The sequence below is a fragment of the Sus scrofa genome, chromosome 2, assembly GCF_000003025.6.
Source record: "Sus scrofa isolate TJ Tabasco breed Duroc chromosome 2, Sscrofa11.1, whole genome shotgun sequence".
In the NCBI taxonomy this organism is placed as follows: Eukaryota; Metazoa; Chordata; class Mammalia; order Artiodactyla; family Suidae; genus Sus; species Sus scrofa.
In genome coordinates this window covers 76,307,114-76,572,842 of record NC_010444.4, presented here as the reverse complement: position 1 = coordinate 76,572,842, position 265,729 = coordinate 76,307,114, and the positions used below count along the sequence as shown (strand labels likewise).

General features: G+C 52.8%; 10 protein-coding genes across 31 annotated transcripts; 3 read left to right on the top strand and 7 right to left on the bottom strand.

Annotated features, from left to right (window-relative positions):
* On the bottom strand, nt 12,915–34,305 carry BTBD2 (BTB domain containing 2). The gene is made up of 9 exons (XM_021084208.1): nt 33,920–34,305; nt 23,009–23,128; nt 18,219–18,375; nt 17,147–17,252; nt 16,862–17,059; nt 14,900–15,092; nt 14,638–14,725; nt 14,202–14,348; nt 12,915–13,949 (listed from the first exon to the last, which is right to left on the bottom strand). Exons 1-9 carry the CDS (start codon nt 34,294–34,296, stop codon nt 13,788–13,790), a joined length of 1,548 nt encoding a protein of 515 aa, XP_020939867.1. The 5' UTR covers nt 34,297–34,305; the 3' UTR covers nt 12,915–13,787.
* On the bottom strand, nt 49,958–62,541 carry MKNK2 (MAP kinase interacting serine/threonine kinase 2). Of its 4 annotated transcripts, none has more exons than XM_021084205.1 (15): nt 62,388–62,541; nt 62,111–62,245; nt 58,963–58,997; nt 58,599–58,686; nt 58,399–58,500; nt 58,219–58,316; nt 55,854–55,933; nt 55,469–55,542; nt 55,110–55,214; nt 54,929–54,984; nt 54,747–54,842; nt 54,092–54,286; nt 53,040–53,204; nt 52,317–52,360; nt 49,958–51,971 (listed from the first exon to the last, which is right to left on the bottom strand). In XM_021084205.1, exons 5-15 carry the CDS (start codon nt 58,496–58,498, stop codon nt 51,419–51,421), a joined length of 1,566 nt encoding a protein of 521 aa, XP_020939864.1. In that variant the 5' UTR covers nt 58,499–58,500; nt 58,599–58,686; nt 58,963–58,997; nt 62,111–62,245; nt 62,388–62,541; the 3' UTR covers nt 49,958–51,418. The 4 variants fall into 4 exon arrangements, with proteins under 4 accessions (XP_020939864.1, XP_020939866.1, XP_020939865.1 ...); XM_021084207.1 differs by having other exon boundaries at nt 49,958–52,006; nt 62,388–62,532; XM_021084206.1 differs by lacking the exon at nt 58,963–58,997 and having other exon boundaries at nt 49,958–52,006; nt 62,388–62,535.
* Nucleotides 77,828–97,446, bottom strand: MOB3A (MOB kinase activator 3A). 3 transcript variants are annotated; one of them, XM_021084201.1, is made up of 5 exons: nt 97,070–97,446; nt 91,501–91,598; nt 85,437–85,939; nt 81,413–81,615; nt 77,828–78,957 (listed from the first exon to the last, which is right to left on the bottom strand). In XM_021084201.1, exons 3-5 carry the CDS (start codon nt 85,858–85,860, stop codon nt 78,928–78,930), a joined length of 657 nt encoding a protein of 218 aa, XP_020939860.1. In that variant the 5' UTR covers nt 85,861–85,939; nt 91,501–91,598; nt 97,070–97,446; the 3' UTR covers nt 77,828–78,927. The 3 variants fall into 3 exon arrangements, with proteins under 3 accessions (XP_020939860.1, XP_020939861.1, XP_020939862.1); XM_021084202.1 differs by having other exon boundaries at nt 91,501–91,631; nt 97,070–97,376; XM_021084203.1 differs by lacking the exon at nt 91,501–91,598 and having other exon boundaries at nt 97,070–97,402.
* IZUMO4 (IZUMO family member 4) lies at nt 97,616–100,616 on the top strand. 5 transcript variants are annotated; one of them, XM_003123021.2, is made up of 10 exons: nt 97,616–97,887; nt 97,975–98,055; nt 98,171–98,242; nt 98,973–98,999; nt 99,097–99,172; nt 99,327–99,374; nt 99,457–99,471; nt 99,808–99,825; nt 100,041–100,055; nt 100,282–100,616. In XM_003123021.2, the coding sequence occupies exons 1-10, from the start codon at nt 97,674–97,676 to the stop codon at nt 100,370–100,372; spliced, it is 657 nt and encodes a 218-aa protein (XP_003123069.1). In that variant the 5' UTR covers nt 97,616–97,673; the 3' UTR covers nt 100,373–100,616. The 5 variants fall into 5 exon arrangements, with proteins under 5 accessions (XP_003123069.1, XP_003354036.1, XP_013850239.1 ...); XM_003353988.3 differs by lacking the exon at nt 100,041–100,055 and having other exon boundaries at nt 97,627–97,887; nt 100,282–100,612; XM_013994785.2 differs by lacking the exons at nt 99,327–99,374; nt 99,457–99,471 and having other exon boundaries at nt 97,649–97,887.
* AP3D1 (adaptor related protein complex 3 delta 1 subunit) lies at nt 101,577–144,400 on the bottom strand. 3 transcript variants are annotated; one of them, XM_021084196.1, is made up of 33 exons: nt 144,047–144,240; nt 127,342–127,437; nt 126,382–126,462; nt 125,447–125,527; nt 123,729–123,836; nt 121,864–121,993; nt 120,944–121,083; nt 120,752–120,825; nt 119,133–119,182; nt 118,020–118,069; nt 117,738–117,786; nt 116,863–117,008; nt 116,626–116,774; nt 116,321–116,551; nt 115,723–115,954; nt 114,928–115,073; nt 114,402–114,543; nt 113,858–113,929; nt 112,862–112,937; nt 112,450–112,649; nt 112,088–112,161; nt 111,798–111,978; nt 111,554–111,631; nt 110,876–110,983; nt 109,922–110,068; nt 109,659–109,706; nt 109,208–109,397; nt 108,983–109,071; nt 108,803–108,888; nt 108,205–108,326; nt 108,022–108,101; nt 102,912–102,984; nt 101,577–102,670 (listed from the first exon to the last, which is right to left on the bottom strand). In XM_021084196.1, exons 1-33 carry the CDS (start codon nt 144,140–144,142, stop codon nt 102,666–102,668), a joined length of 3,630 nt encoding a protein of 1,209 aa, XP_020939855.1. In that variant the 5' UTR covers nt 144,143–144,240; the 3' UTR covers nt 101,577–102,665. The 3 variants fall into 3 exon arrangements, with proteins under 3 accessions (XP_020939855.1, XP_020939856.1, XP_020939857.1); XM_021084197.1 differs by lacking the exon at nt 102,912–102,984 and having other exon boundaries at nt 111,554–111,610; nt 144,047–144,400; XM_021084198.1 differs by lacking the exon at nt 102,912–102,984 and having other exon boundaries at nt 144,047–144,390.
* Nucleotides 150,438–154,335, top strand: JSRP1 (junctional sarcoplasmic reticulum protein 1). The gene is made up of 8 exons (XM_021084195.1): nt 150,438–150,640; nt 150,956–151,002; nt 151,637–151,789; nt 152,176–152,213; nt 152,373–152,508; nt 152,813–152,983; nt 153,595–153,686; nt 153,783–154,335. The coding sequence occupies exons 1-8, from the start codon at nt 150,453–150,455 to the stop codon at nt 154,242–154,244; spliced, it is 1,287 nt and encodes a 428-aa protein (XP_020939854.1). The 5' UTR covers nt 150,438–150,452; the 3' UTR covers nt 154,245–154,335.
* On the bottom strand, nt 154,528–157,279 carry AMH (anti-Mullerian hormone). 2 transcript variants are annotated; one of them, NM_214310.2, is given in 5 exon segments: nt 154,528–155,469; nt 155,555–155,714; nt 155,820–155,928; nt 156,141–156,283; nt 156,809–157,279. In NM_214310.2, coding segments are annotated over 5 exon segments (1,734 nt in total). In that variant the 5' UTR covers nt 157,269–157,279; the 3' UTR covers nt 154,528–154,607.
* Nucleotides 157,942–167,961, bottom strand: SF3A2 (splicing factor 3a subunit 2). Of its 2 annotated transcripts, XM_021084194.1 has the most exons (10): nt 167,475–167,585; nt 162,612–162,770; nt 162,077–162,241; nt 161,205–161,276; nt 160,587–160,633; nt 160,308–160,417; nt 159,525–159,574; nt 159,275–159,415; nt 158,929–158,997; nt 157,944–158,847 (listed from the first exon to the last, which is right to left on the bottom strand). In XM_021084194.1, the coding sequence occupies exons 3-10, from the start codon at nt 162,200–162,202 to the stop codon at nt 158,068–158,070; spliced, it is 1,395 nt and encodes a 464-aa protein (XP_020939853.1). In that variant the 5' UTR covers nt 162,203–162,241; nt 162,612–162,770; nt 167,475–167,585; the 3' UTR covers nt 157,944–158,067. The 2 variants fall into 2 exon arrangements, with proteins under 2 accessions (XP_020939852.1, XP_020939853.1); XM_021084193.1 differs by lacking the exon at nt 162,612–162,770 and having other exon boundaries at nt 157,942–158,847; nt 167,475–167,961.
* On the top strand, nt 167,673–170,390 carry PLEKHJ1 (pleckstrin homology domain containing J1). 2 transcript variants are annotated; one of them, XM_003123020.6, is made up of 6 exons: nt 167,673–168,229; nt 168,313–168,380; nt 168,540–168,606; nt 169,489–169,579; nt 169,653–169,716; nt 169,810–170,390. In XM_003123020.6, the coding sequence occupies exons 1-6, from the start codon at nt 168,136–168,138 to the stop codon at nt 169,873–169,875; spliced, it is 450 nt and encodes a 149-aa protein (XP_003123068.3). In that variant the 5' UTR covers nt 167,673–168,135; the 3' UTR covers nt 169,876–170,390. The 2 variants fall into 2 exon arrangements, with proteins under 2 accessions (XP_003123068.3, XP_005661412.1); XM_005661355.3 differs by having other exon boundaries at nt 167,758–168,229; nt 169,653–169,704; nt 169,810–170,389.
* DOT1L (DOT1 like histone lysine methyltransferase) lies at nt 170,869–233,391 on the bottom strand. 8 transcript variants are annotated; one of them, XR_002341703.1, is made up of 29 exons: nt 233,067–233,389; nt 219,150–219,193; nt 207,145–207,219; nt 204,541–204,604; nt 203,819–204,047; nt 202,470–202,564; nt 202,006–202,068; nt 194,988–195,043; nt 193,033–193,112; nt 189,417–189,485; nt 188,730–188,836; nt 188,407–188,448; nt 187,639–187,749; nt 187,323–187,557; nt 186,833–186,946; nt 186,077–186,168; nt 185,464–185,565; nt 185,098–185,235; nt 184,478–184,603; nt 182,996–183,480; nt 182,702–182,837; nt 182,189–182,335; nt 180,914–181,043; nt 180,047–180,624; nt 179,759–179,964; nt 177,159–177,223; nt 175,838–176,749; nt 174,600–175,747; nt 170,869–173,185 (listed from the first exon to the last, which is right to left on the bottom strand). XR_002341703.1 is itself a non-coding variant. In XM_021084186.1 (29 exons), the coding sequence occupies exons 1-28, from the start codon at nt 233,145–233,147 to the stop codon at nt 174,635–174,637; spliced, it is 5,145 nt and encodes a 1,714-aa protein (XP_020939845.1). In that variant the 5' UTR covers nt 233,148–233,391; the 3' UTR covers nt 170,869–173,185; nt 174,600–174,634. The 8 variants fall into 8 exon arrangements, 7 of the variants coding, with proteins under 7 accessions (XP_020939845.1, XP_020939844.1, XP_020939849.1 ...); XM_021084186.1 differs by having other exon boundaries at nt 174,600–175,215; nt 193,033–193,075; nt 194,969–195,043; nt 233,067–233,391; XM_021084185.1 differs by having other exon boundaries at nt 174,600–175,215; nt 233,067–233,391.

Genomic DNA, 265,729 nt, shown 5'->3' with positions numbered 1-265,729 from the left:
AGAGGTGAGGCAGATGGTGACTGTGAGGGGTTGGGGGTGAGGAGGAGGCTGTAGGCTGTGTTGGCCTCTGAGCCAGTACTTAAAGCTATTGCTGAAGGAGCTTTCTAGAGCGAGTGGGAGAGCAGCCGCCCCCAAGGAGTGTCCTTGCAAGGCTTAGATTTTTAAAGTGATGACCATGCTCAGGACCTGCAGGCGGAGACAGAAGCATGTGCTCGGGTTGAGATCCGGGCGTTGCAGCCTTTCCGGAAGCTGGCGAGACGGGTGTGAGCTGCGGCTTCCCCAGGCCTCCAGGATGGCCTTCAAAGCACCAGGGCCATGCAGGGTCAGCAGCAACCCTATGGGGACAGGACCCAGAGCATTGGCTCTGTCACAACTTTGATGATAAACAACAGGGTGGAAATAGAAGGCGGTCCCTGTGTTCGTGCCCACGAGGTTTGTGCACATGACGCTGTTTCCACTGCCCCCTCTCATGCTATCTCTTGCCTTTTATTTCACTTCTAACGTTTGTTACAAGCCCACAGTTCCACGTTGTTATATTTGCTTTATATGGTTGAGTCTTTCACAAACTTGTAAAAGTTTTCTGTGTTTCCCTGTTCACACTTCCTACTGGCCTTGGCTGCCTCCTGCCAACTGCAGGCCCATCTGATACCCCCCTGCCCCTTCTGCCTGGAAAGCTCCAGGTAATGCGCCTTGGACTGCGGGCTCATTGGCAACAAATTCTCTCAGCTTTTTGGTTGCCTGGAAATCTGTTTTGCCTGTGTTCATACAAGGTGTTTTCTGTGGGAAGGGGATTCTCACTGGGCAGGTGGCTTGGGTTTGGCTTTCTTGGCTTACTTAGTGCTTCAGAAAAACTGTTCCTTCCACTGTTCCTGATGGCAAATGAATAGGCACTACTCACCTCTGCAGAAGAAGGTGCCCGTGGCCGTGGTTGTGCCAAGGTGCCTGGCCAGGTATTGGACCTGTGGGACATCACCAAGTCCTCAACCACCAGGCCACCAGGGAACTCCTGGAATGTGCCCCTTTTGTCTGGCTGCTTTTTATCTTTGTTTTGAAGTTTTTTACTCTGATGTGTAGGTTTCTTTCTTTTTAATTGAAATATAGATGATTTACAATATTGCATTAGTTTTTAATATATAGCAAAGTGATTCTATGTTAGATTCTTTTTTAGATTTTTTCCATTGTAGGCCATGGGAGTTCCCACCGTGGTGCAATGGGTTAAGAATCCAACTGCAAGAGTTCCCATTGTGGCTCAGCAGTATCAAACCTGACTATTATTCACAGGATGTGGGTTCTGTCCCTGGCCTCGCTCAGTAGATTAAGGATCCAGTGTTGCCGTGAGCTGTAGTATAGGTAGCAGATGCAGCTTGGATCTGGCATGGCTGTGGAGTAGGCCAGCAGCTGCAGCTCCGATTTGACCCCTAGCCTGGGACCTTCCTTGTGCCACAGGTGTGGCCATAAAAAGAAAAAGGATCCAACTGCAGTGGCTTGCCTTGCTATGGAAGTGCAGGTTCAATCCCTAGCCTGCTGCAGTGGATTAAAGGATCTACTGTCGAACGGCTGCAGCATAGGTCACCCCTATGGCTTGGATTTGATTGCCAGCCCAGAAACTTCCATATGCTGCAGGTGGAGCCATTAAAAAAAGAAAGAAACCGTTATAGGTCATTATATGATATTGAATATAGTTCCTTGTGTTGTTACATATTTTACGTATAGTACTGTGTATATGTTAATCCCACACTCCTCATTTATCCCTCCCCTCTCACTTTCCCCTTTGGATACCATAAGTCTTCTATGTCTGAATTTGTTTTGTAAATAAGTTCATTTGTGCTGTATTTTATTATGTTCACATATAAGCAACATCATATGATCTTTTCTTTGACTTAATTCACTTAATAGGATAATCTCTAGGTCCATCCATGTTTCTGCAAGTAGCATTATTTCGTCCTTTTTTATGGCTGAGTAATATTGTATTGTATATATATGTACGACATCTTCTTAATCCACTCTTCTGTTGGTGGACACTTAGGTTGCTTCCATGTCTTCGCTGTTGTAAGTAGTGCTGCATTAAACATTGGGGTGCATGTATTTTTTCCAATTATGGTTATCTAAGGATATATGCCAAGAAATGAGATTGCTGGATTATATGGCAGCTCTTTAGTTTTTTAAGAAACCTCCATACTGTTTTCCATAGTGGCTCCACTTTTTACATTCTCACCAACAGTGTAAGAGGGTTCCCTTTTTTCTACATCCTCTCCAGCATTTGTTATTTGTAGAGGGTTTTTTGTTTGGTTGGTTGGTTGGTTTGGTTGGTTGGGTTTTTTTGCTCTTTAGGGCCACACCCGCAGCATAGGGATGTTCAGGCTAGGGCTACAGCTGCCAGCCTACACCACAGCCACAGCAACATGGAATCTGAGCCATGTCTGCAACCTACACCACAGCTCATGGCAACGCCAGAAGATCTCTGACCCACCGAGCCAGGCCAAGGATCAAACCCACATCCTAATGGATACTAGTTGGATTTGTTTCCCCAAGCCATGAGGGCAACTCCTGTTATTTGTAGACTTTTTGGTGATGGCTGTTCTGACCAGTGTGAGGTGATGCAGCATTGTAGTTTTGACTTGCATTTCTCTAGTAATTAGTGACATTGAGCATCTTTTTATGTGCCTTTTGGCTGTCCGTGTGTCTTTGGAGAAATGTCTGTTTAGGTCTTCTGCTCTTTTTTTCTTTTTTGGCCACATATGTGGCGTGTGGATGTTCCCGAACCAGGGATCGATCCCCACGCCTCAGCAGCGACCGAGCTGCTGCAGTGATACCAGATCCTTAACCTGCTGCACCATAAGGGATCTTATGTCTACTTCTTGTTTGAGTTTGCTTTTTTATTGAGTTGTTTGAGCTGGTTTTCTTTGTTTGTATCCTGCTGGATGATTGCTGAGCTCTTAGATTTGAGTTGATAAATTTCCTGCTATTATCAAATATTTGTCTTGCCCATTTCCCTCTCTTCTCCCCCAGGATTCCAGTTGCCTGTAGGTGGGACTCTGTGGTAAGATCCCACAGGTCTCTCCCACTGTGGTCTAGTTTTCCCTTTTCCTCTCTAGGCTTCAGTGTGGGTAATTTTGACCTGTCTTTGGATATTGTGTTGCGTCTGCCTATAAGCTACCCAAGTCCAGAATATTCTGTTCAGATGTTTTTTAGTTCCAGAATTTCCATTGTTTTCTCTTTGTAGAGTTTCCATTTCTCTGTTGAAATCCTCCATCTTTTCACATAAACCAGATGGATTTCCCCAGACAGCAGTCCTCGTCAGGCAGCTTGTGGAGGGGTCTCTTAATTCTCCAACTGGGAGTTGAGCTGGCTAGTTGGGCTGGTTTCCTCTTTAATCAGCTTCGGTTTTAGTGCAGATAATCACAAAATTCATTTATGTCTTCACCCGCAAGCCCCACATTCTAACAGATTTCACACTGCTTCTCCAGCCTGGCTGGCTCACCACCCAGTGCGAGGCAGAGTCAGTCTCATGGGAGACAGTCTACCAACTCTCCCAGCTCTTCTAAGGCTATTCTGCCAGTCCACACAGCCACCAGCCCTCACCTGGCTCCCCTTCCCCAGAGAGTGCCCTGCCCACAGCAGCTCCCAGCCCCACAACTGCTATTGGGGGCCGCTCACCATCCTCCTTCACCTGGAACGCACTTCCCTCAATGGAATTAGTTCCTGTAGATTTCTTGGTATCCATAGCTTCTTGATGTATTTTAAATTATATTTGGTTATTTTTTAAACATACAATGAGGGCTTATTTGCAGATATGAATATATGGTTATTCTAATTTAGGGTATGTGATGTGGTGGTCTCATGTACATGTACATCATGAAATGATCAGACAAGGTAATTAACACACCCATCACTCACATGATTATGCATATGGTTTACTCTCTTGGCCAATTTCAAGTATAATATACAGTATTATCAACTACAATCACCACACTGTGCATTGGCTCCCTAGAACTTAGTCATCTTGGAATTGAAAGCTCATATCGTTTGATTTCATCTTTAGGCTCAAGTTTAGGCTCCACATATAAGTGAGATCCGATGATATTTATTTTTCTATCTTTGGCTTATTTCACTTAGCATTCATGTCCTCCAGGTTCATCCATGTTGCAAATGATAAGACTTCTTTCTTCTTCTTTTTTTTTTTTTTTTTTTTGTCTTTATAAGGCTGCACCCACAGCATATGGAGGTTCCCAGGCTAGGGGTCAAATCAGAGCTGAAGCTGCTGGCCTACACCACAGCCACAGCAACTTAGGAACTGAGCCTCGTCTGTGACCTACACCAAAGCTCACGGCAACGCTGAATCCTTAACCCACTGAGCAAGGCCAGGGATTGAATCCGTGTCCTCATGGATACCAGTCGGGTTCGTTAACTGCTGGGCCATGACGGGAACTTCCCCCAGAACTTTTTTTTTTTTTTTTTTTTGGTCTTTTTGCCATTTCTTGGGCCGCTCCTGTGGCATATGGAGGTTCCCAGGTTAGGGGTTGAATCAGAGCTGTAGCCACTGGCCTACCCCAGAGCCGCAGCAACGCAGGATCCAAGCCATGGCTGCAACCTACACCACAGCTCACGGCAATGCCGGATCCTTAACCCACTGAGCAAGGCCAGGAACTGAACCCACAACCTCATGGTTCCTAGTTGGATTCGCCAACCACTGAGCCACGATGGGAACTCCCAGAACTTATTTTTTAAGGCTGAGTAATAGTCTGTAAAATACACACACAGACACACACACACATACACCATATGAAAATAAGGAACTATTTTGAACTGAATGATACTGTGCTTATTATATACCAGAATACAAACACACCTATTTTTTTGGTCCATTCATCCATCAGGGGACACTTAGGTTGTTTCCATGTCACACTATTCACTGTAAATAGTGCTGCAGTGAACATGGGGGTACAGAAAATTCTTCAAGACAACTGATCTCATTTCCTTTGGCTATATACCCACAGGTGGGATTGCTGGATCATATGGTAGTTCTATTTAAAACTTTTTAAGGAACTTCCATGCTGTTTTGCACACTGGCTATACCTACATATGATTTCTGTAATGACTCTGTCCTTTTTCTTTTTCTTCGCCATACCCGTGGCATGCAGAAGTTCCAAGGCCAGGGATTGAACCCTCATCACAGCAGTGACAACACTGGACTCTTCACCTGCTGAGCTACCAGGGAAGTCTGAATGTGTTCTTTTTCTAGTTTTACTTTTAACCAGCTAAAGCTATGGTCTGCCATCACAGTCTATATCCTAATCAGAAATTGAACCTCTTTTATTATCTCTTGAATGTCTATAGGATCTGTAGTGGTGTCCCCTTCTCATTTCTTTTTTTTTTTTTCTTTCTTTCTTTCTTTTTTTTTTTTTTGGTCTTTTTGGTCTTTTTGCCTTTTTCTAGGGCCGCTCCTGTGGCACATGGAGGTTCCCAGGCTAGGGGTCTAATCGGAGCTGTAGTCGCCAGCCTATGCCAGAACTACAGCAACATGGGATCTGAGCCTCGTCTGCGAACTACACCACAGCTCAAGGCAACGCCAGGTCCTTAACCCACTGAGGAAGGCCAGGGATTGAACCCGCAACTTCATGGTTCCTAGTTGGATTCGTTAACCACTGTGCCATGACAGGAACTCCCCCTTCTCATTTCTGATAATTAGTCTTTTCTCTCTTTAAAAAAATTTTTAAAAACATCAAATAACCAACTAATGGTTTGTTTGTATTTCATTTGTTTTCTGCTTCATTTTTAGTCTCATTATTTTGTTATTTCTCTTGTTTGGGGTTGAACTTGCTGTTAATTCTCTATTGTCTTAAGATGAAATCTTAGACCATCTATTTTAAACCTTCTTTTCCAATCTGTGAATAAAGTGTAAATATCCCCCTCAGTTCTGCTTTCACAGGATCCTCAAATTCTGTTAGAGTTACAGTATCATTCAGTTCAAAATAGCTCCTAATTTCCATATGGTTTCTATTTTAGCCTATGTTTATGTTAAAGTATTTAATTACCAAACCTTTGGGGATTTCTTATTAATTACTGTATGGTTGATTCCAGTTTGATTCCACTTTAGTCAGAGAACATGCTCTGCAGGAGATAAATTATTCTTGTTTAGACCCGAATTATGATACAGTGACCGATTGTGGTCATTGTTTCCTGTGCACTGGACAAGAACTTGTGTTCTGCAATTGCAGGGAGTAGTGTTTTGCGTATACTGACCAGGTCAAGTAATGTTATTCATGTTGTTGAAATCTTCATGATCTTTTCTGATTTCCTCTGTCATTTATAGAGAGGTGTGATGTCTCTCTTAGCCATGAATATAGATTTGCTGATTTTGCCTATAGTTTTGTTCTGTCATCTCTTTAAATCTTCTCTTTCTTTGTTGAACATTTATTGTAATTACTGAGCTATGCCTCCAGTGGTTTTTTTTTTTTTTTTTTTTTTTTTTTTTTTTTTTGAGATCTTGGATCCTTCTTACTATCATTACTCTAAAGTCTTTCGGAGTTCCCATTGTGGTTCAGTGGCAACAAACCTGACTAGGATCCATGAGAATGTGGGTTCAATCCCTGGCCTCGCTCAGTGGGTTAAGGATCTGGTGTTGCTGTAGCTGTGGTGTAGGCCAGCAGCTGTAGCTCCAGTTCAACTCCTAGCCTGGGAACTTCCATATGCCGGGGATTTGACCCTAAAAAGCAAAAAATAAAAATAAAGTCTTTTTCATGTAGGTTGCTTATGTCCACTTCACCTAGCTGTTCTGGGGTTTTGTTTTGTTTCTTCATCTGGAGTGTGTTTCTCTGCTATTTCATTTTGTCTAGGTTTCTGTGCTTGTGGTCTCTTTTCTGTAGGCTGTAGGGTTGTAGCCTCTCTTGCTTCTGCTCTCTGCCCCCCTTGTGGCTGAGGTTGGTTCTGGGGCTTACTACAGGCTTCCTGATGGGAGGGACTTGTGCCTGCCCACTGGTGGGTGGAGCTGAGTCTTGTCCTGGTGGGTGGGGCTGTGTCCCAGGCTGTGATTAGAGGTGGCCTGTTGGCTGATGGGTGGGGCTGTGTTCCTGCCCTGTTTGTGGTTTGGCCTGGGGGCTATGCCTGCAGCTGTGCCAGATTTTTCTAAAATGGCATCCTCCAGGGGAGCTCACATTCTCTGGGGCCTCTACCTCCAGTGTCCTGCCTCCACAGTGAAACGCAGCCAACCCCTCCCTCCCCAGGAGATCTTCCAAGAGCCACAGGCAGGTCTCACCCAGATTCTTATGGAGTCTCTGCTTTGCCTTAGGTCCCAATGCACATGAAAGCCTGTGAGCACCCTCCCACAGTGGTGTCTGTTTTCCCCGGTCCTGTGGAGCTCCTGCACTCAAGTCCCACTGACATTCAAAGCCAAATGCTCGACGCTTCCTCCCAAAGCCAGATACCCAGGCTGGGGATCCTGATGTGGGTTTGGAACTCTCACTCCTGTGGGAGAGCCTCTGTGATATGGTTATTTTCCAGTCTATGGGGTTGCCCACTCACCAGGTATGGGATTGCTTTTTTTGTCTTTTTAATGGTCACACCCACAGCATATGGAAGTTCCCAGACCAGGGATCGAATCTTAGCCACATGTGGAAGTGCCATATCTTTAACCCACTTTGCTGGGCTGGGGACTGAACCTGTGCTTCAGCAGCCATCCAAGCTGCGACAGTGGGAGTCTTAATCCATTGCGCCACAGATTGGAACTCCTAGGATTGCTTTTATCATGAAAGTGCCCTCCCTACCATCTCGTTGTGGTTTCTTCTTTGTCTTTAGGAATAGGACATCTTTTTTGTGGTCTATCTTGTTGATGGCTGTTCAGAAATAAGTTTTTTGTTTGTTTGTTTTTGCTTTTTAGGGCTGCACCGCGCATATGGAAGTTCCCAGGGTAGGGGTTGAATCAGAGCTCTACCAGCCTATACCGCAGCCACAGAAATGCCACATCTGCAGCTGACACCACAGCTCATGGCAATGCCAGATCCTTAACCCATTGAATGGGGTCAGGGATCCAACCCACATCCTAATGGGTACTAGTCAGGTTCATTTCCACCATGCCACAGCGGGAACTCCTCTAGTTTGTTGTGATTTTGGTGTTTCATGAAAGGAGGTGAACTCAAGTCCTGCTCCACCATCTTGTCTGGAATCCCTTCTTGTCAACTCTCTTTTTTTTTTTTTAGGGCCACACTCGCACATGATGCAATGATGCATTAGGGCATATAGAAGTTGCCAGGCTAGGGGTCCAATCAGAGCTACAGCTGCCGGTCTACACCACAGCCACAACAACACAAGATCTGAGCTGCATCCGTGACCTACACTACAGCTCATGGCAATGCCGGATCCTTAACCCACTGAGTGGGGCTAGGGATCGAACTCACATCCTCATGGATACTACTCGGGTTTGTTACTGCTGAGCCACAACGGGAACTCCTATAACTGACCCTCTTATTGAGAAATGTTTTAACTTTGAGTAACACTTACTGCCTTAAGGTTTACTTTGTCTGATGTTGATGGAAATACACCAACATTCTTTGGGTTATCATTTGTATTGTATAACTTTTCCATCTTTTATCTTCACTCTTTCTGTATATTTATATAATTAAAGTGAGACTTGTAAGTATCGAGTGGTTTAGTTTTGGTTTTGTATCCAGTCTCAACAGTCTTTTTTAAGTAGAGTGTGTATTGTGATTCTTAATACAGCTGAGCTTCTGTCTACCATCTTGCTGTCCATTTTCTTTCGACTCCATCTCTCCCTTGTCTTTAATTTCATTTTTGAAGGGCACAGAATTCTAGTTTGGTAGTTCTTTTTCTTGGCTGCTTTTAAGACTTTTTCCTTTGGTTTTCAGCAGTTTGACTACACGTTTTTTCCTCTTTTATTCTACTTTGGATCACTGAAATTTTATTTTTCTCTTTTTAGGGCCGCACCCACAGCATATGGAGGTTCCCAGGCTAGGGGTTGAATTGGAGCTGTAGCTGCGGGCCTACACCACAGCCACAGCAACGTCAGATCCAAGCCACATTAGTGGACCTACACCACAGCTCATGGCAACGCTGGATCCTTAACCCACTGAGCAAGGCTAGGGATCGAACCTGCATCCCCATGGATGCTAGTCAGATTCTTTTTTGCTGAGCCTCGACAGGAACTTCTGGATCATTGAAATTTTAAAATATGTGGGAGTTCCTGTCGTGGCGCAGTGGTTAACGAATCCTACTAGGAACCATGAGGTTGCGGGTTCAGTCCCTGCCCTTGCTCAGTGGGTTAACGATCCGGCGTTGCTGTGAGCTGTGGTGTAGGTTGCAAATGCAGCTCAGATCTGGCATTGCCGTGAGCTGTGGTGTAGGTTGCAGACGCGGCTTGGACCCCGCGTTGCTGTGGCTCTGGCGTAGACCGGTGACTACAGCTCCAATTCGACCCCTAGCCTGGGCACCTCCATATGCCGAGGGAGCGGCCCAAGAAGTAGCAAAAAGACAAAAAAAAATGTGGATTGATATCCTTACTCAGTTTGAAGTTTTTTTTTTTTTTTTTGTCTTTTCTAGGGCCACACCCACAGCATATGGAGGTTCCCAGGCTAGGGGGTCAAATCAGAGCTGTAGCTGCCGGCCTACACCACAGCCACAGCAACACTGGATCCCAGCTGTGTCTATGACCCACACCACAGCTCATGGCAATGCCAGATCTGTAACCCACTGATGGAGGTCAGGGATCAAACCCCAAAAATCTCATGGTTCCTAGTTGGATTCGTTAACTGCTGAGCCATGATGGGAACTCCCTCATTTTAAAGATTTTTAGCCACCATGTCTACATTCTCCCTCTTTGTCTCCTCTGGAACTCTAGGTTAGGCCCTCCTAAAGTTTGTTTTCTGTGTATATGAGTCAGTTTCTGTTTTATAAATAGTTTCATTTGTATCGTTTTTTTTAGATTCCACATATCAGTGATATTATATGACATTTCTTCTCTGACTTACTTCACTTAGTATGATAATCCCCAGGTCCATCCATGTTGCTGCAAATGGAAATATTTCATTCCTTGTGGTGGGTGAGTAATATTCCTGTGTGTGTTTATCCATTTAACTTTTAGTAGATATTTAGTTTGCTTTCCTATCTTGGCTATTGTGAATAGTGCTGCTATGAACATGGGGGTACATTTATCTTTTCAAATTAGTTTACATCTTTTTTGGGTATATGCCCAGGAGTGGGACTGCTGGATCATATGGTAGTTCTATTTTTACTTTCCTGAGGAACCTCCATATGGTTTTCCATAGTGGCTGTACCAACTTATATTCCACCAACAGTGTAGGCGGGTTCTCTTTTCTCCACACCCTCTCCAGTATTTGTTATTTGTAGACTTATTAATGATGGGCATTCTGTCTGATATGAGGTGGTACCTCATTGTAGTTTTGATTTGCATTTCTCTAGTAACTAGCAATGTTGAGCATCTTTTCATGTGCCTGTTGACCATCTGTATGTCATTTTTGGAGAATTATCTGTTCAAGTCTTCTGCCCACTTCTTTTATTGGACTTGGACTTTTTTTTTTTTATGTTGAACTGCATGTGTTGTTTGTGTAGGTTGGAAATTAATCTCTTGTTGGTCATATTGTTTGCAGATATATTCTGTCATCCTTAGATTGTCTTTTCATTTTGTTTGTGGTTTCCTTTGCTGAACTAAAGCTTTTAATTAGGTCTCATTTGTTTTTTGCTGTTGTTGGTTTTTTTATTGTCTTGTTGCCATTTCTTGGGCCACTCCCGCGGTATATGGAGGTTCCCAGGCTGGGGCCAAATCAGAGCTGTAGCCACCAGCCTACGCCAGAGCCAAAGCAACTCGGGGATCTGAGCCACATCTGCAACCTACACCACAGCTCACGGCAACGCCAGATTCTTAACCCACTGAGCGAGGCCAGGGATCAAACCCGCAACCTCATGGTTCCTAGTTGGATTCATTAACCACTGAGCCACGACGGGAACTCCTCATGTGTTTATTATTCTAGGATACAGATCCAAAAAAAATATTGCTGTGATTTATGTCAGAGGATGTTCTGCCTCTGTTTTCCTCCAGGAGTTTTATAGCATTGTCTTACATTTAGGTCTGTAATCCATTTTGAGTTTATTTTTGTATATGGTGTTAGGGAGTGTTCTAATTTCATTCTCTTACATGTAGCTGTCCAGTTTTCCCAGCACCACTTTGTTTGTTTGTTTGTTTGTTTTTAGGGCTGCGCCCTCGGCCCATGGAGGTTCCTAGGCTCACGGTTGAATTCAAACTGTAGCTGCTGGCCTACACCACAGCCCCAACACCACCAGATCTGAGTCATGTCTGCGACCTACACCACAGCTCATGGCAACGTTGGATCCTCAATCCACTGAGTGAGACCAGGGATTGAACCTGTATCCTCATGAATACTAGTCAGATTCCTTTCCGCTGAGCCACAATGGGAATGCCTATTCCTAGGTTTTTTACTCTTTCTCATGTGATGGTAATTGGGGCGGTCTCCTTGATATCTTTCTGACATTTTGTTCATGTGTAGAAATCCAACAGGTTTCTGTATGTTGTTTGTATCCTCAAACTTTACTGATAAGCTCTAGTAGTTTTCTGGTCCTGTTTTTAGGATTTTCTATGTACAGTATCACATCATCTGCAAATAGTAACAGTTTTACTTCTTTCCAGTTTGGATTCATTTTTATTTTCTTCTCTGACATAACTAGGACTTTCCAAAACTATGTTGAATACAAGTAGCAAGAATGGGAATCCTTGTCCTCTTCCTGACTTTAGAGGAAATGGCTTTCAGCTTTTCACTATTAAGTATGATGTCAGCTGTGGGTTTGGCATATATGGCCTTAATTCTGTTGAGGTATGCTGTAACTCCAATTTCTGAAATACGTCTGGGTCTGTGTCCATTTTCTGTTTTCTCTCTTGCTGTGTAATTTCTGAGCTGGTGAGGACATTGTCATGGCAGCTAGCAGTGGCTGCTGCTACTGTTGTCTGTCTCCAATGACAGATAGCTATGATTATCTTTGGCAGGGAGATAGTCACAGCAGCTCACCATGACCCTGCACAGCCACAGGTCCCAGGATGGAGCACAGATGTCTCCAGGGGCTGTTCTGCCAACTCCACCATCTTGTTGCCTCTTTCTGCCACATCTCTGCTCCTGCTCATGCCCACCCCGCAGTTACCCTGATGCCATCATCCTGTCCTGAGGAGGCAGCCCTAACTGCAGTGGCCGCCCTGCCCCCAGGACCGGCTGCTCTTCAGGCTACACTGAAAGGTAGTTCGTGCCCTACCCCACTCCTTGGGTCCTCCTGCAGTGTGGCTGGTCTCAGGAGGTGACGCGGACCCTGAGGGCCAGAGCTCAGGGCACAGAGAGGGTCTCACCAGCCAGCCCGTCCTGGGTCTGGATCATACCTTATCCAGTAAGATGCCTCATCCTCCCGCAGACTGCCTCTGGCTGCTACTTGTTCCCAAGTCCTCACTGTACAGGATCTAGTGTGAGTGTGAAAGCAGGAAGTCCCTGGAGCAGACCAGCAGGTCCTCTCTGGGTGCAGCCCCATGTCCAGGGGCACAGCCAACAAGACCCCTGCATAGCTTGTGCACCTGCAGAAAGTGCCAGGAGGATCCCACGGCTCCACCATGTGGCCAGCACCTGCTGATGGCTGTGCCCATACTGCCCACCCTCCCTGGGCTTCCCTGTTCCTGCTTAGCAGGGGCACAGCGGGGACCCAGTGGTCTCCTGCAGAGGTCAGAAGGACTGGGGAGGGTGGAGGGTCCCCACCCACCAGGAGCTCCATATGATCTGGATGCCCCGAAGGTGAGAAGTCCACACAGGGAGACAGGCCCTCTCCCGGGGCGGGGTGGGGGGAACAGCTGCAGGGTCCCATCCCTCCAACTCCAACGGGAAGCAGCACATGGATCAGGGATGGTATGTTTCTTTCCTTTATTTAAAAAAAAAAATTGGGAGAGCGGTGTGACAACACACCTTCCATGGCTTCGGGGAGGACACAGGCTCCAGATGGGAACATGGGTGGGAGGGGCAGTACCTGCGGGTGGGGGAAGGGCTGCACCCTCCAGCACCTCTGAGCAGAGCGCCCACCTGGGGCCGGAGGTGGGCCAGCCAGGACGCAGCCACCAAGACTGGCCCGCAGCATTGCCCCTCCCAGGTGGACAGGGCTGCTTCCCGTGTCCATGGCTGTAGGGCTGGGAGGGGCGTCCAGAGGGGCTGGACAGGGAAGGTCCTTCACAGGGGCCCGCTGGCTGGGCCTAGGCCTGGCAGGAAGCTGGCCTGCAGGACCTCAGAAGGGCTCAGGCCCGTGTCCCAGGGAGGGTCAGGGTGGCCTGAATGTCCCCGGTGAACAGACCAGAAGGAACACAAGATCCCACCCACGTACTAGGGCCCCGCACGTGGTCTCCTACCAGAGAAATGGGGATCCGAGATGCATTGCCATGTGCAGCTGAAACAAACATGAGGCGACACCCTACACCAATCCTATGGTCAGGCAGCCAGTCTGGCAACCCTGAGCTGCAGGGGCAGCGGGTAGACCCTCGGCTCAGGGTGGGGTCAGGCCAGCCCTGCCCCTCGAGTCCTGAGGGATTGTCTCCCACCACCCGCCTGCCCACCCCGCCACCTCCGGGCTTGTCAGAACAGGCAGCCAGCTCGCCGGTGCCCAGAAACATGGCAGGGAGCACACGGCACGTGGGGTGCCGGGCACAGCGGGGTTGGACGGCCTACTTGTGCTGGGTGGTCAGGGGCCTGGCACCCCCCCTTGGACGTGCTGGGCCAGGCAGCCTAGGTGTAGAAGATGACCTCGGGGATCTGACCATCCTCCACAGACGTGCCGTTGTTGTTCCCAGCCGCATAGCAGAAGGTGAAGCACGTCTTGGCCCCCGTTGTGGGCGACTCATGGGTTACCTTGCGTAGGCCCTTGGTGCCGTAGTGGGAGTCAGGGCCCTGTGGGGGTGGGGCCCAGTGGGTCAGGGAGGATGCGCTGCATGTGACAAAGTGAAGCCCCCCCTCAACCACTAGAGGGTACAATGGACAGTCAGGGTCCTGGGTAGGGGTCAGAAATCAGAGTCTGGGTTGGGGCTAGAGAAGAAGGTTAGGGTTTGGGCTCTGGTTGGGGATCAGGGTCAGGTTTGGGGCTGGGGTCCTGGGATCGGAGCCAAGAGCCAGGGTCCTGGGTGGGGGCGGGGTCAGGCACACCTTGAGCGTGGCACATGCTGTGTAGTTGACGTTGGGCAGAACCTCCACCGGCTCCTTAAACATGACCCGGAAGGTGCTGGCAGAGCCATCACAGCTGAAGCCTGTGTCGTTCTGGCCCAGAACTGTGTTGCTGTCAGTGTGGATGATCTGAGGGCAGAAGCCAGGTACTGCTCATCAGGGTGGTCCTGCCCAGGTGCCCACCTGCATGACCCCACGGAGTCACAACCGAGGGCAGAGCCACACCCCCAGGCCCCGCAGATGGAGGGTCCAGCCTGTGACCAAGGAGGCTGGGGGCAGGGGGAGGGACCGCCCTGGGTCTCGGGGTCTCCAGAACATTAGTCTCACCTTGTGGGAATAAACAGGAGCAGAGCCTTGACTGGGAGGGAGGGAGCGGAGGGGAGGGCGGGATCTGCAGGAGAAGAGGAGGGGCGGGTACCTGGATGTTGACTTGGTAATCCGTGGGCCCGTGGATGGAGCCATAAAGTCCAAAGCCAACCACGAAGATGCGCTTGTTGACGGAGAACCTGACTCGGCCAGAGGAGGGAGCTGCTGAGCTACCTGACCTGTCCTCAGACGCAGTCCCTGCCCCCACCCCCGGGATACCCGCCCAGGTCCCCAGCCTTGGCACCGCACCCCCAGGACTCCATTCCCCTCCTACACTGTCCCAGCCCCACCCCTACATCCCTGCCCCTGCGCACCTGATGCGGTCGCTCGTGCCACTATAGCCCCAGCGGCTCTCCACCTGCTGGAAGCGGTTGATGCTGCACTCCTTCCCGCGGAGGCAGCAGCGTGGCCGATCAATGAAGTCCACGCGGGGCTTGGGGTTGACGGTGAAGTGCAGGAAGAGGCTGACCACCTCGCGGTCCACGAGGATGCCCGACTGCGCGGGCCCTGTGGACACAGAGGGTGGGTTGGGAAGGTTGGGGCAAGCCCCGAGTGTGTAGAAGACACCGGGAAGCAGGGGATCCAGCACCTTGACGACTCAGCATCTTTCAGACCTGACACGAGATCTGCAAAACGTCATGGGTCCAAGCAGCCCTGGTGGGGCGGATGACCCTTCTGCCCTTGTTTGGGCAGGGGTCCAGCGCAGACATGGGGCCAATGCTAATCCGCCAGCTAATTGGGCAAAATCCCCCTTACCACCCCAGGTCTCCCAGCCTCCACCAGGACCTCCCCAGGTGACCACTGCTGGCCCACCCAGCAATTGCCGCCCATCCCTGGCACCTACAGGGACAGGGAGATGCCAGCCCCCAAGACAGGCCCCAAGCCAGTAGCCTAGATGTACCAATGAGACCTTGACAAGGAGGCCACAGGCCAGGGAGGGCAGGCGGTTCTGGGGCCGCTCAGGACTAGAGCCTTACATGCAGCCCAGTCAGCCACCTGGTCGGTCACCTGTACCAGGACAGGGCACTGAACACAGGCCTCAGCGGCACCATCCTCACTTTACCAGAATCACTTACTCCACCAGCTTTGAGTTCATTTCCGCCGCCCGATGGCTACAGCTGGGCCCATGGCCCCACAGCCCCACATGCACACAGATCTTAGCAACAGGGAAAAGAGATTTCCACAGATCACATGAGCAATTAAGATGCAAAACTGAATAGACTTTAACCATCTTTTTTTTAATCTCTGCAGAGAAAATGCAGAAAGAAAAACACATCAGTCCTCAGTCATGACGCACTTAGCCGGCGGGGTCTTTGGGGGAGTTTTCCCCAAATTTCTACTTTCCTAGATTTTCAAGTGGAACAGAATAAGCAGAAAGAGCATTCTCTGCAACAAATGACAGAGCTGAAGCCCCATGGGTACCACCCCAGAGTGACAGGGCAGGGACCCAGCTCACATTCACTAGATACACATTCCAGGTGCTTGCAGGCTGGGGGGGATGGCACTTCCAGATGACCTGAGACCCTGGGGGCTTTGGTGGCCAGGTGGGCTGGGGACCGTGAGGAGAGCAGTTTGGGGGTGCACGCACCCAGTCAAGTCTGTTTCAAATCAAAGAGGGTTAATCTGTACAGTGAGTACCCCCAACTGGTGTATGGGAGACACACTCAAATATTCATTGGTTTGCTGTTGCTTGCTAAAGCTGGCAACCCTCAGCATTCCAGGCCAGTATGGCCTGCGGTCGGCACCATCCAGAAGATTGATGCCAAGAAGAGGCCCAGCCAAGGGGAGGGATGCCAGGTTGGCCAACATTGCCACACAGCTCTCCCACGGAGAGGGAGACAGTCAGGGATACCCCCACCTGGGCCTGAACACCAGCCCCTGTAGCAGTGGCCCCCACAGCCCCCTGTAGCCCCAGACACTTCCCACCCCTTCACAGGGCTCAGCAAATATGTGGGTGCCAGAGCCCAGCCCCCGGGTTGTAAGCCAAGATGGGGACCCTCAGGGCCTGGTGCACTCAAGCACACGCGGTGGACACTGAGACATGGAGGGTCGGAATCTGTGGGCGCTCCCAGCTTCACAGTATCGAACCCGGTCCAGGCTTACAAGAACACAGCAAGTGTGTCATCAGCACAGAGAAGCTGTCATGGGGTTCTTGGGTGGACATGGCCAGCGCCAGACCCACTGGGGCAAGGCCAAGGGACACAGACTGAGTCACACGCATGGTCCCTGGGGATCAGGCTCCTCCTGAGCGTTCCCTCGGCCCTCTTGACTGTTACCTGCAGCAAACTCCTCGATGGTCATCAGCGGGAAGCGGATGAGGGCCAGCGCCTTGCCCAGAACCTTCCGCTTGTTCTCAGGCGTCACCTGCAGCTGCTGCCGCTGACACTCAGCCTCGGACCAGCGGACCACGGCATTGAACAGACGCACCTCCCGGATGCCCAGGGTGTCCCGCTCCAGCACGGCCACCAGCGTGTCTGCAGGGAAGGGCTGTCAGCGGGAGGTGGTGGGGTCTCTACTGGACAAGTGTGTCCCCCAAGCCTGCCCCAGCCCCGCGGCCTCACCTAGGTCAATGTCAGTAAAGCCCTCCGCCGTGATGGCGTCAGCCGTGTTCTTGTCAATGTTCTCCAGGCACAGGCTGGCGAGCTGCGGCTCATCGAAGAGCCTCGCCTGGTTGGGGGAGAGCATGTCAACAGCCAGCCCAGACCCGTCCTGGCTCCAGAGTGGTCACGATTTCAAGTTCCAGGAACCAAGGTTTCCCCAGGGTATCTGCCGAGGGTCCAGGGGGATTTTCTTCCTTGAGGTTCAGAGAGTCAGTGACCACTGCCTGGGGCCTGCACCTCTAAAGCTGGGGCACCTGGCAGTTTAGGCCCAGTCCCCAAGTAGGGGCCTTGAGTGGGGCAGGAGCCCTAGGAGAGGGCTGAGAATGAGTACAGGACAGGGCAGTGCTGTGCCTCTGACCACATGGGGGCCAGGGAGTGAGAAGATTCTGGTGCCTTCTGCCCAGGAAGCTGTTAGACAGCTTGACTCCCACACCCTTCTGCCTAGGGCCTGGCTGGGGGCTGGGACCCCCAGGGGGCTGCCACTCTCAACAAATGGCCGGTAGTGGCCCCCACACAGCTGTCCAGGCTCTGGCCCCTGAGAGTGGCTCAGCAGTCTGGGCCAAGGCCCAGATGTCACCTCTGCGAGGGGTCTGTGGTACCATGATGACACCTGGTTGCCGCCCTGTCCCTGCCACCTCCTAGTCCCCAAAGTGGTACCAGCCCCACTGCAGCCAGCAGGACCAAATAGCCCCAAAGGGGGCCCTCTAACGAACACCTTTCTCCTCACACCTGATTCCTGCACAAGGGCACCAAAGTGCAAGTAGTAAACTTGGCTGACTGAATGGCATGGGCTATTCTGCCAACAAGCTGCCCTACATGAAAGGTGACCTGGGAAACCCCTAGAACTCACTGAGGTGCCTCCAGGGGCCGGGCCAGGGGACGAGGTGAGGGAGACTCTCACCTTGGCGCAAGACTTAAGGGGCACCTAAAACTCAGCAATCCCCCCACTGGTCCTCCCCTGCCCCTCCCTGTGCCCTCAGCCCACCCTAGCCGCACATCCTCCCCAGTCCTGGCGCCCGCCCCAGCCCAGCACCTGCGTGAGCAGCATGAACGCATTGTCAGCCCTCAGATTCTTCTTCAGGAACTCCACGCAGTGGGCCTCAAGTGCCGGCACCGCGTACTTCTTGGCGGTGTACAGAGTGGTCATGACCGTCTCAGGCCCGATCTGCACCTCATCCGAGTACAGAAACCTGGGGGTGGACACAAGCGTGAGCACAGCCCCCCAGCCCCCACCCCCTGAGGAACCATCCAGCATCCGTGGCCCTCTGACCTGTGGATCTGACCCGGCAAAGGCCATTACCCGAGAAAAGGAGCAGAGCTAAACCGCCCACCTGCCAACAGCAGGAAACATGTCTACACAGCAGGCGGGGATCTGTCCGGCTCCTCTGTGAGCAGCAGGCTATTTGCCCCAGGACAGGGAGAGGCTTTGCTTGACCCAGCTGTGAGGTGCAGACACTGGTGGACGCGGTGACCACCCGCCTTTGCCCAACTCTGCATGGTGTCTTTAGTTGGGTCGATTACAAAGTCACCGGGAAAATGGTGCAGACATGGAGAAATCAAGACTCCTGGTGCCCCTCAGGTGGGAGCACCTCGGAGGCAGCCCTGGGTGCCAGGTCACTCCTCCATGTGCCCAGAAGTGATTGCCTGGGTGCACAGCAGCAGGAACCACTCGAACAGCTTGAGTGTCCGTGCACGGGCACCATGGACACATGGACATGCAGGGCGGGACAGAGGAGCCCAACCAGGAGGAGCCCAAAGGGTGAACTTCTGGAAGGTGCCCGCTCTTCTGGGACTCAGCCCCTTGGGAATGCACAGGAAAACCACACAACAGTGGCTAGTGTCCCTCAGGGTCAGGGACAAAGAATGACCACCAGTGTCAGCAGTGCTGAGGGGGAACCCTGGAAAGGGACAGGCCAGGGCACGTGCAAAGAGACAGTGTCCACTCTCTCAGGAGCAGCCGTGGTTATCAAAACCCCAGAGATAGAGAGAGATGGAGAGAGAGGACAGGGAGAGACACGGAGATGGAGATGAGATGGGCTAACAGCCTTCAACTCCAGGTCCTACCAAGCTTAGGCTAAGGCAGAGCTTGGCTAACTGCAACCAGTCATTTGGTTTTGGTTTTGATTTTTTTTTGGTGGGGGGGTCTTTTTAGGGCCTTACCCACAGCATATGGAGGCTAGGGGTCAAATTGGAGCTGTAGCTGCCAGCCTACACCACAGCCTCTGCGACCTACACCGCAGCTCACAGCAACGCCAGATCCTCAACCCACTGAGTGAGGCCAGGGATCAAACCTGTGTCCTCATGGATACCAGTCAGATTCGCAGATTCGTTTCTGCTGAGCCATGGTCGGAACTCTTTTTTTTTTTTTTTTTAAGCAGATGTGACTTTTACATTTCTATACTGTTTTAAAATTATGGTAAAATGGGAGTTCCTGTTGTGGCGCAGTGGTTAAGAGAACCCGACTAGGAACCATGAGGTTGCAGGTTCGATCCCTGCCCTTGCTCAGTGGGTTAAGGATACAGCATTGCCGTGAGCTGTGGTGTAGGTCGCAGACATGGCTCGGATCTGGCGTTGCTATGCCTCTGGTGTAGGCCAGTGGCTACAGCTCCAATTGGACCCCTAGCCTGGGAACCTCCATATGCCGCAGGTGTGGCCCTAGAAAAGACCAAAAAATAAATAAATAAATAATTACGGTAACACATAACATAAAATTTTCTGGGAGTTCCCATTGTGGCTCAGTGGTAACAAACCCAACTAGTATCCATGAGATGTGGGTTCCATCTCTGGCCCCTCTCAGTGGGTTAAGGATCTGGCATTGCCATGAGCTGTGGTAGAGGTTGTAAACACAGCTCGGATCCTGTGTTGCTGTGACTGTGGCTGTGGCATAGGCTGGTGGCTACAATTCAACCCCAGCCTGGGAACTTCCATAGGCTGCTTGTGCGGCCGTATAAAGCAAATAAATAAATAAATAAATATTTTAAATTTGCTTTTTTTTTTTTGGTGTGTGTGTGCCCACACTCATGGCATGAGGAAGTTCCCAGGGCCAGGGATCAAAAACCCATGCCACAGTTGCAACCTGTGCCACAGCTGCAGCAACATCCCATCCTTAACCCACTGTGCCATGTGGGAACCTCCCCATTTTAACCATTTTATTAAAGTGCTCAGCATTAAGTACATTCACACTATTTTGCAACCACCAGTCTCCAGAACTTTTTCATCTTCCCCATGAAACACTGACTCTCCCTCCCCTCCCCCAGCCCCAGGGCCCCCCATCTACTTCCTGTTTCTGTGGATCTGACTCTTCAGGGAACTCACACGCATGGAATCAGATAGTAACTTTCGCGCCTGGCTTATCTCACTGAGCATCACGTCCCCAAGGTTCATCCATGTTAAAGCAGGTGTCAGAATCTCTTCCCTTTTTTTTGTCTTTTTTTGCTTTTTCTAGGGCTGCTAGCAGCAGCATAGGGATGTTCCAGGTCAGGGATCAAATCCAAGCCACAGCTGTGACAATGCTGGATCCTTAACTCACTGTGACACAGTGGAAAGTTCTGGATGTTTTTTCCGTTTTTTTTTTGTTTTGTTTTGTTTTGTTTTTGGCCTAACCTGCAGCATACAGAAGTTCCCTGGGGCCAGGAACTAAACTCTAGGCCACAGCAGTGACCTGAGCCACAGCAGTGACAGTGTTGGATCCTTAACCCACTGAGCCATCTGGGAACTCCTGGTTTGTTTGGGAGTTTTTTTGTGGGTTGGTTTTTGTTTTTGTTTTTGTTTTTGTTTTTTTTTGGTCTTTTAAGGGCCACACCCATTGCACATGGAAGTTCCCAGGCTAGGGGTCCAATCGGAGCTACACTGCCAGCCAACACTACAGCCACAGCAACATAGGATCTGAGCCACATCTGTGACCTATACCACATTTCACAGCAATGCTGGATTCTTAACCCACTGAGTGAGGCTAGGGATCAAACCCACGTCCTCAAGGATGCTAGTCAGATTAATTTCCACTGAGCTGCAAAGGGAGCTCCCTGGTTTATTTGTTTTTAATAATAGCTATCCTTGTGGGAGTGAAGTAACCCCTTGCTATGGTTCTGCCACCTGTTTCGTAAATAAAGTTTACTTGGCACACAGCTCTGCCCAAGTGTACCAATCATTTGAGGCTGCTTTGGTTGCCTTTGCAGTGATAGCAAGGAGCAGTGGAGACAGAGCCCCTGCCATCCCCAGGCAGTCTGTGGCCTCTGGTCTGAGAAAACTGTCTGGTAAGACAGAGGAGCGAGATTACTCCAGGAAGTGCTGTGTGTGATTAGCTCCCAGGAGTCAACAACATTAGGTGGAGTTGATGGGAACCAACCTACACCTGATGGTGAACTCTGGACACCAGAGGAGCGAAGGAGGTGATGACACCGGGGGCGGGGGTGGGGGGGCTTCGAGCACATGGTATAAACAGGAAAGGACAGGAATGAAGGCAGCCAGCCAAGGCCCCCCATGGTGGTCTTGGAAAGCAGAGACAGGCTCTCTCCATTGCCCTTCGCTTTCTTCCCTTTCTCTCTGTGAACCAATGCCATTTTGATCATCAGAAGGGAAAAAAATAAACTCTACCTTTGAAAAGTTGTTTCAAGTTACCCAGACCATTTCCAGCCAGCATTTCTGGAAAGAGGAGGACCAGCCTCCACCATGTCTCGCAACCTGTATGCAGAAGCCTCACCCCAGGCATTCCCTATCTTTGCTTTAAAGTCCTTGAGAAAACATTTGAAAACTCAAAGAAAATATAGGTGGAATTTTTTATTCTTATATTAGGCTATTCAAAAACTCTGTTGGGGAGTTCCCACCATGGCTCAGAGGTAATGAATCTGACTAGCATCCAGGAGGAAGCAGGTTCAATCCCTGGCCTTGTTCAGCGGGTTAAGGATCCAAGGTTGCTATGGCTGTGGTGTAGTCCAGCAGCTGTAGCTCCAATTTGATCCCTAGCCTGGGAACTTCCATATGCCACAGGTGAGGCCCTAAAAAGACACACACAAAAAAACAAAACACCAGAAAACCTCTGTTGGAATTCCCTGGTGGCTCAGTGGATGAAGGATCCGGTGTTGTCACTGCCGTGGCATGGTTCAGTCCCCAGCCTGGGAACTTCTGCATGCTGCAGCATGGACAAAAAAAATCTAATGAGGGATTCAAAAATGCTACAGCATAGATGGACCTGGAGACAATGATGCTGAGAGAAGCAGACACAGAAGGACACACAGTGTGTGATGCCATGGATGGGAAATGTCCAGAACAGGCACATCCATATAGACAGAGGGTGGGTTCCTGATTGTCAGGGGCTGGGAGCCTGGGGTGATGGAATGTTTTGGAATTACAGGTGATGGCTGCATAACTCTGAATGTACTAAAAGGGTAATTTTTATGGTACATGAACTACATCTTGATACGAAAAATAGAAAAATGAAAATGTGGGAGTTCCCGTCATGTTACAGTGGAAGCGAATCCGACTAGGAACCATGAGGTTGTGGGTTCGATCCCTGGCCTTGCTCAGTGGATTAAGGATCCGGCGTTGCCATGGGCTGTGGTGTAGGCTGGTCGCAACAGCTCCAATTAGACCCCTAGCCTGGGACCCTCCATATGCCATGGGTGTGGCCCTAAAAGGACAAAAGACAAAAAAAAAAAAAAGAAAAGAAAAGAAAAAAGAAAATGTGGTAGGGGCCACCAGAGCCCACCCCTCATGGGGGAAACTTCCAGGGAGCTGTCACCAGGGGGTCTATGTTTTTTAAACATCAGGTGTGTTTCCCACCCCCACCCCCGCCCCCCACGGTAGGAAGGAGCTGGAAAGTCTTACTTGAGCAGCGCTAGGAAGGCAGCTGGCTCCACGTCGGGCAATTCGATCTCAGTGGACGTGGTGGCCATTCCTCCATTGAACATGGCATCAAAGACAGCACTGCCCACGGCCAGCACAAACCTGCCATATCAGAGAAGACCCAGTTACCTTCTGAATGGCCCCCCTGGCTCCTGAGTGTATGGTGACGGTCCCTGCAGCAGGGACTCCCCTGCCAACACCTGCAGCAGCATCACCTGCCCAGAGCATCACTGTGGCTCATCCAGGAGGCTGGCACTGAGGAGCAGGCAGTTCAGAGGGTTCAACAGAACAGAGGCCAGAGAGGTGAAGCCATTTCCCCAGTGGTTAAATGGCTTAGGGCCCTCTGGCTGCTCCCCCAACCTCACTCACTCACTCATTCATTCCCTCCCTCCCTTCCTCTGCACATACCATTTCAGTGCCCAGACTGTGGGCACTGGGACCCTGGCCTTGTTGCAGGGAGGCAGCCAGGGGTCCAGGGCAGACAGCCCGACTGGGGGAGGAGGGGGGGAGAACACAAGCCACGAGGAAGCCAAGGTCAGGGGAGGCCTGGCAGGGACACTCAAACCAACTGAGGCCAAGGGAGCATTAGTGAGTGGCCATGGCAGGCCTGTAACTGCTGCCCCTGTGTTGTGAAGCCATGGCCCTCAGGGCCCACCCCATGACCGCTTCCCCCCAGGGAGGCAGAGACAGCCTGGGAGCCCAGCTCAAAGCCTGTCCCCTGCAGAGCTCCCATCCTCTGGGTCTGCAAGGCCCCCTGTGCTACATCCTCTCCCAGGGTCCCCATTGTGATGCATGTAGGGCTGCAAACAGCCACTCCTACTCAGAAACCTCCAGAATCAGCAGACACAGCCCATGTCCCAGCCTCTGCCCTGTGCCTGGGGCGACCTTCCCATAGAACCCAGTGAACCCCAGGCTGGGCAGCCCCTGACTTTCCACAAGGGGGGACTCCAGCTGCCCCGTACTCCTCCATCATGGGTGTATGCCCACCACCATGCCAGGCCCTCATCTGGCCCCCAATCCGGCCAAGGGCTCGACAGCACCAAGGCCCAGACCAGAAATGAGGCCCAGGTGTGCAACCGAGTGTAGTGGGTGAACAGTGACCACCAAAGTCACATCCACCCAAAACAGAATGGGACCCCATTTGGAAATTGGGTCTTTGCAGATGTCATTAGTTAAGACAAGACCACCCTAAGGAGTTCCCTGGAGGCTCAGAGGGTTAAGGACCTGGCATTGTCACTACTGTGGCTCAGGTCACTGCTGTGGTGCAGTTCAATCCCTGGCCTGGGAAATTTCCCATGCAGCAAAAAAAAAAAAAAAAAAAAAAGATGAGACCACACTAACCCAGGCTGGGCCCTTATGAGAAGAGGGAAATTTGGCCACAGACATATGATGACAGAGGCAGAGACAGGAAGGAAGAGGCCAGAACCCCCAGGAGGCAGGAAGGACGCTCCCCTGGAGCCTCTGAAGGGAACGCAGCCCCACCCCCTACCCCTGGATCCTGGACCTGCGGATTGGATTCCAGGATTGAAAGAGGGAAACTGCAGGTCTGCTCTGCTCGTCAGGCACCCTAGGATGCTCCTGCATGGCAGCTGCCAGCCCCACAGCAGCCTCAGGCCACTTGCCCGGTCACCCTGCAGCTTGGCTCCAGGTCCCCTGCACTGCACTCCCACATGATCCATAAATAAAGTGCCTTCCCATCCTCCTTCCTTTCTAGACTTAACAAAGCATCTTGATCTCCTGTGGGGAAACCTTTCCCACTGAGTCACTGGAAAGAAGAGGCAGCCCACCAAGGCCTGGTGTGTTAGCGCAGAGCCCTGGAGGCCCTGTGGTCAAGAGCCTCACGCACCCTCAGCGCAGTCAGCAGACACGATGGCCAATGCCAGGCCTGGCAAGGCCAACAGCTCAAGAGGGTCTGATTATCTCCAAGGCTCCTCCACACACGGCCTGCCTGTTTGCCTGCTTCCTCGGGGCCTCCTTGTCCGTGCAGGCTTCTGCCCATCCTCAAACGGTGACAATAAACATGGCAAATCAAACCCACAATAAGACACTCCCTCACCCCCAGGACCACCAGCCTAAAAACTACAGACAATGACAAGAGTTGCCAACGATGTGGAGAAATCAGAGCTTGGTGCAGGGCGGGTAGGAAGGCAAGGTGTGCAGTGGCCATGCTCAACAGGCCAGTGGTCCCCCAGAGGGTTCAACATGCAGTTGTCCTCTGACCCAGCAGTGCCCCCCGGGGTAGGTGCCCAGAGAGATGAGCACACATCCAAATGGAACCTGTGCTCGAGTGTTCACAGCAGCACGACTCAGAACAAACCAGTATCCCTCGACAGATGATGGATGAATAAAATGTGGTCCCTCCATACAAGGAAGATTAGGTTAAAAGGAGATTCTGACACCTGCTCCAGTGGGGATGAAACTGAGGACAGGATGCTCAGTGAGAGAAGCCAGTGATTCCACTCCTAGAGGAGTCAGATCCACAGAAACAGGCAGTAGATGGTGGCGCAGGGCCTGGGCGAGGGGAGAGGGAGTCAGTGTTTCAGGGGGACAGAGTTTCAGTTTGGAAAGAAAAGGGCAAGTTCTGGAGACGATGGTGGGGATGGTCGTGTGACAAGGTGAATGTGCCTAATGCCACTGGGCTGGTGAACCTAAAAATGGTTAGGACGGTAAATTTTATGGTATGCGTATTTTACCATAATTTTTAAAATTTTTGCTTTTTTTGTCTTTTTAGGGCTGCAGGTGCAGCATATGGAAGTTCCCAGGCTAGGGGTTGAATCGGAGCTGTAGCTGCCAGCCTACACCACAGCCACAGCCACACCGGATCTTTAACCCACTGAGTGAGGCCAGGGATGGAACCCACATCCTCATCGATACTAGTTGGATTCATCTCCACTGTACCCCAATGGGAACTCCATCAACATTATTTTTAAAAGCAGTTTCCATGTGGCACAGCAGGTTAAAGACCTAGTGCTGTCACTGCAGTGGCTCGGGTCGCTCCTATGTCATGGGTTTGATCCTTGACCCAGGAACTTCCACATGCCATGGGTGCAGCCCAAAATAATAGTAACAAAATAAACAAATACATTTCCCGCTAAAAGGAACTAGAGATCCTTGGAGAAACGGCTGATTCCAGAGCTGGGGCAGGAGAAAGACACGAAGAGCTTGGAGTGTCTTATGGGGCCAGAATGTAAAGAAATGCTCCCAACATGATGGGGAGCTGTTGAAGGGACATGAGAACCAATTGTAAGGGATTTCTCTGGCCAAATCTGGGATGATGCGAGCAAGAATAATAAAGTCTATACAGGGCAATGACCCACAAAGTAAAATAAATATCCATGAGCCCATGACAAAATAAATACAATACTGAAGGAACGGATGAATAAAGGGAATGGAGGGCTCTTCCTTTCAGAATTCCAGTTAACAAATGCAGGAGTTACGGAAATAGGAAATCACCATGTGGCAGACGCCAGAGTAAATAACTGTTTCCAGTAAGAGCCGTCATCCCTGGATCTGTACCAGCAGGGAAAAGTAGGAGTAGAAACGGGATGTCTGTCCAGTCCCAAGCATCACCAGGAAGGGTGGTTTACAAGGGCATGGCAGTGACATTCCAGTGGCGAAACCTACCCCATGGCCAAGGCTCACGTCACATCGCCAGAGATGGGTCCGATGGACGTCGTGGGCTCCTGATATGCTGCATAGAGGACACACACCAACATTTTACATCCAGACACACAAAGGGGATGGAAGCAGAAAGATGGGGGAGCTCCCTGGTGGCTCAGTGGATTAAGGATACGGCGTTGTCACTGCCGTGGCTCTGGTTACAGCTGTGGTGCTGCATGGCCAAGAAAAACAAAGCAGAAAGACGAGGAAAGACATATCCTGCCGAAGGAACTGCCAGAGAGCTGGAGTGACTGCACTGACAGCAGATGAAACAGACCGAAGATGAGGAATGTGGTGGACGGACAGAGGGGCAGTGCATGGGAGCAGATGACAATGTTCACAACCAAGTCCCAAGCCACACGAAGCAGAAACTGAGTGTTAAAGGGAGAAAGAGACGATTCAACCATCTTGGTGGAGTTGCCACCTCGTCCTCTGCCACTGACAGAACCCGCAAGGATACAGGAGCCACACCGTCAGCCGACCTTTACAGAACCCTGCGCCCAATGAGGGCAGAATGCGAGTTCTTCAGCACAATGGAACATTCTCCAGGACAGACCAGGTGCCAGGCCAAACAAATATCCACAGAGGCACTGCCAGCCATCAAAGCATGTGCTCTAGACAGAGGAATTAAATGCTACTTCAACAACACAAAGCCCTCTGAGAAAGCCCCAAGCACTGGAACATGAAACAACACGTCTCAGAAACCCATGGGTCAGAGAAGGAACACAGGGGAGTTAGAAAAGATGGGTTTTTGTTTTCTTTTTTGATTTTTAGGGCCACACCCTTGGCATATGAAGGTTCCCAGGCTAGGGGTTGAATCGGAGCTGCAGCTGCCAGCCTGCTCCACAGCCACAGCAACACCAGATCTGAGCCGTGTCTTCAACCTACACCACAGCTCCCGGCAACGCTGGATCCCTGGCCCACTGAGCGAGTCCAGGGATTGAACCCACATCCTCATGGATACTAGTCGGATTCGTTTTGCTGCACCACAAGGGAACTCCTAGAAAAGATCTTAATTGGAACAAAAATGCAAAGACTTCCCATCGCAGTATGAGGAACACCACTAGCAGAGCAATTAGAGGTAATCAGTATATACACATTACATGAAGAGCTAAAATCAGCAAGGTAAACCGCAGTCTCCAGGATCTAGAAAATCTAGAAATTCCTTGTAGTGAAAGGCTGGAAATAACCTATGCCCACTGACTGGTGAATGGACAAAGCCAGGGCCATCCATGCAGTGGAACTCAGTGGTAACAAGAACTACTTAAGCAATAAGAAATGAACTGATTCCATCAACAGATGACTGGATTCGGAAGATGTGGTATATATACACAATGGAATACTACTCAGCCATAAAAAAGAATGACATAATGCTATTTGCAGCAACATGGATGGAACTAGAGAATCTCATACTGAGTGAAATTAGCCAGAAAGACAAAGACAAATACCATATGATATCACTTATAACTGGACTCTAATATCCAGCACAAATGAACATCTCCTCAGAAAAGAAAATCACGGACTTGGAGAAAAGACTTGTGGCTGCCTGATGGGAGTGGGAGGGATCGGGAGCTTGGGCTTATCAGACACAACTTAGAATAGATTTACAAGGAGATCCTGTTGAGTAGCATTGAGAACTTTGTCTAGATACTCATGTTGCAACAGAACAAAGGGTGGGGGAAAAAATGTAATTGTAATGTATACATGTAAGGATAACTTGATCCCCTTGCTATACAGTGGGAAAATTTAAAAAAAAGAAAAAAAAAAAAGAAAAAGAAATGAACTGCTGATACAATGGTGTGGTTGGAACTAAAAAACAGGACACTGGAGTTCCCTTGTGGCCCAGCAGGTTAACCATAGCAGGTAAGGATCCTGCATTGTCACTGCTATGGCTTGGACTGCAGCTGTGGTGCAGATTTTATCCCTGGCCCAGGAAATTCTGCTTGCCACACACACAGCCAAACAAAACAACATGAAAAACAAACACAACACTAAGAAGCTGAACCAAAGCCTATATATTCCAACTAGAATTAGGATTAGGGTTAATATGAAATTTCTAAAAATAGCAAAACCAGGGACACAGACAGAAGATTAGTGATTGCATAGAGCCTGGGGTGGGAGTGGGGACTGAGGGCAAGTCGGGAGAGAGGCCTCTGGGGTGACAGAAGTGGCTCCCAAACTGGGCACTGGTGGTTGTTATCCAAATGTATAATTTTCTCCACGGCCAATCATCAGATCAAACTAACCAAAATCCATTCAAAGGGCTGGGTAACATCCCACGCCCACACTCCATGGGAACGCTCAGTGAACACGGAATGGAAAGAAACTTAAATTAAAGGGGATTTGTTGAAACCAGTATCAACAATCACATTTAACTTCAGAAAACACCTCTGCTACACAGCAATGCCCTGGTGGTCAGAAATGCAGGCAGAACAAAAAAAAAAAAAACGAGGCGGAAACATGAGCGGGAATGAGAAATTACTTGCCCACAGAGTGATTCTCTCATTTAAAATCCTACGACTTGAATTCCCTGGTGGCTCAGTGGGTTAAGGATCTGGAGTTGTCACTGCAGTGGCTCAGGAACTTTCATGTGTCGTGGGCACAGCCAAAAAATTAAAAATTAAAAAAATCTAAATCAAAATTAAGTTATACAAAAGACTCAGTCTCTTGGCTGCAAGAGCCACATTTCAAGGGCTCGGAAGCCACATGTAATTAGTGGCCAGCACTGGAGAGCACAGATCTAGAACATTCCCATCATCACAGAGAAGTCTACTGGACAGCACCAGACCACAGAATCAGTGGAACAATTATTAACACTAAGAAGCGTTCAGAAAGAAATTGTTCAGATCACGGAGTTCCCATCGTGGCTCAGTAGTTAATGAACCCGACTAGCATCCACGAGGATGTGGGTTCCATCCCTGGCCTTGCCCAGTGGGTTAAGGATCCAGCGTTGCTGTGAGCTGTGGTGTAGGTTGAAGATGAGGCTCAGATCTAGCATTGCTATGGCTGTGGTATAGGCCAGCAGCTACAGCGCCAGTTCGGCCCCTAGCCTGGGAACCTCCATATGCCACAGGTGTGGCCCCAAAAAGACAAAAAAAGCAAAAACAAGAAACTGTTCAGATCAGACAAAAATAAGCAAAAAAAAAAAAAAAATCTAGAAAGAACCAGCCAGAAAAAATGATGCAGAAATTATTCACCACTGGAGTTCCCCTCTTGGCTCAGCAGTAATGAATCCAATGGGCATCCCTGAGGATTCAGGTTCGATCCCTGGCCTTGCTCAGTGGATTAAGAATCCAGCATTGCAGTGAGCTGTAGTGTAGGTCTCAGATGCGGCTGGGATTTGGTGTTCCTATGGCTGTGGTGTAGGCTGGCAGCTACAGCTCTGATTTGACCCATAGCCTGGGAACTTCCATATGTCAAGGGTGTAGACCTAAAAAAAAAAAAAAAAGAAAGAAAGAAAAAAGAAAACATTCACTACTGAGGGGGGAAAAATTGAAGCAAAAACAATAAACATGCAAGAGCTATTTGAACAAACTACAAAATTTTCTAAAGGACACCCCAAAATGCCCTGGATAAATGGAGAGACATGCTCCCACATACACTTTGAATTCTAAACTGTCAGCTCTCCCAACCAGGTATCTTTGGGAAGACCAGTCCTTCCAGTAAACCCTTTTAGCACTTGACAAGTTGATTCTAAAGATCATAAGGAACCACTGAGCCAGGGGGTGGTCAGCTACAGCCCTCAGACCAAATCTGGCCCACCATTTGTTTTTGTAAATAAAGTTTTACTGGCACACAGCCATACCCATTCATTTCTGGGTTAGAGCATTTGTGCTGCAGAATTAAGCAGTTGGGACAGAGACCATGTGGCCTGCTGAGACTATTTACTAGCTGGCTCAGTAGATAAACTTGCCAGTGCTGCACTAGAAGGGAAGTTTCACAGGGAAAACGATGCTTTCTGTCAGCACCATTTTTCAATGACTGTTGGATAGAGGGAGGGAGAGAGGGAGGGAGGGATGGGTGATTGAATGTAGAAGAGTGAAGTGTGTGAGACCAGTTGAAAAAGTCTTGATAAGGAATAAAACTGGAACAGCCTCAGCAATCCTCAAAACCCCGCCATAAAGTCACAGTCATCAAAACGGTGTCATTGGGCGCAGCACACACAAATAGATCAAAGAAAGACAGGGACCCCAGACACACGCTGCTCCACTTTCTGGGCTTCTCTGTGCCGCTAGGTTTCCCGTGATAGAAGAAAGGTATTTTAGATATTAATGTTGTGGAGCTGTCTGACTTATACAGTGTTACCTTACAGATACCTGGCATTTCCTCATAGGGAGCCCCTCAAGTGTAGACGCCAGGCTTTCTCCTGGGCACATGAAATGCAGGACGGGGAGGCAAAGCCCTGCTCATAGCCACACAGTCACACATAAAGCCAACGACAGCCAGGGAAAGTTAGAAGGGAAAAGAGTGTAGGGCAAGGAGGTGGGAGCTGCAAAGCTAAGCAGAATGGGCGGTGGTCTGATTGAGGCCTGAGTGTGTTCGGCCCAGGCCCTTTGAAGTCACACAAGCCAGGCCGACTCCAGCCCTCCTGTCTCCCGTGCCCAGGTCACCGGTCACCGTGCACCATGCAGAGTTCACAGCCCCCCTGACCCCAGCCCAAGACCACCCCAATCCAGGGTCCTGGGAGATGGTGGGTCTGGACCCCACACCCTTCCAGGAAGTCAGCACAAGCCCCTCCCCGCTCTGCCAGGTGTGAGGGACCTCAGGCCTTGTTCCCCAGTTACCAGGTCCGCCTTTCCTCCTTTCTGCCCCAGGCCGTTCATTCTTTCAGGAAAGCGGTGTTTAGCTGTGTCCTCAGGCCCCTTCCAGGACCATCTTGAGGACTGGCCTGAGTTCTGCAGGATGTCCCCAAGCTGGGTTTATCTGGTATTTTCTGAGAGGACTGGCTGTACTGGTTTCCTGGGGCTGTTCTAACAAATCACTGCAAATTGGGTGACTTGAAACAAGAAGAATTTATTCTCTCACGTTCCTGAGGCCACATGTCCAAGATCAGGGTGATCAGAGTGTCACAGGGCCGAGCTCCCCACCCCAGGCTCCAGGGGAGGATCCTTCCTGCCTCTTCCAGTTTCTGGTGGCCCCTAGGCACCCTGGGCTTGTGGCTGTGTCCCTGCAGCCTCTGGCCCCACTGTCATGTGACTGTCTTCCCTCCATCTCTCCTCAGAGTGTCCCTCTAAGGACACTCAACGTTGGATTTAGGACCCATTCAGATAATCCAGAATGATCTCTTGCAACTCTTAATCACACCTGCAAAGACCCTTTTTCCAAATCAGCTCCCACTCACAGGTTCTGGGTGTCAGGACGTGGGCACACATTTTGGGGAGGAGGCACCATTCAACCCAAGACACTGGGGTTACAGGTTTAGGAAAAAACACGCTAAGGTGACGTGCCCTTCTCATCAATTTCTGCTGAGGGGGGGGCTCTGTCACCCCCAGGATATCACTGTGAAATTGACCTTGACCATCTGGCGAAGATGGCATCTGCCCAATTTCCTCTAGGTTGGGTTCTAGTCTTCTCTTTACAAGCAAGCCCCCAGATTGGGCCCACCCAGGATTGGAGGTGGGAATGAGGTCCAGAGGAACTCTCCAGAAGGAAGCTTGTCCTCTCTCCACCTCTGTTCCATCAGTGAGGGTCTTGGGTGTTCATTTTAGACTCTGGCTCATGACCCCCCTGTATTTTAAGCCAGCCCGTACAGAGGACGAGCCCTGGGCCACTGTGATCAGCACAGGGTCCATCCTCCCAGTGGTCCCGGGAAGGAGGGGTCCCAGGGCTCAGTCCCCAGTCACGGGGGGAAACTGAGGCTCAGCAAGGGCCAGGGTCACTCATGGGGCAGTCATCTACCCGACCACTGACCACTGGAGGTAAAATTTCAACAATGCATATGAAATAATCACTGAAAGGCTAAAAAGAAAAAGAACTAGCACCTTCAATGGAGGACGCCCACAGAGCAGGAATGTGGGGTAGGAACGGTGCGAGGGAGGCTGGGGGCTCAAAGGCAGCACATCCACCACCTCCAGCTCTGAGTTTTCGGTGGGGGGGGGGGCTGCAACACACACATGGTCCTGAGGACCCAACCACGGGCCTGGAACCTTCCTTGGACAGGAATTTAGACCCAGTTGTTCATTAATAACCAAGAAAAACCAGAAAGAAGGATTTCAGAGGCACAGGCTAAACAAAAGCCACACATCAGAAAGGTAGAGAGGACCCTCACAGCAGGCTGGGGGACACTCCAAGCAGAATGAGGAGAATCCCCCTAACCCCTCCCCTAACAGAACCCCCTCAGCGCCTCCCCGCTACCCAGAGAGCAGGGCCAGAGGAACCAGCAGTGGGCAGGGCAGTGTCTGACATCAGCCCCACCCCACCTAAGGGCCTGGGGGCCGCATCCTAGAGACTGGCAGAGGGATGGGGCCTGGACCCAGAACTCCCGCCTCTGGAGAAGAGGCCTTGGGGGTAAGGGGTCAGGGAGCTGAGGGCAGCACCGAGATGGGGGGTCACTGCAGGTTCTGTGGCTCAGGAGTCTGGGGGTCTTGGGTTCATGAGCTGGAGGTCTGATGAGGCTCTGGGGGTCTAGCCCCAAAAAGGATGGGGAAGTCAGGGGGAGGAGGTCATGATGGAGGATGTGGAGGGAGGTGGCTGTGTCTGGGGTCCTCAGGCTGGCCAAGCTGGGACAGCAGGGCCTGGAGAGCCTGGCAGGGGTTGAAAGGTCCCAGGAACGCCAGGGGTGGAAAAGGTCCCTTGGTCTGGGAGATCCTGGCCAAGGTGGTGGGGTCAGGGGTCGCAGAGCCAGGAGTCACTGATGAGAATGAAAAGGCAGAGGGTCTCAGGACCAGAATATGGCTAGTATCTGGAAATACGGGGTGGATGGGCGCCTGGTAGGGCCGAGGAAGGATGGGGCCTGAGGATGATGGGTACTGGGGACGAAAGGGTCCTAGAGACACTGGATGTCCGGGGAGGGCAGGTCCCTGAGCCAGCAGGGTTCCGCGAATGGCGGGTCCCCGATCCAGGGAAGATGGGTCCTGGGGATGGCGGGGTTGGGGGCCGGGGGTAGGTCCCAGGGGTGGCAGGGTTCGGGGACGGTAGGTCCAGGGGGTTGGTGGATCCCAGGGGTAGCGGGGTTCGGGATGGCAGGGGCGGGGGCGGAGGGTTCGGGACGGCGGTCCCGGGACAGCGGCCCACCTGTGCGCCGGGATGCGCTGCGCGCCGAGCCCCTTGCCCACCAGGAAGTGCACGTCGCAGAGCACCTCGTTGTTGAAGAGGAAGGCGAAGCGCTCCTTCACCGTGGGCTTGGTGGCCTGCCAGTTGTAGACGGGCTCGCGCAGCAGCGCGGCCGCCCCCGGCTCCTCGGCCGCCCGCTCCCCGCCCGCCGCGGCCTGCGCGCCCGGCCCCGACACCGGCGGCGGCGGCCCGGGGGCGGCGGGGGCCGGAGCGGCGGCGGCGGCCGCCGCGTTGCCGGGAGCCGGGGCGGCGTTGGCGCTGGGCCCCGGGCCGCCCCCCGCTCCCGGGCCGACCCCCGGCGGGCACGACGCGCGCCCGCCGCTCCCACCCGCCGCCATCTTGTCGGTGCGGCGCCGGGCGGGGCGGGGCGGGGAGGGAGGGGGCGGGGGAGGGGGGGTAGAGCGGAGGGGGTGGGGCAAGGGGGGGGAGGAGGGGGCAAGGGGGGAAGGGAGGGGAGGGGGAGAGACCGGAGAGGAGGGGCAAGGGGGGGGGGGAGGGGGCGAAGGGGAAGGAAGGGGAAAATTAAGCGTCTAAAAAGTGACTGGGATGGAGTTCCCTGGTGGCTCAGCAGGTTAAGGATTTGGCGTTGTCATTGCTGTGGCTCGGGTCATTGCCGTGGCACAGGTTCGATCCCTGGCCTGGAAACATCTGCATGCCGGGCAGGGCAGAAAAAAAATAAAAGGGTTGGGAGACCTCAGGATTCTCAAAGCCTGGTCCTTCCCGTGGAGAAGGGATTTCTTCATTTGGGCGGTGGCCCATGGACCGCCCGCAAAGCCACAGGCAAGACATTCCTCCTCAGTGTCCAGTTTCAGCCCGAATCCTGGCCGGTTCTTACCTCCAAAGCAGACCTTGAATCGTCTCCCTTTTCCTGGGTCCCCTCGAGGACCGGCTCTGCTCTCACCTCAGGGAAGTAAATTTTTAACACTGGGCTGCATGGGGTTTTTTTCAGGGTGGGGGGCGCCCCCATGTTTTCATTTTGCACTGTTCCGGAGAATTCTGTGGCAGTCCAGGCCCCATTCCACTACCACTGTCGTCTAAAACTGCCCAGCTTGCTCCCTGACAACCACCAGCCCCAACAACCCAACCTTCCTTACTCTTTTTAGAATCTAGCCTCCTCCCAACTTAAACCAGGTCTTTGGGAGCCGCTGCTTAAAGCCCTCCAGGTGCTCCCCATGAAAGCCAAACCCCTTCACCTGGGAACTCAGCTCTGTGGATGTCATCAGCCCTCCTAGCTCCTTGGCATTAGCCCCACCCCTACGATAGACTTCCACTATCAGCCTTAGCCCCTGGATTTTAGACACTCCCACCTTGCCAGCCCACTGCCTCTGCCCTTTGGGGTGAGAAATGAACAGAAGGCCAAATCGTACAACATTATAACCATGCGCAAAGCCATCTCAAACCTGATTTTTTTTTCAAAGATCTTTGTTTCACTTTAAAAGTAATATATAGGGGGAGTTCCCGTTGTGGCGCAGTGGTTAACGAATCCGACTAGGAACCATGAGGTTGCGGGTTCGGTCCCTGCCCTTGCTCAGTGGGTTAACGATCCAGCGTTGCCGTGAGCTGTGGTGTAGGTCGCAGACGTGGCTCGGATCCTGCGTTGCTGTGGCTCTGGCGTAGGCTGGTGGCTACAGCTCCGATTGGACCCCTAGCCTGGGAACCTCCATATGCTGCGGGAGCGGCTCAAGAAATAGCTAAAAAAAAAAAAAAAAAAAAGTAATATATAGGAGTTCCCACTGTGACACAGTGGGTTATGAATCCGACTGCAGCAGCTCAGATCCCCGCAGCCCAGCACAGTGGGTTAAAGGATCTGGTGCTGCAGCAGCTGCAGCTCAAATTCAATCCCTGACCCGAGAACTTTGACATGCTGTGAGTGTGGCCATAAAAATTAAATAAATAAAAGTAATATATAAAAAATAGAGAGGATTTCCTGTTGTAGCATAGTGGAAATGAATCCAACTAGTATCCATAAGGATGCTAGTTGGAGCCCTGGCCTCACTCAGTGGGTTAAGGATTTGGCATTGCCATAAACTGTGGTGTAGGCTGCAGATGCGTCTTGAATCTGGTGTTGCTGTGGCTGTGGTGCAGGCTGGCAGCTGCATCTCCAATTCGACCCCTAGCCCAGGAACTTCCACATGCCTCGGGTGTGGCCCTAAAAAAAATCATATATATATATATTAAAAAAATTTTTTAATGGTTCATCCAAAGAAAATCAGGCTGTAGAAGTAGAACTAGGGGCTTGATAAAGAAAATCCTGTCTTGTCTTGAGGATAATTATGAATTCATGGTGCTCAAACTTGACTAGTTTCATGAGCGCATCATTCATTAATCATTATTGATGAGAGATACCGTTAAGTGGGCTCCTGTGTGCCTTCAACACCCCCAAAACTCGGAGAAGCAGCCCTTCTTTCCCTCAACAAAATAGTCCAGGCCCACACTGCACCTTTCCTGCTCTGAAAAATAATAAAACTAGTTAGTCTCCAAAGAGCCCTATTTCTTGGAATGGGGAAAAATACTGATGACTTGCATTCTGGATATGGGGTCACCTCTCTAATTACTGCACGCAGATTTGTGATGGGAAACTGATTACAGGCTACTTCAGTGGTCAGGTAGAAATAAGAAATTTCAAAGATTGGGAGTTCCTGTTGCTATTTCTAATTTAGCTCCAACAATGCTCCATTAAAACCCTGCAGCCTGCCTGCCAGCCAGAACCGCCCACCACCTGTCCCTTGTAAATAAAGTTTTATTGGTACACACCCACTCCCATTTATTTACATGTTAGAGGCAGATCTGAGTAGTTGCCACAGAGACCGTATATAGCCAGCCAAGATGAAAATATTTACTCTTTGGCCCTTTACAGAAAACGTTTGCTGATTTCTGCTCTTTAAGTGCCTCACCCAAAGTATAATTTTACCCTTTTATCATTTGGTGAACAATATATGTCTCCAAAGATCCTACTATAACCTGCATAATTTCTTGTTCATCTGTCAATATAAAATATAAATCCAGGCTGTGATAGTAATATCAACAGTATCTAAAATAACTGCGGTTGGAAATTAAGCTCTACAATCACAGATGCTATCAGGAGAAGCCTGAATGACTCAACCACTGATTGGTTCAGGGACCTGGGCATGTGACTAGTCCTGGCCAATGAGATGAAAGAAATAGCCTGCATGGGTAGGGACATCTATCCCCATCATCCTGAGCCTGGAGGCTGACCTAGCTTAGGGCTCTTTGTTCTGTAAACTAATAAAGTCTTTATGGAGTTAAGCAAGCAGAGTCAGGTTCTCTATTACTCGTGGCCACGGGCATGTAACTGGTGCAACTGGCCCCAGTGGCCATCTCTGAACACCTCCCACTAATGATGGACAGGGAAGTGACTTTGTCTTCGTGTATGTCTGTTTTAATAATCCCTAACACTGTGTGGTTATTTACGGCCTCTCCCGGTGTCCTGTAGGGATAGTTTCCACAACTCCTGCAGACACCAAACTCTAAAGATGCTTAAGTCCCTTATAAGAAAATTATGTAGTATTTGCATTATAAGTGAAACAAGTATGAGGGATGTATAGTACAACATGATAAATATAATGAACACTGCTGTCGGTACATATATATGCTATGTGATATATCTGAAAGTTGTTAGAAAATGCCAAGAGTTCTCATGACAAGGAAAATTTTTTCTCTTTAACTTTGTATCTATAGGAGATGATGGATGTTCACTAGTGATAATCATTTCATAACGTATGTAAGTCAAATCATATATGCTGTATACCTTAAACTTATACAGAGCTGTATGTCAGTTCTAACTCAAAACTGGAAGAAGAAGAAAAAAGAAAATTATGTAGAATTTGCATATAACCCATGCACAAATGATCCATATATCATTTCTAGACTACTTGTAATACCTGATATAATGGCAATATTCTGTAAATAGTTGCCTGTGTACAGCAAACTTAACTTTTGCTTTTTTGTTCTTGTTGTTGTTCTTGTCTGTGGCGTGCAGAAATTCCCAGGCCAGGGGCTGAACCTAAACCAAAACAGTGACAATGCTGAATCCTTCACCACTAGGGAACTACCTCCCCACACCCTTTTTTAATGTTTTCAAGCTGCATTTGGTTGAATCTGTGGATGCAGAACTTCAGACAAGAAGGGCTAATGGTGAAAACAGTTGCTTGATGTGTAGTTTCTTATCTATTAATACCTAACAAGGTCAAAGATTTAAAAGCTTCACTGGGAGTTCCTGTTGTGACACAGCAGAAACTAATCTAATTAGTATCCATGAAGATGCGGGTTCAATCACTGGCCTTGCTCAGTGGGTCAAGGATCTGGTGTTACTGTGAGCTGTGGTGTAGGTTGCAGACTCAGCTTGGATCCCTCATTGCTGTGGCTGTGGCATAGGGCCAGCAGCTGCAACTCCAATTTGACCCCTAGCAAGGGAACCTCCATGCCACAGGTACCACCCCAAAAAGAGCTGCACCAAAAAAAAAAAAAAAAAAAAAAGTTTACCATTTTCAAGGGAGTTTGAAGATTCACAAACATTACATGCTGGCCATTCCAATCCTAGGTATATACCCTAGTGAAATGCAAGCACATAGATAGCCAGACATATCCATGGACGCGTTGCTTTTTTTTTTTTTTTTTTTTTTTTTTTGGTAATAGCCCAAATCCAAAAATAACTCAAGTCAAATAATAAATAACTTGATGGTATATTCACACAATGGAATATATGCAGTCATGACAATGAATACACTCTGCCACATGGAATAATCTAGACAAATGTTAATTGAAAGAAACCAGACACAAAAGAATACACGCAATATAATTCCACTTATGTAAAGTTCAAAAAGTGGAAAAACTAAATTCCCACTGCATACTCATGTGGTCAAACTATAAACAAAGTGAAAAAGTAATAGATAAATTTCCAGTTACTGGCTACACTAGGGGAAGGGAGGACTGGATCCAGATGAGTCTTGCTGTTGCACTGGGGGGTGGGGAGGGTTTCTAAGGTCCTGGCAGTGGTCATGTGCTGGCTTTATAATAATAACTTGTTAAATTATCCATTTGCATTCCATGCACCTTTCTGAAAATGCACTACAAGTCACAATAAAAAAGGTTTTCACAAATAATGTTTTAAAAGACATTAGGGGGAGACTTCCTGTCCCGTCTTAGTTGTTAACGAATCAGACTAGGAACCATGAGGTTTCGGGTTCGATCCCTGGCCTTGCTCAGTGGGTTAAGGATCCAGCGTTGCCGTGAGCTTTGGTGTAGGTCGCAGATGCAGCTTGGATCCCATGTTGCTGTGGCTCTGGCATAGGCCAGCAGCAACAGCTCCAATTAGACCCCTAGCCTGAGAAGCTCTACATGCCACGGGTGGGGCCCTAAAAAGCAAAAAAAAAAAAGCTTGGGCTGATCCTTTCAAGATGGAGGCATATATATGCTACAGGTGTAGCCCTAAAAAGACCAAAAAAAAAAAAAAAAAGAAAAAAGCAAATATAGGGAATTCAGAAAGCTTTAGCCATTTCAAGAGGGATGCAAAAATGGGACTCTCTGCAAGGAGTAAAATAGATGATGTTTGATCCCCAATCTTGCAGCTTGTAACTGCCCTCTTGCTACAAAGATGAGTCAAAATTCTAAGAAACTTAAAAAAAAATCTGGAGTTCCCACTGTGTTGCAGCAGAAATGAATCCAACTAGTATCCATGAGGTTGCCAGTTCGATGGCCTCATTCCTGGCCTCCTCACTCAAGGGTTGAACTGGAGCTGCAGCTCTGGGCCTACACCACAGCCACAGCAAAGCCAGACCCAAGCCACTCCTGAGACCTACACCACAGCTCACATTAATGCCAGATCCTTAACCCAGTGAGCAAGGCCAGGGGTCAAACCTGAGTTCTCTCTACCACTGAGCCACAATGGGAACGCCCCAAGACACATTTATTTTAGCAAATTACAAGGAAATATTCTGAAATGTGAGAAACAAATGTTCAATTTTAATATGCTGTATTCATTATATTTTAAACTGAGAGCCTTTTATAAAGGGCTCTAGATTTGAAAATATTTTATTTTTTTCTTTTTAGGGCTGCACTTGGAGTATATGTAAGTTCCCAGGCTAGGGGTCAAATTGGAGCTGCAGCTGCCAGACTATACCACAGCCACAGCAACACCAGATCTGAGCTGAATTTGTGTCCCATGTTGCAGCTTGTGGCCGTGCCAGATACCCACTGTGCAAGGCCAGGGATCGAACCTGCATCCTCACAAACACTAAGTTGGGTTCTAAACCTGCTAAGCCACAACAGGAACCCCCGAAACTCTTTTAAACTTGTACATACACACTTAAAAAAAAAAATCACCTTTGGATAGAGAAGGGGATCACCATCCTGCCCTCTTTGAAATGCCAGAGCCTGGAACAGGTTGAGTGGATGACTTTGATCAGAACCTCTCCCTTCCCGTTGGCAAGATTATCTTGTCTAAATAAATCAGGGCAAAACACAAAAACTGGTGAGTTTTCCATAATGCTATTTCAAATCACCAATTTTAGGACCCACAGGTATGAAGGCAGTTAAATTGCTTTTGAGGAATATTTTACAAGATTTTTTTTTTTTTTGTCTTTTTGCCTTTTCCAGGGCCACTCCCATGGCATATGGAGGTTCCCAGGCTAGGGGTCTAATTGGAGCTGTAGCCACCGGCCCACACCACAGCCACAGCAACACAGGATCCGAGCCTCGTCTGTGACCCACACCACAACTCACAGATCCTTAACCCACTGAGCGAAGCCAGGGATCGAACCCACAACCTCATGGTTCCTAGTCGGATTCATTAACCACTGTGCCACGACGGGAACTCCAAGGTCTTTATTTTTTTAAACATCTCACCCTTCAGAAGTCTGCCAGGGAAGAAGCCAACACATCTATCTATAAATGTGTTTATGTTTCAAATAACAATAAAACAAAAGTTGTAGGGCACAGCTCTGGCCCAGTGGGTTAAGAATCCAGCATTGCAGCAGCTGTGGCATAGGTTGCAGGTGTGGCATGGATTCAGTCCCTGGCCCAGGAATTTCCAAATGCCACGTATGTGGCCAAAAAACAAAAACAAAAAAACAAAAAAAAAATGTTTTTGTTTGTTTGTTTTGCTTTTTAGGGCATCTGCGGCATGTGGAGGTTCTCAGGATGGGGTCAAATTGGAGCTTCAGCTACCAGCCTACACCACAGCCACAGCCACGCCAGAACCAAGCCGCATCTGTGACCTACACCACAGCTCACAGCAACGCTGGATCCTTAACCTGCTGATTGAGGCTGAGGATGGAACCTGCATCCTTATGGATACTTGTCAGGTTTGTTCCCACTGAGCCACAACAGGAATTCCCCAAAAAGAATGTTTTAAATTTCTCTGGACGACTGGATGACATTCCAGAACAGGAGCAATGCTATGGTGAGAGAAAATCAAGAAAATGGTTTTCTGGGGAGTGGAGGGAATTTTCTGGAATACAGGAATGTTCTGGGTCTTGTTGGGGATGGGTGACATCTCGCATTTCCCTAAACTCATCAAACTACACTCAGGACCTGTACAGGTCACTGTAAGTAAACTATACCTCAGTTAAGTTCAGTTGGCATAAAAATATGAACATTTTTACCTTTAGATGTGGCATCTTTTCAAACACACAGAAATTAGCTGTGAATGCAGAAAGTTGAGCCTATCCAGACCCAGGGGTGACAAGGGAAGGTCGCCAAGCCTTTTGCCTCACCGCATTGATGTTTCCTGTTTGCTAATTAAACACCTACCCAGGGGGATCACGGGAATCCTTCAGGGATGGTGCCTGAGTCTCACACCTAGGGTCCTTGAACCACCCCCAGCCCTGTCTAAACTGGTGGTGGCCTCTAGACGGCGCTGTTTCCATATCCAATCCCAGGAGTTTTCATTCATCTCTGGAGCCTCCCCTGCAACTGTTATGAAACAATCATTGGCAAGCAAGATAGGACTTCATTTCACCATAAATGCATGACATTGAAGAAGAAAATACGGGGAAGCAGCAAAAAATTGGAGAGGAGCCAACAGGAGGCCAGGATTTGCCACCCCAAAATATGCCACCCTGGAGTAAGAATTATTTTGAGCTGAAGGCTTTTGAGTTCCTGAAATCCCTTATCTGCCTAAAAACAGAACCTCATATTGTCATAAATCCCTGCCTGGGATTGACTCTAATTTTCTCTTCTAGGAGAAGACAAGACAGCACCCACAGAGACATTGTCACAAACTGTCACATATCCAGCCTCTTGTCCTAAAGGCCATTTGTCTTTCCTAACATTAATTTGTGCTCCTGTAAGTGGCCTTTCTCACCTCCCTTTCCCCCATTATGATGGTATATGAGCTCTCACATCTCAATATTCCTTTGGTTTTATTATATTTATTTATTTATTTATTTATTTTGCTTTTAAAGGCCGCATTAGCAGCATATGGAGGTTCCCAGGCTAGGGGTCAAATCAGAGCTGTAGCTGCTGGCCTATGCCACAGCCACAGCAATGTCAGATCCGAGCCACATCTGTGACCTATGCCACAGCTCACTGCAAACACTGGATCCTTAACCCACTGAGGGAGGCCAGGGATCGAACCCGCAACTGCATGTTTCCTAGTCAGATTTGTTTCTGCCGCGCCACAAGGAGAACACATGGTTTTATTTTTATTTTTTGTTTTTTCATAGGGCCGCACCCATGGCACATGGAAGTTCCTGGCCAGGGGCCGAATTGGAGCTGTAGCTGCTGCCCTTTACCACAGCCACAGAAGCTCAGGATCCTTAACCCACTGAGTGAGGCCAGGGATCAATCCCACATCCTCATGGATCCCAGTCACGTTCGTTACTGCTGAGCCCCTATGGGAACTCCTCCTTTGGGATTACCTTCTTTCTGTGATGCCCCAAGTATGTTAATACATTTTATGCTCCTTCTGTGAAAACATCATTGTCAGTTTAATTTGCAGGCCCCCACTCATGAACATAAGAGGGTAGAGGAAAAGATTTTCCTCCCACATGCACCTGAAGGTTGCCAATGAGCTCAGCGGTGGGTTGAGGCTTCTTGATTCTACTTGGCCTAAATTAGCTTCTAAAGTAGAAATACTTCCAAAAAAGACATCCTAGTCCAGGGGGGACCACCTACAAATAGGTCAGTGACCCTAAACAGGTGGGAACCAGCCCAGGCACATGGCCTGGATTTAACCTCTGGGCCATTTATTTTATTTATTTATTTTTGTCTTTTTGCTATTTCTTTGGGCCCGCTCCCGCGGCATATGGAGGTTCCCAGGCTAGGGGTTGAATCGGAGCTGTAGCCACCGGCCTACGCCAGAGCCACAGCAACGCGGGATCCGAGCCGCGTCTGCAACCTACACCACAGCTCACGGCAATGCCGGATAGTTAACCCACTGAGCAAGGGCAGGGACCGAACCCGCAACCTCATGGTTCCTAGTCGGATTCGTTAACCACTGCACCACGATGGGAACTCCCCTCTGGGCCATTTAAAGTCTCATACCCGGTCAGACTGCAGGGTGTGCCTGGACCCAGAACAGAAGATTCACCCTCAGGAACATCACAGCTCTTGTAGGTTCATAAATTGTGGCTGTGACTGGAACAGGGGAAGGAAGGAGAAACTGACTCCCCCTGTTTCCAGATTTCCTACCAGGGACCTTGTCTGACACCCCTCAGCACAGATGACATTTCAAGATGGATAATTTTTTTTGGCTACCCCCACAATGTGTGGAAGTTCCTGGGGCCAGGGAGTGAACCCAAGCCAGGGCTGCGACCCAAGTCTTAGCAGAGACAACGCCAGGTCCTTAACCTGCTGAGCCACAGGGAACTCCCCTAAATTCTTCACAAGGAGAAGTCCAGCCCTCCCCATCTCCTACCTGCAAGTGAGGGGAGGCCCGCCCTCCCAAGAAGGCAAAACAAAGAAGACCAGACATGCACCCCAAAGAGCGAGCCGCCAGGTGATATCAGCTAACAAACCTGGCACAGAAACCAACTGGTCCCCTCTGCCCTCCCGCCCCCATTCATTATCGGGAAAACTGTGGTTGCCGACCTCCCGTGTGGACAACATAAATGAAAACACTTATTTGCTTAAGATGTTTTCTAAGCCCATGGCACTGATATATTTTATGTATGTTCATTCTGGGCCGTAAAGTAGTTCTGGACATAAAGCAAATACCGTACGATACTTCCTTTGTGATGGGAAGGAGGGCAGAGAGAAGGCAGTGAGGGAGGCAGGTGGGCAGAGGAGGCCTGAGTGTGAAGTAACAGCAGGCACAGGGCCCACCTCCAGCCAAGGACACATCAGCCCTTTGCCTGTGGGCAGGTGACCTGATATGGCTGTGCCTCCATTTCCCATCTGAGACTGTCTCTTCTTCCCTGCTGGGGTGTACAGAATATACCAGCCCCAAATGCAGGAGTTAGAGGCTCTCCTTTTTACAGATGGATATACTGAGGCCCAGGTGAGGGTAAACCCAAGCTCACATGGAGGGGCCAGAGTGGGGGTGAGAAGGCCAAGAGGGGAGTTCCCACTGTGGTGCAGTGGGTTAAGAATCCCACTGCAGGAGTTCCCGTCGTGGCGCAGTGGTTGACGAATCCGACTAGGAACCATGAGGTTGCGGGTTCGATCCCTGCCCTTGCTCAGTGGGTTGACGATCCGGCGTTGCCGTGAGCTGTGGTGTAGGTTGCAGACGCGGCTCGGATCCCGTGTTGCTGTGGCTCTGGCGTAGGCTGGTGGCTACAGCTCCGATTCAACCCCTAGCCTGGGAACCTCCATATGCCGCGGGAGCAGCCCAAGAGATAGCAAGAAAAATAAAAAAAAAAAAAAAAAAAAAAAAAAAGAATCCCACTGCAATGGCTCAGATTCCTGCAGAGGCTCAGGTTCAATCCCTGGCCTGGGAAATTCCATATGCTGTGGGTGTAGCCATCAAAAAAAAGAAGGCCAGGAGGGACCACCCATCCAGACATCCAGAGAGCTCAGTCACCCTGTCCCTCCACACACATTTATTGAGCGAATATGGCATGCCCGGGACTCCGGAGGAACAGGCTAAAGATCAAGGACTCAGGGTGAAACCCAAGATAAGGCAGAAATGGAGCCTTTTTTTTGCGGGTGGGGAACCTGCAGCATATGGACGTTCCTGAGCTAGGAGCTGAATTGGAGCTGCAGCTACCAGCCTATGCCACAGCCACAGGTACGCCAGATGGGAGCCGTGTCTGTGTCTGCAACCTACACTATAGCTCATGGCAATGCAGGATCCTTAACCCACTAAGCAAGGCCAGGGATCAAACACAAGTCCTTATGCATATTAGTTAGGTTCATTACCGCTGAGCCACAATGGGAACTCCATGAGGGAGAGATGGGGCCTTTTGACCTGAGCTCTCCAATGGGGGAGCCCATAGCCCCAGCTAGCTACATAAACGGAGGGAAACAAAAATGAAATCCACAAAGTGTTGTGTTTCTCATCTGCATTGGCCACAGTTCCCCTGCCTCCTAGTCACATGTGGCTGGTGGCTGCCCAGATGGGGAACACATCCATCATTCCAGGCATTCCTGTCAGAGGGCGCCAGGCCACAGTCTGAAGCCTTCTACTTTTAAGTGATAACCGGGGATGAGTGCCATTTTGTCACCTGAAAGCTGGGGCTATTTTGCTTTGAGACCAGAGCCATGTTGTGGGAGGAACTGCATACACACAAGTAAATAAGAGACAAAGTGGCAACATCCAAATAAGACTGACTGTAGCAATATCAGGATCCCACTTGTGACATTGTAATAGACTTTTGCAAAATGTTGCCACTGGGGAAATGTTATTTCTTAACAACTGCTGTGACTCTACAGGGGGTCATGGTAAACAATCTAAGCAGGAAACATTACCTGGATGATGGAATTTTGGGGCGCCCCCCCCCTCAATTTTGGCATGCCTGGCTCACCTGTCCCTGGCCCAGGTGGGAAGCTGGTTTCTCGTCATGGTCAGCCTGGCACCAGGCCTCCGAGAAGGGATAAAATGGTTCAGGAGCCAGGATCGACCGTGCTGGGTGTCAGAGGACCAGAGGCTGGGAGTGGGGTGGGGTGGTGACAGACTCACTTTCTGATGACAGGGTGGGGAGGTGGCGGGTCCTGCTTTGAACGTGCACATAAAATGGTGGCAACAGGATCTCGACTGTCTGTGAATCTGCTGGGCTCCAGAGGCCCGTCCAAATCCCAGAGGCACGCAAGGCAGATTGGTGAATCCTGTCCTCACCCAGGTGTCCCACCCTGGAGTCCAGCCTCTCTCCCTCCCTCCCTCCCTCCCCAGCTCACCCCATCACAGCTTCCACCAACGAGGGAAATCCTTCCTCACATCTGACTTGATTTCATCATGCTAAACCAGTTTCTCCTCCTCCTGGGTGAGTCAAAGACCAGGACAGGCCACAATTTCCTCTGAGTCCAGACAATTAGAGAGGTTGTCAGACGGGGTGATCCATGGGGAGGGACAATGGTGGGAATAAAGCCTGCACACATCCCTAAGCTTTGGGGAGGAGACGCCTGTGCTGATGAGAAATCACTTCTCAGTGCACTTATGGAGCACCTGCTGTGTACCAGACCTGACCCAGACATGGTCCTCTCAGCTTTTCATTCTTACTGAGGGGAAATTCACAGCATATGAAATTCACCCATCAAAAACGGAACACTTCAGAGAGTTCCCTTGGTAGTTCAACAGTTAACAAACCTGACTAGGATCCATGAAGATGCAGGTTTGATCCCTGGCCTCGCTCAGTGGGTTAAGGATCCGGTGTTGCTGTGAGCTGTGGTGTAATTTGAAGACATGGCTCAGATTCCGTGTTGTTGTGGCTATAGTGTAGGCTGGCAGCTACAGCCCCAATTCGACCCCTAGCCTGGGAACCTCCATATGCGGCAGATGTGGCCCTAAAATAGCAAAAAACAAAACAAAACAAAACAAAACAATGGAACACTTCAAGGAGTTTCTCTTGTGGCTCAGTGGGTTACGAACTCGGCTAGTATCCATGAGAATGCAGATTTGATCCCTGGCCTTACTCAGCAGGTTAAGGTTTCGGCAATCCTGTGAGCTGTGGTGTAGGTCACAGATGTGGTTCAGTTCCCACATTACTGTGGCTGTGGCGTAGGCCGGCAGCTACAACTCCAATTGGACCCCTAGCCTGGGAACCGCCATATGTTGCAAGTGCAGCCCTAAAAAGAAAAAAAAAAGGGGGGGGAATACCTCAGGGCATTTAGTATATTCACAGAGCTGTGTAACCAATCATGCCTAATTCCAGAACATTCCATCATCCCCAAAAAAACCCAGTGCCCATCAGCTGTCACCCCACCCCCTCCCTAGCTGCATGAGTCCACTCTCTACCTCTGTGGGTTTGCCTGTTCGGGATGTTTCCCACCCATGGAGTCACACACTATATGGCCTTTGGTGCCTGGCTTATTTCACCTAATTTTTTTTTTTTTTTTTTTTTTTGTCTTTTTGTCTTTTCAGGGCTGCACCTGCAACATATGGAGGTTCCCAGGCTAGGGGTCAAGTTGGAGCTGTAGCCACAGGCCTATGCCAGAGCCATAGTAATGCCAGACTCAGGCCATGTCTGCAACCTACACCACAGCTCACAGCAACGCAGGATCCTTAACCCACTGAGGGAGGCCTAGGATGGAACCTGCAACCTCATGGTTTCGTTAACCACTGCGCCACGACAGGAACTCCTGAATTTTATTTTTAAAAAATTAGGTGAGGGAGTTCCCAACGTGGTATAGCAGAAACGAATCTGACTAGGAACCATGAGGTTGTGGGTTCGATCCCTGGCCTGGATCAGTGAGTTAAGGATCCAGCGTTGCCGCGAGCTGTGGTGTAGTTTGCAGACGTGGCTCAGATCTAGCATTGCTGTGGCTGTGGCATAGGCTGGCGGCTACAGCTCTGATGAGACCTGTAGCCTGGGAACCTCCACATGCCATGCGGGGTGCGACCCTGAAAAGACAAAAGACAAAAAAAATTAAAAAATTAAAAAAAAAAAATTCATTTATAAAGAAACCAGTTTTAGGTTTACAGAAAAATTACAGATAGCACAAATACTTTCCATACCCCCGCCTGGTTTCCCCTATTAGAACCGCACCACAGCAGTTGGCCATGAGGGTAGATGGAGGGCACCTCCTGAACCCCAGGTGTGATCCTCTGTGCTCTCCGGGTAACAGATCCAGTTTGCTGGGACACCTGCTCCAAGCCCCATTTACCGAGGTGCAGACAGGTCACAGCATCGGAATGGCTTTAGCACCTCCAGCTCCGGGATTTTCCTGCCACTTCTCCAGAGGACGTGGAAGGGGCGGGACCAGCTGAGAGGAAACCACAAACATCAAATGTATAGGAGCAGCTCTGAGAACAGGCTGTGCCTGGCAGCGGCTGCAACTTGGCCAGCAACAGGGGGCAGGCAGAAGTCAGTGGCACAGCCTGGCAGGGCTGGACAGGGCTTGGTGCCACCTGAGAGGGCGGTGGCTTGGCATGTGGTACCCACCCTATTCCCCCCCCACCACGTATACCAGGTCAGGCAAGGGACTGGGAGGCACCCAGAGGCATTGAGATGGGGCATGTGGGGGGACCAGGTGGGGTCACTGCAGGCTTTGAGAGGAGGGCACTAGGGCGCAGGGCCCAGCTACTTGGTGTCCCTGAAGATTCTTTCTGAAGTGCTAGGAGGGGGAGGGTGTCCCACCTGCCAAGCCTGGGGTCCTAACCTGGATGGGGATCCTGGTGCCTAAGTCTTGCCAGGAGTCCTTCCTGACAGTCCAGAGCACCCCTGCCCCCCAAGCCCCACCTTGGCAACGTGCAGGCTGTTTCCAGGCACTGGAAGGTACCTCCTCACTGGCCAGCACCTGTCTGTTCTGTGGCCTCCCAGCCATCACCCTCACTGGGCTGCCTGCAAGGGTGACAATGGCTCACTTGGTCCTCTGGGCCCCAAGCCCACACTCCACGTGGCGGCAAGAAGTCCTACCAAAAATGACATCCAATGGGGGTCTGTGCCCTGCTCACATTCCTTCTACGTGTGTCCACCCAGGGGTAGTAAAACATCCAGACAAAGGTACACAGACATTCACAGCAGCACGACTCACAGCACCCAAAAGTGGGAAACTCAGCCTCCCTCTGTGGATGATGGATAAATACAATGTGGTCCGTACAATGGAGCATCACTCGGTCAGGAAAAAGAGAGAGACACCACGTTCACTGCAATGTGGATGGGCCTTGAGGACCTGATGTTCACTGAGAGAAACAGACACAGAGATTCCAGGGACCAAGCCTTGACCGGCCCACCCCTGACCAGCCTGCTCCCCACCCCAGGCCCTGTAGGGGTGACATCATTTGTCTCTTGATCTTCTCACCATGCAACTTTCTTGCCTCACCTGGTTTCTCTCAGATCCCTGCTTGTCAGAAGACGAAACTGACAAGCATGGCAGTCTGGAAAGGGGCTGGGATTCCAGACCCTGCTGCTGCCCTTAACAACTGAACTTCACTGCCCCCTTTTGTCTCCTGCCTCCAGGAAGTCTTCCCTGTTCCACTTCCTCTCCCTTCCCCCAACCTCCCAGGATCAGAAGTTGGCCCTGGGCTGCCCAGCAGAGACCTGCATACAGTAAGAATGTAATCATGGCTGAGGGGATTAAGTCTACAGAGGGAGGAGAGCCAGCCAGGAGGGGGAGGTTTGAATTACTGGGGTTTACTGAATTAAGTTGCATTGTCTAGGGGTGCCCCTCCCCCACCAAAAGCTGGTTTCCTGCTTCCCCTTGGATCTGCAACAACAGCATGCTTTACCCCACCTAACCTTGGTTGTGGGGTGACACAGGAGAGCTCCCACAGCCAGGCCTCTCGATCTACCCTCTGTTGTGAGGAAGCCCAAACCGCACGGGGGACCATGTGCCAGCCTTGCCCTCGGACCAGCCCCCACCTGTGGATGACCGACCCAGGTGTCCCGGAGCAGAGCCGAGCAGTTACAGGGCAACAGAAAACCAGGGGGTGCGCGCGCAAACTAGTTTTTATGACTTTTATTAAATCCTTACAAAACAGAATATAAAATTCCGGCATTGACAGTTGGTGTCAAGGAAAACTTCTGAGCTGTATCAGTTCACCTGGTACAGTGGAGTTAAAGTGCTTGGATGTTTTTTCCCCCACTTTAAAAAAAAGTTGGTTTTTTTTTGTCTTTTTTACACATCTTAACATTGAAACACTGCTATTCCCCCTTCCCCCAGCGCCAGAGCAGCCTGGGACCAGGTTGCTCATTCACAGTAACGGTTCTGACCAGTCCTCCGGGCCGCGCTGTCGATGACAGGGGGGAGGAAGTGGCTGTCCCACCTTTGAAGGAAAAAAAAAAAAAAAAAGCTGCTCACAGCTCAGCTTTCCCTAGTAAAATGGCCATGGCGCCGGCTGCGGGAGAATCCATTTGTTTTTTTTTTTACAAAAAGGCAGAATCCCCAAAATTGCAAAACGTGGAATCACTGATGGGCGAGAAATGATGGGGGGTGGCCTCCCCACCCCCAGTCTTTGGAAAGGCCAGTCCACAGATCCGGGCGGGCGGGGGCGGCGGCCCCCCACCAGCCACCACGGACTGCGACAATCTACGAGGCTGAGAGGGCCGCAGAGACCGCACCCGAGCCACCCCTCCCCCCCCACATTCAAGTATTTTTCAACAGGGAAGGGAAGCGAACCGCTGTCTTAAGAAACTAAGGAAATGGGCGAACAGCTAGAAGCCAGACGGCCGCGGGGCGCCCCGCTGGCAGAAGCACGTGTGCGGTAAAAAAGAAAGCCTGGATTGCATAGTGTCCCACCCGAGGGCGCAGGGCGTCAGAGTCTCCCCGGCCCCGCGGGTCACGCGACTTCTGACTCTGGCGCGGGCGGAGGGGGCGTGGCGGCCGCGGCCTTTCCTGAAGGCGGGCGGGGCAGAGACACCGCCCTTGGGGGTCGGGGGATTCTGAGACGCCCGGAGTAGGGGGCCGACAGAGCTTCCACGCCAGAGCCGGGGAGCGACCGGGCGTGACGTGGCCATGATCAGACTGAGCCCTGAGAAAAGGCACTCGGGTGCCCGGGTGGAGGGGGTCCGCGGGACCCCCCCGTTGGCTGACGGCCGCCTGTCTGGCCCCCCCACCTCCTCTAGCGCCACTCTCCCGGGTGGACTGTCCCCGGGGGGGCTAAGGGCCCCGGTCATTTGCAGCTTAAGGTCAGGATCCGAGGGAGCCCGGATTGTCAGTTAGCAGGGGGTCCAGTGGGCGGAGCCACCCCGCCCGCCCCCAGGTCCCCCTTTTACGACAGAGACCTGAGAAGCCCCTGCCCCCGCCCCGCTCCCAGGGTGTCTGTGGGGAGGGAAGAAGCTACCGTCTCGTCAAGGGAGGTGGGGGGCGACCCGTCCCTGAAAATACTGTGAGCGTGGGGAGGGGGACGCGCGGTCCGGCTCCCGCTCGCCCGCCCGGGAAGACGCCGCGCCCTCCTCTCCTGAGTCACGCGGGCGGCGGGGAGGGGCCTTCACAGTACCGGGCGCATCTGGGGCCGGGGCGGCGGGAGGGGGCCCACCCAGCCGCACGCCCTCCGTTCTCCTCCCCGGCGCCCGCTTTGCTTTTAACACCGTTAAGAGGGGGGAAAAATCTTTTTTTAAAGAAAGGGAACAGAAAAAAAGAAAAAAAACCCAACAGCAGAAACCTTATATAAAAAGACCCCCCGGAGCTGAGCTTAGCGCCTAGGAAGCCAGCTGGGGGGCGGGCAGCCCGCTGGTCACCCGCAGGCAATAGCTTAAAAAAATCTTTAGATCTGAAGGGGGTGGGGCGGCCTATGTACAGAGGGAAGGAGGGGGTCACGCGTGCTCTCCCACCAGGACCACGGGAGCGGCGGACAGGCTGGCACGCTGCCGCCGCTGGGCCAACTTGGACTGGGAGGGCGGGGAGAGCTGCAGGCAGCGTGAGGTAGCTCGGATGACCACGGGCTGGTCCTGCCCCGCCTCCTCGGCCGCGTCCTCTTCTCGCTGGGCCAGCTGCCGGTTCATGGCAATGGCCTCGGCTGCGAACGAGGTAAGGTCTTTGGCACAGCTGTTCCTGGGGACAGCGGGGGCGGGCGTGGGGATGGGTCACCAAATAGAGGGAGGTAGCCACCGTCCCCCTGCTTCCCTCGGGAGCCCTGGGGTCTGTGCAGTTCCTTGGGAGCGGGGCCCCAAGAGACCCTGGCCGCTGGGGGAAGGGGTCTAGAACCTCTGCTAAGGTCCCAAATCCGTCACCCAGTACAAGGACACCCAAGCACTTGAAGAGCTTCTCGCCACACGACTTAAGTTTTTTTTTTCTGTCTTCTTTAAACATCTTCACATGTGGCGCCCCCTCCTGGACCCGGGGTTTCCCACACGGGCCTTACCTCTGCAGGACCATGGGCGTGGGCAGCGTGTTCTCTGGGGCGCACTGCAAGGAGAAAAGAAAGGGCAGTCTGAATAGCAGAGCCTGGCCCGCCCTCTGGGGCGCCCAGCGGTCTGTGAGAGGGGCAAGAGTTAAAGCCCTGCACCTGCCCCGGAACTGAGCCAGGCTGGGGGGAAGGGAGGCGCAGCAGGAGCCCCGCCCTAGTGGGCGGGGCCTGAGTCTCACCAAAGCCACTCCCTCCAGATGGTTCCCAGCTGCGGAAAGGGGTTGGGAACCCCTTCCACCAGCCCATCCGCCTTGACAGTGGGGCCCTAGTGCCAGCTTGTACTTTTGGGTAAGGCCCCTGCCCTGCTGGCCTCCCTGCCTGGGATGGCAGCCCATCTGGGAGGCACCCACTGGGCAGAAGAAACATCTTTTCTTGGATTGGTGGGGACAAATCTCTGGACAGGGTTAGCAGGGCATGGATCTACCCTGGCTTGCTGCCCACCCTGCTACCTGGCTGACCTCAGCTTCATGCTGTTTGAGGCCTGAAGAGGCCCCAGTGCCTCCAGGACACAGGGCCTGGCAAATAGCTAAGAAGTAACTCCTGCAGTCCCCTGGCCCAGTCAGGGCAGGGGTCTTGATGCTGGGCTGCTGAAGGTTCTAGTACCCTTGCCCATCCACAGAGGCTGGATGGAGGTGAGTGGCCTCCCACGCCTCCCAGGGGATGCAGCTGGAGACTCACCCCCTGCACCCAGGGATGCTGCAGGACTTGGGCAGCGCTCAGCCTCCGCTTGGCATCACGGACGAGGAGCTTCGAGATGAGGTCTTTGGCAGCGAAGGAGATGTGGGCCCAGTCCTTCTCAGGAAACTCGTACTTACCCTCCTGAATGCTCTCAAACAGCATGTTCTGGAGAGGACACAGGAGAGAGGGGTCATTTCAGCCAGCAAGGGTGGAGGCCAGAACTGCTTAATGGGCAAGCCTGGACCCGGAGGAGCACTGCACGGGAACACAGGAAGTGAGTGACACTTCCATCAGGGCCCCCACAATCCACCACATTGAGTATGACCTGGGCCCAGGGAAAAGGGCCCTGGCTGCAACCCCCCAATACAGCAGGATGGACAGAGGGCTGAAAAGTGCCCTGAGATCAGCCAGCAAGACCAGTAGTTCTGGGGGGCCAAGGAAGGCAAGGACCCAGTGGTCTGGAAATGGCTGGTAGGCTGGACCAGAGTGGCTTCAGGGAGGAACTCGGTAGGTTCTGCCCAAATGGAGACCAATTTACAAGCCAGATTTTGGGGTCACTGGGCCGTGAACCCTGAGCCGCCTACAGTGCATAGAGGCTAGAACCTGATCACCCCAAATCATAGGCCTCACTCCTACTTCAACTCCCTGACCCAACTGCTTTCTCCAGGGGGGTGGGGAACCCAAAGAGTCTCTGGGAACCCAGGAAGGCCAGGCAGGCACTGCCCTATGGATGTCATCAGTGGTTAGAGGCCAAGCCCTAAAGGACTCTCAAGGGGTACACCCAGCAGGGCCTTGGGTGGGTGTAAGTGTGGACGTCCACAGGCCGGCCTTGGGGTGCACTGGACAGTCCTGGGGGATGCTCGGTCTAGGTCCACCAAGGTGAGGGGTAGCTCTCTGCATGGACGAGGCCTTTGGGGTGCACTGGGCAGGCAGAGGTGGGAGTTTACAGTCCAGGTCCCAGAGTGTGTGAGCGCGAGTGCACGCGTGTGCCTGCCTTGGCAGGCCTGGTGGGGTGCTCGGGTGAGGGGTGCACGGGAGGCCCCTACTCGCACCTGGCAGGCAGGGCAGGCCTCTCCGCGGTCCCAGCCGCAGTCGCTGCCGCAGTGGCCCACGAAGGGCGGGTAGCCGCTAAGCAGTATGTAGAGGATGACGCCCAGGCTCCAGAGGTCGCAGCGCTTGTCGTAGATGCTGGCTTCCTCGCTGAAGGCCTCCACCACCTCCGGGGCCATGTACTCAGCGGAACCGCACTGCGGGCGGGGGGCAGGGTGGGGCATTAGGGCCCGGCGGGGGTGGGAAGCGGCGGGAAGCAGCGTCCACAACTGGGACTTCCCTGAGACCGCAGCCAGACAGCCCCGCCAGACCAATCAGAGGCTGCCGAGGGGGCCCGCCTACCGGCCAATTAGAGGCTGCTGCTGGGTCAGCCCCGCCCCAACCCTCTGCCCCCGCCCAATCAACAGGTGATGGCAGCCCGCCCAGCCCCAAAGAGCCTGACCGCGGCCCCGCCCAGCCGCACCCCCTGGGCCAATCAGCCGCTGTTGCTAAGCGGAAGCCCAGCTCCAAGGCCCAAGCAGCCAAACAGGCTCCACACCTTCAGGTTACGCAATCACAGCCTGGGACTAGATCTGGGGCCATTTCAGTCGTTTGGCCCCTGTCAACACCTACTCCTCCCAGCCCCACTCGGAGCACCCTGACTCCGCAGGCCCTTACCGGTGTGAGCAGCTCCGGGGTGGAAATGGGGGAGCAGTCCCCGTTGAGTTTGATGCCACTGCCCAGGTCAAAGTCGCAGATCTTCACAGGGGAGACCTGGGAAGGGTGGCACGGGGCAGTGTGGGTAGCGGCCCCACCCTCTGGGGAAAGGAAAGCCATCCCCACCCCCAGGCGCCACTCACCTGGTTGGGGTGCTCACAGAGGATGTTTTCCGGCTTTAGATCCCTGTGGGCGATCCCTGCAAGGAGAACCAGGAACCACGAGGGAATGTCAGGGGCAAGTGGGCATGCCTTCCAGGAGTCCTGCACAGGTGGACTGGGAGCAAGGCTGGACACTCAGGGACCCCTGGGGCAGGCCGCTCACCTTTGTTGTGTAGAAAGTCCAGGGCGCTGGCCACATCCTGCACCACCACACTGGCTTCCAGCTCATTGAAGTGCCGCCGCTTGTGGATGTGGCTCAGGATGGAGCCTGGGGCCAAGCCACAGAGCAGAACACAGAGGGATCACCTCCACTGCCCAATGCCCAGCACCCACCCCACCCTGGCAGAGAAGCCACTACTCTGGCCTCCTTGGGCCCCAAGTCCTCCAGCGTGAGCTGGCGTGTGGACTCCACAAAGCCCCTGTGCTGTGCAGCTCCCCCTCTCCCCCAAAAGGCTCTCCCTGGTGGCACTGAGCCTCCAGCCCATTAGGACCCAACTGAAATGTCCCATAGGCCCCACATACCGCCCCGCATCTTCTCAAACACCAGGTAGAAGCGGTCCTCCTCCTCAAAGAACTCAATCAGCTCCAGAACGTTCCTGGTGTGGGGGGCAGAGAGGCAGAGGAAGAGTGAGTCTTCCCCAGGCCCCTGTCACCCACAGCCCAGCCCAGGAGGGGCCCTCCTTCTCTACCCCCTGAACCCCACCCCACCCCACCCCACTCAGGAAGCCTGAGCCTGGGGCCATGGGCCTGCTTCCACCCTGCCCACCTTGGACTGTCAGCCTGCCTGCCGCTAGGCCCACCCACAGCACCTGGCACTGGGCCTGGCACACAGTGGGGGTGATGAGGTGTTCAGGCCACTGAGAGATGGCTTGGGGACCAGTGCTGTGGCGAGGGGAGGTCACATTACCTGTGTCCCTGGCACTGATACAACATCTCCACCTCCCGGAAAACCCTACTCCGAATGTGGCCCGGCTGCTTCTCAATGATCTGAAATGGCATGGGGGGAGGGAGAGATTCACCAACTGGATCATCAGGGCCCCCCACAGCCCGAGGGCCCCGCCAGAAACTTCTCCTGTGCCATGCCTGACACTCATTAGACTCTGAAAGCAGAGCGGGCCTATGGGGGCCCAGAATTTACTGGAAGTCAAAACTGTGGTGTCAGCACCAACTGGGGGCAATGTGTTTCCCAGAGGCATCTGAGGAGGGGTGAGGGGATAGGGAAAGCAGGGAGGTGGAGCCGGCCAGCTTACTACCCCCTGACCCGGACAAGCCTTGGGGCACATTTGGGACCTGGAACCCCTGCAAAAATACCCCTTGGAGTTCCCGTGGTGGCGCAGTGGTTAACGAATCTGACTAGGAACCATGAGGTCGCAGGTTCGTTCCCTGGTCCTGCTCAGTGGGTTAAGGATCCAGCGTTGCTGTGAGCTGTGGTGGAGGCTGCAGACACGGCTCAGATCTGGTGTTGCTGTCTGGTGTAGGCCGGTGGCTACAGCTCCGATTAGACCTCTAGCCTAGTAACCTCCATATGCCGCAGGAGTGGCCCTAGAAAAGGCAAAAAGATAAAAAAACCAAACCAAAACAAAACAAAACAAACAAACAAAAACTATCCCTTCAGGGCAGCAGGTTCCTCCCTGTCTAGGAGGGTGGTGACCACCAGGCAGGTTGGTTCACACACCACCCAAGGAACTGGAGGGGCCTGGGGGCACTTGGCTACCAGCCCACTTGCCTGGGCACCAATCTTGCCCCCAGGTCCCACGCTAGTCTGGGCAGATGGCCCTGGTCCTGTGAGCCCAAGTTTGTTTCAGGTCGGCTCAGCCTGGCCCTACTGCCCATGGGCAGGCTCAGCCTCCTGGGATCCCAGAGCATCAAGAAACCAGCCCACGCCTCTGCCTTCACTTTTCCCTGACACCCAGGAGCTCTAAGGACCAGAGGGTTCTGGGCCCGCCCCTGGGGCTCCCCCAGACACTCCACTCACAGAGAGGTGAGGTCGGAAGGTGCTGCCAGCGCTCTCCCAGTGTCGGGCCCCCGACACCCATGGGGAGCTCCTCCCAGGTTGGAGCCTGGGCCTCTCTCACTGAGTTGGGGGTAGGCTAGGTCACCATCAGGCCCAGAGGTCCCTGCCCACCAGCAGCTTGGGGGAAGGGATGTGGGGTGTTCCTCAAGCTAGGCTCCAGCAGCAGGCAGGCAGGTATGTCCACTGGCCACCAGGGCTGGGCCACTCTAAGCACTGTCCTGCCTGTCTAGTGACAAATACACCTGTCCCACAGAGGAGCAGAGCCACCAGATTCTGGGGCTCCTTGAGACAGTGCCACCAGTGCACCCTTCTGGTGTTAACTGACCCTCATCCCGTTCCGTGGGAATGTGGCCACTTCACAGAGGAGACAGTGGTGCCTCTTTGGAGGCACACAGCCTTCTGGGAGGTCACACACAGTAAAACCCAACCCCACCGAGCCTCAGAGTGACAGAGGCCAGGCTGCCCAGTAGGACCCTTTGGATGGAAGGGGCCCAGGAGAACACCTATTGTGGTACCTGCTCGATGCCAGATGTCCAGTTCTTCACTGCCCACCCTACCCAGGAACTCCCAGGGCACAGGAACCACAGCCACCCCAGTCATTACACTTCCTCCAGGACCCGAGGCATCCAGCCAGGCCTGCTTGCCAGGGAGTACCTGGCCCTCCTTCCTGGACGTCCAGCCTCCTGGGACCCCACCCAGCCCTGAGACACGGTCACGAGGGAGGCCTGGAAGGCATCTCAGAACGTGGAGTCTGACGCTTGGCCAGGCAACACAGACTTCGCAGCCACACCCTGGGTCAGGGGCAGCACAGGTGTGCAGGAGGTTCTCCTGGGCCTGACCCCATCTCCCTTATGCCCAGCTCCCCTGGGCTTAAGTATGGCACTGCCTTTCCATCTCTGTAACCAACATAAGGCCTGGCCTGTGTGACCCAGCAAGTGAGCACTGGCTCTGCCTGAAGCCCCCAGTTCCTGGAGGCCTCTCTGACACCAGATCTTTGGCCACATGCACAGCCCCCCGCCCCACCCCTTGTGGTCACTTCCCACTTGGACTTGGGGGCTCAGCCCAGGCTGACCTGGATTCCCAGGGGTGGCCTGAGTCACCGGCCTTGGGGCCATTTTTAGACACTGGTTTTCCCCAGCTGCCAGTCCCCCAGCTCAAATGCCAGCTCCCCTCCTCCTGCCATGGGTGGCCTGCGCCAGATCCCAGCCACTGCCAGGGAGAGGCGGGGGAGCTGCCCACATGCCGGGGGCCAGCTCACCTTGACGGCATACTCCTGATTGGTGATGAGGTTGACACAGGTCTGCACGCGGGCGTGGGCACCCTCCCCAAGAACGTCCTCCTGCAGCTGGTAGACATCTGCCAAAGCAGGGGCAGGGGGCAGTGAGAGCCGTCCTGGCCACCATCTGCCCCACACCTTGCCCCCATTGGCCACACTCACCTTCAAACCTGCCAGAAAAACTGTCAGTGGCTCGGCACCTCTTCTTCTTCTTGCCCCTCTTCTTGGCATCAGGGATGTCGATGGGCTGGCTCGAGGGCATATCTGTGTAGGGAGACCTGGGGGTGAGGCTGACCTGGCACAGGAGGTGGCCCCTGCCCCCACTTACTGCAGGAGGCGCACCCTCCCTTCCAACCCCTTACCAGGGCGGGCTGGGCACTCCAGGCTCAAGTCCGTCTCCCCGTGGTGGGCCTGGTCTAGGGAGAAGGCCAGCTCGAAAGGATTCTGCCCCTACAGAAGAGGACCAGAGAGAGCTCAGGCCCCGGCCCTGGCCCAAGCATGCCCCTGACCCGACCCCATGTCCACATGCTGCAGGCCAGAAAGCCTGGCTCAGCGTGACCACAAGGAAATGGACCTTTCACCTTCAGCCCAGGGCCCTTGGGGCCTCTGAGAGTGGATGTGGGGTGGGAAGAAGCCAGATGCAGGCGGCCAGGGGATGCTTGCCTCCTAGAACAGGGCTGAGTCACCGTGGGGCCCAAGCCATGCCTTGAAGCTCAGTTTGCTCACCTGCAGGATGGGGCCAGCCCCACAGCCTGGCGATCCTGTGCGGGCGCAGGGATCAAAGGCATCAGGGAGTTAGGGCGAGCGAGTGAGTCACTAGCTACCCAGGCAGGGCTCCCAACTAGGCAGCCCTGCCTGCTCTCCCACAGCCCCTGGCCTCAGTTTCCCCTCTGTGAAAGGGGGCACCACTGCCCTCTTTACTTCACGTTGTTCCCTTGTCCCCACTGCACCTTTTGCACGGGACGATTCTCACCACCCCACCTCTGCTCCTGACACTGCCTGCGATGGCCCCAGCCCCCCAGCTCTGTGCATCCTGAAGCAACTGCCTCCTCTCCTGGCCCACACTGGGCCACTCCCTGCCCTGCCCCATCCACCCCACACACCCCAGGAGGGAGCCCCTCACAGGCCCCAGTGCCCAGCTAAGAAAAGAGCAATGTTGGGGAGGGGCCCCAAGACTGGGGGAGTGCCCGGGGGAGTGAATAAAGGCAGCCGGGGTTCCTCTGAACATAACACAACCTGATAAACACATGAGGACTGGCAGCCCCAGCAGGGCATGAGAATGAGGCCTTAAGGCTGGAACTCTGAGACCCTACCAGGTTCCCCCATTCTGGCAGACCAGGTGCCAGGGCTTCAAGCGTGTGTGCGGGGCCTCTCCATGTAGCAAGTGGTGCCAGTGCTGATGCTGGATGATGTGGACCCAGCCCCTGACCCTCTCTGTGCCTTGGGACAACTGGAACCAGGGCTCTGGCAGGGGAGTCATCTGGCAGAAAAGGAGTTCCAGGAGAGCCACAAGAGACACCCAGGGGCCCACCGGCAGAAGGGGCCTGGCCAAATTCCTGTAGATGGGAGGCCCGGAAGCCAGTCCAGCAGCAGAGGGGCAGGCAGAGGTCAGAGGGAGCGGCTGGAAAACAGGCGTGGGCCCTCCAGCCTCCCCACCCGCCCTGCAGATAGTTGCTAGGAGGCCTGGCTGGAGGGGAGGGGAGGGAGGAGGGGCTCCAGCCAGTCCCTGCAAGGGCTCCAGCAGCTGGCCCTGCCTGACTGCAAGGGGGTCGGCACCCAGGGGTTGGCACCCACAGGGAGTCAGGCACACAGGTCCTTCCACTGAGAGGTGCAGCCACAGGAAGCCAACATGGGGGTGACTAGGAGGGAGGCTGGACGTGCTGCTCAGGCAAGCGGTAGCACTCACCAGCTTCTCACCTCAGCCTAGTGACATCAGCCTGGGCCTGAAGCACCCACAGGTGACTCGGGAGGAAGCCACCCCCAACTTGTGGGACCATGTACGAGCACAAGGGCCTAACAGGGGCTCCAGGTCCTGTCACTGCCTCCAACTCAAAGAGCTGGACCCTGGAGAGGAAGCGTGGCTGAGCCACCAAGGTGAAGAGACACCAGGCATGGCCAGTTCCTGTGTCCCTGTCACCAAGTGCAAGGGGAACCAAAGACAAATCCCCACTATTTCTAAGCCTCCACTTTCCCATTTTTTGCGGGGGAGGGGGGCACCCTCAGCAGGTGGAAGTTCCCGGGCCAGGGACTGAACCTACACTACAGCAGTGACAATGCCGGATCCTTAACCTGCTGAACCACCAGGGAACTCCCACTTCCTCATCTTAAAATGGGGAAAATGTGTCAGAGACACCTAGCAGATTTGTCTATCTGCTGCCCTGCTGCCAGGCTGAGGGAGGTGCCCCAGCCCAAGGAAACAGTCTAGTGCAATAGAAGAAGCCTCCTAGCATGGCCACTCAGAGGGCCACCTCAGAGCCAGGGCTCCTATCCAGTATCCCCCCAACTCCCTCAGGACTCCCACAGTGCCACCTCAAAGCAGGGCTATCTGGCACCCTGCAGATGCCAGCCAGCTGTAGTACAAGGCAGTGTGGACAGGCCAGGCCTAGAGCTGGCTGCGGGTTTCTAGTCAGCAGGCCTTGGCAGGAGGTGGCTGGAACCATCCAGAGAGTTCGACTTTGCTTTGGCCACTGTGCTGGCCCCACACGCTGACCCCATCTAGGCTCAAGCCCAGCCCTGGGAGGGCTCAGACCACCGCCAGTGACATCTCAAGTCCATCCTGCTCCTCTTGCCCAGCCCTGAACATTTGGACATGCCAAGGCTGTGTCTGCCCCGGGGGTAGAAGCGAGGATGACAGGAGTGTGGGCAGGGGTGGGGCGCTGGCCCAGGACGCTGGCTGGACAGGCCTGGGAATTTTAACCCAGTCTCGGCTTGCTCCTCCCACCGTGGTGTGCAGTTTGCCTGTAGGTATATTCGCGCGTGCACACATACACACAAATGGACATGCATGCACGCGTGAACACACACACCTAGGTCCTGCCTTCTCTACAGGGCAACAGGTCCCTGCCCAGGGAAGCCATTACGTAACACAGCTAGCAAGGTGGGGTGGCCGCTGCGCTGACATCACTGCGTCCCCTGGGCCGGGCCCTATGGGCCACTGCCTAGCACCTGCCTGTGCCCCCCTTCCCCCTGCCCCAGACTCGTTCATCTGAGACCAGGACTTGGCGGCCACAGCCAGGGGGCCCCAGCAGAAACTTCCCGCTCTGACAGGAAATAGCACTCTGGCCTAGGGTGTCTGGAAGGTGGAGGACTGGGAGAGCATTCAATCCACTGCCCCATTCTGCAGACCACCTAGGAGGGCGTGGGGGTGCCTGCAGCCCTGCCTGGGGTTTCTGGAGGAAGGACTCCACAGACCCCACAGGCCCCATGACGCTGGGGTCAGGACTGTGGCCTGCAGATGCCCCAGTGCACACTCAGCAGGGGTCTTCAGGAGACACAAATCCAGGGGCCCCCACAGGCGGGGGAGGGGGGGCAGCAGAGGAAAGACCTTACTGGCCCCAGGGCGCTAGGGACTGAACTGTGTGGCCTACTGAACGCCCTCCCCCCCAGTATACCCCTGGCTGGGGTTTGCGGGGAACACATAGGAAGGATCCCCATAGGCCAGACTCCTAGAAGAAAGACCCACAGGCCCCAGGATATCAGAGACGGGACTGCGGCCAATTGAACACCCCTACCAGTGCACAGCTGAAGCAGCCCCAGGAGCGGGGTGGGGTGCTGCCCCGAGCTCCCGAGGGATCCTGGGGTCGGGCTCCCGCGCCCTGCCACCGGCCACTCCAGTGGTACGGCCGAGGCGCCCCCAAACCGATCCGGCCCTCACCTTGAACGAACGGTGGAAGCCCTGAAGTTCGGCTGTTTTCTTCTGCACCATCTTCTGTCCGGGCCCCGCCAGCGGGGGAGGGGACGAGGGGCCCGGGGGCGGCCCGTGGGCGGGGGGGCGGCCGAGAAGGGGACCCTGTGGGCGGGAGCAGACAAAGGAGGGCGTTGAGTGGCCGCGGCCAGCGCGCCGGGAGCCCAGGCCAGGGCGGCGAGGCTCCGTGGGGCCCGATCCCCGCGCCTGGGTTGGAGCCAGGCTGGGGTCACCGGGCCGCACTCACCGGGGTCGGGCTCGGGCCGGGGCCGCAATGCCGCCGCCCGAGACGCGCCGCAGCCCGGACCCCGCTGCGCGGACCGCGCGGGGAACAGCGCCGCCACCGCCGCTGCCGCCACCGCGGACTCCTCCGTCAGGGCCGCCACCGCCGAGAGGAGCCGGGCGCGCCGCGTCGCCACCACCTTTATAGCCAAGTTCGGCCCCGCCCCGACGCAGACCCCGCCCCTCATGACCCGCCCTTGTGCGCACGACGGGGGCGGGGCTGAAAGGCCGCTCTAGCCGTGGGGCGTGTCTGCGCGCGTGCGCCTTGCAGTGCTCCGGGTTTCTGGCGCGGGACCGGGCAAGATCCTGACGCAGCCGGAGACTCGAGGAAGCCCGCGGGACCCTGGCACTGAGCCAAAGCCCGGCCCTGCCCTCTGGCAACAACATTAGTCTATTGGCCGGGGCTAAGATACACTGACTCCTTTTAGCCACTCTCCTGCTCCAGAACCTGCCATGGCTCCCTCTTGCATCTTTGCTTGAGAACCTGGTGTGTCTCCTTTTCAGCTTCTTGATCCTGGCCCCAGCTATCGTGCAGGAGCACCCCAACTGGCTTAGAGGCTTAGCCGCCTCCCCAGATTGCTCCCCCAAAGTTCACCCTATTATTGGCTTGAAAAGGGGACCACTGGAGTTCCCTTGTGGCACAGCAGATTAAAGATAGGGCGTTGTCCTGCTCTGGCTTTGGTCGCTGCTGTGGCGTGGGTTTGATCCCTGGACCATTCGCAGCCAAAATAAAAGAAGAAGTAAAGAATAGGGGACTGCAGTCAGGCATGGGGACTGAGCTCTATGAAGGACTGTCCTTCAGTCCTGCAAAGAAGTGTTTCCCCTGACTGATGGAGAAAAAGGCCAAGGGGTGGGGGCCACAGAACAAAAAGCAAAACACAACCCCGTTTCAGCTGAGGCCCTGACCCAGATCTGAGAGCTTCAGTTCATCCTGAGCCGGGCCAGCTCCCTGTCTCTGTCCCCACAGCCCTGTGGTGCATGGTCCTTAGACCTGGGCCTGGCCACGTGGGGGCACAGGTCTGGACTGTCCTCCCTCTCCTCCAGGCCCCAGTCTATCCTTCCAGGGGCTTCTCACCCTGCCCCAGCTATCCCCCAACCAGGCCTGAACTGGGTGATCACCTTCCCTTTGAGGCTGCCTCAAGTTACATGCTGCCCCCCAAGGCTACAGCTCAAGGCACAGGAGCTGTGAGGGCTGACCTCAGTCCTCTGGAATGTTTGGTGGGACCTGCAGGGAACTCCCCAGCCAGCCCCCAGCCCTCACCTGACCCATGCACGCATGGGTGTTGTGTGTGTGTGTGTGTGTGTGTGTGTGTGTGTGTGTGTGTGTGACCTTGGCTCCAGGTGTTTGGGGTGGGGCTGCTAGACCGGCCTGCCCAGGAGGCCTCAGTCTCCCCCCACACCATCCCACCCCTCTCCTCACCTGGCTGTCCCTTCCCACTCATGCCCGGGAGCCAGGATCCTCTCTGTGTGTACAGTCACCTGTGCTTTGGGATGGCTGGTGGGTACAGCTGGGTCCCTACCCCTCCCCAGAAGACCAGCTCTGTCAGAGCCCCGATCCTCTCACTGCTGGTCCAGCACCCAGCACAGGGCCCAGCACCCACACAGGAAGTGCTCACTCAGTGCTGCTGAAGAGAAAGGCCATAGTTAGCCAGGCGTGCCTGCGTGTCTGCATGCACGCATACAGGGGTTGTGTCAGTGTGTGAGCTTCCAGAGGCTGCTTCCAGAGCCCAAAGACTGAAATCAAGGCATTGTCGGCAAGGCCACACCCTCCGCAAAGGCTCTAGGGGAATATCCTTCCTGCCTCTTCCAGCTTTAGTGGGTGCCAGCCACGCCTGGGCTCCTTGGCTTAGAGCTGCATCACCCTGTCTCTGCCTCATTTTCATGTGGTGCCATCTCTGTGACTCTCCTCTCTTGGAAAGACATCAGTCATTGCCTTAAGGTCACCCTATTCCACTATCACTTCATCTTAATTGGATCACACCTGCAAAGACCCCGTTTCCTAAGGTCACGTTCACAGGTTCCAGGAGTTGGAACACAGACCTATCTTTCTAAGGGACACAATTCAACCCAGACTGTAAGGGGCAGGAACCTTTTCCGGGCATGTGGCTGTGATGCTTCTGTCTCCTGTGGCAGGTAGTTAGCTGTATCTGTCCCTGTGTGTGGATCTGAGTGGAGTTGCTAGTCACAGTGACCTCAGGGAGCAGAAAGGCAGTGGAGTCTTGCCCAGGGCCATCCTCCTAGGTCCAGCCAAGCTCAGGTCCTGGGCAGCCTTCTTTGGGATCCCAGCTGGTGGAGGCGGGTTTGTTCTCAAAGCCAAAAGCCAGGTCCTCCACTGGGCAATGCTCAGAGGAGCTGTCTTACCCTTGCCCACCTGCGACAAGTGGTCCCTTCATGGGTCCAGTACCCCCAGGGTGAGGAAACAGGAAGCTCAGAGATGGAAAAATGGCTCCTGCCTCTGGGGTCCTTCCACTGAGGTCTGCCTTTCAGCCCTGCTGACTTCGGGGCCAGATCATGGTGTGGGGAGGCATCCTGGGCACTATGGGCTGTTAAGCAGCATCCCTTGTCCCCACCCTCTTCATGCCAGGAGCCCCCCAGTCATGAGGACCACATATGCCTTCAGCAACCACCCAGTGTCTGTAGGGAGAAGCTTCTCAACTCCTGTATGAGAACCACTGCTTCTGCCTGCTGGGTACATGAGGGCGGCTGCCAAGGGAGCAGTGGTATGAGTGCTGGGAGGGGCTCCCTGTGCACACAGAGGCCCTCTAACATGGGTAAGGGACATACATGTGTGCACACACATGTGGACTTCAGTGCTGGAAAAGTGAGTGCTTGCATGTGTGTGTCTGTGTGTGTGTCCATGCGTGCATACAGTCATGTACACACATTTGCTGCCATTCCTTTGCACGTGTGTGTGTGTGTGTGTGTGTGTCTGCGCGCGCGCGCACACACAGTCACTGCCATCCCTGCATCAGGACAGGCTGGAGACTCCCCAGATGCCTCTGAGCCCCCAGGGCTGAGGAATGTGATTGGCCTGGGTGCAGGCCCCTGGGTGTGCCCCACCTGCGCTGAGGGTCACAGGGCTGTTGCCAGTGAGAATGGGTGATGGGAAGGGGCCCCTGTGCCTTGCCTGCTGGCTCTCAGGACACAGCCCTGTCCTGCCACAGGCCGGCTGCCAGCCCCAGACTGCCAATTCCTGACATCTTCCTCGAGGACGGCCCTATTTAAAGGCCGAGCTCTCAGAGGTACTGGGCGCCCAGGTGCTGGGAGGTGCCTGGGGGCCTGGCCACCCTTCTCACTTGACCCTGTGCCCCCAGGAGTGGAAGAGAAACACCGCCAGGAAAAAGCTGGCCTGTTTCCTCCATCCCCCAGGAACACAGTTGGGGCTGGGGCAGTGACACTCAGTCGGGGGCAGGTCCAGGAAGGCAAAAGACAACACAGAGCCAGGACAGGCAGGGTCCAGGACCAGGGTACTTTCCCCACCCAAGGATGCCAGGGGAGGCAGCCAGCTGGGGAAGAGGCCTCAGGATTGCCTTGGTGGGCCTGATATCCGAAGGCACTGGCCAGCTTCCTGTATCAGTTGGACCAATTCCCTTCCCCTCCTCTCCCCTGCAGCAGTTCTGACCCAGCTTCCCCTGTGGCACCTTAGGGGGCCAGGAGGACAGGGGTGTTGGACCCCTCTCCCACCCATCATGGAGAGGGTTTGGCAAGCTTGAGGCTAAAGAGGCGGGGAGCCAGCTCTCTCAGTGCAGCACCACCAGCTCTGAGAAGCCCCTCCCTCCTACAGGGATGCCCTGCTGATGTTGTGTTTGGGGTACATGGGTACCCCAGGGGAGATGAAGTGTGTCCTGCCCCTGAGCCCTAGGCCTCTGCTTCCCCCTGCCTCTTATGAGCCAGGAGGTGGCAGGTTGGCTGGCTGTGTGGTGTCCACTCTGACCACCTCCTCCTGGGCTTGACCAGGCTGTTGGAGCCCTGAGATCCTGGAGGGCTCAGTTGTGCAGTTTATCTCCTTGACAGCATCCAGGGGACCCCAGGACAGCCCAGGGCCTCCAAACCCCACAGGTAGAGCCCCCAGATTTAGCGAATACAAATATAGGATGCCAAGTCAAATTTGTTAACCGTTGAACAACAACAGGAATTCTCGAAGTCAAATTTGAATTTCAGCTAAGGAATAAAAAACTTTTCAGTATAATTCCCATGTATAAGCATATCTCAGGCACAAACATATGCCAAACAATTATTCATTGCTTATCTGAAATTCTGTTGTTTATCTGAAATCCCATGCTTGGGGCTGGCCCTGTGGAGCTGGTGCTGGGATCAGGCACTTGGGGTTGGGGTGACTCTGGGCATAAGCAGGTGGATTTAGACTCCTGGGCTGGCACACAGCCTGGCCTATACCCCCTCTGCATGTTCCCACCTGTCTGGATCCCCAGGGACAGGAACCACAAGCCCCAGGTCTTATCCATCCCCCAGATAAGGGAGGGTGACAGGCAGGATCATCACTGCTGGGCTGGGGCCTCTGGACGTGGGGCCCGGCAGCAGGAACATCTGATGCAAGTGGCTGTAAGTGTCCCTTCCTACTGGCTGACTCACAGCCTGCTCCATTCCAATGGCTCAGCAGTCCTGGGGACAGAGCCAGGCCCGCTGTCCTCTTTGGGGGTGGGGAGAGGGCAGGGAGAAAGGAAAGCAGGGGCGGGTGTGGCCAGCAGCTCTGAGAGCTGGCCTGCCTTCCTGGATGTGGGTGTTTTGGCAGCTGTGGGGCCCGTCCTGCTGTGATGGCAGCCTGGAGGGGAGTGGGGGTGCTGTGGAGCCTCCCAGGGGTCAATCAGTGAAAGTCCCCAAGGGAGGGTTGGGGGCGTGGTTGCAGGCTGAGCAGTGCTGGCCCAACAGATGGCCAAAGGCCACCACTCTGCCCCAGTGATCGGGGACAGGGCACTTGCTTTTTGTCCCATTTTCTTTCTGCCCCGTGGTCCAAGGCAGTGGACACCAAGGTGGCTCTCTGGGGAGCCAGGTCGCCCACTCCCAGCTGACCTACTCCCCAGCAGTGACCCAGGCATCACAAACGTGAGCCCTTAGTTTTGAGGAGAGTTGGAAGGGCTTTCCCCAGAAACTGTGGATATAAAATCTTATGAGGCAGCCTTCTTTGCAAATGAGATTAAGGGCTGTGAGATGGGGATGATCTGGATTAGGGAGGTGGGCAGTGTCACCACAGGGTCCTTATAAGAGGAAGGCGGGGGGTGGGGTGTCAAAGGCAAAGAAGGGAAATGCCAGGCTGCTGACTGTGAGGATGGAGGAAGGGGCCTCAGGCCAGGGATGAAGTGCCTCTAGAAGCAGAAGATGTAGGAACTGACTCTCCCCTGGAGTCTACAGAAGGACCAGCCCTGACCACATCTGGGTTTGCCCTCTGAAACTTTTGACCTCTAGGACTGTCAGAGAATAAAGTTCTATCATTTTGAACACCTAAATCTATGGTAACTTTTTATGGTGTCCCTAGGAGGCTCATTACAGGCACTAATATCCGCAGTAACCTAGAGTTCCCATTTAGCAGATGAGCAAAATGAGGCAAGTCCAATCAGGGCGGGGCGGGGGGGAGGCCAACTGACTCCTGCTTCCTGACCAGGGATTCTGATGGGTCTGGGGTCAGGATCGATGTGTTCAGGGGGCCCATAGACCTCGCAGCCTGGACTCCTGGGCCCAGTTCTGCTGACCTGCTGGAGGCCCCAGAGGCCACTGCGGCGGGAGGCGGGAAGGGGGCGGCGGTGTTCTGTCTGACTACGGGGCTGGCGCAGGGACCAGGCTCCAGGAATGTCCTCCCCCGGGGTTGGATTTGCTTGTGCTGCTAAACGCTCCAGCCGATCTGCTGCCGGGCGTGTGACCTGGCGCCTTTGAACCCTCCCCGCCCTCTGCAGCGGGACGCCAGAGGCGCCCAGCCCAGTTCCCACGCCGTGACCCCCGCCAGGCATGCCTTCCCTGGGTGCTTCTTCCTCAACCGCGTAGCGGGGCTGCCCAGGGAGACTTTCGCCCATTGCTCTGTGCTGGCGGTCGGCGGGGGTCGGTGGCGGGGACACGGTGGACTGCAGGTCCTGGGCCGGGTGCCCTGGGTATCCGGGTGGCCGCGCCTGCGCCCTGGTTCACGCGCTGGGCCCCTAGGCCCCGAGGCGGGAAGAGTTACCAGAGCAACGCGTTTGCGTCACCGAACTAGGCACAGCGCCCCGGCTCTCAGGGAGTGGGAGGTGGGGCCTTGGCCCTGGGCCAATAGAATTCCAGAGACTGAATGTGTGGGGCGTGACCTGGGGGGGGGGCTGCTCTCCTGCCAATGAGGTTGTTGTAGTCGAGGCCACACTAGGAGGATCACGCCCCTTTAAAGGAACCACGAGCGTCTCACCGTATTGGCGCACAACCAAGCGGTAAGGGGTCCGCAGGTCTCCCTGAGCCTCAGTTTACCCAGGGGCACGGGGGCGTCGCATTCAGAGCTCTCAGTTCTTAGGAAAGGGCCCCGCAGCCACCCCCTCGCCCCACCTCTGAGGATGACCCACACCCTGCAGCTTTAGGGCGAGCGCGCCCCTCAAAAGACCGTTAGGCACCGGGGGGCCGGATTTGTCCCCAGGCCTGGGCCCCTGGAATCACTACTCCCCAGGGTCCAGGGAACATCCCTTAGGAGGACTCTATCTCCGTCTGTAGGTCCAGGAGGTTGGTTCCTGTCCTCAAGTCCCAGTGTCCTGGCACTGTCCCCAATAGCCCTCGGTTCCGATAGCAGAAAGCAAAGGCGATTGGTGGTGAGGGACTGTTTCCTGTGGACTCTGGGCGGCAATGGCCACAGCCGTAATGTACCCACTCTAAATGGGCCCTCTTCTCTGCTATCAGGTGGCCCAGGTCAATGAAACAGTAATCAGGGGTAAGAAGTCACAGTGGCTGATCCTGGGAGTAGACAGCAGCAAAAGTCACACAAATACACACACAGACACACACACAGGCAAGCCCCTGCCCAAACTACTGACTTGCACCCTGCGGGTCTCAAGCCTGGAGTGCCCCCAGGGGTGGTCTATGAGGTGTGGAGATGCCTGGGGTCCTGCCCAGTCTCTGCCACAGTTGGTGTCAAACAATAGGCTGGCATCTGGAGGGGAGGCTGGGCCCAGAGATCTGGGGAGGAGGGGGACAATTAGCTAGGTGGGGTCCCTAGTCCATGTTAGGCTTTGTGATATGGACCCAGCTACTTCCTGGTGTCCCTCTTTCCTGTTCCTCCATCACTTCCAGCCCCAGCACGCAGAGACACCACTAACTTGGGGTGTCCTGTTTGACCCTTGTTTCCTGGGGCGACTTAAGATGTTAGCTTTAGGGGAAACTGGGCGGAGGGCATCCAGGACCTCACAGTACAATTTGTGCAACTTTTCTGTAAGTCCAAAACTAGTTCAAAATAAAGTAAAATGATAAAGCACACCACTAGTATTAAGCATTTTTTTTTTTTTTTTTTTTTTTTTTTTTTTTTTTTGTCTTTTCAGGGCTGCACCCGTGACATATGGAGATTCCCAGGCTAGGGGTCCAATTGGAGTGGTAGCCGCTGGCCTACACCACAGCCACAGCAATGCTAGATCTGAGCCGTGTCTGAGACCTACACCACAGCTCATGGCAATGCTGGATCCTTAACCCACTGATCAAGGCCAGGGATTGAACCTGCGTCCTCATGGATACTGGTCAGGTTCACTAACCACTGAGCCATGACAAGAACATTATTGTCTCCTCTGTAAAAGAATGACCTGTGGGTGCAGCATGGCCCTCTAAGGTGTGAAGCTGGAGATATCCCAGAAGTGTCACAGCCTCCAGCTGTTAAAATAAGCAGCCTTGGATTTCCCATCATAGCTCAGTGGTTAACGAATCCAATTAGTAACCATGAGGTTGCGGGTTTGATTCCTGGCCTCGCTCAGTGGGTTAAGGATCTGGCGTTGCCGTGAGCTGTGGTGAAGGTTGCAGAGGCAGCTTGGATCCAGGCTGGCGGCTACAGCTCTGATTAGACCCCTAGCCTGGGAACCTCCATATGCCACAGGTGCGGCCCTAGAAAAGACCAAAAAAAAAAAAAAAGGCAGACTTTCCTGCTTCCAAGGGGATTATACTTTCAGATGGCCAGCTTTGGTCTGGGGGGGCCAAGGGCACTCAGCCCCTGAGGCCCTCCCATTTGGCTGTCCATGGTCTCCAGCCAGTGGGAGGCTTGGCCACAGGTCCAGGATTCTTTGGGGCTTATGGGGGTACCACTGGGGTGAGCTATCTGTCTCCTGTGGGCCAGCATACTGTGCTACTGGTTCTGAGAATGGAGGAAGAGGCCTCTAGCCCAAGATGCAGGTGTTTCCAGAGGCTGGGAAAGGCGGGAACCAATTCTCCCCTGAAATCTCCAGAAGGATCAGTGCTGCCCACATCTGGGTTTAGCCCCATGGGACCATATAGGACTCCTGACCCCCAGGACTGTGTGATGATAAATATGTGTGGGTTTTTCTTTCTTTTTTTTTTTTTTAGGGCCACACTTGTGGCATAAGGAAGTTCCCAGGCTAGGGGTTGAATCAGAGCTACAGCTGCCGGACTATGCCACAGCCACAGCAACGCAGGATCCAAGCCATGTCTGCAAACTACACCACAGCTTTCGGCAATGCCAGATCCTTAACCCACTGAGTGAGACCAGGGGTTGAACCCACATCCTCCTGGATCCTAGTCAGATTCATTTCTGCTGGGCCACAACAGGAACTCCCTAAGTATGTGTGGTTTTAAGCCACCAAGTGTTGGTGAAACCAACATGCCCTCATCCCAGGCTCATCCTAAGGTCTGAGAGTGCAGGCTGTCTACTGCTGCTCTGACAGATGGGCAGGGCTTCTGGGTGCTCTGGGAGCCTGGACAAGTATATTCACTTGACAGAGAGGGTGGGAGAGTCCCCCCATTCTGGGTCTTTCCTGGAGGAACTCATGGTGGCCTTCGAGCTGAGTGGGAGGAATTGGCTCACACAAAGCGAGGAAACGGTCCGGATGGCAGTAGATGGCCGGCCAGCAGATGCGAGGCGTCTCAAGGCTGCCTCCCTGCGTCATGACCAACCAGGGACCTTGCTTGCTGAGGACCAGGGCGCAGTGCCCAACCTGAGAGAGAAGTTGCCAGAAATTTGGTAAGTCAAGGCTGGGGGTCCTGGGCTGGGCTGACTCCATCTCCACTTTCCAGCAGAGTGGTGAGTGGGCCAAGTGTCCCTACTGGATAATTGAGGTCAACCCCGACATTAGCTAGACACTCAGGCGGACCCCCAGTGCTGGGCAGTGAGGGGGACCCTGATGGCCTCAAGTGTGTGGACCAGCCTCCCCTCATCTGTATCCCGGGTGGCCTTCGGTAGCAGAATTATCATTCAAGGATGCGAGGACCACAGTGGGAAGGATGAATTATTGAGAAGAGGCAAATCCACGGAGAGTGCATATGTGGTCATCGAGGGTGGCGGGGATGGCAGGGCGAGAGCTAGGGTTTCCTTTATTTTTGGCCACCCTGCAGCATATGGAAGTTCCCAGGTGGAGGATCAGATCCAAGCCACAATTGTGACCTATACCACAGGTGTGGCAACACTGAATACTTAACCCAATGTGCTGGGCCAGGGATCAAATTTATGTCCTAGTGCTGTAGAAATGCCACCAATCCCTTTCTGCCACCTGGGAACTTCAAATTATTTTACTTTTAACTATATATATTTATTTATTTATTTATTTATTTTTTAGGACTGCACCCATGGCATATGGAGGTTCCTGGGCTAGGGGTCAAATCCTTGCTGTAGTTGCTGGCTTATACCACAGCTCATGGCAATGCCAGATCCTTAATCCACTGAATGAGACCAGGGATCAAACCTATGTTCTCATGGATATAGTCAGATTCGTTTCCGCTGACCTGAGATGGGAACTCCTACTTTTAATTATACTAAATTAAATATTAATTTGTAAAGGAATTATATGATATAAAGTCATATGTTAATAAAATTTTATATCATTTTATAATTAATCTATGAATAAATTTATAAATTGATATATATCAGTATATTAATTCATTTTCTTAGCTGGCAAGAGAAGGAACTTTATTTTTTTTATTTATTTATTTATTTTTTTTGTCTTTTTTGTCTTGTTGTTGTTGTTGTTGTTATTGTTGCTATTTCTTGGGCCACTCCCGCGGCATATGGAGGTTCCCAGGCTAGGGGTCGAATCGGAGCCGCAGCCACCGGCCTACGCCAGAGCCACAGCAACGCGGGATCCGAGCCGCGTCTGCAACCTACACCACAGCTCACGGCAACGCTGAATCGTTAAGCCACTGAGCAAGGGCAGGGACCGAACCCGCAACCTCATGGTTCTTAGTCGGATTCGTTAACCACTGCGCCACGACGAGAACTCCAGGAACTTTATTTTTTATTTGTTTTTTGTCTTTTTAGGGCCCCACCTGATGCATATGGAGGTTCCCAGGCTAGGGGTTGAATCGGAGCTGCAGCTGCTGGCCTATACCACAGCCACAGCAAGGGATCTGAGCTGTTTCTGTGACCTACATCACAGCTCACCGCAACGTCAGATCCTTAACCTACTGAGCAAGGACAGGGATCGAATCTGCATCCTCATGGAGACTAGTCAGATTCCTTTCCACTGAGCCACAATGGGAACTCCAAGAGAAGTAACTTGAAATGTTTATTAAATGATTTTGAGGAGTTCCCTTGTGGCCTAGCAGTTAAGGATCCAGCATTTTCACTGGTGTGGGGTGGGTTCAATCCCTGGCCTTGGATTTTCTGCATGTTTCAGGCACAGCTGAAAAAAAAATGATTTTGACATGTTTTCTTTGAATTTCGATTTCATTTACTGTATTTCAGTATGCAAATTTTTCTGACTATTTTCCTTATATATTCATCAGAAAAGTTGATCAAAATAAGTATTGTCTTTCCTGCAATAAATATTGCAATCCCCATTTTTTTTTTTTTTTTTTTTTTTTTGCCTTTTACAGCTGCACCAGCAGCATATGGAAGTTCCCATGCTAGGGATCGAATGAGAGCCGTAGCCTACAGCCTACATGACAGCCACAGCTACAGCAACGCAGGATCTGAGCCTCGTCTTTGGCCTACACCACAGCTCAAGGCAACACCAGATCCTTAACCTGCTGAGTGAGACCAGGAATCGAACCCATGTCTTCATGGATACTAGTCGGGTTCGTGACCACTGCGCCATGATAGGATCTCCTTCCTTCCCTCCCTCCTTCCTCTCCCCTTCCTTCCTTCCCACCCTCCTTCCTTCCTCTCTCTGTCTCTTTTTATAAATTTTATGGCTGAACCTCCAGCATGTGGAAGTTCTCAGGGCCAGGGACTGAATACAAGCCATAGCTATGACCTACACTGCAGCTGCAGAAACACCGGGTCCTTTAACCCACTGCACAGATTGAACCTGTGCCTCCACAGTGACCTGAGCCACTGTAGTCAGATTTTTAACCCACTGCGCCACAGCAGGAATACCTTTTTTTTTTTGGCTGAGGCATACAGCAGCTTGATGTGAGATCTCAGTTCCCAGACCAGGGATTGAATCTGGGCCTAACCATTAAACCACCAGGAACTCTTCCTTGTAAGTTATTCTGTATAGGATGGACCAATAACAAGGTCTTACTGTTTAGCACAGGGAACTATACTCAACATCCTGTAATAAACCATAAGGGAAAACAATTTTTTTTTTTTTTGTCTTTTTGCCTTTGCTAGGGCTGCTTCTGTGGCATATGGAGGTTCCCAGGCTAGGGGTTGAATCGGAGCTGTAGCTGCCAGCCTACACCAGAGCCACAGCAACTCGGGATCCGAGCCGCGTCTGCAACCTACGCCACAGCTCATGGCAACGCCGGATCCTTAACCCACTGAGCAAGGCCAGGGATCAAACCTGAAACCTCATGGTTCCTAGTTGGATTCGTTAACCACTGAGCCACGACGGGAACTCCCAAACAATATTTTTAAAAAGAATGTATGTATTTATATAACTGAATCGCTTTTCTGTACAGCAAAAATTCACAACATTATAAACCACTATACTTCAATTAAAAAAAAATTCAAGAGTTCTCTTGTGGCTCAATGGGTTAAGGATCCACCTTGTCACTACTGTGGCTCGGGTCACTGCTGTGGCTCAGTTTCAGTCCCTAGCCTGGGAACTTCCATATGCTGCAGATGCTGCCAAAAATAAATAAATAAATAAATAAAATCATCCTTGCTGTTTTCTCTATTTTCTATCTTTTGTAACTTCTGTTTGTCTGATCTTTGTCCCACCAGTCAAGGTAAAAGGATGCCTATTGTTTTACATTTTACTAGTGGTTAACTATATATATAAACATAGTGAACTTAATTTTATCAACATCTATGAAACAGTATCTTGCTTTTGATCAAAGAAAGAGATGAATATATTCATTTAACATCTCCAGCAAATGTGACTCTTGGCCTAGAAAATGCAGGAGAATCAACTTCCCATTCTGAAAGCAACCAGTTATGAAATCAGCTCCAAAATGAAGAGATTTCCTATATGTTTCAGACACAACCATTAAGAAAGTAGAACAGAGGAGTTCTTGTTGTGACTCAGCAGGTTAAGAACCCAACTCATATCCATGAGGATGTGGGTTCAATCCCTGGGCTTGCTCAGTGGGTTAAGGATCTGGCATTGCTGTGAGCTGTGGTGTTGGTCACAGATGTGGCTCGGATCTGGTGTTGCTGTGGCTGTGGTGTAGGCTGGCAGCTGTAGCTCTGATTTGACTCCTCGCCTGGAAATTTTCATATGTCCCATAATAAAAACAAACAAACAAAAAGAAAGTACAATGGAGGAGTTCCCGTTGTGGTGCAGTGGACACGAATACGACCAGGAACCATGAGGTTGTGGGTTTGATCCCTGGTCTCTTTCAGTGGGTTAAGGATCTGGCGTTGCCACGAGCTGTGGTGTATGTCGCAGACATGGCTCGGATCTGGTGTTGCTGTGGCTCTGGTGTAGGCTGGTAGCTGTAGCTCCGATTAGACCCCTAGCCTGGGAACCTCTGTGTACCATAGGTGTGGCCCCAAAAAGACAAAAGACAAAAAAAGAAAAAAAAAAAGGAAAATCATCTCCCTCATGGGAACGACCAAAAATAATGAAGATTAACTTGAAATGTGCAGATAGGAATCATCCAAAACAGATATATCCAGAGACAGAGGCGGTTCGTGGTTGTCAGGGGCTGAGGGGAGATGGGGAAGACTGCTCATGCAAACAGGGTGTCGTGGCTATAAAATAATGGCAACAAAGAGGGGCTTCATTAAGTTAGGGGGCAATCATAAAATGCATGCTTCTCAACACAGAGACAGGTCTCTTTGGGCTTTTTCAAATCCCCCATTTTTCCCCAGGGCCAACTCCCCCTTTCTGTGACCCCCACATGGCCTCTACTTTTGGGGGTCAAGATGAGAACCAGTTATCAATTTCCAGATTCCACTATTTTTATGAACTGGAAAGGATTCAAATTCATCTTCACCGTGATCTTCGTGCCAACTTACAAACTGCTTCTAGAAGCAGCAGTGCTGACTGACATGGTAGAAATGGGTGGCTGTAGAGACACCACTGACAAGTGCTAGTGCGACCCAGGGAATGAGGACTTTATCATTTTAATCTTCAATTAGAATTTATTTTTATTTTTTGTCTTTTTGCCTTTTCTAGGGCCGCACCTGCAGCATATGGAGGTTCCCAGGCTAGGGGTCTAAGCGGAGCTGCAGCCACCAGCCTACACCAGAGCCACAGCACCATGGGATCCGAGCCTTGTCTGCGACCTACACCACAGCTCACGGCAATGCTGGATCCTTATCTTTAATTAGAATTTAAACAGCCACAGCTGGTTGGTGGCTGCCACACTGAACAGCGTGAGTCTAGGACATTGGAAACTTCCAGTAACAGGGGCTCCTGACCTTCCAAGACAGCCCTCCTGAGCAGGTCCTGACTTCTTGGGAACGTCCCAGTTCACCAGTGGCTGCCATCTTTGTCGCATCCACTGGAATGATGGAATCCACAGCTGTTTCTCAACAGCAGCCCCTCCTGTGTTGGCCAGGAGGGAACAGGGCCAAGTGGGTTCCTTCCACCTCTGCCTGTCTGACCAGACTTCCCAACACAAGCGCTTGCCCCTGGCTACCTCTCCTGGTCGAACAACTTTTATGGTGAACTGTCCTGTTGGGACAAGTGGTTCTCAGGCCCGTGGCAGGAGGAGATGCCTGGAGGCCGTCCCCAAATTCTTGCCTTCTGGGCAGCCCGCTAGTGGGCCTAGGCGTTCTGTGTGCGAGTTATTTCCTTATACACGGTGTATGAATTCCCTGTGGCAGCTCTAACAGGTCACCACAAACTCAAGTAATTAAATAATACAAATTTATTCTAAGTTCTGGAGATAAGTCCAAAATAGGCCTGTGGGGCTAAAACTAGGTGCAGGCAGGTCTGGTCCTTCCAGAGGCTCTAGGGGAGAATCAGTTCCTCCTTTTCCAGCTTCTGGAGGCACCACATCCCTGGCCCCTTCCTCCATCCTTACAGACAGCAGGTGGCATCTCCCGCCTCCCTCTTTATGAGGACCTTGTGATGACACTGGGCCCCCAGGGAATTCAAGGTCATCGCCATCTCAGGGGCCTTCACTTAACCCCACCTGCAAAGTCCCTTCTGCTATGTGAGGCGACACAACCAGAGGTCCCAGGTCCAGAACTGGGACATCTTTAAGGCTGTTGTTTCAAATAACAACATCTCTCCAAACTTTAATCTGGTCCTGGAAGTCTCTGCGGTGTGTTTGCAAAATCAAGGGGTCAGGAAACAGCGGTTAGTTTAGAAGGTTGTCTCCAAGGATCTTCGCTCCAAGACTCTCTTTCCCTCCAACAGAGACGGCGCGCCCTCTAGGGGCGGGAAGCTCCATACCCGCCTCGAGCGAGCACAGGCCCTAAGCTGCCTCCAAGGGACTCCTGAGAGTAAGTTTTCACGTATAAATGTCCTGGAGTGAACTCGCCCTGTGTCCAAGGTCACAGGTTCCCTAGGACTTGGCAGAGACAGAAAACACCCCTCTGTCTATTTTCTCTCAAATCTATTTTTCTGCACTCTGTTCAAAGTTTTTTGGAATCTCTGTGTAGCAAAGAGGCGGTGGTTAATATCATGCTTGGTAAGTGCTGAAAGCATCGCAGACAAAGCAGAAATGAGAGGGAAGTGGGCACCTTCTCAACCTGCCTTCCAGACACTTGTGCTCCATGCCTGCCCTGCACCCGTGAGGTCTAATCGTACCAATATCCTGTCCGCGTCTGCTCCCCTATCTGGGGCACTTTGACGGGTCACAAACCCTTGCGAGGACTCCTGGTGACAAAGATGGTGACATGCCCCTAAGCCGGGCCCCCCTGCCAGGAAAACAGAAATGACACCCAGCAGCCGCAGGGGAGGAGACGGTATGATTTATTCCGATGTTCGTGTGGGAACATCCACGGGCGTGGGGGCGGGTACATGGGACCCCTGCCCACAGCCCCGCCGCCTTTCCGACCTGGCCAGTGGCCTGGGGGGCACAGTGGTTATGGCATTTGGTCGCAGTTCTGCACTGAAAAGGAGCTACATTCAGGCTGTCTCCTGAGGAGTCGGACCTGGTGGCTTCTGGAAGGACCAAGGCCAGGTCGTGGTAATTGCACTTGTGCGGTATTGGCGTTGGCGCCCTTCTCCCCTGCAAGTGCCCGGATACCAGATGCGGCCCCACGCCCTCAGGTGCAATGGGGAGGTTTGGTTCCGGAGCTACAGAGGGTCACACGCACAGGGTTTTGATGGGATGCTGGCAGGTGTCTGACGAGAGGTGACTCCAAACATTCAGGGAAATTCAAAGGCCCCAAACCCAGAGAGCAGCAGCCTGTTATTCTTGACAGGGGATGTTTCTCTTGGGGGCAGGGGGTGGGGAGCTCACTTATCTGTATGTAAGAAACTTTCTTCCCATAACATCTCATGGCAGTGGTAAATGAAAGTGTAAGAACTCAATCTTTTATGCAATGCAAAGGGGCCACAGGAAACCTGGGATGTGTGCGTGGGCTTGGGACGAATCCCGGAGGAACTAGGGACAGAAGTGGTCTGGGAAGGATGCAAGCGGGTAGGGTGCTCACTGCGGGATCAGATTCCAGCCTTGGCCTCACTGGGCCCAGCACCCCACAGGCTGAGCACCGGCTTAGGTCGAGCAACCCCCTAGGCCAAGCATCCCCCAGGCCCAGCCCAAAGGAGACAGGGCTGGGTGGGGTCGTGTCCTGGAAAATGCAAGTGGTTTACAAACAAAGTGGGTTTTCCTGGCTGCTCACAGCACACAGAACTATGGAATTCAAGTTCAATCTCCCCAGCAGGGCCAGGAGACTGGGGTCTGTGCAGGCCCACAGTTGCTGTACCTCTCGATCAAACAGAGGAAGCCACCCTGTGGCATAGAGCTCTGGGCTAGGAGACACTGGTCCCTGTTCCGGAGACGTGGCTCTCCAGTAGTGGCCTCAGTGACATGGGGCTGAGGGCCTCTCAGTGGCACATCCGTGCAGTCATTTCTTTCTGTTAGGAAGAAGCAGAACATCAGGTATGGACATCAGGAAATTGCATGCAAGGGAAATTGCGGGGGCGCAGGCTCAAGGGGCAAACCTTACAAAATACAAACAGACAGCAACACAGACCCTTCCTGTTAAAGACCAGTCTGTCTTTAGAATGAACTCTGAGCATCGTTGTGGGAGAAATGGCCATGGGATATGACACTAAGCTCAAAAACAGTGAACCCATCACAAAACTGTACACCATGGTCTCTAGTAGTTGGTGAGATTCACATAAAATGAACCGTGGTAGAGCAGCATCCACCTCCACCACGGTGTCACCCTGCCCCTGGCTCCAAAACACCCCACTGCACCACGAAGCATGTGTACCATGACTTTAACTCTGCAAAAACCTTTGCTGACAGGCAGAGCCTGCAAGGGAATATGACAGTTATGTGAAGACATTTTTTAGAGATTTTTCGAAGTTGGAAAAGAATAGACTTTTGCAAGGACCCAAAGTAACAGACAAATCCAGGAAAAACAGCCCCACATGGAATGTAACCTGGTGCAGTCACTATGGAGAACAGTCTGGCAGTTCCTTAAAAAACCAAAAACAGAGTTACCACGTGATCCTACAATCCCACTCCTGGAGTGGTAGAAAAGTCTAATTCAAAAAGGTACATGCACCCCAATGTTCACAGCAGCACTATTCACAACAGCCAAGACATGGAAGCAACTTAAATGTCCATTGACGGATGAATGGATAAAGATGTGGGGTGAGTGTGTGTGTGTGTGTGTGTGTGTAATGGAATATTACTCAGCCATAAAAAATAACGAAATAATGCCATCTGAAGCAATATGGATGCAACTAAAGATTATCATACTAACTGAAGTAAGTCAGAAAGAGAAAGATAAATGCCATATGATACCACTTATATGCGGAATCTAAAAAAAATGAAACTGGGAGTTCCTGTTGTGGTGCAGTGGAAATGAATCTGACTAGTATCCATGAGGATGAGGGTTTGATTCCTGGCCTCTCTCAGTGGGCAGGGGATCTAGTGTGGCTGTGAGCTGTGGTATAGGTCTTAGATGTGTTTAAGTTCCAGTGTTGCTGTGGTTGTGGCACAAGCCAGCAGGTGCAGCTCCGATTTGACCCCTAGCCTGGGAACTTCCATGTGCTGTGGCTGTGGCCCTAAAAAAGACAAAAATAAAATAAAAAATAAAAAATAAAAAAATGAAACAAAAGAATGTATTTATAAAACAGATCCGCAGACATAGAAAGCAAACTTATGATTATTAAGGGGGAAAGGGGATGGAGGGATAAATTAGGAGTGTAGGATTAGGAATTTCCATTGTGGCTCAGTGGTTAACACACCCAACTAGTATGTATGAGGACACAGGTTTGATCCCTGGCCCCGCTCAGTGGGTTAATGATCTTGCCTTGCCGTGAGCTGTAGTGTAGGTTGCAGATGCATCTTGGATCCTATGCTGCTGTGGCTGTGGTGTAGGCTGGCAGCTACGGCTCCGATTCAACTCCTAGCCTAGGAACCTCCATATGCCAAGGGTGTGGCCCTAAAAAAGACAAAAAAAAAAAAAAAAGGGAGTGGAGGATTAACAGAAACACACTACTATGTATAAAATAAACAACAAGGATCTGTATAGCACAGGGAACTATATCAATATTTTGTAATAACCTATAAGTGAAAAAGATTATGAAAAAGAGACATATATGAGTGTATAACTGAATCACTTTTTTGCATGTCTGAAACTAATACAAGACTATAAATCAACTATACTTCATTTAAAACAAATACCAAAAAGCAGGCTCACCTGGGGACCCAGGAGGAAACTGTGAATGGGGACTGAAAGTGATGACCTAGTCTCCCCAGGGGTAGAGCCATACACCCAGATCCCGCCTAGCCCTGGATCATCCCAGCATTTCCGAGCTTGGGGAGAAACCCAGAGAGGGGAACGGAGGTGCATCCCACTCTGTAATGACCCTGGGGATGTTCACCCTGGAAGAGTGGCAGCAACTGATGGGCACTGGGAGAGCAGCCACCTGTGCCCTTTGACCTCACAGGTCCTGCTCAAAGACATTTGGTTAATGCTGTGCCCAATGGGGTGACCTGGATCTGGCCACCCAAAGAGTCCCAACTCTAGGGTGGGGTCATTACTGACCCATGTGGCCAATCCCTGGAGGGAGAGAGTGAATGGTTGCAGGGACTGCGGAGGGGAATGGAGATGATGCTGATGGGGATAAGGCTTCTTCAGGGGTGCTGGAAGGTTCTAGAACTGGAGAGAGGTGGTGACTGCACAACTCTGTGCATGTACTAAATACTGAGGTGTTCACTTCACAAGGGCCAATTGTACGATGTGTAAACTTAACCTCAATGAAAACCAACAAGCAGTCTTCCTCGCTCTCCACGGGCGCAGCCCTCGCACCCGCAGCCCCCACCAAGGCCTGCTGGCTCCCGGCCACTCACCAGCGGCTCCAGCTCCTTGGTGTCGATGAGGCCGAATTCCGTGACGAAGTAGTAGAAGTGCTTGTAGCAGGTGTTGACGTGCGCCTCGGAGCCCAGCTGCGCGATGCGGTCAAAGTGGTGGATGTAGACGTGCACGAAAACGCGGAAGAGCCGCGACAGGATCTTCTTCACCACCTGCAGGAAGTTCTTGGGGAACGGCGTGCCTGCACGGGCGACAGGGCGCAGCGTGGCTGGGTCATGGGCGAGCGCCTTCCTCCCAGACCCATCCTGGCCTCTCCCTCTGCCCATGTGGCAGGCATGCCCCCCACCACTCCCGCCTGTTGCCTCTGCCCTCGCTGCGCCTTCTCACACCCCAGAGCCAGAGCTCCCTGCCCTCCTGGCGGAGGGGAGGTGCACCGGCTTCCTTGACGGTTTCTAGTTCTCTTTTTCGAAAGAGCACAAGACAAATCAGAAAACCACGTTTTGGCCTTTCACCTTTTGCACTTAATATATTTCTCTCTCGCCATCCTAAGCAAATTTCATGATACTACTTTACACTGGAATGTACATGCCTTAATTGCACACACACTTTATCGCTCCTTCTTCTATTACTGAATTTAATACATTTTATTTCTATTTTTTTTGGTTTGTTTTTTGTTTTTGCTTTGTAGGGCCACACTGCAGCATATGGAAGTTCCTAGGCTAGGGGTCAAATCGGAGCTACAGCTGCAGGCCTACACCACAGCCACAGCAACGCAGGATCTGAGCCGCATCTGCGACCTACACCACAGCTCACAGTTATGCCAGATCCTTAACCAACTGAGTGAGGCCAGGGATCGAACCTGTAACCTTATGGTTCCTAGTTAGATTCCCTTCTGCTGCTCCACACAGGGACTTCTTTATTTCTATTTTTATTGCTATTTCCCCCCCTTTTTTAGGTCCGCACCAGAGGCATATGGAAGCTCCCAAGCCAGGTGTAGAATCAGAGCTGTAGCTGCCCGGCTAAACCACAGCCACAGCAATGCCAGATCCGAGCCGTGTCTGCAACCTACACTACAGCTCATGGCAATGCTGGATACTTGACCCACTAAGTGAGGGCAGGGATCCAACCTGCTTCCTCATGGATACTAGTTAGGTTTGTTACCACTGATTCACAACGGTAACTCCTCTATTTTTATTTAAAAAAAATTTTTTTTTGTCTGTGCCCACAGCATGCAAATGTTCCCAGATCAGGGACTGAACCCGTGCCACAGCAGCAACCCAACCACAATAGTGACAAGGCCAAGTCCTTAACCACTAGGCCACTGGGAAACTCCAGTATTTTTATTTTTATTTTTTTTTGCTTTTTGGGGCTGCACCTGCAGCATACGGAAGTTCCCAGGCTAGGGGTCTAATTGGAGCTACAGCTGCTGGCCACAGCCACAGCCACAGCCATAGCAATGCCAGATCCAAGCCGTGTCTGCGACCTACACCACAGCTCATGGCAATGCCAGATCCTTAACCCACTGAGAGAGGCCAGGGATCAAACCCACAAATTCATGGCTCCTAGTCGGATTTGATTCCACTTCACCATGACAGGAACTCCTTTATTTTTATTTTTTTATCTTTTGTCTTTTTAGGGCTGCACCCATGGCATATGGAGGTTACCAGGCTTGGGGTCAAATCGGAGCTGTAGCTAGCAGCCCACACTACACACAGCAATTTGGGATCTGAGCCGAGTCTGTGACCTATACCATAGCTCACAGCAATGCTGGATCTTTTAACTCACTGAATGGGGCCAGGGATCAAACCCGTGTCCTCAGGGATCCTAGTTGGGTTTGTTACTGCTGAGCCACAACAGTATTTTTTTTTAGGGCCGCATCCATGGCATATGGAGGTTCCCAGGCTAGGGGTTGAATGGGAGCTGCAGCCACAGCAATGCCAAATCCAAGCCATGTCTGTGATCTATACCACAGCTCATGGCAACACTGGATCCTTAACCCACTGAGTGAGGCCAAGGATCAAACCTGCGTCCTCATGGATACTAGTCAGGTTCATTTCCACTGAGCCACGAATATGGGAACTACCCTTCCAGCATTTTTAAATTGTGGTAAAACACACCTGCTCTGAGAATCGCTGACCAGCCATCCTCCGCCAACAGGCTCCTTCAGGGGGCTAAGCGCCCCTATGTGCTCCTCCCCCTCCCTGACCTCATGTCCTCTTCCTCCTCCAGGACAGAATCCTAGTGGTCATTCCATCCAACCAGTGCTGGGGAGAGGGGCAACAAAGGGGACCAGCCCCTGACCTTCAAGAGGGGGCTCCCAAGCTAACACGTAGGGGAAGGAGTAGAGAGGTGCCACCAAGCGTGCGAAACCAAGGTGTGCCAGGTCCACAGTTCCTGAGGATGGAATCAACAGCAGCACCAAATGGCCAAATGGCGCTGTGCTTCCCTCAGGGCGAGGAAAGGCCCTAAGGACACGCAAGTAACTTCCGGAGAGACGCGTGTGCAGGGAGGTTCATGGCGCAGCCAGACCGAGAGCAGCCAGACCGAGTTGGGGGCGGAAGACCAGCCCTGAGGCTGCTCACAGTGGGAAAGGCCCCAGGCATGTGGAGAAGGAAGGCAGATGGGAAAGAGACCCCCCCCGCCCCGACGACCTGCGCCTCCCCAGCTCCCCTCCTGCATGTCTGGGGGCCCACGGAACTGATGGGACCCATATTCTGCTGGCCCGACGCGTTTGTGAACGTCTGTTACAGGTGGACAGGCCTCAGCAGCTGGGGGCCGAATTCTGGGGACTGTTCATTTGGCTTCTGGGTGTTCTCCCTGAGGGGAGAAAAAGGCTGAACAGAAGGAATGCTCGTGAGATGACCACGTCCATGGGGCATCTAAGGTGCACATGTCCTCCGCAAAGACCTAGGTGGGAAGTGGCCTAGAAAGTGTGCGGCAGATGTGTTACCAAGTGAGAAGGAGGAAAGACGGGAGCATGGCCTGGCACCAGCTACATGGGTCCCGGCCTGCTCTGCCCCCCTCCTGAGGAGTGTTGCTGGGAGTCACTGAGGTCATCCTGGGTGGAGAAGGAGAGGCAGCCCTGCAGGAGAAGGGCCTAGAAATGCCATCTTTCAGGACTACATTGCCTATGCTTGCAACGATGCTCTCGCATGGGGGTTGCAAATGTGGTGCACCGCCTGGTTCTGTAAATAGTTTTATTAGAACACAGGCCCACTCTTTATGCACGTGTGTCTGTTTACGTATCGTCCATGATAGCTTTCAGGCTACATGGCAGGTCCAAGGAGCCTAGACAGACCATATACACCACAAAACCAGGAAGAGTTACTATCCAGCCCTTTCTGGGAGAGTCTGTGGACCCTGGGTCTAACCTGGAGAGTGTGGGCAGGTGGCTTTGGTGCCTAAATGGATGCAGAGGCATGTGTGGTGCCAGCATACGAAAGTGAAATTTGGACAGGTCTTTCCTTGGCTCAGCCACAAATCTAACCCCGAGAGGCGTGGCAAGCTCTGGTTCTGAGCAGAACCACAAACAAGCAAAGAACAGCATTTCAGTCGGCCGCCTAGCTTGGGGGGTCGAACCAGACCAAGGGGAGAAGAAGACTGATAGGGATGGGCCGGGGGTGGTGGGATCAAAGCTGAGGGCTGCACACCGCTGTGCATGTACTTCAAGGCCCCTGAACCGTGAGCTTTGGGAGGTGGTACTGAGGGCACGGGGACTCCATGCAGTAAAACTGTTACTAAAAGAACACAAGAGGCATTCCCATCGTGGCACAGTGGAAACGAATCTGACTAGGAACCATGAGGTTGCGAATTCGATCCCTGGCCTCGCTCAGTGGGTTATGGATCCAGCGTTGCTGTGAGCTGTGGTGTGGTGTAGGTCACAGACGTGGCTCGGATCTGGTGTTGCTGTGGCTGCAGTGTAGGTTGGCAGCTGTAGCTCCAATTGGACCCCTAGCCTGGGAACCTCCATATGCCGCAGGTGCGGTACCAAAAAGCAAAAAGCAAAAAACAAACAAACAAACAAACAAAAAAAACAAGAACACGAGAGCAGCAGAGACTCACCGACGTTGGTGGGGAAGACGTCCTCGTTGTTGATCTGTACCTCAACCCAGTCCATGAGCAGGTCCATGTAGCGGGGGGCTGAGAGCGCCGTGGGCCGCCGGAACTTGTTCTCATCCTGCCAGCGGTACTCGTACTTGGGGCCGCCTGACATGATGGGGCAGGAGCGCTCGGTGCAGCCGTCACTGATGGTGCCGTAGATGAGGTTGATGCGGTTGAAGAAGTCCACCACGTGCACGGCCACCCAGTCGTTGAGCTCCTCGCCAGCAGGCAGCTGCACGGCCAGCTTCAGGTCTAGCCCTGCGTTCAGCGATGCCTGTGCCTTCTTGTGCAGCTCAAAGCGCTGGGTGCCCGGCTCAAACTTGCGCTTGGGCCGGAAGGTCTTGTCCTTGTTGAAGACCTGTTTCAGCAGGAAGGGGTTGGACATCTTGGCGGGGCCTCCACAGGGAAGGGCGGGCAGGATACTCGAGACAGGGCGGTCACTGGGCCCCGGGTTTTCCCCAGACCTGGAACACACAAAGGGGAAGTGTGGGCACTTGTTCCCGGGCTAGGCCCTTATTTGGAAAAAGTCTGCAGATATGATTGAGTTGAGGGTCCTAGCAGGCGCTCTTCCTAGATCACCCTGGTGGCCCTCATCTGATGACGGGGGTCCTTGTAACACAAGACAGATAACCGGGAAGGGGCTATAGGATGACGGAAACCCAGTGTCCCTCCAGCTCCTCCTGAGCCTTCTTTCTGCACCGTCATCTGTTGCATGGGGAGAGTGACAAACCCCTCAGAGGGTGGGAGAGGCTCATACTTGGGACATCATGTACCAGCTCCACTGCCATCACTGCTGTGGTTACAGCTCTCTGTCTGTGTGGGCCTGGCTGGGGTGGGGTTGGGTCTGTGTCTCTGGGGGCAAGGGTGGGGTTGGGTCTGTGTCTCTGGAACTCATCTGGCTGTGCCACACGCACCGCCTGTACAATACATAATCACTTGTGAGTAATGTTATATACACCCCCCTTTCTTTGCCCTGGGACCAGCAGCCTTGTCCGGCAGCCCCTCCAGACCAGCATGCTGTGTAGCAAGCTGCCACACACCAAGGGGCTTTGAACCACTCACCTTTGTTACCAGAAAGTTCTGGATATCCCATGTCTGAAATGGGCCTTGTGTGTCCTTCTCAGGGGTCCCCTCACCCCCCCAGACCCGAGGCGGCCATGCAGAGAATGGATGTCAGTGCCACCAGGCTGACCTCAGTGACAGAGAAGCAGTTCCTGGAGGGCAGGGCCCAGGCCGGCAAGTCTGGTGTCCCCAGCACACCCTTGTCTGCAGGATCAGGTGGGAGTGACCAGGAGAGGGAAGGACCTCAGTAGACATTTTGTAAGAGTAGAGTCACCACCACCACCACATCCTGGAGCCTCCAGGCTCACAGCCCTTCCACCCTGGTGGGTCTGGAAAGCAAAGTGTCCAGGCTGTAGAACTGGAACCTTTGGGGCCACCTTCCATAAGCCTTGGGGTTAATTCCAGAGGCTGGACAGATGGTAAAGCGCTTATGCCAGTGTTCCAGTGGTCCTGCCCCGGGGCAGGGAGCCTGGCAAGTGATGCAGACTCTGATCTAAGAATTCAAGAAAAGGCTGCCTGGCCTAAAGGGAGATGGAGCTCCATCCAGCCAAGAGATGGAATGTGTGTGTGTTGGGGGGCAATGTTTCTCCCCTCAGGGAGAGGGTGACCCTAACTCCATCCTCCTTCTGCGTCCTTAGCGTGCACACAGGGCCTGCTCACAAAGGGCTCAGAAGCCTCTGATGTGAGAGCAGGGAAGAGCCCTTCCTGTCCTGGTGAGCGGGGAGAGCGTGGTTGGCAGAATGGCGGCCCCAGAGATGCCCTGTCCTGGTACTGGGGCCTGTGGACGTGTCCCCTCATGTGGCAGAGGGGACTTTGCAGGCGGGGTTAAATGAAGGCCCTGAGATGGAGGTGGTCCTGGATTCCCCGGGGGCCCAGTGTCATCACAGGGCCTCATAAGAGGGAGGCGGAAGGGTCAGAGGCAGAGATGGGAGATGCCGCGCTATTAGCTGTGAGGATGGAGGAAGGGGCTGCGAGCCAGGGATACGGTGCCTCTAGAAGCTGGAAAAGGAGAAATGGATTCTCTCCTGGAGCCTCTGGAAGGACTAGCCCTGCCCAGACCTGGGTTTAACCCTGTGAGGCCCAAGTCAGACCCCGACCTCTAGAACCATGAGACAGTCAATGTGTGTGGTTTTCAGCTACAAAGTCTATAGGGACTTGTTACAGCACCCCCGGGGAAACCCAGAGAGAGGCTTCACAGATAATCCTAGAGCGCCGGGCAGAATAACCTACAGTTGACATCACTGGGTCGCTCAAGCCCTAGTTACATCTGGGCCTGGACCTTCTGTCCTCCCCACTGGACACTGTGGGTTGCTGGAAGCTGGGCATCTGGGGTCAGAGCCAGAGGGATGGGAAGAGCCCCAGTGAGGAGGAGAGGGACCCACCTCCGCCCCCAGAGGATGGCTCTGATCAAAAAGGACAATCACTAGGGCTGCAGATGATGGGGAGCAGTTGGAACCCTCCTCCAGCACTGCCAGTAGGAATGTCAAATGGGGCAGCCACTGTGGAAGACCGTCTGGTGGTTACAAAAACACAGCATTACCATCTCACACAGCAATGCACTCCTGGCGCCCACCCAAAAGAAGTGACAACACACATCCACACAAACATCTGTAAGTGTGCATGCCTGGCAGCATGGTTCACAGCATCCAAGAGGTGGGGTCACCCAAATACCCAGTAACAGGTGAACTGAACTACACATGGGAGCATCACTCAGCCATGAAAAGGAGAGAAGCACTGACACTCACTACCATGTGGACGGACCGGACCCTGAGACCGTGATGCTCAGTGAGAGAAGCAGATGCAGAAGGACACATGGTGTGGGATTCCATGGATGAGAAATGTCCAGGAGTTCCCGTCGTGGCGCAGTGGTTAACGAATCCGACTAGGAACCATGAGGTTGCGGGTTCGATCCCTGCCCTTGCTCAGTGGGTTAACGATCCGGCATTGCCGTGAGCTGTGGTGTAGGTTGCAGACGCGGCTCGGATCCCGCGTTGCTGTGGCTCTGGCGTAGGCCGGTGGCTACAGCTCCGATTAGACCCCTAGCCTGGGAACCTCCATATGCCGCGGGAGCGGCCCAAGAAATAGCAACAATAACAACAACAACAACAAAGACAAAAGACAAAAAAAAAAAAAAAAAAAAAGAAATGTCCAGAACAAGCACAGCCACAGATAGATAGGTTGGGTTCCTGGTTATCAGGGCCTGGGGAGAGGGTAGGGTGACTGCTCATGGGAATGGGATTTCTTTCCTGGAGTTAGAATGTTCTGGAATGGATAGAAGTGATGGTTGCAAATAGCGAATGTACTGAAAACAACGGAATATACACGTTAAGTAGAGGGAAGAGTACAGTATGTGTATGACATCCAATTACGACAGCGTTTTTTATTTTTTAAGATTTTAATTTTTTCCATTATTGTTGATTTACACATTCTGTCAATTTCCGCTGTACAGCAAAGTGACCCAGTCAGGGTTTTTTTGTTTGTTTGTTTTCTTTTTAGGGCCACACCTGTGGCATATGGAGATTCCCAGGCTCGGGGTCCAATTGGAGCTGCAGCTGCCAGCCTACACCACAGCCACAGTTATATGGGATCCGAGACACATCTGTGACCTATGCCACAGCCTGTGGCAACACTGGATCCTTAACCCACTTAGAGAAGCCAGGGATCGAACCTGCACCCTTATGGACACTGTCAGGTCCTTAACCCATTGAGCCACAGTGGAAACCCCAAAGCAGTTACTTTGTAACGTGGGGTGCAGGGGACGAGAGCCAGTCAAGGCTGGGCCTCTGCCCCAGGCACTCAAAGAACTAAAGACATTTCTCTCTCAGTTCAAAATGAGGCCAGTACTGCCTGTAAACCTGATCACTATAAATGGTAACATCAGCACCAAAAACTGCACCGAAGGAAATGTGCAGTCACTGACATCCCAGTGAAGGCTTGGCGACGTAAGGACTGCTTGGTGATGCAGCTTGAGGCAATCTGTGCTCTGTCCACAGACCAGGAGTGCCTTCTCTTCCTTCCCCAAAGCCGGCCCTGGAGCCCCAGCCCCGTCATCACTTCCTGCCACGGTAGTTAATACCCAGCACGGCACTTAGTAACCCTTGAGGAAAAACGGAACCCCCACTTCACAGATGGGAAGACTGAGGCCCAGACCCAGCACTGCTGACATGGGGGTTGTCTGGGGTGCTGTCGAGTGTGGAGCAGCAGCCCCAACCCCCACCCCCTTGATGCCACTGGCACCCCCAGTGGTGATGACAAGCACAGATATCCCCAGATATTTTCCAGCATCCCCTAGGGGCAGGACTTCCCCAGGGAAGAACCATTGGGTTATAAGATCATGCATGACTCACTACTAACTAGCTAGTGATTAGTAAGTCACTGTTCAGCCTCGCATGTGGCCACAGGAATAGCAAGAGTTTATACCCAGACTATGGGGGCAAAGCCTTGGTTATTTCTGCTGTGTCACCAGCCTCCACAGCCCCACCTCTCTGTTCTTTGGGCTTCCATGAGTCTGATCCCAAAGCCAGAACCAGATGCCTACGGAGCCAGTACAGGTGCTTCCGGTTCAGACCCTCCCTGGTTTTAGGGGGGCGCAGACATGGCTCTGGGTGCCCAAGTCCTGGTGGGCAGGAAGCTGGTACCTCCGAGAAGGGAAAGCAGCAGAGTACAGGATGCAGCCACCAAGGCCCTGACGTGGAAGACCAGGTGAGCTCAGCCTCGGAACCCCCAGGAGACACTGGTTAAAAGAGACCACCTGCCCCACCCCTCTCTCAGAAGGGACCAGCCGCGTCCCCTGGGCTAGGCAGCCAGGACCCTTGTACCAGGGCATGTGTGCTTCTCACGCCAGGTGGGAACCCTGTGGCCCCGCCCATGGCTGCCAAATGCCCAAGGGGTCGTGACCTGCCCATGTGATGAATCTGCAGACATAGTGGCTCTCAGGCCACTCCAGGTGCAGATCAGGGGACAGTCACCCTGTGGGGACCAGTTGGAGAAGCCAGCCAACCTCTCCTGCGCCCACCACCTGGCGGCACAACCATACTCTGGCAAGGAGATGACGAAGTGGGTGTCACACTCCTGTCCAGCCAACGTGGGGCAGGGCCGGCCATGGAGCCCCCAAAGCTGCTTCTGCGTATCCCGCCCATCCAAGTTCCTTGTCCACCCTGCAGCCAGTCTCCTAACCTCAGGGGAATCACAACACCAAGAAAACACTGCCTTCTACTTATTTGAGTCTTCCCCAGGGGTGGGACTCTAATAGCTGACGATGTCACCTGGGGACCTGAGACCTGCCAGACAGGAGCGGAGTGGCGGGGAGGGCCTCAGGGAGAGGACACAAGGCCCACTGGCCCGGCTGACCCCGTGTCTGTCTCCAGCCCTTCCTGCCATGGAGCAGACCCAGGCCTGGACAGTTCTGGAAGATAGGGTGGGACTGTGGAAGGAGTGTGTAAGGTTCCTGCCTGCCTTTCTGTCTCCTCAGAAAGTGGGAGAAATTTTTTTTTTTTTGTCTTTTTGCTATTTCTTTGGGCCGCTCCCGCGGCATATGGACCCAGGCTAGGGGTCAAATTGGAGCTGTAGCCACTGGCCTACGCCAGAGCCACAGCAACGCGGGATCCAAGCCGCATCTGCAACCTACACCACAGCTCACGGCAACACCGGATCATTAACCCACTGAGCAGGGGCAGGGACCGAACCCACAACCTCATAGTTCCTAGTCGGATTCATTAACCACTGCGCCACGACGGGAACTCCCAGAATTTTTTTTTTAAGTAGGAGCAATGATTTTCTGAAAAACTTCCTGGGTGGGCAGAGTTCCCGCCAAAAGCAAACAGCTTTCTAGCAGAAACACAGACTCCCACAGCTACCGGAAGGTGCCTCTTCCTTGAGAAGCGCTACAGGAGGCCAGGGCCCCTGGGATACACTCTCGTGCACACACACACACACACACACACCCCACCGCCGTCCCAGGTACCTTTTTCTCTGCCCTTCTTAGAACACCTCTAAGGACCGCGTGGGGAAAACCAGGACAGGCTTCTCGGAATTCAGCACTAAGGGCTCCCCTGCTTCTTCCTGAAGAGAGATGCGTGTAGTACTGAGAAACTCCTAGAGTGACAAAAGTTAAGATGACAAAATTCCCCTGCCTCAGCATGCACTCACTGCCACCCCCCACCCCGCCCCTGCATTTTGCTGAAAACATAACAAAACACAGTTCCTGTGAGCAACCGCCTTGAGTGAGCTGCTGCACCTCAGCCCAGTTGCCACTTCCTTCCGGTGCCTCCACATCCTGCCTGGGCCACTGACATTGCCATTGCTGCTGCAGGGATGGGCCCCAACCCCAGACGTCAGTCCCGCATGCTCTGGATGGCCGAGTGAACCCTGGCCCCTGGCCTGGCAGCCAGAGTGTCTGGCTGTGGGAAGCTCGGAGCCCTGGATCTGTCCTGTCAAAGCCCTTTGCGCCCCGAGCTATCTTCCACCATCTACATGTTTTGGGTTTTTTTTTGTCTTTTTAGGGCCGCACTCACGGCATATGGAGATTCTCAGGCTAGGGAACTACTCTGAGCTGTAGCTGCCGGCCTCCACCACAGCCGCAGCAACGTGGGATCTGAGCCACATCTGCGACCTACGGCAACGCTGGATCCTTAAACCACTAAGTGAGGCCAGGGATCGAACCCACAACCTCATGGTTCCTGGTCGGATTCATTTCCACTGTGCCATTATAAGAACTCCTGTGGTTTTTTTTTTTTTTTTTTTTATAAATAAAAGTCAATTCAGATATAATAACATACTTTTTTCCTTCTTTTTGCCACACCCATGGCATATGGGAGTTCTCGGGCCAGGAACTAAATTCAAGCCAGAGCTGTGACCTGCGACACAGCTGCAACCATGTTGGCTCCCTAACCCACTATGATGCGCTGGGCTGGGGATTGAATCAGCACTTCCAGAAAGACAAGCTGGATCATTAACCTGCTTGACACAGCGGGAACTCCAAAGTCCACCCTTTTAAAGTATACAATTCAATGGTTTTCAGTAAACTCATAGAGCATGCAGCCGTCACCACTAAGTCCAGAACAACCTCAGCACTGCACAAAGAAACCCTGTGCCCAGAAGCAGTTATTTCCTATCCCCCTTTTATAAAAGGGCCACTTCACATTCCCTAAAAAGACATGTTCAAGTCTTCACCCCTGACACCTGTGAATGGACCGTGCTGGGAAATGGGGTCCTTGCTGATATAATTAGGATGAGGTCACGCTGGAAGAGGCTGGGCCCTCAGCCATTGACTGCCATCCTTCTAAGAAGAGGGAGACCTGGACACAGACGAAAGGAGACAGCCATGTGATGGAGGCGGAGAGATAGGGATCCGTCTGTGACCCAAGGGCAGACCAGGATTGCCAGGCACACCAGAAGCTGGGAGAGGCAGGAAAGACCCTCTCAGGGCCTCTGAGAGTCCTGAACCCACAGCAGATAAGAGGTGGCTGGCGATCTCAAGCTGGCTCTCCCCATGTCTACAGCCTTCACTCCACCAAGATGAAGAGAGGGTGCTGGGGAGCTACCTGGTGGCTCAGTGGGTTAAGGATCAGGTGTTGTCATTATAGTGGCTCAGATTGCTGCTGTGGCGCAGGTTCAATCCCTGGCCCGGGAACTTCCACATGACATGGGTGTGGCCAAAAATAAAAAAAAGAAGGGGTTCTGCATGTACACAGCTGAACACACAACTCCTCCAAACCTCGTTCCTGTCTTAGCTCCCCACAGGGGCAGACAGACTGAATGTTCAACAAAATGGTATAATGAGGGGTGGGGGTGGGGGGACAGAAAGGAGAGTTGTGGATGGTGTGTCTGCTTAGAAGCCACACCTCTTCCTTCTGAGGACCTCAGACCAAGGACGCAAGAGCTGCCATGGCATGTTTAACTGATCCCAGACCTGCATGTCAGAAAGGGTAACACACAGGAAACAGCACCCACAAACTCTTGTCCAAACACCAACTCCCCTCTGCTGGCTATCCAAGCCTCCTTTCCACACCAAGGTCCTCGGGATCGAAACTCGCCTGTGACCACCTCCAGTCTGTGAGGAGGGCCATCCATCAAGTGGCGCACTCTTTCCAGGGATGGTGACTCTGCCCCAGATGTTCATGGCTGTCATGACTAGGGAGTTCCTGGCACTGAATAGGTGGGGCCACGAGGCTGCTCCAGGATGTCCCATGCCCAGGACACCTCCATGGAGAAGGACCCAGCCCCACATGTCTTATCTGGGACTTGGGAGCTACAGGAATGACCATCTCCTTCCCAGAATCCAGTTTCTAAAGTCAGATTTGCCTTTTTGGCTTAAGCAATCTGAACCTCGAAATTCTAGGAAGTCAGGAACAGAGCTCACCAGCTGGGGCATGTCCAAAATTTCCCAGAGTAAAAACCCAAGTTCCAAGCATGCTGCCTGGGGAATTTTTGTTAAGTCTCCATTTTAAGAAGCCCTGGAAGAGTTCCCGTCGTGGCACAGTGGTTAACGAATCTGACTAGGAACCATGAGGTTGGGGGTTCGATCCCTGGCCTTGCTCAGTGGGTTAAGGATCTGGCGTTGCCGTGAGCTGTGGTGTAGGTTGCAGATGCAGCTCAGATCCCACATTGCTGTGGCTCTGGTGTAGGCTGGTGACTACAGCTCCGATTTGACCCCTAGCCTGGGAACCTCCATACGCTGTGGGAAGTGGCCCTAGAAAAGGCAAAAAGACCAAAAAAAAAAAGAAGCCCTGGAGATGAGAGAGCAGCTCCCGGAATGATGGTTAGTGGCTTTTTCCTGAACCTGGCTGGCTTGGGAGGGTCGTGGCATGTGAAAAAAGACTGCCTTAACCATGTTAGGAAGACATCATCTGAAGGGTCCTGAAACTGAAACAGCACTTCCACGAAACCCCACAGGGACCAAAATGACCACTTCTGCTTTTTCTGAGAGAGGCGACTTAGAACTCAGCTTATCACAGCATCTGTGGCGCTTGGTATGTGAACACCATGCTCAAGATTTTAAAGATGATAGAGACACTCCTACAGGGAGGTTCAAATAAAAAGTAAACTCTCAGGCCATGGAAAGATGTGAGGGACCCTAAACGCACATCACTAAGTCAAAGAAGTCCATTGGAGAAGGTGATGCTGTGATTCCAACTCTATGATGGTCTGGGAAAGGCAGAGCAAAACTATGGGGACAGCAAAAGGATCTGTGGTCGCCAGGGGTGGTGAGGGTGGAGGGGTGAGGAGGATTGAACAAACAGGTGGAGCACAGGTGATTTTTAGGGATATGAAACTACTCTGTGTGCTAAAATGATAGATTCCTGTCAGTTTACATTTGCTTAAACCCAGAGAACATATACCACTAAGAATAAACCCTAGTGTACTACAGATGCTGGCTGACAATGATGTCTCAGTGTGGGTTCTGCTCTGGTGGGGGGAGTTGACAATGGGGAAGGAGGTGCATATATGGGGGCAGGGAGTACCTGGGAATTCCCTGAAACTTCCACTCAATTATGCTGTGAGCTTAAAACTTCTCTAAAAAAAGAAGTCTATTAAATATATATATATGTATATATACACACACATACATATATTTAACACATTCACCAATTACCACACACCAAGCACTTGGCCAAATCTTTTGAGTTGCTCATCCCATTTAAGAAATAACTACAGCCACAAATAGGAAGCAGATAATGACAAATTCTATGAAAGCAGGAGTTGGACATATATTTGCACAAAGAATAAGCACTGTGGAAGGCACCAAAATATGATATATGCCTCATGTGTAATTTCTAACTTCTGGGTAGCCATAATGAAAAGTAAAAAATAAACAAGTGACTTTTAACATTGATAAGATATACTATTTAAACCTAGGACACCAAAATAGCATTCCAACATCTAACAAATAGAGAAAACACTAAGGAAATATTTTGCACACACACACGCCATCTTAACACACTGGGTCTCAGAAATCTGGTGTGTACTCTACATGGATGGCACATCTCATTTTGGCACATTCTGGGGACTCACCAGTCATGCAACACTGGAGAGCTCAGCTCCAGAGGGTCTTAAAAGGGGAAAACCCGGAGTTCCCGTCATGGCTCAGAGGTTAAGGAACTCAACTAGTATTCATGAAGACGCAGGTTCGATCCCTGGCCTTGCCCAGGTGGTTAAGGATCCAGCATTGCTGTGAGCTGTGGTGTAAGTCACAGACGCAGCTCAGATTTTGTGTTGCTGTGGCTGTGGTGTAGGCCAACAGCTGCAGCTCCATTTGGACCCCTAGCCTGGGAACCTCCATATGCCGCGAGTGTGGCCCTAAAAAGAAAAAAAAAGGTGGGGTGGAACCCATCTGCTGGAGGACAGGAGCAACAGGGCAGGTGCTGTTTGAGGCAGGCACCAAATTCAGACTCTGGTGAGAAACTGGGTGCCCTAGGGTGTGGGCAGGGGTGGGGCAGCAAAGACTTCCCCTTGCTTCACTTCATGATCAGTACCACAGACACCGACAGGCTACCATAACTTGGGGTGGGGGAGTATGCCCCCAGGCACTCAGGGCTTCCGGAGGCGGCAGTGCTCTGTTCTGACATTGTCCATCCATGGCATCAGTCAGTGCTGAGTCCGTGAAATGGGCTAAAAAGAGCCCCTGAACTTTTATGCTGGGTGGAGAGTGGGATGAAGAAGCGGCTGACAGAGGCCAAGTGTAACAGAAGCAAATCCAAAATCACAAAGTGCAGGCAGGCAGTGGGGTATGAGATACAAATCCCATGCCACAATTTATCCAACTGTATGCTTTGAATGTGTGCAGTTCACTGCAAGTCTACTGAGCCTCTATAAAAAGGTTTAAAAAAAAAAAAAGAAAGAAATCCAAGGGGCAGAAAGCTCCTGTGAATAAATTCTGGGAGACTCTTACCCCCAAATGAGCAGTGGCTCTCTCAGTGGGAGAATCACTGGTCATTTATTTACAAAGAGCCTGTGACTCTGCGTATCTTTCAATCACCTCTCCTTCCCTTTTCAGCGACGTTTTGTAAAATACTCGGCCATTGAAAGCAAATACAAGCCCTATAGCCAGTTCAGAGACAGAGCTGTGGAGTCACCAGGTAGTCAGTGCCGACACCTGCCGCCCAGCCCTTGCCCGCTGCTCAGGGACTCTTGGGACAAGGAAGCCTGCTTGCAGAGGGCAGGTGTCCCAGTGGGCTGGGGGCCCTAAAATTCTGTGGGCTTTCCATCCATCAGGAGGTGGGGTCCTGATCAGCGATACAACCAGGGGTGACCTAAAGTAACATTTGTAACCGCTAATTGGACCAAGGGCCGCCACGGCTCCTGCCCCTCCACCACTGTTCACCCCCCTGAGGGGCCCGGTTGTCTGGTCCTCCGCGGTTGTCCCCCGCCCCTAAGGGCCCGGCCTCCCCGCCGCCCGCGGTCGTACCTCCTGAGGTCGCCCTGCCCGCGGTCGCCCTCTCTGAAGGACCCGGCCTCCCTCGCCTCTACCACCGTTCACCCCTCTGAGGGACCCAGCCTTCACACCGCCCGCGGTCATACCTCCGAGGACCCACCTGCCGCCTGCTGTCCGAAGGATCTGGCCACTCTCGTCGCCAGACTCCGCCCCCGGGGCTCCAATCAGCCTTGCCTCGCCGTCCGCCGCGGAAAAACTCCGCGCACCACTGCCCCGCCCCGGATATACTTCCGCTCCTGTCCAAGGCCTTCCCGGAAGTGGAGCGGAGACTGCCCGCGGGCGGAGCAGCTGAGTGCCCGGAGCGCTGGACCGGGCCTCGAGGTGGGGCCGCCGTGGAAGGAGGAGCTTGAGCGGGCCGAGAACGCCTGCGTGGAGCGCGGTCAGGGGCGGGGCCAATAGAGGGGTGGAGCCCTCTTTGGGAGCTGAGGTTGGTGGGCGTGGCTTGAAAGAGGAGTAGGCGGTGGGAAGTCGCTAGTCAGTTGCGAGGGCGGGCCTACGCCGAGGGGGCGGGAGAGGGCGAGGCTATGTCACAAGAGAGCGGTTGGTTGGTGAGCGATGGGGGCGGGGCACGAGGGCGCCGTTTGTTGGTGCGCGGCAGAGGGGCGTGGCTCGAGGGGCGCCGTCGGTTGGCCGGCGGCGGGCGGCGGGTGGTGGGCGGTGGGCGGTGGGCGCGGGCGGCGGGCGGCGGGCGGTGGGGGCGGGCCATGGCCCTGCTGCTGTGCCTGGGCCTGACAGCTGCGCTGGCCCGAGGCTGCTTGCACTGCCACGGCAACTTCTCAGAGAAGTTCTCCTTCTACCGCCATCACGTGAACCTCAAGTCCTGGTGGGTGGGCGACATCCCTGTGTCGGGTTCGCTGCTCACCGACTGGAGCCAGGACACGATGAAGGAGCTGCATCTGGCCATCCCCGCGGAAATCAGTGAGTACCCCGGCCCTGCCTGCACGCGCTCCACGCCCAACCAGACCCTGGGCCAGGCCTCTCTCACAACTCTCCTCTCACCCCCAGCCCGGGAGAAACTGAACCAAGTGGCAAACGCCGTGTACAAGAGAATGGATCAACTGTACCAGGGAAAGATGTATTTCCCGGGTAAGGGGGCGGCCGCCACAGTGGGAAACCGAGGAACAACCCCGCGGCCCCAGGGCATCTCACGCTGACCCATCCACCTGCCCCTGACCTTCTCCCTCCTGCCTCCCCCCATTAGGGTATTTCCCCAACGAGCTGCGAGCTATCTTCCGGGAGCAGGTGCACCTCATCCAGAATGCCATCATCGAAAGTGAGCAAATAAGGGCTTCGGGGATGGAGGATGCTGCCCAGAGCCTGAGGACCCAGGACCACAGGAGTGTTTGCCTCTTTCTAGGCCTAGGCCCAGGTTCCAGCCAGGGCCTGGCTGAGACTAGAGCCATGTGAATAGGGATCTGGCATGATGCAGCTGGGTGTTGGAACTCAGAAAGGACAGAAAGTGGGGAGAAAGTCTGCTCCCTGGGAGTTCCCGTCGTGGTGCAGCGGAAAGGAACCCGACTAGGAACCATGAGGTTGCGGGTTTGATCCCTGGCCTCGCTCAGTGGGTTAAGGATCCGGCGTTGCTGTGAGCTGTGACGTAGGTTGCAGACTCGGCTAGGATCCTGCATTGCTGTGGCTTAGGCCAGTGGCTACAGCTCCAATTCGACCCCTGGCCTGGGAACCTCCATATGCTGCCCTAAAAAAACCCCCCAAAAACACAAAAACCAAAAACCAAAAAAGTTTCCTCTCTGAGGGGGGACACTCTCATCTAGTGGACACCAATAGGACACCTGGAAGGATAAATTTTGACCTGTCCCTATCATCTCCCCTAGCCAGTCCCTGGAGGCCTGAGTATTGCTACTGCCCTTCCCCATGGTTTGCTTCACCCCAGGCTGGGGCCATGGACACTCCTGAGCCTTGGGCAGCCTGGGAAGGTGGGCTGGATGGGGAGGACAGTCTAGGCCTGCTAAGAAGATACCATCTGTGCTCTCACCCTTTCACAGGCCGCATCGACTGTCAGCGTCACTGTGGTGAGCCTCTGTCCAGGTTGTGGGGTGCAGCAGCAGCAGCATGGGGCCCCAGAGGCTGAGGGTGAGGGGACCTTCGGCTGCCTCTGGTCTATTGCAGGCATCTTCCAGTACGAGACCATCTCCTGCACCAACTGCACAGACTCACATGTTGTCTGCTTTGGCTACAACTGCGAGTAAGGCTCAGAATCACACACCTGCCTGTGTGCCCACCGCCCCCGCCCCAGCCACAGGGTCCAAGGGTCTCCCTGGAGTGGGCCCCTCCATCACCTGGGTGGGGGGAATGGAAGCTCCCCCCAGCTGGCCCCTCCATGTCCTGTGTGCCGGCAGGTCGTCGGTGCAGTGGGAGACAGCAGTGCAGGGCCTCCTCCAGTACATGTGAGTCAGGGGAGCTGGGCTTAGGGTGGGGACCCCAGTCAAGGCCACTTGGCCCCTGACTCCAAACCTGCTGTTGTTGCAGAAATAAGTGGCACAAGTAAGTTTCCCCTTTCCAAACCTGAGTTTGATCACAGGCAGTGGGGCACGTGTGCCCTCTCCGGTGAGTATGTGCCTGGCTGAGGCCACACCTGATGCCAGGGACCCAGATTCTTTCTCCCAGGGTCTTGGAGCTCAGCTGGCACAAGCGGTATATCCTGGTTAGAGTCTCCACAGAATCTGGTCCCACCCATGCCCCAAGAAGTGGGAATGCTGTGGTCAGAGGCAGGGAGGGCCCCCCATGGTGGATGTGGGCCCTAGTGAAGAGCCTAAGGACCACAGGCACAGCCTTATCCCCAATGCTTAGAGCTAACTGAGGCTGCGTCATTTCTTTCAGACAGAGCACCAGCACGAGGTGAGGTCTCCAAGGTCCATCCTCTGGGCAAGGAGGGGACGGGAGGGGTGGGGTTGTCCAGGTCATTGGGGGTGGACAGGGGTGTTAAGTGCAGTAGGCATAGCTGGGCAGCTCTCTCTGCATCTGGGACATGTGGAAGTCACCTCCGCAACCACGCAAGTGCAACACTTCATGAATAAACATGAGCTCCTCCTCCTCCTGGTCTGGACTCACAGAACCACTCCAGCCTTGTGAGTGACCCAGAGGAGGGAGGCTGCAGGGACCGGGCGGACTCCAGGGGCAGGGGCTCCCCCACTTCTTTGGAGCCCCGGTTGTGGGGGTGTTGGGCATGACCCCAGGGCTGTCTGAGTTGAGCTTTGGGAGTCTGCCTGCAGCTCTCTCAGGTGCCCCACCTGGGAGGAGGGGCCTAGCTCCCAGCAAAGGCCCACAGGGCAGGGCACCCCTATCTCCCTGCAGCCTGATATCACCAAGCTTCACCTGTCTGGAGCCCCCACATCTGGCCAACCTGACTCTGGAAAACGCTTCTGAGTGCCTGATGCAGCACTGAGGGGAGCCGGCTGGCCAGACCTGTCTGAGGCCATGGTGTGGGGCCAGGACTCCGTTGGACCGTTTGGGCCTGACTGATAGAGCAGGCCTGCTGCTGCCTGGGTGCCCCACCCTCCTTGGAGCCCAGGCCGGGCTGGGGCAGGAGGAGGGTAAGGGAGATAACGTGGGTTTGTACAGAGTATAGTGTTGACGTGGGGAATCACAGCAATCTGATGGAATGATTAAATATCCCTGACATTTTCTCATCGTGGAACAGTCCTTGTTAGCAAGATGGGCTGGGGTCTCAGGTAAAGTGTGTTCTGGGTGCCGGGCAGGGATTCCCCCTGCACAGATTTGCGTTAGTAACAGGCAGGTGCACAGGGAAACCAGCCTTTAGAGCGATGACTCAAAGGGAGGCCAGCTTGGGTGCACCCTGGGGTTCCTGTTACATCAGGCTGCCCCAGCCCAGGCACAGGAACTGCTATCCACATGGCTGAGCCTCTTTCTGAAGCTCACTATGGGGGCCGTGAGGGAGATGAACTCAATCTGCCTCTGCCCAGGACTGAACAGTGAGTAGTTGGAAGGCTAGGGGGAAAAGTGCTGCCAGAAGTGCCCTCCTGCCTGAAAATAGCTTCACAAACCCGGCGGTTCTCTGGCTCTGGGCTTCCCTTCTGGGTGGCTGCCAACCACCTCCCAACTCCAGGAACACTGCCCTCTGCTTGCCAATTTGGGTCTGGGTGATGGCTTGGTGGAAGCACAACAACGAGTGGGAGATGGACACCCCAGGCCCCTGCTGCAGCCCATGAGCTAGAGAGGGTTGGTTGGTAACCAGGCAGGGGTGGTCCGAGGCCTCTCTCCCTACCTGCCCATGTCTTGGGATTCAGGTTGGAGTTGATAATGGGCCCTGTCTGCTGACACATCCCTCTGTCCATGTGTGTCAGTGAGGCCATTGGCAATGTGAAGAAAAAGAGCAGCAGGCCTGTCTTCCAGCACATCTTCCTGTCACTCAGCCCACACACCCCATGGCCAGCGGGGTTCCTGCACAGCCCTGTGGAGGGTCAGGTGGTTCCTTGGTGTTTTCACCGGAGCCCAGCATGCTGTGGCCCCTGAGAGGGTGCCCTGCAGCTCCGCCCTGACGAGAAGCCCCAAACTGACAACCCCAGAAGCCCCAAACTGAGAACCCCTGGTCAGGGGCACACATGGCCACAGGTGAGAGACCCAGCAAGTAAACGTCTGTTTTGCAAGTTTATTGATCATCTTGACACAATCATTACAGCAGCGTGATATGTCTCTCTGTCCTTTATACGGGAATGTCAATAGCAAAGAAGTTCTTATATAACACATCATACAATTTCGAGGTTCTAGAATCACTGCACAGGATTCTGTAATAGATTACTCTACATGCTAAAGTGACAGTTTTCATCAAAAGGAAAGTTCAACGTCATTGAGGACCATCATCTCTGAGGAAAGTTGAGTCTCATGGGGGTGGGCCAGGACCCCCTCTCTGTGCGTGATGCACAACTCAAGGGCCTAGCTGCCCTAGGACAGCCGAGGGGCCCAGAATTGGGCCCTCCAGGACTGGGGAAAGCCTGCAGGTGTCCAATGATGAGGAGGGGACTGGAACTGCAGCACCCCCAACTCACAATACCCCGACCAGGGCATGGAAGCCAACACAGCCTAGTCTCTGCTGCAACTGGGATGCCCACCAGGTGTCATGAAGACATCAATGGAATTGGACAGGCAACAGCCTGCAAGACCCTCCCCCACCGTGTCCTGGGGGATAACGTGCCCCTCGGCATGAGGATGAAGAGGAGTGTATCCTGGCTGAACAGCTGGCAGGCTCTTTCTTCATCCCCAGCTGCCACTGGGCAGGGTACCTGGGGACTCAAGGACTCAGATGACTGAACAGACGTGGATGCACTGGCCTGTCCAAATCTTGCCAGGTCCCGATCATCCTTGGGCAGCCCCTGCAGCCATGTGGACAGTCCGCTCCAGCTATAGGAGCCCCTTCTGGTCTGGGCACTGAAGCGGGGCTTCTCACCAAAGACCGTGGAGAGTCAAAAATGACGGATAAATGAACGCAACATAAACCTCTCTGTCTACACAGTGGACGACAGTGGCCTTATGTTATCTCCTGGGCTAGACCCAAAGCCAGCGAGAGGAGAGCCCCAGCCCTTGGGGCTGCCCTCCCTGCAAGTCCCCTCCACAGTGGCCTGAGGTGCGTTCAGCACTTGGCCAGGGTCTCCTTCATCTCCTCCAGCAAGTTGCTCAGCAGCGTTGGATCACTGCACTTCCCATCCACCGACACCGACTTTTCACCCTGCAGGGAAGACGGCGCCGTGAGAGGCTGCGGAGGAGGCTGGCCCCTTCCCACGCACTTCTGGGGAGATGGAGCAGGTGCACTGTGGCCCATGTCTCCTATGGGAGGAACTACAGGGCCTGGACAAAGGCCAGAACTGGAGAGACCCTGGAGAGGCACTCTGGAAGAACTGGGCAGAGGGCTGTGGCCTGTGGCCCAGGCTCTGCGTGCCAAAGGGAAGCCTGGGGACTGCTGGGCTCACCTGGAGCTAAGCCTGCAAGGCGTGCCCCCTGAATAGGCACCAAACATTCAGGAACACACAGTGGGAGGCAGCTCTGAGGACAGAGACAAAGGCTGTGAAACCGACAGACACTTGAGCAGAGGTCTTGCAGCCAGAACCTGGGAACTGACATTCCCCATGGGGTTTAAAGAAGGCCTAGGGTCTAATCCTATTCAAAACATCTGGAGGGAGGGGTTTCCTGTTGAGGCGCAAGGGGATCAGTGGTGTCTTATGAGCACTGGGATGTGGATTCAATCCCTGGACCAGCAGCTATGGCTCAGATCTGATCCCTGGTCCAGGAATCCAAGTAGGACAGAGACAAACTGCAGCCTTTCCCTACAGTGGAAAACACCACATCCTGGGGTAGATTTGCTGGGAAACTGGCCTCAGTGAAGTCTCAGGGTTCTTCCCTTACCCAAGTCCTTTGCAAGGTCCTAATAAGAAAGATTCTAACAATGTGGGTCAGACAGTTATTTAGTAAAGATATATTTTTGGATTTCATGATCCTTGTATTTATCAGCTTAAAATAAATAAATAAAAATAAAAGATGTGCCCACCAGCAGAAAAGACATAATGGAAGGTCATGGACCCTGATAAGAAGTCAATGGAATGAATCCAACTGGAACAGACAGCAAAAAAGGAGTTGGAGGTGGTGGGGGTGGGCCGAGCCTCAGAGACCCAGAAATGAAAAGTCTGAGATTCGCATCACTGGGACCCCAGAAGGAGAAGATAAAGAATGCAGCGCTGGAAGTTCCTGAGTGGCACCATAGGTTAAGGATCCAGTGTGGCAGAGGTTGCAACTGTGGCAAGGATGTGATCCCTGCACTGAGAACTTTCACATTTTGGGAACAACAAAATAAATAAATAAATAAAAGCAGTGCTGAAAAGGTATTTATTTATTTATTTATTTGGTCTCTTTAGGGCCGCACTCATAGCATATGGAAGTTCCCAGGCTAGGGGTTAAATCAGAGCTGTAGCTGCTGGCCTATGTCACAGCCATAGCAAAGCCAGATCAGAGCCACGCCTGCAACCTATATCACAGCTCATGGCAATGCTAGATCCTTAACCCACTGAGCGAGGCCACGGATTGAACCTACATCCTCATGGAGGCTAGTCAGATTCGTTTCCACTGAGCCACAACGGTAACTCCCTGAAAAGGTATTTAATAGTTGAAAACTTTCAAGTTTTGCAAAAAACATAAACCTAAGTTCAGCAGACTCCCAAGAGTTAGGATGAGCTTAAGTAACTCCAAGCACAGACAGTTCACAAACTGCTGAAAAAAACAAAGAAAAATCTGAAACAGCCCGAGAAAAACAATGCACTCCCTCAAAAAGGAAAATGGTTCCTTGTCAGAAAGCACAGACACCAAAAGAAAACAGCTTATTTTTGAAGAATTGAGTGAAAAGACTTGCAAAACCAGAATTCTATACCCAGCAAAAGCAGCCTTGAGGGAAAGTGAAATATAGAATAATTACATGGACTGCAGCAGCTTGGGTGACTGTGGAGGCATGGGTTTGATATCCAGCCTGGCGCAGTGTTAAAGGATCTGGCGTTGCTGTGGTTGTGGCTTGGATTCAGTCTCTGGCCCAGGAACTTCCACATGCCAAGAGTGCATATGAGAAAATACTCCACATCACTAATTACTAGAGAAATGCAACTCAAAACTGCAATGAGGTACAACCTTACCAGTCAGAATGGCCATCATTAATAAGTCTACAAAGAACAAATGCTGGAGAGGGTGTAGAGAAAAGGGAACCCTCCCCTACACTGTTGGTGGAAATGTATATTGGTGCAGCCACTATGGAAAACAGTATGGAGGTTCCTCAGAAAACTAAAGAACTACCATATGATCCAGCAATCCCACTCCTGGGCATCTGTCCAGACAAAACCACAAAGAGATACATGCACCTCTATGTTTACTGCATCACTATTCACAACAGCCAAGACATGGAAACAACCTAAATGTCTGTTGACAGGTGAATGGATTAAGAAGATGTGGTACATGTATGCAATGGAATACTACTCAGCAGTAAAAAAATAATGAAATAGGAGTTCCCATTGTGTGGCACAACAGGATCCATGGCATCTCTACAACTCCTGGCACAGTTGGCTAAAGAATCACGTGTTGTCACAGACGAGGTATAGGTTGCAACTGTGGCTCAGATCTGATCTCTGGCCTAGGAATGCCACACGCCATGGGGAAGCCAAAAAAGGGGTTGTGGGGGGAAAGAATGCCATTTGCAGCAACATGGCTGCAACTAGAGATGTTCATACTAAGCAAAGTTGGAAAAAAAAAAAAAGACAAATACCATATGGTAACACTTAGATGGGGAATCTAAAATATAACACAAATGAACCAATCTATAGAACAGAAACAGACTGACAGACATGGAAAACAGACTTGGCTGCCAAGGGGGAGGGGGAAGAAGTGGGATGGACAGGGAATTTGGGGTTAGTAGATACAAACTATTACATTTAGAATGTATAAGCAATGAGGTCCTACTGTACAGCACAGGGAACTATATCCAGTCTCCTGGGACAGACCATGATAGAAGATAATTTGAGAAAGGGGATGTGTATATATGTATAACTGGATACTTTGCTGCATAGCATAAATTGGCACAACTCTGTAAACCAACTGTACTTTAAGCACAAACGATCCGAACACAATTGAAAAACAGATAGTGACAGGATAATCCAAGCTCTATGGTGTCCAGAAGAAATTCTTCCTTTTTTTTTTCTTTTTTTGTCTTTTTATCATTTATTGGGCTGCTCCCACAGCATATGGAGGTTCCCAGGCTAGGGGTCGAATTGGAGCTGCAGCTACCAGCCTACACCAGAGCCACAGCAATGCAGGATCCAAGCTGCGTCTGCAACTTATACCACAGCTCACAGCAACACCGGATCCTTAACCCACTGAGCAAGGCCCATTGAACCCGCAACCTCATGGTTCCTAGTTGGATTTGTTAACCACTGAGCCACGACAGAAATTCCAGGAATTCTTTCTAATGTAAGGATAAAGGCAGGTTCACAGTAAAAGACATAACACCTAAACACCAATCAAATGAAAGCAGGAATGGCCGCACTGCTATCAAACACAGCGGCCTTTGGAGCAAAGAATGTTGCCCAGGATGGAGGAACACACCTACTGATGAGAGGGTCCATTTGCCAAGATCCCACGATTCTAACAGTCTATACCATATGCCAACAATAGAGCGCCCACACAAGGAGCAAAGCCTGACCAAATGGAGGAACGGACCAGCTGGAGACACTGGTCTCACATTCCTTGCTCATATCATCAAGGGCCAGCAGAGAGGAAATCTTCAAGGACCCAGAAGAATCAAAAGCACCATCAACCAAGGGGACCTAGGTGACAAGTACTGAACAATTCCAGGCACCTACGGAACTCCTGTCCACAAAGACCACAGTTCAATGGCTTGTCAGTAACACAAAAGCAACAGGAAACTCTGATCCATGTGACATAGAAGAGGTCTTGATAGAAATTAGAAAATGTTTTAAACTGTACAGAAATGAAAATAAATCATTAAAATTTGCAGGGTTCAGCTAAAGGGCAATGCTTAGAGAAAAATTTATGGCACTAAACATTTTCTTAGAATAAACAGGTCTTTTGGAAAGGTCCAAGTTTCCACCTTAACAACCTCACAAAGGAGCAAAATAAACCCCAAATAGAAGTAAGGAGCTAGGCAGCATAACTCCATAAAATTTACTTACTGTTTAAAAACATGGTAACTTTTTTTTTTTGGCGCCTACCCACTACATGTGGAAATTCCTGGGCCAGGGATTAAACCTATACCATAGTAGCAACGCAAGCTTGACAATGGTGGATCCTTAACCCACTGGGCCACAAAAAAACCTCACACAGTAACTTTATTTTAAAAGTTGGTTCTGGGAGTTCCCACTGTGACTCAGCAGTAATGAACCCAACTAGTATGAGAATGCGGGTTCGATTCCTGGCCTCACTTAGTGGGTTAAGTATCCAGTGTTGCTGTAAGCTGTGGTATAGGTCGCAGATGCAACTCAGATCTGGCCCTGCTGTGGCTGTGGTGCAGGCTGGCAGCTGCAGCTGATTCGAGCCCAAGACTGGGAACTTCTGTATGCTGTAGGTGTCGCCCTAAAAAAGTTATTTCTGAAGTTGATTTTTCAAAAGAGCAACAAGAAATTTCCTGGTGGCTCAGTGGGTTAAGGAGTTGGCGTTAAAGCTATGTTTCTGGTTTGATCCCTGGCCCATGAACTTCTGCATGGCGCTGGCAGGGTCACAAAAAAAAAGGATCGACAAAATGGGTAAGTCTTCTAGCCAAGAAAAATGGGAGAAGACACAAATTACCAACATCAGCAATGAGGGAAGGTTTTCACTGATCCCTCAGAGACTAAAAGGACAAGAACACTCAACCCATGATCAACTCTGTAACTAGGATGAAATGGACCACATCTTGAAAACCACAAACTACCACGACTCATACAAGAAAAAACAGATAAATTAAGAATTCCTACAATTTTGGAGTTCCCGTCATGGCTCAGTGGTTAATGAATCTGACTAGGAACCATGAGGTTGCGGGTTCGATCCCTGGCCTTGCTCAGTGGGTTAAGGATCTGGCGTTGCCGTGAGCTGTGGTATAAGTTGCAGACGCAGCTTGGATCCTGCATTGCTGTGGCTCTGGTATAGGTTGGTGGCTGCAGCTCCAATTCGACCCCTAGCCTGGGAACCTCCATATGCGGCAGGAGTGGCCCAAGAAGTGGCAAAAAGACAAAAGGACAAAAGAAAAAAAAAAAAAGAATTCCTGCAATTTTAAGAAGTTGAAGTTGTAGATAAAAACCTTTCAAAAAAGAAGGCCCCTGACCTGATTTCCTTGGTGAATTCTACATAACATGCAAGAAGATGTACACTGACTACACGCCACCTCTTCTACAAAAGGCTAGAGGAAGGAATGCCTCCCCACTTAGTTGGTGAGGTCCCAGTGCCAAGGCCAGAGGAGCGCAGGATAGGCCAACATCCTCCTGAACAGGGCTCAAAGCTGCAAAGGCACAGTGCTGAGGAGTGGAAAGGCTGGGTGGGACCTTCCTGAGGGCTCACCTTCTTCACCAGGAGGCAGACGTGGTGTCCCTGGATGGAGCGGCTGTACATGGAGGCGCAGGAATCCACTCGTTCCACAACTACAACAGAGGGCAAGGGGTGAGGCTGGGCCAGCCCTGGGGTGGGGAGGAGTCACATGTGTAGAAAAGCAGAGCCATCTATCAGCCATGTCCAATCCCTTACCGGAAAAACGGTGATGAAAACAGATCTTTGCCAGAAGGTTCTGGAAGGACATACTAATGCCATCAACCTTGATTGAGCTCATGCTCAGGTCCCCAGACTCCAACAACTTGGCAAAGGCATCACTGTGGGAAAGGGACGGAACGGGACAGTAAAAACAGGGGGCCTTGGTGTGTGCCTGTGGCTTAGGGTCTCCAAGGGTGCTGTGAGAAATCAAGAGCTGGACTATGTCCCCGAAACTCCTATGTTGAAGCCCAGACCCCCAGGACGTCAGAATGCAACTGCATTTGAGACTGGGGTCCCTGTGAGAACAAGACACGTGACCGTCTGCACTCCAAACAGGATGGCCTCAGGATGACCCACTTCTGCCATCACTGGTCTCAGCCTGCAGCACTGGGAGGAAACCAATACCTGTGCTTGGACCACAGGACCTGCGCTCAGTGTTATGCAGCTGAGCTGGCCGGCACAGCAGATATGCTGGGCTTTTTGTGCTCACCATAAACCGGTCACCCGACAGTCCGTGCACTCTCACACCTTAAATCAGAGAGCATGGCTGAGGTGATTGCACCCAGAGCCTGGCACAGCATGGAAGGGGGCATACCTGTAGCAAGGTGTGGTGACCAAGTAGGAGGTGCAGGTGAAGTGCAGCTTGAAGTCGAGCTTCTCATGGGTGGAGCCTTCGTCATTCTGTTGGAGTAGGGATGCAGGGTGAGTGTGGGCATGGCTCCAGAGTAGGGGTTCTCTCAGCTGGCGGCCCCACTGCTGCCTTGCTTCCCCGTACCTTGGCAATGAAGGATAGTGTCCCCTTGAGCTTCTGCGCCATGACGATGCTCTGAATGGTGAACACAAACTGGGCTTCGTTGGAGATGCCTAGTGAGGGTGAGAGGGGCCTGAAAAGCAGCGCAGGGTGCAGCCTGGGAGCGTGTGTGTGGCTATCCCAGCAGGTGGCAGGTACCCCACAACCCAGGGTCTGCCCTCAGTGATGGCCAGTCCTGGGGCCACTCACCAGGGGGCAGCTGGAAAGGCACAGGGACACCATCATGGACTGAGGAGCCCTCTGGCCGGGCCAGCCGGGCGTTGAGTGAGTCCAGCACGTTGAGTTCCATACTCTTGAGGAAGCTGCTGCTCTGGTTCTCCAGGACCACGGACACGGTGACCTGGCTGTCCTTCTGCAGGCTGCCCTGCACATCGTATGTCTGCACAGAGCAAGGCAAGGTCAGCAGTGCAGGGAGCCCACCAGGGGCCCCTCTGGGCCTGGATGAAGGCCCAAAAGTGTGAGCACAAGTATGCAAAGGAAGGAACGTTCTGGACCCTCACTCAAGGACACTGAGTTTCAGATATGTACACAGATTTTAGCTATTCCCGATGCACGGCTCTGCCTCCACACACCCTCACAGAGAAAGGACCCCCCCGAGCCTTCCGTGGACCATGCTCTCTGAAACACACTTCTCACTCACCATTTTGATGTACGAATTTTCAGCCAAGAGGCAGTAGCTAGACATGGGCTGGGAATAAGAGAAAAACGTGTCAGCTTTGGGTGCCAAGAACCTGAGCGTGATGTCTGCTGAGGGTGGGGCCAGGTGTAAGCTTCCAGGTGCTCCCGCAGGAAATGCTAGGCCCAATGGAGCGGGTCCTGGACAGCATGAGCCCACACCTTGGGGCTCCTGACACTGTCAGGGCTGTCTGGGGAGGACCAGGCAGGCGCCAGTGGCACCCTCACCGGGAGGGGCTCCTCATCTAGTGCGCCGTTCTCCACGGGCTCAGCCACTCCTTCCCTTGGAGGTGTCTTCTTTTTGGATTTCTTCTTGTCTTTGGGCCTCTCCTCCTTGTCCTTCTTGTGTTTCTTCTTCTTCTCCTTGGAAGTTTTCTAAACAGAAATAGTTCAGGTCAATCCCACACTCACGTGGGTACCACAGTGGTGATCGAATCTCATATTGTGGGGACCAAGCATGCTAAGGTAAAGGGCCCACACATCAGGGTGAGCAGGCCAGCAATCCCCAGGGCTGCAGGGAAGGGCCACCACGAGGACCCGGGAACTCACTGCTGGGCTGGATAGTCGTTGCTGCTGGGTAAAATGCATGAGGAAAACCAGGGAGAGTGCAGACGTGATGGCCCAGCAACCACAGAACTCCTCAGTGTCTCCCCCACCACCCCCGCCCCACACACACTCAGACACTCACATCAGCATGACTCACAGCAGCCAAAAGCTGGGCACCACCCAGTGTCCACCAAAAGGTGACAAACACCGTGCAGTCCCTCCACACATGGAGCATCACTCAGCCATGAAAAGGAAAGAAGCCCCGATACTTGCTACCACATGGACGGACCCAGAGACCACGATGCTCAGTCAGAGCAGCAGACACAGAAGGACACACAGTGTGGGATTCCATAGATGGGAAACATCCAGAACAGGCACATCCACAGAGACAAAGGGGGGGTTAGTGGTTGTCAGAAAAGAGGAATGGGGGTAGGGCTGATGACAGAAATGGATTCCCTTTAGCAGTGATGGGACGTTCTGGAATTAGAGGCGGTGGCAGCAGAACCATGAATAGTTCACTGTGGACGAGTTACAGCTCAATAGTGCTGTTGTGGGTCAGAGCCCCATAGCCACGGCAATGAGAAACCACTGGTGGGATGTGGGCAGCAGTAAGCACCTCTTGCCTGGCTCTCGTACCTTTTCAGGCTCCTGGTGCTCGTCCTCGTCAGCATCCTGCACCTCTTCCCTGGGCTCCTCAAGCCCCTCCTCAGGGGCAGTGGCTGCAGCATTCACCCTGGGCTCTTCCTGTAGGAAGCCAAGTGAGAGGCTCAAAAGGCAGCTCCCTCTGCCCTGACCCACCCGCCTTCCAGGGACACCCGGCCATGAGGAGCCTCCCTTGGCAGGCTAGGTGTGTTGTAAGGACGCAGGTGTGGGGCCTTGATCTGAGCCAGTGGCCAGCTGAGGGGAGAGGACGCCTGGCTTGAGGCTCGCTGGCACTGGCCAGCAACCCTGCATGAGACCCCAGAGGCACCAGGCTCCAGCCGGCAACATAATGCAGCTGTTCAGAGCTGCTGCCTGGCTCTGGGGGTCCGGGCTCTACACCGAGCAGTGTCACACAGCCACTGTCAGGGTAAGACGCCGGGAACAGGACCGAGCTGGCCCAAAGTTGTCTGTGTGCCTTAGGGTCCCCACGTATCCCTTTGTAGCCGGGGTGCAAGAGGCCAGAAGGGCTGTGGGTGATGAAGGGGAAGGGCCAGGCAGGGCACCAAGGGAGCAGGGAGCACCCCAATGTTTCTAAGAGGCAGCCTCCAAGGCCGAAGAGCACACGTGTCTGGCCAAGGAGCACCTTGGTACAGGTCGCCATCAGGCTCTTACCGGGGCTGGGGCTGCAACAGGTGGAGTGGTGGACAACCAGAAGTCCAAGTCCTCACCCTGAAACCAAAGGAAGGTGGCCTTTGGCCAGAGCACAGGACAACCCGGTCAGGCCTGGAGGAACTGTGCCGCCTTGAGCCAAGCAACATGACCTACATTTGATGCTTCTATGAAAGCACCCGACCCCACGGCCCACTGATGGGAGGGAGCTGGGTCCTTGGGACTGCCCATTGCACCAGGGCCTCACCTTCTCTGCTTCCTTTCTCTTCTTCTTCTTCTCTCGCTCCTTCTCCTTGTGCTTCTTCTCCTTCTTTTTGGGTTTCTTGCTCTTTTTTTCTATGACGGGGATGTCCTCTTTCTCAGGGGACTTGGGGGTCTCAGCATTTCTGTGTTTCTGCACAGGCAGCTTCTCGCTGTCAGCTAGGGGCCTGGATGGTCACAGGAGACTTGGCCTGGGATGAGGCTGGGGGAGGGGTACCCTAGCCACCCCTCTGCTCCCATGGGACAAGGAGAGTCTGAGTTATGTCCAGCACTCACTTGTCCAAGTCGATGTCTAGGGCCCTGTAGGGGTCGTTTGGGTCTTTGTCATCCTCGTCGCTGGGCAGGGCGTTCTGAGGGAGGACGGAAATGCTGGGTCAGGTTTGCCTCGCCCTATCCCCCCGACCCTGCCGAGCCTTAAGGGTCTAAGGAAGCACCCCCACACTCTTCTAGGAAAGAGACCACCAGGTCCACACTCGCAAGGGCGTCTGACCTGGGCCTGGCACTCAGGCCGAGACACCTGTCATTAAGCAGAAGCCTGGGGGCCGCCTGCTCAGAGCTCACTGGACAGAGCTGGTTGAGGCCCTCCCCACGACAGGGACAACAGCAACGGGTGGGCCCCCACGGGGAGGGCCACTGACCTCAGGCATCTCCTCAGTGACGATGTCCACGCGCTGGGCAGGTGCGATGTCCTCATCGCTCTCTGTGTGCAATGAGCTATGGCGCCGTGTGCCCCGCCTCTCCCGCTCCCTCCTCTTCTTCTTCCTCTTGTCCTTCTCCAGCCGCTGCTGATGGCGCCGCTCCTCCTCCAGCTTCACGTACTGGTCCGACATGGGCATCCCTGCAAACAATGCATACTCAGTGCTCGGTCCTGGGCCCAGGCCACGGCCACCCTGAGCACCATGCCTAGGGTTGCAAGAGGATGCATGGGCACTGCCCTCTAGCTGCTGGGACATGAACAGAGGTTAGCACGGCACATGGCCTCTCTCTATTGGGATAAGGTGGAGGCCAGGTGCTGAGACAGTGGGAGTGCAGGTCCCTATAGATACTTGCCTGGCACTTTCAAGGGCACTGAGAGGTCAATTTGCACCACAGGAATGTGGTCCACACCCGGTGCATCCTGGTATCGCTGGAGAGGAGATAGCAAGGCACCCGTCACTGGGCAGGGCAGCGGCCCAAAGCAACAGAGTCACAGAGATGGGGGTGGGGAGTTGGCATAAACATAATGTACAGCGTAGAATCCAACACTCAGTAATTTTGTTCATTAGAATCTTTTCCTCCCAAATTAGAAAAGTAGTGCAGGAGTTCCCGTCACGGCGCAGTGGTTAACGAATCCGACTAGGCACCATGAGGTTGCGGGTTCGATCCCTGCCCTTGCTCAGTGGCTTAACGATTCAGCGTTGCCGTGAGCTGTGGTGTAGGTTGCAGACGTGGCTCGGATCCCGCGTTGCTGTGGCTCCGGCGTAGGCTGGCAGCTACAGCTCCGATTCGACCCCTAGCCTGGGAACCTCCATATGCCGCTGGAGCGGCCCAAGAAATGACGAGGAGAGGGAGAGGAGAGGGAGAGGAGAGGGAGTGGAGAGGAGAGGAGAGGAGAGAAGAGAAGAGAAAAGCAAAGTAGTGCAGGCTTGGAACCAGGATAATGTGGTACCTCCTGCCCCCAGGATGGCTGGAATCAGCAGGGCCCACAGGCAGGTTCGGGGGGGACAGGCTGGAGCCCCTCAGAGAAGTGAGCAGAGTCATCCAGTGATCCCAAAATCCCAAAAGCAGGGAAACAGCCCAGCAGCCGCCATGTGGAGCCTGTCTCCCTGGGGCTCTGCTAGGTGGGGTATGGATGAAGACAGAGGCACCAGGCAGGACCCATGTCCTCTGGTGTCCACTCCCTCCCGCTGAGGCACCACATCTGCAGCCCTGCACACCCAGCTGAGAAGCCTAGCCAAAGATCCACTTGTGGGGCTCGGGATCAAGAGCCCCTTCCAGTCCTGTCTGGGGACCTGCCAACAGCCCAGCACACCAGGGGACCATCCCTTAAGGACAGGCATGCCTCACCTTTTGGGGGGACGGGGAGCTCTTGATGTAAAAGGGGTTGTTGGCCTGCTCCTGCTTCCGGGCCTCCCGGCGCTGTGGGGACAGGGTCCAGCATGTACATCAGTGGGTGTGTGAAGCCCTCGTGTCCTCCCAGGCGCAGGCCACCTCCTCGCACCAGACCCAGGATCCCCAGTTCCTTTCACTGTTGGCCTTTGACCCAGAGGAGACCGAGGCCGGCGGTGGGCAGGAGCAGGTATGGAGACGGGTGGAAAGCACAACAACCCAGAGGGTTCAAGACTGGGGTCAGAGAGGCTGGCAGAGCTGCCTGAGGCTACCCACTCAGGGACAGAGCCTGGGGTAGGGGCAGGAGCAGGGAGGAGGCCTGGTGGGGCAGCATCCCTGGGCACCACAGGTCCTGAGTGAGGTCAGGCCCCACAACTCTCCCTGGGGAAGGCCTGGCTTGAGAAACCACCCTCACTTCAACAAAATCCAGTCCCATGTCAAAGGTGGGCTCAGTGCTGGCACAGGACAGCGGGACATAGCCCAGACGTGACTGGGCGCTCACCCGGGCCAGTTCCTGCTCATCTGCCTCAGGCGGCCGCTGCTTCGCATGCCGCTGCTCCTCGTCCTGAAAGATGGCCTTGGGCTTCTCATCCTCAGACTCACTGTCCGAGAGTGGCTCGTTGATCCAGGCATCCAGGTCCAGGCTGCAGGACACAGTGAGGTCACACGGTGGCTCCGGCCTGCACGCCTGGCCCCGGATACTGCCGTCCCCTTGGAGAAAGGACAGGGAGGCTGGGCAGCTGCCCAAGACCAGAGTAGGCCAAGCCAATCAGAGACCCTGCACCCCCTGAGGGTCGCCAGCAGACCTGCTTCCTAGGGATGACACCAGAGATGGGGACAACAGGTTCCAGGGGAGCTGGCGAGGACCCCACACGGCCTGTGTCCTGCCCACAGGGGCTCAGGCCTCTGGGGCCGTCCTCAACCCTCCCGCTCCTCTCCTGGCTGGAGAGCAGGTCCAGGGTGTAGTTCTGGTTCCATTGGCCCTCTTGCTGCCCGCTCTGTGTCCCCTGACGGGCCACATGGCTCACCCTTCAGGGACCGGGACCTTCTTCTGTGCCTTCGGAGCCACTGGGTTCAGCTCCCCAGCAAAGAGAGCACTCACTTCTTCTGCCACCGGCATGTCCTTGGCCTGAAGCTTCTGCACGTGCTTGACCAGCTGCAAGATGCAGGATGCCTGTGGGGGCCACGGAGAGAAGACAGGAGTCAGGGAGGCCTGACTCAGCTGCCATGGGGCATCACTCAGACCACACAGACGCCCAGCTGTTGCTGGAGCCCCACCAAGGTCCTGAAGTCTCTGTGAGAAGCCACTGGCCATGGGGCCCCACCAGGAGAGGCCAGCTTGGCTACTGTCTTCTTTAGGAGGCATAAAACAAGCAAGCCGAGGGTCCAGGGGTGGAGAAAGGTCTGCCACACACGGCCATCAGCCTGAAGACTCGCCTCCAGGAGGTACCAAGATGCACTTGACCCAGGGGCTCTCGGTAACTGAGAAGCCTGTGTCACCAGGGTGCGAGGAGGAGACTACCAGGTCGCTGATGACCACGTCACCACCTAAAGTTCTCTACAGACCAGCTTCTTCTACCCACCTGGCCACCAGCCACCAGAAATCCATTGTTGCCTCTGACACTTCCCTCTGGGGCCAATGGACCACCGACTCTAGCCGACCACATACTCTGACGTCATCTCTCACCATCTCCTGCCACCCCAGCTCTCACTAGAGTCCCCCTGTGGGTGACCGTCCAGGACTCCCACAGGGTGGTCCCACAACTGCGCATCGCCTGGCCAAGGTGGAGTTGTTTTCTGGGAAAGGAAGAGCCACCACCCACCCGCTCCTGGACCTCCAGGTCTGCGCTCTGCACAAACTGGGGCAGCCGTTCCACCAGGAGCTGGGTGACCTCCTGGGCTGCCTGCGCGTCCGCAGCCTGCTCCTTCTGCTGCAGGATGGCCGCATACAACTTGACCACATTCTGCACATACACTGCCTGGATGTGGCCAGGCAGGGTGGTGACTTTGGGCCGCAGCATGGCCTCCAGGGTCTGCTGGGGATCCTGCAGGTGCCTGTGGACAAGGAGGGCTGGTAAGTCCCTGCCCAGCACTAGGGGTGGAAGAAGGGAATTTGGAGGAAACCACCTCAGCAACAACGTAGTAGTTACAGGGTAACTGGACAAAAAAAGCTGAGAAAAGGGAAAGAACACTGTATCCACAGTGTCAATCTGGCTATGATCTGTGACTACAATGGGCAAGGGCAAGTGTCTGAGTAGCACCACTTACTGACTTTCCTTCTGTCCCTGTGCAGAGTGCAGCAGATGGACAGGTGGGTGTGGCAGAGGCTGGGGAAGCAGAGGAGCCACAAGGCTCCAGGGGATGGGTCTGCCAGGCGCACCCTTCCCTTTGGGACCAGGAGGACCCCTCGTGCTCACTCACTCAGAAAACTCTCCGCAAATCCAGGCAGCCGCGTAGAGCACCTCGCAGATGCCGTTGCGCTGGGTGCTACTGGCCACTAGGTGGGCACTGTCAAGCAGCGCAGACATCTGTGACACGGCAAACCTGCGGATGGCCTTCACGCGGATGGCCACATCTAGCATCTGTGCGGCGATGAGGTGGCCATGGCGGGTACCTTCCAGCCGGGTCAGCTCCACAAGGATGCTGATGTACCTGCGGGACAGAGCCTGTGAGGGAACCTACCTGGCTGCCCTACCCTGCCCACACTACTAGTCATGGGCACTCACCACTCAAAGTTGGTGATGTGCTGATAGTTGGACTGGCTGCAGATGTCAATGATCTTTGTGAGCAGCTCGTCGCGGTAGGTGGTACCCTCGGCCTTGTCCACATGGGTCATCAGTTTCTTAACAATCTCCATCAGGTTCTTCTTAGACACCTGGGGGCAGGGCCAGTGAGGGAAGGGGGGATAGCTGGGGCAGGGCCAGTGAGGGAGGGGTGGGGTGGCTGGGGGCAAGGGCACACACCATTCCATACAGGAGATCAAGGGCCCGTAGCCGGATGGACTCATCCTTGTCGTCCAGGCACTGCAGGACGAGGTCCTTGTGTGCTTGCACAGACTTGGGGTGCGTCCTCAGGATCTTGGACATGGCCAGGAGCCCCAGATACTTTACTGCAGAGACAGCGAGGTACCATCGAACATGGCTGTGGTACAGAAAGGATGTGGCCGGCCCACAGCCCCAGCCCGCTGCTCAGCCCTAACCACCTGGGTACCATCGGCTGGTGTCTCATGAATACAAGGCACCACGGCTCACCTCAACCAGCCCAAACACAGGGTCATCTAAACCAGAGGCAGCCAACTGGGTGGCAGGCCAGGTCCAGCTGCAGTCCATCTCCGTAACAGAGTGTTATTGGCATGGGACAGGCTTGTCACCTGCACCTGCCAGGCAGCTTCTGCACTACAAATGGCAGAGGCTGCACAGGCTGCAAGGATGAGGATACCTCTGTGGCCCTTTCTGCGAACCCTGCTCCAAACAAGCAGATCTAGATTGAACATAAGCAGTCAGCACACCTGGGCGCTCAGGAGCCCTTGCCACTGCAGTCCTGCCCCCAGGGAGGTATGACCAACTCCCCACTGTGCTTCCATGGCTCCTCCCCTGGCTGCTCCCTGCTACCAGGTCTTTTCAAGGACCTCATGGGGGTCCCACCTCCTTGTCCATGTGGGCACGGAGCCCAGGGTTTAAAGACCTTCCTGGTAGACACAGCCAAACCACACGTTGAGACACCGGTCAAAGGAGCCCACTGTGCAGACACAGGGAATGGCTTCCATAGCCCAGCACCTGCTCTCCTCCCGTGAAGAGAAGAACAGAGCCTACAGAACCTGGAGGGAGGGGCAACTCACAGTTCTGGTCAGAGTCTTCTATCAATATCCTTAGTTTCTGAACACAGAGCTGCAAAGGGGGAGATCAAACCAGACATATCTTCTAAACCAACAGTGGGGTCGGCCACCCTGGGCCTACCTCACGCCCCCACCCACCCTGGGTCCCAAGGGCCCAGCATTCAGCTCAGAGGGAGGCGCCCCTGGAGCAGCTTAAACTGGTCGGAGTGTGGGGCAGAGGGAAGCAGAGGCTCTGGGGGGGGCCCACACCCAGTCTGCCTATGCTGCCCAGCTCCTGGGGCCTACCTGGATGCTGGCGCTGTGGTTGGGCATGCCGGAGGACAAGGAGATGAGCACTGCAAGAGACAAACCTGGGTGAAGAGCATGTGTGCAGAGGGCAGCTTGGCTCCAGTGCCCACCAGGAGCATCGCCTCTGCCCAGGGCGATGGGGTGAGGAGGGACATGAGACAGACACCACCGTATCAGGAGCTGCTTGGCGAGGACAGGTTAATACGGCAGGCCCAACTGTGCTCCTGGAAAGGCCGGTCTCTGACAAGGATATCTGGAACTGGACTCTGGGGTCCCCCTGCCCCTACACTGTGCAAACACAGGATCTCCACAGGCACCTGCTCTTCTCCTGGGGTCTGGGGTCTTGGCCATGCTGGGCAGAGGCACCTGCATGACTGGCCCTAGAGAGAAGCCAGGCTGGGCACCAGAGGTCCTAGTCCAGGGGTGCACCCCACCTGACAGCCACCGCCCTGCCATGTGCGATGGACCAGGCCTGCAGCCTCTCTGAGCCCACTCACTTTGCCCATCACCAGGGCCATGTGTGATCCTGCTTCAACCCTGTCCTTACCCAGGTTTCTCCAGACGCTAGGGCTGCTCTCCAGGCCAGCCTGCCCTGCTCCCAAATCCCATGTCCACCCTTCCCCTCCCTGTCAATGTCACTGACCCTCACGGCTCACACAGCAGTCACCAGCGTGCATCCTGGACCAGCTTCCTCTGCTTTACTGAACTTAAGACCGCCCATGGGTCTGCGAGGAGTGTCCCAACAGTTCCGGGAAGGGACAGGCAGGCAGTGAGAAGCTAAACCCCTCAGACCAACTCCCACTGATGTCTATAGGAAACCTGGCCACAGGGACACACCACTCCAGATAGTGAACTGGGAGTGTGTGTTTGTTCTCACTAATTCTGCTGGTTGTAGGTGCTACGCTGAAGACCCCACCCCCACCCCAGGGAAGTGGCGTGATGTGTGAGACATGCTTTAAAATGCTCAGGAAAGTTGGTCTTGCTGGAAGCCTGGCAGACGCCAGGGCACTGGGTTTACACTGGAGCCCGCGATCAGCCAGCTGGGAGTGAGCACGCTCACCTCAGCAGCTGATGACAGCCCCTGCTGCAGCAAGATCACCAGGAGCTCACCTGCAATGACGGTGTTCACACACTCGTAGAGGAGGGACATGGCGGACGTGCTGGCGGAGGAAAGAGGACATGGGAAGACCCTTGGGCACCATGCGTAGGCAGGAAGAACACAGAGCTCATGCTCGGTGCCACCCCGCCAGGGGCACCTAGAGACCGGGGTGAACGCAGCCCAGGACGAGCGAAGGTGGGCACGAGGAGCAGCAACCACTCTGACACCCTCACCATGATGCCCTGGAGCCCAAATACCCCAAATCCAAGAGCAGAGCCACTAAAGCCAGCCCATGTGAACTGTCACTGATTCCATGGCTTCACCATAAACATGGTGACCAGTTACTTATTTAAAACCAATAACATGGAGTTCTCATGGTGGTTAACGAATCCGACTAGGAACCATGAGGTTGCGGGTTCGGTCCCTGCCCTTGCTCAGTGGGTTAACGATCCGGCGTTGCCGTGAGCTGTGGTGTAGATTGCAAATGCAGCTCAGATCTGGCATTGCCGTGAGCTGTGGTGTAGATTGCAAATGCAGCTCAGATCTGGCATTGCCGTGAGCTGTGGTGTAGGTTGCAGACGCGGCTTGGATCCCGCGTTGCTGTGCTCTGGCGTAGGCTGGTGGCTGCAGCTCCGATTCGACCCCTAGCCTGGGAACCTCCATATGCCGCTGGAGCGGCCCAAGAAATAGCAAAAAGACAAAAATAAATAAATAAATAAATAAATAAAATAAAACCAACAACATCCTTAGCCCCAACACCTGCTGCACCTAATCATCTTTTTTTTAATGTCCACATCTGAGGCACATGCCTTTTTTTTTTCTTTTTCAGGTCCACACCCACGACACATGGAAGTTCCCAGGCCAGGGCTCAAATAAGAGCTACAGCTGCCAGCCTGCATCATAGTCACAACAATGCCAGATTGGAGCCACGTCTGCAACCTATACCACAGCTCATGGCCATGCTGGATCCTTATTCCACTGAGCAAGGCCAGGGATCAAACCCAAATCTTTATGGATCCTAGTCGGGTTTGCTACCACTGAGCTACAAAGGGAATTCCCACACACCTGAGGCACATGAAAGTTCCCAGGCCAAGGGTCAAAGCTGAGCCTTCACATGACCTGAGCTAAGCAACTGCAGTCGGATTCTTAACCCTCTGTGCCACAGAAGGAATTCCCTAATCACCTTTTAACACATGACTGGCACATGAACCTGGGAACTGAACCCCAGAAATGGAGGTGACCTGCCGGCAGCCCAGGACTGGCACATGGCAGCTCTGATGTCTGACTTGGGCTAGAGGCCCTCAGTTCCTCCTGCCACACCTGGCCACATCCCTGGGGACCCCAGGAGCAGGATCTCCTGGTACTTAACACTTGGCCCCCACAATTCAACTGAAGGCACCCAAAACAGCATGGAAGGTTCTAGAACATTCCAGAACCGGGTGGTGCCACTGTCACCTACAGCTCTTCAATTACACCACAGAGGTCTACCTATGAATCGGGGGCTGAGTGGGGCAGCTTTCTCCATCTTGTTTTAACTTTGATGCTGCAGAAAGAGCCCAGAGACCTGGCCAAAACCCAGGCCTGTGCACCCTCCATGTCCCCCCACCCCCAATGCCTGCCTGAGGCCTACCTGTGGATGAGGTTGGTGAGAGGCTCAATCAGCTTCTTGCCCAGCCTTGGTTCCAAGGGGGTCAGAGCACCAAACTAGGGGAGAGAGGCCACTGGTCACCCGCAGCAGGGACAGGACAGCAGCCCAGTGTTCTGGGCGCCCAAGTGTGCCTCTCCAGGTGACAGAAGAGCACAGACCGGAAGGGACACTTGCCAGTTTGATAATCTTGATGAGGACCCAGTTGTTGGTGGAGGAGGTCATGAGCTTGAAGAAGAGTGGGGCGAGGGAAAGGTAGTTCTTGGGGTTGCGCCTGGCCAACTCGCAGATGACATTGACAGCTGCTGACTGGACACCTGTGAAGTAAGGCCCCTATCATTAAGTGGGCATCCTCCTCAGCTGGCCCTCATATGCAGGGCCTCTGTCAGCCCATGACGGAGCACCTCAGGGTATGTCCCCAGCAAGATCAAAGTGACTCCAGGTGCTGGACACCCACCCTGCAAAACAGCTGAGTCCACCTCCACCAGTGGCTGCCACCATCATGCCCCTGCCCACTGCTTCTGCCGCCTCAGCTCCTGCTTCCCGACCACACTGAACACCCCTGATCCACCGTGATGCACAGCAGGCTGTCCCAGGACAAGCGTGGGTTTGGAGAAGCTATCTACATCTGTGCAGCCCAGGGTCTCCCCACCAGAGGGAGGTATAGAAAAGGAGAGGCGGAAGGAAGAAACCAGCCCTGTGGTGTGGGACTGCAGTCAAGGCATTGGGATAAATGTGAGGCAGCTGACAGACAGAGAGAAAGACAGACCTCCATAGGATGGAGGGTGGGGTCTGCTCAGGGCCTAGAAGCAATGACACCCAGTCACAGAGACGAGCACACCCAGTGCCCAGGTCTTGGTTTCTAAATCCTACACCAACTAACCAAACCAGGGCTGCTCAGAGAATTGGCAGATTCCAGGGCTGTCAGGAAAGGCAAGGGCGAGCTTGGCATCTCACGATGACAGAAAGTAAGGAGGTACCCTATGGGGGGGGAAGGCCTAGGACAGGGTCCCAGACCTAGTGTCCCTCCCCCAGGCCCTCACTGACGCTGGTAGAATGCCACAGCTCCGCCTGGTCCCCTTCTTAAATCAACAAACCAGGATCAGGGTCCTCCAGCTTCTCCTTCAGGCGGGGGAAGGCAGGGCGCAGAGACTCAGGGTACTTCAGGAACACCTTGTACATAATCAGCACGGCCTTCTTCCGGATGTATGGCTTGGTGTGCGACATCTGCAGGGGCAGAGGGCGTCAGTCTCCCTGCTGATGCCTTTGTGCCCCACACTCTGCTCCACTCACCTCCCCCCACCTGCCCTGCTCACTTCCCACACTGCCCACCATCTCACCTCCATCACCCAGAGGAAACCCTCTCTCCAGCTCATCTGGCTTCTGGCCTCTGAGCCTGGCCTGCACACTTACGCCACTGCCCCACCAAGCCCAGGGACCACGCAACAGTGTCTTAGACAGAATTGAAACCCCTCCTTCTGTCCATGACTACAGCCTGCCCTTGAGAGGCTGAAATCCATCTCCTGGATTCAATGGGACCCGCTGAGGGACAGGAGGAGGGAGGGAGGCCCCAGATATAAAGTCGCACTGCATAGAACCTCCACTTGTCAACATTGGCCTCAGAACCCCCTGCCTGTCTGCATCTCCACACCAGATCGCTGGAGCTCCTGTCCTTCCTCAGGACTGTGCTCTGGCCAGGAGGGCCTCTGTACCTAGATGGGCACACTCCTCACCTGTCAAGGCCCCAGGGAGCCTTGCCCTGAAAAAGCCACCCCCACCCCATGACCAGGCAACACTCATGGTGAACAATGCACTAACGCCCGCCCCTAGTATGTTTAGGACCGCTTCTACCAGACGGGGTCCACACACTCCCTGAGGAGGGCTTGATGGCCAGCACAGTCAGCTCTGCTGGCCAGTCTGTCTGACTCTACCTTTGCTGCTGGGAAGCCCAGGGAAACAGCATGGACAAAGGGATGGGGCCGTGTCTGGACAAACCATTTACAACAGGTGGTGAATGGATGCAGCCCGGGCTGCATCGTGCTGGCCCCGGATCGAGAAGCCAAATGTACTGAGAGCCTCTGAGACCAAGAGCAAGCCTGGCCATCCACACAGTGAACAAGTCATGTCTGGAGAGAACCCTCTGGGAGGAATGTACCGTTCCACGCTGCCCTGCGTGGCCGGATGGGGAAGACCACCATCACCAGGAGAATTGGGCTTTGTGTGGGCGGCCCTTTCAGGGCCAGGGTTGGCTGGGGTTTCTGCCTTTTGGATGGACTGAGCCACGAGAAGTCAAATTGTGCCCAGAAGGAGTTCCCGTCGTGGCTCAGTGGTTAATGAATCTGACTAGGAACCATGAGGTTGCGGGTTCGATCCCTGGCCTCGCTCAGTGGGTTAAGAATCCGGCGTTGCTGTGAGCTGTGGTGTAGGTTGCAGACTCGGCTTGGATCTTGTGTTGCTGTGGCTCTGGCATAGGCTGGCGGCTACGGCTCCGATTGGACCCCTAGCCTGGGAACCTCCATGTGCCGAGGGATCGGCCCAAGAAACGGTAAAAAGACAAAAAAAAAAAAAAAAAAAAAAAAATTGTGTCCAGAAAATAAAAGGCTTCCTGGCCAAAGAGGGCAGCCAGGACCACCTCACGGGCACTGCCTGCTGAGACCACTGCTTACAGCCACCCAGGCTTCAGTAGGAACCCAGCTGGCGGGTTACAGGATCACCACTGCCATCGCCCCCAGCCAGACCCTGCCCCTTCCCTGTAGGACTTCAGGGGAGCGAAGTGTCCCAGGCCCCCACTGATCGAGGGGGAAACAGTGACTCGGTATCCCAGCCCATCCCAGGGACCCAGGCCATTTCCGCATGCCTGAGTGTTCTTGGTGTGACGTTCGTTATAACCTCCGTTTCCCAGTCACCTATGTGGTCCCAATCACGGCAGGGAGCAAAGAGGCAGCCATGCTCACAGACTCACCAGTGTCATGATGTCATTGGCCAAATCTCTGGCAAGATCTGGGGTAACAAAACAGGACAGGCCAGTCAGTGCAACGCCAGTGTCGTACTGGCTGGGGCTGCTCAGGTCCTGGAAAGGGAGAGAGAGGGATTAGAGATAGGTGCTGACTGTGCCTCACTGGGTCCCAGGAGTGCCCACCAGCCCCATTCCGGGGTCTGGAGACGAGCTTGAACAAGAACTCAAGGGGAACAGCCAGTCTCTCGCTCTTTCACTGAGGAGGAGCTGGGACAACTGTGGGGAAGGTTTGTCTCAGTTTTGCAGGAGACACAGGGAGCTGAGGACTGCCCCTTGCTCCACGCATAGCCCAGCATCCCAGGGTTGGGACAGAGCAGATCAAGGACCACCCATGCCGGAGGGCCCCGGGCCCAAGGTGCAGCCAGTCACGACCACCCAACTGCAGGCAGCAGGACAGGACCCCCAGAACCTCTGTTCCACTGAGGGGCTTCCCTAGGGCAGCCAGAGACAACTGCTCTGGGCCCCTCCCCAAAGCGGAAGAAGCTTCACCTTGAGCTCTACCTCTCAAGGGAGCAGGAAAAGCAGACGAGAAGTGCCCACCTGCCCTGACCTCTGACAGCACTTACCTGTGCTCCCACTAACCCCATCTTGGCACTGAGAGGAGCCCTATGGACCCCACACTAAGGAATCGCCTCAAGCAATCCCTCCTTTACATGTGGTAAAACACACCAAGTGGCCTATTTAAGAGTTAACCTCCCAGGAAAACACGTTTTTTTTTTTTTTTTTTTTTTTGTCTTTTTGCCTTTTCTAGGGCTGTTCCCGCGGCATATGGAGGTTCCCAGGCTATGGGTCTAATCGGAGCTGTAGCCACCGGCCTACACCAGAGCCACAGCAATTCAGGATCCAAGCCGTGTCTGCAGCCTACACCACAGCTCACGGCAACGCCAGATCCTTAACCCATTGAGCAAGGCCAGGGATCGAACCTGTAACCTCACGGTTCCCAGTCAGATTCGTTAACCACTGTGCCACGACAGGAACTCCGAAAACACAGACTTTTAAGACTCATTCTAGTAGAGCTGAGGCACAGAACAGTCCCTCCAGTTCGATGTGATTCACAAAAAGCCAGAGAAGAGCAGCGGATGCCCTGGGAGCTGCCACAGGGCTTTCAAAAACAGAGGTGTGGAGGAGTTCCCCATGTGGCTCAGCGGTTAACAAATCCGAATGACATCCATGGGGACTTGGGTTCGATCCCTGGCCTCACTCAGCGGGTTGAGGATCCAGCATTGCCGTGAGCTGTGGTAGAGGTCACAGATGCTCAGATTCTGTGTTGCTGTGGCTGGTAGCTACAGCTCCAAGTGGACCCCTAGCCTGGGAACCTCATATGCCATGGGTAAGGTCCTAAAAAGACAAAAAAAAAAAAGAAACAGAGGTGTGGAGGAACACCCAGATGGCCGCCAGGCAGCCCACCCACTTTGCAGTGCCCACACCATGGTCCCCTGCTGTGTGTAGCCTGGGCTGGGATGGGAATCTCTGACCCCATGACCACTGACAAGGAAGCAGGAAACAAAAGATGTGCGCCAGGTACTGGGGCCAGAGGAGGAGCAGGTCCCTCAGTGACCCTCCAAAGCCACTACAGAGCTTGAAAAACTGCACGGGACTGAGAGAGGAGGAGTTGAAAGGAGAAGTGCTGTAGGCAGCCCGCCACATCCCTGTGGGAGGCCCACCTTGCGGATCTGGTTGGTGGTCAGCATGATGACGTCGGTCCCCTCATGAAAGCACTGGGAGGCAGCAAGGTAGCCGATTCGCTGTGAAGGGACAAACAGAAGTGTCAGAGGCCCTCAGGGGAGCGCCCATAGGGAACCGGGAGGAGGGCAGCCCTGGTCCCAGCCTGTGGTCTCTGCAACACGTCTGTGTGACCAACATGCACGTCCTCACTGCCTTCTTGGCAGCCAGGCCTGCTTTTAGGACCCAATGGAGCAAGTCTTCACGAGTGCCAGTTAAATGTAGGCTCCCAAAGCCACGCTTGTATGTGTCTATGACATGTTAACACGCGTGCAGTGCACAGGCCCAATTTTGGCAAATACAGCACTGTGTTTCTCTGCCAAGAGTACTAAAACTGTTCATGGCTAGGAGCCCTGCAACCCTGAGAAAAAATGCTCAGCAGGTACTATGAGGCACTGGGCAAGGTAGTAAGTGGTGGCCTCTGGGGCAGATGATCAGTGTCTGCTGGTTGTTTTTGTTTTGTTCTGCGGAGTTACAAATTTTAATTTGTATTAAGAAACACATATCCAGAGCTCCCTGGTGGCTCAGGGAGTTAAGGATTTGGCACTAAGGATCTGCTATGGCATGAGTTCAATCCCTGGCTCAGGAACTTGCAAATGCCACGTGTAGCTGGGGGAGAGGGAAACAAGCCAACCCTATGAACCCTAATCTCACTGGTATTACTTACAATGGAAAGAAAAACATGATGCAAGTGGCGGTAACACCTAATGTGACAAAAGAGGTGATACTGTATGGCTCAGTCTGACGACAATGGGTTGCTGGTATTTCTGTCACTGTATCCCCTCCCAGCGTGCCATGTGCCATAAGAAGGATGCCCTCCTCCCCCAGGATCCCCACCACACAGGGCTCAAGCTCCAAAGCAGCATGTTCCCCTCACCTTGAATGTGAACTTGGAGGCACTCATCACTTCTATGATGTTGAAGGCAGCCCAGCTGATGTCATACCCTAACATCTGCAGCTGTGGAGGAAAGAGGCAGAGGTGGGTTCTCACGCACCTGCCCAGCTCAGCTGCATCTAGCTCCCTGCCCTCAGGAGGCGGTAGACATGGGCTATACAAACAGATACACACACACACACACACACACACACACACAGGGGAGGAGGAGGTCATTTCTTCTGCTAAGTGAGTCCTCATGTTTAAAAACACAGGGAGGAGATTCCATTGTGGTACAGTGGAAACAAATCCGACTAGGAACCATGAGGTGGCGGGTTCGATCCCTGGCCTCGCTCAGCAGGTTAAGGATCCGGCATTGCGGTGAGCTGTGGTGTAGGTTGCAGACACAGCTCTGATCTGGCGTAGGCCAGTGACTACAGTTCCGATTAGACCCCTAGCCTGGGAACCTCCATGTGCTGTGGGTGCAGCCCTAAAAAGAACAAAGACCAAAAAAAAAAAAAAAAAAAACACATGGAGAGGTTAGTAGCAGATATTAAATAACGTCTGATGAATAAAGATCTGCGGTTGAAATACCAGAGTTACATGCACTGGTTAAAATCCCCAAAGGATGTATTATCAGGTTACCCATTCTTCTCCCTCCTCTGACCAGTACACAGCCCAAGCCCACACTCTGACCAGGGTCTGCAGAGCTCCAGCACCAGGCTTCGGGGTGCTGCCCGCAGGGGAGTTATGACTACAGGGGGCACTCCTGCCTCTGCACCACTGGAAAGGGCCACTGGCTCGGGGCTCTGAGGTGCCCTGTGTCACGTGATCATCACGGCATGCCTCTCCCTGCACCAGCCTCTCCTCAGCCCAGTGCCTGAAGTAGACAGAGCCCATCTATGGTGGTAGAACAGATGGACAGACCGAGGTAGAGATGGTGGCATCAGACCAGGCACTCACGTAGGTCAGCTTGCAGACCGCATTTGCTTTCACCGCAATGTTGTCCTGCTTCAGTTCTTGCTTGATTTCATCAATGCACTGAGAGATATATTTTGCCTAAAAGGAAAAGAGACAGCTAAAACCTAAAGAAGCAGACACAGAAGGACCCACAGTGTGCAATTCCATTTACATGAACTCTCCAGAACAGGCACATTCAAGGTGAGAGAGTGGGTTCCTGGCTATCGGGGGCTGGGGAGGGTAGGGTGTAGGGGTGACTGGTGTAGGGCTTTTTTGGGGGGTGATGAAATGTTCTGGAACTAGGTGGAACAACTTCTGTAAGTGTTCTATTTTTTCTTTTTTTCCTTTTTAGGGCCACATCACAGCACATGGAGGTTCCCAGGCTAGGGGTCTAATCGGAGCTACAGCTGCTGGCCTATGCCATACACAGCAACGCCAGATCCAAGCCTCCTTTGCGACCTACATCACAGCTCATGGCAACACCAGATCCTTAACCCACTGAGCTAGGCCAGGAATCGGAACCTGCCACCTCATGGTTCCTAGTCGGATTCATTTCTGATGCGCCATGATAGGAACTCCTCTGTGAATGTTCTAAAAAGCACCGAATTACACACATCAAAAGGGAGAGCTGCATGGTATGTGAATTACACCTAACAAGGCTGTTATCTTGAAAAACCCTGCCAATGGGACAAGCTGCGTGGGATCCCTCCAGTCTCCCTCCTGAGGGGCAGGGGGCCACGGGAGAATAGGAGCAGTAAGGGCTGTGTGAACTTTTTCTGCTTGCACAGATATCTGATTTTTTCTTTACTGAAAAGTTCTAAAAGTTAAAAAGAATAATTATTTCAACACAGAGTACTAAAACGCACATGGAGTTGTGCTCACTGCCCACATGCAACACTGCCTACCATGGTCAGGAGTACCCAAGGGTCCCCTAGGAGGGCCCCACTCATGTTTCTCCCTGGCTCTGGGGCCATCCAACAACTTCGTCAGGCAGGGCAGACGGCAGGCGCTAGGGCGGGCTCCGAACCTGCCGCTCAGTAACAGACTGCAAGGCACAGCCACTGCGGCCACCGCTGTGTTCACACACCCAACAGCAGACAGGCCTGGACCCTTTCCACTTTTTTGCTCCGATGACCCACGCGGCTATGGACATTTGTGTGGACTTATGTTTTCAAGTCTCTTGGGTTTCCTTATTAATTCAGCACTTCCACCAAAATGCCAAACAAAAGGCCAGTACTGACTAACATGACCCCATGTGGTGCAAGGCTCCCACCGCAACCTGAGATGGCACAGACGTTGCCATGGCAGCCCTGAGAGAAGACAACCTGCCCCCCAAGCAAGTCGCCACCACCACGGTGGGAGCGGGTGGGGCGCCACCTAGCGGCACCCCCATCCCATCCACAGAGCACAAGGAGCCCAGCTGCCACCATCTGACCAGGAGCAGCTGCAGGATCGAATGGTTCCCCACCCCCACCCCGGTGCTGTGCAGGGTGGCGAGCAGGGACCTCTGCCCAAGTGCCCACACCCCTTGCACACATCACCCTGGAGACCCCCATTGCCCCAGCAGAGGCTCTCAGGGCGGGTGCCACCAAAGAAGCATCTGATGAATATTCTATGACCAGAAGGCTACAATGGAACACCTGTCACCAGATCCTTCCAACCGGCTTTCAATTACTGACCCCTGGGTTTCTAAGTTCCAGTCCCTGTGCACGATGACCCCTTTGTGCACCCTAGATTGGCAGTTAATGATTTAAGAGGAAGGAAGAGAGAGACAGTTGCAAGTGCAAGACACAGCCATGGTGGGAGCCAGTCTGGCAGCTCCTCGGTGCATAGGGCTCACACAGAGACACCGGCACCTCGGCAGAGAGACGCCTGTCGGTTAGCCAAGGGCCAATACGACGTGCTCCTGTGCACCAGTTTACAGGTGGCCCAGAGACCCCTTGGCTTTTGGGAAGCTGAGGAGAGCCCACTTTCAGTAAAGTCTGTGCTGCTGCCATCACTGTCCAAAGGCAACTCTCATGAGTTCCCGTCGTGGCGCAGTGGTTAAAGAGTCCGACTAGGAACCATGAGGTTGTGGGTTCGATCCCTGCCCTTGCTCAGTGGGTTAACGATTCAGCGTTGCCGTGAGCTGTGGTGTAGGTTGCAGATGTGACTCGGATCCCGCGTTGCTGTGGCTCCGGCGTAGGCTGGCAGCTACAGCTCCGATTGGCTGGCAGCTACAGCTCCGATTCGACCCCTAGCCTGGGAACCTCCATATGCCGCAGGAGCGGCCCAAAGAAATAGCAAAAAGACAAAAACAAACAAACAAACAAACAAACAAACAAAAAAACCCACAAAGGCCAACTCTCAGAGGCAGCACACAACAAATGAAGACTGCTGGGTCCTATCCTGGTTTTGGTCCTGAGTGCCATGCAGGGCAGAGAGCTGGGCCTGGTGAACACAGCTGCTGGGGAGTGAGGGGAGCTGGGGTGGTGGGTGCTTTCTCCCATCTATTCCACACCACTGACCCCAGGACTCTGCAGGCCCTGGCCCGGGGCTCCAGCCCAGACAAGCTCACCACCCCTAAAACAGCTGCCCCCTGAAAAAATCAACACCCGGAGAGAACACAAGTGAATCCAGAGTCTCTATGCCATACTAACCCCAAAGCCCAGGATACAATCCCAAGTTATTCAAACAAGAAACAAGACAACATAACCTATACCCAAGAAGAAGCCAATGAAGATGAGCCCCCAAGGTACCCCTGGCTAACGAATTAACACATGAACATATCAATTCAGCAACTGTAACAGAGCTCTCTTGACCCAGAAGAAAACATGCTCTTAATGAATAAAAAGAGGAAATTCCAGCAGAGAAAGCAAAGTGACATGAAACAACACAATGGAAATTCTAGACATGAATAGACACTGCATGGACTATACAGGAAATCGGAGATGAGAAGTCAGCCAGTGTGAAGGTGCAACAGAAAGCAGGCAGTCTAAAGGGGAGAAGTGTGGAAAAGGAGGACCAGACCTCGGGACTGCGGTGCACCACTGCAGGCCCAGAAGAGGAAGGGGTGGACAGAATGTTTGAAAAACCACCGGCTGACACTTACCAAAATTTGGTGAGAGACATAAATTTACAAGTTCAAGCCGCCTAGCACTCCCCCAAATATAAAAGAAAATCACACTCAGATATATCATAAACACACTGCTGAAAAGTGAAAATAAGGAGAAACTTTAACAGAAGCCAGAGGAAAAGGACATGCCTTGTCATGAGAAAACATGGAGGCCAAAGGAGTGGGAAGAACCGTGGGTCTCAGGCTCTGTAGCCAGAACACAGCCCGCAGGAAGGCAGGCAGAGGAACAGCTGCAGGACACGGTCCCTGTACCTCAGGGCATTCACTGGGGGACAAATGAGCCCACAGGATGCGGCTGACCTGCAGGAAGACCCTGCGTCAACATTACTCTTCAGCTTCAAAACAGGTGTGCAGACTCTCGATTCCTACAGACAGGAAAAGGGAGGGAAGGGCCCTAAAACAGTGAGATGATCTGTTTCATACTCGCTTGGGAGTGCTTAAAAACAGAATCATGGAGCTCCCACTGTGGCGCAAGAGGATCAGCTTGCAGCTGGGTTCTATCCTTGGCCCAGTGTGGTCTCAGCTGAGGCGTAGGTCACAACTGCAGCTGAGATCTGATCCCTGGCCTGGAATCTCCATATGCCTTGGGGGAGCCAAAAATGAAAGAAAACAACCAGTCAAAAAGTCATACATATGAAGTTAAAGTAAGGAATGTTGGAGACATGATTATATTAGCCTTTGTAGACTTATTTACACACAGCATCACTAATGAAGAAGTATTTATTCTTCTTTACAAAGAGAAAAAAAATGGTCAGGGTATAGACCACGCTCTAGATCTAGAAAATGATACAGGTAGATCTCTGAAATTTTGCAGGATAGTTTCCAGACTGCTACAACACAACATATATGGCAATAAAGCAAGTCACATGAATCGTGCATATACTACACTGGAGTCTGTTAAGTGTGCAATAGCACTATGGCCATAAAAATAAGGCAGACACCTTAATTAAAAAGACTTTACTGCCTAAAAAACACTAACCACCAATATCTGAGCCTTCGGCGAGTTGTAATCTTTTTGCTCGTGGAGGGTGCTGCCTCGATGTTGTTAATGGGGAGCCCGTGGCAGTTTCTTCTTCTTTTCTTAGGGCTGCACTCGCAGCATAAGGAGCTTCCCAGGCTAGGGGTCGAATCGGAGCTGTAGCTGCCAGCCTATGCCACAGCCACAACAATGCAGGATCTGATCCTCGTCTGGGACCGACACCACAGCTCACTGCAACGCTGGATCCTTAACCCACTGAGCAAAGCCAGGGATCAAACCCGAGTCCTCTGGATACTAGTCAGCTTCGTTAACTGCTGAGCCACGATGGGAACTCTGGGATGGAGGTGTTCTTTTTTATCATTTATTTATATATATATATTTTTCTACTGTACAGCATGGTGACCCAGGAGATGTTCTAAAATTAGGTTGTGATGATGGCTGTATAACAATAAATAAAATTCAGTGAACTAAAAAAAAAAAAAATCAAAGATCACTGAACATATGTGGGGGTGAGCATGCGTGTGAACATGCGTGCGCGCACATACATAGGATACTACTCAGCCATAAAAAAGAATGAGGAGTCCTGATCGTGGCTAAGCAGTAACAAATCCAATGAGTATTCATGAGGACACAGGTTTGATTCCTGGCATCACTCAGTGGGTTAAGAATGTGGCATTGCTGTGAGCTATGTATGGTGTAGGTCGCAGATGAGGATCAGATCCTGTGTTGTTGTGGCTGTGGCACAGGCTTGCAGCTACAGCTCTGATTTGACCCCTAGCCTGGGAACCTCCATATGCCATGGGTATGGCCCTAAAAAGACAAAAATGGGAGTTACCGTCGCGGCGCAGTGGTTAACGAATCCAACTAGGAACCATGAGGTTGCGGGTTCAGTCCCTGCCCTTGCTCGGTGGGTTGACGATCCGGCGTTGCCGTGAGCTGTGGTGTAGGTTGCAGACGCAGCTCGGATCCCACGTTGCTGTGGCTCTGGCATAAGCCGGTGGCTACAGCTCCGATTCGACCCCTAGCCTGGGAACCTTCATATGCCGTGGGAGCGGCCCAAGAAATAGCAAAAAGACAAAAACAAAAACAAAAAAAACAACAAAAAAAAACGATGAGAGTTCCCATCGCGGTTCAGCAGGTTAAGAACCTGACCAGTATCCATGAGTATGTGGGTTTGATCCCTGGCCTCACTAAGTGGGTTAAAGATCTGGTGTGGCTGTGGTGTAGGCTGGCAACTGCAGCTCCAATTCAACCCCTAGCCTGGGAACTCCTGTATGCCGCAGGTGCGGCCCTAAAAAGAAAATAAAACAAGACAGGAGTTCCCTGGTAGCCTATCAGGTTAAGGATCTGGTGTTATCCTTCTGTGGCTTGGGAACTTCCACATGTTGCAGCCAAAAAAAACTACAAAGAGATCACTGACCACAGATCACCATAACAGATATATTAATAATGAAAAAGTTTGAAAATGTGAGAATTACCAAAATGTGACACAGAGACACGAAGTGAGCACACGCTCCATATGGGGTGCCACAGGCCTTCCCTTTGTGAGATGCAGTGTCTGTGAAGCACGATAAAGGGGAACACAGTACAGTGAGGTCTGTCTGGGTTCAACACTTAAACTCACCTTTTTCAAAAAAAGAAGTTAGAGATGCAAGCATGATGAAATTTCAAACACCTTAGCCTGTTCCAGGCAGATGCACATGGCACCACAGAGCAAACAACAGTGAAATGGACGTGTGATTCAGAATGTAACTGAGAACAAAGGAGACAAATTTCCTTCATGTATGCACCTTGCAGGCAATCATAAAATCATCATTTCAATTCTGTCTGCTCAGCAGAGTTCCCTGGGACACTTTAGACCCCAAGGTCCCAGAGCCCTGCCCTGACGAGGGGAGTCAGATCTCTAGGGGTGAGGCCCAGAAATTCTGAAGTTGATTCTGAGGTGCTGGCAAGCTTAAAAACCATGGAACTAGGCCCTGGACTTCTTTTTAAGAGCAGTTTTAGGTTCACAGCAAACCTGAGAGGAAAAGATTTCCAATCTATCCCTGCCCGCCTGCCATGCACAACCTCCCCACCATCAATGTCACCCACCAGTGGGATGTGCTACAATCGATGAATCTACAGCGACACAACATTACCACCCAGGATCCACAGTTGACACTAGGGTTCACTAGTGGGTTTGAACAAAAGTACACTGCCACATGCCCACTGTTTCACTGCCCTAAACCCTCTGTGCTCTGCCTCTTTATCCGCCTCCCCTGAGCCCCACACCACCAATCCTTCCGATTCTCCAGAGCTCTGCCTTTTCCAGGGCGCCCTGCAGCCAGGCCGTAGTGTATGGTGGCTGTTTCGGACCAGCTTCTTTCCCTCAGTCAATGCGCATCTAAGGCTCTTCCTTCTTTCCGCAGCCTGATGGTTTCTTTCTTCTCGGCAATGAGTGACACCCACCCACCTACTGGAGGACATCACCTGGGGTGCTTCACCCCTTGATATTTCCAAGAGATCCTCTCCAAATTGTCTCAAACATGCAAGGCCTGCCAATGGTCACAGCTGCCGGGAACCCAGAGCCCAGCAGTCCTCAGACCTTTAGGGGCATGGACGTGGTTAAGACCACCTCCACCACCAGGAACAAGCTCTAACTAAAGCAGCACTTTCAAGGCACTTCAATCTCTCAAAGCAGAGAAATTTCAGAAGGGAGCTGGGGGGTGGAGGTGGGGGTAGGTGGCAGGCACAGTTACTCCATCCACCTTGCCAGGAACAACCCAGCTGCGATCTATGACCATCACTCAACAAGAAAATACACTTTAACCCAAAGACACAGGCAAGTCAGGGTTGAAATGAGCACACTTTGCCTTGAATCCAGAGACAATCCAGAATTGGGTCAGTGCGGGCCAGGGGAGGGAGGGATCGACGGTAAAGTGGGTTTCTTTTGGTGGGGTGACAAAAATATTCTCGAGTTAGACTGTGCTACTGGCTGCACAATTTGGAAATACATTATAAAAAAATTAAATTTTAAGCTTAAAGCAGATAGATACTAAAACATATTAAATTATTTCTCAATAAAATCACGTAAAGAAAAAAACCACCTGAGTACAACCAGAACCCCAAGATGTTATGTTATCCAACAGGTGACCCAGACGGGCTGCAGTCTCTGGTTCTGCAAACGCTTGCACTTTGGTCTACATTGGGGTGATGGCCCCTTCCCCTGGACAACAGCCACCTGGAAACCCTGCCTGGCAGTGGAGGAAGGAGGTGACCCTGAGTGCCAGGGCCCCTGGTAGTGGACGGTGATACTGGCCACCCAACAAGAACAGAACCAACAATTCATGGCCTGACAGTGGCCCATGGCAGCAGCTTGAGGGGGACAGTGGGGAGGGAGCTCTGTGAGGTCTGTGCCCACTGCAAGCCCTGGGGACAAGGGTGGGGGAAGACTTGGTCATGAAGCAGTGAAAGGGCCACAGCCAAGCCTAAGACTTCCCCACCTTCACGGCTTCCCCAGAGGAGATCCTCAGTGGGGCAACTGTGTGGTGGGAACATACAACACACGGGGCCATGCTTGGGACACCTGTGGTCACCACTGACAGTGCACCTGGCAATGAGGGCCAGAGACACTGCTTCCCCCCTACAGTGCCCACACAGAGGATGACCAGCCGCCAGTGTCCACAGCGCCCAGGGGGGCCCCAGCCTTGAGCCCACCCAGGTCACCATTCCTTCCTTTCTTCCAACCTCCTGGAACTGCCAAGCAACAGGGCATCCCTGGAGCTGGTGACCAGCACAGGCACAGCTCATCACAGGGACCCCACCCCAGACTGGTCCCCATGGCTGCCACCCCCCAAAGCTTGGTCACATGCTGACTGGGGCCTGGAGCGTGCCCTCTGAAAAGCTCTGACATGTCAGTGAAGCAGACAGAGAAAGAGACAGTTTCACCAAGACTGCGCCAGATCAAGAAAGGAGTGAATGTGGGCGGGGCCCTCACAGCCTGCTGTGGGGACAGGAGCCACAGAAGCCTTTCTGACAGCTGCAACACTGCTGTGAAGGGCTGAGGCTGCACGGAGTGGTGCATCGAATGGCCCAGAGGGGAATCAACCCAGACGTCCGGCCACAGCCCAAAAGACAAAGGCAGTATGGTATAGACAGCAGACTACAAGCCACAGGACCCCTCCCCACAGCAGTGAGTGAAAGCAGCAGGCAACAGAGAACCACACCATCAGCAAAGCCAGCTAGACAGTTTAGGGACACATGTTTAACCACAAGCAAAGCTAGGAAATTACATTCGGAGAACTCAGGATATTAATTACTATGACGCTGTAACTGTACAACATTTAACTCAGTACATGTGCAGGTATGCTTTGCAACCAGTAAGAATTAGAAAAAAAAAACCCAAATCTAGAAAACACACCCTTGGGGCTTTTTAGGAAAGCCTCACTGCTCTCTTTCACATTCACAACCAGCTTGGGGCTTGTGCTACAACTCAGCTCAATTCTGAGCCTCTGCTAGGAGGTTAAGGGCTCGCCCCACAGGACTGCCCCCACCTCACATGCCAATCACAGGTCCAGGTCAACCCCAGAGCTTCTGACTGACCAGCTACACATCAGAATTCCCAGGACTCCCTTTCTCCTCAGGGCAGCTCTTACTCCTGTTTTCCAGTGCAATACACAACAGGACACAGGACACAGATGAATAGTGGATGGAGAGGGAAAAGGGTGGGTCCAGAGGCACCGCATTTGTCCCTGTGGCACACGGATGCTTTCACCAAGAATCTCCCTGAAGCCCACAGTGTATGGAGATTCTCACAGAGGCAACACCACATAGGCACAATGGATCATAACTCACCCCTCTGCAAAGTAGCAGGGACAGACCAAAAGTTCCAAGCTTCAAATAGGGACCCGGTCTTTCTGGTGACCAGCCCCATCCAGAAGCCCACAAAAAGTTATCGCATTAGAACAAAAGACGCTCCAATCACCCAGGAAACCCCAAGGGATTTAGAAACTGAGTGTCAGGAACCCAGGGAGCAGGGACCAAATATCCCAACAAGATGCTCTGACTACTTTTGTTGAAACCACAGAGGTTCCAGGAGCTCTGTGACAGAAGCCAGGACAGAAACCTTATTTCACAGTATTGTAACATCCAACAATACAGAGACAACCTAGGGAACAAGGGCTGCCCAGATGTAGAGGAAAGCATTAGGGAATTCTGGGAAATTTTTCTTATCAATTTAGGTCAGGGTTCTCACCTGGCCCATCCTGATGTCTGGGTGTCACACAGGGGGAGACCCAGCATCAAATGGGTGGGGCCAGAGATGCCACTCCACACCCTAACTCCCACGGGGTGTCCAGGACGGCCCCACAGAGAATGGCCCAGCCCTGATGTCAGCAGTGCCAAAGGAGGAAGAGAGACCTGACTCAGAGAAACAATCTGTTTAACTTCCTCCTATCTTTAGTCTCAGAAGTTGTTAAAATAAAAGGAGTCTGGTGTTCCCACTGTGACGCAACAGGAGAGTGGTGTGTCTGGAGCACCAGGACACAGGTTTGATTCCTGGACCAGCACAGTGGGTTAAAGGATCCAGTGTTGCTGCAGCTGTGGTACAGGCTGCAAATGCAGCTTGGATTTGATCCCTGGCCCAGGGAACCCAAATCCTGCTGGGCAGCCAAAAAAGAAAAATTTTTTTAAATAAAATAGGTAGGAGTCCCCATGGTGGCACAATGGAAACAAATCCGATTAGGAACCATGAGGTTGCAGGTTTGATCCCTGGCCTTGCTCAGTGGGTTAAGGATCTGGCGTTGCTGTTCACTGTGGTGTAGGTTGCAGATGCCGGTCGGATCCAGCGTTGTTGTGGCTCTGGCATAGGCTGGCAGCAACAGCTCCCATTAGACCCCTAGCCTGGGAACCTCCATATGCTGCAGGTGTGGCCCTAAAAAGCAAAAAATAAATAAATACGTAAACAAAAAGTAAAAAAATAAATAAAAATAAAACAGGGAGTTCCCACTGTGATTCAGTGGATTAAGAACCTGCTAGTGGGGTTCCCGTCGTGGCGCAGTGGTTAACGAATCCGACTAGGAACCATGAGGTTGCGGGTTCGGTCCCTGCCCTTGCTCAGTGGGTTAACGATCCGGCGTTGCCGTGAGCTGTGGTGTAGGTCGCAGACGCGGCTCGGATCCCGCGTTGCTGTGGCTCTGGCGTAGGCCGGTGGCTACAGCTCCGATTGAACCCCTAGCCTGGGAACCTCCATATGCCGCGGGAGCGGCCCAAGAAATAGCAACAACAACAACAACAACAACAACAACAACAACAACAAAAAAGAACCTGCTAGTATCCACAAGGACTCGGGTTTGATCCTTGGCCTTGATTATGGGTTAAGGACCTGGTGTTGCCATGATCTGTGGTGTAGCTCACAGATGTGGCTCGGATTCCATGCTGCTGTGGCTGTGGTGTAGGCCAGCAGCTATAGCTCTGATTCGACCCCTAGTCTGGGAACTTCATATGCCGCAGATGGGGCCCTAAAAAATAGAAAAGAAAAAAAAAAAAAAGCCAGGAGTTCCCGTCGTGGCACAGCGGAAACGAATCTGACTAGGAACCATGAGGTTGTGGGTTCAATTCCTGGCCTCACTCAGTGGGTTAAGGACCAGGCATTGCTGTGAGCTGTGGCGTAGGTCGAAGAGGTGGTTCAGAACTGGTGTTGCTGTGGCGTAGGTCAGCAGTTATAGCTCCAATTGGACCCCTAGCCTGGGAACCCTCATATGCCGTGAGGCCCTAGAAAGGCAAAAAAAAACAAAAACAAAAACAAAACCCTCCCCCCCAAAATTAAATAAAATGGATCTTACACAAATAGCCAAAAAGTACCAAGTGCTTACCCAAAATTAAATAAAATGGATCTTACACAAATAGCCAAAAAGTACCAAGTGCTTACCCATGAAGATGTAACACGTGCTTCAGTAACCATCCCCAGAGCAGATGCCTATCCCACACACCTCACAGCCCCAGGGGCCCAACACACCTCAGCACTGGGTTGAACTCCAGGAAAATACCATTTTTGAGGTCAGAAGCTTTACAATATTAGCATTTCAGATAGTTCAATCTTAGTCCCAGATTATGCTCAATTTCAAAATATTATTCCTTCTCTTGGTATTCCCAAGGGATGTTCCAAGACCCCAAAGATACTGTAATCTTCAGACACTCAAGCACTTTGAATAAAATGAGTCCCCTTTGGAGCACAACAGAAACAAATCTGACTAGTATCCATGAGGATGCAAGTTCAATCCCTGGCCTCGATCAGTGGGTTGGGGATCTGGCGTTGCCATGAGCTGTGGTGTAGGTCACAGATGCTGCTTGCATCCTGAGTTGCTGCGGCATCAGCAGCTACAGCTCTGATTTGACTCTTAGCCTGGGAATTTTCATATGCCACAGACGTAGTCCTAAAAAGCAAAAAATAAATAAAATTAAATAAAACGGCACAGATTTCCATACAATGCACACACATCCTCCCTCATACTTGAAATAATCTCTAGATTAGTGTCTAGATACATCTAGATCATCTCTAGACACAAGGTAAGTCAGCGCTGTGTCAATGGCTGCCTGTGTGCGGTAAATTCAAGTCCTGACTATTGGAATATTCTGGGATTTTTTTTTTTAAAGTACTTTCAATCCATGGCTGGCAAATGAAGAACCAATGGATCCCCAAAGCTGATTGTACATGACTAAAACTGCATTTTTTCACAGTTCAGACACTGGTTAAATGGATTGGAAATTCTTAGACCCAAGCAAAAACACTTGGATGCAGAAGAGTGCCCAATGCCTTGAGCTTGGGACAGAAAAACTGGGAGCCGCTTCAATGCCCCTGGGGTAGGAGGTCCCACGTGCATTCACACCCAGGAGGGCTGAGGCCTCAGGAGCACTTCGTGGGCATGGACAGCACTCCATGGGCATGGACAGCATTCCACGCCCACGAAGGGCTGCTTCTTCGATAACAGGCAAAATGCACAACAGAATCTTATAACCCTGGATTTCTATGTGCAGAAAAAATTCTCAAATTAACTTCTGGAGAGAGGTATGTTATGGGTATAATTTTATAATTTAAAAAGATTGAGGGGGGAGTTCCCAACGTGGTTCGTGGTTAATGAATCCGACTAGGAACCATGAGGTTGCGGGTTCGATCCCTGCCCTTGCTCAGTGAGTTAAGGATCCGACATTGCCGTGAGCTGTGGTGTAGGTTACAAAAGCAGCTCGGATCCCGTGTTGCTGTGGCTCTGGCGTAGGCCAGTGGCTATGGCTCCAATTCTACCCCTAGCCTGGGAACCTCCATATGCAGCCGGAGCGGCCTAAGAAATGGCAAAAAGACAAAAATAAATAAATCAATAATAAAAAATAAAAAGATTGAGAGGGAGTTCCTGTTGTGGCTCAGTGGAAACAAACCCGAGTAGTATCCAAGAGGATTCGGGTTTGATCCCTGGCCTTACTCAGTGGGTTAAGGATCCAGAATTGCCATGAGCTGTGGTGCAGACACGGCTCAGATCCCATCTTGCTGTGGCTGTGGTGCAGGCCAGCAGGTATAGCTCCAATTCTGCCCCTAGCTTGGGAACATCCATATGCTGCACCTGCAACCCTAAAAAGCAAAAGCAAAAAAACCCAAAAAACAAAAAACAAAAAAACAAACTATAATAATAAACACAAAAACAAATAAATAAAAATATCAAGGAATTCCCTGGTAGCTCAGCAGGTTAAGGAGATGGTGTTGTCACTGCTGTGGCGTGGGTTTGATCCCAGGCCCTGGAACTTCTGCAAGTTGCAGTCAAAAAGAAAAAAAGTAAAAAAAAAAAAAAAGACTGAAAGAGGAGTTCTCGTTGTGGCTCAGTGGTTAACAAATCCAACCAGGAACCATGAGGTTGCGGGTTCGATCCCTGGCCTCACTCAGTGGGTTAAGGGTCTGGCATTGCTGTGAGCTGTGGTGTAAGTCGCAGACACCACTCTGATTAGACCCCTAGCCTGGGAACCTCCATATGCTGCAGGTGTGGCTCTAGAAAAGACCAAAAAAAAAAAAAAAAAAAAGACTGAGGGGAAAAGCTTCCCTGGAGTTCCCGTCATGGCTCAGTGGTTAATGAATCCGACTAGGAACCATGAGGTTGAAGGTTCAATCCCTGGCCTTGCTCAGTGGGTTAAAGATCCGGTGTTGCCGTGAGCTGTGGTGTAGGTTGCAGACAGGCTCAGATCCCGTGTTACTGTGGCTCTGGCATAGGCTGGCGGCTACAGCTCTGATTTGACCCCTAGCCTGGGAATGGGAACCTCCACATGTCGCAGGAGCAGCCCAAGAAATTGCAAAAAGACAAAGAACAAAAAAAAAAAAGAAAAAGCTTCCCTTCAAATATGAAGAGTACTCATAAGAATAAAATGTTGAAACTCATTTTTTTTTTTTTTTTGGGGGTCTAATTGGAGCTGTAGCCACCAGCCAGAGCCACAGCAAAGCAGGATCCAAGCCGTGTCTGCGACCTACACCACAGCTCACAGCAACTCCAGATCGTTAACCCACTGAGCAAGGGCAGGGACCGAACCCGCAACCTCATGGTTCCTAGTCGGATTCATTAACCACTGCGCCGCTACGGGAACTCCAAAACTCACTTATTTTTTTTCCTAGCCATATCCAAGTTTTAGGAGTAAAGACATTCACAAGTGAAATTTCCCCCCACTTGCCAACATTATCTGTGCTATATCTTAAGGATTAAAATCAAGCACCCAGAAACATTTAAATTAGCCCACAATTTTTCAAACTTCTTTGACTCATTGTAAAAAGTACATTTTCCATGGTAGCCCAACTCACACCAGGGCACATGCACACATCACACACACACACACACACTCAGTATCAGAAACTGAAACAGTTTTCAAAAAACAATTACGCAGATTTGTCTGTAATCCCAGATTTTCTAGTTTCTTCTTTTGGGCCAGCATTACATCTCTCCCTGCACTCCCATAAGCACTCAGCAAGGTGGGAAAGTGGCCACTGCCCCCACTTTACATCAAGGGGCTCTGTAATCCCAGATTTTCTAGTTTCTTCTTTTGGGCCAGCATTACATCTCTCCCTGCACTCCCATAAGCACTCAGCAAGGTGGGAAAGTGGCCACTGCCCCCACTTTACATCAAGGGGCTCTCCTCAGGTGACCCAAATAGGCCCAAGAACCCGGACTTAGGTCTCTCAAATGTCATGCACTACACCACATTGCCTTTCCACGTGGCTTTTAAATTTAAAGCTAAAATCTATCATAAAAATAAACTCTGGGGGTAGTTCCCATTGTGGCGCAGCAGAAAGGAATCCGACTAGGAACCATGAGGTTGCAGGCTCGATCCCTGGCAGCACTCAGTGGGTTAAGGACATGGTGTTGCCATGAGCTGTGGTGTAGGTTGCAGACAGAGCTCAGATCTGGCGTTGCTGTGGCTCTGGTGTAGGCCGGCAGTAACAGCTCTGATTGGACCCCTAGCCTGGGAACCTCCATATGCTGCGGGTGTGGCCCTAAAAAGACAACACCAACAACAAAAACCTCTGGGGGAGTTCCCTTCGTGGCTCAGCTGTTAAGGATCCTGACTAGGATCCATAAGGATGCAGGTTTGATCCCTGGCCTTGATCAGTGGGTTAAGGATTGGCATTGCCATGAGCTGTAGTGTAGGTAGCAGCTGCAGCTCGGATCTGGCGTGGCTGTGGCTGTGGTGTAGGCCAGCAGCTGCAGCTCCAATTAGACCCCTATCCTGGGAACTTCCATATGCCACAGCGTAGTGCTAAAAATAAAATAAAGAAAAAAAAAGAAAACCACAAAACCCCTGGGAAGTTCCCTGTGCAGCAGGTTAAGGATCAGGCCATGCTATAGCTGTGGCATGGGTTTGATCCCTGGCCCAGGAACCTGTACATGCCGTGGGTATGGCCAAAAAAATAAATACAATTAACTTTGAGAGAAAACTGTACTACTACCAGAAGTCTTCCCTGGGGGGGCATAGCAGGGCCAAAGGGAAGCATCCATCTTAAAGAGATTGGGCAGCTAGAAGAGTCCTTCCTAATACCTGGAATCCATACCAACTTCCTTCTAATAAGGAAACCTTGGTCCCTGAAACCACATCCTGCTGGGAATCACTAACAGGCCAACAGTCATCAATTTTCATCAGTTCCAAATGAAGAAAGCATAGCGAGGATGCTGCCACTGATGATGGGCACACACCCCTAAATCCAGACATCCTAACTGGAGTGTGAACTCCTCCATCAGAAAGGCCCCTGAGCCTCAGAACCCAGGGAAACGACTGCTTCAAAATCTCCACCAAAGGAGGGGAGAGGCTGGAGGGCACTCAGTGCGGAAAGGAACCTAGGGGTACAAGCACCTTCCAAATTAGCTTAGCCATGCTCAGCACCTGAAATGCAGCCCAACCAGCCACTCTCTCAACTCACAACGAAACTGAAATCAGACCAGGGTCAAATACACTTGTTACCAGCACAACTGACCACAGCTTCCAACATGCTGCTAATCCCAAACGAACCCAGAGAAGAGAAGGGGTGCCGGAAATGAGCTAAAAAAACCTAGTTACATGTCAGCGAGGTCACACCCGTTCTGAAAAAGTGTAACAAAGAGGCAGGAACTCAGGCTCCTAGCAGAAGAACAGAGCTGGAGCCTAGGGCCCTTGGTGCCTCCTGGCAAATTCCTTAACTTCTCTGCACCTTCCTCTCTGTAATGCTGGGCTTGCCCGGCGCCATTGTGAGGAGGGCTAGGCGGCCTCTGGCACTAGGATCGGCACAAGATCATACAGCTGCTCTCCTTAGGGCAGCCTCTCCCTCCAGCAGGGAAAGGGGGACTTTCTTCCCTGTCCCACTGCGTAACTGTAGGCTTGGGCCTTCTTCCTTGGAAGCCAGCAGCCCGGTGGTCACTAACTCGCCCAATTCCTCCTAAATCTAGGTCACAGGTTGGGGGGATGGGGGAGAGATGAAAATGGTGCCCACGATTGTACTATGATTTCTGGAAAGCGTTTTCCTTCCTGGCTGTGGAGTTTCTACTTGAAGTCGGCTTCTCCCTTGCAGGACCCCTGAGGGGTTTCCTTATTTTGGCCTAGGGCTTCCGCTGTCCCCCCATCGTTGCCCCCAAGAGTGGCGGCCTGGCCATCTTCCAGGGGCGGGGTGGGAATACCGGCCCAGGAGGCTAGGCCCAGTTCCAAGCCGGGCACCAGGGAGCGATCTGGACTTGCGTTAATCCCATAAGGGGTTCCCTCTGGGGGCGACCTACGGACAAGGTCCCCTAAACAGGAGCCCAAGACCTGGGGTGGGGTGGGGGTCCTGCACTTTGAACAAGAAATCCAGAAACATGCTCAAGACGGGAGAGCCGCCGCTGGGCCAGTGGCACTGGGTGTGTGTGACGACACTGCCAAGCCTCTTCCGGGGCTACCCTCGGGGAGGAGGAGGCGGGCCCCCACCGCCGAGCGGGTAAACTGAGGCTCGCGGACGGAGCGTGCGTAAATCCAGGGCGGATAGGCAGGCGGGGCTCAAGCCAGGAGCGGGGCCTCTGTCTGGGTCCTGCCGGGTAGGACCGATTCGGGATCGAACGGGGTTGGGGTCAGGGCAAGAAGCCCGGCCAGGTTCAGCGCGCCGGGCTCACCTCGTCCTCCTTATGGTTCCGGATGCCGCGCACCAGGTCCTGCAGATTCTTGTCGAACATACGGTCGATGCTGCCCTTGACCATCTTGAGAGCCATCGCGGCGGCGGCCACCGCCGGGCTCGAGACTTGGGAGACGCGCGGCCGGGTGCCCTGAAGGGGCAAGGGGGCCTCGCCTGCCGCCCGTGGAGCGCTGCGCTGCCGGCCGCCGCGGTGGGGCGGGTTCTCAGGCCAGGTCGGCGGCGGTCGGCGGGGTGGCGGGGGCGGGGGCGGGGGCGGCGGCGGCGACGACCCGCTGGGCAGGCCGCGCTCCCTTTCCCTCCGGCTCCGCGCCGAGCCGCTTGCAAATGGCGGACAAGATGGCGGCCGGTCAGCTGACGGCCCTAGCAGAGTCCCGGCGGCCCGCCCCCGGGAGCCCCGCCTCCCTAGAAACCCCTCCCCTTCAACTTACTGCGTTTCCCTAACAACGCCAAGCCGCCCAATGGAAACGCAGACAACGATCACAGGGCCCTTCGGCCTTGCTCTCTACGGCTCAAGACTCTTCCCTCTCATTGGTCAGTGACATCATTAGCTCCACCTACTTCCCCGTTCAAGGTTGTAACCACGCCCCCTTGGCGTGCCCTCTCTGCCCCGCCCCTCAGCTAAGTGACAGGCGTAAGAGAGCCCAGCTGTGGGTGGAGCCTGCTATGGGCGGGGCGCCCACGTGGAGTTTCCCAGGCAGGTTCCTGGAGAAGGATCCAGCTCCGCCCTTTCTGATTGTAAAAGCTGACACTGTCTGAGAACCTCCAAATTCGACTCTGTCTCCAGAACGTCTCACAAAATCCTATCATATGGGCAGACAGGGATTAACATGCCCACCTGGAGAAGCTGAGGACCAGAGCTAGGACTTCAATCCAGTTATTCACTCAAGAAGTTTTTTTTCTTTTTCCCGCAGCACCAAGGGCATATGGAAGTTCCCTGGCCAGGAATCCAATCTGAGCTGCAGCTGCAACAACTCGGTTTTTTTGTTTTCCTTCATTTTAAAAAGTTTTATTGAAATATAGTTGATTTACAGCCTTGTGATAAACACTGAATTCTTAACCTACTGCTACGGGCAGGGATCTAACCCGCGCTGCCTCAGACAATGGGGGATTTTTAACCCACTGCACCACAGGGAGAACTCCCCCATTCAAGGAAAACTTATTGAGCACCTACTTTATGCCAGGCCTCCCTCCCAAGTGAATGAGATACAAGTGGTTCCTGCCCACCAGGATCCACCACTAAGAGAGTAAAAGCGAGCCACAAACTGTAATGAGATATTAGCAACACATGTATCTGCCAAAGGATTTATATCCACAATATACCTGAACAGAAAATAAAGCAGAACCAAACAAAAAATTCCTACAAAACGAAAAGAGGTGTTCTCATTGTGGCACAGTGGAAACGAATCTGATTAGTAATCATGAGGATGTAGGTTCAATCCCTGGCCTTGGTCAGTGGCTTAAGGACCTGGCACTGCCATGAGATGCAGTGAAGATCACAGACACAGCTCAGATCCCACATTGTTGTGGCTGTGGTATAGGTGGGCAGACAGAGCTCTGATTTAACCCATAGCCTGGGAACTTCCATATGCCATGGGTGCAGCCCTAAAAAGCAAAAACAAAAAACAAAACAAAAAAAACACCAAAAAGAAAAAGACAATTCAGTTAAAATATGGGGAGTTCCCGTCGTGGCACAGTGGTTAACGAATCCGACTAGGAACCATGAGGTTACGGGTTCAGTCCCTGCCCTTGCTCAGTGGGTTAACGATCCGGCGTTGCCGTGAGCTGTGTGTAGGTTGCAGACGCGGCTCAGATCCCGCGTTGCTGTGGCTCTGGCGTAGGCCGGTGGCTACAGCTCCGATTCAACCCCTAGCCTGGGAACCTCTATATGCCGTGGGAGAGGCCCAAGAAATAGCAACAACAACAACAACAAAAAGACAAAAAAATAAAATAAATAAATAAGTAAATAAATAAATAAATAAATAAAAATATGGCACACACAGCAAAAATTTATGAATAAAGCATATCGCAAAAGAAGACATCCAAGTGGCCATCTACCTCAATCATCAAGAAAGTGTAAATTTAAACCACACTGATATAGTTCTGGACTCTGGAAGAATAGCTAAATTTAGAAAGACTGAAGAGTTCCAGTAGTGGCTCAGTGGTTAAGGAAACTAACTAGTATCCATGAGGACGCAGGTTCGATCCCTGGCCTCACTCAGTAGGTTAAGGATCCAGTGTTGCCGTGAGCTGTGGCGTAGGTCAGAGATGAGGCTTGGATCCTGCATTGCTTTGGCTGTGGTATAGGTGGGCAGGTACAACTCCGATTCAACCCCTACCTAGCCTGGGAACCTCCCTATGCCGCAGGTACGGCCCTAAAAAGACAAAATACAAAAAAACAAAACAAAACAAAACAAAAAAGACTGAGGATATTAAGTGTTGCAGGGATGTGGAGCTACTGGAACTCTCCTGTCTTACACTTGAGGTAGAAATGTAAAACTATACAGTTACAACAGAAGCCTGTCTGGCTGTATCTTTTAAAGCTAATATACCTGTTCCCTCTGACACAGAAATTCTACTACTGTTCCCAAAAGAATGCATAAACACATCCACCAAAGGACCTGATCAAGGATAGTCAAAGTAACTGTATTTATATTAGCCAAAAACTCAAAATGATCCAAATGTCCATCAAGAAAAAATGGATATATAACTTGTGGTATAGTCAAACTGTGGAATACTGTGCAACAATGAAAATGAAAAATTACTAATACACAGAACAAAATAGATGAATTACACAGATACAATATGAACATAATAAGCCAAACACAAAAGAATATACACAGGGAGTTCCCTGGTGACTCAGTGGGTTAAGGATTTGGCATGGTCACTGCTGTGGTTCTGATTACTGCTGTGGTGCAAGGTCAACACCTAGTTTGGGAACTTCAATATGCCTTAGGTGCGGCCCTAAAATGAAAAGTATCTAAAATGATGAGCTCCTGGTGTGGTTCTGTGGAAACAAATGAATTAATGGCCAAAAATTTTCCAAATTATATATATATATATATAATATTTGAAATATATATATATATATTTCAAAACTATCTAAAAACCTCAGTGGAGGAATTCCTATTGTGGCTCAGCAATAACAAGCCCAACTAGTATCCATGAGAATACAGGTTCAATTCCTAGCCTTGCTCAGTGGGTTAAGGATCCAGCATTGCCATGAGCTGTGATGTAGGTCACAGACATGGCTCGGATCCCAGGTTGCTGTGGCTATGGCGTAGGCCGGCAGCTATAGCTCTGATTTGACCCCTAGCCTGGAAACTTCCACATGCCACAGGTGAGGCCCTAAAAAATCAGGGGGAAAAAAAAAGCTCAGTACAATTATAAATGTAGTAAAATTCATTGAGTAATTTAAAAAATGATATCAGAGGTATATTTATGCACTTCTGAGAATCAGGTTCTTTTGTAGAGAAAATATCTGTTTCACACAAATTTTGTTTATATGGAAAAATATTTACATCGTAGTAGTGATATATATTTCCGGTATTACTGTAAAAAAGAAAAAGAAAAAGAAAGCTCAGTAGACTCCAGGGGAGATAAACACAGAGAAAGCACAACCAGGCACATTATAAATTAAAGTACGGAAACCAGAGATAAGGAAAAAAAAAAGACCATGATGGAAGATAATATAAGAAAGGGAAGATTTCTGGGAACTGTATCTAATCACTTATGATGGAACATGATAATGTGAGAAAAAAGAATGTATACACGTATGTGTGACTGGGTCACCTTGCTTACAGTAGAAAATTGACAGGACACTGTACAACAAGCTATAAAGGAAAAAATAAAAATCGCTATAAAAAAATAAAAGAAAGGGAAGTTTGGAGATTCCATTGTAGCTCAGTGGGTTAATAATCTGACTAGTATCCATGAGGATGCTGGTTTGATCCCTGGCCTTGCTCAGTGAGTTAAGGATCCAGTGTTGCCGTGAGCTGTGGTGTAGGTCACAGATGCCACTCAGGTGTGGCATTGCTGAGGCTGTGGCGTAGGCCAGCAGTTGTAGTTCTGATTTGACCCCTAGCCTGGGAACTTCCACATGCTGCAAGTGGAAGTTGTCAAAAAAAGAAAAAAAAAAAGAAAGAAAAAAAGAGAATGTATATATATTTATGGATGTTCTTTATTTCATTATTTATTTATTTATTTATTTATTTTTGACTCCTAGCCTGGAAACTTCCATATGCCTTGGGTGTAGCCCTAAAAAAAGGGTGAAAAAAATAACAAGAACCTGGCAACAATATCTGTCAAATGTGGAACCAATATGTGTTTTCAGACAAATTAATGCTGAGTGATTTTGTGGCCAGTAGACCTACAATAAAAGAAATGTTTTGGGGAGTTCCCATTGTGACTCAGCAGTAATGAACCTGACTAGGATCCATGAGGATGTGGGTTTGATCCCTGGCCTCGCTCAATGGATTAGGGATTCAGCATTGCCTGGACCTGTGGTGTAGTTTGCAGACCTAGCTTGGATCCTGCATTGCTGTGGCTGGGGTGTAGACCAACAATTGTAGTTCTGATTCAACCACTAGCCTGGGAACATCCATATGCCGCACCTGCAGTCCTGAAAAGCAAGGGAAAAAAAAAGGGGGAGTTCTCTGATGGCCTAGTTGTATTCTCATAGCCATGGCTCTGGTTGCTGCTGTGCAGTGTAGGTTCAATCCCTGGCCCAGGAATTCCTACATACTACCTGTGTAGCAAAAAAGAAAAAAAAAATACCAAAAAAGAAAAATATTTTGGGGAGTTCTCTTTTAGCGTAGTGGGTTAAGAATCTGGTGTTGTCACTGCTGTGGCTTGGGTAGCAGCTGGGGAAAGTGTTCCACCCCCTGGCCTGGAAATTCTGTATGCTGTGGGCACAGCCAAAAAAAAAAAAAAAAAGCATAAAAACCCACAATGAAGAAAATATCAGCATTTTACATGAAGAGAGGATCTGATCCTGCACTTGACCAAATCACCTACCTCCTCCCCCAATCTCAACCCTGTCAGATCCTGGTGAAAGGACACATACCATGTGCCCTCCACACGTGGGAGCATCACTCATCCTGAAAAGGAGAGAAGCCCTGACACTCACTGCCTACCACGTGGATGGACCTGGAGATCAGGATGCTCAGTGAGAGAAGCAGATACAGAAGGACGCAGTGTGTGATTCCATGGATGGGAAATGTCCAGAACAGGCACATCCACAGACACAGAGAGTGGGTTAGTGCTGTCAAGGGCTGGGATGTGGATGAAGGTGACTGCTGATGGGGATGGGGCTTCTTTTTGGGGTGATGGAATGTTATGGAATTGGATAGAGATGATAATGGTACAACCGTGGGAAGGTACTAAATACCACTGAATTGTATACTTTACAGAGTGAACTGTATGGTAATGAACTGTGTTCCGATAAGACTGCTATTGTAGGGAGTTCCCGTTGTGGCTCAGTGGTTAACAATCTGATTAGGACCCATGAGGTTGTGGGTTTGATCCCTGGCCTTGCTGAGTGGGTTAAGAATCTGGCATTGCCGTGAGCTGTGGTGTAGGTCGCAGATGCGGTTCGGATCCCGCGTTGCTGTGGTGTAGGCCGGCGGCTACAGCTCCGATTAGACCCCTAGCCTGGGAACCTCCATGTGCTGTAGGATCGGCCCTAGAAAAGGCAAAAAGACAAAAAAAAGAAAAAAAAAAAAAAAAGACTGTTATTTTAAGAAAATGACAAAGTGGTGGGCAAGAGAGAGTGTTTAATAAAAAAGAAAAATGGGGAGTTCCTTGTTGGCCTACTAGGTTAGGGACATGGCATTGTCACTGCTGTGGCTCTGGTCACTGCTGTGGCATGAGTTTGAACCCTGGGTGGAAACCTTTGCATGCCCAGTACATGGCCAAACCAAACCAAACAGAACAAAAGCGCTGAGTGCTGTGTGTTTGATGATTGACTGAACCAAGGTGTGGATGTGTGTATGACTTGGTGGGATGATACAAAAACAGCCCAGAGTCATCCAGTGGTTGTTTAACCCAAATTAACTCATTTTGGCCTCACTGTCCCCTGGGAGGAAGTGACTCCACTTTCCAGATGAGGAAACCAAGGCCTCTGAGCTGTGCCTAGCCAAGTTCAGCCAGCAGAGCCCAGATTCCCCTCAGTGGTGTTGTCCTCCTCCAGGAAGCCCTCCCCTGATGGCCCTTGGGCTCCTGAGACACAGTCGGTGATCATAAAAGCAAGATGACCACACTTTGTGGGTGGTCTTACCTTTGGGACCCTCTTTTCTGAGGCTGCTAGACAGGAAGCAGTGCTCCCAGGGTCACTGGGGCCAGCCTGGCTGTGGCTCTGTGCCAGTGGGGGCGGGGCCACCCCTTGGCAAATGCCTGGTCCTGCTCCAAGGAGGGGGTGCACCCCAGCAGGGACCTCAAGCCAGACTTCCTCCCCCTCCCACTGTGGCCGAGAGCTGATTGGCCCACCCCATGGCCTCCAACCACCTGTTACTGCCTGTCTCCGGCCACCCTGCCTGTGTTCCATCCTGACCACCAGGCCCAGCGTGGCGGCTGTGGGGTAAGAGGGGCAGAGGGAGGCCTGGGCAGAGGTGGGCCCTCCACCCCAGGATCTAGGAAGGCATCCAAGGTCCATAGGGGTCCCCAAATCCTGTGGCTGCCCTCATACCGCGTAGGGGCACACTCCCCTCCCCCATCAGGCCCCTCCCCCACCATCTGCTCTTGCCCCAGGGAGGGGTTCCCTCTCAGTCCAGATATGAGTCACATTAATGCTTAAGCCAGAGGCACTGGGAACCCCAAAAAGCAGGGATGGGAGGCCAACAGGCAAGTTTGACTCCAGCTCTGCACAACCTCAGGCCCATGCCTCTGTCTCCAGCCTCAGTTTCTTCACCTGCCCTACGGGAGCAAAGGCAGCCAGAGGAGGTGGGACCCCCAGCGTTGAGGTCAGGAGCCCTGGGACCCCCCGCCCCTGGCCTTCCTGTCATGGCCAGAGCAAGGCTAGTCCTTGCTGCTGGGCCTTCAGCTCCCAGACTTAGAGGGTCCAGGGGAGGCTGGGTGCCAGGAATTGTGGGTGAGGATGGTCCAAAGGAAGACCCCAGGGGGGCAAAGGCCTGGGAGGGGATGGGCCGCATGTTGACTGGTCCCACTGGCCTTGGCCACCGGATAAAAATAGTCCCTGGTCTCAGAGAACATGAGCCGACCCTGGGGCCAAGGGTTCCGGTTTGGGCTCCTTGCTCACCTCTGTGTGACCAAGGGCAGGACTCAGCCCACTCTGGGGGCCCAGGAGCCCCTGTACTCAGCAATGCTGGGGCCTCAGAGATGCTGGCCTATCGGGAGGGGTCCCAATGCCGGCCTAAGGGGTCAGGAAGAGTTCCTGGCTGCTGGGCCATATCCTGCTGAGTGTGAATTTACCAAGTGAAGAGGGCTCCAGGCAGAGAGAAAAGCCAGGGCTTGTTGTGGGGATGGGAGAGGAGGGACCCCTTTTCTCTTCAGGTCAGGCCCAGACCCCTAGCAGGGGCTCAGCAAGTGTAGGCTGCTTCTTCCCCACTCTCCCCAGCCCTACCCTGGACCTGCTGCTTCTCAGACATCTCCATGACAACCAGGGCCTTGGAAGAGCTGGATGGAGGCCTGGGCAGCTGCCCAGTGGATGAGGACCTCTCTGCACTGGCTGACCCCTGCCCAGGCCAGCCCCGGGAGGACAGGGCCCGAGGTAGAGGGCCCCCCCAATGAAGCCCATGCCCCACCCTCCTGCTGAGCTGGATGGCTCACCCTCAGAGACCAGGACTAGGACTCCCAGCTTTGACTGGCTTAAACAGTGCCCCCCCCCTTCCCAAGCTCTGTACCCATTACTATCTCTCGGGAGGATTGTAAGGAGCCTAAAGAATGCAGGTGTTAGACCACATGGGTGAGGGTTCGAATTCCAGCTCGCCAAGGAAGTGTTGTGTGCCTCTGTGCAAGGCTGCCACTGAGTGTGTTTGCTTTCTATTCTGTGAAATGAGAGCAGCCAACCACCCTTCACCCAGCACAATCCAGCGGAGGGTGGGACTAGCCTGGGGGTCTCCACGACCGTGACTCTCCTTCTTTCCCCACCAACAGCAACATCCAGGCTGGCTGACTCCAGCAGCTGGCCCCATGTGAGTAGCCAGGGCCCTGGGGTTTCAGCCTATTGTGTGCCTGGTAAGGGGGACATACTGGTCAAGAGGGGGGGCTTCTGCAGCCCATGAGAAAGGGCTTGGTCTCCCTTAGAGGAAAAGGAGAAAGAAACACCCAGGTCGACAAGTGACTCCCCACAGGATTCTCAGGAACGGGCTCCTGAAGGCGGCCCCATAGGCAGTGTGGACCTGGATGCCAGACCCAAGAAGACAGAAAAGGAGCCTGTGGCAAAAGTGGCCTCAGGCCCCGGGAAGGAGAAGCTGAAAGCAGGAGCAAGTGGGTTTCCAGGAGGCAGCGGTGAGGTGGGGGGTGGGTTTGGATCAGCATGAGGCGGGGGAGTCCTGGCTGGGGGGAAGGGGCAAGAGGGTGCCTGGGCCTGACTGGTGTCCAGGTGGGGTATAGGCAGTAACTAAATGGGCTACGAGCCTCTGCTAATTCATGACAATATCTTAGCTGCTACTAAGCTCACAGGGCTAAGTTCCTCCTTCTAGGGCCGTGCAGCCCGGCAGGGCAGAGCTGAGTTTAGTTGCAGGTCTGTCCCTCGGGGCTGCCAGCGCCCAGCCAGTCCTTGTTCCCACAGCCCCTCGGAGCCCAGCACGGAAGAAAGCACAGGCCTCACCGCCCCCAAGGCCGCCGCCAACACCCCCAGCCCTGAGCGAGGAGCTGCCCTGGGGAGATCTGACGCTCAACAAGTGCCTGGTGCTCGCCTCACTTGTGGCGCTGCTGGGCTCCGCCTGCCAACTGTGCCGTGGTGAGCTTGCCCCCCAAACGTGGCAGCTCTTCCCGGAAGAGCGTCGGCCCCAGTCAGGGAGTCTGTGCTCCTCCCCTCCAGGGTGGAGCACGCCCCCTTCCTCTGAGTGTGAAGGGGTCCTCACTGCCCTTTGCACTTCCTGCTCTGGGACAGACCTTGTGTGCCCCATGGCCACGCCTCCCTTCTATCCTGGACCTGCTTTGAGCCATTCCCCACCTCCCCGAACTTCCCCTGGGGGAAGGCCCATGGTGCAACTCCCTCCACCCTGTAAATAGGCCCCGCAGAGCCCCCACTATGGGCCCAGGACATGCTTTGCATGCCCGGTTCTTTTTTGGTAGTGTGCTGCTTTACCTGGGCCCAAGGGTGCTCTGGCAGCATCCTTTTGTCACCTGAAAGAGGTAGGTTTGAAGGGAAGTTCACCACTGCAGGAGAGACCCAGGAACCTTTCCCAGAGCACGGAGGGACCCAGCCCAGCCTCAGTGTACTTGCAGGAGTCCAGCTGGGCTGGTTTGCCTATCTCTAGGAGAGGGGCTCTAGAGGCTGGGCAGGACAGTGTGGTGTGGTCGGTCCCTTGGCCAGGCTGACAGGCATTCCCTCCTGATCCTGCTCAGAGGCCGTGGCTGGGGAGGCGGAAGCCCGTGTACCTGTCCCTGTGCCGTGGGTCACACCAAGCTCGGCCCCAAAGGAGTCAGCTTCGCCCCTGGTAAGGGCTTCCTTCAAGTGACCCCATTAGGGGAAGGGGCCTGGGTTGTGGAGGAATTCTCAGCAGACCCACCACCCCACACTGTCCGCGTTGCAGCCAAAGTCTGTGGCCTGGGCCCCCCCATTGGGACAGCCCCAGCCTCAGGCGAAGGAAGAGGAAAGGGCCAAGGTCCCCGAGGTTCCTGGGAGCAGGGAGGCTGCAGGGAAGGACGAAGGGGAGTCTGAGGAGGCCGCTGGCGAAGAGCCCAAGGAGAGGCCAAAGAAGGAGGAGAGGCTTAGGAAGGAGCAGCTGCGGAAAGAGGAGAGGCCCAGAAAGGAGAGGCCCCGGAAGAAGAAGTCACAGAAAGAGGAGAGGCCTCGGGCTGCCAGGGAGACCCGGGAAGCCCTACTACGGCGCTGGGAGGCACGTGAAGGGGGCCATCGACCGTGGGCACAAGATCCCGGTGACTCCGAGTACAGGAAGAGGCAAGCGTGGGCCTCCCTGCTGCACCGGGCCGAGGAAGACCGGCCTCGAGGCCGAGGCCGCCAGAAGCAACGCACAGGCAAAGGACGGGACTGAACAAGACCTGGTCCAGTGCGGGAATCTCTGGACCTCTGCTGGAGGGTTCCATGGTTTCAGAGAAATAAAGTGAGTGCTGCGGCCCCCTTCATCGCCTGCTCCTTTTTGCTCAGACCCCAGGACCTGCCCAGGCCTGAGTGGCAGGAGTGGGGAGCTTCAGGTGGATTGGGGGCAGGGAGGCAATAGATGCCGACAGGACAGGGATGACCCGGCCCTGCTCACCAGTAAAGTGCCCACAGAAGGAGGCCCTCGCCTATCCCCAAACACGCATGGACACTCCAGCCACGTGCTTTCTGGTCTTTATTGGGGCGATCGGGTTTGAATAAATATGGGCCGGGGAGCCACTCGGGGCATGGCGCGGGGTCACCGGCAGCCGCACTCGGTGGCCACCATGTTGGGCACGTGGTGGGCACTGATGCGCTCCTCAGACAGGCTGATGAGGAGCTTGCCTGCGTAGGCTGTGGGCACGCAGCAGGGCGGGCGGGCCAGGGCGGCGCCGCGGGCCTGCATCTTAAGCAGAAGCACCACGTGGTTGCCATACCGCGGGTTGCGGTCCGATTGCGGCCAGCCGCAGGTGCCTTGGCAGTTGTTGGCTTGATATGTCTCGGGGATGAGCACCGAGCGCTCGGCGCGCAGGTCCACGCTAAGTTCGCGCAGCGCACAGGGCCCATTGGAGACCGCGGTCCCAGCGCTGCGCTGCGCCCGTGCCGGCCCGCTCCGTTCCCTCCAGCGCCACTCGGTGCGCAGGCCCTGAAGCGCCTTGAGCAGCAACACTGCGCGCAGCGGGCCGCCGGGGTCCCCTCTGTCCCCTGGGCACAGTGCCAATAGGCGTGCCAGCAACGGGGTGGCGGTGGGCGGCAGCCCGGGGAGGCCGCGCAGCTCGGCTGCTGCCGACTGAAGTTCGGTGGCCACTCGGCGCGCTAGGCTTGAGGCCCACATCGCGGTTACCGGACCCTGCAGCGGCGCGGGGACGCCAGCGGTGGCCGCGGTGGGCGGCGGCAGCAGCAGCAGCAGTGGCTCCTCGCCGTCGAGCAGGCGCTCCAGCGCCGCAGGGTCCGACAAGTTGACCTGGCCCTGCGGGAACCCGGCCAGCGCGCCCGGGTCCAGGGCCAGACTCGGCGGCGGGATTCTGGCTGGGGGTCCCCGCAGCGCACGCACAAGGCGCGTGAGCGTTTCCAGGAAGGGGTCGGTGCTGGGCAGAGGCTCCTCGGGCTCTGGGGACAGCCTGGACGGCGGAGCGCGGGGACGTGAGGGCACAAGCCTGCGCTGCCCCCACGTCCCTGCGCCCCCAAGTTCTGACTCATGCGCACCTGGGCTGCGGGAATGGCATTGAGTCCACCCGGCCGTGTGCGGGCATCGGCACCGGCCCCTGCGGCGGCAACAGGAGCAGGGCCGGGGTCATCCGTGTGAAGCAGCGAGAGTCGGCGCCAAACAGCAGCGCCTGCAGCTGGGCGGTGCTCAGGGAGGCACCTGAGGATGGAGGCAGGAGCTGGCTCAGCGGCTGGAAGGGTGGTGGGGGGGGTGTTTCCGAGGGCAGCCGCCCCAGCCCGGCTCCAGTCTGGGGGAGGGGGCTACCATTTCCGCGGCGTCGCAGGGTCAGAGCAAGCCCAGAGCCACGCCAGGCCCTCTCTGGGTGGTCGACCGCCAACGCCAGGAAGCCAGAGTCCCTGGTCGGGCAGAGGCTCTGTGGAGATGGGGACTCAGCCAGGCTTGCTGGGGCCTTGGGACACCAGCCCTGCTTGCCTGCTGCCCTAAACATCCCTGCAAAATTCCAACTTGGACAGTCACAGCCTTTCTGTTAGGTGCAGTTAACCCCCCCCCCCTCAATAATCCCGCCCTTGCCTTGAATGAGGGCTCCTGGTGGCCCAGGGACAGCCTCATTCACCTCTCTGGTACCTGGGCGCCGGGCAGCCCAGCCCCGGTGACAGTGACCTCTGGGCCGGGCCCTGGATACAACACCAACAGCGCCAGCTCCAGGGGGCTGGCTTCTCCAGGTAGGGGCTCCTGGAACTTCAGCAAGGGTGTTGGCTCCCACGACACTGTGGCCAGGACAAAGGGGGAAGTGGACAGAGTTGCCTGAACCACAGAAGCCCAAGACCCTCCCCCAAAGCCTGTCGCCTGTGCAGGAGGGGGAGCCTCAGTGGGGGGACGGCTCTGGCTGGAGACACTTGATACCCTTGGGCTCCAGGTGCCAAACCTGCCTGGGACAGGCAACCTGGGAGGAGGGATGCATAGGGTGGGTGGTGGAGCACTGCCCCCACTGCTGTGGGTTACCCAAGCCCTTGGGGTCTCTTGGTCTGAAGCTCTCCTGGAGGGAAGCCCTTCCCTGCAGTGGGTCCCTGAGGTCCATGGTCATGTGTATTTGTCTGTTGCTGGACCTTCCCAGGTACTGGAGGAGGCACTCCCAGACAGGGCAAAATAAGGTCACCCACCTGTCTGGCCATCAGCCTCAACTTCCTGAGGAGGCTGGGTGCGGCTCTAGGCAAGAAACAGTCGTCTCCCATCCTGAGACTAGAGCCCAGTCCTCTGCCCACCCACCAGGTCCCGCTGCAGCCCCCACGTACCTTCCTCCAGGTGCAGGACCACCAGTCGCTGCCCCCTGGGCTCCCCCAGCCATGCCTGCAGCTGCTGCAAAAGGGGCAGGGCAGCCTGCCTGAGGCTGGGAGGGCAGAGCCCAAAGTTGGCCAGGTCTTGGGGACCCCAGCGGGCATGCCGCACAGCCTCCAGGAAGGCCTGCTCATAGCTGCTTAGAGTCCCCACCACCCACAGAAAAGGACTGCTCCCATTGCCAGGGTCTCCATTCAGGGTCACTAGGCACAGGGGGTCCTGAGGGCCACCCAGGGGCCAGGCACCAGGGGGCGGCCAGTTCCAGTCCCAGTGGAAGATGAGCCCCTCGGTGCCTGTGGCTGGCTCCCTGGGCAAAGCTGGGGTGCTGGAGACCTCTTCTCTGGGGGTCCCAGCCTCCAGCAGGGCCCCCATTGCTGCCAGCACCAGGACCAGCTGAGAGAGAGAAGGACCCTGCATCCTGGCACTTTGAGGGGCTGGGCTGCCCTGGCTTATATGGGGGAGCAGGAATGTGGGTGTGGGAGGCCAGCCCCTATCTCCTTCTGGGATGTGACCTTGGAGGCCGGTGCCTGCTGTGAGCCTGGGCAAGCCAGCAGGCTTCTCAAAACCTCTTCTGTTCCAACCTGACTGCCTATCTCCTTACTAGTGATAGAAGGGTGGCCTGTGACCCATTTGTCAAGACTGTCCTTGACAAGTTTTCCCCTTTTAGAGCCGGGAGTGGGAATGTGAGCAGGGAGTGAATGGCCAGACTGTCAACAGCTTGTGGTGGGGGTAGGGGTGGCTGGAGGAAGGCAGAGGTGGAGTCCCTGCCCCAAAGGGATGTGTTGCAGTGTTCAGACTGCTGGTTGCTCCCAACCCCACAGGCCTGACACCTCGCCTGGGACTCCCCAAGGAGAGTCAGCAGCCTTGGCTCTGCTCTCCTCCCAGAAGATGAACGCAGACCTGCGGCTGGCTGGCAGGATCTCTCCTTACCCAGTGAACTCCAGAGCACAGTGTCACCAAGAGCCACCACTTGGGGTCCTGGTGGTACCCCATCCCTGAGCCACCCCTGAAAGTGGTAGGGGGCAGCCATGCATGTCCACCTTCAGGGAGTGGGTGCTGCCCACCCAAGTCCACATAGCAGTCCACTCCAAGTTTAGCAGAGGCTTTTTAATAGGCTCTGGGCACACGGCCCAGCCCTGTATAAAAACACCCCATTTTATTCCAAGGGTGGAACACAGGAAAACAAAAGCATACTTGCTGGCACAGGGGTAGCTTTTCAGTTGGTGGGGGGAGGGGGAGGCATGTTCCCAGGGCCTTCGGAGGGCAGTGGGGGCCTCAACATCGGAGGCATGGGAGTTGGGGGATGCACCCCGGGATTTGAGGGGTGAACTCCAGGAGGCTGGGGGTGGACTCCAGGAGCTGGAGGATGGACCCCAGGAGGTGGAGGGTGAACCCCAGGAGGCTGGGGGTGGATCCCTGGGGCTGGTGGATGGACCCCAGGAGCTGGTGGATGGACTCCTGGGGCCTGGGGGTGAACTGCTGGAGCTGGTGGGTGCACCCCTGGGGCCTGGGGGTGAACTGCTGGAGCTGGTGGGTGCACCCCTGGGGCCTGGGGGTGAACCCCAGCAGATGGGGGAGGATGGACCCCTGGGGCTGGAGGGTGGACCCCAGGAGCAGGGGGATGGACCCCAGATGTTGGGGGGTGGACCACTGGTGCTGGGGGGTGGACCCCAGGAGCTGGGGGATGCACCCCAGGAGCAGGAGGGTGCACTCCAGATGCTGGAGGATGGACCACTGGGGCTGGGGGGTGGACACCAGGAGCTGGTGGGGGTAGCTGAGGAGGGCCGGGGGGCCCCGAGGGTGCAGGCCCACTGGGCGGCATAGGTGGCAGAGGCAGGCCTCCAGGTGGAGGCGGGGGCAAAGACTCTGGCAGTGGAGGCCTAGGAGGCAAACCATTCATCAGCGGGGGTGGGGGCCGCTTCACCCCGGGAGGCCCGGCAGGGAGGCTTGGTGGGGCTGGTGGCTTTTCCATCTTAAAGTGGAACTGGAGGAAAAACTGGAGAGAAAGGAGAAGCTGAGTGGGGCCCCTTGGGACCTTGAACTCCTTCTGGAACTACCCTGGCCTGGAGTGACTCACCTGCTTGGTTTCCCGGTTCCAGTGAGTCCAAAACTTGCCTTCAGCCTTGTCGATCTCCCTGCTGGGAACCTGCATGGGGCGGGGGGTGGGAGCAGAGTTCGGTTCTGGGGCAGTAGGGCTGGCTGACATTCTTGCTCCACTGCTTAGCAGCCCAACAACCCTATAAGTCAGGTCTTACGCCATCTCATTAACATCATGAACCTGGAAACCGGATGTGATCAAGGAACCCCTCAACAGCCCGGCAAGGGGACATATCACTGCTGGGGACACATAAGGGTCTCTGCTTCCTGGCAGACACCCACATCAGGACACCCAGTCCCCCACCCCACAGGGGCTGGCATGCTACCTTGAAGGCAATGGTCTCATAGGGCTCAGCGGCCATGAGCAAGTACTGCCAGCGCCGGTCTGGGGGTTCAATCCGCTGCTCGTAGGCTGACATGAAGCGGTGGCGGGGTGTGATGCCCTCAGCGACCTCAGGGTAATCAATCTGTGGGGACATGACCAGGTGGCAGCACCATCTTTTGGGGGCCCCCATGGGGCCGGAGAGGAACGAGGAGACCTTCCCCTCAGGACAGGGACCCCAGGGCTTTGCTCACCTGGAACAGGAGGCTCTGCTGGCCCATCTCTGTGTCCCTCTGCTTGGTCACTGAAACAGAGGAGGGTCTCAGGGCCAGGCTGGCCTGAAGCTAAGGGGCCCCGGGGCTGGCCTCATACCACCCACCACCAGGAGAGTGGTCTGCAGGGTGGTTGCCTGGCTGGTGAACAGTGGAGTCGCCTGTAGCCAGATGGGCACCGCCCAGGGCCAGGGGCTGGAGTTGGTTCCCCACTGCTCCCACAAGACCTGGGGAGCACCTTGTGGGTGGAGAAGCCTCACTTTAGAGCTTTGGGTTGCTCTCCACACAGCTCCCAGGCTCTCCACCACTTCCCCCACATCTAGGAAGGGGCCTGAAGGGCCAGCTCAGCTGAAAGGCCTTTGGTGGCCTCTTTAGGGCCTCTGCCTGCCAGCCTAGCCTGGGTTCACGAAGTAGGCCTGCCCCAGAACCTCTGCCATCATGTCTTGCCTTCCTTGTCACTCCCAGAAACATGATCCCTGAGGCTCCAGCAGCCCCTTAACTGGCTTCCTGGAGCAGGTGGTCCAGACGCTGCTGCCCATGCAGACCCTCACCCTTCCCGCCCCCCCTTTTCCTCAGGTGGAGGAATTGCAGCTCCGAGGTTAGAGATGAGGGCCTCACCAGGGTCTGCTGCTCCTCTGGTCCCCAGGGGAACCTTTCTGATGGGAAGGGAACAGAGCCGCCCCAGAAGGGTGCTGCTGTGGGTGTGGGCAAGTGAGGACTGTGGGGAACAGTAGTCTGCATGACTCGGGGCTGGGGCCCCCTTACCTTTGTAGCCTGGGCGGCCAATCTTCACAAACTTCTTCACCTCCACCTTGACCTTCTCTGGCGCCGGCTGGGCGGGGGCCTCCTTGGCCTCCTTGGCTGCTCGCCGGGCCCTGCCGGGAGGAGAGATGCGGTGCTGTGGCCCCTCTACACAGGCCGCCAAGGCCATGGACCCAGGTGCCGGGAGCACCCCACCCCCTGCCCGACCTTGAGGCTGGTCTTGGAGGTGAGGGGGTGGGGTCAAGTAGGGTGAGTGCAGGAGGGGCGGGGTGAGGCACTCACAGGTTGGTCTGATGCTTCTTCCCTTGGGTGTGCGCAAGGTAGCTCCCCTAAAATGTGAGAGGGTCACACAGTTCAGGACTCTGAGTGGGAAGTGCCCGGGTGCCTCTGACCGGCCCAGGCCAGCCTCTATCTCCAGGCTGGCACTGGCAGGCCAGGGTGCAGGTGAGGCCTGGTGGCCTGTGGGTAAATCCTGGCATGGATGTGCTATGGGGCCCCGAGATTCTACCTTGATGACCCCCACATGTCAGGTGGTCTCCACTGGGGGCTTTCTGACCCCCCACCCCAGGACACCATGCCCACGATGGTCCCCCACAGAAAACCAGCCCCAAGGCCGTGGGGGAGACCCTCTCATATGAGACTGTTCAGTGCTGCACTGAAGCCTGGAGCTGTGAACCAACTGGAAACAAACCCAGTGCTAGATGGTGAAGGACAGAGGGAACCTCCTCGTCATGGAGGGAAGGAGCCCAGCGTGAGCAGCAAACTAGAGCCACACTAGCCAGACCTCACAACCCAACACCCCTTGGGATCTCCTCATGGAGATCCACTCAAGGCTGTGGTGCCTAGTGGGGCAGGATGGGGGTTGGGGCAGGATGGGGGTTGGGGCGGGATGGGCCGCACCTCATTGTTGTGCAGTGTCAGGCACAGCTTGCACTCGTAGGAGCCCAGGTGGTTCTTCATGAAGTAAGGGTCCTGAGGGGGAAGCACAGTTGTCAGATGGTGGGTAGCATGCTGCCAGTGGCTGGGCTGAGGTACAAGGCCTGCCTCTGTTCCTGAATCCTGGCTCTCCTGCGGTTGGCACTGAGAGGGCACTGAACCCTTTCAGGAATGTCTCAACGCTGAGCCTGAAGAACCCTTAGTTGATTATCTCAGAAAATCCTGAGTTTGATCCCTGGCTTGCACAGCAGAATAAACTCCCAATGGTGAGATGGTATAGACCTGGGTGGCCGCCAGCACCTGTGAGCAACCCCCTCCCTCCCACTCAGGTGTGTATTTAAACGTGCTGCAGCATCTCAGGACCTCAGGGGTCAGATGGTTGTGGAGCACAGCCTCCTGGGGTCCACGGAATCCCTCACCTTGGGGTCTCACTTGGGTGGTTCCGCTCTTAGGGGACACTGGGCCAGCTCCGGGCATCCAGTGTTGGGGGCTCCTGGGCTACTCTAAATGCCGTGGTGCCTAGGTTGGCCCTACATGTCCACAGTGCTGTGTGTGGGGGGGACCTGTCCACCAACAGATAACTGTTGGTCTTCGCTGCCTGTGGTTGCAACGTTATTAACTCACATTGGGCCTCTGAGGCTTCACCACTGGCAATCCCACAGGCCTCTGCCTAAGTAAAGCTTCCTGTGGTAAAAACCCTTCAAACATGGGGCTACCAACAGAAAATGGTCTATGGGGGATAGCGAGAGCTGCTGTTCTAGGTCAAGTGCCCTGGTTCAGAGCAGGACCTTGAGGCCAGAGAAAATGGTGGGCAGGGCTACGGGGCCAGGGAGTACCTTGTTGATGTCGATGGTTTCCAGGGCCAGCTGCCGCAGGCGCTCCCTGCGATCCCGGTTGCTCTCAGAGGAGGAGGCCACACCCCCGCTCCCGGTCTTGCCGCCGGGGCGATGTTGGAAGTCCATGGCGAGGGCCCTGGGGGTTTACCAGACCAGGGGAGAAACCTGCCGAGGCCAAGGCCAAGGCAGCCATGAGGCTGCTGCATGTGAGACCTCGCCCTCCTGGGTTCAGACTCACCCCCACTCTGCACTCTCTCTGCCCTGCCAGCCCCTGGGCCACCAGAAGACTGGGCTGAGGGCCCACGATGAGCCATGTGCACAGAAATGAGGAATAAGGATGCCTGAGGAATGCAAAGGCCCAGAGACCCGAAGTGTTAACGGGGAAGGTGAGGCCAAGTTCTTACTTGTCTCACCTTTTCCAAGAAGCCTTCCCAGACTGCCCTAGCCCATAGTGTTCACTCCCTCCTCGTGGCTCCCTTTCTGCTTATCTACACTTTTTTTTTTTTTTTTGGCTTTTTGCTTCTCAGGGCCACACCTGCAGCATATGGAGATTCCCAGGCCAAGGGGTCAAATCAGAGCTGCCAGCTGCCAGCCTATGACGCCACAGCCAGAGCAACACAGGATCCAAGCTGCATCTGCGACCCACACCACAGCTCACACCGACATCCTCATGGATACTAGTCAAGTCCTTAACCTGCTGAAACACAGTGGGAACGGCTACACTCAATTTCCACAACCTAAATTCTTATTTTATTTTCTTTAGGGCCGCACCTGTGGCATGTGGAGGTTCTCAGGCTAGGGGATGAACTGGGAGTTGTAGCTGCCGGCCTAGGCCATAGCCACAGCAACATGGGCTCTGAGCCATGTCTGTTACCTACACCACAGCTCACAGCAATGCTGGATCCTTAACCCACTGAGTGAGGCCTGGATCGAACCTGTGTCCTCGTGGATACTAGTCAGATTTGTTTCCACTGAGCCACGATGGAAACTCCCTAAATTCTACTTCTCTGGCTCAGCTGTGCATTTGTTGGAGAGAAGGAACAAGTCTACTTACCTGCCCCCTCCCCCCACTGCCTAATGCACAAGAGATGTTTAAGATTTGTTCGCACCTGAGGAGGGCTTTCTGGAGAAAAATACTGAGTTTCTCCTCCACATCCTCGTCAGCCAGGCCCACTGCCCATTTTCCACACTTTCAGGCTCAGACCCAACCTCCAGGCACCTTTCTCTCATCTTACACTGTCCTTGGCTGGCCAGTGCTGGCCTCAGGGCCCCCTGATTTATTTATTTTTTTAAATTTTTTTATTTTTTATTTTTTTTGTCTTTTTGTTATTTCTTGGGCCGCTCCCACGGCATATGGAGGTTCCCAGGCTAGGGGCTGAATTGGAGCTGTAGCCACCGGCCTACGCCAGAGCCACAGCAACGCGGGATCCGAGCCGAGTCTGCAACCTACACCACAGCTCATGGCAACACCAGATCGTTAACCCCCTGGGCAGGGCAGGGACCGAACCCGCAACCTCATGGTTCCTAGTCGGATTCGTTAACCACTGAGCCACGACGGGAACTCCAGGGCCCCCTGATTTAAACTGGTGCTATCATGTCTCTGTTGGGGTAGGTTCCCAGGGATGAGGCCCAGGAGTGAATAAAACCCTCCAGAGACATCCCCATCCCAACCCCAGGGTGCCTGGATGAGCCACCTCATGTGGCAAGGGAGACAGTGCAGATGGGGTTAAGGCCCCTGATTTGGTGGTGATCTTGGATTCCCCGGGGGACCCAGTGTTGTTACAGGGTCTTCATAAGAGGGAGGCGGGAGGGTCAGAGGCAGAGAAAGATGGGAGATGCCATGCTGATGACTGAGGATGGAGGAAGGGGCAGGGATGCAGTGCTTCTGGAAGCTGGAAAAGGAGGAACCAACTCTCTCCTGGAGCCTCTGGAAGGCATAAAGCTCAGTGCGACTTCTGCTAAACTTGTGGTCTCCAGAGCTACATTTTTAAGTCCTGTCGTTTAAGCCACCAAGTCTGTGGTGGCTCACTGCATCGGCCACAGGAGACTAGTGCTCCGGGCACAGGCCAGCTGTACCATCTCCCTGCAGTGCAACTGATGAATTAACAGAAACCTCACATCTGGTGACCAGTGGGGTGATCTTTCAGTTGGCTGCAGAATTAACAGGGCTAGACTTTTTATTCATACAAGTCCAGCCAGGGCCTCTAACTTGTGAATCCTGTAAAGCAAGGTATGAAAGACAACAGCCATCAACCATCACCATCATCTCATAAAACAGTGACCACAAGCCTGTACTGCCCACCACGCTCAGGGCGACACTCAGGGAAGAGCACACCCAGGCGGCCTCCAGCCAGGGACTGATCACACCCGAGGGGAGGCCCTGCATCCGAGTGGCCCTGGGCCCAGCTTCAGCACCAACTCCCTGGCAAGTCAGCGCTTCACTCTCTCAGAAACTGGGATGAAGGGCCTCTTGGCAATGAGGCAGGTACAGTGGCCCTAGGGAAGCTGCGGTGAAGCCAGGCTGAACAGATGGCAAGTCCATTCAAACCTACCTACTGAACAACAGGCAGCCCCCACCCCACTGTGACCAGAAGGCAGGAGTCCCTGGTCCAGAGGAGATCAGGAGTCTTTTCTGGGAAAAGAGTGCCAGAGAAAGTATTCTTAGACTGACGGTTGGGGGCCTGCACCAGCTCCAAAACCTAGCACCTTGCCAGGCCCACTGAGTTCACTAGTTGAAAAGCACTACTTCTTTTTTTTTTTTTGTCTTTTTGCCATTTCTTGGGCCGCTCCCATGGCATATGGAGGTTCCCAGGTTAGGGGTCTAATCAGAGCTGTAGCTGCCAGCCTACGCCAGAGCCACAGCAACGCAGATCCGAGCCGCGTCTGCGACCTACACCACAGCTCATGGCAACGCCGGATTGTTAACCTGCTGAGCAAGAGCAGGGATCGAACCCACAACCTCATGGTTCCTAGTCGGATCCGTTAACCACTGCGCCATGACGGGAACTCCCGAAAAGCACTACTCTTGATGCAGAACTGCTAACAATATAAAGAGACTCAAGGAATTGCAAGTATCAGAAAACAACAACAAAAACCAGTGGAACCTCAATGAAGGAGAATAATATTCTTCAAGATCATGGGAGATGTTACTGCACCATGAAACCTGAATAGCATGCCAAGAGTGAGTTTGGTGAATCAAAACCACGCAGACCCTTTAAAAGAAAAGACATGATAATCCAAACAAAAAATTGAACACAAGTGCTCTAAGGTCAGCCAAATAAAGCTTTCACACAAAACAGAAAAATGAAAAACAACCAACAACAAAACAAAAGGAGGCAAAGCAAGAAACCCTGGACCAAAAACAGAACCAAATGTGGAGAATATTATCAAAGGAATGACATAAGAACTCCAAAGTTAAAAAAGGTCCTAACACAGACACAAACAAAAAGACTCTCAAGATCACGAAATTTTACAACACTAAAAAAAACTTTAAATTTCTACTAGACAGGAAAAAAATGAGAACTGAAATGAGAAATCAGGACAGGATCAGATCCCTCAGAACAGCACTTAATGTAGAAAACATGCTATAATTCCACAGTTCCCACTGAGGGTTTCTTTTTTTGGGGGGGGTGGGGCTGCACCTGCATATGGAAGTTCAGAGGCCAAGGAGTCGAGGTGGAACTGCAGCTGCCAGCCTACATCACAGCAAAGGGGGATCTGAGCTGCATCTCTGACCTACGCAGTAGCTAGCGGCATTGCTAGATCATTAACCCACTTCATAGATATTAGGCGGGTTAACCCTCTGTGCCACAATGGGGACTTCCCTACTGTGGATTTTTAATCCAGAATTTTACTCCCAACTTTTTTATTTTTGTTTTTTAAGGGTCGAACCTACAGCATATGGAGGGTCCCAGGCTAGGGGTTGAATTGGAGCTGAGGCCGCTGGCCTACACCACAGCCAGGGCACCACCAGATCTGAGCTACATCTGCTACCTATGCCACAGCTCACAACAGCACCAGACACTTAACCCACTGAGCGAGGCCAGGGATCGAACCTGCATCCTCATGGATGCTAGTCAGGTTTGTTTCAGCTGAGACATGATGGGAACTCCTACTTCCAAACTTCTGACTGTGGGGGTAAATTAAAGCCATTTTCAGTTAACTGAGAACTCACAATAAATAAATGAGCTGACCTCTTCAAAAACTACTCCTTATGCTCTGATAAAAGGAACGAAAAAGATGGTCAGACTGAAAACTAAAGCCAGACCAGGGTAACCTGGACAGAAGGTTCTAGGACAACCACTCAGAAGCAAAGTGGGGGCTCCAGTCCCAAAAGCAGGATTAGGCCAGCTTTAAGAGGGAAATTTCCATGGGAGAAAGGAAAAAAGAAATCCATCTGTGGGAGTTCCCATTGTGTTAAGGACCAACATTGTCTCTGTGAAGATGGTTGTGTTCACTCCCTGGCCTCAATCAATGGGTTAAGGATCCGGCATTGCATCAAGCTGCCATACAGGCTGCAGCTGCAGCTGCCACTCGACCCCGGCCCAGGAATTTCCACGTGCTGCAGGTGCGGCCATAAAAAAAAAGAAAAAAAGAAAGAAAAAGCCATCCATTTGTTTAAATCTGTGGGAAAACACAACTAATCAGTGTGTGAAGTAATGACACGTTGAGAAAGAAACAAGCAAAACAAAACAAACAAACAAAAAAAACAGGCAAAGAAAATCAGGCTAACAGGAAAAGAAGAAATTAATTAGCTTTGGAGGACGATAGGAAAAACAGCGTAAGAAAAACAATACAGCTGAATACATTGCTTGCCTGAACAGCGAATACTATTTTCAGCCCTAAAAAATAAAACACGATCTGACAAAACTCACGATATCCACATTCAGAATATGGAGGGCGAGGTTGGAGAGGGTGGGTGGCAGATAGAAATGAAACCTCAAACCCGGCGCAGCCAAAAAGAATAACGTTATTTACAAAGCTGCTCTTGGTAGTTCTGAGCTGACAAAAGAACAGAAAAAAGAAGCGATCGGGCACCTAGTGTGACAGGTGGGGAAATCATTTAACTTTGTGGCACCGCTTGCCAAACGGGCCTGGCTAACGGGCCCTGGTGGCCTCGGGTGCGGTGCCAGGAGTTTCGCCGTCACCCCCACCCGTTACAGAAACCAGGTGACTCCCAGACCACATGGCCAGCATACCAACGGGCGACTGCCGGGGCACACGGAAAGCGCCTCGGGAGCTGCCGCCCTACCGGACCGGCATTTATGGCCCGAGCTCCGAGAGGGCGGGGAGCGGGCACCCACTCTCAGCCTGCGCCCCCGCCGACCGCCCCTCGCCCTCTCCCCTCCAGGGAACTCCCGGGGGTCTCCGCCCTAGCCCCTCGCCGCTCCTGACTCGCCTGCGCGGCCTCACTGCCGTAGTCTATTCAGACTCCACCGTAACCGCCTATTCTGCCGCCACAGCCGCCGCGACAATTTCGACAGGCGCACGCGCGCCAAGGGCTAAGGAAGCACTTCCGAGGGCAGGCGAGGCGGGGCCTTCCGTGTGCGCATGCCCAGCCCGCCTAGCGGCGCGGGGCAGACGTTCCGGATGCTGGAGGTGAGTGGCGAGCCGGGAGTGTGGGCCGGAAGCCGAAGTGCGCGTGCGCGTCGGCCCCCACCCTCTCTCGGTGGGCCTAATTCGCGGGGCCACCTCTCGCGGGATAGCGAGTTGCGTCTCGCCCCACCTCCACTTCGCATGCTCCAGGTCGCTTCAGTTAAGGGCGCCATGGGTCGTGGCGGGCCACCTTATTGCATGGTTGTATATGGCAACCGTCCACCTTGCTCACTATCCCGTGCGCCCCGTGAGGGTTCACGTTCTATCCAGGCGGCTCCCAGCACTGTACTGACACGCACCAGTGATTGACAGGCTGAGCGGCCGCAGAACGCGCAGGCGTAGTTGCCCGGGCTGCGCTTCCGGAACGGTGCGGTGGGACTCTTTTGGCGCCGGCAACGGCGCGAGTGGGGACGGCGGCCGGTAAGGCGCGGTTTTCGTTCCGCGTTCCGGGTCCCGGCGGCGCCATGCGCTTTAACGAGAAGGAGCTGCAGGCGCTCTCCCGGCAGCCGGCCGAGATGGCGGCTGAGCTGGGCATGAGGGGCCCGAAAAAAGGAAGCGGTGAGCGGCCCGGGGCGCCCAAGCGGGCGGCAGGCGGGGCTGGGCAGCCACCGAACTCGCGCGAGCCTTCCTTGTTCCCGTAGTGGTGAAGCGGAGACTGGTGAAGCTGGTGGTCAACTTCCTCTTCTACTTCCGGACGGACGAGGCAGAGGTTAGGCGCTGGGGAGGGCGGGGTTGGGGGTAGGGGGTCGGGGCGAGGGCGTGGGGGGGGACCGGAGCCAGGGGGCGGGGCCGGGGTCTGAGGCGTGGGACGGGCTTGGGTGGCTGGAGGGTTCCCCGCACCGCCCCTTACGCGTCCATCTGCCCTCAGCCCGTCGGAGCCCTGCTGCTGGAACACTGCAGAGTCACCCAGGAAGAGCCCAGCGGCTTCTCCATCAGTGAGTGCGAACTGCGGCCAAGCTGCCCGGCCCCGCCCCGGCCCCTCTTGCATCTCTACCGACAAAGTCCATTGTCCCGAGCAGCCCCACTCGCCCTGGCTCCTCCCCGTGGGGCCCAGGCAGAGCTTGCAGCGAGGAGGGCGGGAGGCAAGAAGTCTGACATCAGAGTGGGCGCAGAGTTGTGTATTTCTGAAGAATCATCTCTGTCTCACGCCTCTTCTCTCAGCTTCTGGGGCGTCTTTGGCTTTGGTTTTTTTTTTTTTTTTTTTTTTTTTGTCTTTTTAGGGCCGCACCTCAGGTATGTGGAGGTTCCCAGGCTAGGGATCGAATGGGAGCTACAGCTGCTGGGTTACGCCACAGATCTGAGAAGCCTCTGTGACCTACACCACAATTCACCGCAATGCCGGGTCCTTAACCTGCTGAGCGAGGCCAGGAATTGAACCCACAACCTCATGGTTCCTAGTCGGATTCCTTTCCACTGGGTCGTGACAGAAACTCCAACCCTTGGCATTTCTTATCTTGTAGAAGCGTCACCCCATCTTCGTCTCCGTTTTCACAGGATACTGTTCTCAGGGTGGTTGTGTCCAGATTTCACTTTCCATAACAACACTAGACCTGTGGGTTAGAGGCTCACCCTTCTGCAGTGTGACCTCACCTTAGCTACTTAGGACCGCAGCGACCCCACAACCAGACAGAGTCACGGTCCCAGAAAACGTCTTAAACGTTTTAAGACTTGAACATATATTTTGAGGGGGATACAGTTCAACTCAAAGCCAGCTAGTGGGAGGCAGTGAGCCCAGGCTGGGGCTGGAGGAGAGGACAGTTCTGGGTTGGGCAGAGGTGGGAGTAAGTTGGGGCAGAAGGGGGCTGCTCCCTTTGCAGGCTTTCTAGAGGACCCAGAGAGGAAGTACCACTTTGAGTGCTGCAGCGAGGAGCAGTGTCAGGAGTGGATGGCCGCCCTGCGCCGAGCCAGGTGGGATGTGGGCTGGTCCTGGGGGTTTGGGGCAGAGCAGGTTGCTGTGGGCTCACACCACTGTCTTCCTCAGTTACGAATTCATGCGAAGGAGCCTCGTCTTCTACAGGAACGAGATCCAGAAGGTGACTGGCAAGGTGCGCGTGGGGATGGGCAGGAGCGGTGGGCCTCCTGGGCCCAGGCTCCCAAACCCCTCCCACCACCCCCTACCACCCATCATTCCCCCACAGGACCCCCTGGAGCAGTTCGGCATATCGGAGGAGGCCAGGTTCCAGTTGAGCGGCCTGAAGGCTTGAGTCCCGGCTGGGGATCGTCACCTTTTCTCCTGGGGCCTGAACAAGTGCCCCCACCCTGCTGGGCCATGGGTTTCCTAGCCAGGCTCCAGTTTGCTGTGGGAGGTGTCTTGACTTAAAGACTTCAAAAGCCCAAAGCTGGTCAGGGCAGGTAGGGGCTGCCTTTTTGGAGAAACAATCCAGCAAGCCTCCTTGGGGTGCACTGGGACCTACTGGACTGATTTGGCACCCTAGTGCCACGTGCTGCTTCCAGGGGACGAGTGTCCACTCCCAGGAGCTGTGCCTGGGCACCCAAGGCTGGCGTGCTCTCCTGCGCTATGCAGGCTGAATGTATAAAATTAGATTGTGCTGTGAAGGGCATGGGGCTGCATTGGGGCCACTGTGAATTCTCTTGCTGAAAAGGCAGGCCTTAGCCGGACGCCTGTGGGCAGAGCTGGAAGATTTGCCCTTGGGATGGCCAGTTTGTTCTGTTTAAATAAAGGTACCTCTTTTCCACATGGGGCAGTGGTACAGTGAATGTGGAGAACAATGTGTCTTTTGTAGGCTAGTGGTCCCACTCTGTCAAAGCTGGCTCCTGAGGGAAGTGAGGCCCTGTCCAGGTTCAAAGTTCATGTGCCTGGGAGGAAGGGGCTAGGCCACCTGAACAAGAGGAGAGGAGGTCCAGAACCCAGAGCTAGTAAAGCCAGGGAGGCTGGGACCCTGGTGCTCACAGGCCTTCTGTGTGTGAGCAGGATCTTGTGACGGGTTTTGCCGGTGTTCAGGTCCCCAAGCAGTTGATTTTATTTAGTTCATCAAAAAGGAGGTTGCCCTGGGTGGGCCTGACCTAATCAGGTGTACGCTCTTGAGGGGCTGGGCCTCCCAGAGGTGGGCCCTGCTGTCCACCTTCAGAGCTGGTGGTGTTCCCTGCTTGGTGGATGGGAGAGCAGCCCCGGACCCCCTCCGCTTTCTAGGATTTGACATGTCACAACTAGGAAGAAACACTGCCACCAGACCAGGTTCAAGTGAAAACAGGTATTTTATTACAGCGTCTAGAAGTGGAAACGCAGAGTGTAGTGGGGTTCCCTTGGGAAGAGGGGAGCCAGCGCCCCATCTGAAACACAGGCTACCAGAACAACAAAGCAAAGCCTTACAAACTGAGGTGGAGATGTGAGAAAGCGTGGTTGGACGAGCGAAAGAGAACCAACGGTCGGACCTCGAGCAGGATAAATAACAGCGGTGAGTTTTTAAATAGGTCACGATTCCTAGAGGAAGGGAGGGTCGCCTTAGTTGTTAGGTTTTCCTGAGCAAAAACTGTAGCCATCAGACCTGAAGTGCCCGCGTCAACAGCAGCGGCAGGTCCTTCCTGTGGTCAGTGGCTGAGCTCAGGCCGAGGGTCTGGGACTGGAGAAGAGGCTGAGCTGGGCACCCTGTGCGGCAGGCCCTGGGCCCATGAGGGTGTGCAGAGGACAACTAGGTGTGGCGGTCTCAAGCCCACCCCCCCAACGAGTGACGCAGTGTTTGTGTACAGTGTTGCTTTGTTCCAGACGGGCACTCCTGTTGGCCCTGCAGCTTTTCAGGGAGCCTTGTACTCCTGACACAGGGAGGGGCCTTTTGGAGAGGGGCCTGGGGGTCAGGGCCAGGCCAGCACCATCGTGCCTGGGAAGCGCTGCCCTGGAGGGCAGGGGCAGGGTGGCTGGTCACAGGAGGGGCACTATCTCCAGCCCCAACTGCTGCCTGCACAGGGCTGTCCTGCTCTGCCCTCATGGCCTGTGTCCTGTCCCACAGGGCCTCCGCCCACCTGCCCGCAAGGCTGGCTCTAGACCTCCCCAGAGATCAGGAAGCAGGCCCAGGCTCTGGCCACCAGACAGACCCTTTCGGGCAAGCAGAGGGCTCTGGGCATCCACCTCAGGGGTGGGGTTGTGTGGGCCAGACTGGGGGAGGCTCAAATCAGATCCCCATGGAAGGCCCACCTCCCACACTCCTTGGCTAGTGCCATCTCTGGAGCAAGCACCTAAGGACGGGGCTCTGACCCCTTGCACCCAGCCTTGGCCAGGGCACCCATCTCAAGAGTCTGGGCTCCCTGCCAGCACCTTTGGCCAATGTCCGCCCTTTCAGGGGACTGAGAAGTGCTCAGGAGGCACAGACAACACTGCCCCACCAGGAACCCAGGACCGGTCACAAAAACTATGCAAGAGGGGTGAGAGCCCTTCCGGCTACCTGGGGGCCTCAGGGGATGCCTGCTGCCCGGCCACCCCCAATGCTCCTGTTCCCAAGCACCACCATGGCCCCTCCACATGGGGCAGGTGTCATCCCCAGCTGTGGGGTTGGTGGGCAGACCCTGGGCCAGCGCCACCGTGCACTTTAATAGGAAGGTTTCCCCTCACTTTTCTCTTTAGTTTACTGTGCATTCGTCATAAAATCTAAAAATAAATGAAGTCAAGTCTATGAAATTTATAAATTTTCATCACATCTCTATAAAATACTGTCACCCGTCAGCGTGACTCTCCTGTAGACACACCAGGCACCCACAACTAACCTGCCCGCATTTCCAACCACCACTATGGGAGCCAACCCTGCATGGGTGGCCTGCGGCGCGAGCAGGATGAGCAGAGACGTACAAAAGTAAATGCACTTGTCACACGAGCCAGCCAGGCAAGAGTCGGGTACCAGACCCTCCTCACAGCACCACTCAGAGCGGGTCCCCTCCTTGAGGCTCCGCCACTGCAGCCTTGCCGCTGGTGGACCCGGCCCTTCCTATGCCAAAGGCGGATCCCGGACCGGGCTGCGTCCGTTCACAGTGCTGAGTGGGCGGGCCTTCTCTGAGGAACCGCCTCCACCTGGAGACGCTGCCTTTGGTATAGGAAGAGTGGTGGGGACACACTGGGCAGGCGCTTCAAAGGACTGGTTTGGCGTTGGTCAACCTCGAGAGTCAGCACCAAGAGGACATGGAGGCGCGAGCCTGGCGACAAGATAGCACCGGCCCGGCTGGCGGCGTCTCCGGGCGGGCCAGTCCTTCGGTAGATGTCTTTATATAGATCCTCTCATATATAGTATTTACACTTCTCAATAGGTTGCCTTTACGACTTCAGTGGAATAAAATAAGTCAAAATTGTTTATACTTTTTAAAAAACGATAAATACTTTATCTAAAACTATCGACAGTACAGGCTGGAGCCAGGCCCCAGGAGCCGTCTCCGCAGTTCTGCGCAGCGCTGATTCACAGTAGAGCCTGTCCTCTGGCTTCTGTCCGTCCTTGCCGTCCTGTGGTGGGCGCGGCACCGCCGGCCCGCCCTGTCCTTGCATAGTCTCGCGGTTGAGGTAGAAATCCTAGTTACCTGCGGAGATGGCACGGGAGGAAAGGCAGCACAGTGTTAGTGTCTTCCACGAGCCTAGGCGCTCCTCTGGGCCAGGGGACCAAAGCCGCCTACAGACAGACCAACAGACGGACCAAGGTGGTGGCTTCAAGGACCCCTGTGCTGCGCCCCTGGCCCGTCAGAGGCGGGATGTCCCCATCCCAAGCCTTTGCAGTGTGCGTGGGGTGCTGCCTGGGTTCTGGCCTCCTCTCCCCACCTCCCCCCCGAAACCTTGGAACTGAGTCCCTCCCTGGTCACCACTCTGGGTGTGAGGTGGGTACTGTTCAGCTGGGGCTGCCTGTGATGGGCCTGGGGCAGGGGACGGAAGGCAGTGTCCACCGTGGGCCTGACACCCGACCTCCATGTGCACATCTATCCTCTCCAAGTCAACATCTTCTATGACGGAGCGAGGCCACTGTGCACTAAGCTGTCCTACCTCCTAGGCTTCTGCAACAGGACTGAGGCATAGTCCATCGCCAGGCCTCGGACAAGGCTGTCTGCTGACCTGCACCCTAACCAGACTCCAGCGGCCTCCCATCTGTTTCCATTTAAACACAAGACAGCCAGCCAAGGACAGCAGGCAGGCCCTGAGCTTGGCCCTGGTGCCCAGTTTCCATTTGAGTACTTGCCCCCTGGGCTGTGGGCTCGCCCAGGAAGGCCCCTGTCCCAGGGGAAGTGGATGTAGCACCAGCTGTGGCCGGGCCAGGAGCACCGTGCCCAGCTAACTGCCTGCCCCTCCTAACAGACACCTGCCCTGTCCAGCTCCCAAAGGCGGGCCCTTCCTATGCTGTCCCTTGCAGACCCCACACAGCCAGTCTGAGACTCACAGGCTGAGAGGAGGAGCTGTGCTGTGGTCCTGACTACAAGGCACTGCCCACCGGCCTGGCCTGCCTTCCTGTGTGGCCAGGGCCATGCCCACCCTTACCTACCAGCCCCTAGAGGCAGAGGCCTTTAGCTAATTAAGCCCAACACATGACCCAACAGTGACCACTGTTCTCTGAAGGTCTGCTCTGTACCAGGGGCCTTAAATCCTACTTTAAGGAAATGGGCTAAGGCCCAAGAGCGCACAGAAGGCAAAGCTGGATCCTGAGCTGGCTGGGACCCTGGCCGGCAGACAGCAAGCCTGGGGTGGCAGCAAGCTTGAGCTGGGCCTGATGAGCCAGAACTCCAGCCTTGTCCAGCTCCTCTGGGCCCCTCCGTGGGGGACCTGGTGAGAGGGTCCAGTCAGCGGCGGGGCTAGCCACGCCCTCCCTTGCTCTCGGTGGCAAGCTCAGGCCACCCCAGGTCCCTTGCCTCCCTGGCCCCTCTGCGGAGCCGTGCGGGCCCGCCTGCTCTCTGCAAAAGGAAGGACAGTTCAGTGTCTGGTATGGGCCGCCTGCTCAGGCTCTCGCCTTACCTTACAGAATACGGACTGCTAGCTAAGCAAGGTCTTTATCGCGGCTTAACCCCCGCAAGGCGCGCGGCATATGGAGGCGGCATGCCAAGGGAAACCCACACGGCGGGCGGCCCCGTGGAGCTGGCCTGCGGGATCATGGGTGTGGCCTGGGCCAGGGCCAGCCCAGGCAGGGGCTGGTGGTGCACCGTGAAGGAGGGGCGGGACACCTTGTGCGGGAGGGAGGCCAGCTTGATGGACACAGAGGCGTTAGCAGGCGGCAGAGAGGCGGCAGAGGAGGCAGGTAAGAAAGCTTGGTTAGCCGGGAGGGACGCAAGGTTCTGCAGAAGCACGGGCTCAGAGTTAGCCGGGAGCAGCGCGGGGGGAGGAGGCAAGGCAGCGTTAGGGGGGGGCGGTGCGTGAAGGGCGGGCTGCCCTGGAGGGGGCCGGCCCAGGTGGGGAGGGGGTGGGGGCGGCCTCGGCTCCGCAGAGGACGGGGCCTGAAAGGAAGAGGCCGGGGTGCTGGCCACCGCCTGCAGCGGGGTTAAGCTCAGCGTGGCGCTGCGACATGCAGCCCCACTGCCGAAACTGGCTCCAAACGGATGAGCGGAGGCGGGAGGCACCGCGTGGTTAAAGACACCTGCAAACAGGAGAGAAAAACTCAGCTTCAACAGGCGGGCATCTCGTTAAGCCAAGAGAAGCACGCGGAAAGGGGGGAGCAAACGGCAGCTGCGGCTCCGCGTGCATCACAGGTGCGGGTGCAAAGCGCGGGCAAGTGGGGCTTACCTGCAGGACAGCTCCAGGCCACCCCTCTCCCCACCCCGGGGCCCCAGCTGTGAGCTCGGGGCTCCTCTCCACCCTGCATGAGCCTGGTATGCACAGCGAGCGCCAGCCCCCAAGGCCGCCTGGAGCCCCCACGGCATCAGGCTTGCCGGTGTCCTCCCCCTCCACAGGGAGGAGGAGAGCTGAGTCGTGGCGCCGGCTCCTCTGAGAGTAAGAGGGATGCCGTCAAACCAGAGAGCCTGGCACAGGCCGACTCACGCGTGAGTGCTCTGCCCACACGACAGTCACGTCTGCGCTTCCTGAAAGGAAACGAGGTGGCGGGCGCAAAGTGGACCGGGAGGGAGACGTGGACACAGCCTCTCCCCCTTTAGGGGGCCCTGGAAGGGAACCTGCAAACAGTGGTGGTTAAACCCTGCGGCCCGCATCTCGTCCCCAAGTGGGTCCCATGGGACCTAACCAGACAGGACGGCGCTGCCTACCTCCAACTGCGCCGCCAGCGACCCCGGAGGAGAAGCTGCCCATGGCGTGCGAGTTGGTCAGTCTGGTGGCGGCGGACGAGCCATGCACCAGGCCGGCGGCGGGCACGGAACTGAACAGGGACTGCAGCACGGATGGGCCCAGGTTGGCCTGCAGGGACATGGGGCCCAGTGTGAACTGCGGGCTGGGGGCAAAGGCGCCCAGGAAGGGCCGGTGTGTCTGGGTGGCCGGGGCCGTGCTGCCTGCTGAGGACACTGCCGGGGTGAGGCCTGGGCCACTGAGGAGGCCCCCAGGGGGTGCGGTGGCGGCGGCCATGAAGAGGTTGTGGCCATTCTTCACGTCGGGCTCACGGTCACGGCCCTTGCCCGCCTTGCTGTGCACCAGAGAGGCCTTGTCCGTGGGCCCGCAGGTGGGCAGGCCCCCCTCGCCCTTTGGGCCCAGTCCATCCAGCTGCCTCTTGTTCGAGAAGGGGCCAGGTTCTGAGGCGCCGCCCTCCTTGCCCCGTGGGGCAGGGAAGCTCAAGGGCGCACCCAAGCCAGCCGCCTCGGGGGCCTTGTGGGAGAGAGAAGCACCATCACTGAAGCTGTGTAAACTGAGGTCGGTTGCCAGGCCCCCGCCAAGGGCAAAGCCGCTGGCAGGGTGGCTGCTGGGACTCAACCCGCCTGCCGCTGGCAGGGTGCCCGAGAAGCTCTTCCTGGAGTGGGCGGCCAGCTTGGTGTCGGCTGAGCTGGGCTCCTCCAGGCTGGGCCGGAAAGCAAACAGGGAGCTGTGGCTCAGAGTGGAGCTGGCCTGCAACGGGCTATCAGCCGCCCTGGACAGGCCAAGGTCGGAGATGGGCGAGAACGTGGACTTCCACTTGCTGCTGTTGACTGGCTCGCTGGCCGGCGGCACCTTCCTTCCCGCCAGGCCGCCACCTGATGGAAGAGGCAGTGGCCATGAGGCCCAAGCGGAGGTTGTGGGGGACCAGACCACTCCCAGCTCAGAAGGACTTCCACCCAAGAGAAGCCTCTTTTGGGAAGACAGGACAGGCCCTGGGTTCGGTGGAGGCACAGGCCAGCCCCTGCAGGAGGGCAGGTGTGTGGCTCAGAGGACCAGATGGGCCCAATTTAGCCCAGCCAGCACTGAGGGCACCTGTTGTAGGTGTGGCTGCCTGCAGAGAAAGGACTGAGGGGGCCAGGTGACAACTGACACCACGCAGGCACAGCTCTGGATGCCCGGTGGGGCTCCTCACAGGCCAGGCAGGTCCAGCCCGAGCAGCAGGGACACAGCCTGGGTCACATCATGGTGCCAGGGACTCAGGCTTCAGTGAGCACTGATACTCACCATTTTCCAAGGTTTTCGGAGGAGATTTGCTTTCTAAGGAGATTGTTGCAATTTTTCTCTCGATTCTATCAAGAACAACAAAAAAAAAGAGATATGAATGTTTGTCATCCTTGTGCATGTCAGAGAGCTGCAGATTTACACTAAACTGCCAAGGAGGCGAGCCCTGCCTAAAGGAGGCCAGGCACCCACGAGCTTGTGCAACGGCCCCCATGCTGGCGAGATGCTGCCTATGGTGGCTTGGCTGAGAGCTGAGCCCCAGCATAGGAGGAGGGAGGCTGTTTCCCAATACACAGAGACAAACCCCAATGCCAGAAAGAGCTGTCTCCATGTTCAGTGTTCTCCCAGCTCTATGAACCGTGTCACCCACAGACAGTGGACACTGCCATCTAGTATGTGTCCGTAGGTGAACCAAATTACAAAACGGTGTGTGTTTCACGTGTCGGGATTTTTATGGACCATCTAAAAGAACCCTGACCTCCAGGGACACAGAACTCCTAAAAAAAATCCAGAGCTTTGAGAACATAATTTCTATCTGTGGTAAAATAACCCAAACAAGACCCTGGAAACTCAGGCAAGCAAAGACAACATAGAAACCAGTCCCGAGGAGATGTAACACTTCTGCGCCTTGTAGGAGAGAAGGACACAGGACACGGGCAGCAAACTGAGAACATGACCAGAGGGCAGAGTGCACAGTGCGGATGGTGTACCTGGAGGGGGGTCATGGACCAGAACACACAAGAACTCTTAAGATTTAACAACACAAGACAACCCACCTCAAGTGTGGGCCCAGGACCTAAAGAGACATCTCTCTGAGAAAGAGAAGATACTGAGTGTCAACAGCTGTTAGGGAGACACTGTCAGAACCAGGAGATACCCCACACCCAGGGGAATAGCTACTATATCAAAAACAAACCCAGAGGAGTTCCTGCCGTGGCTCAGCAGTTAACAAATCTGACTAGCATCCATGAGGACGCAGGTTGGATCCCTGGCCTTGCTCAGGAGGTTAAGGATCTGGCATTGCTGTGAGCTGTGGTGTAGGTCACAGACGCAGCTCGGATCCTGGGTTGCTGTGGCTGTGGTGTAGGACAGCAGCTACACCTCTGATATGACACCTAGTTTGGGAACCTCCATATGCTGTGGGTGTGGATCTAGAAAGCAAAAACAAAAACACAGAAAATAACAAATGCTGGCGACAGCGTGGGAAGACTGGCCCCCTCATGCATGGCTGGCAGGAATATAAGACTGGGCAACTGTGCACAGCAGTCTGCTGGTTCCTCAGAAAGTTAAAACATGGATGTATCACATAATCTAGCAATTCCACTCCTAGGTACTGAGCAAACTGAAAACAGGTTTTCAAACAAAAACACATATACAAATGGCAGCAGCAGGATTCACAAGAGCTTAAAACTGGAAGCAAGCCAAGTGTCCATGCACGGAAGATGGATAATTATGTACAAGGTTGTCCATCCACACAGTGAAATACGACTCAGCCTTAAAAAGGAAGGAGATTTTTTTTTTTTTTTTTTTTTTGTCTTTTGTCTTTTCTTTTTGTTGTTGTTGTTGTTGTTATTGTTGCTATTTCTTGGGCCGCTCCCGCAGCATATGGAGGTTCCCAGGCTAGGGGTTGAATCGGAGCTGTAGCCACCGGCCTACGCCAGAGCCACAGCAACGCTGGATCCGAGCCGTGTCTGCAACCTATACCACAGCTCACGGCAACACCGGATCGTTAACCCACTGAGCAAGGGCAGGGATCGAACCCGCAACCTCATGGTTCCTAGTCGGACTCGTTAACCACTGCGCCACGACGGGAACTCCCCGGAAGGATATTCTGACACCTGCTGCAACATGGATGGACCTTGAGGACGTGATGCTCAGTGAGAGAAGCAGACATAGAAGGACAAAGACTATCTGAGTCCACTCCCAGGAGATCCCTAGGAGTCAGATTCATAGAGACAGGAAGGAGATGGTGTGGCAGGGGCTGGGGAGGGGTTGGAGAGTGATTATTAAGGGGTATGGGGTTTCTTTCTAAGGTGATAAAAAGGTACTAAAATCCATAGTGGTGATATCTGCACAACCCCATAAATAAATCAGAAATCACTGGATTGCTCATTCTAAATGAGTAGTAGAATATGTGAATTATACCTAATAAAGCTGGGGTCAAAGAAAAAGAAGGAAGAAGACCCTCCACCATCAGATGAAGAGACACAAAGTGTTTCTGAGAGCCTCAGGGCACGCTTCTCGGTTCTTTCCCCACTGTGGTCAGCTGGCCTCCCCTCCTCTCTGCCAACAAGTGACATCTGCACCCCTGGGCCACCCCATGATGGGCCACTGACCCAGGACCTACAGGCTCAGCAGGTCAGCCCTACTCTGGGCATAGGGAGACACTAAGCACCAGGTGGCAAGAGGCTCTGGGAGGTCCCGTTTCTTAAAGGGAAACAATCCAGGAAGTAGCCTGTCTGCTCCAGGACATGCCCCACATGAGGGACCATGGCCCATGGGTCGGTGTGAAGCACCCAAGGTCGTGACCCCTGGCCCCCCACCCAGCGGCAGGTGGAAGCTGCCTGCCTTGCATCCCGACCATGCCCTGCCCCCACCCTTGCCTGGCACTGCCGGGCTCATCCTCCGAGCCCTGCTCCTCGTCCGAGGTCAGTGGGGAGTAGTGGGCCCCGTTGGTCTGGCTCAGGGGCTTTTCCTTCTTGAGCACGGGGGGCTGGTCATTGTCCTGGTAGGGGACAGGGGAACTCTTCAGAGAGCTCTCAGGGGATGAGATGGCCGTGATCTCCAAAGGCTGGTTGATGTTGTTAACCTGAGGGGTCAGTCAGACACAGGAGACCGTCAGTGGGCCCCTCAGCACCCCTTGCCCTTCCCCACGCCACTCAGGGCCTCACCATGGAGTTGAGATTCAGGGGGGACCCTGAAGACTGAGTGAAGAGGCCAGCGACAGATGGTAGGGCCCGGCGCTTGGGGGACACGCCCGAGCTCAGGCTGGGGGTCCCTGCCGATGCCCGCTTTCTTCTGCCCCGCTTGCGGCTGTCCTGTCCATGGCTCTGGCCACTGTCCCCGCGAGTGCCCGATGGCAGGGGGCTGTGCTTGCTGGATGGCGACTGCTTGGCACTGCCAGCACCGGCTGCGATGGTGAACACGACCCTCCTCTTGGCTTCGCTCTCTGGGTCTGAGAAGCCAGCCTCAGCGGGGAGGTCCCCTTTGCTGGCGTCAGGGAGCGGGCCCTGGGTGGCCAGCCGGGGGCTGGTGCAGAGCTGAGGGGCGGGTGAGGCAGAGCCACAACTGCGAGGCTGTGTCAGCAGGGGCGGGTGCTGCGGGGTGGAGCTGCGGGACCCCATGGTGGCAAAGAGACTTCCGGAGCTGGAGGACTCATCCAAGGCGGGGGGCTCAGCTCCAGGGGCAAGTGGCACCGGGCTGCCAGCCAGGGTCCCACTGATGGCCATTGAGCCAGCGTAGGTGAAGCCTGTGAGAAGGACACAGTTTCTCAGGGGATGCTCTGGGGGAGCGTGAGGAAGCTAGGCTCTTTGCATCATGGCACGACAGACCCCCCCTTCCCTGGTCCAGGTGAGGACAGGTAGGGGCCCTGGGCTGTCACTTGTGTGTTGCTTCCCACTTCCTGACCCCAAGGCATGCCATGTGGCTGCTGACCACCAAGGCCCTGGTGCAGCTCAGACCTGGGGCAGGGGGAATCAGGCTGGCTGAGCTCTCACTCTGAGACCACGCCTCACGCGGCTGGGCCAAGAGCTTCTCACCTGTGGGAGGCAGGGCAAGACCTTTGCCCCCGGCAGCACTGCCCCCGGCGCCATGGGCATTAGCACCCATCTGCTTCTCAAGAGTGGTGGAGGTCTCTCGGGCCTGTGGGCCTGGGCTGGGGGTGCTTCTCTGTGGACAGAAAGTGCAGGCTGTCAGCGGGGTCGGAGCAGCAGAGCAGGTTGGGAGCAGGCCTGGGCACACGCCTCAGCAAGAAGAGTTGGGGAAGTGACTGTTCAGGGAGCGAGCACGGTGGCAGCCACCAGAAGGTTCTGACCAGATGAGGGATAGCTATCTGACTTCAGTTCTAAAGGCTCACTCAGGCTAGTAAGCTGACTGGGGGCAGGCCAGGGAGGAACAGGCAGGGGGACATGAGGGGCTGCAGCGATGACCAGTGCCTGCAATTCCACTCCTGCATGGAGCCAGATGAAAACAAGCAGCCACACAAAGCCTGCACATGCATGTCCACAGCAGCATGATTCACAACAGCCCAATGTGGGAGCAAAAGGTGAAGGGACACACACACACCATGTCCTCCGCATACAGAGTGTCACATACTGAAAAGGAGAGAAGCACCGAACACTTGCTACCACGTGGACGGACCTGGAGACCATGATGCTCAGTGAGAGAAGCAGACACAGAAGGACATATAGTGTGGGATTCCCTGGATGGGAAACGTCCAGAACAGGCAAATCCCCAGACACAGAGAAGGGGTCCTGGTTGTCAGGGGCTGGGGAAGGTGGGGGTGACTCCTCACGGAAAAGGGGCTTTTTCTGGGGTGATAGAACATTCTGGAATTAGAGGTGGCTCCACAACTCTGTTGAACATTCTAAAAAGAACTGCACTGCACCGTATACTTCAGAGGGGTGAGCGGTATGTGAATGATGTCTCTATAAACACAAAAAACAGCCCAGGCTATTCAGCAGTGCCATCTCCAAGTCCACAGGTATGAGGCAGAATGCAAATGAGGACCAGAAGGAAAGGAGAAGTTTCTATAGAATCTGGAAATTTTACTCTCTCTCCACCAGAACACACCACCTTTTACTAAAAAAGGTCTACAACAAAGACAGAAAATATTATTGTAACCGAATCTGGAAATCGCAGGTCCTATTTCTCTTGAGCATCGCAGTCAGACTGATTTTTAACCACACAAAATTTAACAGAAAGGGACTAAGCCTCGAGGCCACGAGGAGAAATAACATAAACAAAGGCCTCTCCCTGTTTCCACATGTGGTGCCCTCTGGGCACCCTGCTTCCGGCCCAGGGCCTGCACTCACCACTTTTTCAGCGCGGCTGGGCAGCACCACGCTGGCCAGAGGGATGCTGACAGGCAGCTTGCTGGGCTGCACGGTGCTGAGCGGGATGCTGACAGGCAGGCTGGTGATGGCCTCCCCACTGCTGGCGTAGGCGCGCTCCCTCACACCCTGCGGACACACCGCCAGACCGCCTGCTTCTGGGCCCAGGAAGCCCAGGCCACCAGCACCCCCCAAGGAACACGGAAGCCCTCCAACCACAGGGCTAGGGCCCTTGGCATTGCTCCCGCTCCTGCCCTTCCAGGGCCCCACTGGTCACCCCAATGTCCATCCACTCATTGGGCCCTCAGGCCTTTACCTTCCCCATACACCCATACTCGCCCTCTCCCGTCTGCTCCCCTAGCCTCGTTCCATGGTCACCACACCTGCCCTCATCCACTGGCTCTCTGCTGGCCAGGCCTGGCCTCTAGCCCAATGACGTCTCCACCAGCCCAGCCTGGCCCTGCAGGGTGCTGTGTGGGAGAAGAGAGGCCTTACCTTCTCGCTGCCCTTCTCTCCCGTCATCTGTAAGCCTGTGGGGGACGAGGGCCGAGGATCTTGGGGGCTCAGCTTGATGCCGTTGGTGATGCCGGGGCTGTGGTATGGGAGGCCATTCTCCTTGGTGGGCTCCACTCTGCAACAAGACCGTCTTTGCTCATTTTCTGGGGAGCCCCACAGCCATGGCTTTGCATTCAGAGATGGTGGCCCAGGCCCAACAAATCTCTGAATCTCGTCCCTCTCAAAAGACCCCCACAGGGCCCAAGGGCACCAGTCCAGCTGGGCCAAACTCACCGTGGGTGCAGATCGCTGGTGGCTGCCTTGTTGCCAGCCACGTGATCCTGGCTCAGGTGACGCCTCAGCACCAGCTTGGCAGGGGAGAGCCTAGTGTAGTCAGGCAGGGCCAGGCCAGACAACTTCTCGAGCCTTGGCCGGCCGCCATGGCTGGGGGTGCAGGGCACGACCTCCTGGTCCAGGGGGGAGGTCAGGTACTGGGGAGTGTTCTGCTTGGGCGAGGGTCGGCTGAGCGCGCTGCAGAGCTCGTAGCTGGCCGCATGGCCATTCATGGAGAGTTCCGGGCTTGTGCTGCTGAAGTGGGGCAGGGAGAACTTGGCACAGTCCAGCTCCAGGCGCAGCCGGCCAGGCTCAGCCTCTGGCTCCCGGGCCAGGCCACCCCTCCCCCGCAGGTGCGCAGACAGGGTGTCATCGGGTGGCACACAGGACTTGAGCTGCAGGAGCTCCTGCTGCCGCTGGCTCTTCTCCAGCTCCACGATGCTGATCTGTGAAGAGGCACACATGTCAGGGAGGCCGGCAGGGACAGCCCTGGGACAGCGAGAGGCTGGAGCAGGCTGGCGCCTGACGAAGCCCAGCAGTGTGTTCTAATGCGCTGAGTGTCCAGGTGGGTGTGAGAAAGCGAAGCACCGGGCACAGTGTCTGCTATGGTGGCTGGCGGCTGTGAGTAGGAGAGATCGGGACGCTATGTGGCAGGAGGTGTTTTTTTGTTTTTGGCAACACCTGTGGCATGTGGAAATTCCCGGGCTAGGGACTGAACCTGCACCACAGCAGCAACCCAACCCAATCTGCTGTAGTGACAACGCACCAGAGAGGAACTCCTCTTTAGCTTTTCCCTACAACAAACTGGCTCCTCTTGATTATACACAAGGAGATTGCTCCCGTGGGCACAGCCCGAGAGAGGACCTACTGTGGGGAAAGGGCAGCAAAGCTCTCCTGCGACACACAGGGCTGGGACCCTCAGGAAGCAGCTGGGCAGGAACCGTGACAGGACCTCCCCCTGCTCCCACACCTGCTTCGGGAGGGCAGTCTAAGGAAATGTCCCCATGAGGAGGCTCCGGGGCACAGAAATTCACCATGGTACAATCTCGCAGTGATAAATCCTCTGAAAGAACCCTGAGGGTCCAGCGACAGGGAGAGCTCACGTGAACCGTCAGAGCTCAGTGGGGAGACACGGAACAAGACACAAGGCCTCGGCCCGCACACGGGCTCCCGAGAACCAGAGCCAAGGCCGTGTCTTGCTGTGCTCTCTGGTCAAGTTACGCAGGCGCTGAGGCAGCAGGATGAAGGGAACCTACACAGTGTGCTTTGTCCCTCCCGCACTTCTCCTCACTAACCTGAGACACAAGCACAGGCCTCCCATCTAGGTGCCCTGACTGCCCACCCAGGAGCTGATGAGGACAGAAGTCCAGGAGGAGGCGGCTCCAGGGCGCCAGCGTTCCCCAGGGCAGCTGGAGCCCAGAGACCCCTTGACAAGCCTCCTACCTGCAACTCCAGGCAGTGCCTCTGCTTCTCCGAGATCTGGCTCTTCAGGGCCTGCTTCTCTTTCAGCAGGTTCTCTAGGGACAGTGTGGACCAGTCCAACTTCAGTTCCTCGCAGCGAGCCTTGAGCTGCGGGGACAGGGCATCACGGCCATGAGCCCCAGCCAGACCGGCCCCCACCCCAAGGCTGTGCAGCCGTAGGGAGATGGGAGGAGCCTGCACTGACTGCCTGCCTTCCCGGCAGAGAGGTCTGCTTCCTGCTCATTGGGCTCTGGGGGGAGGTGGGCGGGCATCTGGGCAGGTGTCCCTGAGGGCCTGTGTGCTTGAAGCATAGGGCCTGCTCTGGAAGGCCGGGCTGAGGGGCAGCCCAGGGCAGACAGTTCCCCAGCAGGGAGCAAGGGAAGGGCACCAAAGGGTGGGACGGGATGCCCGTGACAAGCCAGCCTCCTGCATGTCTACTGGCGTGAGCCTAGGGTCCCCGGAGAGTGGGCTCGTGGAGGTGCCCAGTCCAGAGGAGGCAGAGGAACAGTGAGGCCTGGATGTCCTGAGAGCCTGTGCCACCTGACAGAAGTTTGAGAAGCGGCCTGCCCAAGGGCGCCCCACCTGCCACCCCCACAACATACCAGCTGCAGGCTCCGGCTTCGCAGCTCCCTGTTGCCCTTCTCCAGCTGCTCTGTCTGCTCCCGCAGCTGCTGGTTATGAGCCGAGATCTCCTTCTGTGCTTGGATCAGGTCATTGTAGGTCAGCGCCTTCACGCCCAGCTGAGGACACAAACAGCAGAGGTGGCGGGAAGGCACAGTGCTGGCTCACCCTCCCAGGCCCATGGAGCTGCTGGGGAGTGGCCCTCGCCCACCCTCCATACTGCCAGAGTCAAAGGCACCAGAAAGGCAATGGTCCTTCTGGACCTCGGCCCCCGATCCCACATGTCCCTAGTCTGCACTTGAGGTCACATGCTTGGCTTGCCGTGAACCAGGGTGGCGCATCTCTACCTCGTCCAGTTTCTGCTGGAAGAGCCTCTTGATCTCCTCTTTCTGAGCTTGGCAGTGGCCGAACAGTTGCTGTGCGGCGCCCAGCAACCGGGCGTTCTTCTCCTGCAGGGGTGGAGGGCCATGGGCATGAGGCCCCGAGTGAAGGGCGCCCTGCACATGCCCTGTCCCCTCCCCCCAGCAGGCCCACCTGGCTGATTCAGAACAACACAGCCAGGGTGGTGGACAAACATGCACAAGGCACAGAGCCAGCCTGCAGAGGGCACATGGTGTCACACGGTGGCTGTCTTGAGTTATCAGTCTATGAGGAGCCACAGAACCTATGCTTCCCTCCCTCAAAAAAGCCTGGGTGCCTACCCTGCGGCCCCCAGCACTACCACCCAGGCTGTAGGGGATACTCTCCGTGTCACCTGGGGACGCTTCTCAGCACGGGAATGCTGTCATAGCAGGCCAGGGCCAGCTCTGCCAGGGGCCATTGGGCCCTGTAGGTGAGGGGACCAGGGCCCCTCAGGCCCACCCTCTCACCTGTCCAGAGTGCTCACCCTGGAAGCACTGGGGGTGCGGTCGCTCAGGCACGGACAGATCCCAGCCCGGCCAAGGCCACAGGCAGGCTCACCTTCTCCTGGTCCAGCAGCTGCTGCAGGTTGGCTTTGTACTGAGGAGTCTTTGTGTACGCCAGGAACTGTAAGTACTGAATCTTGAAGGATTCTAGGAGAGCCAAGTGACATGCTTTTGACACAGAAACAGCCAGGCTGAGGTTCAACGCGGGGGTTCAGGAGCGATGTGCAGGCTCCACGGAGCTCACACAATATGGCCGCCATCCAGGCCTTTGTCCCATGGGCATCTATCTGATAGCCACACCTGTGCCTTGGCCCTACCTGGGGTCCCTCAGTAGGAAGACTTCCTGTGTGTCCCTTACAGCTTCTGCTGTCACCAGCCCACCTTTCCTTTCTCCCAAGAACATGTGGGTTTCAGTTCCCTTATCTGGCAATTTTCTTGGTAAACACATGCTACTGATGTGGAACTGAGGAAACTGATAACTTCAAAATTTCACAGGGGTTTCCTTCATCTAGTTTCTAAAGAGACAAGAAGCATCTCAAACTAGCCCAATAATGTGAGCATGTGCTCAACTAAAGCGGTCAGGGCCCTGTTCCTGCAAGGATAGATCCCCCAGTGCAGACACAGGGGCCAGCACCCTGTGTGTTTGTGTGGTGGGGGGAGCAGCACCCTCAGCCCCACTCGACTCCAGGAGCCCCACATGGTGACGACCACAGATGCCCCTAGACATGCTCCATATCCCCTGGGGCAGACCTCAGCTCTCGTCCCCACCCTCTCAACCCCCAGCATCAGGACCCTCATTTGGGTGGCTCACCTAGCAGCTTCTGCAGTGCGGGCGGGGTAGGTGCCAGCAGCAGCTGCTCAGGGGGGTGCCGCTGCACGCTGGGAGGTAGCTGGTAGAATGGGCTGTGAGGTGGCCTGTGCGCATCTGCAGGGAGACAGCCGTGGTCACATTTCTATAAACGGCACATCCGGGGTCCTGGACGCCACTACAGGACTCTACAGCTTTCTAACAAAGTCCAGACAGCACCAGCCCCTAAGTCTCAGCACTCCTGGCAGTCAGCCCACGCCCGCATGGCTTTGGAAGCTCCCCAAGCCAGGCTTCTGCCTAGGCCGGCATCACTTGAGGACACACTCTCCCAAGAAAGCCCCCAGGAGCTCTCACGGGGGTCTAGGGCGTTGGCACCACACAACACCTTCTGGCCCAAGCCCAGCAGGCTGTGGTAGCAGGACAGGGGCTGTGTCTAGTGGGCAAGGACCCCCATGGCACGGCACAGCATGGGGGCGCTCCTGGGGCAGCTCACCCTGCGGCGAGGGTGATGCCGCCCGCGACACGGTCTGGGCATGCAGCAGGTCCAGTGCGCTCTGGGTCTTCTTGGGCTTGCGCTCGGGGTTCGTGGAGCTCATCTTCTTGGGGCGCCCGCGCTTCCGGCCGGCCATCTTCCGGCCCTTCTTGTTCAGCTTCTTCTTCCGGGCTTTGGAGGGAGATGGCTTCTTGATGGTGGTCGCCCCAGCTTTCTCTTCCTCAGCACCAGAGTCCTAGCAGAGGCCCAGGTGAGGAAGCTGCATGGACCAGGGGCACCCACCCCCTTGAGGGCCCAGGGTCAGGCAGAAGCTCACCACGGGGGTGTCTGCGGGAACGGCCGCCTTGCTCTCGGGCACCTTGGTCGGGGTGGTCGTGTTGCTCTTATTTTCTCGCTGCTGCCGGCGCCGAGCTGCCTCCTGTTCCTCCTGGGGAGCAAGCGTGGCCCATGGCCCTTGAAGCTGGCCTGGCACCAGTGGGCATCTGGAACCCTTGCTCTGCCCATCTCAAGCCCCTGCCCGTGCACATGGAGGAAAGCGAGGCCATGCCTGGAGAACGCCCCCAGGGGGCCGAACAAGGCTCTCAGGCATTGACACGGGCCCTGCGGCCCATAACACTGTCACAGCACCTTCTGCCCCAAGCCATGGCAAGTACATAAACCCCGGGGACCCTAACAGGGCAGGAAGGAAGGACCTGGGACCCTGGGGCAGTTGCTGCCAACTGCTATCAATGGGCCCATTCAGACCCATGTGCCTGTTTGAATCTCCAAAGAAAAAGATGTGGACACACATCCTATGAGGTTCATATGCCAAATGACCGGCGAGCACGAGCCTACAAGCAGCACTAGGGAGGGTGGGGCGGCAGAAGCCACCAGATCACCAAGATGCTCTTCACAGGCCTTAGCTCATTTGATGTAACCCGCTGTTCTCAAAATGTGGCCCTGCTGAAGCTGCTCGTGATGAGGCACACACAGAAGGGAGAGGCCCCAGCACCCAGGCCCTCGCCTCCAGCTGGCCCTTTGGAAGCCACAGGTTCTGCTCAGCAGCAAGCCCAGTGTTAGGTCCAGGATAGATACACAAACTTACCCTGAGTTTTGGGTTTTTCAGACTAGAAAAATAGTTTTCAAGCTAGAAACGGAAAAAGAAAAGGTCTCATTAGCAGTTAGTCCAAAACCCTGCCAGGACGAAAGCAATAGAGGGCTCAGGGGCAGAAGTGTCAGGGGAGCATCTCTGCCCCAGGCCTGCCCTGTAGCCCTTGGGTGCCATCTCTGTAGGCAAGCAGCACTGTGGGCTGAGTCCAGGCCAAGGCCACTACTACAGGGTGTCACTTGGGACAGTGTCTACCCCAGTCACCCTCCAGTGTCCCAGGGCAGGAAGGGGCGTTGCGGGTGGGGCTGTGGGACACTCACTATGGTGCGGTCGATGGTATGCAGGTAGTAGGAGACTGGCTTCCCCGTCCATGACACTGAGCCCTTCAGCGGCGAGAGCTCCACCACACGCATGATGGTACCAATGTCTGCACACGGCAGGCCACATGTGAGAGTCTGTGAAGTGCTCGGGAAACGACGCCGCAGGGCTCTGCATGCCCCTCACTCTGTAGCCCAGCCCAACCAGGGAGGAAGGACCCAAGCCCATCAGGGCGGTGTCCACAGCGCTGTCCCATCTAAGGTGTGCAGCCAAGGATGAGGGTGACAAACCCACAGGGTGGGCATGAAGCACTCAGAGGGCGATTTAGAAACCACACAGATGCAAGGATACCCAGTGCCCAGAATCCAGCATCCATGGCCCAAAGGCAGAGGCTGTGCACACAGGGCCCAACTGTGGCCCTGTCAGCTATGCACCATCCCTCAGCCTCTGCTCAGCCTGTGGGTCTCACAGGGCATGGCTGCTCAAGGGCCATGGGGCCACATCAGAAGTCTGTGCTCATCACAACTGTGGGGCTCCTACACTGGTAGGGAGGGGCAGGGAGGCTGCTCCACTCCCCATAGTGCCCAGGATGCCCCCTTGTCACAGTGCAGGAGTGGTGAGGTTGCCTGAATGCAGTCAAACTGCTTAAATCGTACATGTCAATGATTCAACAATAGAGGAGCTCTTACCACTCAAGTTTCGACTGTTTATCCTGAAGTTGAGAGGTGCGAAGGGCTTTGAGGACACGATTCTGCCACCTGAAACACAGAGAGTGGTCACTGCCAGGCAGGGGACCATCAGGGACAAACAGCCTGATGAAGGGGAGAGCAGCAGCACAGCAGCTTCAGGACAGACAGGAGCTCTGACGCGGCAGCACAGGGGCTGTGGCCTGTCCTAATCTTAAGGTCAAAGCAAACCAAGCAGCATCGTCCAAGCCCCAACCCATCCCCTGAATCCTTTCCTGCAAGACGGGCTCTCGGGTGTAGCTGGCCGGGCACCCCCTGCGCCATCTCTGGCCTGTGCAGATGCCTCCACACTCCCAGTAGATCTGAACTGGAACTGGGCCCAGAGCCCACATGGACAGACACACATAAGCTATTGGCTCAGGCGGCAGTGGCCGCATGAAAACAGTTTTCTGGTTAAGTGCTCAGTCCTGTGTGCTCCGTCTCGGGAAGAGCATCTGGGCAGAATCACCGTGTGGTATCTTGTCCCAGCACAGAGCGCTGCATGCACTGTAACAGACACTGTCAGAGATACGCTGCTGCTCCCAAGACATCCCAATATAACAAACAGGGCCAAAGAGAAAAGTCAAAGAAAAGAAAACACATTTGTTACATATCAACTGTAGCAGTGGATCCAGCACTGCCACAGCAGCGGCTCAGGCCACTGCTGTGCTACAGGTTCAATCTCTGGCCCAGGAACATCCACATACCTCAGGTGCGGCCAAAAAAACCCCCAAAACTCTAACAGGGGAATTCCTGTTGTGGCTCAGAGGGTTAAGAACTGGACTAGTATCCATGAAGATGAGGTTTCGATCCCTGGCCTTGCTCAGTCGGTTGAGGATCTGGCATTGCTGTGAACTATGGAGTAGATCACAGATGGGGCTCAGATCCAGCATTGCTATAGCTGTAGTGTAGGCTGGCAGCTGCAGCTCTGATTTGATCCCTAGCCTGGGAACTTCCATACGCTGCAGGGTGGACCCTTAAAAAGAAAAACATCAAAAACTGGAGCATTCAGGATCTACACCCACACCCACAGGGCCCGAGGCAAAGGCAGCACCCCAGTTCAGCCTGGTCTCTGGAGCCCCCACCTTGAAGGAGGCTGTGACAGGCCCCTTGCTGCCTGGATGCCAGCTTAGGCAGCGGGCTGGCTGTGCCAGGAAACAAGTGAAAGAAAGCTCAGCAGCCCTGGGGTCCACCAGAGACACAGCCAGAGACCGAAGTGCTCTCAGGGGTGCTGGGCATCACAGAGTGCCCAAAGTGTGGACTGCAAAGAAACAGCCCAAGAGCCCAGAGGCTCTAATTAGGAATCTTCCCCCTTCAGGGCCTACAGGACCATGGGTACTCCAGGGGACTTCGATGGGCAAGTCACTGCAGGGTGACAGACCCCAAGGGACAGAAGGGGGTGGCAGGCAGTCTAGGCCCACCAGGTGTCCCAAGCCAGCCATGGGGTGAGTGCAGAATGGGCAATGTCCCATGAGACAATGAGCCCACATGCCCATGGGCATGTGCAAAAAGATGGAGGGGCCATGGCCCACAGCCCGAGTCCAGAGCATCAGAACAACAGAGCCCCAAGTGGTGCCCTCAGGCTGCTGGAGAGTGGGGGATGGTGCAAAGCTGGTGCCCTGGGCGTCACTGCTCCTCCCCTGGGGCGGGGGCAGGAGGGGGATACAGGGCTGGGGGCCCAGTGCTGGGAGAGGGGCACCTCATCAGGGCCACACAGCTCCACCCTACGATAGCCAGGGCCTGGGCCCCGAAGGGGAGCTGCTGACTGCAGAGCCTGCTGGGCTGTTGGCATGCAAGCTGCATATCCAACCTCACGCCAGGTCACAGCCCCCTGGTGCACCCGGGATACTGTCATGTCCTGCCAGGAGGACTCAAGGACCGGCACCCCGAGGGAGGTCAGAGCTCCAAGGAGAATATATCCTAGCTGGTGTGCACCTGGGCGCCAGGGGAAAGGAGCCTGTGGGCCACAGGTCTGAGTGCTTGAACCCACAGCAGTGGAGTCAGTTCTCGCTCCTGAAACAGAGAGGGCCCCAGACCTTGGCCTCCTGCACCCAGGAAGCCACCGACTTCCCTGCAGGGAGAAAAAAAGCAGCAAGGCCTCGGCTCTCCTCTCAGTGAGGCTATGAGAAGCAGGCGTGAGAGCAAAGGATGGGGAAGGCACACAGCTCTCCCTGGGGACAGACAATGCACAGGCTGGGAACCCTGCACTGCTTGTTGGGACCACTGACAGTGCTGTGACTAAATGATGTGGTCTGGAGAGAGGGGCTGGGGAGGCCGGGTGTCCTGTGCCCCCTTCCTGAACAGGCTGAACCTGCTCCCTTCTCGGTGTTAAGAGTCTCATGATCTGGGAGACCCAGCAGCAGTCACAAGAACATGAACTGTCGTTCAGACAAAACCAGCCAGCTCCTACCCGTTTAGAAGGCTCCTGACTGGGCATTACCTATTAGCCACTCCACCGACTGGGCATTACCTATTGCCACTCCACCCACACGAGGCCACCTCAGGCCCAGCAGAGGGACCCCTGACACCTGCTGCCTGTACCTGGGCAGGGCGCCGCTTCACTGTAGGCAGCCAAAAAAAGACCTCAGAGCAGCTCCCTATCCTGGTCCCTTCAGAGACCACCCACTTGGAGACAGCCCTTCTCAGCTTCACCTCTGGGCTGGGGTAGGAGATCAGAACACAAGACAGAAGCCCCCCACATTTCCGAGAAGTGAGCCAGGCAAGGATGGGGAGGTCGGGCGCCAGGAGCTCCATCCTGAACAACTGGTCTCAGCACCTTCCACCCAGCCTGTCCATGGATGGTCAAAACTTGAAGAACGGAACGCTTCCCCCAGAAGGTTCTGGCCAGATACCCAGAGAACTCACTCCATAAAACCACCAACATAATCCCAAATCTAAAAGCTATCACAAGCACAGGGAAAACATACCCTACCTAACTGTGAAACGGATTCTTAGGAAGATATTGTAATCCGAGAGTAAAAATTTGACTTTCAAGCTTCATGCTGTGACCTCACTGCAGCTGTGCTGCTGTCTGGGCAGCAATTCGGAGATTCAGACAAGCAGTGACCTCCCCTCCTGCACCCGGGTCTGGCCTGTGGGCAGCAGGCAAGGGAGAAGTGGGAGTCTGTAGGGGCAGGATGGTCCAAATACAGGAAAGGCCCAGCAAGCAAGCCAAAGGGGCTACCTGGGCCGTGCCCTCAGTGCCCCCTGCTGGGGCTGCCAGATCACACGGGACACCCAGTCAAATCAATTCCACACATATGATTAATTCTCTTTTAGGAGAAGCCAGGATGTATGTCCTTGTGCTAGGAAGTTACTTGCTGGCTACAGGCTGCCCACGGCCCGCCTGCTAATCTGGCCACTGGGCCGCTGCCAGCCCAGCTTGCCTGGGACGGGATCAGGTCTATTTCACTACTTTGGCTGAGCTGGGAGGTGCCCCACCCACAGCCTTTCCACTGGGCCCAAATGGAATGATACCAGTAAGGACCCCAAGCTCATGATCAGGGCCACACCTCATGGTTATGAGTAGGTCGGTCAAGCACACGCATGGCGGACAGGGTGAGGGAGGGGAGTACGTTACCTTCCTTCATGTTTGCAAACCGCTCCTTCAGCTGGTGATCCACCTCAGGACCAAAGGCAAAGTTATTCACAAATATAACACTGCAAAATAATATTCCAGTTGAGTGAAACGCAGGTTCTACTTGCACACGTGTACAGAGCTGCAGAGCCTATGCCTAGTGCCTCCACTGCAGCTCACTTGGGGCCACCCTGGCCCTGCTGCACTGCCTCCACTCGGGCTGGGGACGGGCTCCTGGGCCCACAGGTGGGACGGATGCTTAGAAAGGTCCAATGACAAGCAGACGTGGACACAAGCCCAGGGCAACCTGCCCCCCTGCCCCCTGCCCCCCATACACCCGAGGTTGGAACGTGGCCAGCACAAACATCACCTGGGCACACAGTTGTGAGGATACCTGGGCAGTAACGCAGCACAGGCCGGGCAAGCTGCACCCACCCAAAGGCCCAAGGGACCAGAGCGAAGTTCTCCCAGGGGAGGGCATGGCCCAGCCCTTCCCACTTCTCAAGGGTTCCTGGCACCAGCTGGCCTGAAGACATACACACCCCCCCACCCTGTCCCCACTCGCTCTGGCCCACGGAGAGGAACTCTCTGAATGGCTGGACTCAAGGAACAGCCATACCATTGGTACATTTGAAGACTCCCAGGGAAGGCAGACCGTTCTGATTAAAACAGCCTTGCCTAAGGCTGGGCCGCAGCAGCAGCACTGCAGACAAGGTTTCCTTCCTCATCTGTGTGTGGCAGAGAACAGTAAGCTGCCTACCAGCCCCGCGCTATGCGTTTTGAATCTTTGTACGAGGACAAGAAGACCAGGGTAGGGACAGACTGAGGAGTAGAGCAGCAGGAGAAACACTGAGGTGTAATGAAGGCTTTCTCCCTGCCGAATCACTCGAAAAGATGGAGGCGTCCCTGGGGCTGACAGGCCGGGGGGGTCCCACAGGGAGCAGGACTGGCCTGGCCAGGTCCTCACTTGAGGATAGAGCACTGGAAGGCTGGACGCCGGAGTCTCAAGGTGACTAAGTGGGGACAGGGTGTGAGTAGAAAAGCCCTGGGGTTGCTCTGGCGGGATTCCTCTGTGAGGAAATGAGGAGGCCCCAGAGCCAAGATGAAGGCCCCTGACGACAAAGGAGCTGGCAGCGAGGGGACACCCTGCACAGGAAGCAGGCGGGCACCAGGCAGGGGGGCTCTCAGGGAGCTCTTCCACCCTTGAACAGTACAATGCTCCAGATGCTGCCTGTCTGCACTCCCCACAGGAGGGGTCCCCATGGCACCTTTAGTCCAGCTTGGCCCAAGACAACCTCAACAGAGTCCCCAGACCCCTTGCCATGGGGACACCAACAGGGTCGGTGTGGTTCTCTCAGGAAAGGGGCTGTGCCTGGCTGGAGAGCACAAAAGGACAGGCTTTCTGAAAGGGGAATGCCTGTCTTCTACTTGTCCCAAGAATCAGATAGTGGAGGCCATGGGGCCAAGTGCGGCACACATGGGAGGAGCGGGGAGGAAGACTTCAGTTCACGGAGTGCTGAAAAAGTGTGACATGCCACCTCAAGGTCATTGAGGGAGGGCCAGGCCAACTCTGCTGATCTATACAAGCACCTGGCACTTCAGGGCACAGCCATCGCCAGATGCGAAAGCACAGCAGTCCTGTCTTGCTCTCCAGACCCAAGGCCAAGGAAAGACAAGGGAAGCTGATGAGGCAGAGCGGGGGAAAGGAGCGGCGGGCAGCAAGGATGCCTGTCAGGTCCCTGCACGAGGGGTACGGAAGCAGAGATGCTGGCACGCTCAGGCTTCTGCATGCCACAGTGCTGCTGGCTACTCCTGGGGAGCAGAGCCCAAGGGCCATGCTTGTCAGCCCCGCTCTGCTGGTGTGACCCCCAGGGTTCTAGGGAGCTAAGCTGCCCCTGCCACCCATCTCGACCCTGCCAGCTGGTCCCTGTGGCCTCACCTCTAGGCCCCGGCCGTACCTCGTGTTGGCAATCCGCTCCCTCCACTCCTCCGAGAGGAAATCTCCCCTTTCCAGCTGAAAGGAGAAAACAGGAATAGCCTATTACTCAGGGGTCATGCTCCCCTCTGTGCCCCACCCCACCTGCCCCCCCAAAAGAAATGGTATGAGCAGAGGCCCTGAAGTGAGAAGGACATGGCAGTGTGGGGCTCCCGGGAGGGGGTGCTGGGGAAGAACCGAGATCACATCTGCAGGCTAGCCACACAGGAGGTCCTGGCTCCCAGGGCACTGGGTAAAGTCCCCCTGCAATGTCCACACAAGGCCAACAGGGGGCACCCCAGGCAGCTGTTGGGGACAGAGTTGCAGCCCAGCACTGGCAGTGCAGTGCTGGCTGCTTGGGGGAAAGGGAAGCCACACCTTTGTTGTGGCTGCTGACCTGTCTGTCTGAGAGCAGGGCCATCCTCACCCCTTCAATACCTGCTCCCATCACTATTTTTGCTAGCAGACTAATCTCCTTGTGCCTCAAGGCCATAGTCTGTCCAAGAGAACAGGTCTCGTTAACCTAATTGTCCAGAGCTGTAACATTTAGTAAACGAAGAAATCTTGATTTTTTTGTTTGTTTGCTTTTTAGGGCCGCACCCGTGGCATATGGAGGTTCCCAGGCTAGGGGTCAAATCAGAGCTGCAGCTGCCGGCCTATGCCACAACCACAGCCACACCAGATCCTTAACCCACCGAGCGAGGCCAAGGATCGAAACTGCAATCTCATGGTTCCGAGTCGGATTCACTTCTGCTGCACCATGAGGGGAACTCTAAGAAATGTGGTTTTATAATGCTTTAGAAGAGACTATCATCGAACTCCTGGGTGCCCTCCCAGAAGAAGTGAAAACAGACCTCCATAGGAAAGCCTGTAATGTACCCCCTGGTCCACAGCAGCAAAAGGTGGGAACAATTCCCGTGTCCATCAGTGGATGAACCATGTGCTCCACACATGGGAACATCACTCAGCCATCAAAAGGAGACAAACACCGGCTACCACCTGGATGGACCCTGAGACACGATGCTCAGTGAGAGAAGCAGACACAGAAGGACACACAGTGTGGGATGCCATGGATGGGAAACGTCCAGAACAGGCATATCCAGACACAGAACGTCTCTGGGTGAGCGCTGGAGACAGCTTTTAACCTGCCCCCATCTGCACACCACCACTAGTGCTGCGAGGTGCCCGAGAGGCCCTCCTCTGTAAGATGGGGTGGCACTGCCCAGCAGGCCTCACCCGGGAGGAATGGCTACAGGTTGGTCACCCTCCAGAGCATAGGGAAACCACCCTATCCTAAGGTGTGCAGGAGCTGCCCTGGTCGGGGTCCATCCTGGGGTTCTTGGATCCTGCCCTCCTGGGCCTGCCATCGCTCCCTGTACATGGCCCAGCCAGGCTTGGGGTGCAGACCCAAGTCCCAAATCCTTAAGGCGCTGCACGGGGAAAAGCTTGCACTGCAGGCCTGAGGCTGCATCCCTGGAAGGCCCCTGGGCGTCTGGCAAACATAGGCTCCTGCTGTCCTCTCAGTATCTGGGGTCTCTTCATGACCAGCCCCAGTGAGAACCCGGGCTGGGTTCTGTGAGCCCCCTGGGGGCTGCACCTCTGCTGTGGTGTCACGTTTGAGGGAGATTAGGCGCACCCGTGGACTCTGAAAGCTGTGTCTGGTGCCGTGGACCCACCCCATGCCTCCTCCCTCTGCTGATTCTGCTGTCCTGTCCCTGCTGCGTCCTGGGCCTGTCAGGCTCTTCCCCTGGGACTTCTCTCTCCAGGGTCTCTGGATCCTCCCCTCCTGGGCCTGCTATTGCTCCCCATTCAAGCCACACCATGTCAAGCCACAGAGCTACTGTTCAGCAAGGCAAGAACACAGCCACTGTCCCATCCTCACCTGCCAGCCCTGTACTGGCTGATGATGGTGACTGGCTGAGATGGCTCCGAGTCACTGAGGCCAAAGTGCCCGAGTCAGCAGCAGCAGAAAAATGTGCATGGCTTTCCTATAACCCTCAGCAGGGGCTCGTGACCGACCTCAAGGTAACCAAGACCCCCAGCTAAGGAGGAATGCTATGGGAGCACAGACAAGGAGCGCCCCCAGCCTGCACAGGCAAGAGGGCTGCTATCTGCATGGCCGTCCTTGCCACGGGGAGACACAAGCAGGACAGGGACATCCCCACCCAGGACATTCAGCATCACCACAGACGTCCTCCTGAGCCACCACCCACCACTGTACGGAACACATACTCCAATCTCAAGGGAAAGAGCATGGCCTCCAGGAAGCACCCATTCCTACAGGGAGACCAGGGTGGCTTACCCCAGAGACGGGGGGGCCAGAGCTGCTGACGGGTGGCCCTGGGCTGTAACTGTGCTACTGACCCAGGAGCAGCTCAGGGACACAGACACAGTGCAGTACCAGACCACCCGACCATGGACGAGCCTCCTGGGAGGGGCAGCCTCACCCAGAGGGAGCCCACGCCACCCCCTGGCCAGATGCCTGGCCGGGGCCCTTCCCCTGAGGCATTTCCTGGACACAGGCACCTGCTGTTGTGCCAGGGTCACCACCAAGTGCCAGCAGCACATGGTTACCCGGGTATTTCCAGCCAGAGGGGGTGCCCCGAGGTGTGACAGATGCCGGCAGAAGCCAGCGTAGGGAGGGGACAAGCTCTGATACTGGGAAAAGCATGCTGGGCTATTCTTAGGCTCCATTGGCCTCGTTCCCTTTTCAGTTACTCAGTGACGGAGACAGGACTCCGCCTGCCAGCCCAGGCGCCTGATCCAAGCCACACAGAGCCGCAGGGAGGGCCCTCCAGACCCAGCACACAAGCTCCTGCCAAATCTGAGTGTTCGGCAGGGACTGTCACTATGCCCGCCTGGAGCAGGGCCGCCTGGAGCCAGCTGCTCCAGACATGGCCACCAAGGCCGCAACCAAGTGTCCTCTGAGCTGAGCTCTGCTCCAGCCACTTTGTAGGGGCCACGGTGCAGCTGATGAGCAAGGTTTCCATGCAGGGAGCCCTGCCAGTGCTCCAACTGATGTGCCACTGACCCCTGGAGACACCACCGGGCCAGGCGTTGCTGCCTGGCAGTGCCAAGGGGAGGAAGAAGTGAGAGGCAACCTTCCAGGGCAAGCAGCCACCTCTCCCTCCAGCCATGGGGTAGGCACCAGCAGCCGAAAACACACTCCAAGGAAAGTGGCAGAGGCTGCAGCAGGTGGACGGGGGCATCCCTGGGGCCTGCACCAACGCAGACTTTGCAATACATGCTCGAACCCTTGGCCCTCTCACCAGAGGCAGGGGTACTTTCTCAATGTAAAAGCCCATGTCTGGAATTCCCATTGTGGCTCAGCAGTAATGAACCTGACTAGTATCCATGAGGACAAGAGTTTGATCTCTGGCCTCGCTCAGTGGGTTAAGGACCCAGGGTTGCCACAAGCTGTGGCAAAGGTCACAGATGCAACTTGGATCTGGCATTGCTGTGGCTGTGGTGTAGGCTGGCAGCTGCAGCTCCAATTTGACCCCTAGCCTGGGAACTTTCATATGCCACAGGTGTGACACTAAAAAGGAAAAAAGAAAAAAAAAAAAAAAAGCCTATGTCTTAGGTCATGAGGTCTCAGGAATATGGTATGCTGCCCAGGAACTCTCAGCAGCATACTGGTGGATCTGGTGCAAGAAGGAAGGTTCCTGGAAACAAACCAATGGGACTGACTGCCCTCAGCCTGAACAAGGAATGCCAGAGGTCTTCAGATGTGGGAGGGACATGTGGGGGCCAGAGGATACACCCCTTCACTTTCCATGGAGGGTAGAGAATCTTCAAGAAATTCCACGAGCAGCAAGGAAGGGGTTCTGGGTTTGTGCTGTGGATGTGCAAGTCCTGCTGCAAAAAAAGCAGAGGAGAAGTTATGCACCAGCACCACCCTGGCACAAGATCGAGACATCGAAAGAAAGGAAAACCAAAAACTGGTCCCCTCAGGGGTGCAAATCCCCTCGACAAAATAGGATCAAACCCCAAACTCGACAATGCATGAAGGAACTATATACCATAGGACTAAGTAGGATTGATCCCAGAAGCAGAGGGCTGGCTCAACCTCCGTGCTCCTCACATCAAAAGGCCAAAGAATAAAATTGCACCATCATGTTGACAAATACACAAACAGCATGAACACAAGATAAAAATTTCCAGAAAAACAAGAATAGAGAAGCACTCTGTCAATGTGAAAGAGAACATCCACAAAAATACCCAAAGCTAACATCACATTCATGGCAAGAAACTCTAGGCCTTGCCCTCTTGCCACGCTTGTCCACACTCCAGCTAACACAGTAAGACAAGAAAGGAAAGGGTGGAGAATGGGAAGACATGTTCAAAGGCAACAGGATCAGAGTTTCTGATGTGGCTCAGGAGGCTAAGAACCTGACTAGAATCCATTAGGATGTGGGTTCAATCCATGGCCTCTCTCAGTGGCTAAGGATCCGGTATTAGCACAAGCTGCAGCATAGGTCACAGATGTGGCTTGGATCCTGCATTGCTGTGGCTATGCTAAAGGCCAGCAGCTACAGCTCTGATTCAACCCCTAGCCTAGGAACTTCCATATGTCACAGGTGTGGCCATAAAAAGGGAAAGAAAGAAAGAAAAAGAAAGAAAGGGAGGGAGAGAGAAAGAAAGAAAGGGTGAGTGACAGGATTGTCTATGAAGAGAATCCAAAGAATCAACAACAACAACAAAAAAACCCCTGGAACTAATATAACAACTATAGCAAGGTTGCAGGATAAAGGTATCACTGTAAGTTACTATACCGGATACAGAGGTCAACTGCTTTCCTACAAATCAGCAATAAACAAGTGGAATTTGACATTAAGAAGATAATACCATTTTTATCAGCACCAAAAAAAAAAAAAAAAAAAAAGAAAGAAAGAAAGAAAGAAAGAAATAGGTACAAAATATGTAGAAAACATACATAAGGAAAACTACAAAACTCAGACGAATGAAATCAAAGAAGAACTAGACAAATGGGAGTGTCCTGATGGTCTAGTGATTAAGAATTTGGGGTTGGAGTTCCCGTTGTGGCGCAGCGGAGGCAAATCCAACTAGGAACCATGAGGTTCTGGGTTCGATCCCTGGCTTCACTCAGTGGGTTAGGCATCCAGCATTGTTGTGAGCTGTGGTGTAGGTCACAGATGTGGCTCAGATCCTGCATTGCTGTGGCTGTGGCGCAGACCAGCAGCTGCAGCTTTGATTAGACCCCTAGCCTGGGAACCTCCATATGCTGCAGCTTTGGCCCTTAAAAAAAAAAAAAAAAGAATTTGGGTTGTTACTACTGTGAGGCCAGTTCAATCCCTGGCCTGGCAGCTTCTATATACTGTGGCAAGGCAAAAAAAAAAAAAAAAAAAAAAAAAGTATATATATACACACAGACACATGCAAACACGGAAAAGAACTAAATCAATGGACAGTTATTCCATGTTCATGAAGAGGAAGACTCAACACTGTTGAGAGGTCAGCCCCTCCCAGTTGGACAAACAGAGCCAATGCAAACCCAACTGAAATCCCAGCAAGGCAGTTTATGGGCAATGACAGACTGATGCTGAAGGTTAGCGGAGGGGCAGATGTCCTGGTGTGGCCAGTGCATCACCGTCACTGCAGGGAAGAATGAAGCTGGAGGCTTGAGGCTCCACCATCAGGGTAGGATGCGGCTGGCAGGGCACAGCACCCACCCAAATGCAGCACTGGCCTCTGACCAAGGAGGCCAGTGGAGAAAGGCAGTCTTTGCAGCAGGCGGGTAAGGGACAAGTGACATCCACACACGGATGGATGACTTTAGACCCAGACCTCAAACCTTCACAAGAATTAATTCAAACCAGGCCACCGACCTGAACGTAAAAATGCAAAACCGGGCAACTCCTACAAAAAAAATTTTTAAGAGCAATCTAGGTGAGCTTAGGCTACTTTTTTTTTTGGTCCCCGCCTATAGCATATGAAAGTTCCTGGGCCAGGGACTGAATCAGTCCCACGGCAGTGACAACCCTGAGTCCTTAACTGCTAGGCCACCAGGAAACTCCAGGCTTGACTTTTATACAACACCAAAAAAAAAACAAAAAAAAAACACACAGTCCACCAGAGGAGAAACGGTGAAGCTGTTCTAAGAATATGGAACCTCCTGTTCCTGCCACCCCATCCATCTGATTTGTTTGATTTTCCTAAGGCAACAAGGAACCCTGAATGGCCCACAGCCACTGTTGCACAGGATGGCAGAGAGGGAGAGAAGTGTTGTAGGGAAGCTTCCAGAGGGAGGGGGCAGCAATGGGACAGCTGGGTCTCACAACCTGGGGGATGTGGCGTGAGAAGAGAGGGCATGTTAAAGGTCCGTTTCGGACCTCCGCCCACGATGCCCCAGTGGTGACCAAGGGGATGACTGCACGGCAGTCCACAGGCCACAGAAACCCTGGGAGAGAGACTGATGGAGCCTTGAGCACAGAGTCACATGGGAGCTGTGATGCAGATGTGGATGCCCTGGGCAGGGGAGCAGAGTGAGAAGGCCGGAGCATCAGGGGTCCAGACATGAGCCCCGAGGAGCTTGGGTGTCCAAAGGCCAGGCTGAGCGATGGAGAGTGAGGGGAAAAGGAGCAGAGAGGCAGCAGCATAAGGAGGGCCCCATGCTGCCAGGAGGGCAGCAGGAGAAACATGTCACTCAGTGGCCCTCAGCCAGGGCAGATGCTGCTTCACCCACACCCCACGGCCCACAAGCTGGAGCTCCCAAGGCCTTGTGAGGTGCGGGGAACACAGGATGGGCGGGGCCATGAGCACAGGAAGAGGGCAGGAGCTGGATGCCCTGCAAAGGGCCCCCAGAGAAAGGACGCCAAGTCTGGCTGAGAAAGTGTACAGAGAGCTGGGAAGGGACAGGGGGAGCTCCGGGTGGCACGAGGAGAGTGGTGGCGGGTCAGGGGAAGGCACAGAGGACTGGCGGGGCTGTGCCATTAGCCATGGGGGCATGGGGGCAAGGGGGCACGGAGCGATGCACTCACTGTGTATTCTGCATGCTTTTTTCCATACCATTTCATCCACTTCCTGAACTCTCGGTCCATGGTCTGCCAGGGAAGAAAACCAGACAGTCACAACCTTGGGCAACCAGGAAGGTGCCTGTGGCTCCCTGTGTTCCCTCCCTGACTGCCCCCACCGTGCTCAGGGTGCTCTTGAAGCAGCAGCCTCACGTGACCCCAGGGTTCCTGGGACCCAGTGTGTTTCTGTGGGGTAATGCACTTGGACTCATGCCCTCCTCAGACCCTGCACCCCCTAGGCAGATGCTGGCCCCCAAATGGAGCCAGCTGACCTGGTGGTATGCGGGGGTAATGGCTGGAGCCTTTGGTGGGGCAGCAAGGGGACACAACCAGGTCTTCTGGACACAGGCAAGGGGGGAGCCGCTCTCCCCCTGAGCCCCGCAGGTCACAGGACACAGATGCAACCACACCCGAGTGCCAGAACGGCTCACCTCCGCGTACTTGGCTGGGATGTCGGCTTTCTCGACACCATAGTGATGTTTGCAGTTGGTGGCTGCGGCGACCTGCAGCACGACCTGGCCCACTCCTAAGAGAGAGGAAGGCAAGTGTCAGTCGTGTACTGTGACAGGTGTGGAGGAGAGGCCACACCCAAGCTGCCTGGAGGTGGCTGCAAGGTCACCAGACATAGGACGCCTCTCAGCTGGGAGCCCAAGGGTCACAGAATATGTCCATGTGCCCAGGCTGTGGCTGAGCCCTCAATAGGGATCGAACCTGCAATCTCATGGTTCCTAGTTGGATTCATTTCCACTGCACCATGATGGGAACTCCCCACGACCTATATACGCTTTTTAAAAACGGCTTAAAGAAAGGAGTTCCCTTTGTGGCTCAGTGATTAATGAATCTGACTGGGAACCATGAGGTTGCGGGTTCGATCCCTGGCCTTACTCAGTGGGTTGAGGATCTGGCATTGCCATGTGCTGTGATGTGGGTTGCAGACGCGGCTCAGATCTGGTGTTGCTGTGGCTGTAGTGTAGGCCAGCAACAACAGCTCCGATTGGATCCCTAGCCTGGGAACCTCCACATGCCACGGGTATGGCCTTGGAAAAGACAAAAAAGACCAAACCAAATCAAACCAAACAAAAAAAGCCAGCTTAAATCAATGAAGACACTGCCAAAGAAGCCACCTTTGACCCCATATGCAGAGGGCCCAGGCTGAGCGTCAAGGCCGTGCCTGTGTGAGATGGGACTTTCAAGTCTGTAAGGTTCTCTCATGGAACACAAGGTCACAGTGGGGTGTCAGTGATGCCCCCAAGGGCTGTGCTTGGGGTTCCTAATGAAGCAGTCTCAAGACATGCCAGACAGCCCACTCTCAGCCCTGTCACTTTCACAGGTCCCAGCAGGACTCACACATGGAGGGAACCATGGTGCACCTGCCCGGCCCTAGTGTCAGCTAAGGGCAGGCCCCTGAACCCCTACTCTGTGCAGGAGAATGTCCCGTGAGCAAACAGGGGCAAGGGAGTACCAGCAAGATGTGGGGCTGGTCTGCAGTGGTCCCTGGGGCCACCTATGGGCCCAGAAGGGGTGCGGCAAGGCGGGGGGAGTCGGGGGGGGGGGCAAAGAGGCTGGGCAGCTCCTCTTGTGGCAGGGGAGGCAGGCCCGTGGCTCAGCGCTGGTGGCAGGTACTGGGAATGAGCTCCAGGTGGAGCCCATGGCACCCCTGATGGCCAGCTAAGCAGGACAGAAGAGGCAGGTTTCAGGCATAGGCAAGATGGGCGGGGAAAGGAGCAGGGCTGACAGGAGGTCTGGGGGCACCTGCCCAGTGCACAGGCTCCACACTCACCGCTGCCCAGGTCCACAAACAGGTCATCCTCGGTCATCTTGATTTCATCGATCATCTGGGCGACCAGGTCGAAGGAGGTCTCCCCATACACCTCCGGGGAGAAGGGCTCATAGTTGTTAAGCTTCTCGGGGTCAGTCACCGAGTGGTTGTAGACCTGCTGCAGGATGTGGCGCAGGAGTCCAGTGGATGGCCGCGTGTTCAGCTTCATGGGCTGCGTGGTGCCCTTCCACTGCAACACAGGAGGTGCAAGACAGTCCACCTGGGGCCCTCACCCCATTGCTGCCCGCCCAAAGCAGTGACCATGTGCATGTGTGCAAGTGTGTGTGGACCTGTAAGCATGCACACATGCGTGGTGTGGGCAGGGTGGGTGTGCCCCCATGGGACAGGGAGGTGCGAGCTCTGGCACAGCTTTCTCAGCTGGGCATCCTGGCGGGCACTCTTGTTACAGGCACCTGCAGTGCTGGGGAAAGGACAGGAGGGGCGCTGGGAAGGCCCAAAGGGACCACTTTGGAGGTAAAGCAGGCCAGCTCATTCAGCAGGGGTCCTCACCCCTCCCCACACACACTCCAGTGCCCTGGGGGCACTATGGGCCTATGCTCCCAGGTGGTCAGGGTCCAGGACCATTGCTAAACCACCCGGGTGACATGACGGGCAATGGTATCCTGAACTACAGTGCAGGGATCCCATACGAGACAGCCTCGGGGAGGGCAAAGGCCACCTACCAGCTGGTGGATGCTGTCGATGGCCCGGTTGTACTTGTCACAGAGCCTCTGCATGCTTTCAAAGCTGAAAAAGGCAGGGGAAAGGTGGTGGTTACCACCAAGCTCTGAACCAGCCACAGGCCTGGCAGGAGGGTCTGCAGGAGGACAAGGTGTGGGGCACAGGCCACAGGGGCTCTGTGCAGCCTTGAGAGCATCTCAGAGGGTCAGGCTTTGCACAGCCCTTCACAAACTCCCATGGGTGGGGGCATAGCCAGGGCGCCAAGGGTCACCCGCAGGCACAAAGGCTCCTGGCTCCACTGAACAGGCAGAAGGGGACGATGGCCGACACCCTGACTCTGCAGAAAGGGGGTGAGCACCTCCCACTTCATGCTGGCATCACTTCTGTTTACTGAGACTTTCTAAGTTTCTGGCACTTTCAGACAGAAGTAGCACATGTTAGGTATGGAATGAGGGAGTTGTCAGGAGCATTTAATGAGACTGGGTTCTCCCAAACACCAATGGAGCAGGTATTCCGTGTAATCCCCTAACCCAGAGGGCCCCAGAGAGCGACATCTGGGGCACTTGTGGTCGTCACGATGCACTGAGTGGTAGGAGGGTGAGGCTGCTCCAACCACCTTGCCCAGGATGGCCCTGCATCAGGTGCTGTGCTGCATGGAAGAGGCTGTCACTCAGGGTGGTGGTGGGGGATGCTGTCCAAGGCCACGGACACAGAGCAGCCAGATGGCAGCCTCCCAGTGAAACACTAGGAGCCTGGGGATGCTGACAAGAAATGGAATCTCCTGTACGTGGTGACACGGGGAGCACCCAACCTGATGCCCCTCCCCACCTTCATCTTTGCGACCCCCACCCCTTCATCTTGGCCTGGATGGACTCTGACAATTTAAGTGCGTGTTCCTTTGCAACATGCAACACTGGGACCCATACCCACACGGCCAGTCCAGTTTCCTAGGACGGCAGCTGCAGCTGAAAAACAAAGGAATGGGAGAGCAGGAAAGAGCAGGCCTGGTCAGAGCCTAGGAATCCTCACAAAGACAGATGCCAGGCAGACACGCGCAGCCCGACCAGCTCAGAGGAGGCAGACACCATGAACTGGAAACCCAGGTTCGAGGGGCACTGACCATGTGCACAGGAGGAGATGGTGAGGAGGCAGCAGGGTCCAGCCCACGGCCACCGCTGAGCCAGGCCAGGCAGGATCCCAAGGAGTACAGCCGGCTGTCAGCGGCCAGGCGGGGGGGTCCCCACCTCCCCAGCCCAGGGTCTGCGAGTGACACTCCCAGCTGCCCTCTCTGCAAAGCATAAGGATGGACTCAGTGATGGAGCCCAGAGCCCCAGCTCCAGTGTCCTGCAGTCCTCAGGGAGAACACAATGTGCTACCGCCCATCTCCCTCAAACCTTATAGCTAGGCCCCCAAAACTTCTGACACACCTGGAAGGGACATTTTCCTGGGAGGATGAGCAAATGTGAAGCTCAGAGGAACCTGGGCATCCTGGCCCCAATGGGGTCTACCTGACCAGCTGAGCTCGGCTCTTTAGTCTGGCCCTGCATCACGGACCTTGCTCTGATGCAGGGGTCCCTTGGGTGGACACCATCAGACCACCCCTGCCCTCCCCAAGCCCCGCGTCCTTCCAGTCCTTCCTCAGCTGACTGAGCACAGAGGGAACAACATTAAACAACCACCTGCAAGCAAAAGTGCCTTTAAAGACCCTGGCTGCTTTCGCCCGAGCACACAGCACTCAACCATCAGGAGGCAGGAGGTGCACTGCACTGAGCAAGAGACTGACAAGCAATGTCAGCACCCACAGAGCCCTGAGGCTGGAGGCAGGCATCCTCAGTAGGCGTCAGAGCCACAGATGCACCTGGCCCTGAGCCTGTTCACACTTACTCTGGTCCACAGGATGGATGGGGAGGGGAGGCGAGGAGAACAGGACCAGGGGACCTGGCAAATGCTCCACAAGCAGAAGTGAGACCAAGGGAGCAGGCCTGGCTTCGGAGTCTGTGCAGGGCCCGAGGGTGCCTCAGGCAGCTACCTAAGCCCACAGCCTGCCTGCAACTGTAAGCCTGCCAAGGGCTAAAATAGGCGGGAGCTGGAATGTCATCCTTCTTTCTCAAAGAAAAACAAAAAAATTCCAGGCAGGCATTCCAGTCACGCCTCACCCTTCCCCACCCACAGGACTTTCAGCAGAGATCCAGGATGCGCCTGCAGGAAATGGCCAGAAGTGGCCAAACCCAAGTGAGACCCAGACTAGAGCTGGGCAGGACCAAGACTCACAGGCTGGGCCAGGGGGGCGGTGCTCCCCGGCAGGAATGCTGGGTGTTGGCAGCTGCCGGCTATGAAAACAGTGACTCCTAACTCGGGGTAATTTCACACATACCAATCCCAGTTTCGGCAGTGTGCTCTTTCCAATTATGTCCTCACTCTGACAGCCTCTGCCAATATTTGATAAACATTTCCTACTAAAATAACTCCACACAGGCCACAGCCAACTCTAAAAGGAAATTTCCCATCAGGCTGCACCATCGAAGAAGATCTAATTATAGGCTGTGTCCCCACATGTGCTGAGCTTGTCCCCAGTACAGAAGCAGATCAGGCAGAACCCTGCTTACCTTTTGGTATCGTAGTCGATTAAAACATAATTCTCCATAGCAAGCTTGAGATCTGGGATTTCTTCACAGACCCATCTGAAATACAAAGAAAATTACTATTAGTGCTCTATTTTTGTTTATTCTTAACACTGTTCTTAAACACAATTTACACCCAAAATATAAAAACAAAACATCCTCATCACTTAGCTCCAAATGTGAAAGAGAGAGGGGAAGCGTTACTTTGAAACAAGTGCTGTAAAGTTTCTGATGCTGGAGTTCCCACTGTGGCTCAGCAGTAATGAACTTGACCAGTAACCACAAGGTTGGAGGTTTGGTGCCTGGCCTTGCTCAGTGGGTTGAGGATCCGGCGTTGCTGTGAGCTGCGGTGTAGGTCATAGACGTGGCTCAGATCCTGCATTGCTGCTGTGGCAATGTGAGCCGTACTTTCTAGCCTGGAAACTTCCACATGCTGCAGGTGCGGCCCTTAAAAAAAAAGTTTCCAATGCTGTTATGAATTACACAAGTTTTATGAAGCTTCAAGTTCAAACAATGTTGGCTATTAGGAGTTAAATGAACTTACGTATTACAGGGTCTAGGAAACCAATGAGCTCAAATCAGAGAGTTTGAGAAACAACACACTGACCAGAAACCAAAAGTGAACTACTATTTGAAGAATTAAGAATTAACTAATCCTGTGACAGACAATGGGGCTTCAACAAACACGCTGCAAGGAGAAAAAAAAAAAAAAGACGGAGGAGGAATCTGAAGATTATAAGACAAAAAACTGTGTCCACCAATCCCAAGGTGTAACCATGACTGGATGCCCATACAATCTTGAGAAAAATCGTGAAAGAGGAATCATCACTCACGGAGAATAAAAGGAAAATAAGGGATACTGTGTAAAAAAAAAAAAAAAAAAGAACAAACTCCCTGAAAGACACATTACCAAAATTGACACCAGAAGAAACAGATATCTGATTAGTCCTATACCTATTACAGAATTTGGCTTCCTAACCAAATGCCCTCCACAAGGACTTTAAGCCCAGATGGCTTTACTGGTGAATTCTTTTTTGGCCACACCCACAGCAGGCAGAAGTTCTCAGGCCAGGGACTGAACCTGTGTCACAGCAGGGACAACACTAGACCCTTAACCCCCTGAGCCACCAGGGAACTCCCTTCACTGGTAAATTTTATCAATCAGTGGAGAAGAGATAACACTAATCCTTTTCAACTTTATGAGGCCAATGTTACTGTGGTACCAAAATCAGAGGAAGATAAGACTCATAAAGTCATTACAACGACGGAAATCTAGAGACAGGTATCCCTCAGAAACACAAATACTAAAATCCTTTAGATATATTAGAAACATTAGTAAATCCATTAGAAATATTAGTGACTTATTAGTAAACATCTTACTCGAGTGGAGTTTATCCTAGGAATGAAAGCAGCCTTCTGTTGGGTGAGGCAGTGTCACTTGATGACATGGGGACCTGGGGACAAAGAGGGCAGCAGAGTGCCACCTCCTCCTTCCTCTCTGTGCCCGCTCCCTGCACAGCCCAGGCAGCAGCAGGCAGAGCAGAGGGAGGAAAGCTTGCTGCTGAGGCAGTAGCTCAGCCACTGAGCCCAGGCCTTTCATCAAGTGGAGGGCGGCTCCTGACACTTCTAGTTTCCTGAGAGTTTATCATGAATAGGAGTTGAATCTTGTCACATGCACTTTCTACATCTGTGGAGACTATCGACTGTATGATTTTTTTTCCTCCTTTATTTCTTAGTGAGGTGAATTACTATGATTAGTTGTAGAATGTAGAAAGCAGAGGGCAGCTTTCCCCCTTCTGCCCACCCCTGCCCTGCCAAAAACATGCACTGGCCTAGCCACTGATCGGCTGGCATTTCCACCTCAGGGGTCTGGCTCCCCTCCCTTCGGGAACTCCCAAACTCACAGTCACAGTGCCTACCTCCCATCACCCCCTTTGCTCCCTCAGACCCCTGTTGTCACTGTCCCCATGATGCAGCAGAGTGAGGCTTTACTGCTGCTGATCACTTCTCCTGGTGAAGTCTCTGTCTAGCACACATGCTTTCTGCCAGGAGGCCCGGTGGCCCACACCAAAGTGGCTGTGTGAGCCCTGGCAGGCCAAGGTTGGGACGGGAAGGGGCCTTCGGCATTCTATCACAGGTCCTGTATAGCACCGCACATGGAAAATGAACAGACAGCAATGAAGACCGGGAAGGAAGAAGCAAAACTGTCTCTACGCACAGACACATGATTCAACACACAGACTGTCCTAAGGAATTTACAGAAAAGCTACCAGAACTCATGTGGACTTTAGCAAGGTCACAGGACACGAGGTCAACTGTGTTTATAAATACCAGCAACAAAGACTTTTAAAAAAAGAAAAATGTTGGAGTTCCCTGGTTGCCTGGTTGTTAAGGATCTGGTGTTGTCACTGCTGCGGTGTGGGTTCGATTCCTGGCTGGGAAACTTCCACATGCCACAGGCATGGCCAAACAAAGAAGGAAGGAAGGAAAGGAAGGGAAGGAAGGAAGGAAAATGTTATGTTACTGAAAATAACATTAAAACATAAATCTGGAGTTCCCGTCGTGGCGCAGTGGTTAACGAATCCGACTAGGAACCATGAGGTTGCGGGTGCGGTCCCTGCCCTTGCTCAGTGGGTTAATGATCCAGCGTTGCCGTGAGCTGTGGTGTAGGTTGCAGACGCGGCTCGGATCCTGCGTTGCTGTGGCTCTGGCGTAGGCCGGTGGCTACAGCTCCGATTTGACCCCTAGCCTGGGAACCTCCATATGCCACAGGAGCGGGCCAAGAAATAGCAACAACAACAACAACAACAACAACAACAAAAAAAGACAAAAAAAAAACCAAAACCATAAATCCTTCTTACTGTACAGCACAGAAAACTATATCCAATCTCTTGTGACAGAACATGATGGAAGATAACATGAGAAACAGAATGTATATATATATATATATATGTACGACTGGGTCACTTTGTTGTACAGCAGAAATTGACATAACATTGTAAATCAACTATATTTTATTTATTTACTTTGTCTTTTTGCCTTTTCTTGAGCCCCTCCCACAGCATATGGAGGTTCCCAGTCTGGGGGTCTAACCGGAGCTATAGCCGCCGGCCTATGCCAGAGCCACAGCAATGCAGGATCCGAGCCATGTCTGCGACCCACGCCACAGCTCATGGCAACGCCGGATCGTTAACCCACTGAGTAAGGCCAGGGATCGAACCCACAACCTCATGGTTCCTAGTTGGATTGTTAACCACTGTGCTACGACGGGAACTCCATAAATCAACTATACTTCAACAGAAAAAATTTCAAAATAAAGCAAATATAAATTTAAAAGCTGTAAATTCTTAGGGAAATTTTAATAAAAGATTTGCAAGGCTTCTACATTGAAAACTATAAAACATTGCTGATAAAAATTAAAGGCAACATAAATAAATATATAAACAAACAATGCTCATGGAATACAAGGCTAAATATGGTTAAACCTCCTCCTCAAGTTGAACTGCAAAATAATTCCTATAAAAAGCCCAGTGGGGGAGTTCTCATTATGGCTCAGCAGTTAACAAATCTAACTAGTTCCATCCCTGACCTCGCTCAGTAGGTTAAGGATCTGGCATTGCCATGAGCTGTGGTGTAGGTCACAGACGCAGCTCAGATCTGGCGTTGCTGCGGCTGTGGTGTAGGCAAGTGGCTGCAGCTCCGATTGGACCTCTGGCCTGGGAACCTCCATATGCTGCGGGTACGGCCTTCAAAAGACAAAGAAAAGAAAAAAAAAAAGAGCCCAGTGGGCTTTTTTTGAGAAACAGGCTGATTCTCAAATTGACAGAGGTAGAGAATCTAGAATTGACAAAATAGGAGTTCCCACTGTGGCTCAGCAGGTTAAGAAGCCAACCAGTATCCATAAAAATGCAGGTGTGATACCTGGCCTCGCTCAGCGGATTAAGGATACGGCATTGCCATAAGCTGTGGTGTAGGCTGAAGACATGGCTCATATCCGGTGTTGCCGTGGCTGTAGCGTGGGCTGGCAGCTGCAGACCCCTAGCCCAAGAACTTCATATGCCTCGTGTGTGGCCATAAAAAGGAAAAAAAAAAAAAGAATTGACAAAATAGTCTTTAAAAATAACATCAATGTTGCAAGACTCAGGCTACCTTAATTTGAAAGTGTGAGTATTGGCAGAGAGATAAATGAATAGATCAATGGTACAGGACATGGAAATCCAAAGAAAGACTACACTTTAACAACTGATTTTTCACAAATACACCAAGGCAATTTGATAGGGAAAGGAATGTCTTTTCAACAAATGAAGCTGGAACAACTGACTACTGAACGGGGGGTAGGATTCTAACTGCCCATAAACATAAACCCACATCAGACACAAAGATTAATTCACAAGCGATCTTAAATCAGGACGCAAAAGCTAAAACCACAAAGTTTCTTGAAGAAAACATGAGAAAAACTGAATGAGTCCTACAGGCAAAGTTTTCCTGGACCTGACCTGATTAGCCATCAAAGAATGAACTGGTCAGACACATGTACTCCAATGTTCATTGCACTCTATACAATAGCCAAGACATGGAAACAACCTGAATGTCCATCGACAGAAGAGTGGATAAGGAAGATGTGGTACATATACATAATGGAATATTACTCAGCCATTAAAAGAAAAGAAATAACGGCATTTGCAGCAACATGGATGGACCTAGACATTATCATGCTATGTGAAGTCAGTCAGACAATGAGACACTAACATCAAATGATATCACTTACATGCGGAATCTAAAAAAGGACACAGTGGGAGTTCCTGTCGTGGCTCAGTGGTTAACAAATCCAACTAGGAACCATGAGGTTGCAGGTTCAATCCCTGCCCTTGCTCAGTGGGTTAAGGATCCGGTCCTGCCGTGAGCTGTGGTGTAGGCTGCAGACACGGCTGGGATCCGACATTGCTGTGGCTGTGGCGTAGGCCAGCGACTACAGCTCTGATTAGACCCCTAGCCTGGGAACCTCCATATGCCGAGGGAGTGGCCCAAGAAATGGCAAAAAGACAAAAAAAAATAAAAAATAAAAAATAAAAAAGGACACAGTGAACTTCTTTGCAGAACAGATACTGACTCACAGACTTTGAAAAACTTATGGTTTCCAAATGAGACAGATCGGGGGTGGGGGGATGCACTGAGGGTTTGGGATGGAAATGCTATAAAATTTGGTTATGATGATTGTTGTACACCTATAAATGTAATAAAATTCATTAAGTAATTAAAGAAAAAAAAAGAATGAACCGGGTAAGTGAAACACCTGCCCTCATCAAGACGCCATTAAAGCTGCCATCAGCTGTGCTAGCACAGCGCACTCACTAGGTGCTCACAGCCAAAATATGTTAAGATTCCTATAACTCGGGAGAAGACAAACAATCCAATCTCAAAACCCAGCGAAAACTCTTCTCCAATGTAAGAAGTCAGAGCTCCCCAGACAAGTGGCCAACTCTCGGGCTGGGACAGGGAGGATTCAAGATGACTGGAGCATCTTGTGGTTCCAGAAAGTGAGAATGTGCTCAGAACAGACAGGCCCAAGTTGAAGGGACTGGGGACAAACGGAAAAGACCTTCAAGGCCAGTATGGGAACAATCTCAGCAGGAGTGGGCTGTGACCCACAAAATGAAGTAAATGCCTACAAGGGAACAGATCTTCCTCACAGAAGAGTTCCAATTAGAAAGTCGGGGGAAAGCAAGGGGCAGGGAAAGCCCCCTTTCGAATGCTTCGGAAACTAGTTTGTAGGTGAGACCCACCTCTGGATGCCAAAATCAGTGGCAAAAGTCCAAGAAGAAACAGGATAGTTGCATAGTCTCCAAGTATTCCCCCCAAGATTTTTTTTTTTTTCTTTTTTGGTCACACCCATGGTGACCTGGGACTTAAAGTTCCCAGGCCAGGGATCAGATCCGAGTCACAATTGCGACCTACGGTATGGCAACACCAGGTCCTTAACCCACTGTGCCAGGCCAGGAATCGAATCTGTGTCCTGGGCCTTCCAAGACACTGCTAATCCCATTGAGCCACAGTAGAAACTCTGACAAATGTTTCTTCTGCATCCATTCTATACCATTTGAAAGCAGACCACAGACATTACATTTTCATTCATAAATATTTCAGTATTTCCGGTAAAAGTTTTTTGGTTTCTTTTGTTTGTTTGTCTTTTGTCTTTTTAAGGCTGCACCCATGGCACAAGGAGGTTCCCAGGCTAGGGGACTAATCGGAACTACAGCTGCCAGCCTACGCAAGAGCCACAGGAATATCAGATCCAAGCCGAGTCTGTGGCCTACACCACAGCTCACAGCAACGCCAGTTCCTTTACCCACTGAGCGAGGCCAGGGATCAAACCCGAGACCTCATGGTTTCTAGTCAGATTTGATTCCGCTGTGCCACGACAGGAACACCTTTCCCAGTAAAAGTTATGGCCTTTTTTCCGCCCCCAAACATAACTATAATGCCACTGTCATACCTAGGGAAAATAACACAAGGAACAGTAGTGAATTTCCTCAAACTCACACTGGGCATCTGTGAAGAACCTACAGCTAACATCATCTCAATGGTAAAAGACTAAATTTTCCCCCTGAGATGGAAAAAAAAGGCAAGAATTCCAGCTTTCACCATTTCCCTGTAAAATTATCTTGAAGGTCCCACCTAATTCAGTAAGGTTAAAAAAAAGAAAGAAGTAAAATCATGAAGCCTAGAAAGGAAGAAGTAACACTCTCCCCACTTGCAAGTGACATAATTATTTCCCCAGAAAATCCCAGGAAACCTAAGACCGATGAACTGAGTACAAGGTCATGGTTAATAAACAAAAATCAATTGTTTTTACTCCTGAGGAGCAGGCAAACAGAATATACAATTTAACACACAATCCAACAGCACAAATGAGATAGGAATAAATCTTAACAAAAGGTTATCCAAGACCTCCACACTACAACACCAGAGCAATGCCAAGAGAAATGCTGAAAGGCCTAGGTAGGTAGAAAGATAAACCATGTTCATGGATTGGAAGACTCAACAGTGACAGCAAAGCTTTCCAAAATGACCTACAGATTCAATGCAATTCCTAAGGAAAAAAAAAAGCTGATTCTAAAATTTACATGGAAATGCAAAGGATGTGGAATAACCAAAGTGATATTTAAAAAGAAGAACAAAGATGTAGGGATTACTCTGATCCTCTGATTCCAAAGCTTACCACAAAGCTACGCTAACCAAGCTTCTGTATCTCCCGAAGGACTGAGCCATGGACCAGCGGCACAAAACAGAGTCTAGAAATAAACCAACTCAGGAGTTCCCATTGTGTCTCAGTGGGTTAAGAACCCGACTAGTATCCATGAGGATGTGGGTTCGATCCCTGGCCTCACTCAGTGGATTAAAGATCCCACAATGATGGAAACTGGTGCAGATCACTGATGCAGCTTGGATCTGATGTGGACTGTGGCTGTGGTGTAGACTACAGCTCCAATTGGACCCCTAGCCTGAGAACTTCCATATGCTGCAGGCACGGCCCTGAAAAAAAAAAGAAATAAACCAACTCATACACTGTCAATTGATTTTTCACAAAAGTGACAAGGAAATTCCACAAAGAAAGGACAGTTTTATCAAGCGGTGCTAGAACATCCATATGCAAAACAATAAATTTTACCCCTGGAATTTCCATTGTGGCTCAGTGGTAACTAGTATCCATGAGGACTCGGGTTCAATCCCTGGCCCCAATCAGTGGGTTAAGGATCTGGTGTTGCTGTGGCTCTGATTGGACCCCAAGCCCAGGAGCTTCCATGTGCTGTGGGTGCAGCCCTGAAAAAAATAAAACTTCAGGAGTTCCCATCGTGGTGCAGTGGTTAACGAATCCGACTAGGAACCATGAGGTTGCGGGTTCGATCCCTGCCCTTGCTCAGTGGGTTAACGATCCGGTGTTGCCATGAGCTGTGGTGTAGGTCGCAGACATGGCTCGGATCCTGCATTGCTGTGGCTCTGGCGTAGGCTGGTGGCTACAGCTCCGATTCGACCCCTAGCCTGGGAACCTCCATATGCCACAGGAGCGGCCCAAGAAAAGGCAAAAAGACAAAAAAAAATAAAATTAAAAAAAAAATAAAACTTCAACCCATACTTTGCAACCGCATGTTAAAAATTTATTCAAAATGGATGAAAAGATGTAAATGTAAAACCTAAACCATAAAACTTCCAGAAAACATAGGAGAAAATTTTCGTGACCCTGGGTTAGGCAAACATTACTAACCATGCAATAAAAACCCTATAAAGTATAAAATAGAAAAGAGTTGATAAATTGAACTGTTTTCAAAATTTAATTTTTAAAAAAATTATTATCATCATTATTTGTCTTTTTAGGACCGCACCAGTGGCTTATAGACGTTCCCAGGCTAGGGATCGAATAGGAGCTGTAGCTGCTGGCCTACACCTCAGCCACAGCAACTCGGGATCTAAGCCTCGACTATGACCTACACCATAGCTCACACCAGCACTGGGTCCTTAACCCATTGAGCTAGGCCAGGGATCGAACCCAAGTCCTCATGGATACTAGCTGGGTTTGTTACCATTAAGCCATGACGGGAACTCCTATCAAAATTTAAGACAGCTGCTCTTTAAAAGACACTGTTAGGTACATTAAGAGACAAGCCAAAGACTGGAAGAAAATATCAGCAAAACACATACCTGATAAAGAATAAACCAGAAAAATAAAGAATGCTCAAAATTTAATAATTAAGAAACAGGCAGTTTTGGAGTTCCCATTGTGGCTCAGTGGTTAATAAATCTGACTAGGAACCATGAGGTTGTGGGTTCGATCCCTGGCCTCTCTCAGTGGGTTAAAGATCTGGTGTTGCCATGAGCTGTGGTGTAGGCTGCAGACGTGGCTTGGATCCCACGTTGCTGTGGCTGTGGTGTAGGCCAGCAGCTATAGCTCCGATTAGACCCCTAGCCTGGGAATTTCCATATGCTATGGGTGTGGCCCTAAAAAAGACAAAAAAAAAAAAAAGAAAAGAAAGAAACAACCAGTTTTTTAAAACAGGCAAAAGATGATTAATGTCATCAGTTACTAGGAAAATTCTCATTAATACCGCAATAGCTCCACACGACTCAAAACTAGTCCAGCAAAACCCCATTCACATCAGCAGTCTGCAACGAGAGCCAGGGAAGCTTTCCTGCACCAAGGTAGGACGGGCCCCTCCTTCAGAAAACACCTTGGCCACCTCTCTTCATACCAATCCCACTCCTGGGTATTTACCCAGAAGAAAGGAAGAAGTGGCTACACAAATACCTCCACAGGAATGTTTACAACATTTTCTAATTTTTTAATTTTTGTTTATTTATTCGTTCATTTATTTATTTATTTTTAGGGCTGCACCTGCAGCATATTGAAGTTCCCATGCTAGAGGTAAAACTGGAGCTGCAGTTTCCAGCCTATGCCACAGCCACAGCAATGCTGGATTCAACCTGCATCAGCAACCTACATCACAGCTCACAGCAACACCGATCCTTAACCCACTGAGCAAGGCCAGGGACCGAACCCGCATCCTCATGGATACTAGTTAGGTTTGTTACCACTGAGCTACAATGGGAACTCTTACAACAGCTTTTTAAGTACTTGCCAAAAATCAAAAACCACCCAAACATATCAGTCATCTGGTGACCTGAGAAATGAAATGTAGTCCTTCCTGCAATGGTGGGCTCCCCAGGAATGAAAAGGAAAAACTACTGATACAAACAGGAAGAATCTCAAAATCACCTGCTGACAGGCAAAAAAAAAGGAGTACACAGTACCATTCCATGTGTGTAAAATTCTAGAAAAATGCAAAGTGATCCACAGTGGCAGAAAGCTGGCCAGGCTACCCAAGGACAGGAATGGAGAGAGAGGTGGCCGACAGAAGGCGCGGGGAGACACAGTCACAGCCACAGGGCCAGACTGCAAGCTCTACACACACACACACACACACACACACACACACACACACACACACACACACACACACACACAGAGCTTCCTGCACACACACACACACACAGAGCTTCCTGCACTTAAATCCCACCTCAGGAGCTCCCGCTGTGGCTCTGTGGTTAGCAAACCTGACCAGCATCCATGAGGATGCGAGTTCATTCCCTGGCCTCACTCAGTGGGTTGAGGATCCAGCACTGCCGTGAGCTGTGGTGTAGGTTGCAGGCACGCCTCAGATCCTGCTTTGCTGTGGCTATGGTGTAGGCTGGCAGCTACATCTCTAATTGGACCCCTAGCCTGGGAACCTCCATATGCTGCAGGTGTGGCCCTAAAAGACAAAAAAAAAAAAAAAAATCCCACCTCAGCTGTGTCTTAACAAATGTGAACATGGAGAAGAGGAAAGTGGATGGAGACGAAGAAACAAAAGCAGCTGAGAGCTGCCAAGCATTAGACTGGGCTCATCACACTCACTGTCCACCTCTGTGGCATGTCAGAAATTCTTCAGGATTGGAGTTTCCACTGTGGCGCAATAGGATCAGCAGCACCAGGACACAGGTTTGATCCATGGCCCAACAAAGTGGGTTAAAGATCCAGCATTGCCACAGCTGTGGTGTAGGTCACAACTGTGGCTCAGATGTGAGCCCTGGCCCGGGAACTCCACATGCCAGAGGAGGGCAAAAAAAATCCTCCAGGATCAAAGGTAAAGTAAGAGAAGAACAAGATAAGGTAACTACCATCTTTGTCAATGAACAAAAGCTGTCTGCAGGGACAAAAGGGAAGAAGGTGAAGTCACCATGAGACCCAGAGGATGCAGAGCAGGCCTGGGACTGGCAGGCACTGGCAGCCTGGGAGAGAACCAGGCCTGGCTGGACAGCTGCCAACCCAGTCCCGATGTCCCGAATGGCAGGGACAACCCCTCCCTGCAGAAGGGAAGCAAGTGGGGAGACTGGCCCACCCTGGAGCCTGCTCTGCTCCAGAGAGCAGGTGAGAACCAGGCTGGCCAACTAAGCCCGTCACCTAACCACACAGCTCTACTTCCTAACCCGCAGCCTTCTTTAAGTGACCCAAACTAAGCCAATCCTAACACTATTCCACCGACCTATGGATTACACCATAAAGGGAAAATGTGATCTCAAATTCTCAACAACAATCATCCTGTGAGATTCATAAAAACCATTTCACTTAGTCTTCCACACAATCCTGCATAGAGGCCCTGCTTGGCCCTGAGAACAAAGCAAACAAGCTCAGGGAGGCTGAAGCTGCCCAGCTACCTGGTGGCAGGACAAGGCCTCGCATCACAGCTCAGGGTACTGCCAGCCTGGTTACTGCAGGTTCATGTGGACTTAATGGTGTGTGGCCCAGGTGGTGGCTACATGGTTAAGGATTTTAAGGAACAAGGCAGCAAGACTCCAGAGTTACAATCACACACACAGGAGTGGTCACAGAATTTCATGCATGTGCCACTGTGGGCAATGTGGAGGCCACCGCAGACCTCGGATTCAGCACAGGGAGAAAGCCCACTAGAAATGCGGCAGGAGGCCTTCTTCCCAGCTCCTGCCTGGGTTAGCCTCCTGGGTACCCACACTCCTCTCTGCATGCCTCGCCCTCGGGGTGGGCTGGCAGAAGGAAGAGCAGCCCAAATCCCTTGGGGAGGAGAGTAGAACAAGGTGATGAGGGAAGAGGGGAGGGTCCCTTGGGAACCTGGCTGCTCAGGATTTCCATTCCTTTCCACAGGAAGCCAGCTCTTGAAGCACCAAGGCCTGAGTCCAGGACTATATCCTGATGACCCGATCCCTCTGACCATAGTCACCTGCCTCCCAAGTCATCTTGAGGATGCTGATGTGTGTCAGGACAGAGGGCTAAGCGGGTTGAAAGCAAGAGCCATAAGCCTGAGATGGTGTTAGAGAGTGCGGGTTGGGGGGTTCTGCTGGAAACTCAGGGCCAGCAGCCCCTAGGGCCCGCCCTCCCCAGGCCCCGCCCTCCAGGGCCCCACCCCAGAAGGTGCCACACTCACCGGATAGTCTCGATGATTTCGTGAGCAGCATCGTGGTGTTTATCCTGAAAGACAATGGGACAGGGTTGAGAGCCGTCCCTCCACCCTCCGGTGATGGTGGTGACCAGAGGAGGTGGGCGCTACAGCCCCTACCCACAGCACTGGGGTGCTGTCCTGGGACCCCTGCTACATGGGATACTCTAGACTTGGGAGCGCCTATTCCTGTGGCACACTGCCACCCAGCAGGCAGTGCGGAAAGGGCCAGGATGCAGTCTAAGCCGAGTCTCCTTCCCCATCCTGTGCCCTATTGCCTCCCGAGTGCCTGCTAGGACTTCTGGGCACTTCTGCAGCTCCGAGGCTCCAGGAGTGGCTCTGAGGCCTCAGTTTCGCATCTGTAAAGTGGAGAAACACCAACTGCAACCACTAGGAGTGTGCCTCTGGCAGTCCTGCCACCCAGCTACAAGGCTGCCCTTGCCAGGCCTCACTGGGCTCCATGGTGAGGGGGCTGGCCTGGCCTCTTTCCCCAAGGAGGATGCCTAGAGGTCATTCTGGCCTTTCACTGGGGTCTCCTCAGCCACTTCACCCAAGACCTTGCAGAAACTAGGTTAGGATGCTTGGCTTGGAGGTGCCTAACTCTAGACTGCACCTTCCCTCCACTTGGTAAAGTGAAGGTTCCTCCTACAGTGAGAGGAGGGGGCCGTGAAGATGAGCAGTGGCTGGAAGTGAGCTGATAAGCCCAGAGCTACCAGCTCTGCACCAGGACAGTGACCTACACCTCTCAGCCCAGGCCATCTCCACGCTTCACAACAGAGGAACAGCAACTCAGGCAGAGACCCCCTGGGGCCATTGCACAGGTGCCAGGAAGGGCCTAGGACAGTGCCCCACATAGTCCAGCGTTTCCTAAGGTCAAAACAATCATGAAACACCTTTTGCATCCTAAGCCTCAACAGGTCTAGTGAGATATAATTCACACAGAACGGACGCCCTTGTTTCAGGTATACAATTCAGTTTTGTTTTTTTGCTTTTGTTTTTTTTTGCCACACCCATGGCATGTGGAAGTTCCCTGGCCAGGAATCAAACCCGCACCATAGCAGTGATCCCGGCTGTGCCAGTGACAATGCCAGATCCTTAACCTGCTGTGCCACAAAAGAAGTCTACAATTCGGTGGGTTTTTTTTTTTTTTTTTAATACATTCAGGGTTGTATAATTATACCTCTATCTAATTCTGGAACATTCCATCACCCCAAAAGAAGCCCCATCTCCTTTAGCAGACATGCTCCAATCCTCTCCCCAGACTCTGACAACACTAACCCACTCTCTGTCTCTGCGGAATTGTCTGTTCTGGATGTTTCACATAAGTAGAATTACAATATGTGACCTTTTGCCCAAAATCTTTTTATTTTTTTAATTTTATGGCTATATCCTTAGCATATGGAAGTTCCTGGGCCAGGAATTGAATCTGAGCCACACCTGCGACCGACATTGCAGCTGCAGCAACACCAATCCTTTAAACCACTGTGACAGGCCAGGGATTAAACATGAACCTCTATAGCGATCCAAGACACTGCAGTCAGATTCTTTTTTTCTTTAGGGCCACACCTGCGGCACATGGAAATTGCCAGGCTAGGGGTCCAATTTGAGCTGCAGTTGCTGGACTATGCCACAGTTACAGCAATGCCAGATCCAAGCTGCATCTGAAACCTACACCACAGCACATGGCAATGCCGGATCCTTAACCCAGAGTGGGGCCAGGGATCAAATCCATATCCTCATATATACTCGTTGGGTTCTTAACCCACTGAGCCACAACCGAACTCCTGCAGTCAGATTTTTAGCCCATTGTGCCACAGCAGTAACTCCCCAAAAATCTTATTTTTTTTTTTTTTAGAACAAAGAAAAAAACTAATCTTCTATTGTTCTTAATAATATCCTCCAACTTACTAAGGATCGAGCAGTAAATATTAATTGAACTCTTATTACTCAGACAAGTCCAGTGTGGGAGATGGAGCCATATAGACCAGAGGTTCCCAAGGTAGGCCACCCAACCCACAGCATCAGCACCACTGCTGACCCAGAAATCACTGAGGGACACAATCAGCCCTGACACCTTGTGGCAGATGTCAGAAGACACTGGGCCCAGCTGGGTTTGGAAAACAGTCTGGGAGCTCCTCAAAGGTTGAAAAGAGAGTTACCATATGACTGAGCAACTCCTCTCCCAGATGTCTGCCCAAGAGAATTAAGAATATACATCCATACAAAACCCCGAAGACTAATGTGTTGGCTTTGGATCTTAACAGCCAAAAGGTGGAAACCACCCATACTCATCAACATATGAAAGAATAAACAAATGTGGTCCCTCCTCAAATGGGAGGATCATTCAGTCTGAAAAGGAGAGAAGAATTGACAAGCCTACCACATGGATGGACTTTTGAGACCATGATGCTGAGAGAAGCAGACACAGAAGGACACACAGTGTGTGACTCCATGGATGGGAAACGTCCAGAACAGGCACATCCACAGAGACAGAATGGACTCCTGGGTGTCAGGGGCTGCGGAGAGGATGGGGTGACTGCTGATAGGGAAGAGGTTTCCTCTTGGGATGATGGAATGTTCTAAATTTGGTAGCAGTGATGATTGACCCAGTGAATACACCACAAGTCAGTGAACTGCACACTCAGGTGAATGAGTTGTACGGTATGGTTACTGAACCTCAAAAAAGCTATTAACGGAGTTCCCGTCGTGGCGCAGTGGTTAACGAATCCGACTAGGAACCATGAGGTTGCGGGTTCGATCCCTGCCCTTGCTCAGTGGGTTAACGATCCGGCGTTGCCGTGAGCTGTGGTGTAGGTTGCAGACGCGGCTCGGATCCCGCGTTGCTGTGGCTCTGGCGTAGGCCGGTGGCTACAGCTCCGATTCGACCCCTAGCCTGGGAACCTCCATATGCCGCGGGAGCGGCCCAAGAAATAGCAACAACAACAACAACAACAACAAGAACAACAAGACAAAAGACAAAAGACAAAAAAAAAAAAAAAAAAAAAAAAAAAGCTATTCACAACACCAATAAAGTCTATCGGATTAAATGTCAACTATCATTAAAAGCACACCCCCCCCAGTAAAAAAATACTGAGTATATAAGACACTCCCATGGCTAATCTACTGTGTCGCTGGTCAGAAACATTCAGTGACTCTAGTAATAAAATTCACTTAGTAATAAAAAAAAAGTTAGTTGTAATGAATGCTGACTAGATGTGGTGTTTGAGGAAGCAGAAGTCTATATTTCTGTAATTAGACTGTGATATCATGAACTCAGATATAAAATAAAAAAGTTTTGGGGTTATTGAAAAAAAAGGAACAACAACAACAAAAAAAAAAAAGGCAAGGCAGAAAAAGAAACATTTAGTGAGTCTAGATGCACAGTCCTAGAAGAAATTTGGTATGGTTCCCATACCACTGACCCAACAAAGCAGAGAAGATGCCATGTTGCAAGGTCTATTGAGGAGACAAACTCACACAGCAAAGCATAACTACGTGATGAAGTGGTTACAGGGTGACGAGGATAGTCAGTCTAGAACTGTCCACCGACTCGCTCTCAAATCACACTTTTTTTTTTTTTTTTAAAGGGCTGCACCTGCAGCATATGGAAGTTCCCAGGCTAGGGGTCAAATGAGAGCTGCAGCTGCTGGCCTACACCACAGCAATTCAGGATCAAAGGCTCAATTGCGACCTACACCACAGCTCACGGCAACGCCGGATCCTTAACCCACTGAGCGAGGCCAGGGATTGATCCTGAGTCCTCATGGATACTAGCTGGGTTTGTTTCCACCTCTGAACCACGACAGGAACTCTGAATCACACTCATTCCGAGGGAAGCCGGCTGCCATGGAGTGAGGAGGCTCATGCAGTGCCATGGGAGGTGCGCAGGGAGAGCGGCCGCGTGAGGGGCCGTCCTGGAAGAGGCAACGCCAGCCCTGCCCGGCCTTCAGATGAGGCTAGTGCCTCTACTGCAACCTCATGATCAAGTCCGAGCCAGAACCACCGCTCATCTGTTCTTAACTGGGAGAGACAATAAATGTGTGTTGCTTTAAGTTGCTAAATCTGGGGTTAGTTTGTTATGCAGCAATAGAAAAAACAATACATGCTCTGTGTTAAGGCTAATAAACTACTCCAAGAGCAGAGCCCACAAGAACAAGCTTTTTTTGTTTTTTGCTTGTTTTTTAGGGCCGCACCTGTGGCATATGAAGTTCCCAGGCTAGGGGTTGAAACAGACCTATAGCTGCAGCCCCAAGCCACAGTCACAGCAACTTGGGATCTGAGCCATGTCTGCGACCTACACCATAGCTCATGGCAATGTCGGATCCTTAACCCACTGAGTGAGACCAGGGATTGAACCCACATCCTCAGGATACCAGTCCAGGTTGTTACCACTGAGCCACATGGGAACTCCCCATAAGAACAAGTTTTAGAGTAGCAGGAAGACGTGACAGTAACCAGAAAAGTTGGATTCAAGAAGTCTGATTCCAGTCAGCACCATGAAGTCACAAATGGCACAGGCTCCGTAAAAAGGCCCATGTGCATACACTGGGTGCAGGCACAAGCCCAGTCAGCTGGAGCAGTCGCTGCCTGGCAGGCCTGTGCCCGCTCCAGGCCACAGTCCTCATTCGGTCCCTATGGGAAGCCACATTCCTCTTGCTCGGGCTGAAGGGGTCCCATAGCCGGCAGGTCGAAGCCTTGCTGAGTTACTGCATCTTAGACTAAATCATGCAGACCGGGGAAGAGTGAAGCCTGGAATTTGGTCTCAGCTATGAGATGAACCCCAGTCTTCCCGGCTTTAGAACCAGAAAGTGAGAAGAAAGTTTACAATGCTTCCATCAACTGTCCTGAGATGTATAATTTAAGATGCTCCATCACCATCAATGATTCAGAAGCTCTCACAACTTCTTGGCTGGGCCTCTTCTTACTGTTTCACAGACCTTTGGAACAGAGATGCCAGAAGCAGACCCAGGAAGATCTGATGGAGAACAGCACAAGGAAGCCTGAATTTATGAGCACCCCAGGGCTTCTCCCTGGGGGAGCCCTGGAACCCAGGTTTAAGGCCCAGCCCTCGTCTCCTTACAGAGGATACTCCACGCCTCCCCCTTCACGGCCCACATTCCCAGCCAGTACTGGCTGCTCGCTGAGTCAATGAATAACCATGCTCTTCTACTGACCACATCATAGCATCCACAAAAAGCAGCTCAGGGGTTCTTTCACACAGAACTCTGTTTAGCAGAAAGCTGCTAACCAGGAGAGCTGGGGTGATGGGAAAACGACTGTAATAAACACAACCAATCCTACCAAAAAAGAATCCTGTACAGAGACTGTTATCAGGCCTGAGAGATGACACTAAATCCATCCCCTCCCCAGTTCAAGTCCGCCCAGCACAGACTTCCATGCAGAGGGGAGGGATGGGGGTGGGGGTCCAGGTGTCCCTCTAAGCATCTGCCCAGCTTCGTCCCTCACCATGAGGACAGACTTGGGAATAGGACTCCACCCAGATGCCTGCAGATCGGGACGCAGTCTGGCTCTGTCCTGGCTCATGCCTATGGGCCCTAGTCTCACGTGAGGAGTCTGGACCGGATGGCCTCCTAGTACCCTCTGCCAGGTACCAATCCCCACCAGTTCATGCTAAGAGTTGCAGGCTGTCTAGAGATCTCTGTCCCCAGAGGGCACAATGAGAAGCAGAGGACAGAGACCAGGAAGGAGGAGGTGGGCTGGGTAGGCAGGCACTCTCAGACCCACCCACTCCATCCTCCTTTTCCCACAGTCACTGAGGAAAACCACAGAACCCAGGGTTCCTCTGAGGCAGGGTCTTCACAGTGGGACAAGCATCAGAACCCCTGGAGGCCCATGAGAGTCCTGGGCCGCCAAAACACAAAGGTTCAGAGTTGGCAGGTCTGGGCCCCAGGAACCTGCATTCCTAAGTCCTAGCTGCTGTGGAGGCTGCTGGCCCAGGGTCCTGCTCTGAGAACCACGGCCTGAAGAAAGCAGGGACCACACTCTTATCACTGCCTGCTGGAGGGGGTGGTGGAGGGGAGGGGGGAAGCACCCAGGAGGTGCAAGGGGGGCAAAGGGACCCTTGTCTGCCATCCCCACTCCCAAGCAGCTGCAGAGGGTACTCCCTGCAGTGGGGGTGCTGGCCTCTTCCCTGGAGGCCCTGGGGTGGGGTCCCCAGCGCTCCTCACATGGTCCTGAAGGCCACAGCAAGTAGGACAAAGGGCTCCTGGGGCCGAGTGCAGACCCAGGGCAGCCTCCATGGCCCCTCCAGCAGCACTGCGCTGGGCCCACAGCAAACTGACACAGGAACCAGGTTTTGCAAGATGGAGAAGCACATGGGAAAAGGCAAAGGCAGGGGGAGAGGCAACGTGGCAGGAGGTCTGTCTGTCTGCCTGCCTCATTGGCAAGGCTTAGAGAGCAGAGGTTTGGCTGGAGGAGTGTAAAGGGATATGGTGCAGAGAGCTCCCGGTCTGCGGCTGAGAAGCCTAGTGGGTGATCGATCAGCGGAGGGTCCCGCGGCCTGGGCCCCACTGGGGAGCACCCACTCACTAGGGAGAATGAGCAGGAGCTGAAGATGGAGGGGAGAGGTTTTCATAGAAAAATAGAAACATGGGCGGGGCATGGGGTGGGGGCCCAGAGTGTCAGAAAGCAGCACATGAGCCACATCCACGGTCAGCCCAAGATGTCTGCAGGCCCCTGCAAGCCCCAGGAAGGTGGTAGAAGCCAGCCCCATAGGCTGCACCTGAGGACAGGCCAGACCACGGCCCAAGTCTGTGGGATGGGAACCGGCCTTGTAGGGTGATGCAAAGAAGAGAACACTAAATCAGCGCCTACACTGGGGCGCTACCAGTGGGGAGCAGGAGGCCAAGAGAGCCAGGTCTCAGGCAAAAACTTGGAGAAAAAGGAAACTGATCAAAGATGCAACACAGAAGCACCCCATGCTGCTGGAGGGCCAGATGGTAAGACAAGGAGGCAGAATGTTTGTCCCCAAAATCCAAGGAAGCCCTAACCCCAGGGGGAGGGAACTTTGAGAGGGATTAAGGTTAGATGAGATCATGAGGGTAGGCCCCCTGCTGGGATTAGTGTCCTGGTAAAGAGAGAAAGTGACGCAGCAGGAAGGCGGCCTCACCAGGAACTTACCATGCCACCAGGACCCTGACCTCAGACTCCAGCTTGTAGGATGGTGGGAAAGCAAAGTCTGCAGTTTAAGCCACACACGCTGCAGTCCAAGCAGAATAAGACAAAGACCCCCAGGATGCAGGCAGGAGCCTGGGTTCATACAGTGACTAAGAGGGGAGGCAGGTGACATGATCCTGCTGAGAGGAGGGAGGAAGGCACAGGTGGAAAAACAAAGTCCAACCAAAGGTGGCAGCTAGGAATGTGGAGTTTTACCCAGTGCCAGCAAGCCATGGCTCAACAGTTACAAAATGCACTTTCCCAGGCTGGCCCAGGAACCCAGGGCGGGACCCGCAGGCTCTGAACTCAGGTGCCAGAACACCCCCAAGCGGACCCCAGGGTGGCCACTGGTCCTGGTGTGCTGGAAGGGCTGGGCAGAAGGACCTCCCGTGCATGTCTGTTTTATTTATTTTTTATTTTTATTTTTATTTTTTTTTGAGTCACTTTTTTATTTTTTAATTATGATTTACAGTATGTTTGTTTCAAATCCTGGTTCCAGAAACTTCGAGCCAGCACTCATTTCTCCTCTACAATGCTTTGAAAGGATCCAGGCTCCTTGAAGAAACGCTGACCCCAGGGCTGGGCCAGAGATCCCAGACGGGCCTGGAACACCCCAGGTACTGAAAGGAAGGAGGGGCCCCACAGACGGACACAGGCATGCCCGGGACCCAGGAACACCCTTAAGGCACTCTCCGAGGCTGACAGTCACATCAGGCTGAACTGCAACCTGTGGGTCCCTACTGACCCTGTAAACATGTAAGTAAATGGAGAGAAGGGGCAGGTCTTTCCCAGAAGTGCTCTAGCAAATACAAGCGGAGTGAGGCGGAGGATGAAGAAAGTGCTGTGAGGTGGGGAATCTGCTGAGGGATGTGGAGGTCAGCAGGCCAACATCCAAGGACAGGTCACCTGTGGGCCTCCACCTACCTCTCCCAGGTAAGAGGGATGAGTAGGGATTTCACAGTAGAGGGACATAATCCTCCCAGGGGCCAAGATCAACCCCATCAACAATGAGGCCCACCAGCACTAGGGCCCCAGAGACGACATGCCATGGACACGGCCCCATGTCTGGGGGACTCTGGTCGAGAACGCAAACACATCTCAACCTGGGGCCTGGACAAACCCACACTAGGGCCTCTACAGATGACTGGACAGTTCCCTTCAGAGCATCCAGGTCATGAAAGACGCCTGCTGCCTGAGAGACAGAGGGACTGTGCAGATGAGGGGAGCCCATGGGGGACCCCAGACTGGGTCCCAGAGCAGACAGGGACATGGAGTGGCTGAATCCCTGATACTATTCCAGGGTGACTGCCCAGCTTTGATTAGGGCACCCTTGGAGGCTGACAGAGGGTGTGGAGGGACACCACGCTGTTTTTGCAGAAAGTCTAAAATCCTCTTAAAGTTTTAAATGCTGACTTGCAAGTTCAGACACAGAACAGCTCTGGCAGGGTTGGTATCCCTCATACAGCCCTGCCCTGCCAGCCCCGTGCCCACCCCCAGACCTGGATGGAAAGCTTTCCTGCTGCCTGAGGCACACTCCGAAGACCAACACAGCTGCTCAGGGCTGCTCAATACACAGCGCCTTTCCCCCACGATCACACATGCCTCAGCTCTGAGGAGAGGAAATGTGTAACGTGAACCTCCATTAAGGGATGTAACATCACAGTCTGAATCTACTTAAACATCTCAAAACTCAGTAGAGTAAGTTTGCTTTTTTTTTGGCCGTACTTGTGGCATGTGGAAGTTCCCAGGCCACATATTGAACCCTTGCCACAGCAGCGACAACACTGGATCCTTAAGCTGCTGCACCACCAGGAAACTCCCAGTTTGCTAAATTTTTTTTTGTCTTTTTAGTGCCACACACGCAGCATATGGAGGTTCCTAGGCTAGGGGTCCAGGTGGAGCTGTAGCTGCCAGTGTGCCAGATCTGAGCTGCATCTGCGACCTACATCACAGTTCACAGCAACGCCGGATCCTTAACCCACTGAGCGAGGCCAGGGATCGAACCCTCATCCTCATGGATGCTAGTCAGATTCATAAACCGCTGAGCCACGGCGGGAACTCCCCAGTTTGCTATTTTAATAACAACCTTATATTTCATCCAGAAGTTTCCCTCTCACGGGTTTATAGGATGGAGCAAAGGCGGGTGATGAGGGAGGCACTGAGGGGCAACACAGGAAACCCCTCTCCCCCCTTCTTGTTTTCTGTCTCCTAGGGGTCCTGTTGCTCGGTATTCCCCAGTGCCTGTGCCTTGTCTCCTTGGCTATAGGATGACAGTCATGTTCCTTTTTCCACCTCAGGGTGATGCCTGGAAGCCTCTTTGGCACCTTCTCTGTCTCTCCAAGCTGTTCCTCCTGTTCCCACCAGCCAGGTCTCTCAGGCCTGTGGCATTGAGCAATACCCCGAGTGTTCATTGAGGCCGTGCTGGTGTCTCATGTGGGTCCCTGCATCCAAAGATGGACCCCTGGAGTTCCCTGGTGGCTCAGTGGTTAAGGATCTGGCATTGTCACTGCAGCAGCATGGGTCACTGCTGTGGTGCAGGTTCAATCCTTGGCTCAGGAACTTCCGCATGCCAAGGGCACACACGCACACAAAAAGTGGACCCCAAAACACTCTATCTCGACTATGCCAAAACCAATTATATCATCATGTAGTTTTGTAAGGTACCACCACTGGGAGAAGCTGAGTAAAGAGAACACAGGATGTCTCTGTTATTTCTTATAGCTGAGCAAGAATCTATGATTACCTCAAAATTAAAAGTTTAATTAAGAAATAAAAGAGGAGTTCCCATCATGGCATAGTGGAAACAAATCCGACTAGGAACCATAAGGTTGTGGGTTCGATCCCTGACCTTGCTCAGTGGGTTAAGGATCTGTCGTTGCTGTGGCTGTGGTGTAGGTTGGCAGCTGTAGCTCTGATTAGACCCCTAGCTTGGGAACCTCCATGTGCTGTGGATGCGACCCTAAAAAGAGAAAAAGACAAAAAAAGAAAAGAAAGAAAAAAAAAGAGAGACTGGTGGGGGCAGGCCCCCTGTAGCTCTGTCACCTCCTCCCCTAATACACATCCAAAGTTCTGGCTGCCTCAGGCTCCCCCCACCAGGAACAGTACACAGTTCCTGAGTACTGGCAGTTGGCTCTTGGGGGACCAAAGCTAAGAGCCACACACACCGGACTTTTCTGACTATCCTTTCCTCTTTTAAGGTGGCTACTTCACCCAAAGAAAGCCATCAAAGGGTTAATCTGCCTTGTACCTTAGATGGATTAGGCAGGACTCACAGCAGAGGTAAGATCAGAAAATACTCCGTGAGTCACAGGGAGGGATGGCTCACTCGGCCAGCCGCCCACTTCAGCTACTACTCACAGCCGAGTTAAGGGCATGACTGCTCAGCGGGCATTCATCAGAGACTCGTGGGCTCTCAGGAGGAAGCCGGGGGCGGGGACAGTCACCCTGGGCTGTTCCACACCCACAGCCTGGGTGAGTCACAGAGGGAAGGACCACTGCACACCCTAGCAGGCTCTCGCCCAGACCACCTGCTCCCTCTGAGCTGAGACTCCGTTTTTGCACCAAAAGAAGGGCCGTCCTGCTTTAGAAATGCCACCATGAGCTATAAGTCGATATTAGGGAACCCGCGGCCACAGATGGAACAAGTCCCGCTCGATACCCCCGCCCTCCTATTTGTCAACTGAGCTTAAGCCCGTTTTCAAGGCTGGACATTTCCATGTGTGGACGGTTGTGGTTGCTTGTACTTCCCCCTGTGGATGTCCCCTCCTCAGAGAAGCCACCCACACCTCCTCCAGCCCCTCCCTCTGGGACCTCAGCAGATATATGCCTGACAATACACCTCTACTGGACGTCTATGTTTATAGATTACCTCCCAGCCATCCTTTGTTTGTGTTTCTTGAGATTAAGAATATTGTCTACTACCCTCTGTGTCCCCTGGAACACAGTGAATTATTCGGGAGGTACTTGGAGAATGAATGAATCAATGAACAAACAAGCTCAGTCATTTCAAAAGTGTGGTCACATGAGTAATCTGACCTTCTGAAAAGTCGAGCTTCTGAAAGTAGCCCATTTTCTTAACGTATTCATCACCAAGTCATCATAAAATAGGAACTCTTAAAAAGCACTGCCATCTCATTTCCCGTGAGAAAGCAAGATTCCTCAGGGGGGACATAGAAGGGTAGCAGATGTCACCATAAAGCCTGAGGAAGGTTGTGGCTCACTAAGCACTTCACGGGGTCCTTGTGACCACCGGCCTGGTAGTGAAACAGCCACAGCAGGAATGGCTGCTGACGTCAGGTGGAGCATCAGGCAAGCAGCGCACACCCACACCCTGCCAAGAAAGGCCCCGGCCAACAGTGGAAAGACACTCTCCACTTCAGAACCACCTGCCACCAGAAAGCCAGGTCCCAACCAGGGCCTGGATACACGAGGCCTTATTTACAAGAGTTACAAATCTCTGTGGCTTTGCTCTGCCCCAAATAAAAGTTGGTGATGGGGACAACACGACCACCTCCAGATGAACTTCATCTTAGTTTCAAGTGCCTGAGTGCTGCGCCATTGTGGCTTTCTAAACGCTTCCAATACTCAATGTAGCAATTTTTTTTTTTTTTTTGTCTTTTTGCCATTTCTTGGGCCGGTCCCGCGGCATATGGAGGTTCCCAGGCTAGGGGTTGAACCAGAGCTGTAGCCACCAGCCTACACCAGAGCCACAGCAATGCAGGATCTGAGCTGCGTCTGCAACCTACGCCACAGCTCACGGCAACGTCAGATCCTTAACCCACTGAGCAAGGCCAGGGATCGAACCCACAACCTCTTGGTTCCTAGTCGGATTCATTAACCACTGAGCCACGACGGGAACTCCCAAACATAGCAATTTCTAAGATGCCCAAGTGTTTTTATTAAACATACGAAGAGCCAAGACCCCAGTCCCACTCCCGAGTGTTTTCCCAAGTGAGGTGAATATCCAAGTTCACATGGAAACCTGCCCCAGGATATTTATAGCAGCTTTCCCCCATCCCTTCAAAACTGCAATCACCCCACAAGTCCTGCTACCCACAGATGAATGAATGGACAAATGAAAAATGGAAACACAGCAAGATAAAGAAGTGACTTCTGATATTAGCAACAATACAGTTGAATCTGAGATACGTTTTGCTGAGTAAAAGCAGCCAGAATCAAAAAGCTACATGCTGTTACTTCTATTTACCTGGCTTTCTGGAAATGCCAAAAAGAGAGATGAGTGGCTAGGAGGCTAGTGGCCAGTAGCAGGTGGGATAATGGAATTGTTCTGCTGTCTGATGGTGATGATCTGTCAAAACTCCTAGAACTGTGTGCTATGTGAACTCTACTTCATGTCTACTGAGGATAAAGAAACAATTATATTTTGAAAAACGCACCGGCCAGCCAACCAGCACCCGACTTGTGCAGGAACAGGGCAGGCAGGTGGATCAGCTGGAGTTTTGAAGGCTCTCCCCCACTTTCAGTTTCCGTTCCCTGGGACACCTCCCTGCCCTGCCCATCGCTCAGGCCACCCGCCTGGGCGACTGGGAGCTGCCCAACCGGAAAAGCCAGAGCCCGGGCACAGCCGCGCCTCCGGGCGCAGGAAGCACAAAAATAGAATGCGCCGGTGCGCGCAGCAGGCTGGAAACCTCCGACCTCGGAGAACCGCGGAGAACCGGGGCCAGCAGCCAACATCGGCTCCCGGGCGGTCCCAGCGTCTCGAACCCGCCCCTCGCCGCGACGTTTCCAAAAACTGACACACTCAGAGCGCGCGCGGGGGGCGGGGCGCGCGGGCTTCCCCGCTGGGTCCCCTGGAGGCCGGTTTCCCCGCAAGCCGCGCGCGCGAAAGGGCGCCCCAAAGGCGCCCGCCCACGGCGCCTCCTGCGCTTTTCCCTCCCGAAGGCGCGCTGCCCAGCCCAAGCGTGGACCCTGGGCCACGGACACGCACAACACGCCGCCACTAGGGACGAGAGGCCCAAGCACCCACCCGCGCCCTGCATCTCCGGAATCACCGGGGGACGCCTTTGTAAGTTTCCGCTCAGCCTGTCATTTTCCAAAGCCCACTCAAGAACAGGCGACAGAATGCCTCCTTTCCAAGGGTCTGGCCAACCCTCCCACTCAAATTATGGGACAAAATGCCTCTTCTCCAGGGGTCTGGCCAGCCCACCCACTCAAGATCGGGGAACAGAATGCCTCCTTTCCAAAGGTCCAGCCGGCCAGTCCTGCCACTCAAGATTAGAGAAACAAAATGTCTAATTAAAACAAACAAACAAACAAACCTGGAGAGAGGAAAGAAAAAAGGGTGTCCTCAAAAATAAAAAAGATGAGCACGATGACAGCGCCAAAAATAAACTACCAGAAAAGAGAAACCCTACATGTCAAATCCTAAAGTACGAGAAGGCAAGCGGGCTGGCGGTCCAGGCCCCGAGAGCGACGGGGGTGCCCGGCCCTACAGAGGCAACGGCAGCCCGGCTCGGGCGCTCCTGGGAGGCGCGGGGTTCCCGCGGCTGCGTCTGCGCCCCCGGCTGGCCCGGGCTCCCCGCTGCCCGCCCTGCGCGCGAGGGCTGGAAACGGCCGCGGGGACCCCGGCGGGGCGGGAAGAGGGGTCCCAAAGAGGGTATGGGGACTAGAGTCGCTCAGTTTCTCGGTGGGCCCAGTGAGCACCGCGGGGGGCGGGGGTCCGAGGGTCCAGGGGGAGGGGCGGCAGGGGAGGGGAGGGGCGGCACTCACGTAGACCGGCAGCGGCCACGGGTAGACGGCGGGCTCGGCCCCCACGGGCGACTTGAGCCTCAGCTCCAGCTTCTCCCCCATGTCGGCGCGCGCGGCCGCCGCACCATGCTAGTCGGGCGGTTGGGGGAGGGGCGGGGCGCCGCCGGCGGGGGCGGGGCGGACGGGCGGAGGAGGGCGGGCTGGCGGGAGGCTGAGGGGAGGGGGCCTGGCCTGGGCCTCAGCCGCCGCCGCCGCCGCGCTCCCGTCCGGCCCCCGGCTCCCTCTTTGTGATCACAGGCCCGGGGCCTCCAGCGCCGCCGCCATCTTGGGCCGGCGTGAAGCGAGCACAATGAGCCGGGGGCAGGACTGAACCACTCGCCGAGCGCGCGCGGGGGGGGTCCCTGCGCGAGACGGCGGCGCGCGCCCGCTGCCCCGCCCGCAACGCCGCGCGCCCCCCCCGCCGCCCCGCCCCTTGGGCTCGCCCGCTCGCACGCACGCACGCACGCACGTCCTCGGCTGCCCTCGGTCGCCCCCACCAGCCCGAAGTGGGGCGGGGGGGAGACCCTGTGGGGCCTGAGGGTGGAGGGGTGGGGAACCAGCCCCCTCCCCGCAGTGATTAAACTATAATTCCTCATTAAATGGTACAGCCAGAGTCTTGAGTTCTGCTCACAAGGATGCCATTTGTTGAGTCTGTACTAGGCGCCAGACCCTGGGCACGCAGTACTGGCAATAAGTAAATGCCCTGCCCGCATGAAGCTGCCATTTTAATTGGAATAGCAGTGACGACAGTCAAGGGGGAAAGTAAAGTATGAAAGTGAAGTATTGTCAGTGCCACTGGGATAGTTAATATTATGTGTGGCTCCTCTGGGACTCGGCAAACACGTTATTCCAAGTGTGACGAGGGACGTATTTTTCAGAAGAGATCAGTATTTAAATCAGTCTTTTTTGTGTGAAGGAGACTGCCAACCTCATGGTGTCGGTGGGTCTCGTGTAATCAGTTGAAGGATTCAAAGGGGAAAAAATAGGGTCCCCTAGAAAGAGGGAACTCTTCCTCCAAAGGCCTTTGGACTCTAGCTGCAACACCAGCTCTTCCTTTGTCTCCAGCCTGGAGTCCTGCCCTGGAGATTTCTGACTTGCCTGCCTCAGAGTCACATGAGTCAACAGTTTTTTGGAATTCCTGTTGTGGCTAAGTGGGTTAAAACCCATATTAGTATCCACAAGGATGCAGTTTGATCCCTGGCCTCACTCAGTGAGTTAAGGATTTGGCCTTGAGACAAGCTTAGGTGTAGGTCACCGATGTAGCTCACACCTGGCTATGGCATACGCCAGCAGCTGTAGCTACCATTTGACCCCTAGCCCAGGAATTTCCATATGCCACTGGAGTGGCTCTGAAAAGAAAACAAGCAAACAAAAACCTCCTGTCTTTTATTTTATGTATAAATACTGAATAGAGAGTTCCCTTGTGGCACAGTAGGTTAAAGACAGCGTTGTCACTAAGCAGCTTGGGTCACTGCTGCAGCATGTGTTCAGTCCCTGGCCTGGGAACTTTCACATGCTGTGGGTGTATACATTCTAAATTTTATGTATGTGTATTTATAGTATATATTATAAATTTAATATACTGTATATATACATACCTATATATTTATACATTTAATATAGGTGTGTATATATACAGTATAATTTATACATAGATGTATATATTGTTGTATACCTGTATTATATATGTTGCATAGGTATTATATGTATATATGTGTATATGCTATATATAGAGACACCTGTATAAGTATTTATAGATATATACAAATACATATATTTACACCCAGGTGTGTATTGTGTATATACATTGTACATATGTATGTGTGTATATATTATATATAATAGAAATATAGACTGTATATATATATACAGTACATAAAATGTGTATAGATTTCTATATGTAGGTGTATATCTGTGTATATATGTATGTGTATATTATATATGTAAATATGTATATTATATATGTAAATATGTATATTATATATACTATGTATATATACCTAGGTACCGTTTTTGTGTGTGTATGTGTCTATATATGTATGTATTGTGTATGTTGTATATATTATATATGTTTATATGTGTATATGTATAGATACAAACTAGTTTTGTATGTGTATATATAATGTATATTTGTGTGTGTGTATTGTATATATACTCTATATATACACACCTGTATTTTGTTTTGTTTTGGTTTTGATTTTTTTGGCCAGCCTGAGCCATGCAGAAGTTCCTGGGCCAGGGATCAAACCTGAGCTACAACGGTGACAACACCGGATCCTTAACCCACAGCACCACAAGAGAACTCCAAAACTTGTATATTTTTCTATGTGTGTATACGTGTACATTTATGCATGTGCATTGTGTAATGTATACACACATGCTATGGATTCTGTTTGTCTGGAGCACCCTCACTGATGCAGACACTAATGACAGTTGAGCCCCTGCTCTGTGCCAGCCAGAAAGCCAAAGGCTTGTCCTTTCAGTGTCTCACTTAAGTGTCACAACCTCTTGGGGAGAGGGGTGGGTGATGCCACTCTTCCCAGGTGAGTGCCTCTAGGTCAGAGAGGAGCAGACCTAAGGGGCAGGAGGCTATTTGGAGCCCAGGTGGAGTTTTAACAGCTGTACAGCCTAGCAGTCCCCAAGTCCTCCTGGTGGCTGCTCACAAGGACTGAGCAGGGAGGGACCAGAGCTGAAAGAGGAGATGGGGTAGCACTCATAGGTCTGAAGTCCCAACCTAGGCTGGCTCCCTAAGGGTGCTGAAGGCAGGACTATGCTTACCCTGGGTGCGGGGCTTCCTCAGAGCCGATCTCTTTCTGAAAAAGCATCCATGCTGCACTTATGTGCATGTTTGCCCCACAAAGCTTTTAAAAACAGATACCCCTGGTTGTGGGGAGAACATGTTGGGGAGTTGCAGGGGTTCTGGTCTAGCGGGGAGGGCAGGGGGCTCAGAAGATAAGCCCCAACTCACAGGGCCAGGAGGGACTCAGCTAAGCACAGCCTTCAAGGTCTCAGAGAGAAGGGTCCCTGCTCCTCCCTGCTCAGTGCTCAGCGACCCTTCCCAGCCTGTGAAGTCCAGAGCCCCTCCCCCGTCCCCAACCAGGGAGGAGAGCCAATGGCCTCAGCTCCCAGGATCCAGCACTAGGAGCTATTTTAAGCTATTTTAAGCTTTCATCCCATAGGGCGCAGCCAGAGCTATTGTCTCAGGAAATGCTCTGCCTGTCTCTCCCCCTCCCTCCCTCCCTGCCTCTACCACCTTGTCCCCTCCCCTCATTCTCTCCCTTTTTCTCTCTCTGTTCACCTCCCCCTTTCTGCAGAGACCCCCAGGGTATTCTCCAACCCTGACTCAGGCAGCCAACCAGAGACAGATTCACAGACAGCTGCTCCCTATCCCACTTCTCCCTGTGCCCACCCCCCCACATTGGAGGGATGTCAGAGTAAGCCCTGGTCAGGTGGTACCCTGGGCCCAAGGCCAAGGGCACCTGCTTCCTTAGACTCCTCCCTCCCTCTGGTGTCACTGTCTCTCATTTCCTCCAGAACCTTCCCAGACTCCCCCAGACAAGGCCAGGCCCAGGGTGTGCCTTCACCCCGCCCTGACTCACAGGAATTCCAGTCCTGACCTAGCCCTCCCCACCGGGAGAACTCTGCCTGGTCTCTAGGACCTTAGAGGTCATGGGCCATCACTATTGCTGTTGGAATTGTTACTTAGGTTAGATAGGTTACCAACACCCCCTTCCCAGTTTGTTCAGGACTGCCCAGGTTTTTAGGGCTGGAAATCTGAGGGAAACCTCAGTACTGGGGAACCTGGAAGGGCCAATCAGCCTATTTAGGATGGACCTTTCACTTAATCTCCCAACCCTAGTGGTTTGCGAAAGAAAGGGAACCTCCCCCTTCCTTCCTTCATTATAGCCTTCATTCCATCCATTCACACTCCTTTTGTTCAACTCCTTTATTCTGCAGATTTTTTAAAAATTTTTTTGTTTTTTTTGTTTTTTTGATTTTTTTAGAGCTGCACCTGTGGCATATGGAGGTTCCCAGGCTAGAGGTTCAACCAGAGCTGTAGCCGCTGGCCTACGCCAGAGTCACAGCAACACCCAGATCCGAGCTGCGTCTGCGACCTACGCTACAGCTAACGGCAACGCCAGATCCTTAACCCACTAAGTAAGACCAGGGATCAAACCCGCAACCTCATGCTTCCTAGTCAGATTTGTTTCCACTGCATCATGAGGGGAAATCCTATTCTGCAGATTTTTGTTGTTATTGTTTGGCCACATGCAGAAGTTTCTGGTCCAGGAATTGAACCCTGGTCACTGCAATAACCAGAGCCACTGCAGTGACAACACCGGATCCTCACCCCACTGAGCCACGAGGAAACTCCATTCAGCAAGTGAAGCATCCTACTACATAACAGACACTCTTCCAGGTGCTGGGAATGGGACAGGGCCCCTGTCCTCACAGAGCAGCAAACAATAAATTGAAAAGGTGTGATTTATTATTTGGGGATGTAATATCTCAGGGACCGTTGAAGGAAGGGAGGCCCTGGAGGGAAGGGGCAGCTCCAAATGCAGGTGCCGAAAGGATAGGGCCAGACCTCACCTAGGGCCAGGCTGGCTGCTGCAACATAGCTGTTCTCACCGGGTCATCCTGCCACCATCCCACCCCCAGGACTTTGGTGACTTCTAGGGAAAATCTGTAGTTGTCACAATTGGAAGGGAAGTTCTCCTAGAATCAAATGGGTGGAGCCAGGGATGCTGCTCAACCCCCACAGTGCCCAGGATGCCCCAGAGGATGTTCCCCACCCCACCTCCCAATGCCTGCAGTGCTGGGGGAGACCCTGCACTAACATCATTCTGATCTGTTTGTGCCACCAGAATCCCTCACAGGCAGGGACTCATCCTGGGTCACCTCTACAGCCTGAGGTGGCCTAGAGTGGAGCATCGGGATGTGGACGCCCACCCTCCCCCCAGCACCCCAGGAGTGATGTGTCCCTGTGCAAGTGAGCGCTTCCTTGAGTCATTTCCTCTCATTACCATCAAGGTCCCTGTTGCAGGGTGGGTTCCCTGGAGGTGACACTGAGAGCAAGGACTGGAGCACAGGCTGTTGGTTGGAAAGGTGCAGAGAACAGCACGGGTGGCTGGGGGGTCAGTAAAGCAGGGAAGAGCAGGTGCCCAGAGGGTGACTAGAGCTTCTCTGTCAGAGAGACTCTGGGCCACCGGCACACGCACACGCTGGAATTGGCCCACTGAGGGCGAAGGAGCTGGAGTACTCACACACCAGCCCCATCATGAGTTAGGAGTGTGGTGGGCACTGCAGCTATGACTTTCTAGGCATCTAGCCTGCCACCGCCCTGGACTAGTGCTCAGGGACAACATGCAGACACTGGCTGTTGGAATCTCGAAATGGTCATGTCTGGTAGAAAAGACCGCAATACCGGCAGAGGCAGATTCAATCCATAACTGACCTGGTCCATCCACCCCTATTGTGTTGCCCTAGGCCACAAACTTCCTGCTGTAACCATGGTCTTCAACTCCAGAGCAAGCCACCTGCAGACCAGCCACACCTTCCCAAGGCTGGCAGTTCTCCCTTGCTGCTGATCGCAAGACATTCAGATATCAAAAATGTAGCCATGACTGGAATTTCCCTAGCAGTTAAGGATTCGGCATTGTCACCACTGTAGCAGGTGTTCAGTCCCTGGCAGGTGTTCAATCTTCTGTGTGCGGCAGGCAAGGCCCCCGCCACCAAAAAAATGTGACCATGAAAAGAAACTCAGGCATGCTCAAATCAAAGAAATACCTTCTTATCTCCATTAACTACAGGTTTAATTTTAGAACAGCTTAGATTTACAAAAAAAAGTTGCAAAGGTTGGTACAGAATGTACAGAGACCCTGCAGACCCTGTGCCTGGTGCCCCTATTTTCAGCACGTTACATTACTGTGATATGTTTGCCCCAGCTAAGAAACCAAGATGGATACAGTATTATCAACTGAAGTCCATTCTTTATTAGAATTCCCTAGCATCCTTTTTCTGTTCCAGTCTCCTCTGGGCAGTGACAATTTCTCAGACTTTCCTGGGTTTTAATACCTTGAAAGTTTTGAGGAGGAACTGGTCAGGTATTTTGTCCTTCAATTTGTTTTGTTTGTTTAGAAAGAAGTCTATTAAACTAGTCACTTGGTAACTAATCTGTGTGCTTTTTGGTTGTATGTTATACCTCAAATAAAACAAAAGATGGGAGTTCTCTGGTGGCACAGAGCGTTAGGGATCTGACGTTGTCACTACCATGGCTCAGATCGCTGCTACAGCTCAGGCTGGCCGGGAACTTCTGCATGCCATGGGCATGGTCAAAAAAAAAAAAAAAAAAAAAGAGAGAGAGAATAAAATAAAACCAGATTTGGGATGATGGGAATGTAAAATGGTGCTAACACTGTGGAAAACAGTTTGGTGGTTCCTAAAAAGTTAAACATAGAATCGCTATGTGATCCACTAATTCTACTCTTAGGTAGAGAGCGAAAAGAATAAAAAACAAACTCAAACGGATATTTGCACACCCATGTTTGTAGCAGCACTATTTACAATTTTTAAAAGGCAGAAACACTTCAAATTTCCATCAGTAGATGAGTGGGCAAATAAAATGTGGTTCCTCCTTACAATGGATATTACTCAGCCTTAAAAAGGAAGGAGAGTCTGACATCTGCTACACCATGGATGAACCTTGAGAACATGATGCTTAGTGACAGAATTTGAATATAGGAGGACGAATACAGTCTGATTCCACTCCCAGAAGGTCCCTAGAGGAGTCAGATCCACAGAGACAGGAAGTGGGTGGTAGGGCAAGAGCTGGGAGAAGGGATAGGGAGTCAGTGTTTCATGGGGACAGAGTTTAAATTTGGGAAGATGAGAAAGTCCTAGAAATGATGGTGGGGTTGGTTGCACAATAATGTGAATGTGTTTAATGCCACTGAGCTGTGCACTTAGAAATGGTGGAGATGGTAAAGTGTAATATTATGTGTATCTTACCGCAATTAAAAGAAAAACAGTGGGGGAGTTCCCGTCATGGCTCAGCAGATGAATCTGACTAGTATCCATGAGGATGCAGGTTTGATCCCTGGCCTCGCTTGGTGGGTTAAGGATCCAGTGTTGCCATGAGCTGTGGTATAGGTTGCAGACGCAGCTCAGATCTGGTGTTGCTGTGGCTGTGGCTGGAGGCTACAGCTCCTATTTAGCCCTTAGCCGGGAAACCTCCACATGCCACAGGTGCACCCTAAAAAGCAAAAATAAAATAAAATTAAATTAAATTTAAAAAGGAAGGAAAACAGTGGTAGCAAATACAATCCTAGTAATGAGGGATTTTTTCAGAATTTTGTTTTGTCTTTTGTCTTTTTAGGGCCACACTCGCGGTGTATGGAGGTTCCCAGTCTAGGGGTCTAATCAGAGCTATAGCTGCCGGCCTATGCCAGAGCCACAGCAATACCAGATCTGAGCTGCATCTGCGAACTACACCGCAGCTCTCAGAATTTCTTATGGCAGGCCCTACCCCATTCTATTTTTTTTTTTTTGGAGACTTTATTTTTTTTGTTTGTTTGTTTTTTGTTTTGTTTTGTTTTGCTTTGCTTTATCTAGGGCCATTCCCACGGCATGTGGAGGTTCCCAGGCTAGAGGTCGAATCGGAGCTGTAGCCACCGGCCTACACCAGAGCCACAGCAACGTAGGATCTGAGCCATGTCTGCAGCCTACACCACAGCTCAGGGCAACGCCGGATCCTTTAACCCACTGAGCAAGGCCAGGGATCGAACCCGCAACCTCATGGTTCCTAGTCAGATTTGTTAACCACTGCGCCACGAAGGGAACTCCCTTACCCCATTCTATTATAGAAAGACATAGAGAAGAACTTGAATTTCCTTTTATCATGGCTTCAACATCCAATCCATACAGGGTTTTGGTTTTTTTGGTTTTTTTTTTTTTCTTTTTGGGCTGCACCCGCTGCACATGGAGGTTCCCAGGCTAGGGGGCAAATTGGAGCTACAGCTTCCAGCCTACGCCACAGCCACAGCAACACCAGATCCAAGCCAAATCTGCAGCAATGCTGGATCCTTAACCCACTGAGTGAGGCCAGGGAAGAAACTTGCATCCTCATGGATACTAGTTGGGTTCTTAATCCAATGAGCCACAAGAGGAACACCCCTCTGCTGGTCTTAGCAGGGTCACTCACTTCTAGTGCCCATTTAGCAGGTGGAAGGCAGGCTGGTTGCTCTAGAGGGCTTCAGGTGGGCTGGCTCCTCTCTGATCTCTGTCCTCCAGTAGGCGAACCAGACTTCAGTACATCCTGATGTTCCAATGGCTCTAAGAGGATGAGAATGGAAGCTTCCAAACCTCTTGAGGGCATTTAAGGGCCAAGCTTTCTCCACTAAGAAGGAGTGATTTAAAGACAGGCTCTTCATAGGATTTCCCATTGTGGCTCATCAGGCTAAGAACCTAACTAGTATCCATGAGGATGCAGGTTCAATCCTTGGCCTCACTCAGTGGGTTAAGGATCTGGTGTTGTCATGAGCTGTGATGTAGGTCACAGGCTTGCTCGGATCTGGCGTTGCTGTGGCTGTTGTGTATGCCTGAAGTTGCAGCTCTGATTTGACCCCTAGCCTGGGAACTTCCATATGCTGCAGGTGCAGGCCTAAAAAATAAAAAATAAAAAAATAAAGACAGGCTCCTCATCCTGCTCACCTCTTGTTTTTGTAAATAAAGTTTTATTGAAACACACACACATTTGTTTACACATCATCTAGGACTGCATTCCCACTACAACAGCACAGTTGAGCCATGGAAACAGAGACCACTGGGCTGGAAAGTCAATAATATTTACTCCCTGGTCCTTTGCAGGCAGTTTGCCAGCCCTGCCATAAGGCCTCAGAACTCTCCCCTTTTGAAATCAGTTGCTGAGCTGTGCCTGCCAAGATTGTGAGGGGTGGGGGGCTGGGGGTTGGCTGGGAGAAAGCCTCCCTGTGTCCCAGTCATGGCTTAAACCTGGGCTTTCTTGCTGGATTTGGCCCCCAGGGGCTGTCGTTTGCTGAGCCCTGATTACTGGGGCTCAAGGCACAAGCAGCAGTGGGTTATTTATCTGTCCTCTTTCATACCTTACAGAATCCCCACTAGTTTAGCTCCCTGGCCTAACACCTCCATTACACAGGCACTTTCTTCCAGTAGAAATGTAGCCTGTAAACACTTTGACTGTACTGATGGCATTTACAATGTCCCCTGACAAGGCCCACAAACTGCATTTTTTTTTCATGGTGAAGACCCCTAGGCAGAGGATGCAGTCTTGTCACAAGGTGCTCTGAGAAATTTCAGTGAATTCACCACATTCCCTCACAGGGAAATGGAGGAGCTAACAGCTTTTCAAGGCCCCCTTTTAAAATCTCTAGAGGGGTGGCAAGGACTGCAGAGAACAGAAAACTCACTGAAAACTCCTGCTACTGCCAACGTCCAGCCTGCTAACCACCTCCGGAGCCCAGGGCCTCTGAGTTCCCTGTCAATGGCAGCTTTGGCAATTAACCCACCTCTGACTTGAGCACCCATTCCATGCCTGGGCTGGACTACCCACAATCTTACTCCATTCTTCAAAGACCCCCATGGAAGACATTCTTTTTGCATCTAGTTCTTACTTCTGCTGTAGCAAAGCACCACAAAGTTAGTGGCCTAAAACAACACAAATTCATTATCATGGGAGTTTCTGCTATTTCACAGAGGGTTAAGAATCCGACTACAGTGGCTGGAGTCGCAGCAGTGGTGCCATTTGATCCCTGGTTAAAGGATATGGCGTTGCCACAGTGGTGGTGTAGGTTGCAGCTGTGACAAAGATTCAATCCCTGGCTCAGAAACTTCCATATGCTGAGGGTACAGCCATAAGATAAAAAAAAAAAAAATCATTATCATGTGTATATTGTTCCCCTGGAGAACTCTGACTAGAACACTGGGCTGAAATCAAAGTATTGGGAGTTCTGGTTGTGGCTCAGTGGTAACGAATGCGGCTAGTATCCATGAGGTCACGGGTTTGATCCCTGGCCTCGCTCAGTAGGTTAAGGATCCAGTGTTGCCATGAGCTGTGGTGTTGGTTGCAGACAAAGCGCGAATCTGGCATTGCTGTGGCTGTGGTGCAGGCAGCAGCTGAAGCTCCAATTGGACCCCTAGCCTGGGAATTTCTTTTTTTTTTTTTCAAATGGCTGATTTTTTTTTTTTTTTTTTTTTTTTTTTTTTGTCTTTTTGTCTTTTCTGTCTTTTGTTGTTGTTGTTGTTGCTATTTCTTGGGCCGCTCCCGCGGCATATGGAGGTTCCCAGACTAGGGGTTGAATCGGAGCTGTAGCCACTGGCCTACACCAGAGCCACAGCAACACGGGATCCGAGCCGCGTCTGCAACCTACACCACAGCTCACGGCAACGCCGGATCGTTAACCCACTGAGCAAGGGCAGGAACCGAACCCGCAACCTCATGGTTCCTAGTCGGATTCATTAACCACTGCGCCACGACGGGAACTCCTGATTTCTTTAATAATGATTTTTGTTTTTTCCATTATAGCTGATTTACAGTGTTCTTTCAATTTTCTACTGCACAGCAAGGTGACCCAGTCACACATACGTGTATACATTCTTTTTTCTCACATTATCATGCTCCATCACAAGTGACCAGACAGAGTTCACCCCTAGCTTGGGAACTTCTATATGCCTCGGGAGTGGCCTAAAAAGAAAGAAAAAAAAAAAAATCAAAGTGTCAACGTGCTGTATAGCACAGGGAACTCTACTCAATGCAGTGATAACCTATATGACAAAAGAATATGAAAAAGAATGGGTATGTATATATGTATAGCATTCACTTTATTGTACAGCAGGATTATCACAACATTGTGAATCAACTATACTTCAACAAAACTTTAACAAATGAAAAAAGAAGGAAAGAAAAATTTTGGGGGGTCTTTTTTGTCTTTTTAGGGCCTCACCTGCAGCATATGGAGGTTCCCAGGCTAGGGGTTGAATCAGAGCTACAGCTGCCGGCCTATGCCACAGCCACAGCCACAGCAACGCCAGATCTGAGCTGAGTCTGTGACCTACACCACAGCTCATGCCAGCGCTGGATGCTTAACCCACTGGGGGGGGGGGCAGGGATCGAACCAGCAACCTCACGGTTCCTAGTCGGATTCGTTTCTGCTGCACCACGACGGGAACTCCAAAAGGAAAATTTTTAAAAATAAAATCAAGGTGTCAGCAGGGCTGAATTCCTTTCTAAAGGGTTAGGAAGGAGCCATTCCCTTCCCCTTTTCAGCTTCTGGGGGTTGCCTACATTCCTTGGCCTGTGGCCATTTTCTGCACCTTCAAGGCCAGCAGCACTGGGCTGAATCCTTGGCATGCTGCCATCTCTCTGACCTTTCCTCATTTTTATTTATTTATTTATTTATTTATTTATTTATTTTTGTCTTTTTAGGGCCACACCCACAGCAGGTGGAGGTTCCCAGGCTAGGGGCTGAATCAGAGCTACAGCAGTTGGCTTACGTCAGAGCCACAGCAATGCCAGATCTGAGCCGTGTCTTCGACCTATACCACAGCTCACGGCAATGCCAGATCCTTAACCCACTGGGCGAGGCCAGGGATTGAACCTGCAACCTCATGGTTTCTTGTCGGATTAGTTTCCTCTGTGCTGCAATGGGAACTCCCCTTCTAAACTCCTCACTTCTAAAGCCTCGTGAGGAGTTCCCTGGTGGCCTAGCAGTTAAGGATCCGGTGTTGTCACTGCTGTAGCTCAAGTCACTGCTGTGGCTGGTGTTCCATCCCGGGCCTGGGAACTTCTGCGTGCTGCAGGTACAGCCAAATAAATAAATAAATAGGAGTTCCCGTCGTGGCACAGTGGTTAACGAATCCGACTAGGAACCATGAGGTCGCGGGTTCGGTTCCTGCCCTTGCTTAGTGGGTTAACGATCCGGCGTTGCCGTGAGCTGTGGTGTAGGTTGCAGACTCGGCTCGGATCCCGCGTTGCAGTGGCTCTGGCGTAGGCCAGTGGCTACAGCTCCGATTCAACCCCTAGTCTGGGAACCTCCATATGCCGCGGAAGCGGCCCGAGAGATAGCAACAACAACAACAAAAAGACAAAAGACAAAAAAAATAAATAAATAAATAAATAAATAAATAGCCTTGTGATTCCCTTGAGTCTACCAAAGGGATAATCCAGTATAAACTCCTCGTTTAGGGTAAAATCCCCAATTGGTCTCCCAATTAGGTTAGCTAAATCACAACTGCAATTCCATCTATAACCTGAATTCCCTTTTAGGCTAACACGTCCACAGATTTCGAGGACTGGGATGTGGAGGAGGGACATACACCTGCCTTCCATACTTTATAAACATCCCATTTTGCAGATTAGAAAATGGAGACTTTCTGGGTTTGGTGACTCACTTGAGTCACAAGGGATTGTCAGTGGTTGCACTGGGTTGGTCAAAGTCCAAGCTATTCACCAGGGCTGTGATGGGCAGGGCCCCAAACACTTGTGGGTAGGAGGAAGGCTGAATGTGGGGTTAGGAAAAGAGGAAACTGGGTCTCTCATGAAATACAGGAGGTGGAGTTTTGTTTTGTTTTGTTTTGCCACACCCTCGTAGCAGAAGTTCCTGGCCCAGAGATGGAAATCTCCGCCACAGCAGTGACAATGCCGGATTCTTCACCGTTAGGCCACCAGGGAACTCTTAAGGGAAGTTATTTTAGAGCCCTCCACACCCCACATAAAGCCCCTGGGGTCTGAAGTTGCACTTCCTCTACCCCTTAGTCTGGGCTGCTGCGTTCTCCCCACCTCACCAGGATCTGGCCTCCTGTGTCTTTCTGGGCAGCTCAGCGCTCTCCGTGGTCCTGAAATGCCTCCCCACCTTGTCTCTTGGCCAGAGGTATGGGTCTCTGAGGTTCTAGCTCCTGCTTCATCTTGCTAACTATATCCGAGGCCTCCTTATTTCTAGGCCCTTACTTGCTCTCAAGATGGGGGTCATCCTTGAATTCTAGGGCAGCCCAAGAACTTGGATCTTTCCCAAAACTGATAGGGATAGAGTAGGATAGTTACACAGATAGTTGGAGAAATCCCAGTAGGGGACCGTAAATAGAGAGGGAAACCTAGGGAACTTTGAGAGACCACTGTAAGTTTATAATCGCTCAAGAAAGCTATTGCAATGCTGTGGAATGAAGCAGGCTCACTTAACTATAAAACCATAAATAAGAGCACCATGACAGCCCTAATTTGACCTCATAGGGTCAAGTAATCTCTTATCTGATACGAATGAGGAGCTAGTGATGTAAACCTGATGTCTATTCAAAGAATGAAGGAGGCAACTTCCCACACACCTCTCCACTTTCCTTGGGTTATTAAAATGTAGCCCACCTGATCCTTGGGGAAGAGCTTTCTCGCCTGCCCACCAGTATCCCTCACAAGCATCCTATGTTTTTTTTTTTTTTTTTTTTAAAGGGCCACCAGTTCTGCATATGGAAGTTCCCAGGCTAGGGGTCAAACCAGAGCTACAGCTGCTGGCCTATGCCACAGCCACAACAACGCTAGGTCCAAGTTTCGTTTGCAACCTATGCCAGAGCTCTCGGAAATGCCAGATCCTTAACCCACTGAGCTGGACCAGGGATCAAACCCGCCTCCTCATGGATACTAGTCAGGTTCATTTCTGCTGAGCCGCGATAGGAACTCCTCAAGCATCCTATCTTAATAAACCTATTTCTTGCCTGTCACTTTTTCTCTTTCTGAATTCCTTCTGTGCTGAGACACAAAGAACCTGAGCCTCAATAAGTCCAGATACAGGTGAGTTATTCTAATTAAAAACTGTGGGTTGGAATTCCCCATGGCTCAGAGGAAACAAATGTGACTAGTATCCATGAGGACACAGGTTCCATCCCTGGACTCGCGCAGTGGGTTAAGGATCTGGCATTGCCGTGAGATGCGGTATATTTCGCAGAATCAGCTCGGATCTGGTGTTGCTGTGGCTGTGGCGTAGGCCAGCAGCTGTAACCCTGATTCCACCTCTAGCTTGGGAACCCCCATAAGCCGCGGGTGTGCCCCTAAAAGAGACAAAAAGCAAAACCCCTGTGGGTTCAAGTTCCAATCTGCATTTCTATTGGGTTCAAGTTAGAGGTGTTTCGGTTTTACAACCTCTGAACATTTTCACACTTAGAGACTCTCAGTGGATGTGCAGTAGTGAGTCCGTGATTGAAGAAAGCCCTCCCTTAACTGCCATGTCTCTTAGGAATTAGTCAAGGTCAAGTGTCCAATGTTTGTTTGTTTGTTTGTTTTTTTGTTGGGTTTTTTTGGCCATGCCCAGAGCTTGGGGAGGTTCTCAGGCCAGGGATCAAACCCCTGCCACAGCACTGATAACACTAGATCATTAACACACTGGAACTCAAAATGTCCAAGTTTTGGCTTTAAGTTATACCAGTTTGAGCATGCTGATGAAAAAAAAAGGAGTTCCCGTCGTGGCTCAGTGGTTAACAAACCTGACTAGCATCCATGAAGACTGCAGGTTCGATCCCTGGCCTCGATCAATGGGTTAAGGATCTGGCGTTACTATGAGCTGTGGTGTAGGTTGCAGACGCAGCTCAGATCCTGTGTTGCTGTGGCTCTGGCGTAGGCCGGCGGCTATGGCTCCAATTCCACCCCTAGCCTAGGAACCTCCACATGCTGCAGGAGCAGCCCAAGAAATGGCAAAAAGACAAAAAATAAAAATAAAAATAAATAAAAACAAAGGAAAAATAGGAGTTTCCGTCATGGCGCAGTGGTTAACTAACCTGACTAGGAACTATGAGGTTGTGGGTTCGATCCCTGGCCTTGCTTAGTGGGTTAAGGATCTGGTGTTGCCGTGAGCTGTGGTGTAGGTTGCAGAGGCAGCTTGGATCCTGTGTTGCTGCCTCTCTGGCATAGGCCACCGGCTACAGTTCCGATGAGATCCCTAGCCGGGGAATTTCCATATGCTGAGGGAAGCAGCTCTAGAAAAAGGCAAAAAGACAAAAAAATAAAAAATAAAAACGAAGTAAAAATAAACAAAACCAAATTCTATTCTGCTATTTTGACCTCATAGCAGCCTCCAGAAGCCATCTGGTCAACCACATAGGATTCCTAGAATCTCCAGATATGCTTTTTTAAAATGTGGTAAAATACACATAACATAAAATGTACCATTTTAACCATTTCTTTTTTGCTACACCCACACCATATGGAAGTTCCTGAGTCAGGGATCAAACCTTCACCATGGCAGTGATCTGAGCCATAGCAGTGACAATGTTGGATCCTAAACCTTCTGCACCAGGAGGGAACTCCCCATTTTAACCATTTTTATAATGACAATTCAGTGGCATTTAAGTACATTCACAATGTTATGCAACCATCCCACCATCATCTCCTGAATTTTCTCATCTTCCCAGATTAAAATCCTATCCTCACTAAACTGTCACTCCCCCAGCCCTTGGTACCCCCATTCTATGTTCTAGTCTCTGTCTGTATGGATTTGCCAATTCTGTCTTTTTTTCTGTTCCAGGATCTTTTCCAGGGTACACATGAAACTCAGATGTCACATACACCCTCTCAAGTGCCTTTTGGGTGACACACAGTGTCACAATTTTTTTTTTTTTGTCTTTTAGGGCTGCACCCACAGCATATGGAGCTTCCCAGGCTAGGCTGGCATATGCCAGAGCCACAGCAACGCTGGATCCAAGCTGCATCTGCAACCTACACCACAGCTCACGGCAACACCAGATCCTTAACCCACTGAGAAAGGCCAGGGATCAAACCTGTGTCCTCACGGATGTTAGTCAGTTTCATTTCTGCTAAGCCACAATGGGAACTCCCATAAATTCTTATTTTTGATGACCTTTATGGTTTTGAGGAGCACTGGTTGGAAATTTTCTAAAATAACCCTCAATTGTGACTTGTCTGGTGTTTTTCTTTTTTTTTTTTTCTTTTGCTTTTTAGAGCCACACATGTGACACATGGAAGTTCCCAGGCGAGGGGTTGAATCAGAGCTGCAGCCACAGCAACAGCCATGTCGCAGCCATAGCCACCCCAGATTCCACCCACATCTTCAACATATACCACAGCTCATGACAATTACAGATCCTTAACCCACTGAGCGAGGCCAGGGATTGAACCCTCATCCTCAAGGATAGTAGTCAGGTTCATTACCACTGAGCCACAGTGGAACTCCTTTTCTGGTGTTTTTCTTATGATTAGGCTCGAGTGGTGGGTTTTAGGAAGGAAGGTTGAAGAGGTATATTATCATATTATCAAGGGTCTGTGCTATCAACATGACTTATCACTGTGAATTTTGGTCCTGATCACCTGGCTGAGGTGTGTTTGTCAGGTTTCTCTACTGTAAATTTACTCTTCTCCACTCTTTCTACTTGTACTCTTGAAGGAAGTCACAATGCACACAAGAGGTGGGGAATTATGTTCCCTCTCTGATAACTGACTATTTCTGTAAACTATGTTGAATTCTTCTGCCTGGGAGTTCTGTCCAGGCTCCCATTTATTTATTTAATAATTTATTTATATCAGTATGGAGTCATGATATTTATGCTATATTTTTTGGTTATAATCCAAAAATATAGCATAAATATTGATATTTATGCTATTGCTATTGCTTTATCTTGTGGTTCCAGGTTTGGGCATTAGGAAATCCTTCATTTGGTTTCTGTGTTTCTACAATGTCTTCCCATCACTCTGGTAGATTTTTTAACAATTAGTTTCTGTACCATAAGATGTTCCAGGCTTATCATGTGTATTTCCTGCCCAATCTAGAATCATCCACTTCTCCAAAAAGCTCTGGTTCCATTCGTTGGAGAATGGCATTAGAAACCAAGATCTGGGTGCTGGGTGTCATGGACTATTAAATGTTCCTATGTGATATGAGTCCGTATAAATGGCTTTTGATAATCACTTTAAGGATAGTGCTAGACAACATTGTTCTATAAAATCATAGGCTGTTCTTGCTGTTTTCAGTACCACTGGTGAGAAAGCAACATCTTCCTCTTGCCTGAAGGGTGTGAACCCTGTAGGTGACTTTGACTGGGAGAAGTGGCCTGGATTTCCAGCTCAGGTGGGAAGCTTCAAGCAAAGGATGTCTAGACACAACATTACACTTGGTAGTTTCCAAGGAAACAGGACCCTGCATCCTCATTTTAGCCCAAGTTTAATGGCAATCTGTTTACTCATGGCTCTGCGTAAATTTGAGCCAAACAGGAGTTCCTGTCGTGGCTTAGTGGTTAACAAACCTGACTAGCATCCATGAAGACGCAGGTTCGATCCCTGGCCTTGCTCAATGGGTTAAGGATCTGGCGTTACCATGAGCTGTGGTGTAGGTCGCAGACGCAGCTCAGATCCTGGGTTGCTGTGGCTGTGGCATAGGCCAACAGCTATAGCTCCAATTCCACCCCTAGCCTGGGAACCTCCATATGCTGCAGGTGTGGCCCTAAAAAGACAAAAAAAAAAAAATTTAGCCTAGCAAACTGAACTTCATGTAAGTATAACCAAAACTCTACATTTCTCCCAAATCCTATAATAAGTCTATTTTTTTGTTTGTTTGTTTGTGAGATGCTCCACGCTTTCTCTGCTAGGAGGTGTCTGATATTTTGGGGACTTACTAGGCCTAACTTTCTGAAACCACTGTTGTGTTCCTGGAGGTCTTTATCAGATGGCCTTCACCAGTGAAGTGGGTCCGGGGTGGGGGAAGGGCTATTACTAAAACTCAGAGAAAGAAGTGGAGATTAGCACCGTTGCTAATCCCAGGTCTTTAGGCTCATATTTTCTGTGTAATTTTGGACAAGACATTCAGTTGCAGAGTTCCCACTGTGGCTCAGTGGAAATAACCCAACTAGTACCATAAGGATTTGGGTTCAATTCCTGGCCTTGCTCAGTGGGTTAAGGATCTGGCATTGCCATGAGCTGTGGTGTAGGGTGCAGATGTGGCTTGGATCCCGAGTTGCTGTGGCTGTGGTGTAGGCCAGCAGCTGTAGGTCTAATTTGACCCCTAGCGTGGGAACTTCTATGTGCTGCAGGTTTGACCCTGAAAAAACAGGAAAAAAAAAAAAGGACACTCAGTTGCTCTCAGCCAGTCTCTTCATTAGCGTAATGGGGTCAGTAAATTTGTTCCAAAGAACTTCCATGGATGTTGTGAGAATCAAAGAAGAGAAAGAAATGAGACACATTTCATGGAGTTCCCGTCGTGGCGCAGTGGTTAACGAATCCGACTAGGAACCATGAGGTTGCGGGTTCGGTCCCTGCCCTTGCTCAGTGGGTTAACGATCCGGCGTTGGCGTGAGCTGTGGTGTAGGTTGCAGACTCGGCTCGGATCCCGTGTTGCTGTGGCTCTGGTGTAGGCCGGTGGCTACAGCTCCGATTCAGCCCCTAGCCTGGGAACCTCCATATGCCGCGGGAGCGGCCCAAGAAATAGCAACAACAACAACAACAACAAAAAAGAGAGAGACAAAAGACAAAAAAAAAAAAAAAAAGAAATGAGACACATTTCAAATGTCCACTTCACGGGAGGAAAGAAGGTAAAGGTTTGGGGGAGGGGGTGGCTGCAAAGTGGGTGGGCGCAGAGAGGGCCAGAATTAACAATCCAGAGATTTAATCCCTTTTCCACTTTCCTCCCTGTGAATCATTTGCAGTCAGGGCTTCCCGGAATTAGGATTGCAGATTTAGCAAATAAATATACAGGATTTCTAGTCAAAGTTGAGTTTCAGATAAACAATAATTTTTGTTGTATGTCCCAAATATCGAAGAGGACATGGTGTACTAAACAAAACTCACTATTTATGTGAAATTCAAATGTAATTGGGCGGTCCTGTATTCTACATGGCATTCCAACTCAGAAACACGCAGCCTTTTTAGAAAAATGGCTCCAAGTACCTCTGTTTGTGTAACAAGCCATGTTTGTTATAATGAGATCCTGTCATGTGACCATAGTTCCTTGGCAGGGATTGGGTCTCTCCCAAAGCAGCCAGCCTATGAGGTGGCTTGGAGCTCCAGCCAATAGGGATATGGGCGATGACTTATTGACCCAATTAGAGCCTTCCTCTATAGGAGAACAGAAGGTGGGTTTCCCAGGTAGAAAGAGAAGTGTGTTCAAATCCTACTTCTGCCCCTTAGTTTGTGCTTTGGAGAGTCCTCAGCATCAGATTTTCTGTATGAACCTCACACTGGCATTAAGTGAAAGCACCATAAGCAAAGCCTATACTAAGTACTCAATAAATCTGCCTGTTGTTATCATTATTAACACCTTTGCCCTTCTTTTTTTCTTTCTTTTTTTTTTAGGGCTACAGGTGCAGCCTGTGGAAGTTCCCAGGCTAGGAGTTGAATCTGAGCTTATGCCACACTCACGGCAACACCATCTACAGCTCTGCGATCTACAGCTCATGGCAATGCCAGATCCTTGACCAGCTGAACAAGGCTGAGGATCAAACCTTCATCCTGATGGATACTAGTTGGGTTCTTAACCCTCTGAGCCACAATGGGAACTCTGCCCTTCTTTCTTTTTCATGTCAGTGCTGCCCTTCCTTCTTCCCAGGAGATTAGGCCAACAGGGAAAACAATAATCCCACTTTACAATTGGTGAAGCCATGGCCCAGGACCACATTGCTGAGTTCCTGGTGGAGTCTTGGCTATGAGGAAGCCCCTCCAGACACCTTAGCCACCTTCCTGGTGGCCCAACTCACACTGCAGCTGTGACAGCAGTTGCCAGCTACTCCATACCCTCCCAGCAGACCTGGTGCCTGTGGTTACCAGTACTATAGGTGATGTAAGATGATGGATTCTTTGTTGAGATCTCCTCCCAGCCACCAGAGGCCTAAGGCAGCCTAACTGGTGTCTCTGGGGGATGGAGGTGCCTAGCTGCTCACCCAGACACCAGCTAGACATAGCTTCTACAGACTCCACCCTTCAAAGGCAGAAGCAGAAGTGATTTCTGACTCTGAGTCAAATGGCTGGTGCTCTGCCACTGACCTTCTGAGTGACCAGGGCAAGCTACCTCCATCTTTCGGATCCAAGCTTCCTCACCTGCCAAGTGGGCATTGTATCACTTTATGTGCATGTATTATTGAGCAAACATTGTTGACAAAACCAAGTATCAGTGGGAGTTCCCTGGTGGATCAGTGGATTAAGGGCCCAGTGTAGTCACTGTTGTGGCATGGGTTCAGTCTCTGGCCTAGGAACTTCTACATGCCATGGGCACAGCCAGGAAAAAAAAACTCAGTTAAAAAAGAGTTAGGGGTTCCTGCTGTGGTGCAGTGAGTTAAGGCTCCAGTGTTGTCTCTGCAGTAGCTTGGGTTGCTGCTGAGTTGTAGGTTCAATCTGGCAGCAGTGGGTTAATGATCTTGCATTACCATAGCTGCGAAGCAGTTCACAGCTGTGGCTTGAATTAAATCACTGGCCCAGGAACTTCCATACGCCATGGGTGCAAACAAAAAACAAATAAATAAATAGGCAAAGTTTCTGAATAGATAATTCTCTAAAATATATATACAGTCAATGACCTCATAAAAAGATGGTCAATGTCATTACCCATCAGGGAAATGCAAATCAAAATCATGAGATATGGCTCTATACTCACTAGGAAGGCTAGAATCACAAAGACAGGTAATATCGGAGTTCCAATTGTGGCTCAGTGGAAATCAACCCATCTAGTATCCTAGTATCTAGGATTCGGGTTTGATCCCTGGCCCTGCTCAGTGGGTTAAGGATCTGGCATTGCTGTGAGCTGTGGTGTAGGTTGTAGACACGGCTCGGATCCCCTGTAAGCTGGCAGCTGCAGCTCTAATTCAACCTCTAGCCTGAAAACTTCCATATGTCGAGGGTGTGGCCCTAAAAAGAATAAATAAAGGAGTTCCCGTCATGGCGCAGTGGTTAACGAATCCGACTAGGAACCATGAGGTTGCAGATTCGATTCCTGGCCTTTCTCATGGGTTAAGGATCCGGCATTGCCATGAGCTGTGGTGTAGGTCCCAGACGCGGCTCAGATCCCGCGTTGCTGTGGCTCTGGCGTAGGCCATTGGCTACAGCTCTGATTAGACCCCTAGCCTGGGAACCTACCCTGCAGGAAGCGGCCCTTAGGAAAAGACCAAAATAAAATAAAATAAAAGAATAAATAATTTGTGAAATAGTAGAAAAAAAAATACACACATTGGTCTCTGACCCCCATTCCCTGGCCAGAGCTCCTAAATCCCTCTTCATTTCCTTGTTGAGCAGAGCGTCTTTTGTTCTAATGAGATAGGTCTGCCTGGGCTCCTGGCTGCGACCAAGAAGACCAAGCCAGGATTAGATACTTGGAACTCTCAGCTTCAACACCATTCTCCAGGGAGGGAGAGGGCTGGAGACAGAGGTGAGAATGGATCGTGTCTATGTAATGAAGGTACCATTAAAAATCCCTAAACCGTGGGGCTCAGGGAAGTTCTTGGTTGGTGAAGACTTGGGTATTCTGAAGAAAGAGCGTGGAAGCTTTGTGTGCCCTCCCGCACACCTCATCCTCAGCATCTCTTCCACCTGGATGTTCATTTGTATCCTTTATTGCATCCTTTTAGAATAAACCAATAAACAGTAAGGACACTGTTTCCCTGAGTTCTGTGATTTGTTCTAGCAAATTATCCAGAGGGGGTCATAGGACCCTCCAATATCTAGCCAGTTGGTCAGAAGCACAGGTGACAACCTGGACTTGCAATCAGCATCTGGCACGCGTGTGCGTGTGTGTGTGTGTGTGTGTGTGTGTGTGTGTGTTTATGTGGGGGGGGGCAGGGGTTGTCTTGTGGGACTGAGCCCTTACCTGTGGGGTTGGACGCCATCTCCAGGTAGACAGGGTCAGAATTGAGTTGTATATCTCCCAGCTGAAGTCCCAGAGAACTGCTTGCTGTGGCAGGAAAACCCCACATATCTGGTGTCAGAATTGTGAGTGTGCATTAACGTGAGAATAAAGGAGAAACTCAGGAGTAGAAAGGACTTTAAAAAAAATTTTTTTTTAGGGCCACAGGTGCGGCATATGGAAATTCCCAGGCTAGGGGTCAAATGGAGCTGCAGCAGAGGACCTGTGCCACAGCTGGCAGCAATTAGGGATCCTTAACCCACTGAGCGAGGCCAGGGATAGAATCTGCATCTTCATGGATACTCGTCGGGTTTGTTACCACTGAGCCGCAACAGGAACTCCTAAAAATTTTTTTTTGTCTTTTTAGGGCTGCACCTGTGGCATATGGAAGTTCCCAGACTAGGGTGGAATCAGAGCTGTTCCCAGACTAGGGGTGGAATCAGAGCTATGCTATAGCCACAGCAACGCTAGATCCGAGCTACGTCTGCAAGCTACACCACAGCTCATGGCAATGCTGGATCCTTAACCCAGTGGGTGAGGCCAGGGATCAAACCCAAATCCTCATGGACACTAGTCAGGTTTGTTACTGCTGAGCCATGACGGGAACTCCTAAAAATTTTTTTTTATTAAAGTATAGTTGAATTACAATGCTAGGACTTTTTTCTAAAAGTATCTCAGTAGTTATTATAAAAAAAGGGGGGCAGAAGCAATAGCAGATCTGGTTTCCTATTTTATTTTATTTTTAAATTTTAAAAAAATATTATATTGAAATATAGTTGATTTACAATGTGTTAATTTCTGCTGTACAGCAGTGATTCAGTTATACATATATATTGTTTATATTCTTTTCCAGTATGATTTATCACACGATAGTAAATATAGTTCTCTGTACTATGCATTAGGACCTTGCTGTTTATCCATTCTATATATAATAATTTGTCTCTGCTAATCCCAAACTCCCAATCCTTCCCACCTCCAACACCCTCCCGCTTGGCAACCACAGTCTTTTCTCATGGTTGCTTTATTTTCTTTGTTTTTAGAGCCCCACCTGTGGCATATGGAGGTTCCCAGGCTAGGGGTCAAATCGGAGCTGCAGCCACTGGCCTACTCCACAGCCACAGCAACACCAGATCTGAGCCGTGTCTTCGACCTACACCACAGCTCACGGCAATGCCAGATCCTTAACCCACTGAGCCAGGTCGGGGATCAAACTTGCATCTTCATGGTTCCTAGTCAGATGTGTTTCCGCTGAGCCACGCCGAGAACTCCCACAGTCTTTTCTCTATGTCTTTGAGTCTGTATTTTTTCCATAGATAAGTTCATTTATGTTGTATTTTATTTCATTTAAAAATTTTTAATTTTTTTGGCTGAGACCATGGCATAGAGGAGTTCCCAGACCAGGGATCAAACCTGAGCCACAGCAGCGACAACACCAGTTGCTTAACCCACTGCACCACCAGGGAACTCCATGTGTCATAGTTTAGATTCCAGATATAAGTGACAGCATATGATATTTATCTTTCTCTGTCTGACAACTTAGTATGATAATACCTATGTCCATCCATCTTGCTGCAAATGGCATTATTCCATTCTTTTTTATGGCTGAGTAGTATTCCATTTTGCATGTGTAGGCATGTGTCTATGTATAGATATGGCTTCTTTTTTTATTCTTCCATATTCATAAGCCCTCCCTGTGTCATACTTGTTAGGCGAGGATAAAGTTCTTCCTATTCTAGGAAGGGTCTGTCTCTGCCTCACAGCAGTGGGCATGGCTCTGGCTCGTTCTGTGCAATAGGACGACAGCAGGTACTTAAAACTAACCCCATGAGGGAGTTCCCATAATGGCTCAGTGGAAACAAATCTGACTAGTATGCATGAGGATGCAGGACCAATCCCTAGCCTCACTCAGTGGGTCAAGGGTCTGGCATTGCCATGAGCTGTGGTGTAGGTTTCAGATGCAGCTTAGATCCTGCATTGCTGTGGCTGTGGTGTAGGCTGGCAGCTGCAGCTCCAACTCGACCCCTAGCCTGGGAACCTCTATACACCTCTAGTGCAGCCCTACAAAAAGCAAAAAACAAAAACAAAAAAACAAAACAACTTACCCTGTGAGGCTCAGGGCCCCTGGCAGCTGGCTGGCCCTGGAGGGTAAGCACAAACTCATGGAACTAGAGTTGTGCTGAAGCCGGCTCACACTGGCTCATAAGGGCTGATTGTTGAATATTTGGGAATTTTGTTGCTGGAGTTTTAAATATAGTCAGTATCAAACATTAAGTTTCTATAACATTAAGCTGTGGCAACATTCAATTAAATAAATTGGATTTGAAGCAAAGGTAATCCATACTAAAAAACTCTGTTCCTTTGTTTCACTGTTTTACCATCGTTAGTTATGCCTATTGTGTGAGTATTGCGGAAATCCTATCTGCTAAAGGCCAACTCTAGCCTTCATATCCTGTAACCTAACTCCCAAAAATGGTGATATTAGGAGGTGGGCCTTTGGAAGATGATTAGGTCATAAAGGTGGAGTCTGCATGAATGGGATGAATTCCTTGTAAGAGACCCCAGTGGAGTTCCCTGTGGCTCAGTGGGTTAAAGATCCAGTGTTGTCACTGCTAAGGCTTTGGTTACAGCTGTGGCACAGGTTCAGTCCCTAGCCTGGGTACATGCTGAAGGCATGGCCAAATAAAACAAAAAGAACCAAAAAAACAAAAAGGGAGAGAGAGAGAGAAAGAGAGAGAGAGACCCCAGTGAGTTCCCTTACCCCTCACACCATGTGAAGACACAGTGAGGAGATGGTCACCTACGAACCAGGAATCAGCCTCAGCAGACACCAAATCTGCCGACACCTTGACCTTGGACTTCCTGGCCTCCGTAACTGAGAAATAAATATCTGCTGTGGTATTCTGTCACAACAGCTCAAACAGTGTGTTACAGCCTGCCACTGTATATCTCTTCCCAACTTTGCACTCAGTGATGGCACAATAGTAACTTGAAATCAGTGGGAATATTTACAACACAGAAATTGGCAAAGCTAACAAATAAATGTCCCTCCAACCCCCACTCCCAGGAAGGAGCCAGTGGTTAAACATTTACTAACACACATTGCATGGAACATTGGGCCAATTCAAACTTTGGAACCAAGATCAGCTGAGCCTAGCGGATGAGCAGATAAGAAGGAATGATGATGGCCTAAGCCATTGAGCTTTTATATATTTTGTTACATGACTTTATCACACTTGCTGATATACCAAGTGTCCATCATATTGGACCAAGAGAGTGCCAGAGCAGTGAAGCGCAGTGTAGATGTGAGAATATGTTAAGGATAGCATGTTGGATCCCAAAGGTAGCTGGGAACACAAGCAAACATGGGACCTGGGTTTGAATCTGGCAGGTTAATAGCTGTGGGGTTTTAGTTAATTGACCTCACTTCTCTGAGCATCTTACTGTCAAGGGCAAATGGAAATGACCCCATTCATTCATTGACTTGAAGATCAAAGTAGAACACAGGAGTTCCCTGGTGGTTCAGCAAGTTAAAGATCTGGTATTGTTGCTTCTGTGGCATGGGTTCAACCCATGGTCCAAAATCTTCCACATGCTATGGGTTTGGCTAAAAAAAAAAAAAAAAAAAAAAAAAAAAAAAAGAACACAGGGGTATACCCTAGGCACTCAATGAATTCTTCCATAAGGTGATGGCTGATCTGGTCCCAGATGACCTTGCCAAGGTCACCTTCCTTCACTCCCCTTCTTGCTCACTCTGTTCCCACCACACTAGTCTCCTCTATGTTCCTCCACCATACAAGAACCATAAGTTCATTCTAACTCTTCCCTTTGTCCTGTCGTCTTCTTGGACCATTTACCCAAAAACTGCTCTTGGCTATGAATGTGTCTTTCGCCTCTGCTCATTGCCAAAGTCACCACAAAATAGACACTTAATATATTGTTATCAAATGAATGAATGAATAAATTGGTGGGTGGATGGGTGGATGAATGAATGGTAGGGTGGATGGATGATTGGCCTATATGGGCGGACAGAAGGGAAATGGATAGATAAGGATGGAGAGATGAATATGGACAGATGGAGATGAATGTATGGATGGGAGGATGGATGAATGGAAGGGTGGATGGATGGATGAATAGTTGATGGCTGATGGAGATATGGATAGACAAATTGATGGATGGTGGCTGGGTGGGTAGATGGATGGATGCATGGATGGGTAATTTGTGGATGAGGAACTGATTCAGATCTGGAATTGAGACTGATTACAGATGTCCAAACCTCTGGCTAGGTCCCTGTGCACCAGGCTCCAAGCCAAGATCATTTCAGGAAGAGCTGTACCTTCTCTGGGCCTGACTAGCACTGCTCTCTGCTGGCTGTTCTGGAATTTGCAGGTAGCCCGCCAGCTCCCAGTAATATAGAAATAGGCTCTTGTCAAAATCATTCTCTTTTTTTGGTCTTTCTGCCTTTTCTAGGGCCGTTCCCACGGCATATGGAGGTTCCTAGGATAGGGGTCTAATCGGAGTTGTAGCTGCCGGTCTACGCCACAGCCACAGCAACACAGGATCTGAGCCTTGTCTGCAACCTACACCACAGCTCATGGCAACGCCGGATCCTTAACCCACCGAGCAAGGCCAGGGATCGAACCCACAACCTCATGGTTCCTAGTCGGATTCATTAACCACTGAGCCACCACGGGAACTCCCCAAAATCATTCTTTAGTCTTCATCAACTTAACGAACACGTATTAAGCACATATCCATACATAAAACAAAAAGACAAAGACCCCTGCATCATAGAATTTGAGTTCAGGATGAGAAAGCTGGTGGATACTGATCATGAACAGAGAGATTAGGTCAAAAACTTGGTGTTGGGAGAAGAAACATTTTACGGAGAAAAATTCAGCTGGCAAGGGAGGAGATATCACGTGGGCTTCATTTTGTTAAAAACCAGCTTTATTTAGGCATAGCTGACAAACATTAAAATGCACATACTTAAATTGCAGAATCTGATAAACGTTTTTGTTGTTGTTTTGGCCGTATCCATGGCATGTGGAAATTCCCAGGCCAGGGTTGAACCTGTACCACAGCAGCAACCTGGGCTGCTTCAGTGACAATGCCAGATCTTTAACCCTCTAGGCCACCAGGGAACTCCCAGAGGGCAGAATTTCTCCATCTTAGCCCTGCAGACATTGGGGCTGAAAAGGTGAATCCAATTTAAGAAACCAGATCCTGGAGTTCCCGTCGTGGCGCAGTGGTTAACGAATCCAACTAGGAACCATGAGGTTGCGGGTTCAGTCCCTGCCCTTGCTCAGTGGGTTAAGGATCTGGCGTTGCCGTGAGCTGTGTTGTAGGTTGCAGATGCGGCTCGGATCCCGCGTTGCTGTGGCTCTGGCGTAGGCTGGCAGCTATAGCTCCAATTAGACCCCTATCCTAGGAACCTCCATATGCCGAGGGAGCGGCCCAAAGAAATAGCAAAAAGCCAAAAAAAAAAAAAGAAAAGAAAAGAAACCAGATCCTGAGAAGGGGACAGTCACTCCCGCAGCTCCTAAGTTCCAAATGAGACATTTGGGACTGAGTGACACTCTGAAGGGGGTGTCCTGGGCACTTCAGGTGTGGAGCAGCCTGCCTGGCCCCCTTAATACCAGAAGCCTCCCAGCTATGACAACCACAGACATCCCAGGCATGGCCCAGTGTCTCCTGGGGGCCAGGGTCACCCCCACGTGAGAAATGCTGGGTTGATCCTCCTTAAGCACAATGAACAAGGACTTTGGTTTAACTGTGATCCCAAAACAGATGAGAAAACTGAGGCTCCAATAATGACTTGCCTGAGTACCCAACAGAATTGGGGGCATACCCGAGGTCTGCAGACCCCTCACTCCACCTCACTCCTCCTCATTTCACCATTCTCTAAATCTGTGCTCTCCAACACAGCATTCACTAGCCACCATATCCAATTTTTTATTGTAGTAAAATATACCTAACATTAAACCTATCATTTCAACTATTTCTAAGCGCATATCTCGGTGGCATTAAGCACATTCACACTGTTGTACAACCATCCCCACCATGATCTCCAGAACTTTTTTACCTTCCCAAATGGAAACTGTCCCCATGAAACACTGAGCCCCCATTCCCTTCCGCCTCCCCAACCCCCCATCTACTTCCTGTCTCTTTAGATGTGACTCCTCTAGGGACCTCCAAGAGGTGGAACCAGACAGTCACATCCTTCTGTGTCTGGCTTCTCTCACTGAGCATCATGTCCCCAAGGTTCATCTATGTTGGAACAGGTGTCAGAGTCTCTCTCCTCCTTAGGGCTCTCTCTCCTCATTATAGGGATGGAACACATTGCATTTATGCATCATCCCTCAATGGACACTTGGGCTGCTTCTACCTTTGTTCATTGTGAATATGCTGCTGCGGACATGGGTGTGCAAATATTTGATTGAGATCCTCCTTTCTTTCTTTTTTTTTTTTTTTTTGGTCTTTTTTTTTAGGGCCATACCCATGGCATATGGAGGTTCCCAGGGTAGGGGTTGAATCCAAGCTGTGTCCGCTTGCCTACACCACAGCAACACTGGATCCAAGCCTCACAATGCTGGAGTCCTTAATCCGCTGAGCAAAGCCAGGGATTGAACCTGTGCCCTCATGAATACTAGTTGGGCTCGTTAACCACTGAGCCATGACAGGAACTCCCCCTGCTTTCTTTTTTTTATACCAGCTTTATGAGATATAATTTACATACTTTACTATTCACCCATAAAAAGTATATGGTTAGTAGTATTGAAATATATAAAGACAACCCACAAGGGTTACATATCGATGGATTACATTTTTTTTTTTTTTTGTCTTTTTGCCTTTTCTTGGGCTGCTCCCACGGCATATGGAGGTTCTCAGGCTAGGGGTCTAATCGGAGCTGTAGCTGCCGGCCTATGCCAGAGCCACAGCAACTCGGGATCCAAGCTGCTTCTGTGACCTACACCACAGCTCACGGCAATGCCAGATCCTTAACCCACTGAGCAAGGCCAGGGATTGAACCCGCAACCTCATGGTTCCTAGTTGGATTCCTTAACCATTGAGCCATGATGGCAACTCCGATTACATTTTTTTCTTGGCTGTGCCCACAGCACGCAGAAGTTCCCAGGCCGGGGATCGAACCCATGATATGGCAGTGACAAAGCTGGATCCTTAACCCGCTGAGCCACCAGGTAACTCTGGATGGATTTGATTTAGTAATGTTGAACGAATAGCCCTTGTGAGCTTATTTAGAATCTTAAAATAACACTTCACCTGGTAATTACTAAAATATACATTGGTCATTACCAAAATGGTGTACAAAGTGACCGAAAATAATTTAACCCCCTTCTACAGGAGGTGCCTGTACAAACCTCAGCTGACAAAGAAGCTATCCTGAACTGGCTGAGCTAAAAGTCACAGTATTGGAGTTTCCTTGTACAGCAGCTTAAGGATCCAGCCTTGTCACTGCTGTGGCAATTTCTCTTTTCCTTCCTTCCTTCCTTCCTTCCTTCCTTCCTTCCTTCCTTCCTTCCTTCTTTCTTCCTTGACCAAGTGGCAACATGCGGAAGCTCTAGGGCCAGGAATTGAGCCTCACAGCAGTGACCTGAGCCACAGCAGTGATAACACTGGGTCCTTAACCTTCTGAGCTACCAGGGGACTCCCACCCTGCAATTTCAAGATTCAGACTCTGGCCTCAGAACGTGTGAGAAGGAATTCCTGTTGATTTAAGCCCCCTAGTTTGCAGTCACCTGTTACAGCAGCTGCAGGAAACACATACACCCTGAATCTTCATCCCGCCCCATGTGGTGGTACCGAGAGACACAGCTCAGAAGGGGCTCAACCTTCAAAGGGACATTCTAAGACCTGCAACCACGTGTTTGCAGCTAGAAATTGTAGGCCACTTTGGGACCCCAGAGGAGAAGAGGGAAGTGGATTTTTTCGGTGACTTATCACCAGTAAAAACCCTGAACACACAAGTCCCCCCTGGAGGCACCAGGAGGCCTGACAAACAAATGGCAGCTTCCTGCTCTCTCCCAGCCGCACTCAAAAACAACTCTCCCGCCCTTCCCTGTGACGCAGGAGAAACAGGCACATTTAGAAATGTAGACAAGCTCAAAGAGGACAGTTTTCAAAACACCCACCAGCTCCCATCCAAAAACAGATGCTGTTTAATATTTGAGGGTTCTTTGCTTGGATGTTTTTGTAACCTTGTATTTCAATAGTATTTACATATTTATTTTTACAGGACTGGAATCATTAGTGAACGTCTGAACATCTTGTTTTGTAACCTGCATTTTTTTTCTCTTAAGGGTGTATTATGGTTTGGCAGTTGCTCAAAAAGCTAAACATGGAATCACCACATGACAGAACTCCTATGAATGCATCCAAAGGAGATGAAAGTGGGTACAAGAATAGATATTTGTCAGAGTTCCCATCGTGGCGCAGCAGAAGCAAATCTGACTAGAAACCGTGAGGTTTTGGGTTTGATTCCTGGCCTCGCTCAGTGGGTTAAGGATCCGGCGTGGCCATGAGCTGTGGTGTAGGTCGCAGATGTGGTTCGGATCCCTCGTTGCTGTGGCTCTGGCGTAGGCTGGTGGTAACAGCTCCGATTAGACCCCTAGCCTGGGAACCTCCATATGCTACGGGTGCAGCCCTAAAAAGACCAAACAAACAAACAAACAAACAAACAAAAAGAATAGATATTTGTACACACACATACAAAGCAGCGTGACTCACAAAAGCCAAAGGGTGCAAACAACCCAAATATCCTCTGAAGGGATTAACACACGTGACTGTCCGCATGTGGGAGCATCACTCATCCTGCAAAGGAGAAGCACCAACACTCCTACCACGTGGATGGACCTGGCGACCACGAGGCTCAGTGAGAGAAGCAGACACAGAAGGACACACAGTGTGGGACTCCATGGATGGGAAAAGTCCAGAACAGATGCACATCCACAGACAGAGGTGGGTTCCTGGTTGTTAAGGGCTGCCAATGGGAGGGTCAACAAACAGTTATTGTTTAATGGAAAGGCAATTCTGTTTGTGATAGGACAAAATTCTGGAAATAGTGATGACTACACAACAATCATCATGATAAAGCCAAAAAAAAAAAAAAGCGTGTTTTCTTTTCTACTCAAGGTTCTATAATAACCTATATGGGAAAAGAATCTGAAAAAGAATGAATATATGTATATGTATAACTGAATAGCTTTACTGTACTCCTGAAACTAACAACACTGTAAAGCCAACTATATTCCAATTAAAAAAATTTTTTCTTTTGTCTGCCTCCGAGCCATATGAAAGTTCCTGGGCCAGGGATTGAACCCACGCCTCAGCAGCAGTGCCTTGATCCACTGCAGAGACAACCCAGATCCTTAACCTGCTGAGCCACAAGCGAATTCCTAAAACTGGCAATTTTTATGTTATATGCATTTTACCATAACAACTTTGTGAGTGAATCTTTCAGCCCCAGGAGAGCCTTTGGGTGAGGTTGACATCTTTTTTTTTTTTTTTTTTTTTTTTTGGTTTTTTGAGGGCCACACCTGCGGCATATGGAGGTTCCCAAGCTAGGGGTTGAAACAAAGCTACAGCTGCCAGCCTACACCACAGCCCCAGCAACGCAGGATCCGAGCTGTGTCTGCGACCTATACCACAGTTTATAGCAACACCGAACTCTTAACCCACTGAGCGAGGCCAGAGATCCAACCGGCGTCCTCATGGATGCTAGTTGGGTTCTTTAACCACTGAGCCACAATGGGAACTCTGATTTTTTTAACTTTTTATTTTTAAATAATTTGAGGCTTGCAAAAGAATGCAAAGATAGTTCCCAGCATTGCTATATACCTTCACTGTGAGTTCCCAAACATTCCTTTGAAACATTTTATTGTGGAAAATACACCTCGTGAAATTTACCATTGTGCCCATTCCTGTGGTCATGTCCAAGCTGGAGCATAGAACTGCTGGTGTGATTCCTTCCAAGGCCACAGTGAAATTCAGGACAGTGGGGTCATTGGGCAAGAGGAAGAAATAAACCTGGCTTGTAGGGGTAGGGTGCTGTTTACCTGGTTTTTGTGGTAAAAAATACATACGACATAAAAATTACCATCTTACCTCTTTTTTCCTTTTTGGGGGGGGGGGCGGGGCATGCTCTTGGCATAGGGAGGTTCCCAGGCTAGGGGTCAAATCAGAGCCACAGCTGCAGCTGGCATTTGCTACAGCCACAGCAACACAGGATCTGAGCCCTGTGTGTGACCCACATCAGAGCTCACAGCAACGCAGGATCCCCGACCCACTGAGGAAAGCCAGAGATTGAACCCGAATCCTTATGGATACCAGTTGGATTCACACCTGCTGAGCCATACCAGGAACTCCTCTTTTTTTTTCCTTGTTTTTTAGGGCCACACCTGCGGCATATGTAAGTTCCCAGACTAGGGGTCAAATTGGAGCTGCAGCTGCCGGCCTACTTCACAGCCATAGCAACTTGGGATCCTTAACCCACTGAGAGAGGCTGGGGATCCAACCTGCATCCTCATGGATACTAGTCGGGTTCATTACCACTGAGCCGCATTGGGAACTCCCCTTCTTAACTGTTTTTAAGAGCACAGCTCAGTGGCATTAAGCACATTCACACTGTTGTACAACCATCTCCACCATCATCTCCAGAACTTTCCCTTCTTTCCAAACTGAAACCCTGTCCCCATGAAACAGTGACTCCCCCTCCCCTCCTCCAGCCCCTGCCCCACCATCTACTTCCTGTCTCTGTGGATCTGACTCCTCTAGGGACCT

Bases quoted from the DNA above. Each gene is read 5' to 3' on its own strand.
- JSRP1 (XM_021084195.1), top strand. From the start codon at position 150,453: ATGCCTGGTCCTGCTCCAAGGAGGGGGTGCACCCCAGCAGGGACCTCA. The intron at 152,214-152,372 runs GTGAGTAGCCAG...GACTCCCCACAG, and splicing joins ACTCCAGCAGCTGGCCCCAT to GATTCTCAGGAACGGGCTCC. The intron at 152,984-153,594 runs GTGAGCTTGCCC...GATCCTGCTCAG, and splicing joins CGCCTGCCAACTGTGCCGTG to AGGCCGTGGCTGGGGAGGCG.
- DOT1L (XM_021084185.1), bottom strand. From the start codon at position 233,147: ATGGGGGAGAAGCTGGAGCTGAGGCTCAAGTCGCCCGTGGGGGCCGAG. The intron at 176,750-177,158 runs GTGAGTATCAGT...CTCTTCCATCAG, and splicing joins TCCGAAAACCTTGGAAAATG to GTGGCGGCCTGGCGGGAAGG. The intron at 175,216-175,837 runs GTAGGCAGCGCC...TCCTGTTTGCAG, and splicing joins CGCTGGCGGCGCAGTTGGAG to GTGTCTTTAACCACGCGGTG.
- AP3D1 (XM_021084198.1), bottom strand. From the start codon at position 144,142: ATGGCTCTCAAGATGGTCAAGGGCAGCATCGACCGTATGTTCGACAAG. The intron at 126,463-127,341 runs GTGAGTGCCTGG...TTTCCTCCACAG, and splicing joins CGGTCTGCAAGCTGACCTAC to CTGCAGATGTTAGGGTATGA. The intron at 117,009-117,737 runs GTGAGTTGCCCC...CTGTCTCTGCAG, and splicing joins AGAAGACTCTGACCAGAACT to TAAAGTATCTGGGGCTCCTG.
- MOB3A (XM_021084201.1), bottom strand. From the start codon at position 85,860: ATGTCCAACCCCTTCCTGCTGAAACAGGTCTTCAACAAGGACAAGACC. The intron at 81,616-85,436 runs GTGAGTCTCTGC...TCGCCCGTGCAG, and splicing joins CGTCTTCCCCACCAACGTCG to GCACGCCGTTCCCCAAGAAC. The intron at 78,958-81,412 runs GTGAGTGGCCGG...TCTTCCTAACAG, and splicing joins CCAAGGAGCTGGAGCCGCTG to AAAGAAATGACTGCACGGAT.
- MKNK2 (XM_021084204.1), bottom strand. From the start codon at position 62,161: ATGGTGCAGAAGAAAACAGCCGAACTTCAGGGCTTCCACCGTTCGTTC. The intron at 55,543-55,853 runs GTAATGTGACCT...CCCCCACACCAG, and splicing joins TATCAGTGCCAGGGACACAG to GAACGTTCTGGAGCTGATTG. The intron at 53,205-54,091 runs GTGCGAGTAGGG...TGTCCTCTCCAG, and splicing joins AGGCCTGCCCTGCCTGCCAG to AACATGCTGTTTGAGAGCAT.
- BTBD2 (XM_021084208.1), bottom strand. From the start codon at position 34,296: ATGGCGGCGGGTGGGAGCGGCGGGCGCGCGTCGTGCCCGCCGGGGGTC. The intron at 14,726-14,899 runs GTGCGCAGGGGC...TGGCCGAGTCAG, and splicing joins GGCACGAGCGACCGCATCAG to GTTCTCCGTCAACAAGCGCA. The intron at 13,950-14,201 runs GTGTGCCTGACC...CCACCCCCACAG, and splicing joins CAGCATGTGCCACGCTCAAG to GGCCCTGACTCCCACTACGG.
- IZUMO4 (XM_003123021.2), top strand. From the start codon at position 97,674: ATGGCCCTGCTGCTGTGCCTGGGCCTGACAGCTGCGCTGGCCCGAGGC. The intron at 97,888-97,974 runs GTGAGTACCCCG...TCTCACCCCCAG, and splicing joins GGCCATCCCCGCGGAAATCA to CCCGGGAGAAACTGAACCAA. The intron at 99,000-99,096 runs GTGAGCCTCTGT...GGTCTATTGCAG, and splicing joins CGACTGTCAGCGTCACTGTG to GCATCTTCCAGTACGAGACC.
- SF3A2 (XM_021084193.1), bottom strand. From the start codon at position 162,202: ATGGACTTCCAACATCGCCCCGGCGGCAAGACCGGGAGCGGGGGTGTG. The intron at 159,575-160,307 runs GTAAGGGGGCCC...CCTCTGTTTCAG, and splicing joins TGGCCGCCCAGGCTACAAAG to TGACCAAGCAGAGGGACACA. The intron at 158,848-158,928 runs GTGAGTCACTCC...CTTTCTCTCCAG, and splicing joins GGAACCGGGAAACCAAGCAG to TTTTTCCTCCAGTTCCACTT.
- AMH (XM_021081532.1), bottom strand. From the start codon at position 156,861: ATGGCTGGGGGAGCCCAGGGGGCAGCGACTGGTGGTCCTGCACCTGGA. The intron at 156,284-156,808 runs GTACGTGGGGGC...TCCTGGCCACAG, and splicing joins GGTCCTGCACCTGGAGGAAG to TGTCGTGGGAGCCAACACCC. The intron at 155,715-155,819 runs GTAGCCCCCTCC...CTCCATCCTCAG, and splicing joins CCTGCGACGCCGCGGAAATG to GTGCCTCCCTGAGCACCGCC.
- PLEKHJ1 (XM_003123020.6), top strand. From the start codon at position 168,136: ATGCGCTTTAACGAGAAGGAGCTGCAGGCGCTCTCCCGGCAGCCGGCC. The intron at 168,381-168,539 runs GTTAGGCGCTGG...ATCTGCCCTCAG, and splicing joins TCCGGACGGACGAGGCAGAG to CCCGTCGGAGCCCTGCTGCT. The intron at 169,717-169,809 runs GTGCGCGTGGGG...ATTCCCCCACAG, and splicing joins TCCAGAAGGTGACTGGCAAG to GACCCCCTGGAGCAGTTCGG.